The sequence below is a fragment of the Ammospiza caudacuta genome, chromosome Z (genome assembly GCF_027887145.1).
Source record: "Ammospiza caudacuta isolate bAmmCau1 chromosome Z, bAmmCau1.pri, whole genome shotgun sequence".
Taxonomy (NCBI): domain Eukaryota; kingdom Metazoa; phylum Chordata; class Aves; order Passeriformes; family Passerellidae; genus Ammospiza; species Ammospiza caudacuta.
Genome location: NC_080632.1, coordinates 51,809,751 through 52,098,108, shown reverse-complemented (window position 1 = coordinate 52,098,108; position 288,358 = coordinate 51,809,751). Strand labels below are relative to the sequence as shown.

Genomic DNA, 288,358 nt, shown 5'->3' with positions numbered 1-288,358 from the left:
GCTTTTCCATGTTCCATGGAAAGAGACACAGTCAGGGTCTCCAAGAACAATGCAATTGGAGGGACCTAACACAGGACCATTTGATTCCCCAGTGTGGCAAAAGGATTTTCACGCACGTTTCCTACATCCTTTTTCCTTTGTTCCATAGATCATATGGCTCTGTTTGCAAATATTTTTTTCCCTGGAGCACACATATTGTGGGTGAATGCTGACCCCAATGACATAAGGGCTGTGTCACTCGTTTCAGCTGGGTCAGGATTTCACATGATGCTTTCAATGTTTTATCATCTCTGCTGTGTGTTTTTTGCTCAAAATTTGGAAAGGAATGTTTGCAAACAAGCTCTAATCAGAAAGCAATGAGCAACATCTGCATATTTCCTGTGACAAATTTGGTCTCATTAAGAAACAAAACTGCTAGAAATCTTAAAATTATAAGCTATAAACCTACGAAGAGCACTTCCAAATCCATTTTGCCTTGTATTTCATTATTTTCAGCTTTCTTAATGTATTGATTAAAGAGGTGTAATAGCTAGCAATACTACAAGTGCAGAACACAACCTTGCATTTTTACTGAGAAATGTGGTAATTTATATGCCCCATATACATTCAGCTTATATGAGAGAACAAAATATAATACATAAGTAGTCTTTTTTAAATTTTATTCATTGATCAATGTTCGTTATTTGATCAAATCTTGATGGTAATTTTCAGTCATTTAACCAAATGCCCACAAGATTTATTTTTTAAGAAAACTACCTGGGAAAAAATATTAGTGAAATATACAGAGCTGGAGCTGTGTATATCCAGCTCCAGCTGGATTCATATTCACAAGTTGTGAATCTGACAGACTGAATATGTGATATCTCCATAATGGCACATTATTCTTCTTTTTTTGCTTTGTCTTCTGAATTGTCATGGACTGAGCATGAGCTATTTTAGATGTTTCCTTGACCATGATAGAATATGCTTTTTAAGCCAGAAATATTTCTGAAATAGTTCACAATCAGATGCACTTTCTGAGATGATTTATTTAAAACCAGATAGCTGCTACTCAATCCCATGTTTTAATTGTGCCCTGCACTGTATTATGGATCCTCTTCCTGCGCTATAATGTTCTGGACTGCGAACACTGGCTGGGTGCTGGTATCTCACCCAGACTGTAAAGAAGCTGCAAAGTGAACAAAGAGGAGGTCAGCTGCAGATATTTGTTGACAGTAGGAAACAGCCCCAACACCACTGGCTGTGGTGTACAGCATGTTCCCTCCTGGATCCCAGGAGGCCACTTGGGCCAGCACTGGGCAGAGTACCTTCAGTGCTGGCTATGGTGGCTTTTTCTGTTTTATAAAACTAGAAATGTTTGGTTTTTTCATTTATGAAGCATTGGATGTAAAAATAAAAAGTCCGTTTTCAACAATCAGCATAAAGGGAAGGAGGTTTTCTGTTTGCCTATTGCTTAAGATAAGTGCCTGAAACAGGACTTGGAAACCACTGGCTGTGCAGATGGAAACCCTTTCCAAGTCACTGGAGGCATTTGTCTGGGCAGACACTTCCCAGGATGGCTAAACTGCAACCAAGCGCCATGAGGAGGGAAAAACCCAACCCTGCACTGCTGGTGGAATAACAAACTCTTCTGGAAATTGTCACCCAAATATGAGTAGCAAAAGGGGTAACAATTACTGTGACCCTGCCTTCAGTAACTGGATGCAGGAAAAACAAGGGAAAGATAAGAGGTTTGGAAGAAAAACAATTTACATATTGCTTTAGAATTCAATCTAGCTTTTGTGTTTTCTTACCACCAGCAGTCCTCTCACGTTGTTCAGGTACTCTCAATCTTTCTGATCAATGAGGCAAAGACCGCTCGATAACATCATTGTTCATAAGACAGAATAGTCTCTTATAAAGTAAGGTGTTTTTTAATAATTCAGGGCTCTGACGTGCAGTCCCTGTCAAATCTCACTGTGGCACTCCCTGACTGATTGTTTCTGCATAAGTCTCATTCCACAGGGCAAATTAACTTCAGCCATCCATTTCTGCTCCTCTGTGAATGTGGTAGCTTCTGAAGCTGATGTACCTAGAATCACGAGCACCACAGCACCCTGCATCTGCATCACACCACAGCACTCTGTATCATCCTTTTCAGCACCCTATTCTCACCCTCCTATATTTGATTATAGACCCACACCAAGAAAACTAGCTTAGAACCCACCTAATATTGCCAGAAGAAAATGAACAACACGTTAGTATCAGCAAGTTTCTTCTCTGTCTCTGTCTGTGCAATATCTTCAGTGATGCAGGCATAATTGCTGCCTCCACATTATTCTTTTCATTATGGTGTGGATTGTATGTAGGAGGAATTTGTTGACAAGTTCTGGCTGGACCACTTTGAAAGATAGGACCTCTCACAACCGCCAGTGAAAGGGAGAAGTGCAAGTTTTTCCACAGTCCTCCACCAGCATGCTCAAAGTTCTGAGAATAATTGTGAGCTCAGTGCAAATATTTGTTACTTAAACTCTGTTAAGACCCGTACCCAGACAGGACTGTGGCTTTTGACAAGGGATGTGCATGCCCAATATTTTAATCAGTGAAAGCCATGTCACTGTCAATGTGATCCATTGCCTTTGAATATATCACAGGTTTTGCATACATTCTAGGCCAAAGTACATCCTATTTTCATGCACCTACTTTCAAAGCATTTCTACTTTTTTCTGGTATCAGTTTTTTTGTATTCTTTCTCAGCTCAAAAATATATCTGCTTTAGTTTCTGTCCTAACTGCTTGAGACAGACTGATCCTCTACATTGCTTCAAGATAACCTCAACCAACAGCCATGTACCATTTTTCCATTTAAATGGAAATCATAGAATCATATAATCATATGGATTGGAAAGGGCCTTAAATATCATCAGTTCCCACTCACCTGCAGTGGACAGGGACACCTTCCACTGGATCACATTGCTCAAATCCACACCCAACCTGACCTTGAGTAATTCCAGGGACAGGGCAACCACAACTTCTGGGCGACTGGTTCCAGATCCAGTCACTATCCTCTGAGTAAAGAGTTTCTTCCCAAGATCTCATGCAAACCTACGCTCTCTCAGTTTGAGGCCATTCTCCCTTGTCCTGTCACTACAGGCTCTTGTAGCAAGTCCCTCCCCATCTTTCTTGCAGGCTCCCTTCAGGTACTGGAAGGCAGCAATAAGGTGACCCCAAAGCCTTGTCTTCTCCTGGATGAACAATCCCAATTCTCTCAGTATTTCTTGGAGTACAGGAGAAGGGCTCCTTCCCTCTAATCATCTTCATGGCTCTTTTCTGGACTTGTTAATTAATAGGTAACAAAATACTCATACCTATATACTTTTTAGAACAGGAATTATTAAGAGTGAGTAAAGTAATATTTAATTTTTTTGTTTATTGATATTGTTTCTGCTCTAATTATTCCTATCTTGATTTTTCTATATGGCTGCAGAGAGGCTTGTTTTTTTGCTGAAATAAAGGCACTGTAAGAATGTGTTAATAGGGCAACTTTTCTTGCTTTTTACCAAAAAAATGTATTAATAATTCAGAAGAATTAAGTCTCTGAAACTCTATTGTTTATATATTTAATATATACCTTTGTAAGTAGCTGAGGTATATAAGTTCCTATTGTATTATTATATAAGGGCTTTTTTAACAAAGGCTTTTTTGCTTATCTTTCTGTGGTTCCTTGCTTTGAAAACAACCTGTGCCATCTTGTATTGAATTGTGATTAAATTAAACCTACTTGTAATCTGTTAGACATTAACTATGAAATGCAGAAGTCAATCCAAAAGAAGCTCTTTCAGATGATTGTGGAGCTAGAAGCATACCAGGGTAGATGTGTCTGAACCAGCTGCCTGGTCAATAAGAAGATTATGGTACATTCTTTAATTTGCAATCTGTAATTAGAAGATATAGCAGACATATGAAAATTACTTGCTGTGATTTGTCTGACTATGATGAACTGATTCTTCTGGCAAGTATTCCAAAAAAATTATCTTGAAAATCTGATGGCTTGTATGTTTTAGTTCTATTTTCTAAATGTTTCTTCCTGGTGCCAGATTGCATTGCCCAAAAGGAAGGTTACTTTTACAGCTTGCTAGATAGCAGACAGTTCTGTGGTCAGAAGATAAAACAAAGGCTTTGACTAGAAGCTGTGGAGGCAGTCCATGCTCCAAACACACCACCACATTTTCAGGAAACAACAGTTGTTGTCAATAGATAATTACACCCTCTGTACTGAGAAGTAGAACCTTGTTTAAAAAAATAAGTAACAAAAAATTGAACAGGCAGTGCATTACATGTACAGCCAAAAGTAAAGCTGTAAACACCAGGCCCTACTGCCCAGCACATGAGCAGTGTGAACCTGGGGACCAAACCTGACTGGCCTCTGCACCCCAGTGTGATGTGTATGAGCTGTCAGTGCCCTCTACAGATAGAGGCAAGGGCTGTGTGTCAGCCCTGTGTGCTCTGCTCAGTGCCACACATCACCTGTCAGTGCCACTTGTCAGCTCTTTGCACAGCCTGGTCAGCCTTAGGGGCTGCTCTCTATGCCCAGGCATGACTATGTGACAGGCAACAAGCAAGGCAGACCTCAGAAAATAATCCTTAAGAAATATTGCTTACCTGGAAGACCTCAGTAAAAACAGATAGAGAGGCCAAAGTGTGACAGAGAACTCAGCTCTGCAGAGACAAAGCTGAAAAGTGTGAGCATAGACAGGAGCATATGCCTGGCCAAGGGCAGAAGGATTCGTGAGGCAGGATCCCTTAATCCACTCATAAATTTCCAGTGGGGACAAAAATGGCACAGGAGAGCTGGTCTGATAGAAGAAGCCAATGTTTAGGAGCTAGGAGGTACTGCCCAAGGGGGCACCTCACGGGCACCTGGAGATTAGTGCTAAGGCATGTTGGGTTCAAAGAGACAAGACTAAATTTCTGTCACTGAGTAAAAGTGGAATTTCAAATGCTGTATTATTATGTTTAGTAAACTCTGCCACAAGCTGCTGAAAATTAGCTCTTCTGAATCTGGTAAAGAATGTGTTTCCAGCTTAGTTTTTTCAGGCTTTGTTGGTGTCTGTCATTGCAAAACTGTAACATACATGGAGCTACTCTCTGTGGCTTTCCTGCTTTGATTTCAGTTCTGAGAATCAGCCCAGCAGTGCTTTTAGCAGTAAATGACACCCGTGGAACTTTCCCTGGACCTTTCTTCTGCCCATCTCTGGCTACAGAAACAGTTATCCTCCCACCATGTGTTTGCAGAGGTGCTAACAAAGTCCAGAACTGTGGGACACTTTGCAGGACTCCTGCCACTCTCCCTGGCCCAAAGTGCCCCTCCTCACACACAGAGCAGGCACTCCCTCAAGACACTGGTGTTTCAAAGCTAGCAAAGGCTTCCCTCCTATTACACAGGGACGAAGCAAAGCCTCAAGGTGGACAGAAATTGAGTCAAGGCTGCTGCTTGATGCTGGGAGAGGGGCTGCTGGCCCTGGGGGCTGAGATGGGCTCTGGTAAAGGTTGGGGGGGAGCCACAGGGGCTTGGCAGGAGCAGTCAGGCCTAGCAGTAACACCCTTCCACGTGCTCCATCACCCATAAACATAAAAAAGATGATGTGAATGAAGCAATTGAAGGAGATCACACACAGGAAGCACAGCATCTGAACTGTAGTGAACCTGCTGTGTTATGGTTTCCAGATTTTATCACTCACTTTTTTCAGTCAGTGACAGATCAGCCACTGTTCACATGAGTGAGGGAGTGAAAGTCTTGCCTTCGCCAAGCTGAGCACACCATTGGGCTGCATGGTGTGAAAAGTCTCCAGTCATTTACCTCACAAAGTTAAAAGGGACTAATTTGTGTTGCAGCATCCTCTGAGACCCCCCAGCAATAAAGTCAGAACAATGGTACATTATTCTTTCCACTTTTATATATCTTTTGCTTTTTTCCCTCAGTTTTTCACAGTTTTCTCTGTATTCCAGTACTGAGCCAAATCCCACTGACATCTTCTAAGATCTTCCTTCCCACAACCTTGGGCAAGAACTGGGTCTAAGACCCCCCACACCACAGTGACAGGTTTTATTGCACTATGGTCAATGACTGACCCAGTTTTGTGGTGTTCTGTTGCTTCTTTTCTGCATATATATTCTCTATGAGCTTGTTCTGCTCTGCTCAGAACTGTGGCATGGCTCCTGATCAATAATCAAGGCCAGTAGATTGTTTTTCTGGAGCTATTTATTCATGCCTCTGCAACATCTCAAATTTTACAGTACTTGGTGTGTGTTACTGCAATAAGCACAGAAGCAGAGAAACTCTGCAGATGGTCACTTCAAAACTGTTAGTTAAAAAATACTGAGAAAATATTTGGAGGGTGATGGAGTACAGCAAGCTAACCACAGATTTCTTCAGAAACACACCAGGTCCTTCTGTTATTAGAAGTCTGTTGAAATCCATAGCCAGAGTCCTGTTTGTTTTGACAGATGTTAGGAGCTGTGTTAAAGAACTACAATTACATCTATTACAGTCAGTATTTATACTTTTTGAGTGAACTATTAACCGAATGAATGCGATTATGAACCAAGCTGGGAGAAGATTTAGTTGATTTGATCAAGCAAACAAAACACAAACAAACAAACAAAAAAACAACAGACCCAACACCCGCCCCCCCTCAAAAAAAGAAAAACACATGCACAAAATTAAAAAAAAAAAAATTAAAGGAAGGAAAAAGAATCTAGGGAAAAAACACAGACATTCTTTTTATCTCTATATTTGTATCTTTATAATAAAGACTAATTGGAAAACTGTTTCTCTCTGTTTAACATTTTAACTCTTTGAAATTGAATTGAGATAGACATTGAATAATGGTAAAATGAAGTATTTGTGGTTTAGTAATATCACAGATAAATATTTGAACATTTTTAAGCTTTTGTCCTAGTTTTTCTTATTCTGCGGACCTCTTATTCACTGTAATTCTGAAACTGAATTTTTGTGCAAGTACACGTTAACAAAAGTTGCTTTATCCCAGGTGCAATGATTACTTTCCCATCCTAGTAAGAAGTAGAGTGAAATCCAATACAAATTATGTTTTCTACGAGGCAGTTTCCTGCTAAAGCTTAATAAAAGCATTATCTGTACAAATATGGATGCTTTGAACTGTTCACAAAAAGCTGTGGTGGTGTCAGCAAAGCTGTAAAGCTGGGAGGTACATTTCAAAGGCGGTGCACTAAAGCAGCAGCATCCAGCTCTAATGCACAGCACAATATTTATTAAAATGCTCTTGTTTCATGAATCTGTGTAACTGGAATTCATTCTTTTTACCCAGTCAATATATTCTTCAGTCAGCCACTTATAAACTCCAGGTGTGCTAGTATTTTTACACATGCTTCTCCAAAAGAAACAATCCCCCAGTACTGACCAGCACAGATTAATGGCTCACCTGAATCTCCCTGGAGGATAAACCAGAAGCAGCTGTCAGTGTGTCCATTTCTCACCAGAGCAGCATGCAGTGCCACCTGCAGTGCACAAGCATGCTTGGAAATGCTGTCTCCAACCTTTTCCAGCCTATGAAATGGAGCAGTTGGCTTACATCATTCGTGGGAATTGGGTGAGGAATAAAGAGAGGTTGCTTTTCAAACCTAAGGGAGCCTTCGATGAAAATGCTTTGGAGCAGCAGGGTGCTATCATAATTCTATTTCAAAATGTATTTTTTATTGTTAGTATAAATTGATTCTCACCCCTTTATCTAGTCCCAACCTCCCTGTAATTTCACCCCTTTATCAGTTGTCTCTTCTGGATTCAGCACAGAGAGCATAAAAAGCAAGATCCAAACAGCTCTTTTGAGTATGCAGTTAATGCTGTACTACTCAGAGGTTGACTTCTGGAAAGGATCAGATAATTGAGACCCCAATAGCTCTGCTTTTTCTTCCAAAACTACAGGTGGTGCCTAAGGAGAGCACTGTAGCTATTGAAATATACCTGAAGTTAATAGATAATCCCAGCTCACAAAGCTTTAACAAGTCTTTTTCACAGCAATAAAGTCTTTCATAAATGTCGCTAAAATCACTTAAAACATGATCATCCTCCTAAGATGTCTGACACTGCTTTGTCCCCAGTGAAAAGGGAACCATTGTTAAATATATGTCCCCCCTTTGTAACTTTGCTTCTTACCCCACAAGTATCACGCAGATATAATTTACTTTTCCCTGTAGCACACACTACATGTTGTTGGTTATTTTTGGGTCACCAGCATAATGTTTGTCAGAGATTTTTCTATTGGCAGTTTTAAGAGTTTCTTCCAGAGATGTTTCAATGGCTTTCCTGGTGATTTGTCTCCCCAGCCAGCCACCTGGCAGAGTGTGCTAGGTTCAACATCTTCAAAAAAGTCAGGCAGAGGAAAAGTTGCACATATTTATTCAGCTTGGCAGTATCATTCAGCTAAAAAGGAAAAGGAAAAAAGAAGGAAAAACAAGGAAAAACTAGATTTCTTATGCAGAAAGGAAGGGAAGCATCACATAGTTTCAATTATCATTTAGTCTCATTTTACCAACACCTCCCTTAAAAATCACTTTTCACTACTTAGGAACTGATCCTAAGCTTAATTGTCCCTTTGAAAATTTACAAAACTTTCCACAGTAGCAGTACAGCAATTTCCCATCTATGGTAGCAGTAGTGAGTGCAAGCCCAGATTTCTATTGGATACAGTGGGAAATGTAAAATCTACATGGGAGTTAGGTTGTTGGATCCATGTCCTGTTCACAAACATTGGATCTATGTCCTGTTCATAAACCTAACTTGCCACTAAACTTTGGTGTTGAAATCAGATTCTGGTGCTTGACTGACACAAAAGTCTCAAACCACAGTGCGATGTGCTCATGAACAAAGATGAAAACAAAACTATAAGCAGTTAGACACAAAAGCAGCAACATAATGGAGGAAAAATCAGGTCTCAGTCTATTCAGACTGCCAATTTTTGCTCTGAGACATTCTAAAGGGGTTAAATGATTCAGACTGTCTGTGTTTTGTTGGCCTTTGCCTGACAGATCCATCCTTCAGCAGAGGTCAGTAAATGAAAACACAGCCAAACCCTGACATATATCCTCAGTGTGCTTGGTAAGGGCTCACAGGTACTGAACAGACATTTTCGGTCTTATGATCACTGCACCATGATTCATTTCACAGGGTGCTGTGTGGTTCTCAGCTAAACAATTCTAGCTTTATACGTTTCAAAAAATGCATTCCAACAAATCAAAAATTTATTTAAAAAAAAAAAAAACAACTTTGTAGTTATTGTTGCCAGTGCTGTTGGAAAGTTCCAAAGATGGAAAGCTTATTCCAAGCCATTGAATACTCCATTGCTGCAGAAGTGTAGAGATGGGAGGTAAGCTAGTATTATCCTTGCTTCTGTATCAAATTCAAAGGATTTTGAGATACCTGTATCATTCTGGAACAGAGCTGTGATTTTCAGCTCCAGAAATATTATTTCCTAGTGATCTATTTTGGTTTTGTGTTCACAGATGCCCTGGTGCTCCTGACAAGTGGCCACAGGAGAAGCCAGTGAGATAAGCCTGGTCTATGCTGACAAGGAAGCAGGAATGGAATGCTCACTAACATCTGGGGGAAGGAGCTCCTCAGAGATGAACCATGATCAGCCACAGATGCCTGTGGGTGTTCCTGCTAGCACAGAGAGGGACACGGTTACCTTCCTCCCCATGTCATTGCTATGTCAAATCAGTGATGCCAGCTAAACACTAAATACCAGGTTCTGGTCAAGAATAATAGAATAATAGAATGTCACAGTTGGAAGGGACCTTAAAGCGCATCTAGTCCCAACCTCCCTGTAATTTCAAATTCTTACAGCTCTGCCTCACTTTGGCATCAGAAGATAATGTTGGCAAGGACATTTTCCATGCTTCATTCTGCAGTGTCCTGAGCCTACTCCCCTTTGTGACCAGTCTGTGCTCCTAGAGCTGAGTCTGTATGTCCTGTATTATCCACACTTTCACTTTACCTGCACACACCAGAAAATTAACAGTAAGTTTCATCTCCATTTTTACTAACTTAGTCCAGCACAAGACCTAATGCTGGGATAGAGATGTGAGCCAGACTGTATTGCATACGTCCCTTCAGCATTGTCTTTGAAAAATTACTGGATAACGTGCTCTGTGGTTTGGAGGGGTTGCTGCAGTGAATGGATTAAAAAGAGGGTTTTTTAGAGCACAGAATGGGCTTGAAATATCATCTCTGCTCACAGAGCCTAACTTCATCTAGATTAATACAACCAAAAATAGACTATTCTGTGATACTGTTATCTAAACAATGTACTCTTCAGTACCAAAGAGTAGCCAAAACGATCATCAGCAAAATTCCTTTCATAAAAATACAGCAGTAATTAAAACAATACCTTGAGGAGCATTATGTCATTATCAAAGGGAGGGTGGTCAAACTAACAATGAGGAAAGGTTTCCATAATCCCAAATATCTGCTGTTCTTCTTCAGGAATGGATGTCCAATGAGCTCCAAGAACAGCTGTCTTCCAATTAATCTATTCTGGAACTTATAGAAAATATAGGAAGAGAAAGTCACTACAGGAACGGAACAACATTTCTGAGGACAATCAAAAGACATTTGATCATGTTGTTTCACAACAACATGATTAAAACAGAGCAGCAATATCATTAATTTCAATGTTTTGACATGAGCTTCTTTTTGCCTCTATAAAATGATGTTTCTTTACTGAAAATATAGTTTAGTGAAATAATCATGTGATAACTGACCTCCAGAGATTTTCAGAATTTGGAATTAATATTATGAAAGACCCTCCCATCTTTATAAGGGGAACTGCTACTGATGCCTTTCATTAATCTCTGAAAGGTCTCCTTTGGATTTATGACCTAATCCTACAAAGGACTGAAATTTGCTTGCATCAGTAGCATGTCAGAACACACATCAACACTCAGTGCTCATCCTGAGCATTATGCATACAGGTAAATGCTCTGATAAAGTGAGTATCTTTAATATTAGTAAGCTTTTTGTCATTGTAAGGATTCAGCACATTAAGGAATAAGGATGTATGTTGCCTAACCCAAGATATCCCAGAAGTGAATACTAAAAAAAAAAGGAGAATATTAAAATTCAAAGAGTTATACATTCACTTCCTGCTAATAAACATTAAGAGTTAAGCAACCAATAAATTCCACTATGTTTCAAGCTCTGTAAATACCATCAGAAATGTATTTATTAATATTTGTCTTTCTTAATTTTGCCCAGCCCAATTATTTGACATGGCAGAACACAGACTGCCAGTTTCCTGTGCTTTATTCAGAACATAATCTCACTATAAGTAGGAAAATTTATTCCAGCCAGAACAAAGACTTTATCAATACAAACTATAAAAGAACAATTTTCTTCATTCAAGATGCATGTGCCACTGAAAGACATAATTCATTCATTTATACATGAAAGTCTGTTTGTGAGAATATCTGCAAAGGCAGTGTTGCAGTCCAAAAATGTCTCTTTTTATCTACAAATGACATGTCCTCAGAGAGCATGATATGTCTCTCAAAACTCCATCTCTGTGACCCCCACAGGTGGTTCACGGGCCCCATAGAGATTCATGCTGCTGAATTCATGCTACTTTGCCCAAGAAAAACATTATTTCAGACATTATTAACACATGAGATCCATTAATTAAGAAGTTTTACATGCACTGCAATTGCACCAGGCATAGAACAGGTGTTGGTGGGTTTTGTGTGAGCACTGTCTTACAGCTCAGGAGAAGGAAACCAGGCTGGTTCAGCTTGCCCCAATAACAAAGACTTAAAGTCAGACCAAAACAGTGTGTTGTAAGAGACCCAAATCAGTTACCAGAGGACATTCTCCATAGGATCAGAGACAAACAATGCCCTTTCCCCTGAACAGCTTACAAATCTGAATTTTTATAGATGTACCTGACTGGCTATATCTGACATATTGACTGAAGAGTAAGAGACTCCAGATCCCATTAAAAAGTCTCTAAATTCCAAAAAGGAAGACTTGGTTATGTTTTGTAAATTTGCTAAACCGAGAATGCTAGGAATGAATATTTCTACCCTTACAATCAAACCTGATTCAGCTGAAAAATTGTGAAAGTCAAATTCACTCTGAAGAAACTGTGTCCTCTTTCAGACTAACTCACAGAAGAAGGCTGGCCAACCTGCCCTGGCTGTGTTTAAGGAGGTCAGGTTTGCTCTGGTTTATTGTAACTGTTTTCCTTTTAGATAGTCAATATAAGAAGGAAAAATTGCAGAACTAAAATGCAATTCGGGAGCATTTGAAGAAAAACAGGGCATTTTACTTCCTAATGTGAACAGTAGATGTCTCCCTTACCTTGAGTCAGCTGCTCAACAGCAGAGCATCCCACCGGGGGAAGAGGAGCTTCCGCTCACATTCAACTTGACAAGAGGACAAGGTTCCTTGTCACAGTCATGAGTGACATTCTGGATTTGTGAGCCTAGACCACTCAAAATGAGAGCAATAGTGTCCACACCTAATTCGAATTCATCTCTCAGCGTATTTTGAGGCTTAATTCCAGTCATACACCTAAGATTTGTTTAAAATCTTTGGGACATATTCCCTTCTCCAAGACATTGCTTTTTCACATGCATAAAGAATTAATTTGGTCTTTTAACAGCGCATTATTTATGCTGTAACTTTGGCAGGATCTCACTAACAAAGATAACTCCGCAATGCAGATCAGTAGTTTATGGCAACTAAAAACAATGGCAAGTTCTAGGATCATTCCAGGGAGAGAAATGCAGCTATTAACAACCTATTAAAAAAAATCCATATGCACCTTTCTTCATTTGGAGGCTTGCATACCATGCCTCACTTCAATGACAAAGATACTTACTCACAAGGTGCTGTTGTCAAAACCCATTGTTTTTCCACAAGAGTTCCTCCACAAAATAACACCTAAATTCTTGTCCTGGAAAGCTGCCATATAAGGCCAGAAACGAGGATGCACTTCATGTCCTCCAACAACGTCCATGCAGCCACCTGAAGTGCAACAGAAGTGCAGTTACATTATGTGTTATCCAGAGGAACTGAGGATTTGATTTTTACTCTTAGGTGAGTATTTACATCTTGTTAGCAGGGTAACAACAATTAAAGAGAGCAGAAGAGCAGAAGAGCTTCCAGGTGTCATAGCTGCTGCTATTTGCTGTCAGGGGCACTGTAAATTGCTATGCACTCATTTGTATTCGAATGTCCCCTACAGGAAATGGGTTTGAAAGTTTTTACTAATAGCTCCCTCGCTTGAAATTTCCCCTTACATTGTTAATATTGTGTTGTTTTTCTGCAGATTGATTTCTCAAGATTCTGTCTTCCAGTTTCTTTAAAACTTGCCTGATTCTTGAAACTCCTAATAAAACCAAATAAAGCCTAATCCCCGAATAACACCTACATGTCTCAGGTTGTTTAATGTGCTTGTTGACTTCAAATAGAAAAAAAAAAGAAAAAGAAAGGAAAAAAAAGTGAGAATTAAACTGGCCATCTTTAAGCTGGTGGGAAAAAATGGGAGAATGAATGTAAGGGCAACCTGAAAAGGCTTCAGAGAACACCAGTGTGAAGGAATAGTCGGGCATGTGGAGTTCAAAAGTTGCACCTAAACTGTGGACCCAGGTTGAGAAAACTTGGGGCGCATAAAGTACAAAAGTCACTCCTGTGGACCAAGGTACATCAGCAGCCAACAATTGCTCCACAGAATTCCACTGCCCAGGTAACATCTTCAGTTGAAAGACTGAAAATTTTCATATATAAATTAACAAAAGCTACTGAGAACTGTCAAACATCTGTTATTTTATGAGTAATGGAATATAGGATACAAAAGACATGCCAAGACCAGCCACACACATGTAAGATAAAGCAATTTGTATTTTATTGAAAATAACTTTGTGAGGAGCAGCTTTCAGATACAGAAAACCCTAGAGTCTGAAACTGCCAAACACAAAACAAAATCTAATCTGTGGTCACAAAAATAGATAAATTGGTGAGAAAGACATTTCTATATTGTAGACCTCTGTGTCTGCATGCATGTCTTGCATACCTTGCTGGTAAACCACTACAAAAAACCCTGTCTGCTCTTGTGTGAAGAAGATACAACACTTGCTACCATATTCATTATGTTTAGAAATAACCTGAAATACAACCTGCCCAATATAACTAGCTCTCATTTTTAGTCAAGAATTACAGAATGGCAGCTCTCAATCTCATTGTTGAATGAGATTGTAGCGTAGAAATGTTTATTTCTGCATCACAGAATCTTATTAGTTAGAACCCAGTTTGAAAACATGCATATGGTGCAACACAGTTCATGTTTCAGAGGACTCTTCCAAAGCTCTTTTAAAAGAAAACAAATTACTATTAGAATTCATCAGCTCTTAAAACAGCCAGCTCCAGTTCCCCAAAGTCATTCTCCATTCTCCATCTAATCCCAGAATTATTCACCCACTGGAGACTCTCCACAGGTAATCTCTGCAAAGAGAGTCCTAAAGGCATAATTATGTTTGTCCTTTATGGCTTTGCCCTCCCAATAAATTGGAAGGGCATAAGAGACCTTATTGGATTGGATTGGAAGCCAGCATAAGAGACAAAATAGGAAACAGATTCATGCTCTGGCCAAACAATAGAAGGCTTGTGTTCCCAGAAAAGAGTATCTAATGCTGGATTCTTTCTGCCAAGTATAAGCTATTGGAATAGGAATCCCAATATTACCAGTTAGATTGTGCCTGGGCCAGTCTGACCCTCGCTACTAGGCCAAAGGCAGCAACTGCGGTGTATCACCCCAGAGATACCTTGGCTTGCTGGAGATTGCAGCTGGGCACTGAACAAGTCCAGGCTTGTTAGGAACCCTGTTTACCTCAGGAGGAGAGCTTCAGGCAATGGGGAAGAGAAAAAGGAAATGGATTCTGCTGGAGGGTTTAATGTCCAGAGGTTTATTCCATGGTTACAGAGGTCTGAACATGAGCAACTGCTCCAACAGAATCTCGGCCGCATGGTCTGATCACCTTTTTAAGCTCAGGGACAGGGGAAGGGGAGGGAACAGGTGAGCCACCCAACCAGGTGAGAGGGGCAGGGTCTCAGGGGGGGATGACACCCAGACAGGCCAATGACCCCCAGGCCTGAGGGGCATCCTTTGAACTTGACCAACCACACGACACCTTGCTGGAATGTTAAGCCTGATTGACAGGACTCACTCAGCATGGGAGCAAGGGGGAAGGGAGAGAAGTATAGGCACACCTGGGGAAGGAAGTTTACAACACACTGCAACATCTCCCCCTAGTTTTGTTTAAAAAGAAGAGGGCTGTGTTTGTGGTGCAGAATGATTGCCAAACCATGGTTGGTAAATCAGTTTTTCCTCTACACGAGGGTCAGTGTTTTCCACTGAGGCTTCTAGGTCATCCATTGGAGCACTGAGGGCTTCCAAATGGTAGACCTCAGGAGGGGGAGATGAGCTTGAAATTAACTTGAGAACCATGCATTTGATTAGTCCAAAAACAATGCTAACAACTACAAAACTATAGAAAAATAAACAGCACTAAAACACAGTTTTCAGAATAGATCCCAACCAGCCCGAGAGTCCCCAGCCTTTGAACAGTCCATTCAGCCAGTTGTCAGTTTCTCTGTTGATGTCCGAGAGCCTTTGTGAAGGTAGTCCATATGTGGTTTGGGCTGAGGGACTATGCAGGAGATCACAGGTGGGATGATCACAAGTAGGACGAGAAGCAGGCTCGGTCTCATGGCGTCTCGAGGCTACACACGAACAGTGGGATCTAAACTGGTACAAAAACTTGAAACAAACATATATTACAAACTATTCCAGATAGGAGGCTTAAATGGAATTTCCTCCAGAGAACGCGTGCGGTGTTTTCTTCTCCAGGCAGCATGAGCAACCTGGGGTGCTTCTGTAGATTTCTCTGAGACCTTGGGAACATAGGGCTTTACCCATTTGGAAGGAACCCACCTTAAACCAGAGGGGGTGGACACACAGGCGTATCCACGTCCCCAAGTAACCAATTTGTAAGGTCCCACCATTTTCCAAGTCTCAGGGTCCTTTACTAAAACCAGAGGTTTTCCTTTCATCAGCCTATGACTGCTCCCCCCAAAGTGGCGTAGGATGGGTGGGTTCAGGCTGTCAAAAGAACAATTCAGAAAATTTATTGTGAATAGCCCCCTGGATAACCGGATGTGGGGAGGTTCTACTTTCAGAACCTGTTGTTGCTGGTCCAGAACCCTTTTAATATCACAGTGAGTTCTTTCTACAATGGCTTGACCTGTAGGGCAGTAGGGGATGCCAGTTTTGTGCTCTACTCCTCATTGCTGCAGGAAGCTCCCGAATTCCTTGGATTTGTAAGCAGGCCCATTATCAGTTTTCAGCTCCTTGGGGATGCCCATGAAAGAAAAAGCCTGTAAGAGGTGCTTAATAGCATCAATAGATGATTCTCCTGTGTGGGCAGAAGCATAGACCGCTCCAGAAAAGGTGTCTACACTAACATGAACATATTTCTGCCGTCCAAAAGACTGTATGTGTGTTACATCTGTTTGCCACAGTTCACAACTGTTCAGTCCCCTTGGGTTTGCTCCCGTACTCACTGTAGGGAGTGCATGTTGTTGGCAATTTGGGCATGTGGCCACAATCACTTTGGCCTGTTCTCGAGTGATGTTAAACTGACGAACCAGGCCAGGTGCATTTTGGTGGAAAAGCTGGTGGCTGATTTTTGCCTGTTCAAAAACATTTGGGAGAGTGGCCATCACTGCAGGTGCAGCAAGAGCATCTGCCCTTCTGTTGCCTTCAGCGATAAACCCTGGCAAGTCAGTGTGTGACCTGACACGCATCACATAAAAAGGTTGCTCTCGGTGAGTGACTAACTTTACCAGTTTTGAGAGCAATTCGAAAAGTGCAATGTTAGACACATCTTGCAGTATTGCTTGATCTGCCCTGGATACTACTCCTGCCACATATGCAGAGTCTGTAATCAGATTAAATGGTTCTGAGAACCTTTCAAAGGCCCTAACAACCGCAGCCAATTCAGCAACCTGAGGTGAACCTTCCACCTCAGCAATGTCTGTCTCTCACTGCTGGGTTTGAGGATCCTTCCAAGTCATAACGGACTTGTGGGACCTCCCGGATGCATCTGTGAAGACAGTTAGAGCCCTTTTTAAAGGTCTCCTACTTAGAGCACTTCTCAATTTTAAGGTAAATTGAACATCTTGTTCGAACAATTTGTGAGCGGGCCGTGCTACCGAAATTTGTCCTGAGTAGGAATCAAGAGCAAACTGCAACACTTCATTTTCTTGAAACAATTGTTCCAGTATTTTCATAGTATTTTGACCTGATTTTAACTCAACTGGAATGTGAATGCACTTAAAATCACATCCTGCTAACTCCCTGATCCGGGTCGTTGCTTTCTGGATCAGTTCTGCTACCAGCTCCTGAGGCTTTGTCAGTCTCTTGGACCTTTTGTGACTGAGAAAAACCCATTCTATGATCAAGAGAGGGTCCCTCTGGTCCCGGTCCTTTTTTGGTGTGTCCTTTGCCTTAGGTGTTTGTTTTCCCTCCCACTGGAAAATAATTCCATGGGGGTGTGGCAACTTACCTAGGATGATAAATTTGAATGGCAGGTCAGGCCGGCATCGGTTGGCCTGTCTTGTGGACATTGCAATCTGAACCTTTTCTAGAGCTTTCCGTGCCTCTGGGGTAATAGACCTAGGAGCACCTGGGTCCTCTCCCCCTTTCAATAAATTGAAAAGAGGGGCAAGGTCTTCGTTAGTCAGACCGAGCCATAGTCTTACCCAATTCAAGGACCCACACAACTTGTGGACATCCGCAAGGGTCTTGATCCTTGGATTGATTTCTAGTTTTTGAGGAACAATGGTCCTATTTCCAATTTCTAAGCCCAAATACTTCCAAGGTGGCATCTTTTGAATTTTCTTTTCCTGGAGCTCGAACCCTGCAACAATCAATGCATCGATCATTAGGTCAAGCGCATGTGTGAGTAAATCATCATTGGGGGCACACACAAGGATATCATCCATATAATGATAGATGATGGCCTTCTCTGCAGCTGCACGCACTGGGGAAAGCAGGGAAGAGACATACCACTGGCAGATAGCTGGAGATACCTTTAATCCCTGAGGAAGAATGGTCCAATGGTACCTTTTCATAGGTGATTCCATATTAATGGAAGGGATGGAGAATGCAAAACGCAGTGCATCGTCAGGGTGCAAGGGGATTTGGAAAAAACAATCTTTAATATCAATAACAGCTAATTTCCAGTCTTGGGGAAGCATTGTTGGGGATAGCATACCAGGCTGTGGAGAACCCATATCTTCAATTACATTATTAATTTGTCGGAGGTCGCAGAGGAGCCATCTCTTTTTGTCAGCTTTTTGGATGACAAACACTGGAGAGTTCCATGGGCACATGGTCTACACAATGTGGCCCTTTTTTAGTTGCTCTTCTACTAGTTCCTCAAGCACCTTTATTTTTTTGTTTACTGAGCGGCCACTGTTTTACATCAACTGGTTTGTCTGTTTTCCACTTCAGTTTTTGGGTGGGGCGCTGTTGTTCAATGACTGCTGCACAAATATGCTGTGGAGAGTCTGGAATATCAATTGTGACACCCCCACTGGGCCATTAAATCTCTCCCTAACAAAGGTTCCAAATAATCCAACACAAATGGACGGATATTTGCCAGTTGTCCGTTTGGTCCCTCAAACTGAATAATGCTTTTGGATTGTCTTGCCAATTGCAGACCTCTTACACCTCGAAGATGACCTGCAACATTTTGCAAAGGCCAATGTGCTAGCCAGTCTTGTACTGGAATCACTGTGCAGTCTGCCCCTGTGTCTACAAGCATCTCAATGCGTTTAGACTCCCCACCCCCACTGACATTACACCATAATTTGGGTTTGTCTTTCCCAATAACTTGTACTCGGGCGACTGTGGGCCCTTGTTTTTTGATATTTTCAGGTAAAGATGGCACAGGGATAGCTTGTGCAACAATTTGTCCCTTGGGAAGAAACAGGGGTGGGTGGAAACAGTGCAGGCCGAGAATTAATTGCTCAGGATCTGATGTTGTCATTCCTGGAGCAGTTTTGATCTCTTGTGGTGTGTGTTTGGTGTCCCCAATGACGATGTACTTAAAATGAATTCGGTTCCAAGCACCCTTCTGTTCAGGATTGACAGAGACAAAATGCCAGCCAGTGTCCTCCAGGTGGAGTGACTCTGTCAGCTGCAACCTGTAAGACTCATTGACAGAAGACGTGGTTAACACAGGATCACCTAAAACATAACAAGGGTTATTTTGTTTCACTTTCAACAGTGCACCAGCAGACTTGGTCTTTAAAGCACCTGCTTCAGTTACGCAAATATTAATATTATCGCGCGCTTGGTTTGTTTTGCTACCCTTATTCCCTTGGCCTGCTCTTTTTGTGTCTGCACGCCTGGCAGGCTGGCGTTCCCTTTTCAGTTTTTTTGTTGTTGTTGACCCCCAGGGAGGGCATGTAGTTCTCCTCCCCCGCCATTTCTAAATTCATCAAATTCCCTTTTCAGGGGGCACTGGTTACTCCAGTGCCCTAGGTTGTTACAAAGCAGGCATGGCTTTGTGGGCTCAGCCATTGCTGGCCTTCGCTGCTGCCCAGGGCACTGCTGTGCTGAGGGAAAAGGCGCAGGGCTGGCAACGGCGACACGCTGAGGTGGTCTTGGCAGCAGCCTTGGTCTGGTGTTTTCAGCCACACTCATCAGAGGCACTTTCCTGTTACAGACTAGAAGCATATCTTTTAGCGTAGGGGGAGGTTCTATAGGAAGGCTCAGGATTGCCGCTTGACACTGTTCATTTGCATTTGTAAGTGCCATTTCCTCTAAAATTGTTTCCCTAGCATTTTCTTTTTTAACTTGTATTTCAATGGCTCTAGTTAACCTTTCTACAAATTTCAAAAAAGGCTCTGATGATAGCTGTTTAATTTTACTATAGGGCTCAAAAGGCCTCTCAGGTTGTAGGGAAAAGAATGCTTTTTCAGCTGCTTCTTTTACTTTCTCAAGTGTTTCTGCAGGAATTGCAGTAGCTTGGATTGAGGGAGAAAACCATTGGCCCTCACCACAGAGGTGCTCAATGGTGATAGGGTTACCACTGTTGTCTTTCCTGTGTTTGGACCAGCATGCAAGCCTGGGAGAGCATCATTCAGCATTTGTTTCCATGCTATTTCCCATAATTTGAATTCCGTGGAGGTCATGAGACAGGAAAAAAGCTGTTTTAAATCATGTGGAATCACGACAGTCCTACTCAATTCAGAATTTAAAAGGCCATGGAAATATGGACTGTGTGAACCATATTCTTTATGAGATTTACAGATCTCTTTAATCAATTGTCGTCCAAAAGAACTCCAATTAGCAGTTGGAGCTGCTCCCCCCTGAGCAGCAGGCTGAAAGGTAACAGGAGCCAGTGAGAACATGGGACTATGCATTGAATCTGCTGTTCCCTGCTCTGTATCCCTTGAATTAGAAGCATTGGGATAACAGATACAGGTTTGGGGAATGGCAGTGGGTGTGTTCCCACCGTGGGAACCCAGGGAGGGGGCGGGGACAAGGGGCTGGCAAGGGGCGGGGACACTGTGGGAACAGGGGGTGGGGTCAGGGGGTAGGCAGGGGGCGGGGACACCATGGGAACAAGGAGCAGGGTCAAGGGGCTGGCAGGGGGCGGGGATACCTGGTGACATCACGTCAGCAGACGCCCCCTGGGGGTAGTAGAGGGGTGGAGTTGAGTGTATTGCAGGAAAGGGAGGGGGAGGGGGAAAGGTATCACGAGGAACAGGAGGAGAGGGGGATGGGGCTGGAGTTTCGGGATGCTTAAGAGGATTTTGGGAAGAAGACCAGGTTTGGGAAGATGCCACGTGGCATCCACCATCTTGTGGACCGCCTAGGGACTGGGGGCCATTTTGGGCATCACTGCTCTCTGGAAAGCTGACACGTGCTGTGGGTTTCAGAGGAGGGACACAGGGGATTGGGAAAGGTTCCACACAGCCTGGCCAGGGCCTTGTGGACAGGGCAACTCAGGCATTTCAACAGACTCTGGGAGTCGACTTCCCAATAAGTGTGCTCTCTTTAAAATACCAAGTTTTGGGGAAAGAGGTATAGGGGTTTTAGAGCTAGGAGAGGGAGAAACAGGGAGAGCAGAGGTACATGGTTTTACATTTGGCTTTTTCTCCATTTCCTTTTGTTTGAGCAATGCTGTTCGAATTTGTAAACTCCAAAACACAAATTTAGCTGAGGGTGCATTGCCAGATTGTCCTAAGGTTATCAATTCATTCCCAACTTTATCCCAGAACTGAATATTGTGGATTTCTTCAGGGGAGATTTTTGGGAAGTGGAGGAAAAGCCATCTTATAAACTGTTTCAATTTTCCCTTTGAGAACTTAACATTACTACTGTCTAAAATGCTAACAATATTATAATATATCCCTTTTTGTACAATGCTGAGTTTCGAACCCATGTTAGATGTAAAAAAGCAAAGTATTAAATCTGGCCTGACCAAAAACAAAGCTAAAATCAGCTACCGATTTCTAAAAAAAAACCACAGATAGGAAAGCGATAACGAACAGGCAAAAGCTTCACAATGCAGGTGTATATACTGCTTTTAAAATTCCCGGGCAGCAGCAGCAGGGCATGCCCTGCCGAGCCGAGGCAGACACAAAGCCTCCCCCGCAGTGGAATGCAGCCCCCCCGCGGAGCTGAGCGAGCAGCCACGCCACGTGGCAAGCTGGTACCGGGGCCGCCCCATGCCATGTGTACCGAGAGCCCCCCTCCCCCACACAGAGAGAGAGATCCCCCGGCCAAGTGGAGAGCCCCCCCTCCTCCGCACAGAGAGAGAGAGAGAGAGAGAGAGATATCCCTTGACCACGTGGAGAGAGCCAAGCACGCTGCGCTGCAGAGCTGGGGGGAAGGGCAGAGAGCACTCCCGCTCCGGCGCGAATTCCAAAAGAGAGTAAAACACGCAGCAGAAAGCTAAAAGCTAGAACGCAATGAATTCCCATCTGTGGGGCTGCACAGCCAAAAATGCAAAGGCAAAAAAGGAACAGAACTCACGGCAGAGTCTGTTTTTGAGCTTCTGCTCCACTGAGAGCAGAGATACTCACCCGAAAGGGAAGCTGTAGCTGGCTGGGGTCTAAGGCAGGTCTCCTCACCGGAACAGGACCTCTCTATGGGCGAGAGAGGCTCCCCTGTTCTTCCTCCGGAAAATCTGCTCACCACAAAGGAGCTGGGCTTTCCAGAGGCGCCGAACAGTCCACGAAACTTCTTCTGGGAATATTCCCAAAGTCTCTAGCTGAGGGTGTTGCAACCAAAGCCCTTTTCAGCTGGATGCACGGCTGCCAGAAGCTTCTCCGAGGTACTGCGAGTCTGTCTCGGGCTGCAGAGTCACTTAGCCCGCCTCAGGGACGCCAAATATTGGAATAGGAATCCCAATATTACCAGTTAGATTGTGCCTGGGCCAGTCTGACCCTCGCTTCTAGGCCAAAGGCAGCAACTGCGGTGTATCACCCCAGAGATACCTTGGCTTGCTGGAGATTGCAGCTGGGCACTGAACAAGTCCAGGCTTGTTAGGAACCCTGTTTACCTCAAGAGGAGAGCTTCAGGCGATGGGGAAGAGAAAAAGGAAATGGATTCTGCTGGAGGGTTTAATGTCCAGAGGTTTATTCCATGGTTACAGAGGTCTGAACATGAGCAACTGCTCCAACAGAATCCCGGCCGCATGGTCTGATCACCTTTTTAAGCTCAGGGACAGGGGAAGGGGAGGGAACAGGTGAGCCACCCAACCAGGTGAGAGGGGCAGGGTCTCAGGGGGGGATGACACCCAGACAGGCCAATAACCCCCAGGCCTGAGGGGCATCCTTTGAACTTGACCAACCACACGACGCCTTGCTGGAATGTTAAGCCTGATTGACAGGACTCACTCAGCATGGGAGCAAGGGGGAAGGGAGAGAGGTATAGGCACACCTGGGGAAGGAAGTTTACAACACACTGCAACAATGAGCAACATCATAGAAGGAGTGCTGATTTGCTGCAAGGCCGTGAGGACTCCCCAGGTTTACTACATCTACTATGATTTTTGTGCTACTACATTTTCCACTGGTATCACATAGCAAATAAATGGAAACAAGGACACTGAGTGGATAGCTGAGGCACAAAAGACAACCAGGTAAGTACTATGAGGCACTGGTACTGGAGAAGGAAATAAAATAGGTATGGCCCAGCATGCACTCTGCCCTTTCCCCAGCAAGCATGCACTCTGCCCTTTCCCCAGCAAGTCCCTGGGAGTTTGCCTCCCAGCCACTAAGGGATGTGTTCAGATACACTGGGGTGGGATTGGGGATGTGGTAGCCCAAGGAGAAGACCGAGAAAGCACGGCAGCTCTGCCTTGCTGTGCTCCTGGCAGCTGCCAGCTCTGCACCTCTGTCCTGCCCTCCCTTCCCAGCTCGAGAAAACAGCCCTTCAGCTGAGGTGAGACCGCCTGAACTCAGTTCAGCAAACCTGGAAGGTTTAGAGGTACAGTTTAAATTGGTCTCCTGAACCGGTGTCCTAAAATCACATCTGGTGCTCACCTCAAGCACCAAAGAAAGCATGAAGGAAAAAGGAACAGAGTCACTGTGGAAGAAAAAGGGTCAAAATGACAGAGTATAAGACAAGGGATAGAAGACCTCAGCACAGTAATGCACAGAACTGGAAGTGATCCACTGAGCCATGGGCCTGCAGCCCATAGGAGCCCTTCCCAGAGGCAGAGGCTGGTCACAGAACTGCACACACACCTTTACTCAGGCGGTGGTTTCTGCAGGGTGAGTGGCTCTGCTTTGTGAGTGCCACAGGGAGAAAGGACAGAGTGTTTTACTTACAATACCTCTCTCCTCTTGGAGACCAATTAAGTAAGCAACAGAGGAGCTAATAAAAGAATTTTACTTGAGAAGGAAGCTTTGCTTTGGGGTTTCCCTTTAAATGCAAAAGGCCAATAGAATCTAAACTTCACCATAAATTAAGTTATTGCCATAACCAAAGGAGCCCAGCCAACTAATTGCACACCCTCAAATTTTATGTCAAATTTTCAGCCTTAATGATGTAAATTACAAGAGGAGGATAACTCTCTGACAAAACATTTGGGTACAAAATTGGTACTGGTTATATGCATATCTATCTGATCTTTAATACCTGTGCCATCGGGGATTTTGCAGATTGTCAGAGAGGTCATTCAGGAGCTTCCACAGAAAGTCATCAATTGATACTGAACAATAGTTTAGACTCCATATTTCTAATTCTTATTGTCAATGTCAATAGATCTCTCAGAATTGGAAAGGATTTTTGAAGAAGCATGGATATGCTAGTATCTATGGAGTTTCAGAAGAAACATCTTTAGAAGTATGATTTAGAAGTAAATGGAAGTACAATTAGAAACTGAAAAATAGTATATACAGGCCATAGAAATTAGGTTTTAGATAGCAGGCATAGATTTACCTGTATCTATTTACTTGGAAACCATCTAGGAACATTTGCTAATGTTTTATTCCATATCTTTCAAAACAGATCAGGCAAACATAGGATGAGACATACCAAACCTCTTTTTACTGGCCATTGCTCCTCACATAGGACCATCCAAGGATGAATCGTTGTAGCACTACAAGTTTAATCACGTCTGAGCACACAGGATTTTTGCTTACAAGTGTTCATCCTGATCATGCCTCTGCATAGTCCAGACAGGAAACAGCTTCAATATTGTAAGAGTGCTAATTAAAACATCATAAAATCAGACTTTGTCAAATAATTGTGTCTGATAAAAGAAAGAATTGTACTTATGATACCTAGTGTCCAGGAGAACAGTGTAAAAAAGAATATCAGTGCTACAAAGTGATCATCATTACGGGGAATGTGCTAGTAATGAAAAGAAAAATTTAAGAAAATTAAATCTTGGTAAATCTGAGCTTTAGCAATGCGTGGAGCTGTCACCTTGCACATAGGTGACTGTGTCTGAACAAAGACACATCAGTGACAAAGAGCTCCACAGTCTCTAAAATTACATCTACACCTGCCAAGTTATCCTCTGTCCCAGAAGGGAGAGCAACAGCAAATTTGAGCAAAGTCTGTCCAAGGTCTTCTACAGGTGAAACTCACATGGTGTTGGGACAATGAGCTCAAGATATGATACAGCAAGAACTCTGCAAGAAGATTTCTGCAAGCTCTTTATTGTGGGCTCCTTTCTGCAGGTTGCCTTTTGTGGGGCTCAAGACTTCAAGAAATCTTCCATTCTGCATGACAGTGAAATTTCACTGGTCATAGAATATATAGGTTATAGAATAGTTGATACTCCAAATGATTTAATATTGATGCAAGGTTTTGGTTTTTGTTTTTTTTTTTTGGGTATATATTTGCAAGAGAGAAATTGTGCCTTTACAAGGCCCTAGATAAGACTTATTTACAGAATCACAGAATACCCTGAGTTGAAAGAAGCCCCGCTAGGACCATTGAAGTCCAACCCCTGCCTCTGCACAGGACACCTCAAGAATCACACCATGTGCTTAAGAGCATTGCCTTGAGCTCTGTCAGGCTGGTGCTGTGACCAGCCTCTTCCAGTGCCCAGCCACCCTGAGTTTTCAGGATTCAATTCAGTTGCCTGAAACTCAGCGTTTAGTCACATTTGAGATACTGAGGGCTTTCCAGACACAGACACAGAGCTGGCAAATCTGACACAGCATCTTCAGAAGACTGACGGCCTTCTGCACCAGATCTAAAACAGTTTAAGATACTTTAAATATCATCATACCCTTAGCTATAGGCTATGAAACCACACTCAGTGCTTTGTGAAAGCTCAGCCAGTCCAAGCCAAACAAACCTAATGAGGTAGGAGCAGATCCTGAAATGAGGAAATATCAGATTCCTTGGCCTTGAGGGTCTACTGAACAGAACAGATATTTCATTAAAGGAGAATGGACTGGAATCCATGTCTGACCTGGAAGCCACTTGAGGTGTCTGGGATGAAAGTATACAACTTCATGTGGACAACTGAATCAGCCTAAATTTATGTGAGCTGAGTCCCACTGTGTTTCACCCCTATACTTGTACATGAGTTCTGTGCAAATGCTGCAGACAGAGCACAAAGTGGGGTGGAGCCTGCTTTCACACCACAGCAGATGATGCAGATTCTCAGTAACACTTCTGCTGTAAGGTACATCTCTGGGGAGGCTTTCCTTGTCATGGTTACCCCCTTAAGAGGAAAAACAAAACCCACATCCTCTTCATTTATGCATATATATTGATAGATTGGTAGATAGACATATATTAAAGAGCAAACAAGAGGGAACATCAGACAGAAATCATGGGTGCTTTCCTCCCTTGGTACACCTTCACTGCTGTCATTCTCCTGGCTATTCATGGAGGTAAGTACACCATTTAATACTTTTGGAGATAAGTCCTGACATACAGAATTCTAATTAAGCTAACATGTATTAATGTAAAGGAAGTAATAACAATTGTTATTTGAATTCTTATAATTAGTTCCTCTCAACTGTCAGCATGTTTTGGTCTTTCACACAAACAAAATAATTTCTGAATGGGTCTTAAGTAAAGCTGCAAAGTCTGAGCTGTTTGGAGGAGTTCTGAGTAGAAAACATAATGATTATCTCATCTTTCTTTTCAGAGCCATACACATACCTTAACTGCTTGATTTTCTCTTTTTCTGGAAAACAGATTCACATAATGTGGTTTATACTACATAGTCTAGTTTCCCTGCACAATATTTAAGATATGGGAAATATGGTGGATTGTTACTCACGATGAAAGCTAATAAATTAAACATATCAGTAATGTCCAAGAAAAGAAATCTGTGCAAAAGCAACAAAACTTTGGTGTGGGGTTTTTGCCCAAGCTCACCCCACTGATCTTGTTTCAGTATTATTGAAATGTAATGAAATAATTCTGCTGAGCGGTTTTAAAATTCTACCCTGAAGACCATCATTGTGACATATGTGCATATTTGTGTGTCTGTATCCTTTCTAATTATAACAGCCATGTTTTCTAAGAGACTTGGAGTGTCTTACAGTATTTGTCAGCTCAGCTGTGTGTCTTGTGGCTTACTTTTTTAGATTTGTGTGTGGATATCATTGGAGGAAATGAAGTAGCGCCACACTCGAGACCATTCATGGCCCAAATCAAGGGACGAAGAGGAATTATTTGTGGAGGAGCTTTAATTAAGGAAAACTGGGTGTTAACAGCTGCACACTGTAACACGTAAGTTCTTACTCTGATTCAGAGATTGCCCTTAGAGGGTGTCTGATATCTCTGTTCAAGCAGGAGAGTTAGTTTATCTGGTAATTTTATCCATTTATCATGACCATGATTAAGTTCTAATTACTGTGCATTATAGGTTCTATCATCAAATTTGTTATAGTGAGTAAAAAAATACAACAAAGTATACTGATCATATCTGTTTCTGAAGAGATATCTAAAAACTTCAAGCTGCACATTAGCATAGAATAGCAATACTGAAGCAGTGAATTTGGAGAAAAGTTTTATCCCTGTTTTCTCAGTCAACCTGTACACTAGATGAGAGGAGTGTCCAGTCTAAACTGCTGCTCTGAGAAAAAAAATTAATTCTTGTAATTTTATTCTATAAGAGATACACAATTGACTGCAGAAAAGACAGCATGGGGTTAACACAGGAGCAAAAATCCTCCAAACAGCTGACAGGAGGCACTGAGAGATCTCTGCCTTGCCTGGTATGTTGGCTGGGCAGACATCTTTCTTCTCCTGCCCAAATCAAGATGCAAATGGATATTTAGCTCTAGTGAGTCCTTCAGCGAGGCAAGAAGTGAGTTTTGAATTACATCCCACCCCTACTTGCTTTTGTGAGGAGGACTGAAGCTGCTATTGAGCCAGACCTCACACAGGTTCTGTCACCAGGACCAGTGAGCCACTGGACTCTGCAGACACCAGAGAAATGTCCATCTGTCCTGTCCAGACAGGGAGATCTGTGGGACCTACTGTAAAGAGAGCACTGGGCCCAAAAGCTGTGTGTTAACAGAAAGTAAAGAATGTTTCCAAATGAGATTCTGTTTAAGAGAAAATACAATTAATTATGAACCTAATGATGGCTCAGTCAACAGACAGCTCTCAGCAGATGAAAGAAAGGAGCGACCGCTTTCCAGGGTTGCATTTTCCACAATAAGACATGAATGAGTGCCAATATGCACATCTCCTAGAATATTCTCTCATTGAGCTGTGGGATGTGTTGTTTGCCCAAGAGCAGCTGTACCTGTAGTCAGGCAGTAATGTCTGCTTGACCTGCTTGGCCAAGGAGTGCCAGGCTGCTGGTCTCTGTCAGAGAGCCACAGCAGGCGCAACTCTGACACCACTTGAGGATCTTGGAAGCACAGGAAGTTGCAGAAAAACCTAGAGAAGAGGAATGAACTGTGTCTCACACAGATTCAGAAAGTGGTGTTGAAATATGTTAGAGTAAAGCAATGGTACATTTCAATACAGTCAGGATATCTGAACTAACACTGCTGTGGCCTATTTTCCTAAATTTTCAGAACAAATTATAGAGGACACTGTTGGTGAGACAAGTGCCCACAGCAAATCTGGTGCATCCACCAGATCCACCACTCATTCAGTTCCCAAAAGGGAACAACAGGGATGGAAACAGCGTCAAGTACCTGAAACTTTTCTGTGCTCCTGGGAAGCTGAAAATAAGATAGTATGAAGTTTGATTCACTGAGTCATATTTTTCTTTTAGCTGTTGTATGAACAAGGTCATCTTTTTGATATTTCTAGTTACTGTTCTTTTCAGGCACAGGAAAAGAGACTGTAGCAGCTGGTCATTATAGCACCACATTATTACCAGCAAAAAATTTAGGGTTACATCAAAGTGAATCCAAATAACTATGTAGTCCTTTCCTCAGGAAAAAAAGCAAAGTTATTCTTGGAGCCCATTCATCAAAAAAAAGAGAAAAAGAACAGCAAGCTTTTCAGATTGCAGAACATTTTCCTCATCCATGCTACAACCCCAGTACCAAGGAAAATGACATTATGCTGCTTCAGGTACAGATTTATATATCACTTATGGAATATAACACTACACTGAACTATTTTCTTCCTTCATCTCATCTAGGGAGATGAGCCAAGGGAGTTTCTGGGGCCTTTTTTTCTGGAGTGATATTGTCTGGTCTGCTAATCCAACAGCCTGGGGAATTGGGGATGCATTGGTAAATAAGGCAAGCAACAATTCCTGTAATTGTTGCCACGGCTAGTATACACATTCTGGAGCTTGATCAAGACATTTCAGTTTATGGCTTTTCCATACAGGAATAAAAACACATGCAGATAAAACATTTGGTTAAAAGCACTAACGTTCTGTCTGAAAAGGAGTTCTAATTAAAATGTCTGGCTTTTCTGATCTTCAGTTTTGCCAGCATCAGTAATTACTGTTATTTTGTCTTCTAAATGGTCTGAGAGCCAAAGAAGTAAAATAAGATGATTTTTAGAGCTAATAGATTATCAAAGTGGGTTCTTATGAGACAAAGAATACTCATTTTCCCACTCTTACGTTGATGACATAACTACTGTCACAAAGAATTGAGGAATCTCAGAAAGGGATTTCTTTAATTATCATAATGGGAAAGATCCAATGGTTAATATGCAAGGGCCTCTGTTAGACTCTGTGCCATAATACCTATTTTCCGTATCTTCTACAGCTTCGGGGAAGAGCAAAACTTAATAAAGCTGTGCAAACAATCCCCCTGCCTCCTTCAGATTATGATCCCAAACCAGGAACAGTTTGCACAGTAGCAGGATGGGGTATGACTACAAGTCCTGTGAGAAATTGTCCAGGCAATCTCCCTTCTGCCCTGATGGAAGTCAATGTCACTGTCATCAGGAGGGAAATATGCAACGATAAAAAGCATTATAATGGCAAACCTGTCATAACAAAGAACATGATATGTGCAGGAGCTAAGAACAAGGATTCATGTCATGTAAGTATATCTACTATGACTGCATAAATCGTATAATAAAAATAAAATATAATGTACCAGCATTACACATTCACGATCTCTGTCTCTCTTAAAATCAGTGAAGAATTTTATCAAATGTCAGTGAATTTACTAAAGCTTGTTCTTCCAAGCCTTAAAATCAATACTTAAGATGAGTAAATTCACCTTCACAGCCTTTCAATATTGCAGTTGTGTCCAGGCATGGCAGATAGCTATCCTCATCTTCAATAAAATGAGTTTAATACTAAAATATCCACAAAACAGCTTACGAGCCCATTTGCAAGTAGATAATCTCAGTGGAACAACTTATTTGATGTCAGAAGACTTTGAAATAGGTTTTGCTGAAATGCTAAAAAGCATTTTAACAGTGTTCCAAGTCAAGTACAGGACTATGTAAGAACTGCCACATTTTAAAATATTTAAATATTGCATTTAAAAGAGTTTGAATTTCTGGAGGCTTACACTTTCCATGAGGAACGTTTTCAGCTTTTTTTCTTTATTTGCAAAGAGACTGTTTCTTCCCTAGCTAGATTCATTACCCATTATACACACTTGAATGATCAGATTGAATTATATTAAGTCTTTTTATTCATTTGTTTTGCTGTCTGAAATCCTAATTTCCAAGGAGGAAAAAATGATCCTTAATAACACTGGCTACATTTTTATTTTCTCCATCTAACTAGTGAAAATTTTATTTAAAGGAAACATTTTTTAGCTTTTGTTGATTTGAATGACTGTATTTTCCCTTTTTTTAGGGGGACTCTGGTGGACCTTTAAGATGTAATAATATTATGAGAGGCATCACTTCATTTGGGAAGAAGAAATGTGGCAATGCTGATGGCCCTGGTGTCTACACTCGACTCACCAAGCAACACCTTAAATGGATAAGGAAAACCATAGGGGGGGCCTAGCAAATTGGGTTTGGGCCACATGGTTTGTGTAAACGGGCTTTTAAAAACAGCTTCAGTAGTCTGGTAAAAGAGGTATTCTCACACTGAGTTTCGGCAGCTTGATGTAGTTCTGCTACAATGGCATTTATAGCTTACACTGTCAGCCATGGAGTCATTGGGGGTATTTGGGGCTGAGGATTCCAACATCCCTGTAGTGCATGTTCACACTGAGCTCTACACGGACTGGTATTTCAAATCAAGAATCTAATCCTTGTTTGGGTCCTCATTCCTTATTAAGTATATATAGCACTCTTTTGTACCTGGATTTCTGAAAATTAGTGGTGTGCTATGTACAAGTACAGACACCTAAAAACGTTTTAGGTTTCTCTGCAGCAAAGCTCTTGGTTTTATAGATGTAGTGGATTGTAAAGCTTCAGAAAATTTAATTGCAGCAATTGTGGGACATAGGTATTAATTTTCTGACTGTCTTGTATTTGAAACCTCTAGATTTTATCCCTTTATGTACTTTGCATTTAATAAAGCAATGGCAATAAAAATCTGCTGCTTTCAGCTGTCCATTTATGTGGAAAGCGCTGACTCTTGCAGCATAGATGCTCCATGTACTACCAATAGGATCTGTTAACTATCTGTGTAATGTTCCATACATGTTAAATGTTTGCAAAACATACCAAAATAAGCAGCACTGTGTTTAAAAAAATTTCTGAAAGCCCACGCTTCAGAGAAATGACATGACTGTATCAATATGATACAGCACTGTTGATCATATAAAGCACTCTTAATTTTATGATGCCAATAGTGCTGCTTCAGACATGCAGTGAAATTTTTAAGGGCTTAAACAAGTATTTGTCAAGCAGCAAACAGACCTCTTGTGAAAAATGTTTCTGCCTGCTTCTGTATTAACAGACGAGCATTTTCAATGCCATGAGCACCTCAAAAAGGGCTTGGATTTATCTTGTGTTGCTTCAAGAGGTTTTTATTTGGAGGTAGACATTAGCTAAGAGAAAGCAGGGAACATTCAGTGGTGGAGATATTTTGCATTGATTTTAATTTCAAAATTACTGCTCCATCCATCCTTGGTAATTAAGCACTACTTACAAACACAATGAGAAAGCACAAACTAAAACTTTTTTACACAACTGCATTTACCTAATGTCATTAAGAAGAGACAGTAGTTTTCTCATTAGAGAAGATAAAGAAGGCCTGAACTACAGGGATCTCTACTGGAAGTTCAGATGATGAAAAACATCTTTTTTTCCCTGTGTTACAAACATTACTCAGTCAGAACTTTCCATATTCCTATTCTTATTCATAAATTGTTTTTTTCACTCTTGGTCTGAATACACAATGTGTACACACAAAGGGGGACACAAATACAGAAGCAAAGCAGGAGCAGAGAAAAAGACTCTCAGACAAATAAGATTGCATCAGTGAAACTGAGAAGAGAATTTGACCCACTGACTGCTACCAACAACCAAAGCAGTGACTTGATTCTGTGTTTAAACACACAGGAAATAAGAAATTTCAGAATTTTTTATTCTTGCAAACTACCAAACCCCTGCTTAGGCAAAAACTAATTCTTAAAACCTTCAGGAAACAAAATTGTCCTTATTATCTTGCAGCTCACCTAGGCCTGTTTCACCCTTCCCATACATTAGTCTTGCTTCATTTCTTTGTTCAGATTTTCACTGCCTTTCTTTCCTCATGCTGTTGCATTATCTCAGCATTCTGCTTCCTCTTCGGCAGGATTTTTCTTTCTCTCCAAAAGTCACAAACAGCACCCTTGTCAGTGGAAAATCCCTCTCAAATCCTGTAATTCAAGTATTTCCTAATTTTCCAGATGGTGGTTCTGAGCCAAGTGTTGGAGAAGCCTTAGAGATCAGGAAGGATAGGTTCTGACCAAGGAGAAGTTTTTAATGCATGAAGAAATGTGTTGCAGAAAAATGTGGAAAACGTGCAGCTTTCCTCTTGTAGTCTGAAATTTAGGACCTACCCCAAAATACTTTTTAAATGGTGTTTTTTTCACATGGATGTTTTTAGTGAATTGTGCAAAATAAGCCTGTAGAGTTGGACTTACAGGGTAAAACCAAAATTTTACCTTCTGTCACTACTGCCAGTAGCATAAACCTGTAGAAAAAAAGAAGCAGCAAGAGAGAACTGCATTTTCCTCTAGATGGGGAGGTCTCTGCTCAAGAGGCATGATATGAGCCCATTCACCACAGAGTTTCACCACTGTGGAATGGAGCCCACACTAGCTAAGAAAAATGCTATGATAATTTGATGTCCCTGTTTTCTTCTCAGTCTGGCTATATAATTGGAAGGAAGCAACAGATATAAACCACATCACAGAAACTCACCTAACATGTATGTAGGTAGCATCAAGTCAGGTCATGTAGGGGCAGAACTGGGCACATCTGCCCAACTCAGTGCTTTTAAGTGTGGGAACAAATGGATGGCTCAGTCATTATACTCCAGATGATTGTTTTGTCATATTGATATACCTGAGAAGAAAGACACTTGTACTGTATGAGCAATGAAGTTATTCTTCAGGCAAAAATTATTTTTGACCTTAAGTTTTGGGTTCTATATGTTGTACAGTGCTCCACCTTGGACAGGACTGTAGGGATGAAAATCTGATCTTAGTCAACTCAAATTTTCTCAAACCTCAGTGCCACCCCTGGAGACTCAGCTTTCAGTGGATACAGACCACAGACAAAGAACAAGTTGAGTTCTTAGAAACAGGTTCTGATTTCTGTCCATCCTGGGCCTGAGCAACATACCAGGCGTGTAACTGACAGTGAGCTAAAAGAATGCCATATTCTATAGGGAGGAAGTCAGGATTTCAAATTTTGACCAAGACTTCATATGTTAAGACCTCTGCACTGGCAGAATGAGGAACCTACGCAAGAACGTGGCCAGCTTTCAGCAGCTTTACACTCTGCACATTCAGAAAAAAGCACTAGAGTATGCATTTAATTTCACTTCAAATTAGTTACAGTCTGGAATGCACACTTGGATGTCTTCTCAGACATGGTCACATAATGGATCGACAGGTCACACAAACAAGGTCCTCTCGTAGTTATGGGCTTTTGAAATCAGTGGCTTTTCCCACTTTTAGATATTGTGCTTAAATACATCTTGACTAGTCATCTTAAATACAGCTTGACTAGTCAACACTGAGCTGTAAGTAACTAAGATATGAGAAGTTCTTAGGCTAAGAAACAGCCTTTCTTATTTTGACAATTCAGCATCCAACAAAATGTGCATGGTTGGTATTGGTCAGGTCCTTCCATGCTACAGCCTCCCATCTTGTGTCATGCACCTCCTCCTATACTGGATATAAATGATATAAATATAATTTAGGTGCTGCCAAAGGAAAGAGAGGATTTCTGGGCAAATCAAAAAATGCATGAGCAAAGAGACTAGTTCTACTCATTTATTTAACATTCAAAATGGGGGAAAATGTTTTTTACTATTCCTAAAACATTTTAAATTATTTAAAATACTATTTTGAGTATTTAAATCAGATTCTAATTGTCTGATAAAATCTCTATAAACAAGCTTGTTCATATTGGAAGATAAGCACAGTATAAGCTATTTCCCACATTTGGGCATCAGCTTCTTGGCAGCAATTTCTCAATTGACAACCAGTATTACCATTTTCTGATCTTCTTTGAAGACCACATGAGATGACATGAGAACCCAGTAGCTGAGTAGCAGGTTTATTGCAATCTCTTACTAGCTAAATTACCTGAGGGGTCCCAACCTTCCAGAGCTAAAGTTAGCGACCACATAACTTGCGAGCAGCAGAAGATGAGGTCTTAAAAATCATGAGAACTAAAGACATGATAGTTTCACATTCATTTACAGAGACAACTTATGCCCCTGTCTGTTTCTTTTCATGCATTTGACCACAGTGTTATTTTTCATAGACTAGCACTGCCCTAGTCCCCTAATATCCTAATCTTTCCCAGCTACAGGAAATATTCTAAATAAATTTTCAGTTGTGAAAAAAAAAATTAATAAATAAAAGGACTCCAAACAATACAAGTTTCTGAGCTCAGAGGGCTTTTAATATAAAAATGCAAGAATGAATCCTTATCCCTTGCCTCTGATCATTCCTAACAATGAAAGCAAAGCTCCAAAGGTGTTTGTAGGCAGAACACAATGAATAGCACTACTCATCTGTATCTGAATACCTTCTGAGGCCCTATCTTGCAAGGCAAATATATGTTAATGTCCAAGGGTTTTATTCTTTGTGAGCACTAAATAAAATTCACAATATGATGACACCTGCACTATTTGCTGGCAACCAGAATTGAATTGGCACCCTTATGAAATGAACTAACAGTTGTGTTCAGCCCAAACAGCATGCTCCTATGCCCATCTGAATTCTTAATTAACTTATTACATAACTATGCATAATAATAGAATTATTATGCAATTTTTTGTATTTTAAATCACTGTCAAATATAGTTGGTGGGTTTAAGGAAAGGAAGCAATTAAAAATCTAGTTAAGACATTTTCCTAATTATGTTAATTATCATTACCACTATGAAAACAATAAACAATTCCCTGTAAATAATTTCTATTTAATTACATACTTAAGGTAGAACTCAAGGAGTATTTAGACAGATTCCATAAGACAATTTATGTGATACAAAGAACAAGGCCTGAACTGGTCTCTGCTCATCATAGTCCTTGAATAATTCAAGACAATATATATGAATTAGTATGTGGTTACCAGTGGGGATGCTAAGGTAATGTAAAATTTATTGCAAGAATCAAAGATAAAAGCAGGACCTAACACTTTATGCTAGTGCTTTGCACAGTTGGATTCCTTCCATGTTTGCTAATATAATTGAAATATACATTACATTATTCTTCAGAGTTAGGATATTTTTCCTTTAGGTTAAGACAAGCTACTAACATTTCACATAATAGACTGATAAGAAAATTTTGTTCTTTTAAATAAAATTGTACTGTCCTTTGTCATGTTTTTATTGGAAAGAAGACATATATTTTGAATTATTGAATGGGCTGAATATATTAATCACTGACTTTCAAGAAAAAAAGTCACAAGAATGAGCTCAAATAACTGTTATTAAAAAGCTTTGTTGCTGTGCATGCTCTCCCCAGACCCATGTTGTTTCCACAGACAAGACATCCCATCCACTGCCACAAAAATGAACCTACTCTGATCTGAGCTCAGGGTTATATGCAAGACTTTCCCTTTGTTACCTATAAAATAAAACATGTACAAAAGAAAAGGAAAGTTATATCAGAATTCTACACTGATTATGCCAGTCATTTTCACCACCCACACTATGGCTTGTTCCACTTTACTGCAGCAGAGAAACATTCTGCATAGGATGTGGGAAGCTATCATCCTCTATTGACTGTTTTCATATTAATAAGGAGCCAAAGGAAATATATTCTTAATAGGGAGTAGGCTTTACCTGTCTGCACCACTTTGAGGAGACATTTCTGCCAAAGGAACACATTGAACCTGAACTACTATTGTCCATGCATTCACAATGTCAATCTCATCTGTGCTTGGTAATGTCTCTCACTGCTGAGCCTTTCCATCCGGCTGCACAGGCCTTGCAGACAGCTCACAGCAGCTGATCCAATAATGAGATACTGTCTCCAGCTGCTCAGTTATCACTGCTAAAGAGATCTTATAACAGTGACTCCACTAAGCCATTTAGTGGAACTGTGTTGTCAGTTTGTCTGCAGTTGTAGTAAAACTTGGGAGCTACACATGGAAAGCAGAAAGCTACCCAGTCTAGCAGCACAAAGAATGTACCAAACTCATTAACGTGGTTGTTGAAAAATCTCATCCACAAGCAGACACTGAACTTGAACTGAAGGCAGGAGAAATCTGTAACTCAATTGAGACTCTCAAGAACTGCGTTTACCTCATAGACTTCTTGTACCTTTTAGGGCTATGCCAATGCCAGGAAAATGCGTGAGGTTTTTAGGCACATGGCAGCAAGAGAAATTTGAAGCTTTGTTCCCTGAAGTTACTGGACTTTGTCTTTTCTGGCTGGGTCAGTTACTGGCAGTCACACTGGTAGGCTAAACCCCCAAGAGAAAAAAAATCTTCTGAGTAGTAGTTTCTAAAGCAGAACATATAAACCACATCCTAAAAGGAAGCACGAAAGTAAGAAGTCATGTGTGACGTGCTAAAATGAATGTGAGCGACCTGTGTCCTCCCATCACTCGTACCTGAGTTCCCCATGGACACAAGAGAATGGCACTCTTCTAGTTCAAGATACTACAAGGACAAACATGTGAGGAACTGTGCAGCCCTGTGACACCTAATGAAGGTCACTGCTGCCAATGCAACGTCTGCCCTTAAATTGTGAAGCTGATAGAGTGGCTCACTGGAAACACTATGGCTAAATGAAAATACCTGCTGTCCTGGTGCTGAGCTACATGAGTTCCTGCTAAACTTCTTTATTTTAATTTCAACACCACTAAATTATTTTAGCAGAGATCAATTTTCTAGCTTTGCTCCTTCTTAAGTTATTGAAATATACAGAATCTTTGTCAATATTTAGGATTGAGATTTTACAACTCGGTGAATTCCTTATGCTGTGTCTGTTCAGTGTCTGTAACAACTCTGAGGGAGGATGTTGAGTTATAATCTTTGGAGGCACCCAAAACTGTCCGTAACACTGATTGAAATTTAATTTACAGTTTAAGTCAAAAAGTAGTGGAGGGCAATAGAGACAAATCAGACAAGCTGAAATTACTCATTTGCATGGGTTTTTGGGTGGAGTTTTCTGGGTTTAAGTGCTCAACTGGTGCTGATAGGTCCTCATTCTTAGCTGGGGTCTTCAGCATTTGCAAGAGGTTTATAAAATGAAATTCAGTTACAGTTTGTCAGATCATTTCTGTGGGTGTAAAACTTATGTGGTTAAAAGTGTCTGAGGTTGACTTAGAACCATCTAAGTTGCAATCATCCACCACAGCATTTATTCTGATTGTATCTTGATACTTCCACAATTTTTCCCTGTATTTAATTTCTTACAGTGAGTTATTAGGGGTCTTCATAAGCAGGAATATGTCTGTGTAGCAATGATCTGGTCTTTTCTGTTCATGAATAACACCAGAGACGAGGAGGCTTAGCAAGAAACAACCTCTGCATATGATGTCGCCCTACAGCACCATGGAACAATACAGAGCTATAAGGAACTCCAGTTTCTCTGTCAGGGTGCAAGGGAAACACTCTGCAACACATTTATTCACAACAAAATCCTTCATCAAAGCACAGACATGTTTAAATAATACATGGAGATTTGGTTTAGACATCATTTGAAAGCTGGTTCAGTATCCTTACATCATGAGATGCAAAATCATCTATTTATTTAGAAGGGCCATTTACTTGTTTTCAACTCTTCAACGTACTGTTGCTTTATTGTTCTATCTAAACATGGTAACTACCTATTAGTATAAAAAAACCCTCAAAACACATCCTTAGCTACGCTGTAATAGCTCCAGCAAACCAAATTATGCTGCTCCACTACAGCTGAGAACCTGTTCCTTTGTCTCCTAATATTCAAACTCCAGAAAGCAGATGTTTTTTCTCTGACTCTTACACCTCTCCTCACCCTAGTGCTCTGGGAACTTTTCTTCCCCTTCATCATTCTCTCTGCATTTAGAGTTTTGGCCAAGACTGTCATTGCCAGCAAGGAAAGACGATGAAAAGTGTCTGGCTTCAAAACTGTCTCCTCTTCCATCACTTCTGCACGGAGACAGAAGTGGTGAATGAGAAACAACAAACTGCTTCTGAGTCAATCACACATGGTGGAGCTGAGAACAGCACAATTGCACATCCAGAGAAAATCCTGCTGTTCCTCTCACTGCTGAACCACCCTCAAAGTCAGTGGCAGTTTGCCAAATCAACACAGCTATACAAAAAGAACATAGCCGAAGTATGCAGACATTTCATCATTTCACCTGTGAATCTGTAATTGCACTTTGGATGATTTTCTCACAATTCATATGCCAGACACTCAAAATCCCATCTTTCATTCCACCTCGTGTAGCAAGGACTTTCGACTGCCAAGGACACCAGGTCATAACCTAAACAATAAAAAGAAAACAGATGCCAGAATAGATTAGGAGGTCAGATGGAAGAATAGAGGCATTTTAGCTTGGAGTCTAGCTGTTAAAATGAACTACTACAAGCACCCAGCATCTACACTCTGGGCAGAGTAGAATCCCAGAACTCCCAATGCTGCTTCCCTTGCCTTTGTTTCACAGCCTACACTGTTCCACACACCCTCATGAAACTACAACTTCTCTGCTTGCCCTTCAGAGGCCACAGACTCACACATCAGAACAGAAGAACCGAGTAGGATAGAGTCTTGCCTAAGCCAAGCCGTCACAGAAGTCTAAGGAAAGTGGCCTACAGGGCTTACAAGAGAACTGGTTTCTCCCAGGATATTTCCAGGATATGTCTAAGGCCCAAAATCTACCTGAAGAAAACTTCTCAGAGCTCAGTTTCACATATTTCAATAAATTTCCCTGATCCTTTAACCCCAGCACTACAGTCCAACCTCAGATTCTTTTGGGAGAACAAGCATCTTGTAAATACTCTACTCTTCTGCCTCTTAATAGTATTACCTGACCTATCTCCCACACAGACAGACACTACATAAAGAATCTTAAATAATTTTATTTAAAATTTCCTTCTTCAGATTATTTGTCACCAACAATGGCATGAAAACATGGTCAGGAGGGCAAAAGTAACCTCATATATTAAATTATTGCAGCAGAGGTAGTTTTCCAAAACCCCAAAAATCAAAATATCTTGTTTGCAAACTTGTAAGCATTACACCACCAAACTTTTCTGTGAAGATACATAGATACAAGAAATTGTGATAAACATTATTTCTGTTTGGCAATATATTTACAAAGGCCTACTAATCCAGTATCAAAGCCCTAGCAAGCTTACCTACTAAGAGAATTGGTTTTAAAATTAATAGCATTACGGACAGAAGACACTAATAGACATCAGTGAGATAATTTGAGATAATTTGCCTGAGCAACATGCCTTCTTCATATGCTTTAACTGCTAAGAAAGGACGTATGGTTTTCAGTGCCTGCAACTGCAATTTCACCCCAGGGCTGCTAGGCCAGATATTCAATGTACCGCCTCTAGACCAAATTGCCAGCAACATGTTGGCTAGTGAAAATTTCAGGCTGCAAATGATTTGTTTGTTTTGACAAAGAATCCCAACACGGTGCTGAGCACTCTGAACTTCAGAGTGAAGGGCAAATCCTAGTAGTGAACCACTGCAGACGAGAACAGACAGCATAGATTTAATGGTAATGGAACATGAAAAGCAACTCCATCACACCAGTGTTTCTTCAGAAGCAAACCACATCAGAGTGAAGCAGCAGAACAGCAGTGTTTCAGTAAGAGGAAGCACAGAACAGCCACCAAAGCACACCCTGGCTGCAGAGGTGCCTGACAGCAGGAAGGAGCCAAGCAGCTGCCCCATTCCAGCCAGGTGGAACACCTGCTGACTCTCACGTTTCTTTTCCACGAGCACAGTCTATGCCACTAATCTACACTCTGTTCAACTGCTGAGCCATTTGATGTAAACTATTGCCTGTTCTCCATGAAAAACCCTTTCACTAGGTGATTTTTGCCAAAGCCAGGTGTGACTCCATGCCCAACTGAGAGGCGGTGTAAAACTGCATTGTTCTGCTAAAGGGCTTTCTGGCAAGTTACCTGTATTCTTTGGTTCTGTCCCTTCCCTTGCCTTGTTTCTCCCTCCCACTCCAAGGCTTTAGAAAAATCTGCACAGCCTGACACTGCTGCACCAGCTGCTTGCTAGGAAATGGATTCACAGTTCTACAATATCATCAGTCTAATACTCTGTTCCAGTGTCAGTCTACCAAAGTCAGGAAGGAATACCCTGCCTGGAAGCACTGCTACTGACAAAGTTTAGCTCCTAGATATGGCTTTTGCACATTAATATGGGAGTTGAACTGAAAATACTGAAAATACCTTGCAATACATTTTGCCATTTTTTATGAATATTACTTACATTAATCCTATGACAAATCAGAAGAGATTCCTGCTGAAATTCACACTTAAAACTAGTACAATGCTGAAATAAAATCACCAAGTTCAATACAATCCTTTTAGGTATCTGAGAAACAGGTATATGACATTATTGCAATAGATTTATTTAAGGATTTTAATTATATTAATAAGGGTTAGTAACTGGAAACTTTCCCACAATGACTGTTAAAGGTTTTTCAGATACATATTGAATTACTTAGAAGCACTGAAAATGCACACACAAGCCTGACTTACTGCAAGATATGTCCTTGTGTTGTGCTTGTGTAATGGACTTTATGGTACTGAAATTTATTTACAGATTCATGATGATGCGCTGTTGGACTATTTTTAACCACAACAATTACAATGTAATCCCAAAGTCAATTGATACTTTGGAAACTTCACAGCGAAGTTCAGTGTAAGAATGTTGCTCTAATTTTAGTAATAATTAATATTAACTCCATGTACTTTTTTTTTTCTCCTTGTGCAGTTATTTTAACTCTGCACTAATATTAGAATTATCTGGTTAATTTCACACCTAGTAAAATAAAACCTAAGGCATCAACCATAACTGTAGTTCACAGGTTCACACTGAATTTTGTCATCAATTTCTGCTCCGAAGTTCCTGTTGTTTTCACTGCTTTGGCCAGGAGGAAATGTGAACCCAAACTATTTCTTACTGCAGTGAGGTTATGCCACTTGGCACTGGCAGGATGTTACACCTGCATCCTTGTAACCTAACCCACACAGCACAATTGCAACTGCAGTTTATTAACTGTTTGTTCAGGTGGTATGCCTGTACCTCCTTGCACCTCCACCTTGCAGACCTCATACAATCACAACCAGAACATCTTGTGAAACCAAACATAAATCTACCACTGCTGCTCTTATCAAGAGATACTAGTTTCATTGTGAGTTAACAATAAAGTCAGCCTACCCTCGCTATTATCTTTCTATTTAAGTAAAACAGAACACTAACATATGATTTTAAAATCACAGAGGTATTCATCATGCACAAGTCTCTCCTCAGCCCCTTCATGTGAGAGTCAAAGATCTGAAACAGAAAGTGGGATGGAAAAAAAACCACAAGAATACATCTGATCTTTGTCATCTGAGCCCACATACTGAAATGATACCTAAATGCAAAATATTCACCTGCTACTAAAAATACACCCTTGACAATGCAAAGGTCAACCATTCCATCCCTTCTTGGGTTGCAGATAGCAATGAGCTGGCCTTTTGCTTGCAGAGAGCTAGAGAGTGTGTACAACTAGAGAGCTAGAGAGATGTGCAGCTCCTAACAGCCCTGCTCTGCTGTGCATTTGGGAAGACAGATGGAGTCTTGATATCAATGGTGGGGCCATCTAAGTCACACACTGTTTCCCCAGCACTGGGCAGGCCATGGTATTTGAAGTTCAGACCCACGGGACACAAAACGATTTCAAGCTTGGGCTTTGCACAAAGCCAGTCACAGTCTCCAAGGCATAGTGAAATTCTGCAAGTGGTGACAGATTTTTGGGAAGAGAATAAGAAACAGAGACTGCAGAAACAGGTTAAATCCTCTTTGGCTGCTTTCCTGTCATATAAATCTACTACTGATTTCTGAGATGGGGGGGAGAGATGGGGGAAGAGGTAAATCACATTTGAACAAAGCCAAGAAAATCAGCTAAAATGAATGAGTCATCTGCCTGAGTAAAAGCAGCAGGGCTCTTTCTGGGAATAGACTTTACTGCTCACCTGCTCAGAACACAATTATTCCAGCCTCAATTACAGACAGGTGGCCAAACATATTTCTCAGCCTCTTTCTGGTTTCAATGTTTCACAACTGCCAATCCAAAACAAACAAGAAATAAAAAATTTGACAGCAGGAAGAAAGAAAAATTTGTTCCTTTCATTTGTTTACAATTTGGCCACTCCCCAGTTATGAACTGACATAATGAAAACTTGAAGCTCATTTATTTCACAAGTAAGACCATGAGTACTTCCAAATTTCAATACCTTTATCAGTGATGCAGAAGTCAGACTGAATTGAAGAGGTACATACCTGTGAGTTTAAAGCTATTTATTTACATGTCAGTCTTTGTGAGTTCATACATGGAAGCACTGTACTTCAGTGCCTTCAGATTTCTGACTCATGACTGCAGCAGGTAGGGCCAGGACTTATCTTAGCATCTCAGCTACAGGCACAAAAAATCCTCTTGTTAGTAGTAGTGTCGCATAACAGTAGGCACAGATAAGTGTGTATAATCAGATTGAAGTCAAATTCTCAAATGTGAACCTATAAGGAGTGTTTTGGATTGAACTGTAAAGACATTGACAGCTAGAGTGATCTTAGCAAAAGACATACAAGAAAAACATAGCCTGTGCTAAACAAAATAATTTAATGGGAGTTCCTCTTACTGATGGAAAAATAATCTGACTGTCACTGGAAAACTGCACCATTAATTCAGCCATCAGCTTTTTTTGTTTTAGGAGCTTCATTGCACGCAGCTAATTCTGGATGTCACTAGGTGTGGATGTTCACTAAGGTAGGTTATGACACTGGGAAGTGCTACATATGTTTTCAGCAGAGTTCTTCCATAGTCTAGTCAACCTTCTCAATTTGTTTCCATTAAAAAAAAACCCAGTATCAAATAGTTTGGTAGCCACTTTAGCTAAAAATGGAGAAAGACCAAAAAAAAGTAAGTTATCTAGTACTTGCACTTCTCAATCACTCATCCAAAATGCAAGGGATATTCCTTTTCATCCAAGCCAGACATAAAATGTGTTTGGAACTGGAATTCAAATCAATGCTTTCAACAGCTTTCAAATCAAGAGTTTGTCCATTCCAGATATGTGCAGCAGGTCCGACAGGCATAGGAATGAGATTCTCAAGGCTCCAGCCCAGCATGTTTAGCTCTAGAAGAAAGCTACTAAAAATTACTGCAAAAAACCAGTAGATAATAAGCTGGGGTAAGGGGCACTATGTTTGGGGGAGAGAGACTATGGAAAAACATCCAGAGAATTCTTCTACGAAACCTTTACTGGCAAGCATTCCACTTACATGAAGGAGAATACCTCTGACAAGCCCAGGTCTTTGTAAGTCTAATCTCCTCAAATGTATATGTTTACACAACAGCATCTGAGTTACAGTTTACCCACTAAAATTTTTTAATCTCTCTGCCACATCACTCACCCTAACTTCTTCCACCAGAAATGAGACTCCTTCTCCAACAGATACAGACCCAAAAACACCCTTGTTCTAAGGTGATTCTTGTGACTGACACATAGGACAGAGTCTATATGATACAGTTTGTCCACCATCTTTGAGTTAATGATAACATTTACCCTGCAAATGGTAGGGGAAAATGCAAAAAGTTATTAAGGAAACTCTGCTCCTCATCTTCAGGGCTTGCTCAGTAAATGGAGTGGGAGTACTGCCTCCATTGTCCCTGAAACAGGGCACACTGCACTTGCAACACAAATCTCTGTAATAATTAGCTTCAGAACACCCTGTTATGTCATGTAAGTCAGCAGCAGATGGTGTACGACATTTAATACCAAACCAGAACATTCTCATTTTGCATGACCCCAAAGCAAAGGATGTGCTACCATAATCCAAGGTCTGGCATCTTTTTTTGGTGACTGAAATTTCTCTGGAGAGCAGCTGAATCCATCAGCCTGTTTAATTATAGACCTGACTGTTGCAGCAGAAATCATTTCTGTAGACCACTGTTGTTAATGTTGTCAGTCTCAGCACCTTGTGCATTATCAGTGTATTCATGTATATATCAGTATGATATATACATGAACATGAACCTTTATCCTGTTCATGGGTATATATGGGCACTTGCAAAGCTATGCTGAAAAAGTCTTCCCAGAGACAATTATAAATGCATATACATAAATAGTTTGTTAGATCTTATGAAGTACTCAAAATCTTCAGACCTAAGATTTACGTGTGTAACTTTTGAGTGTTTAATTTTTGCGTCCTCTCCAAAAAGACATGAGTGAGAATTTACAAGGTGTCACCCAAACCACAAATGTTGTCACTGCTATCTTCCAAAAAAAGATATTTCAAAGTCCACTCAGTGAAACTGCTGCTGTGGCTACTGGCTGCTAGACAGCCAAGGCTGATTGCTGAAACATTTAACTTAATTTTAAGTGGAGGTAGATCTATTTGATTTAAAAGCTGTATTGAGATCTATAGCTGAAGGAAGGTGTATGAGAGTTACATCCTGCTGCTTTTCCATTTTATGTGAAGGGGACACATCACCATCTTTCTTGAAATACACAGAAGAATTCACAGTCTGTGAAAAAAACTAACACATTGGAGGAATTAACTTAATCATTGCAGTCAGTAGTATGAAGCCTCACTTCTTGCTCCAAAGGTGTGGATGGCTTCATGGTGGTAACACTCCTCAGCTCATTTTGGGTCCCCTCTTGACATCCTGCATTTGAAGATTCACCACACATAAATCAGTAACACAAAAAAGCACCACCATCTTTTCAAAGGCCTAAGCCTTTCACATTCTCATTATATTTGCCTCTACACACCTCAGAGGAGGCTTGAAGGGCCTAATTCATTCTGGGTAGGCTCAAAAAACTGGACACACTAGACTAGGGAGAAGCCACATTTCAACAGCTTTTTGAAACCCCCATGCATTTAGCCAGGTACAGCTAAGAATAGGCTCCACTGTATTTTGTTTAATAATTAATATAAAATATGGTGGTTTTTCTCTTTTTTTGCCTTTTGCAGAATTTGCTAGCAGCAGAATTGTTCCTGTGTGCTGTCCTGCTCCAAAACCCCTTATACAGTAATTTATTCTTTTACTCTCTGGGCTTTATTTCCCCACAAATGTCTGCCCCACTGACACCTAACCACAGGAAAAGGTTTTTAAAGCAAACGCCCTTCGGTCACACCACAGTGAGCTCATGACAGCACAGTAACGAGAAACAAAAGCCAATACAAGTGTGAGAAAGAAGAGTCATCTTTTGTGGTCACTGTCTACATTAGGCTGCAAAGATTCCTCAGCACTATGAAAAAAAGCCAGATCATTAGTGTTTTTAACAATTTAATGCTAGATTTTTATGTGTAAGAAATTATATTGCTATAGTATATAGAGCAAAATGCTGAAGACCCACATTTTTGCAATTTTCTCTGTGTTTTACTTTCCTTCTTCAAATTATTCCCCAGAAAGTAGTAATTACAATGAAACTTAAAAGCTTCAAGGGCAGAATATTATACTTATCTCTACAACTAACCTCTCTGGTTCAAAAAATAATTCAACGCTGATAAAATGTTTGTACTCTGTAAATATACACATACACATCCTACATAAAATTTCAGTGACAGTTGTGGAAAAATTACATTATAAATCCCTTCCATACTCTGTCCTTAACCTTATCCCCTATTCCAAAATTCAATTGGACAGGCTGCAAATGTTTCTCCTCTTAGTTGTAGTATTCCTTCTTTCTAAAGATGAGCAAGTGGATTACAGTAATTTTCTTATGTGTCTAAAATTCTGTGGAGTTAATTAAGGTTTGCAGGAATGACCTCAGGTCTGCACAATGGGCTTTGTAACACTGCATTCTAACCCTAAAAAGGTCTAACATTACTGAAATGAAACTTTGCAGTACAGAAAAAACTGTATTTCTAATATCTAGATTTTTTTATTACTTTTGAAAAATTTTCAAAGGCTTTTTCTGAATCCCAACAAGTAAAATAATTCATAAAATTTAGGGCACTTAATTGTAATATTCAATGAATAGTCACATTTCTGAAACTCTGTATACAATTTTCTTCTTTAATGCTGGTAGCTGGTAATATGGAATGAGACAGTAACAGGTTAAATCGTCTCTAACTCATTTCAGCATTCTCTTCTCTTGTGAGTAATTCATCTAGCCCAAATCATACTGGTTACCCTTTCAGCTTTATCCACCTACTTCATGGGTACATTAATATGCACAACAGGCACGTTAATATGCATAACAGGCATAAGTTAACAGGCATTTCTGAGTGGAAATTAAATTTCATTGTGCCATTTTGTTATTTTGCCTGGATAGTGGTGAATATCACTGACTTTTGGTAAGATTTTGGCACTCACATGCCTGTGTCAATTCTCAAAATGAAACTCAGGAAGTGATAAGTTGTCAGTACTATCCCATCAAACTACTCAATTAACAATAGGTGGGTGGCATCAAACCTGATATTCTTAAAGCCTGTATTCATCTGTCATCAAGAGAAAAAAACACTGGGATTTTTCCTTGTACTGTTGCTATTAACTGCTCTGAAATGAGGCTTATTTGCGCTGAAGAAAGCAACAAAAGAAAATACAAATCTACCACATAAACCCCAATTTCTTCTACAAGGGGTGAAATCCAGATTGATAAAGAGAAATAGCCAGAGCACCAAAACAAATCATCTTTCCAAGGCAGAAGACACCAAAATATTATTCTGATTTTTAATGAATGGTATCACACTCAAATAAGTATGGGAATACCTGTACAATTTCTTTTCAGATTCCCCCTGTTTTCAAATCACTTGATCATTCACACCCCCTAATGCCCAGTCAATCATAGGTCATTTTATGTAGTAAATCACCAACTCCTCCACAGATGAAACCAGCAGCAGTGCTAGGGAAAGTTTGGCCTTTCCCTGCAGGCAAGAGCAACAAAACTCCAGTACCTTTGCATGCACTGATCTCAGGTACTCCACAGTCCATATAACATATATCCCCTGCCCCTTCCACAGCACAACCCTATACTGCTTGTAGTGTCCTGAAACAGAAAAGCTAAATGAAATTAATGTTTTAGGACCACCAGTGTATTGGATGTGGGCCAAAGGAGAGCCAGGTAAGATGCTAGGAGTTAACCACACTGAAAAAGCTGGAATACTGTGTTCAGAGGTTGTGAGAACTCTAGAAATAGCTGTGGGCAGGTAGCTCTCAGCCACTTTGTATTACTGGGTAACACTTACTGGAAGAGGTAGATGCACTTGCTTTTCCAGTGTAGATGCAGACTGTACTGTCTTATTGTTCAGTATGCCTGAAAATTGGAAGGTATCTTTCCAGATGCAACTAGTATTTTCCCAGACCTTCACATCACCACTTTCTGCAATGCTATATCCAACCTCTGGAACCATTGGAAGCTAAGCTGAAGTGAAAATTTGACTGAGTTAAGAAGTCAGTTGAAAAACATATTTAAATATTGTGGACAACACCAATCCCATCAGAGGACTCAATAGTCATTACATAAAAGCCTCAAAACAGCCTGTCTCTGGGATGGGAAATGAATAACAAATACAGAATATCAAATCATGTTCAAATCATATTGCTGTAACCTGAGAGACTCAAGATATTTTTCCTTCCATAATACATGGTTTCACTGCTAATGATCACACACACTTTAACAAAGCTCTTTGAACAAGGCCACCTTAGCAGTGGAAGAAGGTCCAAACCTGGATTACTGCCTGGGTTACCTGTCAAACCTTAGTGACCTCTTGTCCTCTTCTGAACTGGCATTTGGGCTACTGTTATGAGCTTGCAGGGACATTTCCCGGATGCAGTCAATAAATGTGTCTGTGAGGGAAGAGCAGTTCTGTGGTGCACACACTGCAGGGCCATTGATTACAGCATCACACCCCCTGGATGTCAGAGTCCTCCCTCAAACCAGGCCCACAGACACTCCACTCCATGATCCCATTCCCTAAACCAGGGCTACAATATAAAGTGGAAAATAGCTACAAGGTATGTCTGAGGAATATGACCTTAAAAATTACATTAACATTTCCTTGCGTATGAAAGAAAGAGATGATGCAGCAAAAATAAGGAAAGAGATCTGAATCATTACATCTTTAACCAAGATTCAAAGAATCAGATCCGCTCACACAGGCAGAAATATCTTCATCAATTCCTAATAATATGCATTTCTTCACAATGGTCACTGAGATGACTCCTCTGATGTCAACTTTCTGCTTGTTCTGTAATTATTTATACATAGTAATGTGGAAATGCAGTAGATATTTTTACCAGCCATTCAAGATTAGTGAATTCTTTCTCTCCAATGTCTGTGAAATCTGCCCTTCCACGCACAGTCTGTGTCACTCTTCTTCAACACCCTGCTGCAATCATGACAAGAAAGGTCTTGAAAAACATAACTGGAAAATAGAAGTGTTTCTCCTTTATATATTCCAGCTGTTCTACAGCAGGCTTTCAGCTTTGAGAGGCATTTTCTGTACGATTTATACAGACAACTTGGCAGAAAGCTAATCACATTGCTTGGACACGTGTCCCTCTAAAATTAGTGCAGACATTTCTGTGGAAAATTGATTGTGTATGCAAGGAAGTAATATTCTGTCCCACAGAGAGACCACACACACTCACTGGTATGTGAGAAGATTCTGTTTTCAGCAGACTATTCTCAACAGATCCCATTCCTTTATACTAACAGGCTGCACAAAGTAAATAGTCATTTATTACTGTATTTGAGAAGATAAGTAGATTTTCATATGGATTTAGCCAAGACAGACTTTCAAATGGGTTTAGGAAGAACTTACATTTTGTTCATACCACAACGTATTGCAAAGATGCCCATATCACAAATTTAGTAAAAGGTTGTAGTCCTGGATCTAGAACTCTGAACATGTTTGCTCTAACTCAGATTCTACATATAAGTCACAGCATAAATCTAGGTTTACACAGAATCCACATGAACCTCGTGAGGTTCAGTAAATCCAAGTTCAAAGTGCTGCCCATAGCTCAGTATCAACACAGGCTAGGAGATGAACAGATTGAGAGCAGCCCTGCCCAGAAGGATTTGGGGGCATGGATGGATAAAAGCTGGACATGAGCTGGAAATGGGCAGTGATAGCCAAGAAAACCAATTGTATCCTGGGCCACACAAAAACCGTGTGGCCAGCAAATTAAGGGAGGTGATCAGCTTCTCTGTTCTGCTCTGGTGAGATCCCATCTCAAGTGCTGTGTCCAGCTCCGAGGCCTTTAACACAAGAAAGACCTTTTGTGGGTCCAGAGCAGACGCACAAAAGTGATCAGAGGGCTGGAGCACTCTTCTGTGACCACAGGCTGAGAGAGATGTGGTTGTTCAGCCTGAAGGAGGGGCACTGGGGAGTCCTTAATGTAGCCTTTCAGTACTTACAGGGGGCTGATAAGAAAGAGAAGTACAGGCCTTTTAGCAGGGCATGTTGTGATGGGACAAGAGGTAATGGTTTTAAATTAAAGGAGGGGAGATTGACACGAGGTATAAGGAAGAGATTTTTTACAATGAGGGTGGTGAAGTAGTGCAATATGTTGCCTGATGAGGTGGTGGATGCATCATCCCGGAAAACATTCAAGGCCCAGTTGGACAGGGCTCTCAGCATCTTGATCAAGTTGAAAATGTCCCTCATCACTGCAGGTGGTTTGGACTAGATTATATTTAAATGTCACATCCAACCCAAATAATTCTATTACTCCATTTGAACAGAACAACACATACTCATCTTCTAAAAGATGTTCCATTATAAGAAAAAAATATTTTCTGTACATAACTTCATGGAAAGAGTTTATTATCTCATCAAAAAAGAGCAGTTACATTCAATTTCTCTGTTGGCTAGATTGACCTAAGACTATTAAAACAATTGGGTTGTTTATCTTAAGAGTTAAAAAATTTACTGATTCTCCAATCAGTTGATGGAGGGGAGCGAGAGCAAAGAAAGCACGGTTTCCTCCTGAAAGGGAGAATTTCAAGACTAGTTTGTTTATTAAGAAAATTAAGTAATTGTCCCAAGAATCAGATTTCCCAGAATAGTATAAAAGCATGGTCTCTTTCCAACATCCAGAGATGCTCAAGAGTGCCACTATTACAAAGCATCAAACAACCCTAATTAGTCCATCAATGCTGACATCACCTCCTTTTGTTAGAAGTTCAGCTTAATATCCTCACAGCAACTTCTCAATTATATGAATTAAGAATTATAAAATGCCATGAAAAAGACTAGGTATGCATTTCTGAAGCAAGTTCACTCAATAGTTATGGTCAAAAGAATAATTATGGGAAAGCAGCTACTAACCTCTTCATATAACTTTGGAACTGGTGCAATCCATGGAAGAAAAGGAGAAATTGTAATCACTGACTAAAAGTTTTCATCTTAATATTTGAACAGTCACAAGGAGATAGCAGTAAAGTAGAGATTTTGTGTCATATTATGGTAATAGATTTTCTAATGTGAGTACCAATGCTTCACACAAGAAGTCAATTTTGTACTGAAGAGAAACTTTTTCACTAATGAAGGCAGGTAGCTAAAGCATAGATTTATGGTCCAAAAAGGCATGGATACTGCCTTAAAAAAAGAAAAAAATTGTGTGCCAGTGTTCACTACAAAGAATAAACTGATAAAATATACAGCAATAGAAAATAACACCTAAACAGGAAGTGTTCTGAAGTCTTTGTTTCACATGTTAAGCAGATTCCTTGTGTTCTTTCAGCCTTGATCAACATCTGGCAACCTATTTTCACAACAATATTCTCAGAAAGGTACTTTTGGGTAACTTTTTGGTATTTTTTTCATAGCACCTCATTCTATCTGTGTGACAAAATCAACAGCTACATCCTGAAGAACTGAAACAATTATCTCCTACAGACACAGTCCTTGTTAAAGCAAGTGGAAAACTGAGTCATTCATGTTCTTCATGGATATTTATTTCAATATATGCTTTCTCTCAGAGGTAACAAACCCATCTTGGGGGCTTCATTAGTTTAGTTTTGATTTTAGTTTACAGGATAACAGCCTAGAGAAAAAGAAGAAAAGCTGAATCAAATAAACAACAAAAAAGTTATTCCTAACTTTTCTCCAGCAGACATTTCCTAAATGGACCTTCTCATGTTACTGTTATCCATGTCAATAAGGCAGTACCCTCGTAACTAATTCCAGGCCAAAGACAAAGCAAATATCCTGTCTGTGCATTTGAATATGGCATAACTCACCTTTTGTGTTTCAGCTCTCCTGGTATTCCTTCCCTCCAAACCTGTTGCAGCATGACTGCTAGTAGAGTAGTTTTTGTCATAGAGAATTTCTTAGGCATCTGAGGTGACACTGTAAAAACAGTTTTAATGGAAAAAATTCCTTTTAAAACTGTGCATGGGAATATATGTCAAGCACTTTTTAGAATAGCACTGACTGTGTAAGAGAGTACTCAGAAAGCAGATCTGCACAATAAGTGGGACAGCACCAATACTGACATTTGGAGCAGTCACCCTGCTGTCCTTCTGTCAATGAGAAAAAGAGATATTTCTACAGCACTATTCATCTTATCCTAAAAGAGATTATTAAACAAGATCAGATTGATCACTCCCTTTATAAAGAATACCTGCTTACTACTGCAGCTCGTGTCTGGCCTTAGGTTTATTGACTAGTTACAGAAAATCCTGCTTGTTAGAAAATTAGCATCTGATTTCCCAGGACCACACAGGCTTTCGGCACTGCTTGTGGAGGCAGCATGAAGAACTTTCTGCTCTAGAGGACAGAAAGACTTCAGACTGTTTTAGAGTCAGAGTTTCCTAGACCTGAGCATGCATTACTGAAAAGCTCTGGTATTCTCCTTAGTAGAAGATAGAATTACACTTTCTGACCATACTCTTAGGAACATATCCAGAGCACGTAGGAGCATCTTTTATTAGTTTTCTAAATATTTCGATAGAACAATCAAGGAGTCAACCATGTAAAGTTCCCTACGTCTTCCAGGAATCCCTTTGCGGACATGCAGCAGGCAAACCCTTCCCCACTTTCCCCTGGCGCTGCTGGAAGCAGCAGCCAGCACTCTCGGGGCTCATTCGATGTTCCGTCAGCTCCCTCTGTTGCTGACGGAGAGAAGCAGCCTCCCCTGCAATCGCCTGCCCTCCAGACCGACTCAGAGTACTGCAAGTTTGATCTGCGCTCCAGTAGATCCCTTCCAGGGTGAGTAGAGTGCGGGTGAGCCCTGGGCAGTGTCCCTTTGTCAATTCATGGAGCCTCAGGCTTTTGAGAGGAAAGGGGCCTGCTCCTCCTGCCGTGGGTGCGCACCAGGCAAAAGCCAGGCCTCCCTCCGGACTGGCCTGCAGCTGTGGCTGGGCCTGCAGGAGCCGCACACACCATAAAGGAGAGGCAGAAGGAAGCCAAGGAGAGGCCTGCATGAGCTCTCCTACCCTTCTGCCAGTTGTTGATAGCTTTTCCAGATGTAAAGGTGCTGGTAAAGACCCTGTGGCCTCTTGCAGTCCAATGGAACTTAAAGCCATTCCTGTGTGTCGCACATCACAGCAAAAAAAGGCTGGTGTGCCAAGGACACTTCTTGGCTAGGGATAAGACCCGTTTTTTCATCTTTCCTTTCATCCTTTCACCCCACTCAGTGTTGGCTGTCTGTACGGCCTGCTGCCCTACGCTGTCTGCATGCTGGAAATGGGAATTGTGGGTACAGCTCTCCTTTCACGACAGCAGCATGCTCCTGTGAGAAAATCACAGAATCAATTAGGTTGGAAAAGACCTCTGAGATCATCAAGTCCAGCCTATAACCGAACACCACCATGTCAATAGACCATGGCACTAAGTACCATGCCTAGTGTTTCTTTAAACACTTCCAGGGACAGTGCCCCCACAGGGCTTTTGACGATCCAAGGCACCTTCAGCCACATAGCAATGTAGGTTTAGGGGTCTGGTGGCTCCTGAGAGAAGGACTGGTTGTCTGCCTGGAGCCAGGCAGGTTCTCTGACCTCCACCCATGAAAGAGGACTTAGATCTCTTCTGATTCCTGAACCTTCTCACCACCGCTGCAGCTTATTCATGCCATTATACTTTTTAATGTTATCTTGTATTTTTTATATATTAAGGGATACTAAGTAAAGATTAAATTGGTTTTTTTTATTTGCATTTGTTCAAATTCATTTATAGAGCAATTCGAGTCAGAAAACAATAAAATCTGAAAAATTATTAAAATGTAAGAGCCCAGACAATATTAAACAACATATTTTGGGTTTCAAACAGATTTTGAGCAAGGTTTTAGTTGAGGTTTAGTTAACAAAAGGAGACATAGTTAATATAATGTGCTTCTGGGTAATTATTAGGAACACCAGTATTATAATATATTAAGGGGGGTTTTGTTTGCTTTATTTTGTTCTGAAATAAATAGATGCAAATTGCAAACACTTGAGATGTGGCTTAGACATCAGGATGTTACATGGATTTTCTGTAACCAAACACTTTTGTTCTTGCCTTGAAGGTCAGCATTAGTCACCTGTGCTTGCTTGTTGAGTACAGCTTTGCTCATTTCAGCACACAATTATGTGTGTTTTCTTCCTCACCATCAAAACACCCTGCTCACAGGCCTCACTGCCAGGCAGAGACAAAGCCCAACATGTCCTCATATACAAATACTGAAATTTCACAGTGTTTCCCAAGCATCTCTGTTTTGTAGAAAAGTGTGAAGCTCTCCCTATAAACTTGTTAAACAAAATGAATGTGGATTTTAGCTATTTAGAGATTATAGAAAGAGTTGAACCCACCACTATGATATTGTACATATGAGTGATACTGGTAGTAGTACTGAAGACATCAAAAGGAAAGAAACAGACTCCAGGTTTTACGTTCAGAAAAGCCCTTTCTATTGCCATCCCTTAAAATGCATCATCTAAGTGCAGCAAAAGATCAGGGTGATGAAGAAAACCAACTGAGGCAGAATGACTCTTCCATGGTGGTTTGCACTGGGAGAGAGAGTGAGTAAGCAGAGACTCACAAGCAGCAAAACACCACTGGGGCTTGGCTTAGATCTGAGACTTTCAGCTAATTCTTCTCTCATGCAGACCTTCAACCTTACCATCTCAGTACAGCTCATTGCCAGGTAGCCAGTAGCAATTAAGAAAGCAACCCATTTTCCATTATCATCCCCACTCTCAATGCAAAAAAAAAAAAAAAAAAAAATCCACATTATATTATCTTCCTTTATTAGGACAGCCTATTACCAAGGAGTTTTTCTCTGCTCCATGTGCTGAAAAGAGTTTTGCACAGCTGTCTGTGATCCCACAGCAGCTGATGAGACGCCGTGCTGAGTTTGTAAACAGGGTGGTTTCAGCCACCCTGCCTTTTTTCTACCGGAACAGCTGTCCCCCAAAATGCTTCTCCAAGTCTGCCTGATAACACAGCTGCCTCCTGCAGAGCAACTCCCCAGATACATCTGCGGGCCCAGGGGATGTGCTGGAGCTGCGCTACAAACTCAGTTTTGTGCCCAGCAGCTCTCGTGACACTGCAGACACACGCTGGAATATCCCACACAGGTCAGTTGCACAGAGCAAGCAGCCTCCTTAGGTGATGGTTACACCCTTTTCACTCATTTCTTCTCCCCGCTTCCATCCCTCTTCCCCCCACAAAAGATCCCGAATACTTTACATAAGTGCTCAGAGGCCCGGTAGGCGCTGTGATATGCAACAGCTCTTTTGTAATGGGGACAAAAATGAGCAGCTTTTTCTTTCCGGTCTGAGCCGAGAGTCTCATGTTTCAGCTCCTCCTTCTCATTCCAGGCCTGCCCAGGCTGCTCTCCAAAGATTTCAAAAATGGAGCCTCTCACAAGTAGTTATCCTCTGAAATACTCAGTGCACAAAGCCAGGATCTTTGTTGTCTTCCTGTCAATGGTTTTGTGCACCACCATTCTCTGCCTGCTGCAACTCAGGTTTTTTAAGCCTAAAATCAAAGATTTTTATTCTTTTGAAGTCAAGGATTCACGAGGAAGGATTATTTCCTTGGAGAAGTACAGAGGGAAAGTAAGTTATTCTTTCACTTTTTCTGTCTTGAATCCATACTGACAAAAAATGTGTGTGTTTCTAGATAAATAAAAGGCTTGGTTATGGGAGGTTCTGGCAGAGATTTTTGCTAAATTCCTGTTCTTCATACAGAAAGCTGGAGAAAACTTATTTTATCTAGGCCTGTTCCAGGAATCAAGTATTAGATCTAGCAAATCAAGAAAAGAAATTGTATTATATAGCACAGGGCAAATTGGTGGATTTTAATCTTAGTTAAGAATGTTGGTTTTGGATTTTGGAAGTTTATCTAGTAAATACGATTTTAGTGCATGTCCTAAATATCTGCTTTTTTAAATGCTTATATATAAACAAAGCTGTAAGATTAAGTTTATGAGTTTACTATATATTTACAACAGATTGTCTGAAAGCAAATCTCTTCAGCTGCTTTCATCTTTGTCTGTTTAATGAAATGATGATCAGACACATTATGTTTAGCCTTCTGACAGGAACCATCATGATAATGAGAAATGTCATTTTAAGGTTTAATTGTGATCTTTACAAAATCTATAGGCTTTTTCCTTACTAGACTAAATAATAGCTAATAACTAAATAGCTAATCACTAATAACTGAAGTTATTCTAACTTTATTTTTCTGAAGGCAACTTTGGTTGTAAACGTGGCCAGTTACTGCCAGTACACAGACAAAAATTACATCGCACTGCAAGAGCTGCACAGAGAGTTTGGTCCCTCCCACTTCACTGTGCTGGCGTTTCCCTGCAACCAGTTCGGAGAATCAGAGCCTAGCTCAAGCCAGGAAATAGAATCCTTTGCCAGAGGAAACTATGGAGTAACATTCCCTGTTTTCCACAAAATCAAGATCCTAGGATCAGAAGCAGATCCAGCCTTTAAATTTCTAATAGGTAACTGTTTTCTTTTATGTACCAAGCTGTCTGTAACCTTGGTAATCTCACTGAATCCAGGCTGCATGTTTTTGTCAGGAAACATTGAAGTCTTCACAAGCTATGGAGACAAACAGGCATGTAGCATACAATTACTCTCATTTTAATTTGGATATCAAAAATATGGGCTAAAGAATTGTGTCCTGAAAACATCAGTTTCTCCTCACTGCTTATAAAAACAGTCTGCTCTGACCAGCCCAGCTAAAAACATCCATTTTGCTAGAAATGATAGAGCTAGAAACTTCCCCTTACAAAATCCTATTTCAAAGTACATGATTTTTATTATAAAAAAGACTTTTCTTATGGACAAAAATGTAGTTATGGGGGCCATAAAATTACCAGAAGATTTTATATAAAAACACATGCAGATGAGATTTTTAGCTGGGTGCTACATCGACCTATATGTAAACTGTGTTGTAAAGCAGGTTTACATATACTAGTTATATATAACCACTGATTTGTATTAATTTGTCGTGTGAACTTCAGGACCTAGCCTGCAAAATCCTGCATGAATACAGGGAGCATTTACAGACTTAGAACCTCATATTCTGTTGAGCAAAATAAAATTCTCTCTCCCTTCAGTTGACCAAAATTTCACAGACTCAAAGCCACCTTGAAAAGCCTCTCTGAATTTTCCTGAACTTTGATCAGGTTTTGAACCATATTGATATATGAAAGAAAAAGAAAGCTTAAACATAACCCCTTTCTGACACTCCACTTTGCCCAGAAAATAAAGTAGCGAAGAGCCCAAACGCATATTCCATCTCCTTGCCTTCCGAGTCCATTTCACTCTCTCACAGTGCTTCTTGTTAAAGAACTATTTCAATACCTAAATGAAATCTTTCCCATAACTCTTATGTGCTATATGCCCCAAGACAGTTCCTATGTACTTGAAAATTGTTTTTATTGAGGAATCATTTAGGGTCAACCATTGTCATTGTAACTGTGTTAGTTCCTACCTCCTCTTAGGCATGCTAGTAAAAGCCTCATGTAACTTTGTTGCCCTGAGTTGCCAGATGTCCTGTGGAATTATTGAGTTTTCTCTCAGTTCTTTATAGAAAAGACTCAAGCACAAAGGCACCTGCTCTGTGTGATGAATTCCAGGTTCTAAATATCAGTGCCATCAGTGTTAAACATTGGTACCTATAAAGAAAATAGTTCTACTCAATTTTTTTATTTGACATGCGGTTTACCTACAAGAAGGAGAAAGATCTTTTGGTACTTCAATATTCTAAAATAAAGTTTTTCTCTTCCTGCATTCCTGAGTTTCACATTAAATTCCTGTGCATTTTCAATTAAATTACCTGTTTTATTCATGTTGTTGTTCTGACAATCAGAAGGCTGAACATCATGGTCTACCACCCTTTTGTGCCTGTGACCACTAGCAAGAGGATGGCAACAGCATTGTGCAAAAATCTAGTGCAAAATTAGCCCACTTGAAGCACAAATGTGGTGCCAAAATTCAATCCATTGCTTAAAAAAATCTGTTTCGTGTTCAGCACCATTCCCAACCAAACACTTATCCTCCAGTCGAAATCTACTGGAGCCTTTTTCGAAAGAAGCCTAATTAAGCCTCACCAGTACAACTTCCTGCTCCCATCTCACTTCCCAAAACTGACACCAAAGTAGGAGTTCCCTGAATAAATATGCAGCCCTCCTATCTTCTTCCCTAGGAAGTATAAAACAGTCAAAGTAGGAACTCTTTAACAGTTTTGCAGGAATAGGGGAGCATCACTGACTTCCAGCTTTTCAAATCATTAGCACATCATTAGCAGCAATCAGTAAATCCATGCCCAGGCTACTAGCAAAGAGTATGGTGGGATTACTTCAACATAAATAGTCAAAGAATCAGTGTGGAGCCTGGAGACAATTCAAGATGTAAGTCACTAAAATTACCTGATTTCATTCTTACAGATTCTTCAAAGAAAGAGCCTCGATGGAATTTCTGGAAGTACCTTGTTAGCCCTGAGGGTATAGTTGTGAAATTCTGGAGACCTGAAGAGCCAATAGAAAGTATCAAACCAGAAGTAACATCATTAATCAGGCAGATTATCATGAAGAAAAGAGAAGACCTCTGAAAAAACCATTCAACACCAGGGGTGTACAGCCTTTCTATTCCTGAGAAATGTTGCTAGAAGCTAAACCATCAGGTGATTTTGCTACTCTTTAACTTTGGTGTTTGCCATTTGTCTGCTCGTTCTGGAGTGGCTCCTTCAGTGGCCTCGAGAACAGCGGAGTTACTGACACAGCGAGGCACTCAGTACACTGCAGTGAGGGACCAGCAATTTGCATAGAGGGTTTATGATTTCTTTTTCTGAATTGCTGACAATAGCTAATTAAAATTGTCACCAGCCGGTAAATAAAGAAGGTTTATTAATAAATGGTGCATATTTACACAAGTTTTTTCCCCCATTATACCAGTAACACAAAGATCTTATACTCCATTAACACCTAATTGCCCTGTCATGAAAGACATGGGATCCAGAGACATCCATAGCAGGGTTTCACATATGTAACTGAAGATACCAGTTTTGTAATATCTTCTCAAGGAAGACTACTGAATTGTGAAGCTGCCGGTTGCAAAAAAAAATGTGCATTGAAAATAAAATTATTAAAAGAAGAAAAAAAAAGAAATAAAGTTTGCTTGCTGCTTCGTATTTTGCATATTTTACATTTCAGTTTTCCTACACCTTTAAAGTCTTAAATCTTCTCCATAGATTTGTGCTGCAGTACAGTGCCTCAGATGTGAGCTCCTCTCCTGCAGGGTTATTTCTCTTCTGACTGGATGAAGGCAGGGCCTGTGTAAATATTCATGGTTGCTTACAGAAGGATTCAAGGGGCAACAAAAATCAAGAGCCTGGCACTCTAACAGACATCTTTCTGAGGCTATTGAAAACAATGCTCCCCAGCCACCCATCCACCTCTCATCTCTAGAATAAAATGGCAACCTTCAAGGAGAGGTAGAAGAAGAGGAAGCAGGCTCCAGGCTCAAGCCCCACTCTTCCCACCTTGCAAACTCCCCAGTCCTGCATGTAACTGCTAACCCATTTCCAGTTCTGTTCCACTCTTCCATCACAAACTGCCAAGAGTTTTGATTTATCTGAATGAAAGGAGATAGAAAACTTGAGTAAGAAACCTCACTCCAGGTGTCCATGCCTTGAAGAAGGGCTGAGATAATAGGAATGACAAGAACCTGTGTCTCAGTAGAATAGTGAAATTTTCTGTATGAAAAGGATGGCTAGAATTAGTGGTGTTCTTTTCTCAGACTAACACTGATTGCAAATACCTGAAGTGCTTAAAAACGTTTTCCATTAAAGACAGCCAATCAGCTGTATAGAAAAGGTGAGAAATTCAAGAACATTTTTTTTAAAAGAGAGGGTTTTTTCATTCACTTATTGAATTAATTGAGAATATCACAAAAAATCTATGAAGATTGAGTAATGATACTGATGTGGAAGATTAAACAAAGTCACTCTCAATAGTGGCAAACACCTTTTTGGAAAGGAAATTAAGTTTAATGCGTGACAATTTTATCCATCCAAAATTTCAGAAGCCAGTTAAAGACTATGTAAAAGTCTCATTAGACCAAACAAGCCTGCTGCTGGTGTTTTAGACTAGCCTCTGCACTGCTTGCCATTGTCCTGTAAGATCCCACATCAAATCTGTGAAGACAGTGCCTATTTTTATGCTGAGGTCCTGCATTTTACTCCTATCTCCTCCTGCATGTAGAGTGTGAGAATGCATAGTGGGACATGTCAGGTGATTTTTGTCACACATCTCGGCTGCTTTGATGGAGCAGGAAGGGAACTGAGATATGGACCCCCTCCCCTCGCTGGGGGCAGTTGATGGTCCATGGAACTAAGTGTCAGGACACAGTGTTTTGCCCATAAATGGTGGATATCTTAATTTGAAAATGTACAAGTCTAAAACATCCACATCTGTTCATGTGAACTACAAAAGCTCCCTGGATTTTGTATCACTGAATAAAAAAGAGTAGGTATAAGGAAATGTTAGGTGATGTTAGTGGAAGACCCAAAACCATGCCTGTTTTAGTCCTGGTACTGCCTGAGAGTAATTTGTCTTATGGGAAATTTCACCTGGGTCCTTAAACACTCAAGATAAACAGTGAGGCATGATTTTCTTGTTTGGAAGGGAGCAGGAGGGAAGCAAATGTCTGTACCTTGTTTGTGACTCACTCACTAAAGCTCATATTGTTTTCCAGAGGACACAGTGTAATCTTGAATGTCTCAATGCCAGCATTAAGATCAAGTGTCTTTCCTGGTATTCAGAAATAGCATGTGATATTAGCAAACAAGTGGACAGAATTACTTAACTCACGGCTTCCTGAATCATTTTCACTCGAGTCCTAAAGAAAGAAGATTTTGTCTGAGAAAACAGGCATGGGTCTTCTCATTCCACTATTTAGTCGCAATGCAGTGACACAACCATCTTCTGAAGAAATTTCAGTATAGGTACCGTTCAGTCCTGATTCTACACAGTTTAAGTTTTTCAAAATTTACTGTTAATTAACATTCCTCAATAAATTAACATTCCTCCTTAACAAAAACTCTGTATGTTTGTATTACTTATACATCATGAGACATGCCAGCCCTTGCAATATAATATTTAGGGCAGACCATTAATAAACTAATCACCCCTTTCTTAAAAGTATCTTACAAGTCATCTGGTAAAAATGAAGCATCTAATGGCCAAATCTACACAAACTTGGAAAAGCAAACAAATAAAATGAAAGTCAGAATATGTTATTCAAACAAGCATTTATCTATGGTCAAAAGCCAAGGAAGTAGTGTGAATGTATGTCCATATAAATACCCACTTAGAATTAATTTAAAATACAGCATATAAAACTATAAACTCCAACATTTTAAAGAGATCGAAACCTATTTCTTGGATTCTTGAATAAACTCCCCACTTTAAGATTAAACTTCTCTCCTATGATGCTTAACAAATGTCAGTCCATGAGTATTAGAGTTGTTTTATTTCTATTTGAGCATAATTTATTGCCTCTTTCTTCCTAATCCTTCATACCCATCTCAATCTTCCTTCACTCTGTCTGACATATCCCTATTTTCTAAAACAAATACCATTGAAATGTGAGCTTCTCTTTCCAAAAAGTTGTCTGACAGTGAAAATATTCTAAATCCATTTCAGTCACCAGTAGTATATGTTTCTGTAAACTCAAGTGAAATACTTGTTTGCTAAGCCAACATGTCAATGTTTCTTCAATATTTAGTGATGTAAGAGAAACATACTCATATAGGGTTCAAACCTGAAACTGTAACTTAATATTTACATAATTCAGTAGATTGTTTATAAACCAGGTGGAGTTGCTGTATAACTGCGTGAAATACAACTACATTTACTTCGATACTCTCAGTTACACCTCATTTTAAACCCTGCATTCACTCAGTCTGCATAACCTAGCACACCTCCCTTAGGTCAGGGGAGCCAGGCAGGCACTGGACCAGCTAGGGACCATCGAGATGTTTAAACAGGAGTATTTATATTCTTGTCTGGACTGTGATGTGCTACTCTGACAGTGTAGTCAGTTGCTGGTGCGTGAGGAACAGCTAACTAACAATACACTGCCTAATCACCACACACAGCAGTGGGACGGCAGTCACTCTGCACACCTTCACCAACACTGCTACTCTTTCTCTTCACGGTCCATGGCACGGACAGCAGCTCCTAGATAAAACAAGAAACAGCAAAGAGTGTCTTTGGCACTCTGTAGATGCCTAAAGGGCCAAGATGAGGATGAAATTAACACTGATGGCTGTGCCAGCAAATTTGGAGAAGCTCACAGTGTAACATGAATCAAAAAGGTCAATGTGCTTCCAGCCTTAATCCTTCCACATGTAGTGCTATGTCCTGTTCACACTGTTTGGTTTGTGAGGCTATGTGCAGTTGTTTTAATGCATTAATGTTAACAAATTAAGTTATCTGGAGAAGCAACAAGAGAGGAAAAACTCTAAGACTGACTTTTTAAATCATATACAATGGAAAGGTAGTTATTTTTCAGATATAGTATTTAGAAAGTTAGTGAAAGTGACTTTAAGCCATTGAGGATTCTAGTTACTCGATTAAAAACAAACAAACAAAAGACACCTCTCAAAAACTATCAAGCTGCTTTTGTCAAATAATACTATCAAAAAAATTAAAATCAAACATAAAACATACACAAAGTTTTTAAGTGTGCTGCTTTTGCTTTAAATAAGCTCCCAAGATTGAATTTAAATTCTTTAAAATATTTGAATTATACCTGGTTCAGGTATTTAAAAACTTCCTATTACTTTGGTATCTAAAAGTAGATAAACACTAGAGTCTAAATAAAGAAAAAAATTCTCACTGTTGTTAGAATAATGGAAAGATGCAAGATACCACTTTTATTTACCTGACAGTCAAAGAAAGCAACATTCAGGAGAAACAAAAATATTTCTTATACAAAAGTAGTAGCTGTCCATTTTGATGACCAAGGTATGTGGGAAAAGAAAGCAGCTGCATGTTAGCTGCTGTCAGAACTTCAAGCAGCCAACATACACTGCCATCCCATCACACACAGCTGCACCCCCTGCACGAGTTCCTGCATGAATCCCTGCACCTTCCAAGGGAATTGCCTTGGAACAGCGGCGAGCCAGCCCTGCAGCTGGTGACAGTGTAGCAGTGACTGCTGCATTACGTACAGCAGTCAACTAGCAATACACTGCCTACCAGACACAGAGCCCTTATGAGGGAGATGCCTCCTGAAATAATATGCCTGGAAACATTTCTTATTTTTGACCTAAATTGAGCAGTATTTGCCTGTTTCAAGGTTCATGTTTCATATGTATATATGCACAAGTTCAAACAGTATATAGTGTCAAGAGGTAAATGTCACAGGTAGGTGTCTGACTCAGGAAGACCAGAGACTGAAGAGCAATAGTATTAACCTCCTGTGGCATTCCCAGGCTGTCCAAAAGGAACTGGATAGTGTTGCAAACAGTTTCTTGTCGTAATTGTAGGAATATAGATGTATTACCTCTACATAATTTGTATCATGTAGACTTATTCCAGTCCTTTTCTCTGTGGGACATTTGCTTATGGCCACTGTTGCAGCCCTGCCCTTAGACTAGATGAGCCCAGATTCAAACACTGAGTAGTCAATTTTATTTTAAATTAGAATTATCATTGGTTACTCCATAGTCCAGCTTACCTGCAGGTTACAAGCCACAGCATACCTCTCTCTACAGCCACCTAATGGAAAACAAACAAAGGTTTCAGCACTGAAGCTTATGAATTTAGTCTAGATGGAGGTAAGATTTTACCTCCAACATCCATTTTGATTGAAAGTCCTTTGAAGTCTCTCTGGAAAGGAGGTACTGAGTTAGACACCGTATAAAAGCCAATTAATATTGTATTTGAAGCCTTCACTTTGTTTCTTCAGAATTGGTCTTAAATCACTCAAAATAAATCTTAACTCGATACAAAACAAAACATGAAACATTTACTTCCTTGAGTGCTGCTGCTGTTAGCAGCCGCAGAAAGTACGGGCTAATTGAGTTCTTCTTGTTCCACAGCAAAAGGCGGCCACCTCTGAGTTTTCCTTGATGCTTTTGAATGAAACAATATGGAGTGCAGCTAGCAGCTGTGGACACATCAGGGACAACAGCCAGCTAACGTGCACTGCCACACTGTTACACTCTCTTCAGTTTTGACCATTAGCTCCCCTTCACCACCAAACCCAAAGTTTTGTCTCCCAGAGCTCAGTCGTTGCTCACTTCAGCAATACGGCTTTTCCCTGAGGGATCACTTACATAAAATACATATATTGAAGCAACATCCTCAGCATGCTAGAGATTACATTTCTATGCTGTCACATCTAATGGCAGAATGAGTTATCTTCTGCTTCAGTGTTTTTCAGTATGGTCAATCCCAAAGACACCTTCACTTCCCACTCCATCAGTTTGCATGCTACACTCTCACCTGGTTTTGTGATTCAAGTCAATTTCTTAAGGCACAAGATGCCTGTATTTTACCTATTGATTACAGTGCAGCAGTTATTTTTGTGATTAAATGTTTCCTACCTAGGTTCCTACCGTACTTGAGAGCTCTTTGTTGTGTCCCTTATCATATAACACCTAAATGTAGGTAACGGAGTTTGCAGTGCCAATGGAAAGAAGTTCTGCAGATCTATACAACCCCTTCAAACAGAGCAAGTAACTTTTGCTTTTGAAGAATAAGGAGTCCCTCTAGTGCACCAGGAGAGACGCCCGAAGGTGTTTTTGTTTCCTCCCCTGAAGGGATGTCTATTGACCGTAACTTGTGTTTTTTTGACTTTGCAGATACTACGCTCGAGAAAGTGTCATAAGGACTAATAGAAAACAATAGAAATTACATGTTGCGGGGGGTTGTTCAAAATCACCTACTTTCCATAGTTTCCTTCCCTCCTTCCTCCCTCTGTCCCCCAGAAAGGCGCAGTGGAACTCTCAGTTCAGCGCGTACAAAGGAGTGCAAACCTCTGTGCCTGTCCTTACCTTAGCTGCTCTCCGTGGGCTTTGCTTTCTGCTCCACTTCAAGTCCTTTCCAATCGTTCTCTTCGCGTCATGCTTGAAAAAAACCACAGAGACACAACACTTAGCAACCGCGCAGCTCAGTTTATTCACCCTAAATCACCTTCCCTCCAGCCTCGCTGCTGGCGAGGCTTCCCTGGGAGCCGCGGCCCCGGGGCCAGTTCAGAGGCGCCGAGGAGGACCGGTCCTCCGGAGGGCACGGGCAGCCCCTGCACCCCACGGGATGCTGTTACCAAAGCAAGTCCTCGTCCCTCCTGCTCGTCCTCCGGCGGGTTTTTCTAATTTCCGCTCCGTCTCTGCCGGGGCTGGCTGAAGCCGCTGCCGCCGCCTCAGGGGAGGTTTCCTGACCTGGGGCAGGATCCCTCCCGGGGCGTGGGCTCCGGGCAGGTGCGTGGCAAGCAGCCCCGCTCACGGCAACCCGTGCGGAGGGAAACTTATAGCCCGGCCGGCCCTCGGGGCGCCGGTCCCCGCGGGGAGGCGGTGCCAGCTGCCCGGCCGCCCACCGCACTGTTCCGTGGCGCCGCACGCCGTCCTTTAAGCATCCCGCAGGCGCGCCCGCCGCGGCGGGAAGCGCGGTCCGTCCCGCCGGCGGGCCCGGGCTGCGCGGCGGCGGTGCCGGCTGGCGGCAAAGCGCCCGGGCTGAGCGGCGGGGCCGCGCTCCGCGGGCAGGGCAGGGCGGCGGCCGTGCCAAAGACCCCTGGCTCGGCATCGGGCACGGGCAGCCTGCCAGACCGACGGCCCGGGCCGCCGATACCTCGCCGAGGCCGCTGTGCCACCGCCCCAGCCGTGCTCCCTGCGGCTGCCATCACTCGGCCGTGCCGCCGTCTGGGGCTACCATCATCACTCGGCTCCTTCTGCCTCGGCAATGGGGCTAGGGCAACAATTTCACAGAATCACAGCTTCACAGCATCACAGATTCAACTAGGTTGGAAAAGACTTCTGAGATCATCAAGTCCAGCCTACAAACTAACCATACCACGGCACTAAGTCCATAGCATCCAATCCATTTTTAAACACCGCCAGGAATGGTGACTCCACCACCTTCCTGGGCAGTCCGTTCCAGTGTTTAATTGCACTTTCTGTGAAGAAATTTCTTCTAATGTTCAGCCTAAACCTAATGGCTTGAGGCTATTTCCTCTTGGCCTGACACTGGCTGCCTGGAAGAAAAGACCGAGCCCCACGTGGCCACAGCCTCCCTTCAGGCAGCTGTAGAGAGTGATAAGGTCCCCCCCGAGCCTCCTTTTCTCCAGGACAAACACCCCCAGATCCCTCAGCTGCTCCTCACAGCACTTGAGCTCCAGCTTCACCAGCTTTGCTGCCATTCTCTGCCCTGCTCCTCAGCACATGCTGCACAAACCCCTCACGTCTCACATCAGCTGCTTCCCACTGCCGCTCCGCCTGCACGCACGGGGAGCCAGGTGTGCGGGGCAGCGCCGTCCTGAGGCACCCCAGCCGGGCTGTCTGAAGCGGAGGGCTGAGTGCAGCGCCGCTTCGTCAGACGAGGCTGAGCAAACGGCATCGCAGCCCTGTACACAGCCTCCTCCAAAGCAGGTCCCCAAACCCAAAAGCGAGCCAAAGCCGCGCTGCTTCACCACCATCTTACACTACCAGATTCCAAAAATAACCTGCTATCATTTGCTTTTACGTGACAGGCAAAGGGAGAAGTTGTAGGAGAAAGTGTGAAACATCGCTTAATGCCAGCAGGTGAGTTGTTCCTGCATGTGCTTTATGGAGTTCGCATGCCGGAGGGACAGTACATATTCTTAGGCGCTCAGTTCATCTGAGAAAACCTGAGCACAAATTTGATAGGAGAAAGGTAAAACAGTCGTTTGTTTTGTTTTGTTTTGTTTTTAACGATAGGGTTTAGTTAAACGAAAGAGGTAAAAAGAGAAGAGTTACTGAAACATGTAATATGGGTTTTTCCAAAGTAAGTTCATAACCGTTCTTTTTCAGTGCTTGTCATAATGTCAAAATTCGGGGTGTCACCATCTAGGTTTTCAAGAGAGAGATGCAGGCGGACACAGAGCATGTAAAAGAGTACATTTTCCTATTTCTAGCTTTTGGATGTTAGAAACAGCATTAAAAGTGTTCTTTTCTAAGACTAAGAAATAGAGTACCACTTTTTAAAATATGCTGAAAGTATTCTTCATTTTCTTACTGTTTCTGGAAACCACGAGAGATTTTTCTAAATTTTACAATGAAAAATAATTATTTGAACCAATAAAAAAATTATTCTGCAAAAAAGTTTCTCAAATAATTTCTTATTTCCTACCTAATTCTATTTTGGAGCTGCATGCTTCACATCTGCAGAAAAAGCACCGTGTAAACAAGATGGTGGAGGACTATACTGATGCATTTGTAATAAGCAATAATTAAATATCAGTTGATGGAGTTGTTTTGCCAAAACAAAGTAAAACTATTTCAAAAACCTGCCACCTTATTAGCTCCCTTTGTGCTGGTAAGGACACAACAAAGCACACCCAGCATACAAAGTGGCTGGGTCACTCAGCACCTCCTTAACGCTTTCCGTAAAACAAACAGCACACAAGGCGCTGCTAGCATAGCTTCACAAAGGGCTGCTTGCAATGCTTCAGTTGCTCGTTTAACTGAATGCGAATTTTTTTCCTACAAGATTCAACGTTTAACGAGAGCAGCCAAATATCGCCACCCCGCCTAACAGCAGACTCCGGCATGCGCTGCAAAGCCAGCTCGCTTGAACACTCAATAAATCAGCAACGCTCTAGTGAAGTGTATTGAACTGTTACCTATCAGACCAGCGTTTGAGGCTCTTGACAAACCTCTTTCTCACACTGAAAAGTTTCTTTCAGGTGAGAAAACCTGTAACCGTGCAGTTTGTTTGATAGTGGGAGGAAAGAGGTTGCAGTTAAGAACTTTATGGCTGTAAACTGGAATAAAAGTCAAAAGTCTTTCAAGTCAACAAGGTTTTGTTTGAGTGAACTAGAATTTGGATTAATAAATGCTGAGCAAATCATTAAAGAGGAAATAATATGACCCACTGCAACTGGTGTTACAAGCAATGTTTCCTACCTGGGAACCTTCAGCTCACGCATGCACACATGCACAATGAATGGATTATAATAAAAGATCTGGGGGTTTTTCTATAAAATTTCTACTGAACACTGATTAACAATGGGATATATGCCAAGATATTACCTTTGGTAGCAGCCTTAAGGTAAGTAGCTCCCTAAGTGAAGTCAGTGGTAAATAAAAGTAAGCAGTAGTGCAATGGGGAACTCTGAACTTCTCTGTGTTTTTTGAGGAGTATGTGTTGAATTGTCAGGAAGGTATTATAATACCAGGGATATCCTTAATACATTATTCTTCACTTGAAGCACATGATATTCTGGAAATTATGTGCTAGATAAGAGATTTTTTTGTCACTTTGAGATTGCAACTTAAACAGAGTTTTATTTTTAAAAGTTGTACACAACTAAGTGTATCATTTCTATAATGCTTCCAGCACCTCACTGATATGTCTACAAAGTGAAATTAAGTCACTTGGGTTAAGTGTCTTCATTTCTTTCTCACCATGGATTAATTTTAGGCTCCTCGTTATGGAACCTATACAGCCAACTGCTCATTTATTTCATTTAAGTACTAAAAACATGGCTAAAACTTTGTAGCTCGCGGCAAAACATTCCCAAACTGTTATGTAAGAAGCCATGTAGTTTATCCTCACTGGCAGCAGATGGTGCTGATATGTTGTGCCCGGTACTCCTTTGAAAGATGTTATTCAGGTTATCAATACCGTCATAACATTGATTTTTCTCATCCATTATCCCTAAGGTCTTCTACTATAAAATTGCTGTCATCATCATGTGCCAGAATTTATCGAGATAAAATACAAGTTTGTAGTTTGAAGGTGAAGTTTGGACATCAGCAGTAATACTCATAACAATTAAGCGCTGACTGAAACAACACTTTTCAGGAAAAGTTGGATTCATCACATCCAGGCTGCTGGACAAGGACCACTAACACTTTTACGACCCAAGAATTTCTCGGCATGAAAGTGAGGGTGCTCCTTGACAAATGACTGCTGACAAGACATGGTGGCAGCTTACACCTGATCCGGGCAAGCAGGGAGATATAAAGGGCAGATCACAGAACACTGCCGTAAAAGCAGTAGATGGCAGATTGTCTCCACGACAGAGAAAGAGAGAAGTGAACAAAAATGGTCTTTTAAGTAAGTTTTTAAGAAACTTTTGCTTAAATAAAGGCCTACTTTGAGAAACCTGGCTAGCTAAGGAGCACAGGGACTTAGATATCAAGGGCGTATTGGATACTTATCAGAGATGATGTAGTCACTGCCTGTGACACCCAGGACAAACCAAGAAAGGTGTAACAAATTGTGTTAAGAAAAATATCACCATTTACAGTGTGAGGAGTCTAATTAAGATTTATCACCAGTTTGAGTTTTGAAATAGGTGGGAAAAAATGTTGAACATACAGAAGTGAATTTTTTTTTCCATTTTGCAGGAGAGATTTCTGGGAACCAAAGCCTTCAACTTCTGCCAAAGCAAAAAATTACGTCCCAGCTTTGTTAAGTGCTCACTGAGCAGAGATCCTGAGACATGAGAACATCTCAATATTTCTTCCTGTTTTTCTTCACCATTCTCTCTAGATTTTCAGCCAGTATACAGAAAGATCCCATGATTGTTGCCTGCTCTGTGCTTAAGCTCCTCTGAGTGGGTTAGAGGAACATTTCTCACAACAGTATGGACAAAGCCCTGGGCCTTTCTAAGTGGCTGACAGTTGTACTAGATGGTGGTTCTCATTTATTAAAGGGGGCTTTGACCCTCAAGTATTTCTACCTGCAACAGAAAGCAAAGCAAGCAAGGGGAAGGAAGGAATCAGGAAAGAAATGAGGACTCAATTCATGTAGCTGTTCTCATCACATCATTTCACACTGCAGTGAGCAGCTGTTGTTTAGACTCCAGAATGAAATATTGTTGACCAGGTAACTGGAATATTCTGGCAATGAACTCAAAGCTTCCTTTTAGCTGTACAAGGAACTCAAAGCTTCATTTTAGTTGTACAAAGGAGAGGTAATTAAGAGGACAAGAGGACGAAATAGTTCCTGCGTCTTTGCTGGGGCTTTCATTAAAACCAACAATTAACATCTCAGTCCAGTACTCTGCTCATTAGAAATCTCCCATTACATTTATCTTTGCCTGCACAGTAAAAGTGACTGTGAACATAAGAGGAGTGATTTCCAGAAATAGCTATCCACTATTACTCTTCAGATGAACCCCAACACTCAAACATTAAGGAAAATTACATCTCCTATGTAAACAAGTGAGAAAATAAAGAAAAAAAAACCATGTAACTGTTAGTTGTGTGCTGCATTATGTCATAATAAGAATGCATTATGTGCATAGACTGTCGTATTGACTACTGGCTATATACAAATATTTCTGATTCTTGTCCATTTGTGCCACTTTTTCCTGTATCTAGATACAGGAAAATAGATACTTTTCCTAGATACTTTTTCCTGTATCTAAACTTCTTTTATTTTCAACACTAAATTTAGTAAAAATAATCCTGGTTGACAAGTATATGAGAGTAGATCAAAGCTCTGTTTAGCTCAGGGAAGAATTTGTGTCACCTGTTAATTTCTGGCTTTATTGGTTTAAAAAGAGAGAGGTGGAAACAAAAAACACCAAGCAAACCAGGGCACCAAGGGATAAGTGCATTTTGATAAATTGTATTAATTTTCATGTAACACACAGTTGACTGCCAGGATTTTCAGTTTTGATGTGACCTTCAGCTTTCATAAAACAATAGTCTATTTCTTCATCAGCACCCTACAGTAATTTCCTTGTTTTGCTTTTCCATGGACAGATCAAAAGCTGTCCTGCTAAGTCATTCATCCCAGGCCTTTCTGCTGAGTTTCACTCTTCAACATGTTCTCCCTTTTTTTGTGCACATTGCTTATCCATTTCAACACACCACTGCTACAATTTAAGTCAAGGCTTACAATATGCTGGGATCCTGGACTGGCATTAGAGCGCATACAAGGTAAAGCTACATTTTGTTTAGCCTATTTTGTTTAGATAAACTCCAACTGAACAAAAGAACCTCTGGGTTCATTGCCAGCAGCCAACTGTGTGGCTAAATAATATTTCATCCTGGAATCCCGAGAGTCTGGATGAATAAACTGCCAAAACAATACTCGGACTATGAGTGGTTCTTTCCAAAGCTTCCCTAGCAGCTTCCATTGATAGCACAATACTTATTTCTACATTACTAGTACCAAACTGTATGTTATTGTACAGTTAAGTATTGCAAAAAGTAATTACAGCTCCAAATAATTATGAATTGCAACTATATCCAAGGCTTCAGGCACCTGCTGCAGGTGATTCCTCTCATGTTGTCTTGGACTCAGGGCAATGTATCTAACACTCTTTCCTGGATAAGGGTAATTCACCATACAGTTAAAAAGCACTGTCATCTCTCAATGCAAGTAATTGCTGACAGGTTCAGCTTCAACACCTATGAGTTCCTGAAATGCTGTTATGATTTCAGGAACTTCATATGACTTGCCATGGAAATAAGTCCCTGGTTTCACTTCCAAAGACTAATATTTAGAGAATCATGTCCAACTGTATTTTCAATATAGTTGAATGCACAATCTAAGTTTTCAGTTAAAATGATTTTTTAGGTTCATTTTTCAGTTTCACTCTTTCAAAACTGATTAATTTATAATCATAAGATCAAAATAGATCTTTACGATCTACAAATTTACAAAGATAATATCCCTCATCTCCCTATTGAGATAAGGACTTCAGCAAACCAGCTGTGCAGTTTTTAGTTGAGATAGGTTAAGTCATATTCTCAGCACTTTCAAACTTAATGTTGAAGAAACCCAATTTGTACCTCACTCTGTAGGAGATGCTCATCTATTTCAAGTCTTCCACTTTTTTAGGCTCTAAAACCCTTCCTTGATATTCAGGGTGTAGGTATAGGTCAAATAATCTCTGTCAACCCACAATTTGTATAATCCCTTCCCCTCACAAGAGATACAAGTCCATTCCAGCTCCTCTCAGAGTTATTGTGAGTCTCTAGTCCTGCAAGGGCCTTGGAACTGCTGGATTCCTGGTCCCACTCAGAGGCCCCCTGAGACAAAGGAGACTCTGAATTTCACCTGGAGATACAAATTTGACCACAAAATTAGAAAGAGAGGAGCACACTACAAACATACGAAAAATTGAACTACACTAGAGACAATCAGACCAAAGAAGAATAAAATGGTATAACTTTTTTTTTCATAAGTATCTCTGTATCTGTTTTATTAATAATACCTTTTACACAAAGAGGCCATTGTGAGACATTCAGCTACTGATTTTACCCTCATCTTTTCCTTTCCTGTTTGTTTTGTTGGCAAACTACTACTTGGTCTGCACTGCACACTGCAGAATATCCAGAAGTATTCGTTGTCCATTGCTCCAATCATTGCTTCAGTCATGTGAAGGCATATTTGATAGTTCTAATTAAAATTCTGAAGAATGGTGTATGGAAGTGCTGGGTGCCTACCTCTTATCACCTAATGCAACCACCCCTAGGGCACCAACCAATTGCAAAGAAAATAATACCAAGGAATTTCCTAAGAGAAAAAAGACCTCATTTAGGGCTATTAGAAAGCTCAGCAGTGGCATGTCACGGGTTCAGTAGTGATTGTTTAGCACTCTTTACCACTCACCTTGAAAAACAGTGCAAAATTTCCCAAGGCCAAAAGCTGTTGAAAGTCAAACTGAAATATGTTAGGAAAGTTCCTGCACCTTTTTCTGCCTGGGATCCACATGAATTAGGGAATTACAAACATACAAAGCTTTAGTGACAGACAGAGAAAGCCCATTAGATCACAAACCCTTCGATCATGTCACATTAAAGAAGAATGATTTCAGATGGAGTCCTGAACTACAGCAAGCTTTTGAACACATGAAACAGGAGATTGTTCATGGAGTAGTCCCCGGGCCAGTTCAGGACAGGATAAGATGTGAAAAATGTGCTCTACACTGCAGCCAGCAAAATGGTCCTTCCTGGAGTCCCGGTGAAATGTATCCAGGAGACTCAGGGATGAGCCCTGGAGTTCTGGAATCAGGGATGCAAAGGATCTGAAGCTGTCTACACTCCAGCTGAAAAAGAGATCCTTGCAACTTATTATGGGATTTGAGCTGCCTCAGAGGTGATTGCTAGCAAAGCACAGCTTCTTCTGGCACTGCCAGTGCCGGACTGGATGTTCAAAGGGAAAGTGCCTTCCACGCATCATGGCACTGGTGCTATGTGGAATGAATGGATTGCTCTGATCACCCAGTGAGCTCAAATAGGAAACCAAATCACCCAGGGATCTCGAAAGTCATCACAAACTGGCCTGAAGGTGAAACTTATGGATTATCATCGCCAGAGGAGGAAAAGGTTGAACATGCTGAGGAGGTCCTACACTACAATCAGCTGCCAGAAAATGAAAATCAACACACTCTCTTCACTGATGGTTCCTGATGTATTGTAGGGACAATTTGCAAGTGGAAAGGTGCTCTATGAAGCCCTGCACTGTTGAGGGACAAGGTGGATCCAGTCAGTTCACAAAGCTGGAAGCTGTCCAGCTGGCTTTAGATGTCACTGAGTGAGAGAAATGGCCAGTGCTCTGCGTCTACACTGACTTGCTGATGGTGGAAAATGGACCAGTGGAAAAAGACAGGCAGTGCAAAGGGAAACCCGTCTGGGCTGCAGAAGTGTGGCACCTCTGCCCAGGTGGAGGAGCTGGCTGTAAAGTAGATCATGTAGGTGCACAATACTCAGGAGCTGGGCTACTGAAGAATATCAAAACAATGGAGAGGTGGATCGAGGTGCCAAAGTTCAAGTGTCTCAGGTGGATCTGGACTGGCAACAAAAGGGTGAATTATTTCTACCTCAATGTACCCACGATGCCTCAGATCTCCAGGGAAGAGATGCAACATCTGTGATTGATGGGGGCACTTAACCATGGACAGTCCCTGGTTACCCCAGACTGTGGCAGATTGGTTACATCACACTACCACAAACCCACCAAGGCAAGCTTTATGTGTTTACAGTGGAAACAACCAGTGGATACCCCTTAGGGAAGACATTTTGGATTAGTCCTGCCTCAAGCAAAGGCAAATACATCCATGGAATTGTTTTTGCTTAAGGACGTGGATGCAGTTGGTGGGTAATGCAGAAGGATGGAAATATGATGTGCCTCAAGGAGGTTTGATTTTGGGGGGAGAAAAGTCTGTAATACTGAATTGTATAACATTGTGGGCAGAATGACACTGCCACTGTATGCCATAACTACCATGGGCTACAAGGATGCTCCAGGTTCACCAATTGTGAGCTGATGCAGCACAAAACCAGCCAACAGCACACAAGCCCTCCTGCTCTGGAAGATGTCTAGGGAGGGTAAAGCACACAATCATGGGCTACACAAACTCAACAGGCATCTTGTAAGTATGGCCATTGACTACAGAAATAATACCTTTACATGTACATTTTTATCTCTGTATCTATATAGATAGACATATGTATGTAAACATATACATATATATATGCCAGAGCCATGTGGATGTCTCTGTCAGAGCCATGTGGGTGTGCCTGAGTTTTTATCTGCCAGGTAAGGGGAAGCAAGGGATTCTCACGTCCAAGAAGGAAAGGGCTGTGGGTGCTGTATTGGTCTCCGTCTGAGAAAGCTGTATGACACTGGGTCTGCTCAGTCAGACACCATGAGCATTTTTTGTGCAATCACCCTCTTTTATCCATTGTTGTTAGTATGTATTGTTGCTGTTACTTTTCATTCTCTTATTTCATTGTTGTTTCCAGTAAATTTTTATCTCAACCTATAATTCTGCCTTCTCTCTCTCTCTCTCTTCCTCTCTCTCACCAGCGTGTGGGTGAGGGACTGGAGGACAGGGATCATGAAGTTTAACTTCCAGCAGGATTTAAATCATAATTCTCACGGGCAATCACAACAACAATTTACTGGGTGAAAAAGGGAATAGACTCAAAATCCAAGTTGATTTGTTTTAGCGAGTGAGTTCTAATCATAGCTGCATTATCCACATAAGAAATCTGGAGATTTTACCAAAAATGAATGTTTTCATGTGTTTTACCAACACATGAAAAACCTTGAAGGCTCCTACTGATTTATTCTTTGTAGTATTTTATTTAAGATATAAAGTAAATATTGAATATAAATAGTCACTTGCTATCCGAGTGTGAACAGGTGCTAGGTGCAAGTCAGACTTTAAGACTGATTTTGCTGCAGCTATGAAATAGTTGTGCCAAAGCAAACTACAGCCTCTTTTGACCTCATTAGCTTTAGTTGTTTGTTGAGGCTGTGCAATGCAAAATGCAAATAATGGCTGCTGACCAGAAGTCAATGTTTAGAAAGGATGAAGAGTGCTGCTACTGTCATATGAAGAGGACTGAAAAATGCTTGCCTTTTCCTTGAAGTTAGACACAGGGGTATTTTTATTTAGAAAAATATTCAGGAAAACAAGGGAATGAACGTCAGTGAAATTCAACCTCTCTGCAATTGCTGAAGGGCCAACAGGAGTGGTTTAGTACTGCTGCTGTCGCTGATAGCCATGTTACAGTCTGGTCTCTACATGATCACCAAATGCCCGAGCCACCTCAATGCTGGCCTGCCACCACACAGGATCTGTGGCAAACTGGCAGGAACATCAATCAGTTGCATCTTTCTGACGGAATATAGGTGGCAGTTGCCTGAGCCTGTGTGCTTCAAAAACAGTGAAAAGTAATTGGTGAAATTAAATTACACCAAATGTTTGCCTGTGTTTACATACAATTTGAAAATGAACATCAAAGCAAGAACATTTATACTACTGGCATGTGGAGAGTAGCTCAGACTTGTGAATGGGCAAAATTTTGTCTTTATGATCCATTGAACAGCCCTAACAAGCCCTGAAGGAAAATACCATGCTGACACTCAGTATTGGATATTGTCTTTTGATCAAGGGATGAGCAAAATTGCTGATTAAAAAAGGCTTTCACAAATTCTAGCTATAACATCTTGCTCTCATTAGCCAATTTTCAGCCTTCTGATTAATAGATCTTCAAATTAAATAGACTTAAAAGTACATTTATGATCATCTTCTACTACTTTTAGATTACATCTCAAAATTAATCAAGGATCCTCTTACCATGGAACACTATGAGTAAAAGTAATCAGTGGAAATGCCATAGCCAGTTCACTGAAAAAGTGGGTGAAAACATATTTGTAATTCTGAAAACCTTGAAGTAGCAGCAAGATCAACAGCAGTCACAATCTAACAGGGTGGTTATTTCATTTTTGCATGCACACTTTTACCGTGTCACTTAATTTCTGAGGAATTAATATTCTTATGAGCATTACATAATTGTACATATATATATATATGTATGTGTGTATAATTGTACATATATATATATATATTTTTTTATGCTATCTTTTGTTATTAATCTATTCCCTCCTGAATTCAGTGCAGACAGAAAGATTTTGTCTCTTCTGTCCGCTGTCAAACCAGAGCTCTCATACAGGATTTTGGCCAAAGTGGGAAAGGTCTTCTGCAAAAATGTAAATGTCTCTGAAGTCATACCAGGCTTGAGGCCACAGCATCCCAGAAAGGGCTTCAGCATCATTCTTGCTGGAAAAATGTCAGTGCTGCAGACACGAAGGACCTCAGATACTCAATGACCACTTTTGCGGTCTCCTAGCAGCCATACCACTACATATTGTGCTGGCAACAACAACCACGCGCCTTCCAAATACATCATGCTTGCCACAAGCACAACAGCTTGTGCAGGGTTTCAACTCCCCTAGGAAATCCGCTGAGGTGATGATGTGATGTCAGCTTAACCATAACAAAGGCCTGTCACAGGTGGACTGCTGTTAATGTTCATGGACCCATGCAAGGACACTGGAAAAGCTGAATGCTGAAAAAATTATAACTTCACAGGGAGAAAATCCCTGCCCTGGGTGGAGCAGCATGTCACTTGTGTGCCACAGAAATATAAAAATATCAAGTACTGTTACATGAGTGTTATTAGTGGCTTAGCTTTCAAACTGGTGGGTGAAAGGAAATGTTTCTCAGTGAGACTCACAGGAGCATCATCAGACACACAGATACACACTGATGAAAAGTGTTTGGTATGCATCATGGTCATGGTGTTAGGCTATAAACATATTTCTAGCAGTACACTTTGTACATCTCCCTTGATCTGTTACTCTTTAACATTTCTCTTTATATAAGTTGGTACCACTGACTAATGTTAAAAGTAGCATGTATTATTCCAAACATTTCTCTTTATATAAGTTAGTACCACTGACTAATGCTAAAAGTAGCATGTATTATTCCAGAACTTTACATCACTATTCTGTCAGAGATGCTTTCTGCTACCTCTGCTCTAATTAAAGTAAATATGCATACCTGCTGCAAAATGAAGTCTACAGTAAATCTGCACAAACAAAATGGCAATTTTAAGCACCATTTAATCATCATAACAAGTACAAATATACACGTACAGTTGCACACATGAACGATACAAGTTTACTTTGTAAACATTGGGTGTAAAATTCCACGATGCTGCATCATGTTTCACCAACTGGGACGATCCCTCTGCTTTCACACTGGCCAGCTCCAGCCACTGTCCTGTCAGCTACACTTGTCTGCTCAGCTGACTAAAAACCTCTGGATGAAACTGGGCAGATCTTCGCTTAATTTCTACTTCCATTAGCGAGCTACTGATGGCAAGCTGCCGGGCCAGGGGCCCGTACGGCGGCGCGGCGTACGAAGCCTGCGGCGCAGGACCCTCGCTGGGGCACGCTGCCTCCGCCGCGCTCTCCCGTCGCTTCTCCGGCAGCCGGGGGGAAGCGCGAATTCCCCTTTTCCAAGAGAAAACGGGGAGCGTGCGAGGGCTGGGGGGCGCCGCAGCGGCCGCGCTCCGCCCTGCCCGGACCCGGCTGCCGGCGCCGCGGGCTCTCAGCGCGGCACCCATCGGAAGCGGAGCCCGCCGCCGGCCGTGCGCAGAGTGAAGGCGTTTCCCTGCGGGAATGCCAGGGTGCGGATGGCCCCCGCCTCGCCGAGCGCGGCCCGCAGGCTGCCGCCCCCCTCCAGCTGCCCCGCGGCGGGGCGCGGCGCGGCGCGGCCGGTGCGCAGCCCGCGGAAGGCGCCGTGGAGGCGCGGGCCCGGCCGCGGGCGCTTGGCCGCGGGGCTGCCTCCCGGGCTGTGTCCCGGGCTGCCCCCGGGGCTGCCCGCCACGCTGTCCCCAGCGCCGCCCCCCAGGCTTCGCAGGGCGGCGCGACACTTCTCCGACACGGCCCGCAGCATGGCATCCACGCCCTCCGCATCCTCCGGGCCCGCCCCGGCCGGGGCAGCGGCGGCGGCGGGCGGAGGAGGCAAAGGATGAAGAGGAGGAAGAGGAGGAAGGACTGTCCCGTCGGCGCTTTGCGGGAGCATCAGCGTCTGCCGGCGAGAGGGAGCGCGAGTTCCGCGATCTGCACCGCACAGCCCCGTCCTGTTTCGCACCACACTGTGCTCCCCTGCTCCATCCCACACCGCACGGCCCCCTCCCACAGCTCACCGCCCGGCCCCGAACCGCAGCACGCTGACCCCTGCTCCACCCCGCACTGTACCAATCCACGCCGCCCTGCCCCACGCTGTCCACCCCACACCGTCCTGCACCACACAACTCCCACAGCCCCACACTGCACAATCCCATTGTACACCTCCCCCCATCCAGGCCCTGTCGCACCCCGTGCTGCCTCACCCTGCACCCGACATCACACTGTCCCCCAGGGACAACCTGGGCCGCAGGGCAGCCAGGCTGGAATGGTGAGCAGCACTCACGTCAAGGACAGCAGCCAGCTGCCTGGCTTGACTTGCCAGTTCCTTCAGCTGCACGTTGCTCTCCCGCAGTGACACCAGCTCTTCCTGCCTCTGTGTGAGGGTCTCCTGCAGCTACGAAGGACAAACGGGGAAAGGGGTGGTCGAGACAGCCACACTGTCCAGGAGCCAGGGGATGCTGCACACCAGGGCCCTCCAGTCACCTCAACAGGATGTGACAGAACACAGCACAGCCTAGGGAGGGCTTTGGGGTCCCTACCTGGGTGTTTGCCTCCAGGGCATCTCCCAGGGCTTTCTGGTGCTTGTCTGCCAGGTCCCTCCAGCATGGCTCAGGGGAAGACAGGTTCTGTGGGGGAACCTGCACCAGCACGCTGCTCTGCAGCTGTGGGGTGCAGGGGCCAAAAGCCACCTCCTCACCAAGTGAGAAATCATAGTCAGTACAGTCCAGTGGTGGCGGCACTAAGGTGGATACATCTGGAAGGAATAGCCACAAGTGTTAAGTGGAGGTATTCATGTCTGCTCCCCCCAAACCTAGCACACCATTCTGGTTCTAAACATCACTCTGGAGGTTCCCTCTGGACATGTCCCTCTGAAATGCTTTTACTCTACTGTGACAGCTGTGCATCCTGAATCTAATTTGTCTCCTGTGGGAGAAAGCTCAGTGACAGCTCAGGTCTCTAAGGGGGTGAGCGAGAATGCGCTTCCTCACAGACTGTCCCATGGTGGGACAAACATGCAGTGAGTGGGCATCCAAAATTCCAAAAGTAAAGCAAAAAAAAAGAGGAGACCAAATGTAGCATGACTGCAGATGTGCACAGGTACATTTGGCAGGTACATTTGGCTCACGTAAGGAAAAATATCTACTTACCAGGTATAAAATCACCAAGAGTATCCCTGAATTCCTGGAAAACAAACTCTGGCCCATCCTGGAAGCAGGGACCCTGGCAGGGGTGAAAGAAATGATCCAGTGAGCCAGGCCCAGGGCTCAGACCTGCCCACACCACTGCCCATACTGTTTCAACAGTGTCTGCTGCCTGTGCTCAGCACCTTATGACAGTTCCAGCATCCCCAGGTGCCATCCCCTTGCCACTTGCAACCCATCTGACACACGACACAAGACGCTGTCCTCTGCTGTGCCCATTTCACAGGTGGGAAACCTGAGGCTAGGGAAGTTGCCAGCACCCATCTGCTTGAGAGAGCTACCCCTTCAGGTGCCAAGCACAGCCTAGGCTGTTCTGAACAGTAGGTTTACCTGCTGCAGGGTCACAGGGCCAGCTGGGGTGGTGGGAAAAGTGGGGGCAGAGGCTGCCAAATCCTGCCAGTTGATGGTGCTGAGCACTGGGGACAGTCAGAGACAAAGGTGAGTAGCAAGGGCAGGGGTAGACAGAGCAAATGGGGCATGCCAAAATGAGAAGTACGGCTGGGGAACATCTTCGATGTGCAACGCCAGGTAGTGCAAGGCTGGGAAACGGGGTGCAAAGGCACCAGGGGGGATACAGCGGGGTTCACGGAGAGAGGTCATGGCCGGCGGAACACAGTGGAGGGTAAGGTGGGGGTATCACGGCTGGGGAGCACGGTGGGCAACACCAGAGGGGCGCAGAAGGATGAACGGGGAAGGGTACGCGCCTGGGGGTTAAGGCTCTCGGCCGCAGGCTGACTCACCCAGGGCGGGCGCGGCGGCGGCCGGCGAGGCGCCGCTGCGGCGAGCACGGGGCGGGGGAGCCCGGGGGCTCAGGGCGGCCGGGGGCGTCCACGCCGTGTCCCCGCCGGGCCGGGCCGGCTTCTTGGCCGGGCGGGCGGGCGGGCCCTGGACTGTGTTGGGGCAGATACTGCCGAAGGCTCGGCGGCGGCCGCCCTGCTCCATGCTGGCGCCGCGGTCCCGGCGCCGGCCTCGGCTCCAGCTCCGGTGCCGGTGGGCGCCCTCCGCCCCGCGTCCCGCTCGGCGCCGCCCCGCGAGCAGGCACAGCGGCCATGGCGGGGCTGCCCGCCCGCCCTCGCTCCGCCGGGGCGCCGAAACCTCCCGCCGCCGCCCAGCCGCTCCCGCGCCCGCGGAACCTTCCCCGCGCCTGCGGAGCCTGGGCGCGCCGAGGGGCTGCCCCGAGGGAAAGGCGAGCATAGCGCTGCCCGCCCCGCCAGCGCGGCCGCCCGGCCCCCAGCAGCTCGGTGCCGCGCTCAGCCCCGCGGCTCTCTGCCGGGCAGCGCGGGCGGCAGCCTGGGGGCTGGGCTGGTGTTTATAATGGTGTTTGTTAAACCTCTCTAAGGAACGGGGTCCGTCTGCGTTGAGAGCCACGGGGGACGGCGGGGGGGCGGGTGTGAGGTGTGTTATGTAGGAGAAAAAAGCCCGTCAATGGAATCTTGAATGTAGCGATCTGCGCACCGGGAGAGGGTGCCCTCGCACCGGCAGAGGGTCGCACCCGCTGCTACGGCATGTCCAGCTGAAATCACCGACGGGGCTGGCGGAGGTTGAGCTGCCCTTTATTCCCCCGTGGTGGTCCTGTAGGTATTTTTTATAACAGCAGCGTGGACAAGGTTTCCTCGTTCTGCCTCCACACCTGAGGGCAGGCAGGACTTGGAGCGCCGCCCGGCGTCCGGGTCCCCCCTGCGCTGAAAGGTGAGCACTCCCGAGGGCAGCTCCGGGTCTTTTAAAACTGCTTTTGTACACAGATACAAACGAAGAAAATGAAATATTTTACAACACTATGATTGTTTTCTGTCTTTGATTGTGCCAGCCTGCTCAGAAGCGTGCCTGCTAGAAAACTAAACAAACAAACAAACAAACAAGCAAACAAACTCAGCTGTTATTATTCCACACTCTGTTTTCCTACACTTATGTCAGTGTGTCTATTTTTTTTTTTTTTTCCTGAGCCATGACCAAGCCAGCGGTGGCAGTTTGAAAAGGGTGAAATAAAACCCCATAGACTGGCTATAGAGCAGGTATTTTTTTTTATCGCAGCACTGGAGGTGAGGGGGATTTCTTCATCTAACCCACCCACCTTTGTCAAGTGCTGTAGTTTATTTATACAGTAAGTATTGCTTAATATTGCTATGTCGTTATAACATCATCATATATGCACTGAAACTTATTTACATAATGCTATCTCATGGATATAAATAGTTCTGTACTGTGGTTGTGCTTCCCCAATTTAGGTGGTCTTGGAGGTCTTCTTCAATGAAGGCTTAAGGTGTTCCTCACAACTGAACTTTTCAACTTTGTCTTCAGACCATGCACAGTTATGGTGTTCCTCAGTCTTTCTGGATCTAACTGGTCAAAATTCTTAATTTTGTGGCTAATTTGCTTTACATTTGCTAATTACTAATTAGTACATTCTGCTGCTTCCCAATATAGCTATACCTGTCTATTTTTGAAACTATTCACCTGGCGAGTTTCTGTTTATTTAAGCATTAAGCAACTAGTTAACCATATACTGGCTCCTACATTGTCTAGAAAGTTATGATTCGGGTTATATTGGTATCTTATAACTCAAGATGTACAAGCATCTTGTAACTTTTACTCCAGCTACATAGGCATCACAGGGAATGACACTGTTGGGCGTGTTTATTTTGTGAGGGATTGTGTTAACTGACAGGGTGAATTCGTTATGTGCCAATGTGTTTCCTCTCCCAGATGCGTCTGCCTGCTGCCAGCCAATAAAGGTATAGATGTAACAAACAGAAAAGAGTTTACTCAATATTCAGTTGGTCCTTATGTTATCTTTATGGACCACCCTCCATTTAAATAACACAGTACGTGAGATTCAGTACAATATTTACATGCTTGACTTAAAAGAATACAGCAAAGGGAATGTGCAGATAACATGACACATAAAATCCTTTGCAAATCGCCATCTAAGTTTTAAGCTCCAATGACACTAAGGCTTAGTGGATCACACTGCACCGACTTTGTGGAGCACAAACGGCGAGCCAGAGCCGTCTCCACCACCACCCGCTGTCAGCGGTCATCTCCAAGCCAGGGGCACTTCTGGGCCACCTCCGAGGGCAGGAGGAGAGACAGGGACCGCCCGTTCAGAGACACCAGGAGCTGAAGCTGGTCCATGCAGTCCCGCAGGAGCCCTTCTGGGTAGCCGCTGATTCGCAGGTCCAGGGGGCTGCGGTGGCGCAGGAGCCGGTCCGCAAGCCCCAGGCTGCTGGCGGCCAGCAGAGAGGGCGCGTATTTGGTGAAGGCATAGTCAGCCAGGCTGAGCTCCGCCACGCCCGCCGCCAGGCTCCGGGCATCGGCCGCCTCCCCCGCGTCGGTCCCCCGCTTCTCCAGCCGCACCCGGCTGAAGTGCTCCAGGAAGAAGCTGACGGTGGGCGCCGCCAGGTCGAAGTCCAGGCGATGCAGGACGATGCACTCCAGGTTGCGGAGCTGCTGGCGGGTGAAGGCGTCGCAGCAGAGGGCGAGGAGCTCTTTCACGCTAGGAGGGTGCACCTCCACCTGTGGGCGGGGACAGGAACAAGAGCGCTGCCGCCGGGAGCTGGCGCGGAGCCCGGCCTGTCCAAGGCGCCCTCAGGCCGGCCTCAGCGGGCCGCCACCCCCGGTGCGGGGCAGCCGGGATCGCCCCTACCTGTTTGCAGGCGATGAGCAGCGCTGTAACACCCAGGAGCTGGAAGCAGTCTGCGGCCACCGGGGTAGTGGCGAGAAAGCGGTCGAGGATGTTGACGGCCAGGCAGAGAGCCTCCAAGGAGAGCCCGAAATGCCGGTGCACGGGGATGAGCCAGCTGATCAGCTTGCAGCGCGCCTCTGCCGTCACCTACGGCACCGGCAGTGGGGATCAGGCGGGGCCGACCCCGGGCTCCCCCGCCCATTCCCCGCCGCCGCCGGCCCCGCTGCCCCCACCTGCGGCTGCCGGGCGAGCGGCTCCCGCGGCTGGAAGCGGCTCTCCAGCCCCTTGCGGGAGCGGTACCAGCTCTCTCCGTAGTCGCGGAAAGCCTGCAGCTCCTGCGCGTTCTCCCCCGCCGCCGCCGCCGCCCCGGTCCCCGGGCGCCGCCGCCGCACCGGGCGCCGCGGACAGCCCCCAGGGGAGCCGCCGGGCCCCCGGCGCTCCGGAGTGCCGCCGCACCGCCCGCTCGCCGCCGTCACCATGGGGTGGGTGGCCGTGCCGGGTCCGCTCCGGTCGCGGTACTGGCTATTTGAGCGGAGCGGGGGCCCCCAAAGGTGTCACCGCCCGCCTCCCGGGCACCCCGCCCCGCCCGTCCCGTCGTCTGGGCACTGAGGGGATCACCGTCTCCAAAACAAAATCCGAGCCACTGAAACGTTTGTCTCTTCTCTGCCGCTTGCCCTCGGGCAAAAAGGCTGTGGAGTCGCCATGTGCCCTCCCGACCACAGGCTCCTCGCTCTCCCGCGGCACAGACAGCAAACCAGACAGCTGTGCCGTAAACCCACAAATGCGGCCAGCTGAAGCTGCCGCCTCGATTTTGCCATTACCAACGCAGGCGTCTCTCCAGCTCCTAGCACTTCAGCTCAGAACCTCGTGAGCTTTAATAACTACCCATCACTGCCTGTACGTAACACTTCCAGTACAGGTCACCAGAAACAGCACAGGAGGACAGCAGGGGAGAAAGCCAAGAATGCTGGAGCTCGTGATGCAATCTGGGTCTCAGTTATGCTTTCATCCATGGACTATTTATGTGATGGGGCACTATTTTAAACAGCTGAATGCAAGGAAATTAAAACAGTTCTGCACTCCACCCATTTATAGTGTGCTATAGATGTGGAAAGACCAGGAGAAAGAAAACCTCTTCTGGGTTAAGCACTGGGAAACATGGCAGTACGAAACAAGAGCTTCAAGAAGCCAACGACACAGAAGAAAAACGAGAGGAGGTGGGAAGTCTACAGCGAGAATAGCAGGAGGAGGAACTCCTCTCCAAAGTGAGGACAGACACCAGGAGAACATGCTGCCTTTAAAAAACAGAACACATTGCCGACCACAGTTAAGATTATGGTGACAAAGATCCAGAGATACTGAATGGTCTTGTGTCTGACAAAAGCTTTGAGAAAAGTAACACAGAAGTGTTAACAGAAGTCTTGATTAAATAAATAGAGCAAAAGAGAAAATTCATCCACCAAAAAGAATACAGGCACAAAAGTTGCTCATGTATACTGCAGAAGCAGAAAGTCAGTGTAGCATCTATTTTTGTTGTTTCCTGGGTTTTTATTTTTTTTAGTTTTTTCTTTTAGAAGTTAACTGTGCTTAACTGTACACCACAGTGTGAGACCTCCCTCATTTGTTTTACAGAAAACACAGATCATCCAATTTCCCAGTTATTACAATATATCCCCTTAATTTATTTCAGTTCTTTATTTAGAAGATTACAAAGCACAGCATGCTAGAGAAACACAAATAATAACTCTGAGTTTCAACATTACCACCTATAAATGGAAAAAACCCTCTCATTTATCACAGTTGGATAAGGGAGAAGAACTCAAACACAATTCACACTTTCCCTAGGATTTAACCATTTCAGACCAACAACTCATTTGCAAAATTCAAACCCAAAAGAAAGAGCAGCTTGCTAATAACTGAATTACTGAGATATTTTTCTATTTCCTGTTTCCAAAGGATACAAAAAAAACCATCTCAACCAAAACATCAAAAAAGCCATCTCAACCAAAATAAAACATAGGAAATTTGTTTAGGGTACAGATTTATTTTATATCTTCAATGAATAAAATTTGCAGGTTTTAATTTCAGTGTGGGAATACTGAAGACAAAGTTGAGATCATAAGATCTAAGATCAAAACTTCCTGTTCAAATGCTTCCTTGCTAAATGGTGTTGTAAAAAAAACCCCAAAAGTTACTTCCTGTCTCCTATGAAATCAGGACTGCCACTACATTATCATAATGCATAAAAGAATAACAGATATGATCCCCGTTCCTTCAGAGCTGTTAGCAAAAAGCTCTCCTCTTCAAGAATTGGTGCAAGCTAATGTGCACAAGCTGGACAGCAATACCAGTTCTGCTGTCATAATCTAAATGGATAGGCTCCATGTATTTTGCATTTTTATGCATTCAATTTCCTGAATGCCCTTCCTGTACGTGATTAACCTCTGCTGTAGAAAATCTTTATTTTTCAGATTAAACAAAAGTTGTCATCTACACTGTGCTTCTGTCTGTGAAGACAGTTCCTATTTGACTGCAACTGTTTAATGGCAGATCCTCCCCACCAATATATCCCAATATATTCTTGAAAGCTAAGTTGGCAATTTAAAACTGTACTTTATAATTAGAAATAGTATGGATAGGTGGAAGGTGAGACCATCTGATTCATTAAGCTATTCAGTTAAGGATTATTCAGTATTAAAGAAACAAGAAACAAAGGATCACACAGACATCCAGTCATTGTGAGCAAGTAGGGTAGGAGAAAACTGCCACTGGAAGTTTCCACTAGGAACTTCTCTGGTATTTCCTTGAAGAGGGTCAATGTGAATTTTGATCAATAAATGGAGAAAAACCACATGATCATCTCTTGAAGGGGGCCTGGAGAACTATGCAAAACTTAACACACAAAAAGTATAATAAAAGTTGCAGGAGTTGCAAGGATCAGGGTAAACAGGGAGGAATAACTGTGCGAAGAGGCACATCCCCCTCCTTGGGAGGAGCTGCTGGTCAGTACACATCTCGCTGAGCACTCATTCACAGCAGTCCATACTATCATCTTATAGATGCTTATAGAGCATCTTCTCAACACAAATCATACAGAAAAATTAGGAGTTCTCTAAGATGTCTTGGTTTAATACTGTAAATTTAGTTTAAAAAAAAAATTCATCACTTAGGTAACCCATATGAGAAACATTTGTCTTTTGTTTGCATAAATGGAATTCTACTCAACTGAGATTCAGGATCGAATCTTCAATCATCAGTACACATTGTACTGATGGTATGATTAGCACATTAAGTTAAAAAAGAGAAATGGCTGTGAACAGTTCATAGTTTGTATTACAGCGACCTGATGAGGTCTTCAGGGTGAGAGAAGTGGACGAGAATCTTAGTTCATGATCAGAAGGCTGGATTTATTGATATATGATATATAATACATTATTACTATACTAAAAGGAATAAGGAGAGAAGTTGCAGAGGCTGCTAAGCTAAGAACAGAATAGGAAAGAATGAATAACAAAGTTCTGTGTCCAGCAGAAAGCAAGGACAAACTCTCCTGTGAGTGGTAAGCAAATCCAAACACTCACAGAAGACCAATCACCGCTGCACCTGTTGCATTCCACACCAGCCAATAACAATTGTTTACATTCTTCTTCTGGGGCCACAGCTTCCCAGAAGATGAACAAATCCCAAACAAAGGATTTTTATGAAAAAATGTCTGTGACAAGTTTGAAAAAACTGCTTGCAGTTATCATTCGTACAGTCAAGACAAATGGCACCAAATATAGTGTAAAGGCTAAACATATTCAATATTCATTGTAAAATTGATAAAAAGAAAGGCTGATCCTATGCAAAATCATGCATTCTATCCCCATCGTGGCTGAGATCAACCACACTAAGAATTTAAATACTTCCAATTAGTGTTGGAATGCGTATTTCCCCTGCAATTACTGAAGCTCTGATTTGTTACTGATTTCTGATTTCAGTTACTGTTTTCTGTTTTTATCAGCTCCTTGATGATGTATAAGACCTTGTCATCTAGAAAAGAAAAAAAAACACAGTGTGAAAAAGTGCAACTTGATTCTGAAAATGCCAAAAATTGTAAGAGAAGTCCATCTCTCGGCAACTTAAAATTCTAATGTTTTAGGCTATGCCAGAATCTAAAGCAAAACAAGTGATTACCATTTGGCAAGCAAAAGGACAAACAGTATGTACACAGTACGTCATCATAAAATGATCTGATGAATTGCTGATAACCATTTCAGTATTCCACAAGAGATTGGGAAAGTCTTGGGTTAACTCCAGCTACATCAGCATACAGAACTCCCTTTCTTCCCCACCTACAATATGCTCCTGAACATCCAGTGTCCAAATTTTAAACTGTGCTCTGCTATCCCTTACTTTTGGGAATCAACATGCCATTGGTTAATATTGATTTTGAGATAACTTGCACAACACTTTGAAATCATCTATGCCTAGGATTCTTCACACATAATCACAATTTTATTTTGAGATGCTTACCTCACCATTACTACCACTACCTTGAATGCTGTTACCAGGGATGTCTTTAAAATGGCAGTTCTGCAGATCTTTGTACATCTGAGGTGAGCCACACAATACATGCAGGGCTAGTAATGATTTCTGGAAGCCTCTTAATGGAACTTTCATGTCACACATGCTACTGTGTGAGGACACAGTGCACTAACTATTCCTCAGTTTTGCTACAAGGTCCATTTAACAAAGAGTACTGCCAGCAATAAGTTACCTTCAAGTGACATTTTGGGATTTTCAAGCTTCTTTTTCAAAACAGACTCAATGAGAACTCTCAGCTGTTTGAAAATTACTGCTATCTTAACAGGAGCCTATAAAGAAAAGACAAACATTTCATCATCAGACATTTCACACTAAAATATAGATCAAAATTTTACCCTACATGTAAACAAGAGTTTATAACAAGATTCTTGCAAACATGATGCACATATGTGATTTTTAATGGTAATGATAATCATGATATATAGTGTACTCATTAAATAACTGCCCTTACATTATGCCATAGCTTTAGGCACCAGTTGTTCATGGTATCAAAGCCTGAAGAACAGCAGCTGAGAAGGGTAACTTAGAATGTGTTCCCACACAACTAGCATAAGAGGAAATTATTACTTCACCAATAAGCTGCCCAATTATTTGCCTTTTTACTCCCCAAGGTAACAAAGTTCAAATTACACCTATATCTGAAATAAAACAGCTATGCATTTGCCTCTTGGGAGGTCTGCCAAGGCAATCACAAGCCTTTTCTATATCTCACTATAAATTTGGATACCTAAACATGAACCCGCTCCCAAAAATATTTAATTTTATCCTTTCCTCCCTATTTCAATCTTTATTTCATTTATATTCTGCCTTTGGTACAACAAGTAGTTGCTACAGCAGAAGTGCAAAACGCAAGGTATTTTGCTTAGCATCTCAGTAGAAAAGTAGAAATCCTGAAACACTGTAAGATGTGATTAGCCAAGCAACTGCATAACTATAGCCACCCAGGGACCAGAAAAAGAATCTCTAACAAATCCACAAGGGACCTGCTTGCTAAAATTCCTTGTTCATGTAAATCAGTGAATTAAATTACATGACTGCTTACTTGGATCAACAGACTGCAAACAATTGTTTTTATTACAGTTGTCTTTGAGAGTAGCACAAGGACCAGAGCACAGAAGGAGCACAGAAAATTATAACCATGTAGCTGCCTGGATAGCATAACTTGCCATTTATCAAAATTTACAGAGGATCTTTTTATGACAACTATTTTGTCTGCAAAAATAAGCTAGGAAAGTGCTCTTAGTTTTCCAGTTTCCAAGTAAAACTTATACATGCAGAAAGGAAAAAATCAAATCAATAAAACCAAACACCCCAAACCCAAGTAAGCAGCTATTTTACAATTTGGATTTTTTTTTTTCAAACAATTCTGTCTGCACTACAGAACAGTATATACAGTAGCGTGCTAAAGATAAATACGTAGTTACAAGATTTTAAAATTATAAGAAAGGGTAATATAAAAACAGTACACTCCTCTGCTTTTAGTACATGCTTTATAAAAAAAGGTTTAGTCTGCACCCATTTTTAATACCTTTTCTGAAAAAACACTTTCTTCTTGAAGAGAGAGGGAACTGATTTGTTGCACACCATGTATGACAAGTCTATTCTTTTGAGTGTGATTTATTAAGATTTCATTAAGTGTATATAAAATTTCCCATAATTATCTTAAATTCTCTCCCCTTTCTTCCCTCTTGTCTCCATCTCCATTGTCACCGTATGTACGGTGATCTGAATCAAACTAATGTATCAACTATGTAGTATAAAAGCTCATGGAATCACAAAAGGTGATTAGTTATAACTCCAGGGCACCTGAAAATGGATCCAACCATCAACTGTCAGGAGACGCTCACGATGCTGGACTTCTATATCCCCACCAAAAAGCAAAATGGGAAAGGGGGATATTAAAGTAGTTTCTCTCAAATACACCTTGGCATACCTCACCTGCATATAAACAAACACAAACAATTAAAAACTTCAACAAAAAATCCCAATCACATAACATTCTACAACACTAAATTTGATTGCTACTTCTACAAGCAAGAAATACACTTTTTCCTTTTTCAAGATGCAACCAAAACAAGTTATTGCAATCGATAGCTATCTGTCTGCCTTACACCACATTAAAAAATTCATTCTAAATAAGTGACAGGTTTATATGCCAGAAGCTAGCTAAAGCCACAGTAATCTTCTTAAAGCTCAAACAGAGACATAACATTAACCATAACATTAGCGTAACAGCAACACTAGAAGTAGTAACTCTACTGAAGCAAAAGGCAGGCAAAGCTCTTTCATTATACATTCTTCTTGGGAACTGTTTTATCACTTTATCTATATCAACATATGCACATGCATAAATGCAGTACACACAGACACACACACTGCATGAAGTATGGGGTTCAGCATATGCTGATTCTGGCTTTGGAACATCCCAAATAAAGACAGAATGGGGTGAAATGAGTTGTAGTAAGAAGAATGGACATAAGAAGAGTGCATCTTCATAGAAAAGTGCAGGCTTAGTTTGCCCCAATCTTCATGGAATAATTTACCAACCTTAGCTGCTGTCTTGTCATCCCACTATGATCTTCTTGGGCGTCAGGAAATATTTTCAATTCTCAAAAAATACTATCACTCTATATGCATTAAAAAGTCTAATACTTTCTGCTTCTCCACAGTAAATCTGACCATTAAACAACTGTCAAACTTTTGTTGTACTGGAAGTATAACTAAATACAATACAAACACTTCAGTTTAGCAAATAGCTGACAAGATTTTCAATTGAAGAGGAAAGAAGTTAAAAAAAATACAACTCACTTAGGGAGTTTAGCTGTTCATTACAGAATTGGCTCTTTTATTTTATTACTGGTGTATGTCAGTACCAAGTTTCAAAACCTCAGAACAGTAACAAAGCAGACTTTGAAAAGTTACTATTACATATTACTGTGTAAAGTGCTAATAAAATCAGTAAGACTGTATTCAAAAAAATCAATAATACTATTAAGTTAAATGATACACAGAAAATGCCTTCCATTTATAGCTACCAGCTTCACCATGAACAAATTTGTCCATGACCTTCAGCTTCACCTTCTTTTTCTTCAGCACTCAGTTGATCCACTTTTATGGACTTTAGGATCATTAGATAATAAGACTCTTTAACATAAAACGATATTAAATAACATACACTAGTTTGAAGTATACTAGAGGCAGAACTCCTTTACACAAACTACTAGCTACATTCACTATCTTCAACTTACCTTCTCCTGGTAAAGCAGCCATCCATAAGTCTGCAAGTCTCGATTTACAGAAGAGGGATGAACTTGAGCTTTACCCTGAGCAGTTTCTACTGTGCAAGCCAGCTTCTCTGTAATATCCACAGACTTTGCATATAGTATTTTTCCTACGTTGTCATACAGCCCTGCAGTCAACACAGCTTTAAGAAGAGCTATTTCACTGAGAGACAGGGACTGTGTCGCTCCATTTCCATCCCCTCCACAACGTGTTGAAGGTGCTGTAAACCCTGCTGCTCTGACCACCCGTATGAGTTCTTGCTTCACATCCTGAAATTAGGATAGTATTAGTCAAGTTTTGAATTAAAAAAGTTACATACTCCACCTCAACAGCAGGAAATGACACTTCATCTGAATGATTCATGCTCTCCAGGGGAAATGCCTTACTAGAATAATCACTTGTATTTTCTGCCGCCACACTGGAATCCTAGCTATTTCTATGATAAAATCTCTACCTGCAGTTAAAATGAAAAGATACATTTGCATAAAAGATCCAATTCTGCTTAGAAGTACTCAGTAAACCAAACTTCAAAGATCAATAAAAACAATTTCTCGCCAAAAAATAAGAGGCCATTCATGTGCGTTTGTGGCTCATCTTACTGTTGTTATTTGATATCAAGAATAATATAACTATTTTAATTCATGAAGTTTTGATTCTCTGATGAAAGTAAGTCCTAGCTTTTCCAATAGCAGTGACTACAAAGCTGTTTACCAAAGTGTGCATATCCAAAACTCAAATACATACGCAGCTACCTTGATTTAGAGTGTGCACTTCATCAGTACCTAAATTCCATTCGCTTTTATGTTGTCCAAATAGTAACTGCCATGTATCATGTCTTTAAAAGGGAATGACATTTTCAGAGGGAAATTTTAACAAATATTATGCTCTGTACTCATAAAGTAAAGTTTTACCTCCAGAGTTAACAGTGAAGTCCTATTAAGGAAATTCCTTCTGCAATAAGTCATTTCAGCACGATATCCCCCTTCTTGTCGGGCCCTTTTCCACCTAAAGAAAAAATAGGGAATGTCTTATTATAGCAAGAAACCCATCAAGACTGCAACAGAAGAGGCACTAAGTTAAAAAAGAAAAACGTGCTTCAAAATGAATTCTGCTGGTCTAAGAACATTCTAAAGAACACAACTGAAATGTAGATTTGACAGATACAAGGTGATTTACTCTCAACCCCCACACATTTCTGTCTCTCTGGACAGTCAAAACAAAATTCAGACTTAGTGGTAATACCCTAAAGAGGAAAAAACCTGTATGTTATTTTATACATTTGTATATCCTTTTATACATTTGTGCTTTATCAAATACAAAATATTCTGGTCAAAATACCACAAACAGCAAACAAAACACTAGGATAAACTGACACAGTAAACTTCTGTATGTAAGCAGGCACAGTTAAAAGGTATTGAAAACCAAAACACTAAGCAAACTGTCCCTTTGTGTTACAGTACTTGGCAATCTACTGTTACTCTGAACAGAAAAAACTTGAAATGAAAGCATTTCAAAAATATTAAGGATTCTTTACATAACTGTATTATCTGTTATCTGCTACTACTTATGAGCATAGGAGAATCATCACTTACCCCAGATAAGCATTGTAGATTGTTATATGGTCTGAAACCGCCATAGTGAGAGATGATTTTGCAAGATCTGCTTCATCTTTTCGACCAATAGGTGTAGTAAATGGGGATTTTTCTGTCATAACAGCAGCCAAAGTTGCCTGTAATTTTTCAGGACACATCACTTAGAAAATTTCAGGCTATTTTTGTGTTATAAATCTGTAAGCTTATAACAAAATTCTTCTTTTATCATTATCTTAGAATTATGGGCTTGGGTTGCAAGGGACCTTAAAGATCATCTAGTTTCAAGCCCCTGCTTTAGGCAGGGACACCTTCCCCTAAACTAGGTTGCTCAAAGCCCCATTCAATGCAGCCTTGAACACCTGTAGCAATGGGACATCCACAACTTCCTGGGCAACCTGTGCCAGTGTCACCACCCTCACAGTAAAGAATTTCTTCCAATATTGAATCAAACAAAATGCTCCTTTAGTTCAAACCCATTCCCTCTTGTCCTGTTACCATATACCCCTTTAAGAAGTTCCTCCTCAATGTCCTTCAGATACTGAAAAGCTGCAACTAGGTCATGCTGAAGCCTTTTCTCCATGCTGTACAACCCAAATTTTCTCAGCTGCCTCAAAGAAGAGATACTCCAATCCTCTCTGATCATCTTTGTGATAAACTCTGGACTCACTTCATCAGATCCACATCCTTTTTGTGTTGGGGCCACCAGAGCTGGATCCAGCACTGCTGGTGGGGTGTCATGAAAGCACAGCAGAGGGGAAGAATCCCCTCCCTCCCCTGCTGCCAGTGGGCTGCATCCACAGCGGTGTGGGCAGCAGGGGAGGCATGGGATTCTGGACACGTGTGGCTCTCTGGGCTGGGAGTGCCCATGGCTGGGTCATGTCCAGCCTCTCAGCCACCACCAGCCTCAATTCCATCTCCCCAGGGCTGCTCTAGATCTGTTCATCCCCAGCATGTGCTGATATCTGGGGTTGTCCTGCTCTGGTGCAGCACCAGCACTTGGTCTTGTGAGCTCCACATCTGCCCACTTCTGAAGGTCCCTTTGGATGACATCCCATCCTTCAGATGTGTCAACAGCACTACTCGGGGGTCATCTGCAAATCTGCTGAGGGTGCAGTTTATCCCTTTGTCTTATGTCACTGATGAAGATATTAAATAACTCTGGTCCCAGTACAGACCCCTTGTCACTGATGGCCATCAGGACACTGAGCTCTTGACCACGAGCCTCTGGATGGGACTGTGCAACCACTTTCTTATCCACCTAATAGTTCACCCTCTGAATCCATCTCTCCCCAGTTTAGATGGGGGACCATGGTAAAGGCTTTGCAGAAATCCAGATAAATAAGTATGTAGTCTTTCCCTTGTCCACTGATGTGGACTCTCCACCATGGAAGACTATTGGGCTGGTCAAGCAGGACTTGCCCTTGGTTAAGCTCATGCTGGTGTCTTAAATCACCTTTCCTCCAAGTGCAACACTATATTTCTAGGAGGATCTCTTCCACAATCTTCCCAGGTAGAGAATTGAAGCTGACAGTTCAGAAGCTCCCAAGGCCCCATTTTTCTACTTTTTTTAAAAGAAGACAGGTACTACGTTTCCCTTTTCCCAGTCACTTGGGACTTCACCTGACTGCCATAAAAGTAGTTGCCATTGATGACTGAAACAAAAAACCTGGAGAGCAAGCCTCATTATCCACTGTGGAGAGTACCTAGGAATTTAGAATCACAGAACCACTTTGAGTTGGAAAAGACCTTAAAAATCATTGAGTCCAACCATACAGAACACTTATATTATTCCCCTCCATGATGTCTAGGTGCCCTCACCCTAAAGTAAACATTTTAACTTGCATAATCTTTTCAAAATACCACATTACAAGAAATTAGATAAATTGCAAAGAATTAATAATTTCTATATTAATAATTTCTACTCTATACTTTTTAAAATATCATTTTTTTTTACTCACCACAGGATCCAAACAGCCAAATATAGCGCCAAATATAAGCATTTTGCCAATCTTTACATTAACAGGAAGGGCTGCAAGGTGCTGGCCCAACGGAGTCAACTTGGGCTCGTTTAACTGACAAGCGCCAATCTTCCTCAAAAGATTCATTGCATTACCAATTACTTGCTGCTGTGGGGGATCTAATGCTCTAGAAAGAAAATCTTCAGGAGAGCCAAGATTGCATTTCTGTGAAGTAAAGGGACGTATATTTCAATTAAAAAAATTATTATAAAAAGTTAGCTACACAGAAAACTGGAACACTGATCATGCATCAAAAGTTCACATTCCCTCCCCACCAAACAAACATCTTGCTTCCTGGAAGGCTGACATGCCCCACATTAGGTTAACAAAACTTCACTGTTTGGAAAAAACTTCATATGGCATGACCACTGTTCAGAGAAGTGTGTTACCAGTGATCACTGATGTGCAAGGGACTCTCAATCCTGATGGGCTGCAGTTCAACCCAGCACTAATTTGCCAGGTTGCTAGTTTTCCTATGCACATCCTAATCACTTAAGACATGGAGACAGGTAATGGAATTTCTCCCTAAAACAGAAATCAATTAGAAGGCTATTAACAGAGTTTAAAATTGTCACTCTGAGGCAAACTGGAATCATATTCATAAGCACTATTCTGTGAACAGCATGCTTGTATTTTACAGCAATCAAGTGCTGAGTATGTACATGTATGAGAAGCCCCACTAAGTAACTGCATTGGACTTGGTTTGTAGTAAAAAACCTTTTCAGCTATTAGGGTCAGTAATTCCAAAACAGACAATAGTATGAAGGCATAATTTGTCCAGAGGCATGCATAGTATTTTTAGCTAACAAGATGTACTGGGCTTGTGTTGCCAGGTTCAGGTAGTAGGGGCTGCACGGGTGAGTTTGGTGGGAAGCTGAGAGAGCAGCTCTCCCTACATCTAGAAAATGCCAGGTAGCTCCAGGGCAGACCCACTGCCCAAGACTGAGCCAATCAGTGATGGTGATCATGCCTCCAGGAGAAGTTACTGCACAGAAACAAACTGCAGCCAGAGACGATGAGGTGAGAACAAGTCTGAAGACACTAAAAAGAGTGAATAAAGTAGGGGAGGAGGTTCTCCAGCTGCTACAGTCCATGGTAAGGAAGGCTGCTCCCCTGTAGTTCATGGAGGTCTTTGGTTAGTTCATGGAGCCCCAAACTCAAGCAGGTGGATGCCTGAAGGAGGCTGTGACCCTGGAGAGAGCTCACAATAGAGCAGGTTCCTGGCAGGATCTGTGGCACCATGATGAGAGGAGCCCACCAGCAGGTTTGCTGACAGAACTTATGACCCTGAGGGAGATTCCATGCTGGAGCAGTTAATGTAAAACTACAACCTGTGGGAAGGATTCACACTGTAAAGGACTGTCTCCAGGGGAAGTGACCCCAAGATTGAGCAGAGGAAGGAGTCCTCCCTTTCTCTGAGGAGGAATCATCAGCAGAAATCTGTGATAAACTGACCAAAACTGTCATTCCCTATCTCCCTGCTGATGGAGGATAGGAGGTAGGGAATTGGGAAATAAAGTTAAGGCCAGAAAAGAGGGAGGGAAACTTTTCACTTACTTAACCTACTCTAACTTAATTGGTTATAAATTCAATTGATTTCCACAAATCAAGTCTGTTTTGCTGGGACAGTAACTGGTGAGTCATCTCTTTGTGTCCTTAACTCTAGCTATGAGCCTTTTGTTATATTTTCTCTCCCATCCACCTGAGGTGGAGGGTAATAGAGGACCTTTGGGGCCACCCAGCATGCAGTCATCGTCAACAAACCACCACACAAGGTTAGCAATTCTAAAATCAAAAATTGTACCATAATATGAAGGCATAATTCCTCCAAAGGCACACGCAGTATTTCTGGAACAGAATATTCCATGAAGCTTTCAAACCTGCAACATCACAAAATATATATTCAACTAAATCTTTGAATTAAACTTGTAAATCTGGTTTTTACGTAGTCATTCTTTGCAGTTTTTCTCTTGAGGGGCAGGGAAAGGAGTAGCATGGCCAAGTCCTTCATACTTTGAATTAAGGTATGTGTTGTAGCTTTGAAAACAAGTTTTAGAGAGAGAAAGGCAGGAAACCCTGATTTTCAAAACAAGTCTGTAAAATGCTTTCAAACTGAAAGGCCTTTTCGGGGGCTAAAAGGCACACACTTCATTAGTTAGATCAAAAGATTTTAATTTTAATTCTTTCTCAGCTGAAAGTCACTTTAGGTTTTCAGAGAAGGAGGAAAAAGATTATTCCACTGCAGTAACAGAAACTAATTCTGCAGTGCCCCCATCTCATCCATAGAGATTACCTCCTCAGAAGCCTACAGATTTGTCTGATAAAAAATTCAAAGTTTAGGAGGTAAGGTTTGCACACATTTGATGTAAGCCAATCAGGTGTTGTAAAAAATAGATGTTCTACAATTTCCTGTGCTGCACTTTTCCTTTAATTATGAACTTTTTTTAAAAAACACACTACAGAAATATTAAGATTAAAATTAACTTTTTCAAAAAGTGTGAAAGGCTACTCTAACAATTTACACATGTGATACTCAAATTCTTGTTTTGGTTGAGTTTTTTCCAGTTTTATCTTTCTGATTTGCAGTAAGTAAAGTGATTTTCAACAAGAATTCTTGGATTTGCACAGAAAAAACCCCACGGTATTGATGTGATTTACAGAATTTTGCTAAGCTCACAATACCTGTCTCTCGTGTACATTCGGAAGCAGAACCCATCCCTAACACGGCCAGCTCTTCCTTGTCGCTGCAGAGCACTAGCTTTGCTAACAAAGGTCTCTTCCAGGGAACTCATCTGACTGCTTTCATGATACCTTAAACATTATAAAGCAGATACAGATTTCAGAAATGAAATTTTCATGTATGTATTACCTGAACACCAGCACACTGACAATATATCTAATGAGCAATTTTTGAAAATACATTTAGTTTTGAAAACCAAGCATATCTGGGAGGAACTGTATATTATAATACCTTGAATACAAGTCACTAGTGAAAGCATAAAAACTGGAAAATGAAAGCTTTTTTGTTTCATCACCTTGGCAATTCAGAACCATTCTAACACATTGTGTAGGGATTTTCACATTTAAAGTGAAGAAAAATAACTTTCAAAACATGAGATAGCATAAAAAGTACTTTCTTCATTTTTAAAACAGTACTTGATCATAATTATCCATACATTATATCCATTATCTATGAACTTCCCTTGCTCTTCTCACCATTTGAAACTTGAAACATACATCCCAAACCTGTACCCAAACCTGCAAGCTTTCAAATGAGCTCAGCACATTCCTGCATCCAGAACTCTAATTAATAGATAATTACAAAAAGGATTGCTCTAAGTTAATAAAGATACTACAAAATCCTTGCAGCTCTATCCTCCAAATATTTACAGTAATCATAGTGTGACTGATGAAAATCAAACTCTCACCTATTTTCTTTTGTTCTCCCAGTATCAATTACAAAGACAACATCTGGTATTGTGATACCTGTTTCTGCTATATTGGTTGCCAAAACAATCTGGAAAGAGTAACATAACATTAAAAGAAGAACTGGAAAGTGCAACAGGTTTCAATCTTTACATCACTGTTATGGAGTAAGTCTGGTTAAATTTTTTTTACCCAGAAATGTTTCCTTAAATAATCTGACAATGAAAACCTACATGACTTGGAAAATGGTCTAGTTTTCCCCAAGGAGAGAAATTAAAAGTTAAGAAATAATTTCACATTCACATTTTGCTTTATAATCCACCACAATTACTGCTTAGTACCTGCCAAAATTGATCAATATTTAATTACATAGTTTGGCAGTAAATAAAATAGTATTTCTCCAAGATAAAAGCCATAGTTACTGGCTAACAATAGTTAATATACAGGTAAGTAATAATTAAGGAAGATTACAGAAAAATTTTAGGTTTAAGAATTTGTCCAATACTGTCAACATTTCCACAGCATATTATCTTCTATCCATTACAGACCACTAAATCAGAATTGTTTTTTGCAGTGAGGAAATTCTAGGAACACCCAGCTGTTGTTTAATTCTGTATGATAACAATTCAGAGTTGCACCCACAGAAAATTTCTCTTTTCAGTTGTGAACTTTGTGAATATTACCTTTCTAATACCAAGGGGAGGTATTGTAAATGCAGCTGCTTGATCTTGTGTTGAAAGAACAGAATGCAAAGCTATCAATCTGTGCCTAGAACAAGAAATTGTAAAAATAAATACACATTTATCAAATAACATGGAGTAAAAATATAAGACCAGTATAATGACAACATGTGGAGAAGGATACACAATCAAACGAGTAAAACTTTGTATGATTACATATGAAAGTCTGCTTCATTGTTTTATTACAATAGCTACAAAAAATAACCTAATTAGTTCATTGGGATGTTCTCCCATTCAGTAAAAATAGTAATGCAGAACTGCTTGTTACTTTACAATAACAGTCTAGCAATAAAGGGAGCTACCTGTTTGTAAACCCAGGTTCTTTAAATTGTGCTTCCGAGAAAATGACCGTAACAAATACGTGCAACTTTGAGTAATAGAGGTCTCTCATTGAGACAACCACAGAGACTGGTGCTTTCCTTCTCTTCCAGACCTTTACACCTCAGTCCATCCACAAATATTTAGCATTTGACTGCAATTGTTCCTTTTATGCAGTTGTGCTGCTAACTTTTAGTTATCCCAAAAAAATTTTGAAATTATCTGTCACTACAACCCTAGGCCATTTCTCTTGGTAGATGCAGGTGCTCTAGGGCTCTTCTCAGGAAGTAGTCACTTCCATGTAAACAGTAAGCCACATAAATCTGTATCCCAGGTATGGCAACTTCCATACCCTAAGAAGTGGAAAAGAAGTAGTCAAGTGCTTTTGATTACATAAATTTGTTGAAGAATAAAATAGAAAGCAATGGAAGAAAATGTACCATACCATTCCTAAGTATCTGTCATTGTTGCTTGAATAACTTTTAGACTATAGCAGTAAGAGTACATTTGCATTGTAGTAGAAGTACATTTGTAGCACCATTAGCTCAGAGGCATAACTTTCACTTGCCTTTTACAAGAATAGCAAACATTAATGTATATGTTTGTTGTGTTGTAACATAAGAGTATTAACTTTATAAAAAATATCTGCATTACCTGTCGTGCAAGTTAAATCTTCTGTCAGTTGAAATGAGATCATACAGCTGCTGGATATGAGCAAGGCCTGGTAAAAAGATCAGCACAGCACCTTCAATATTCTTGAACTGGGGACTTCTATCTGCAAAATAACAGCGCAAGCACATAGATAGGTAAAACAAACATGCATGGCAAGCAGTTTCACAGAACAACAGGAACAAATGCTAGGCCCCGTGGTTAATGCTTCTTAGGATCTTTCCTATGACAATGAAATCAAGTACTTTATTATAGAAGTAGTAGAAAGCAGTGGAAAATAAATCCAAAGGACAACCCCAAGTACATAAACTTCTTAAGAAGTGGACTAGAAGTACCTAAGTATGCAAGCAACTCCAAAATAAGTTCAAGGTTGATCTTGTAAGGGTTCATATATAAGATAGCCTGCTGTGTACGATTGCTATACTTCGCATAGTAAGTAGTCAAATTGATACCAGATCCAGACTGGATTGGGATATACTCCTAAAAAACAAGAGTAAGCAGAAAAAAAAAAAATCACATTCTTAGTATTTTAGAGGAACATAAAGAGCAGAAGGTGAATTTGCCACTCACTTGAAACAGAGATTGGGATAACAGAAATTTAACTAATTTCCCACCAAAACCTGTGTGAGTTAGATTAAATCACAACCACTTACATAATGTGTAGAAGTATCTACAACTGTTAAAAGACATTCCAGATTCTAAGAAAAGGTAAATATTAAAGTGTCTCCAAGAGGTAAACAGTTCCCGGGTCCATATCTGGCATTCAACTGGTATCAGTTCAAACTGGGATAACAAGATGTATACTCTTCTTTCAAAACTCCTAATTTGGGGTGTAAGAAATTCGTTTCACCTTTTCCCTCTCCCTTACTTCACCCTTCTCAACTAATGCTTGCAAGGAAAATTAAGAATGAACTAGGTGGCAACTCCTGCAATGTTTTGGTACAGGAAAAGAGTTAGCAGGAGAGATATAAATTTGATTTTTTTCTAGACATCTTACACACCTAGTTTCTAAATTAACTGGCACTACTGTAAACTACTTCATTGTTACTCAATACACTTAAGGAAGCTTGACACCACATATCCTTCTGTACTGAAGGAAAACAATCAGTAGAGCACACCAGACTATTTTTCAACAGACATGTAAGTGCTTGATTGTAGCAAGCTAAATTTTCAGAAGTTTTACAAAGCAAATCTTTGGTATCCTCCAAAAAATACATAGTCTAGATTAACAGCCTAAGTTGCCAAAGTCAGATGGCACTGATAGAATTTCCCCTTAAAGAGTTTTGATCCAAAAGCACATACAGCTGTCACTGCAGAGTACCTAAAGATTAACCATAACCTGTTAAACTAATGAGGTCTATACAACAATCTCAGGTAAATCATCTCCTTTGGCATGCCAAGTTGGAGGATCTTGGGAGTCTTTTAGCTAAAGAAGGATAAAGCCTTTTCTCTTCTGTTGTTAAGTCACTACGTAGGAGAATTCTTCAAGGAAAAAAAAATGGTTTCCCTGCTGCTGCTTATACACCCAGAGCTGGTAATCTACAAGAGACCTCAATGTCAAATACAATGTCAGCAAAAGCAAGACAACTATATAGGAGTTGGAGCAAAAAGGGTGAAGCATTCATAAATATTAGTAGGAGTGCCATTGTGTCTGTTTTTTATAAACTGAGTATCAAATATTCATTTGGTATTTTACAATCCAACCACAATAAATTCAAAGGAACTAAAATGATTAAATAATAAAAACTCCCAAAAGGTTCCAAGACAAAACTAAAAGTGCCTGTTTTACCTGGTGCTTTGTAGTGCTTCCTCCTTTACCCGTAAAATTTATTGTTACTTCCTCCTCCTCCTCCAAGAACTTCTGACAATATTCTGAGTCCTTCTCCAGAACATAGCCAGTTGCTTCAATTACATCTTCAACATGGAAAATCTTTAGTGAAAATTCAAAGAAAAAACATCAGGCACATAAAAAACTAATCAGCAACTTTTTTCATTTTTTAAATCTTGTGTAACAAAGTTGACCAGGGCCTTAATGTTGTAATAAATCTTGCACATTTCAACAAAAACTGTCATGATTTTTGAAAACCTAATCTTGGAGCTGCTAAAAGTTTGTTAATGGGCTTCTCCACCTGATCACTACATAACCTTTACCATAACCTACATAATACACATAAGAAAAACTAATACGTATTATAACTTAAAACTTATGCATAAGAATGCAGTCACAAAGTTACAGGGGGTGTGAGAAGAATTCTTTAATGCTTTCCTTTCTACCTAAGTTGAACAGACAAAAATCCAAGCGTAACTGAGGGACTGACTGTAACCAATAAATCCATCGCAAAAAATAGTACAGTTATGTACTCCAAAGCCCTGAAGCTATTCTTTATTTCCATAAAAGAAAATGGACTACAAGTCCTTGAAATACTTATTGTAAGATCTATATTTCTGGTCAAAAAAAAAAAAAAAAGTGATATATTATTTAGATACTAACTAGGCAAACACTGTATACATATATACAAAGTATCCTGCATAATCAAAATAAACATCTACCTACCTCAACTGGGTAGCTTCTCCCCGAGATCCTTAAAATGGGACAGTGTGAGAAATAGCTGGAAAACTTCTCACTGTCTACAGTGGCACTCATTAAAATCAGGTGCAGGTCTGAGCGTTTATGCAAGATCTCTCTCAGAATAACTAGCAAGAAATCAGACTGGACACTTCTTTCATGTACCTAGAATTACAAAAATAGATCTATAGCAAGAATTTAGTACAGATCAAGGCCCAGAATAACTGTAATTTCTGCAGAATAGTAAAGAACTGATAACCTCATCAACAATAATATGAGATATACTTGACAGAAGACCATCTTCTTGAAGTTTCCGAAGCAGGACACCTGTTGTACAGTACAGCAGTCTGGTGGCTTCTCCTGTTCTTGATTCCATACGAATTTGATATCCACACAGGGAGTTCTTAAAAAAATACATTAAAATATAGAATAACTGAAAATAACATACAAGCTAACAACATTCAAAATTAGGTGAAATTTAATATCTCTCAGATTCAGATACTGACCAAATTTGCTAATTAAGTAGTATAGTGAATGACTGCCACACTTCCTCACAAGTACTTTACCTTGTTGAGAAAGGAAAAAATAATGAAATTTATGCAGAGCGGCAAAGAACTGATAAAATCAGGGTTGTTTTCAGGACTCTGACAATTTCACAAATATTTCCGTACAAATTGCCCTAACATATACAGCCCTTCGGTTTTCATCAAGTAACAAAATAACTTATGCTGGAAAGGGCCCCTCTCAAAGCAGGGCTCCACTCAAGGCCAGACTGGATTGTTCAGAGCCTTATTTGGGGGACTTTGCTTCATCCCTAGTGGTAGTGACACAACAGCCTCTGGGCAATCTGCTCAAATCTTTGACCATTCCATATATGAAACATTGTTGCTTTATATCAGCCTCTGAAGAATTCAGGAATCATATACGGATATCTACAGGTTCACAGGTGACAAGAGAAAAAGAAACAATGGACATACCAAGAAGTCCTTTTCAAGAGAAAATAACATCTATTTGTTTGGTTGTATAAGAAATAATGTTCTCACTTTTTGCCAACAATCCAGCCCCCTGTATTTGATCAGGACAAAGGAATTAAGACACTTCTTACTTTTCCTCCTGGTCCTGATTCACAGCCTAGCTCTTCACAAACCCTTGTTGCCAGACTCACTGCTGAGATTCTTCGGGGTTGTGTGCAAACAATGTTACATTTTTTTGATCCTTCATCTAGCAACAAGTCTTCCAATAAGAAATGGGGCACCTGGGTACTCTTCCCACTGCCTGTTTCACCAGCGACAACAACTACTCGATGTTTTTTAAGAGTTTCTACAATTGAGTATCTGTGCTTAAACACAGGTAACTCCTGCCTCTCTTTCAGAAGCCTCTGGTATCTAGAGGAACTCTGCAGCTTCCTAAACAAATTCCTTGAAGGTTCCAAATTATCTGCATCTGAGGTCTCAAGGGAGAGACTGCTGAAGTCCTCATCAGGAACCAAGTTTTCCCAGGAATCTTCAGGACCCTCAGATAGTCTTGGCTCGTTTTCAGACTGTAGCTGCTGCTGCTGTTTCAGTTTGTTTAACAATTTAGCAATAAAGGTATCACGCGGTTTGTTGGTTTCTATCTTGCTTTCCTCTTCCTTTTTCTTTTCAATATCCCTCCATTCTAGCCAGACATCTCGGTAAGTAGGAGGCAGCAACTGATGAACTGACTTCCAGTGAAAAAAGCAGAAAAAATTATGTTATCTACTACTTAGCAACATCACTATTTTTAGTATTTTATGTGTAAACAAACTCAAATGTCAAAAGATTTGACAAAAAACAAATAGGAAACCATTCTAAATACAGAAACTATGAAAGCAGTAAAATAAATGTCAACAATATGTCTTTATTAGCTTTCAGTTTTTACAAGTCTGAAAGTATAGCTTTAACAAAAATATCTTTTCTGTATGCTGCAAAGCATACACACAATTAGATAAAAACATGAGATGTGTATGGAATGAGAATATGTAATGGAAGCAAAGAATTTAATGGGAAATACTACATGAAACTATTTTTACAACCCAACTAAAGATACTATAGCAAAAAAGTGCAGAAGCAGATTTGAGGCCAAGAACAGTAATGCTGCTAAGAAACTTACCTGTCCTTTGGTTAAATGGTAGAGTGCCAAAGTAGCAGCTAGATGTTGTGCTTGCATACTATCTTCTGTTACGATTGTAGGACACATTGCCATTACATCATCTGATGACTTGATAATCCTGACCCTTAAAGAAAAATTTCAAAAGCAGTTATCTCAATTTTCTGCAACCAGTATAAACAGAAAATACCTGCAATGATGTTACATTTTCAGCAAATATTCCAGGAGTGAATTTGTGGGTTTTTTTTTATATTTTATAAACATCTCAATTTTCTTCAAGTCAGAAGCATTTATATATATAGAGATTACCACTAAAGTTAGGTGCTTTGGAAGAAGGACCCAATGTAACTAGTTAGGATAGATCAAGATGACTTTCAACAGCCTACCAAGATGCAAACATCTGTTTAACAGATAAACAGCAGTCAGAGCAGGAGCAAAATTTATCATATTCTTAGGGATGGCAGTCTGTTAGTAGTTTTCAGCTTGAGCAAGAAAACAAGCTCTTTCACTTGGTTCCTTCAAGAAACATTGCTTATTTATAACTTTGTGTCTGTTTTATTCATATATGGTAACATTCTACTCTACAACTCTGTATTTTAGACTTGATTTCGAAAAAAAAATTTAAGATACTGCACTGTTTTGCCCATAAATTTATGGTACCTTTGACACAAATTTTTAACTTCCACTTTATTTTAAACAATTTTCAGAAGGGTTTTGGTATTCATAAACTTGAATCTCTGATTTAATATTTTACTTTGAATAAGAATACCAAACATAAATTGTTCAAATCCATCTCATAAGGGTGCTTCAGACTAATCTTTCATCCAGCAGTACACAAATAAAAATAAGATTCTACTGAATGAACTCATAAAGCAGGAATAAGGGTTTTTTGTGATTTTGTCTAGGCTAAGCATCATTTCTGCAGAGCTATCCAGAGTAAAATACCTCCCTGATGGACTAACAAAGAGTTTGGGTTAAACACTGTATTGATATAAATCTCTATTCACAAGAGAGAATTGCAGAGATATTTTATTTTCAAATGAACCAAAAGGCAAATGTAAAGATTACAGGAAATACATACCTACATTTCCAATATTTTCCAACAGGAATTTTTTCGAAAGAAGGATTTGGGCTCTTTGGAAAATTCTTTCTGCACCAGTCAATCAAAAACTGTTTTGGAGATTTACCAGTCCAGCTTCGAGCACTATAATCAAAATTTCTTATATCTAGTGGATCTCTCTTTTTCACTGTAAGAGCAGAAAAATACATTCTAAATCCTCCTAAAATCTATTTTACAGTCCTTTGAAGTAATTTTTACCTTTTATTCACATATATTTTACTAGATAGCACAATTTTCTGAAATATTTTGCAGAAATACAGGTATTGATGCTACATCACAGAAACTTCTGCTTTTCCTACAGAAGTATCTGGCAGAAAATTAATTACAGTATTTTGTTATCTTTGATCATCCAGTAATTTTAGAAGTTTCATTAAAGTCTGGTTATTAGAAAATATTTTAATAGTTTGAAGATTTACAATGAAAAGAGTTTAAAAATATGAGAGTGCAACTGAAACAGCAACTAGCCCTACAACTGAAAAAAATAAAAAAGAAATCTAATTTTTAAGACATGACAGCATGACAAAAATAGCTTTCAATGTAATCTGCTAAAACAAGTACAGATCCTTTAAAGTCAGCTTGGTCAGTGAGACAGACTGTATGCAGATGACACTCAGTAGGGTGGGAGTGTTGATCTGCTGGAGGGCAGGGAGGCTCTGCAGAGGGATCTGGGCAGGCTGGATCATGGCTGAGGCCAATGGTGTGAGGTTCAACAAGGCCCAGTGCCAGGTCCTGCCCTTGGGTCACAACAGCCCCAGGCAGTGCCACAGGCTGGGGCAGAGTGGCTGGAAAGGAGCTGGGGGTGCTGGTGACAGCAGCTGGACATGAGGCAGGCTGTGCCCAGGGGGCCAAGAAGGCCAATGGCATCCTGGCCTGGATCAGCAATGCTGTGGCCAGCAGGGCCAGGGCAGGGATTGTCCCCCTGTGCTGGGCCCTGCTGAGGCCACACCTCCAGTGCTGTGTCCAGGGCTGGGCCCTCACTGCAGGAAAGGCCCTGAGGGGCTGGAGAGAGCCCAGAGAAGGGCAATGGAGCTGGGGCAGGGTCTGGGGCACAAGTGCTGTGAGGAGCAGCTGAGGGAGCTGGGGGTGTTTGTCCTGGAGAAAAGGAGGCTCAGGGGGGACCTTATCACTCTCTACAGCTGCCTGAAAGGAGGCTGTGGCCAGCTGGGGTCAGTATCTTCTCCCAGGCAACCAGGGAACCATTGCCTCAATCTGCATCAGGAGAAGTTCATGCTGGACATTAGGAGGGATTTATTCACAGAAAGGGTTGTCAAGCATTGGACTGGGCTGCCCAAGGAGGTGGTGAAGTCACATCCCTGGAGGCATTTAAGGAACAAATGAACTTTACAGCCAGTGCCATAGTCTAGTGGACACGATAGTTTTTGAACACAGGCTGGACTCAATCCCAGAAGTCTTTTCCAAGCTAATTGGTTCTGTAATAGTTCACAATCCTTTCCCACAATCAGAGCTTTTTCACTCAGTACTGCAAACCTAGCAAAACAAGAACTAATTCTGGAAATTTGTGGTATGATTCAAGCTCATACTGAACTACTTCCAACGCACCTTTGTCTTCCTTTGCAGCACCATCAGGTTTTTCAAGCAAACTCAAGTTCAAAGTGGTCTCCTGAGGTTGAGATGAGGGAGTTTTTTTCTTTTCATTTTGCTGTTGGTTTGAAATCTTTATAGCTGGGTTAAATACTGGATGTTCCTCAAGTGCTGCCATTTCTATCAGAGAGAACATAACTTATACCCATGAACTGCTTAAGAAACAACTGTAATAATTCATACTGAGTACCCAAAACCAGAACTAGTGAAATTTTACTGGCTTTTTAGAACTTGACCAAGAAAGAACAAATTCAGAAAAGCCTTCATTTCACAAAGTGGCATAAAAGGTAACGAAATTATCTTTAATTCAACTTGACTCCAAGATTTAATTGCCTAACAAACATGCAGACCAGAAAAACACAGGCAACTTGCATAGCTCTACCTTGCTGAATTCTTCTTATTTTTTCTTGTGCTGTCTTCTGGCCTTGCTTGTCTTTGTCTTGCTTGGAGATGCTTGCTTGTTCTTTTGCTTCTGAAAGCTTGGCAGACAGATGTATATACCTCTCATTCTATTTCAAACAGAATTATTAATTACAAGTTGAATATGGTATGCTTGTCACTTTCAATGACCTTCATGACAAAGTGCAGGTTTTTTACCCTTTATACCAAGCTTATGCAATTAGTTTTTATTTAATTAACAGTCAAAATCTCCCAGAATTTGATAGTAACTCACTCAATCTAATGGAAATGCATTTTAAATTTTTCTTTCCCAAACACGACATTCAACATTTTCAACACAGTACAAATAATAAGGGAAAGGAAAAACAACTTAGAAAAGAAGAAGCTTCAACAGGTTTTCCTTCAATACCGTGATACATTACTGGTAACATAAAAACATTTTCAATCCCCAATTTATAACACACAAATTTGTAACAAACAGATCCACCATTTGCAGATGTACCAGACATATCAGTTTTTAGAAAGACTCCCATGAAGTATTATTCTGTCTTACTGGGTCAAATTTTTCTTCATCTGTCTCTTTCACAGACTCATCCTTCTCTTCATCACTCTGTTGCTCGGCGTACTGCAAAATCCATTCCTTCATAGTCAATTCTTTCCCTTTCCTCACATTTGTTTCCTAAAAGCAATATAAGTTAAAAGTAATGATAATGTAAGTGAAAGCAATGCTTTCTTCTGCCAGTACCTAGGAACTACTATAAAGGTTTTATACATACATATATATATATATATATGACAAGAAAGAAAGCTTTCCCAACCAGGGTGAATATTGCACTATACATCTAAACAGATCTTAACACTAGAATAACTATAATTACAATAAGGAATGAAACCCTTTGCAGGGCATTTGTTTTGTTTTAGATTTAATCTGGTTTAAGATTAAATGCCCACAAAAATTGAAACACTGACAGCACACAGGCAAACTTAAACCCTCATAAAATCATATAGAGTGCCACATATACATAAACAGAATAAACCCATTATAGGAGAAAATTAGGAAATTAAACAATAGAATTATAGAACGGCTTGTGTTGGGAGGGACCTTAGAGGTTATCAAGTTCCAACTCCCCTGCTATAGGCTGGGACACCTTTTACTAGGCCAGGTTGCTCAGAGCCGCATCCAACCTGGCCTTAAACACTGCAAGGGATGGGGCATCAGCAGCTTCTTAGGACAACCTGTTCCAGTGTCCCATCATTCTCACAGAAAAGAATTTCTTCCTGATACCTAATCATAATCTCATGAGATTCCCTGCGCTTTACCACAAAAATGAACTATGAAGAACCTTCTAGACTCAACAGGAAAAATACCTTTAAATTGCCATTCCACTAAAATTAAAATGCAGGTTTACAATTATTAATCACACAACATTTTCATAAGCTTTCCACATCAGCACTGGAAATCAATGCAACTCCTGTATTTTAGAAAGTTTTATTGTCTCTTCCCTCACGACCCAAGTAACTACCGATTAGATTCTCAGATTACCTTAGTTCCAGGGCCATTTTCTTTCTTTTTGTTATCTTCTAAGTGAGGTGGCATTCCACACTTTGACACAGAAGAACAAAATTTTGCTCTAGGTTTCTGTTCCTGTTCTTCAAATTGCTGGCTAAAACCTTCAGGCAAGGCATCTTCAAAATAAAAAAAGAAAAAACATGTCACAGAAAATAATAATAATTACAGGAAAATACTTTAAACTCTGTTAGGAACCAACTAGAAGAACACAAACTCAAATAAAAGTTAGGTTTTAGCATTTATATAAAATAGTTTATTTGCTCGTTGGAAATTCACAGAACTCCAAGTGTAGGAACGGGAAGACCACAAGACTTCCTGCACTAGAATACAGAACCAGTCAGCCGTGCATGTAGGAGAGGAACACTGTTGCAACTACTAGTCTTAGAGGAACATTGTATTTAATTACTATTGTGAAGTAATAATGCTACTGCTTAGCAGGTCCTATATCTCTTCTGTAAAAAACTATTTTCTGTAACCATACTCACCATTGGGAAGGTTTAAACAAAGCCAATCAAGTGCAGAGTGAAGATCACCCCCATATAAAAGTGTATTTTTCATTGCTTCTTCAATGTGTTCAGTCTTGAAAGAGAATCTTTGTAAAGCCATGTATACATCCTATAAATAAAAGAGCTAAAAAGATTAGGATTTAATCTAGCAATCTAATATAGCCTTCCAAAGTTCTATTTCTCACATATCAGAAAGCCAGCATTAAAGGGAAACAAACACCGTGCATTAATGTAACAGAAAATTCTGTTTTGCATAATTAATATTTTCTTTTTAAATATGCAAGCATAGGTATCAATAAATCTAGATTCCTGCCTCTCTCTCCACAATGTGTTTTCTAGCTAAATAAAGACATACCTCCAATTTTCCAGGTACATAGAGTAAAAAATGTAGGAGACCTAAAACATTCAGATTAAGTATTATCCCTCTATCTTGTCTGAAAGCTCTTGATTTTAGTTCCTGAATCCATAAAAATGTGCCTTTCTTAATAAGCATACTCCTTGATTTCAGTGACTAATCATTAATACAACTACTGAAAAGCATGCTGTATTGGCTTGTGCCACACACAATACAATTATGTAATACACACAAGGGGAATACGACACTTGACAAAAATTAAAAAAGACAAACTATTCTAAATGAATAATGAAAAACAAGATTTTGAACTGTACCTGTAGTTTCTTTGCAGTCAGTCTTTTGGAAATCATTCCCTTGTCCTCATTTTGGTTTTTATGGTTATTAATCACATCGATAATCCTTTTCTCTAAACTACCATTTATCATTACCTGCAAAGAAAAAATGAGTTGATAAAAGTTAAACTTTGGAAGTTTTTATGACATGTCAACGCACTTCATTACTAAGGACGTAACAATGCAGAAATCCCTCTGCCATTCAAATTCCAATATTTCAAGCTTTCTGTAAGTGGCCTAAACTCTCACAAAAAGGACACTTTTTCTTCTGCAAGTTATACACTTTCACTTGAAATAGAAGAGTTAATTCCTTATTACCAAGAAAGCCAATTTACCTTTTAAAGGAAATTTAGTATGTTAAGGGAAATATTGTAAGCAAAATAAAATTTTACCAAAAAAAAAAACCAAAAAAAACCCAAGGCCTTTCTCCTCTGCTCACATAAAGTAATTTGAACATCAAGATGCAATCTGTGACATCCTCCTTCCAAAACACCTTTAAAAACAAATTTAGTATAATAATTCTTATGTTTGAAACTTTTCTAAAACATGAACCTATCTTTAGTTGCTACTAAGTTTGTTATATAAAATCTATATTCCTTCTCTGTCAGGAAGAAAGATCCATATGCACAGCAGAAGCCCAGACCTAACTCCTAAAATAGTCTTGCATGCAAAGTATTATTTGCTATTTTTTTAAAAAAAGACATTATTCTACTGTGGTAATTTACCCCTATTGCTTAAAGGACACTCAAAACCCTAAACAAAATCAAACTCTCAATGGTCAATTGTCTCATATATTAATGCAGTTTACACGCACAACCTAATACTGAAAAAGATCTGAAGAAATATTTACTCAGCTAAAGCAGTACTATGAAAATCAAAGTTGTTTTATGTAAAAAAGATACTTGCCTTAAGAACAGATTTATCTAGATTTGCAGCAGCATTGGAATCTGTTGTTGAACCAAAACTGTAAGTTTTTGGACCTGCAAATTGCAAATAACCATCAATTACACAAATCCCACAGAGAATATTGTTTAACATAGCTAAAGCAGACCTAACATAACACAAATAAGTGCAAACTGCCACATTAACTTGCCAGAAACTTGCAGGTACTTAACAACAACAATAATCAAGAAAGGCCTTGAACAAGGAATAGTGAAAAGGGCTATGACAAAATATAAAATTCAAAGGGTATAATGTGAGGACATGGGATTGACTGCTCACTCTCTGAACACTGAAAAAGAATTGCCAAATAGGGAAGCAAAATGATAATTTCAAAACAAAGTAAATGGTAGCTTCAAAACAAGCAAGGCTGTTGAGGATTTTTTATTACAAAGTGCATAGCTATGTAACAGAACCCTTTGCCACTAAAGCCACGGACTGTAGATATTTACTGAGGTCCAAGGGCAGAGAGAACAGCTTTGCAGTGAAGAAATCAAGTGACATGGGAGAGCATTGAAAAAAGAATTACATATGCTTCAGGGAGGCCCTACATGTCTGATTTGTACTTACCTAGGTATCTGCTTTTGTTCCCTACCTAGGAGAGAGCACTGGCTTACAGAAGCCTTTGGTCTGCTCTGGTCATTCCTAAATACTTTTCATTTAACAGGTATTAAAAAACCACACTCTAATTCACAAAACTATTTATCGTCATTAGAATGACAAGACACAGCTTGCTGTAGAATCCCATCGCTTTCAGAGCATGTGCACTGCGTCTGGTGCTGCACAGGCAGAAGGAAACCGAGCAAGGCCATAGCTTCCACCCCTCTGTGCAGCTGCACGCTGCTCCAGGAGGCACAGCTACCTCCCAACAGGTGGGCTGGCAGCTCATCCGTGCTGGCCTGCCTGCAGAACAGCTCTGGAAGGGCTTTGAGACCTGCTTTGAGACCACACCAGGTTTTGGTAACTGCGCTTCAGAAAAAGTACGGTCCCCTCTAATCAGGAGACACAAACAGCTGTCAGCACTCAGGATCTACTCACTGGCACTTACCAGAGGGCTCTTTGAAATATACCAAATTAGCTTTCATTTACGCTGACTAATTTTTCACCACAACCTGAGAGAGAAGCAGGTTATTTTCTGAAGAGGACTGAGCACCGTGGCTATTGGAGGAATGGAGGACACAAGAAATACAGAGTCCACATTTGTAAAAACAGAATGCATGAATAGGTTCAGGATGCTTATATGACCAGATTACAAGACTCTTTAACTGGTGGGGAACTCAGATGCCCTGGCTATTGCATGATTTGCCCATGTCTGCAGCAAAAGCTGTTCTAATGTTATATGGTATCTGAGCTGCTTCTGACAAACTTGGCTTGTTAAAAACAGGCATCCCATAGTGCTTCAGAATAATAGTTTTTCAAACTGCACTCAGAATAGCCATCCCTCATCTTATCTAACACAACAGAAGTGCCTCCAGCCCTGTAACAGGTCTTTCAAGGCAGAAAAAATCACCCAAAATAAATCCCCAATCCACATTATATTGACTTTGATAATATACAAAACAAATACATCAGATGCTCTGGGAAAGTGCTGTCCAAACAATTGCTTCACAGGAACTGCTGATAATCCAATAACAAGACTTTCTGTAATTAAACTCAACACATCAATCCCACCAAGACTTATCTGCTCAGGGACACCCCGAGAGCAGAACCACAGAATAGCTGTAGTTGGAATGGACCTCTAGAGATCATCCAACCCCATATGGCAGGATCACCTAGAGCAGGGGACACAGGAATGAATTCAGGTGAGTTCTGCATATCTCCAAAGAGGAAGACGCTGTGACCTCCCTGGCAGTCTGTTCCAGTGCCCTGCCACCCTCAGTGTACAGGAGCTCTTCCTCCTGTTGAGGTGAAACTTCGCATGTTACAGTTGTGCCTACTGCTGTTCATTCCGGGCACCACTGAAGAGAGTGGTGGCATCATCCTTTTAGCACGAATCTTTGAAATATTTATATACATTTCTGTGGGCCCCTCTCAGTCTTCTCTGCACTGGCCCAGCTCCCTCAGTCTCTCCTCATGAGCAGCCGCATCATCTTTCACTGGACCCCTCGCATTTGACCATCATCTTTCTTGTGGGGGGAGCCCACAACTGGACACAGACACCAAACGTGGCCTCATTAGGGCCAAGTAGACGGGGAAGAGTCCCCTCCTTTGACCAGCTAGACAGACAAGGCAGGCTGTAGCACAAGAGGAGCGGAGCAATTCCAGCTGCCTCTCCCGACGCTGGCAAACACCAGCCCCAAAGGCCGGCCCCTCCTGGTAACGCCGCGGTCGCGGCAGCCGCACCCCCAGGGGCCCCCTGAAGGCACTGCTCCTCCAGCCACGGTACCCTCAGTCCCCCTCTGGCACGGCACAGCGGGGCACGGCCGCTCCCGGGGCTCCGCGGGTCGCGGTACCTTGTTTGACACGCGGTTCCTTGGAGGCGGGCGCTGGTCGCGGCGGGGCGGTGCGGCTGCCGGGCTCCGCGGCCGCGGCCACCCCGGCCTGCGCGGCGCGAGCGCGAGCGGTGGCGGCGGCGGCCGCATGAGCCGCGCTGCCCGCGCGCTGCTTCTTGTTGCGGCCGCCCATGGCGGCCCCCGAGCTCTGCGCGCGCGCACATCCGGGCACCGCGGTCGGCGCTCCGCCGCCGCCTGCCATTGGCCAGCGCCCCCGGCGCACGCGCGCCGGCCGCGCGGCCTGCGTGGCCTGCGTCGGCTTTTCGCAGATCGCCTTCCGGGGGGGGAAGGGCCACGTGTGCGCCAAGGGGGAGCTGCGGAGGGGTTCGGCATCGGGACCGGGACCCAGACTCGGGCAGAAATCGAGATCGCCATCGAGCACGGGCCGTGTGGGCGGCTACTGGTGCCAAGGCCGACGGGAGCTCCCGTCACCCCTCAGGGGGCGGGATCGGAAGCGCCCTTCTCGCGCGAAGTGTGTGCCCTTCGCGGGGCATTGTGGAAGCGCGGCGGCTAAGATGGCGGAGGCCTTTGGGGATGAGCTCTTCAGCGTGTTCGAGGAGGACGCGGCCGCCGCTGCTTCTGGCGCCAAGAAGAGCAAAACGGGCCCCGCCGAGGGTGCCAGGAGGCCGGGGTAAGTGGCCGCTGTGGCGGCGGGGTGAGGGCTGTAGTGCTGGGCTCGGCTTCTTCCGGCGTGTTTGAGCTGCTGAACCCCTGGGGACTTCGGGAACGTGTGTCAGTGTCTGAAGGGAGGGTACTAGGGGGATGCAGCCATGCTCCTGATGGTTGTGCCGAGCAATCTGACAAGAGGTATCAGGCCGAAACTGATGCGCAGGAAGTTTTACCTGAACGTGAGGAAAAACTTCTTAAGTGTGTGGGTGACTGTGAACTGGAACAGATTGCTCAGAGTTTGTGGAATCTCTCTTACTGGACGTATTTAAGTCCCATCTGGATCCGCTCCTGTGCCATGTGCTCTAGGAGCGACCTGCTTGGGCAGGGAGGTTGGACCAGATGAGCCGCTGTGGTCGCTTCCAACCTGAGCCATTCTGTAATTTTGTGACCCATTTTCCCAGGATCCCTGGCTCTAAAGCTGTAGCCAGCTCTGGCTCTGTGGCCTACTGGGGAGTGTGGGGACCTGGTGGCCAGCTTGTCTGGGAACTGGTTGGAAATCCCACAGCTGTTTTTGTGGGTTAGGTTACCTGGGTTGTTCCCCAGATGCAGTGGGATCACACTTGCCCTTAAGAGTTTTTTTTCGTTGACAATACGTATATGAAGGAGGCAAATTTAAAATTTCTTCTGGTTTTTGTTGCAGGAAAAGATTGGAAGATAAACCTTCAGTACCAGCTGCAATAGTCAAGCCAAAAAGGGAGGCTGAGATTGATAGTACTGAAAATGTCATTTTGGGGAAAAAACCGAAATTTGAAGATGTTTTATCAGATGATTTTACGTAAGTGCTCAGCTTAATGTGTGAGGTAGTCCTAGCAAGCTGCCTTGACTAGCCATGTGCCAGTTGAGAACAGCTGATATGAAGGAGTTTTGCAGTGTTTTCCTGTAAAAAAGATGAATTTGTGCAAGTTTGGTTTTCCATTTTCTGTTTAAGTGAGAAAATGCTGCTAGTGCAGCCTCAGCAGTGATGAAATCTGGGTATATGTAAAATTACACTGCACACCTGTAGGCCTTTGCAGTATAAAATGTTCATGACTTTGTAATTACTCATTTGAGTCAGTGGTTTGTGGTCAAAGGCATTGTGTTGATTTCACACAGAGCAGGAGACGAGCTGGAAGCACATGGTAAGAGGCATGTGTTTGCTGTGTACCATGAGCTTGAAAGACATAGTTGGCTTGCAATACAGGAAAAAAAATTGGCAATTTGACAAGGCTTTTGAGGCATGTAAGGTGATAACTGCATTATCATTTGGTCTTTCATATAACTTTTGTAAAGTTCAGTGTCAGATTTCTGTGAGAAGTTCATGAGAAGACTTCTCAAAACACTGTAGAGAATAAGTGAATAGAAGCAAAACAGAACCAGAGCCAATATTTTACATAATTTTCTGTGTTAGTGGTATCGGTATAATGTGTACATCAGAAATCAAGAGTTTCATGGAAAGGGAGTCCAATCCCTTCTCATGGCCACAAGAGAAGGACCTGGTAAATGAAAGAGGGGCCTTGTCCTCAGGCAGGTGCTTGGGATGCTTTAAGCTGCCCTTACTCTGTGTTGACTAGTAGCATGAGTACAGGTCTTGAATTTTGTTTCATTATATCTTGAAAAAACTCCTCGTTTAATTATAAAATTTTATGTAAGTAGATGTGACTCAGGCGCGATTTTGTGGTGCAATTTTTGAATCAATAGCTACAGTAGACTTATATGGTTGCAAAATTTTAACTTTGAGGTAATAGTCCTGGTAGTAACCTCTGCAGCCTGTCTATGCCAAGACTGCATATCCGTTTTTTTATGTTGCAGTTAAAGCAGACGTGAAATTCAACATGTTCAGTTTTATATAAAACAGTATTTTTTAGCAGTCTTTGGTAATCCTAATTCATATCTTTTTAGTCTGACAGATCTGATGCCTCAGGTAAAGGTGCAGTCTGTGGAAACTGTTGAAGGTTGTACGCATGAGGTGAGTGCAGTGAAAAGTACATGAAAAATACACACAATAAGTTATAACAAGTCTGTATCATTGCCACTATAATAGTATTATTTATTCTTCTTGCAGTTATTATGTCGCAGAATCATAGAATTTTTTAGGTTGGAAAAGGCCTTTGAGGTCATTGAGTCCAAGCATTAACCTAGCACTGCCAGGTCCTCCCCTAAACCTTGTCCCCAAGTGCTACATTTACACATCTCTTAAGTGGCTTTAGTGATTATAACCACTTTCCTGGACAGCCTAATCCAATGCTTGACAACTCTTTTCTAATGTCCAGTCTCCGTGTTCACAGTTTAAGGTCATTTCATATTCTCCTTCTGCTTGTTACCTTGGAGGAAAAACTGCCCCCCACCTGGGGATGCCTCAGTGCTACAGAGTTGTTGTGGCCCAAGGGCAGGACCTGGGACTTGACCTTGCTGAATTTCACACCATTGGTCTTTGCTCATTGATCAGTCTGTCCTGATCCCTCTGCAGAGCTTTCCTGCACTCCAGCAGATACAATATTTCATACGGTATTTAAGACTGCGAGGAGTTTGAAGTCTGTATCTGACTGAGCATGCACAAAATGCACTTGGAAAATTAGTAGGGTATCTTACCAGAAGGAGTTTCAATCTACTTACAATATAGTGAGTGATTGTGAAAGAATTGATGGTAATATTGATAGGTTTCTGTATTAGTAAGGTAACAAGAGCATTTGAGAAGAAAAACCTACTGGTTGGTACAACGTGTTTTTCTCTTTGTAGTGTGATCAGTGCATTGAAGTATTCTTCTATTCTGGTTCAAGTATGAAAGACTTTCTTCTAAAGCTGATTACTGTTGAAAAATACGTTTTGGTAAAAATGGAAAATTACATTTTTTCATGTGCAAAGTAATAAAAGCTGTCCATTTTCAAATTGTGTTGATGGACATAAATACAAATGTGAAAAATGCAAACTATTAATGCTTTCTTAAATTAATGTTTTCTTGAAGCATCCTGCATCCATATATGACTATCAGAAAGAGTTTGTGTGAAAATCAAATGTGTAAATTTTAACTCCCTTGTACTGTTATGTCTTTTTATATTCTGTGCTATTTTCTTGATCTAGCTCAAGCTAGTTAGGGTCACATTCAAGGGCTCTGTATCATCAGACTTACATAATGAAGGAACTGTATATACACTTGCTGATCAGGGTTCTAAAGCTCGTGTGTGTAAATTTTTTGTTATTTTGAGATGTCTGTTAAAGGTTTGCCATCACTTAGTGACTGAAGAGAGCTTACATATTTAAAGTGAATAAATAATAGATATTGGCTTGGAATGGGAATGTTACCAGCATAAATAGTGTATTTGGAAAGGGATTATCAGTGTGAGCTCAGTAATTGCTTCGAATATCCACTGGCCAGGGCACTTGATGGTGTTTTGGCTGAAAAGCTACTGTTACAAGGCAGGTGAAGAAAAAATGTCTCTGACAAGACAGTAGGGCTATCAGAGGAGAGAGAGAAGCAGTGCTGCTTAGGTAGGAGAATATAAAGATTGATTGAAAAGCTCTTGAGAGGAAGGAATAATCCCTTGACACATGAGCTTGTAGAAACAGGATAACAGAAATTCAAATTGATTTTCATACACTTCACATTGCCAGAAATGTCACTGCTGTGGACACAAAAATCTGCAACGGTTTTTATTTTAAATATCTTTAATAGGTTGCGCTTCCAGCAAATGAAGAATTCACAGGTCTGAAGCCAAGAACTGGAAAAGCTGCAAAAGTATGTGACAGATTCTATTTATTTTTCTTTTTGTATGTGCTTTACATAGTAAGTGAGAGTAGAGGGAAAAATTATGTAGTTTGTCAGTAAGATTTGTAAAAGATGGTCTGTAAGAAGCAAAATTCTTTATTTAAAATTTGGCAGAAAAAATTATGTGTTTGAATGAGGTGGATAGGCTGTTATGATATTCTTTCTGTAACATCAGGCAGGGGCAGCATTCTGGTTCTTTTCCTAAGCTGATAAATAAGTGAAAATTCAGTCATCAGGGCAAGATTTTTATTTGCTATTACAACAAGACATAAGCAAAGATCTTAGCTATGATATAAAAATACTTAAGTACAAAGTCATTGCATAGTAGTGGGTTAAGATCAGCAGAAATTACAAGTGTCTCCAGGATTTAATTTGACTCTTAATTTGCACACTAGGACAGTCAGAAGAGTAGTTAGATGTAGGTCTGTCTTAAATTTCTGTAATGTTTTTGCTTTTTTTCTTCTAGGAGTATCCATTTATTCTTGATGCCTTCCAGAGAGAAGCTATTCTTTGTGTAGATAATAACCAGTCTGTGTTGGTGTCAGCTCACACATCAGCTGGTAAAACTGTTTGTGCTGAGTAAGTACTTTTCTAACAAGCTCTAATGAAAGAACAGTGTGATGTCCCTTCTGTCACTTTCTTGAACCTTCAGTAGCTGTTGTATTGCAATTTCTTGATGCAATATTTAGTCCACCAGTGTTAGAATTGAGTTGTCTATTCTTGATTATCAAAATTACATCTTCCGTCATTTAGTGAGTAGTGGAAGGCTTAATTTGTGATTAAGCTTAGCTTTTATTTTTAAACTGTCAAGCTGTAACTGTATAGATTGAAATGGGAGTTTCTTCAATACAGATTTCTGTAAATCTTGAAAAAATACCTTTGTTTTCTAGCTCCTGGCTAGAAGAAGTCAGGACTTTCTTCTGTGGTTTTTTTTTTGCTTTGTTAGAAGCAGTGGTTTGGTTTAGTCAGCAACTTCTCTGTCAGGATTTGATTCAGACCTGAAATAAGAAGTGAAATGTACATTGAGATATATTAGAGCATGGGTTCAAATAATAATAGTTTTGTTGTGACACAGTTACAACTACATGTACTCTTGTTTCCATAAAAATCAGCTGACTTGGTCTTTAAAGAGCTTTCACTCGGCAGAGGTGCATGTGTAGTTGCACTGAATTTAATAATCTGGATAGGAAGTGCTAGATGTATTAGACTATGGATTCAAATGCTGTGTATCATTCTCTTGGTGTTCTGAATTGCACAATTTATTTTGTTCTAAGGCAAAGTAATACACTCTGTCTTCCTGACAGCTGTTAGTACGGATATTGCAGCAGTTAATATGGATATTGTTTGAATACAGGTATGCGATTGCCCTGGCTTTGAGGGAAAAGCAGCGTGTGATATTTACAAGTCCAATTAAAGCTTTGAGTAACCAGAAGTACCGTGAGATGTATGAAGAATTTCAGGATGTTGGTTTGATGACTGGGGATGTCACCATTAATCCTACAGCTTCTTGTTTGGTAATGACAACTGAGGTAAGACAGGCATTAATTCTTGATCAATGTTTTCTTCTCTTTTTGATTGGGGATGTCTACTTTTAAAAGACTAAAATGGCCTAATTACGGTTGAAAATGTTCAAAAGTTCATTATGACTCATTTGAATGTTTTAACTTTTGATTATTTAAAAAGTTAGGTAAATCTCTGTGAATTTGTGGTTTTGAACTGTAAGTTGGGAACTTCTGATTGTAATGTGGAGAAAGTCAGAATTTAATCTCCTGAGTGCTCAAGACACTGAGTCTTCTGTCGATGTAAAATGCTGAAAGTCTGATTTCCTAAATCCTGTGGTCAGTATTTTGTTCTAGAAAGGCAAAATAAGGAGGGCAAAATCATTGAAGAATAGCTCAGTTGTTCCTGGTAGGTGCTAGAACTCTGGGAATAGGTAGCTTTTCACCTTTGTTAACAAAGTATTGTTTACAGAGCTTTGTTGTATTTCTGTTGTAGAAATGCAGCCATGAGTTGAAATTTTCCTCTTTACCTCAAAGGAACAGGCATGACTTTGGTAGGGAAATATTAAAAAGATTGAATGATTTGATTTCTGACAAAAAATGTCCCCTTAATCACAGGGAGGTTATCTGTTAGGATGAATCAAAAAGACGTCTTGCCAGAAGTAGATCTGTAGAGCTGTAGCAATTACCTGACAGTGGAAGCTTGGAGAAATATGTTGTCTCATTCTTTCACGTTTCTCCTTTCAGAGAAACCAGTTTTTGTCAGGTAGTGAGATTGTTAGATTGGAATGAACTTGGAAAGCAATCTCAAAACCTATCTTTAAATGCTTCTATGTTTTTTGAAAGATATGATTTCATACATCCATGTAAAAGTGAACCAGAAATTCTGGCAGTTTCTTACTGATGTCCATGTAACATGACTGCTGTTATTTCACATGGAGGGACTAAACTTTTACTTCCTTTTCTAGATCTTGAGAAGTATGCTTTACAGAGGTTCTGAGGTTATGCGTGAAGTCGCATGGGTTATTTTTGATGAAATTCACTACATGAGAGATACAGGTATCCTGTATATACTATTTTTCTTCTCAAATCTTGGTATTTTTTTCCCAAGAACAATTCCTTTTTCTTTTGAAGAGTTAAGTCTAATTTCCCCTTGTAAAATCTGTCATCTTTTTGTATAAATAATTCATAATTTATTTCTGGCTGAATTGACATAATTATTTGTTGTAGTTTATATTTTCTTCACCAAAGCAGAAATTACTTTGATGCATTTGATATATCCCACTTGTGTAAAGAAGATTTGTTTTATTTTTTTGTCTTAACTTGTTTTTAAGCATGCTTGCTGTTCTTTGGCTTCAGGAATGAGAAATTGCTCTGATCACATACATTTCCCATATGCTTTTCCATTTTCAGAACGTGGTGTGGTTTGGGAAGAGACTATTATTTTGCTTCCTGATAATGTACATTATGTGTTCCTTTCTGCAACTATTCCAAATGCCCGTCAGTTTGCTGAATGGATCTGCCATCTTCACAAACAGGTGATATTTCCAATATGCTGTGCCTCTGTGCTTTTTGTCTTGTGGCTTAATACTGTGTGTTTGGTTGATAACTGGGCCTCTGAGTATCTTTTTAGTAATTTTCGTGCTTTCCTGGCTTCTCTAGCTGTATTCCTACTTTTGCAGGTGTACTGGCTGGTTCTTCTGAATGGCAGCATTAGAACTGTTTCTTAATGTTTATTTTCCACAATTATCTAGGTACCTGCCTGTTTTAAGCAAACATTCTGAATTATGAAACATGGTGAACATGCAGTGATTTTCTGAGGGCTGATAGACAAGAGGTTATTAGGTGAATTTGGCTGAGGAGCTCTGTAAAAGGCCATGTAGGAATCAAAAGCAAATCTTAAATTCATGGGAAATACTATATATGGTTGCAAGCAAGTGAGAGAAGTGTTATTTAAGAAATCTATCCTGTCCTGTGACCTTTAGGTTTGAAATTCTATTCCATTTTTTTTTTCCTAAGATATGCATTTATAGTAAAGACTTTGTGAATTGGAACTGGGGAATTTCTTACCAACAGGAAGTTGGTCCAATTTTAAAAGTATTCTGGCGATTGATCCTTATGTTGTTTGTAATGAAGGGAGTATAGTATAAAAAATGTCTTTTTAAGTTTGGCGCAAAGCCTTGACTTTGTTTTGCAGACCATTAGATTGTGGGGTTTTTAAATGCAGATTTGTGTAATATTTAATATTTTAAAGGAAGTGGGTTTTTTTTGCCTAAACAAGCTTTCTTAATGCATCAAAACCTTAAATGCTCCCAAAGGTCTACTGTGAACCTTTCTTAGGTGTTTCAATGATGCTTCAGGCTTTTTCTACAAAATACACATTAACAGGTTTTCCTTTGGTTTTAGAAGATGTTAATATTTCTAGCCTGCTTAGTAATGCTGAAAGAAATACTGTCTGTCTTTACTTTTATTAATGAAACATTTTTGTAGCCAACTTATATTCTAAAACATTTGTGAACTTTCATTTTCTTAAGCTATGTCATTAGTACAAAATGCATAGTCAAGAAAGAAAATTTGTTATCTTAGTTTCTGAAAGCCTTACTTTCTGATTTTAGGAGATTGTATTTTAATAGTAATGTATTGCATTTTTCATCATGCAAGTGATATTGCAGTGCAATTATGAAATATTTATGTGAATTTTTTTCTTTATAGCCTTGCCATGTGATTTACACTGACTATCGACCTACTCCACTGCAGCATTATATATTTCCAGCAGGAGGAGATGGACTCCATCTGGTTGTTGATGAAAATGTAAGGAATGCTCAGTTTGTCTGAAAGATTGTTTTCTTCACTGAACAGTGAAAAGCTTGAGCTCTAGCAAAATTTGGATAGGCAGTATAAAGGATGTTTTTGTTAAGTATATCTCTGAATTGCTTTTAGATTTTTGGAGTCTTACACAAGAAATTGGTTTTGTATCTAATGTCATGCAATCAGCTGAGTAATACTGCCCTGATATGTCTTAAGTGCCCACATCCTTGTTTGTTTTCTATAATTCATACTGCTTTCTGTAAATTTGCAAAGTGGTTGAAGTTCCTTGTACTGTGTCTCACTCAAAAGAAAACATAGTGGCATGTAAATTTGACTTTAGTTGAGGGACAAAATATTTTCGTTTCTTTAGCTGTTTTTGAACTAAAAACTTGCTTAAGATTTATCATTAGCTCACTCAGCAGTTACTAATGCTGCAAACAGTAGTGCAGCATTTGAAAATACTCCTTCATTGGGCAGTGTAGTTTTGTGTGGACATTCATAAAAGTCAGTTTTAGTACTGTGCCATTCAGCAGGTCTGGCACGGCGGGTAGAGTGGTGGATAGAGCAATGAGCATTAACTTCAGAGGCACACCAGTGCAATTCTGAGCTGTGACACTGGCCTAGTAAACTCTCTTGATACCTTATGCATTGTTTTTGCCTCTTACCTGTGTATATGTGGGGTATTGGTACTGACTGTGCAAAGCACTAACTATGTTTAAGTGGGCTGTGTAAGTAACTATTTACAAAGTTTGTGCTTTATGTCTAGGGAGATTTCAGAGAAGATAATTTTAATACAGCAATGCAAGTGCTTAGAGATGCAGGAGACTTAGCAAAAGGGGATCAGAAAGGAAGGAAAGGAGGAACAAAAGGTGAGTTGGAACCCATTCTGAGGTAATTCTTGGTATGAATTTTTTCAAAATTCTATGCAAATTGTGCTTGTGTCTCAGTTACTCCATAAGATACTTTTTGTTGTAAAATTTAATTTAAATTAATGAAATCTTTCTGCAGGTCCTTCAAATGTTTTTAAGATTGTGAAGATGATCATGGAAAGGAATTTCCAACCTGTGATTATTTTCAGCTTCAGTAAGAAAGACTGTGAAGCCTATGCACTTCAGATGACAAAGTTAGATTTTAATACAGGTACAGATAAATCCATTTGCATTCTATTCACAGATTCAGTTTGATGTGAAATGCTACTTTTCCTGTTGAACATTTTGTGTAGAACCAAGAGGAAAATACATACCACTTTTTTCATTTATTATGCTGGTGCCTTGAGCTGCATTCTATACGAAGGTATTGCTGCACAGAGTAATTGGTCATCATCACAGTGTCAAACTGTTCTTTGGTTTTAAACTCTGTTTCTTGCTCCAGTATGCCATTTATTGTATAACACCAGAATTCCTAGAAGATTCTCTCTGTAGTGGGAAAAGACTGATCATAAAAAAATATTTCCCAAAATTTTCATGTTACATGCATTAGAAATTATCCTCGCAAAGTCCAGACAACTGTATAACAAACCACTAGTCTGTTCTTTCTCAACAATGCAATCCAGTTTTCTTTATTTCCTTCTTCCCCTTGCTTCTCAAAGTAAAAACCAGAATATAAACAAAGATGATTTTTTAAATTTTGGCTAAGACCAAGCTTTGCAAGTAAGTTTCAGCTCAGTGCTTCTTGGAAATCTAGAGTTTTAACAAAAATAAGGAATTTTTTTGTAAATTTGTTGTACTGTTTCATGTTTGTGAGCCGTTCAAGGTTCTTGCCTGCTTATTTGCTCCAGTCTTTGCACGTTTTGGTTTGGTGTGGCAGAATAAGGCAGGTGTTTCTGTCAGAAAATTTAAAGATATGTGTAAATGCAGAGGTGTGTTTTCATGTTTTCTTCAGAAGCACACCTTTGAGTGTATATTCTTGATATTCATACTACTTAGTGGTAAGGGTGTAAACTTTTAAGAGTTAACAGGAAAGAGTTTCTATATCCATGCAGACAGGGATTAGTAGGTAGTAGAGGAACAGGATAGATTTAAGAAATAGGGAGCACATAAGACTGATAAATCCCAGGCTTGGAAGTGGCTGATGTTTGAACTGTTATGAAAGGTTTGTTCTAGTTTTCTTTTTCCTGATATTCTGTTTCTGGTTACCATCTGACTCCTCTAGTCTTATTGAAGTCTTGATTGCCTAACCAAGTGTGGGTGGTTTTATGTAGACTTCGCAGTATTCCATTCAATTTTTATTGTACACTTATGTAGATATTAGAATGTGGTACCACTTTATTTACATCTGGTATTAGCCTTCTTCATTTTGTAACAACTTACAAATTGCCTTCTTAGATGAAGAAAAAAAAATGGTCGAAGAAGTCTTCAATAATGCAATTGATTGTCTCTCAGATGAAGACAAAAAGCTTCCTCAGGTGAGTGGAGTTTGAAAAAAATTCTTTTGAATAGAGTTGAACTGCTGCTGTCCTGTTTTCTGCAACTTGTAAAGTTGTGGGTGTTGTGTAGGGGGTGGGTACAGAAATTATAAAACTGGATAATCTAATTCGTCTTCCCAGGTTTTAGTATATCCTGCATTGCTTTTTGTCATTATGAAAGAGGTGATAAGGATTCCTTCCACTTGCAATTCCAGCAGATGATGTATGTCAGAATTAACAGTGGAGTTCCTACCCCTTGTTTCATTTTTTCCAATTATGTTGAAATAAACATGAGAGTTTGTAAAGAGGTAGACCAGGGTTTAAAAAGTCTGGAAATAGTTCAAGTGGAAGTGCTGTATGCCCTTACCTGTTACTGATTGTTGAGGCTTTCAAAAAGCTGCATTGCATTGATGCATCTCCAATCTAATTTATCGTATCATGCCTATGCATAGTGATGTTTTCCCATCTCTGCAGTGGAAAAATACAAGCTTCTAAGCAAAATACTACAAGATTGAAGAGGTAGTTATTTTATTTTAAACTGGGGAATAGTGAATTACATGAATGCTAAGGGCAGTGTTGAGGCTTTCCATACAACTTTTAGTAACAAATGCTAAAATTTCTTTGCTGATCTTTTGTATCTTTCTTCCCAGGTTGAACATGTGCTTCCCCTTCTGAAGCGAGGAATTGGTATTCATCATGGTGGTTTGCTTCCTATATTAAAAGAAACCATAGAAATCCTTTTCTCAGAGGGCCTAATAAAGGTATTTGTCAAGTCCATCTGTAGTTTGTTGTGAATATGAAGCTGATAATCCTGAAAATCCAAGCATGCCTTAGCTCAGGGTATATGCTAGTATAACGGTAGAGATCTACACAATTTAAGCTGTAGTTTTAAGTGTTCCTGCTTTTATTTACAAGTATTTGAACTTTCATTGTCTAACTTAAATACTTTCTTCAACTATTTTATGTTACATCTTTCTCTTGTAAATGACTGCAGACATTTACCAAGCTGATTGTTGGTTGTACTAAGGACAAATACTCAAAAAATGTAACCTTAGGTGAAAGTTGTGGTGTTTTTTTTTGGATAGCTAACTCCTGTTTTCTTCTTGCAAACTTGAATATTGAAATTAATTACTATTATTGATTAATATAATTTGCACTCCATTATGTTTTCTTTCTGAGTTTTTCACATGGACCCATCTATTTAGTTTTTTTGCTTTCCCAGGAGAAATAAGGAAAAGCAGAAAGATGGTTTGTGTCCAGTTTTTAAGTATTGAATATGACTGTGTTCCCTGTATTGACTGCACATCTGTGAAGTGATACATTAAATACATGTGATACATTAATCTGATACATTAAAATCCAGAGAGGTTTTGTGTAGCAATCTCTGACTATTTTCATGTTTGCTTGAGATCCTCTTTTTTGCTTGCTTAACTTCAGTCTGTTTATTTAGGCCTTATTTGCAACAGAGACTTTTGCTATGGGAATTAATATGCCAGCCAGAACTGTGCTGTTTACAAGTGCCAGTAAATTTGATGGAAAAGATTTCCGATGGGTAAGTGATCGAGAGATTCTGTAGAATAATTGAATTATTTAAACCTTATTAGGATTGAATTTACTCTTAATGTGTTCACCTCAATGTAGTAGAAAATACTTTTTCTTTCAAAAATCTTTGTGTCTCATCCGTTCATAGTTAATACACAGATTTAGGAAAATAAGGTTCCTCAGATTATCCATAAGGTTGTTTATTAGATACATCAAAAGAGAATTAAATACGGTTTAGCAGCAGTCACTGGATTATTCTAGGACTTCTGCACACCTTTTCCAAAACTGTAATACCCAGATATTTTATTCTGTATCAGAGAACTCTGAAGAATAAATGGGCTTCATGTCCTATCATAATGATCACTAATATTGACAGACTCAAGAAAAGAGGTCATTGACTTTGCAAGAATATTGTTTTTTTACAGCAGGATTTTTTTGCATAATTACAAAATTTTAGACATTAAAACTTGGTATGTGGTTTACTTAAAATAAAAATGAGGCCTTACAAGTCATCACAGCGAAGCTTTATAAGAACGTTTTTAAGGTTCATCCTTCGAAGGTGGGAAAATTGTTTTGAATGGACAATTGACCTGTGAAAGTTATGAAATAAATATTTCTTCAACCTTATTTTAGGCTGTTCAGTTTCACTATTCATTTTGACTGTGTGTCTGTAAGATCTGTATAAGACTGAGTTTGCTTTGAGATAGAAGAAATGTGGAACTTCTGAAATTATTTAGCACAGTTTGCTTAAGTAGTTTTTAAAATCTGACCTAAGGTGAAACTTGAGGAGTTGTTGATAATGCAGTTCCACAGATGACAAAACCCTTGTTTTATAACTTGCTGAGACATAGGTAAACAGTTGTAGCTGCCTCTTGTCCCTGTCCCAGTTGTTTTTAACTCTTCAATTTCACAGTTAGAAGGCATAAAAATACTTTATGCTTTATGCTAAAGCATCATGTAAAAATACATGATGCTTTAGCAAGTATCATGTATTAATGTTACTCTTGAATAACCTGAATGAAATTATGCATTATTTGAAGATGACTGAGATGCATTATCAGTATGTTGAAGATCTGTTGTATCTCCACCATCCTCAGCAACCTTTCATTATAAAAGACATTAGTAAAATGGTTTTTGTGCTTACTAAAAATGGTGCCCCAGGATACAGAGTTATAAGAGTATTAGTTAGCTTTTACTGCTGACTTACATTGTTCATAGTCATGGATTTATATTGTTGTTTCATGGTAAGTATGACTAATGAAGTCTATCTGTGATAACTGTTTGAGAACTGAGATAACTCTTTTTTTTGTACATCATGTCACTTACTGTGCAATGGTAATCAGCACATTATGAGTTCCTGCTATTTTTTTGATGTTTGTTAATTTCTTTTTCTCATTTTATTGTAGATATCCTCAGGTGAATACATTCAAATGTCAGGTCGCGCAGGACGCCGAGGTATGGATGACAGAGGAATAGTAATTCTTATGGTGGATGAAAAAATGAGTCCAACCATTGGCAAGCAGCTTTTGAAGGTAGGAGAGACATTGTTTTGTTTCTGTTCTCCCAGAAGATTATGCTCACTTGAGTAATGATATGTGGAAAAATTATTCACCTGAGACAAGAAGATCATGCAGGTAGAAGATGACAACTCCTAAAAGTAGCTTTTAGTGAATTCTCATAGGAGTTAGTATTGTGAAACAAAGTCAGAAGACTAATATTATCCTTATTTCTATGAAAGTAGTATCATCCTTCTTTGTATAAAAGGGCTATCAGGCAGGACAAGTAGAACTCTGTGCTGTTTTCCTGGTGATAGGACTACTACTGAAGTAGTCTGTTTCTTGCTGACTGCCATCAGTTTAAGCGTTATGATGAACTAAGAAAAGTTTTTAGCTTTCATGGGAGTTACTAAATTATTTGGTTCTATGATGAAATAAAACTTTGTTAATGGACTGTCATTGTGATAGATGAAATGGACCAGGTCACGCAAAAATGAGGTACATAGAATAAAGAAGAGTGAAGTAGCTGTCAGTGTGCAAAAATCAGCTTTGGAGAAGTTGACAGTTCTTGCAGAAAATATTGAAGTTTGGAAATTAAGAGGTTGAAAAAATCACTCATGGTTGAGATGGGCATTAAATTACAGGACTTCCCCAAACTCTCATGGGAGTTGTTACAGATTACCGCAATAATACCCTCTTGCTTTATAATTTAAATATGAAACATGGTACTCATTACGCTTCTGTTTAAATTCGATGGCAAAAATAACCACAAAGAAATATCTGTTGTGTGAGTTGCCTGTCCTAGGCTGCTTACATTAATTGTGCAGACATGCTAAAATTAAAAAACTTGGGGAGTTACACTGCACTCTATTTAGGAGCTTGTAGCCTTGGTGCAAGTAGCAGGTCATTTGTGTTAAAACAGCATTTGGAGTATTACTAGACTTAGTATAAATTGTGGGAATCATCTCAAATCATCGTCAAGTTATCTTAACAAAAGGCATGGAGTTGTTGCCAAAAAGAAAGGAGATGCAAATGCTTTTTTTCAGGCAAATAAAGAACAAGAGAAAAAGTACCTACGTGGCTGCTGTTAATTATGCCGATGTGGATTCTTTGTTCTGTCAGTGCTACCTGTTAATCCATATTATAGTATATCTGAAAATATGTACATTACATGTACCTTCTGTACATCAAGAAGGTGGTATTTACCTCCTTAAAGTCTGAATTTTCATGAATGCTGCATTATAGCTAACTACTCAGAAATCAGTAAAATAAATTTTAGAAATATTCATAGTATGGTAGGCTTAAATTTTTGTGTTAATTTCTTGTCGTGATTTAATTTGTGTTTTGTCAGTGGACTACCTACACTTATTTCTTCACATGCACTCTTAATGCATGTGCACATCTCTGAGATGTATGAAGACTTAAGTTTTTTAACTGTGTTTTTGTCAGTTTTTAAGGCTGTTGAAGAAAACAGACGTAATTTTTTGTCATACTTACTTTTAGCTGGAAAAGAAAGAGAATATACAAAACGAGAGAAGCAAAAGAGAATCTTTATAAATAATATTTATAAAAAGTCCCCCAAAAAGGTTAATTTATATTAAATAATTGATAATGGCTTAAGAAAAAAATGGTATTTCAAGTATTTATCTTCATACTTTAAGAGATTATAAGATCACCCATTCAGAAAGTGGGGTTTTTTTAAAGTTTGAAAATTCAGTAGTCTGAGAACTATAGAACTTGATTTGAGTGAGTTAAGATAGAGGAAGAAGGAGTAGATCGCTTACTTTATTTTTATACTATTTTTGTCTAGATTTTAAGGAAACAGCAAACAATATTTCCTTCATTGAAACTACAAGACCTTTGATTTTTCCTCTTTTTGCATTATAAGGAAATAAATGGGAAAAATAATCACTTTTGCTATGTTAAATTTTGCTTCTTCCCCAGTGATCTAAATAAACGAATGTATTTCATTAATTTTTGACACTACTTCACTTGTAAGAAAAGATTGACTTTTAGAATTTTCTGAAAAAGGTCACAAGTGGCTACAATGAAGATATTGATGTTTCTGTAGCTTCTGTAACTATTTAGCCAGTTGCTATATAGGCAATAAAAGTAAGCTTATGTGAAATGAGCAGTATCACACAAAAAAACCCCCCTCTTATTTTCGTTCTTAAATACAAAGCATCTAGAGGAAATTCCCTGTCAAACAGGCCAAGAAAATCAGTACAGGCTAAAGTTACATATTATACATTATATTTACATAATACGTACAATTCATAGTCATCATTAAGTATGTCTCAGATTTTCCTTACTGATGGTATTTGTTGGTAGTAAGATCATGGTTATGGCTAGTGGTAGTATTCTGCTTTCAGGATAAGCTAAAGATTTATAGGAAAAACTCCAGAAGAAATAAATTAGCCTTCTTGAGAGTGACAGAACATTTAGATAGAACATTTTTGTCATAGCTCTTCAACCCTAATGTGGGGGTGTCTGATCCAAACCATTTCCTGAACACTAGAGCAAAACATCTAGGAATCGTGTAGTCAGCTGCCTCCTGCTGTGGTGGGTGAAGTGAGAGCTTTGAGCGACTTGGTACCAGCAGCATTGCTGCAGCTGTGCTCCTTGGCTGTGGCACTGTTCTTGCGACATTGTGTACAGTACTCCAGACTTAGATTCAGCATTCCATTCTTAGATGGAGTCCTTACCAAGGGAGTTCTATAAATATTTCTTTAACTCAGTAATGTACGTTTGTCTTCTGCAGTGTAAGTAGCTTTCTTTGTTTATCCTTAGCATGTAATTGACCACTGAGTAGTTAGTAAACTGGTGGCTTGCATGAATCTGTAAACTCAAATGCTTAGAGACTATTGGGGCAGCTTTCTGAAGATGGTAAATTGTAATTGTACATTTGCATGATACTAAGAAGTATTCAGTTGGAATTTTTTTTTTGTTTCCTTTCTTAAAATCTTCTTTTCCTTACTTAAAAGCTGCTTAGGTAGGAGGTTATTGTGTTAGCTTAGGCAAGAAGTTTTGATGCTAGATAGCCTTTGTAACCAGTGCAACATCTCTCCTATTGGAACTTGGCGTTGCTACAAGGATGCATTCCTACAGACAGAGTTGAGTTACTCAGCATTGGTAATTTGTTATGTCTCTAAAAGACAAATATCTTGATCTTAAGATTTTAGCATAATCTCTAATCATGTTATCAGAATGGGTGATTGTACTCTGAAAATGTTGTATGTAAGTAGGTTTTTGAACTTTGAATTTGAGCTATCAGTGCATTGTATCCGCTTACCTTATCACAGGAAGAGAAAGATGGACTGAAAAATTCAAAGAAAACTTAGAATCATCAAGGTTGCAAGAGGCCTTTAAGATCACCACGTCCAACTGCCTGCCCAGCATTTGCCAGTGCAAGCCCTAAACCATATTACCCAGTGCCAAATCCATATACCTCTAGAACACCTCCAGGGATGGTGATTCCACCACCTCCCTGGACAACCTGTTCCAGTGCCTGACCACCTTAACAGTGAAAAAAATTTTTTCTAATATCTAATCTGATTGTCCCCTGTCTCAGTTTAAGACCATTTCCTTGGGTCTCCTCCCTGTAGGCACAGTAGAAGGTACTGGACCTCACCTTAGTAACAACCTCCTTTCAGGCAGTTGTAGAGGGCAGTGAGGATTCTACTGAGCCTCCACTTCTTGAAGATAAACACCCTTAACTCCCTCAGGTGTTTCCCATAAGACATGACCTCCGGATGCTGCATGAGCCTTGCTGTCCTTCTCTGGACATGGTGAAGCACTTCTAAATCCTTTTTGAGGTGAGGGGCTCAGAACTGAGCCCAAGACCCTGAGGTGTCACCTCATCAGTGCCAGTCCTTTCCCCAGCCCTGCTGGCTACACTATTTGTAATACAGGAATGCATTTGTCTGCCAAGGTAAAAAATACTTTAATACGCTTTCTTGTCTTTTGTGTATGGAACATTAAGTGCCCCAATGCCAAGCTGTAGAAGACACTCCACTAGATACATCTAGTTCCTTGGCAGGACCTTCATTTTATAGAGCTGGCTGTACTGGCCTTATTTGGCCTCTATGCTGCTGTATTAAAAGTCTCATTGCATTTTATTTTAATTCCTAAATAGTTTTATTGTACCAGACAAATGAGCTCGACAGCAGTTCAGATAGTTCAAAAGTTTTCTGTGCAAACATCAGCTTAGCATGCTATTTAATTGTGCTATGGTACTTTGGTTTGACTCAGAAGTTACTTCTAGGGGGGAAAAAATACCTCAGGAGTTGAGAAATTTACCAAATCGTACATCAGGAGAGAAATACTTCACCTGGAAGTAGGCACTAATACTGGTTGAAAAAGACACTGCAAAATCTAAAGGAATAGATTGTTACTAGTGGCTTGAGGACAGTAAAATATTCTTCTAACGTTGTGACATGCATGAGAATCACAATGAAACATGTATTTAGGATACTTTATAAAATGAATTTAGATAAAAATAATTTTAATGCGAAGTAATTGTTTTTAATGTAAACTGCCAACCTTTTCTTATCCTTATGAAGCATGCATTGCAGGAATTTTCCAGGCTTTGATTCAGGAAGGTATTTAAGTCTAACCTTAATTTTGAATTGCCTTAAAGTCAACAAGATGCTAGCATGAAATCACAGACATCAGAGAGATGGATAATCCAACACCTTTGTGAACAGAGTCACAGTTTTGTATATAATTATGCAAGCCAGCAGATGGAAGAGAACAGCAAATAGCTGTTCTTGCTCATGTTTGCAATCAAAATGTAGGAAAGTGAGGAGCATCAAATGGTGTGTAAAATGGTTTGTCATTCTTTATTGAAGTGAAGGGGAGACAACCATCCTTTAATGCATCGAACTCCAATTTATTGATCGATCAGTCACTTTATATAACAGTGTTAATTAACTTCATGCATATTGCAAAATCCAAGCTCATGATAGGCTAACAGAGAAACTCTAACCACTCCTTTTGTTTTACAATACCTATAATTGTTTATTAAAAACAGAACCAGTGTTCCCACTGTGATATGAAAGGTTCCCAAAACTTCCATATCTGTTCCCAGGGTGCCATCTTTTCCCAGAGAGGATGTTTTGCTTGTTATGGGAAGACTGTCTGAGAACCTTATTGTTTATAAAGTGATGCATGAGAGAGCCTAGTTGTTTATAGAAATCAAGCCTGGGAACTGCTTTACAACTACCTTTTTACTTTTCTCTCAACTGTATGCCTTCACGGCCTTTTTCTTTAAGCCATGCTTGAACTAAACTCTCCACAATTCTTGAACTTCACCTCAGGATTTTCAAGAGCCTGTAGGACTAAGCTAATAGGTTATATTTATTAATTGTGGTTGCGGCTTTAATACCACAAAATACTTCAAGTTTTATTAGTTCAGTCTGTGGAAAGCAGTTTTCCTCCAGATTTTTGGAAAATTTACTTTGGTAAACTCATCACTGCGAATGTGAATGCATTTTGGATAAACTAGATTGTTTTCTTTGCCCTCATATTCTTAAAACAAAAAGGATAGGTTTGAGATGAACAGATGAGAAGGTACTTTTTAAAATTTAATTTGATATTAGCATTTTATAGAAGTTGGTAGTCTTTGCTAGGGTACACTTTTCCTTTAAGTTAAAACATGCTGCATATTTACTGAAGTTGTAAAGTGTCATAAAATAAATATGTCACTGTCATGATAGCTATAGTGGCAAATATGTTGAGGATGTCAGCTAGTTTGTTCTTGAAGACTGAGATACTATTTGCTTTTTCCAAAAACAAGGAGATGACCAAAACTTGGAGTTACCATCCTGAAGTAAAACTAATGATGGCTACAACAATAGCCTACTGTTTGAGAGGGTAAATGACTAAAAATTTCCATCATTCAAAACTAACTTGAGAAGGTAGTATTTGGAGGTTGGAGAAACAGAGTTATATTGTTTTCCTTTTAAGTCTCTTGTTACAGCTGGAGCATTTGTTGAAGGCCAGCCTGAGGTATTTTTGCCAGCAAAGCCTGCAGGAACAGTATTTTGCCACCCACAGTGGCTTCTGTTTGTCCTGGTGTAACTGCTTTTGGGGCAAAGCAGTGAGCCAGATTGGTAATAAATTTGTGTTTAAAATAGCTATGTACCACTGTCTGTTAAAAACAAACTCACAGTAGAGTTTTTTATTGATTTTACTGTTGTGCTAATGTACCTCAGGGTAAATCTGCATCAGTGTAACTGCATAGGGGTTTTTTGTACTTCTGAGAGAGACTGAATACTTGTGTGATTATTTTATTACTGATATATGGAAAAAAACATGTTGCTGTTTCACAAGAGGTGTTTCTGTGTCTTACGGGCATGTCAAGCAGTCACTTTCTATTTAATAAGTGTTTTAATAGAAATTTGTGATGGTGGCTATTACAGACACCTTAAGTCTACCTATTTTCCCCTTATGACAAAAAAAGGGAAAGATCTTTTAGTTATTACCAGTTTGTTCTGTTCTTTGCTTTTTCTGTGAAGTGTTTTTGTTATTTTCTTTCTGGAAACTCATTGATTCCATTTATTTCTGGAAACATTGATAAGCAAATGAAACTGTCACTGGACCAAAATGGTGTCAGTTATGTCCTATATTGTATCTTATTTCATCATTTTAAAAGATACTTTATTTTGCTTTGCAAATTAATTCGTTTCAGACAGTATTTGCCATTTGATGTTCCCATGACAGGCTGGAGAACAAGAATGTTATGTGGAGAATTTGTTCCTCGGTCTTCATGGGAACAAATTTAAAAATGTAAATATTTTTCTCCTTCTGTAAGTGATAACAGAAGGAGTAACTCTTACCAAATGTATGTCTTGCTCAACACTACATGCCATTGCAGCAATGACAGCTCTCACATCACTAGTGAGACAGAGCTTCCGAGTCTTAACAGTAAAAAAGGAAAAAATACTGTTTGTATCAATTCCATACACTGATCTTCTTCTTCATCCCAATCCTTATATCTTTCTTTATGTGGGCAAGAAATTATTATACCAGTATGGAATCCCCTGTTGGATTGTTTGGTTGTGTTAAGAAGAGGATTCACTCTGAAATTATTGATAGCTAAACAGTGAACGCTGTATGGAAGCTATAGTTTTCACATTCTCATCCTTTTTTTAGCTTTTGGCTAAATTATTTTTTGTAGTGAATTGTTTATTATTATGTTCCTGATTTTTAACATTATCAACTTAACCCTGTCATTCTTTTGCATACATCTAATAGCCCAAATCTCAGAAAACTTGAAAGGGTGCTTCTGTTAAGTTAGCTTAAAATTTTATGAGAAGCGGTTGCATGTGCAAAGGGGATCATTGATTTCTGAGAACTTTAGTTGATATATGGCAGACTGTTCTCATGTATCCAGGCAATTGTCATTCAGAGGGATGGAAAAAGCTTGCAAAGTTAATCTGCTTTCTAAAAACTGTTCAGAAAAATAATCTCATGCTGCAGTCTTGTTAAATTTTTGAGGTGAGGGGGACTGTCCTCTATGAAGGAATGAGAGGCAGGATTACTTGCAGAAAAGGAGTCTGGAGAGCTGGAATGGTAATTCTTCAACAGCAGTAAGTCATGGAGGCAGTGCATATTTGAAAGTGATCTCTTGATGCCTGTTCAAGGTAGTCTTTCTCTTCAACTCTTTTTGCAGCTCTCATCAAGTCAGGCTTTTACTTGATCTTCTGCATTGAGTGGTTGATGGTTCTTCCTTTCTCTAATGTGGAGCTTTGTCTATGGAGACAAGGGTGAAGCTTTCTCAGAGACAGAGAGATGTTGAGGCAGATGATGGTGAAGAGAAGGTCGATGTATTTTGACAGGAGGCCCTTTGGTAGAGGATGAACTAAATGCTTCACAATATTTTTAAGTAAATAAAGTAATCAGTCTGAGAGCCAGTGGCAAAAGTGTTGAGCAGAAAAAGGGGTTTCAGGAGGAGATAACCATCATGGAGAAAATGTAAGTTAAAACTGATTCATGTCTTATTGTATCTTGGCAATAAGCAAAATACAGCATAGTTGAACGCTTTATACTGTGAAGACTTGTTGAAAGTAAGTTAGGAAGGAAAAGCCTACCTTTTCCATTTTCCTGTCAGTAATAAATTTCATCTTCTCTCCGCTCCTGTTACTTGCTTCTCTGCACCTTATGTATCTGACAGGTGACTTTAGGTAAGCACTGTCTCTTCAATAATCATTGCTGTCTTTAGTGTTTGCCATAAAAGGCTGATGGGCTACTCATGCCTTGAGTGTACTTAGTATAGAAGACCAGCTGTATTTTGGTAGGTTTTCTAACACAGCTGCAGAATTTGGATGTGGCTGCTGAGTAAATGAAGGAAGGGCTTCATTTGATTGCTCCTGTCACTGGTAGCCTGGGGTAGTAGGTAAAGACTAATGCATGAGGCAGAACTTGCTGGCTGTGCTGAAGGTGTAATACAGTAGAGCTTCTTCATATTTCATTTGAAGAAGTAGCAGTTTCAGTTTTCAGATAAAATAAGCTTATCAGAACTCTTGATTTCAAATATATTACTTAGAGAACACTGAGAAGACAGGAGTTTCTGAAACTTGGAGAAAGATGTGTTTATGAGATGATGGAACAGGGAAAATTCACCATTTTTGCCAAAACAGGATTTGTGTTTTAACTGCTATGTGTTAATAGAATGAATGATCATATTTTCAAATGGTAAAATGCTGATCATGTGTTTAAAATTGCCACATCAGCAGCTGGCTCAAATGTCACCTTTCAAATAAGGCTTATGTAATCTCTGAAATAGCTGGCTTTTTTTTGTTTTTAAATCACTCCTTCATATTTGAACTCTGCTGATTTTAAGAAAAAGTGTTTAAAGTGAATCTGCAGAAATTGTTTGGTCTTGGTGTGTTCTGTGTATATATTGTAATTGTGTAAATTGCAATATATTCCTTGTTTTCTCACGTAATGATCACATTTAGGTGGGAGCGTCACACAGTTCTAGTCTTTGAAATAGTTTGTGAGTCTTGAAAGCACAGGGTGAAGGTTTTCCCTCCAAGATGTCAGGAATGAAAAGGGGATTTGTTTCATTGTGTGATCAGAGCAGTCACACAGGAGCATTTTGCCAGATCTCTAGTGTCTATAGCACGCTGGTGAGTGTATTCCAACTTTTTTAGTTGATGCCTGAATATGGCAGTGGACATTGCAGTAGGAAAGAATCTGACCACTGTTAGCTGACACTGGCATAATTGCTGTGCCTTCTTCAGTAAATGCCATTCTTTAAATGGCATTTTTTGTTATAGAGAGGCAAGCTTTTTATGGAGTGATAATTTCTCTTTCCCAGAATAAATAATATATTTAGAAAAATGGACAGGAGGTTGGTATATACATAATCCTTTCATCAGGTCTTAAAAAAAAAGCTATGCTATGTATTGGTTAGCATCAGCAACAGAAGTTCTGTCATCTTTATTTGATATATCAAACCAGAGGCATCTGTAGAAACTTGAGCACCTCAGCTCCACTGTTGATGTTGTAATTAGTGAGACATTTCAGTTAGTAAAAACCCATCTGTGGTGGTTTCAGAACGGACAGTATTATTTTAAATACACATTTCATGGTCTAGTTAAGAAGGTACTTCTACTCTGAGATGCAGAACACTTGAGGTAAAAATGTAGATGTGAATTTATGATCCACTCAGAGATGTAATCTAGAATGATTGAATAAGTGGTCATGGGAAGCAAAACATTAGAACATGATTTATCCAAAACTTGTTTTACATGTATTCATGCTGTACTTTCGCAGTATAAACATATGCTGAAAGCTTTTCTGTAACAATTGTGTTCTTTTCTGAGGCAAAATAATGAGGCAGTGAGTAGGATTCTAGCATTTTTAAGGTAATCTCGTAGAGCTCTGTCTCACTTAAAGCAAATGGGGTTTCGGTATTCCTAAATCTTTTACATGTGAAGGAGTTTTGGATTCAAACTGTCTCTTACTCTGATATCAGTGCATAAATGGATGTGGGATCTGAATTCCTGCCATTACCTTTAAAATTGAAAGAAAAATGTGTGCATTGTATTATTGTCATTTAAAGTCTAGTACACTTTGATCTGGAAGACCACTGGATTTGAATTTCAGCCTTTGCATATATAAACAAATCATCAGTTAATTTTTTTAATACCCAGTGATTTTTTAAATTCGGTATGACAAGGAAATATCTGCTCATAAAGAAAAGCAATTAAATTGGTTGCAAGAAGATAAAAGGTTTAGGTAAAGCAATTTTTGAGCTTACTAAAGGCACAGAGTTGCATGTTTTCTAAGGTCAGCCTTTCTTAGCTTCCAAAATGTCTGATAGAATATGTGCAACTTTAAGAATCCTGTAGTTGCATGAAAAATATATCTTGAAACATACTTATTTTCTTGTTAAATTTTAGTTGTTATTTAAAATGTTTAATCATAACTAAATTTACTCATAGGCCTTGTTGAAATGACAGTTCTTGTTTAGTAAATCTCCTATATTTCATATATGCATTATTTTAAGAGAATAAGAGGTACAAGACCATTGCAAACTGTTGCCCATTGTCTTTTATTATACTTTCAGATTAGATTTCACTTGCCATTTTATTCTTTGTCATTTGTTGTTTGTGGATAGCTCCAGACATCTAGTACAATTTTTATCAGACCTTGCTGTTTTTCTGTCTTTGCTTTTTTTACATTTCTTGTAAGTCCAGCCCTCTTTAAGTCTCTGGGAAATTTTGTTTTGCAGAACAATGAGATTGCACTTGTTTTCTGTTTAGGAATTCACAAGAGTTTAGTTTTTAAAAATCATTTAAACACTTAAAAACTTAATTATGTTACACTGTTGAAGATGAGTGTATTGTCATAAGTGTTTCAGGAATCAGGGAGGTATGGTAATGCACGTACTTGTTAACACCTTCAAAGAGCTCTGAAATATTTGTGAGATCTATCTTGGTTTTATAAAAAGCCTGTTTATGTTGCTGTTCTGCTATATTCTGTCCAGCTGTCTGTTGCTTCTGTTTTCCTCTGCTTTAGTTGCACACAAGCTTTAATTTTCTATTTCATAATTCCTGAATTTCCCTTTTATCCTTTCTGAAGGACTGTCTGATACCCATTCCTTTGGAACTAGCTTGGATGAAAGGTTATATGACTGTGGTTGGGCAGTTCTGTACTTCAGAAATGTTGGATCTCTCTCATCTGATTTCAGCAATTTGGTGTATCAAGGTGGCCTTCTGTGCTGACATTTAAGTGAGAGACAGTTTCTCAGGCTTGCCCTTTCTTGGAGAGGCTGTGTGTTCAGCTCTTCTAGATCTTCTTTGGACACTGTTCAAATGTTTTGTTTGTTCTTTGAATAACTGGTTGTTTTAGCCCATATCAATTAAATGTTTACTCTTTCGTAATAACAAGGTTGTCCTCTTGGATAGAACATAATAACAGCCAATGATGAATCAGAACCAAAGATGCATTTACTTAGTACAGTAGTCTTTTTTGACAGAGGACAATAGTAGACATTCTTAAAAAATAAGAATGGATCAAGAAGATAATGGTTCCCTGTAATACTTTCTCACCATCTTTTATTCTTAGGTTGATCAAAATACCTGTACATACTGCATTGTCAAAAAAAAAAAAAAATTAACTTCCCAGAATCCCAGAATGGTGGGGGTTGTAAGGGACCTGTGGTGGTCATCTTTTCCAAAGCCATGGCTCTGTCATCTAGAGCAGGGTGCCCAGGACCATGTCCAGAGGAGAGTTCACAACTTCTCTCAAGCTACCTGCAAGTTACATTAATTTTATAATGAGACATAATTCAAGTTAAAGAACTAACAGATTGTCTATTTTTGTACAAAATTCCCTAGATACCAATGTAATCAGTATATCTTAGGACTTACAAATAAGTGATTTTTTAGTGTTAAAATAATAGATTCCTTTAAATAGCTAAGTAACTATTACTTTCAAGTTAATATCATGGCATCCAAAGTGTAAACTACTGGAAATATCTAAATTTTTTACCTGTCCTTTTCATTCAAATATAATTTATTATATCCTAGCTGTGATATGTACCTATACAGCACAAATACTTTTACATGTTCAGCATAATAAAATTGTTTAGGATTTTATGCAATATGTAATCTAAATTTAAGAGTAATTGTGCAATTAATCAAAGCAGCTCCTCATATGAAATACTGCATTGTGATTTATCCAATGTGTTCTTATATGCAACAATTAATATTTTTTTCAAATTAAAAATGTTCTTGTATCTTTTTCAGGGTTCAGCTGATCCCTTAAACAGTGCTTTCCACCTGACATACAACATGGTATTGAACTTACTTCGAGTGGAGGAAATTAACCCTGAATACATGTTAGAAAAATCATTTTATCAGTTCCAGCATTACAGAACTATTCCAGAAATAGTGGAAAGTAAGTATTGCTGCATATGCTAATGTGAGTAGGCATAATACACAGTAAAGTTGGGTATATTTATTATGCTTTGTTATGCTCTTAAGAGTTTTTACCTGTGCGGTTTTGTCTTCCCTGCCAACAGTTGCCAGTGCACCATTTGTTGCCATGTTATAGTTTCAGTAATTTCCTCTTGTTCTTAGGACCTCTACTGATATGTTCCATCAGTTTATGAAGAGAGCTTTCCTCTGTGAGTCAGACAAGAATGGTTGTCACATCACTAAATTATAGGGTGGGATGAAGGAAGAGCAATTTAAAACGTCCCATGGCTCATTCGAGATGCAGGGAAAAAAAATCTTATGGGAGAAAATCTTTCACCTTTTCGTATCTCAGTACAAGCTGTAAAAAGAACTCAAGTGCACTGCATTCAAGAGTAGTATAGGTGAGAAATACTTAATTATAATACAGAGAAATAATACAGAGAAAAATTCCGAGAGATCTGGGACTTTTAATTGCACTCCACTGAGTAAGTACATTTTGACCTATAATCCTTGAATAGTGAGTTTTCATGAGCCAAAGTCAATGTCTGGAAATTTCAACCAGTGTTTGAGAATGAGTCTTTCAAAACTTAGTCCAGGAGAATCTTAAGAACGTGAGAGGTAATTATGATTATTGAGCAGTTTATCTGTTCATTTCTTAATTGAATGTTAAGAGAGAAAGTGTGCATGTGCATGTAGCTTTGATAGCCATGCAGAGGGAGGGTTTCAGTTATCTTTCTGTTAGTTTGCAGGTGTAGTAGTAGTTAAATATAGTATTTATTTCCCTCTTCCAGTTGGCATGTCTGGATCTTTATTCTGTCATTCCAGCATTGATGTTTAAATAGAAGAATGGAGCTGAAGAACATTTTTCATAGCTCTTGGACAGTTTCAGTTTAGGCACCGTACTGGGCATTAGAATTTTGTAATCCCTTCAGCTGCAATTAAAAACACAAAGGAGAGAATTGGCTATTTAGGCTAAGGAAGAAAATATGCCATGAGTATGAATGGATGGCTTATTTCTGTTAAAAATTGGTAGGTGAAAATAAGGAGCACTTCCCCGAGTTGTCTCTCAAGTCCCAGTGAAGTGGGACTTCCAGGCCACTTACGAGCCTTCAAAAGCAGCATGTAGGAGGATGAGTTGGTAGAGAGGAAAAAAAGATTTTTTTATAGTCTGTTCTTAGTTTTTGTTTGCTGGTGATAATACCAGAATAAGAGAATGAATCATAATGTTTAGAATAAAAACTGATTTGCTTAAATAAGGCATAAAAATGTTGGAGGAAGAAAATACTGATTTTCAACTGATAAATCAGAGCTGAAAACAAGTTAGGAGGACCATCTTCTAACAACTTTCCTCTTGTTGAAACATATCTTTTTAGAAGATATCTTTGAGCAATCTTATTTCTGTAGGAGGAGATAAAAAGCAGTGGTAGATCTTTCTACAAAATCATTGCAAGTTTTGATGGGGCTTCTGTGCAAACCTAGATCAGTTATTCCTGGATAATTGGGTGCCAGCCTATGCCAGTTTCTCAAGCTTGTTTATTTTAAGAAAATAACACTGGTATTTAATTCAGTGGACAAATTTACAGATTTCTAGCTTTCCAGAGAATGGATTATCGTAAGTAAAAAATTAGTACTAGAAGTGGTCACAAAATATTAATCATGGAGATCTGAAAGTGAAACACTGATTCCTTAATCTGTGTGCAGCTATTAATTTTCATTACATTTTCCTTTTCATTATAGGAGTCAATAATTTGGAAGCACAGTACAACAAAATTGTAATTCCCAATGAAGAAAATGTGGTGATATACTATAGAATCCGCCAGCAGCTTGCAAAACTGGGTAAAGATATTGAAGAGTATATTCACAAACCAAAGTACTGCTTGCCCTTTCTACAGCCAGGAAGACTAGTAAAGGTAATTTGATTTTTCTTTTGTTTTGTTTTTCATTTCTACCTATTTGTGAAATCTGCAAGGTTCATTTATGTCTGCTAGTTTACCTACATATGTCACACTAAGCACCAATTTTGACTTGAGTTTCTTTGCTAAGCATTCAGTAATGCATTAAAATAAATACTGTTTTCATGATTATTAGTAGTCCACGACTGCTATTGTAAATACCAAAAATATAAAATGTTGTGCTTGCCAGGATGTTGTTATATGTGTTATGTTATAACATCTTGTAATATTTCCAGGTGAAGAATGAAGGTGATGACTATGGATGGGGAGTGGTTGTTAATTTCTCTAAGAAATCAAATGTTAAGGTAAAATACACATTCTCTCCATTACCAAAATATATACCTGACTGTTTTTTCTGAAAATAAGATAAAACTTCTATTTATTTATACTTCTCAAAGGCAAAAAAATTTCCTTTTACCCCAAATTTACAAAAAGCTCTGAACTTCTTGAAGTGAAAGTGTAAAGAAATGAAGCTGTAGAGGATGAAGGAAACTCCAAGTCTGGTGTTCAGTTTTTAACTTTTAATATATTTGTGGAAGAAATGCTTGCTTGTACATACCACTGAAAACGTTTCAAACTAAGTTGTTTCCGAAATGTTGCCAGTGCTAATTTAAGCTGTTCATGAGAAAGATACTTTAATGTTTTCTCTCAGAAAATCTACAGAAGCCCTAAGAGAAGGCTGAGAACAGTGGGAGACTGACATTTAGCTCTATGAAGAAGGTTATCTTAAACTGGCAAACTTTGCTTTGAGTCCTAATTAGGACATGAAACAGGGAATAGCTTGTCCTCTGAGACGTTGCCATAAACTTGGAAAATTAAAATACAAAGAGAGCAAAACAGTAGAAATGGATCTGAGGACATTTGGAAGAAAAGACAGGGCAGTGATGCAATAGAAGCCAGACTTCCAGAAATGCATTTTCATAGTTGGTCTCTGTGTAACCCTTAGATGATATGTTGGTCTCCCTTTCAAAAATGTTTTGACCAGCTACTCAGCTCTGTAAATGAAAACCTAAGTTACAACCATATTCTTCTGTGATAGCATTTTGGCTGTAATTTTAGCAGAGCATTGGCTTTATTTGCTAGATCTAAATGCAAAGTTGTATCTGTTAAATTCTGGTGGTGCCTGTTCATTGTGGCACCTTTTGGTGCTTTTCTACCATATATTCACTAAAGAGGAAATGAGAAAAATGTGTTCATACAGAACTTATTAGAAGAGATTCTGTTTTGTTTTCCATCTTCCTTTTGAAAATCATATTTCTTTCTTTTTTCAAGTTGAAAAACTGGGCTGTTACTGCTGCTGCTTAAATCTTTGGTTGTGGATTGCTTTTCACATAGAGACACACAGCAATAAACCAGATTGTCCCCTAGTCCCAGCTTTCTCTGTGAAATTGCCAACTTCTGTGTCACTTGGAGGCATTTCTTCTATCTGCGTCATATTTTATTCACATATATATTTGCCTTCCCTATCTGGCCTGTGTCACTGTTATATGAACCTTTGGGCTTGAATATTAGCTTTGAAATTATGGACTGTTTTGTAAGAGATGGATGTGACTCCAGCAGCTCTTTTTTCATTAAGTTGTTCTAGCAGCTGGATTGAATTTTTCCTTCTGAGTGTGTGGATGGAAAGAATGACAGTAGGTGCTGGGAATTAAGGAACAAACTTAAAGCTATGTAACTTCTAAAGTCAGTATGAAAGACTAGTTTCTGTGAGCAGAGGCAAAACAAATTACTTAAAGAAGGTATTGTTTACCCGTTTTAGTGTCTGTTCAATGCATTTTTGTCCTGAGACACAGATGTCATTCCCCTTTACTAATTAAAGTATACCAGTATACTTATTTAGTACCAGAAAGATATTACTTATGCTGTATCTTTAGACCTTCATCTGCTTCTAAGAGCAGTTCTTTGGGTTTACTTTTAGGAATTATGTTGAATTCAGTCTATATCACTAGTTCAGTTGCAAAATTTTCTTTGCTATATCATAGTTCCTAAATCCTTTTTTAAATGAGAAATCTGTACAATTAATAATGAATTTCAGGTTAAAGTATGTCTGTATTTCACATAATACTCCTTCTTCTTTGCACTGTGAAAGCAAATGCATGAGCTATGTCAATTATGTTTATTATTAATTATGTGTAGCTGCTTTTCCAATATGATTAGACAAATCAGTGTTCCATGAAACTGTCAATACAAACAGCACTTTCCTGTCTACTGTTGTTCGGAATAGAATTTGTCTCAAGCAGAGATGCTTGCTATATATCCTGCATTATAGTAGGCAGCACAATAACTATGTCCTTTGGAATTTATAAAACCCCATAAAAGTTTTTGAGTGAGAATTTTATTTCCACTGGATTGTGTCACCAGTGAGCTTATGCTACTGTTGTGCTCTTGATGGTATTATTTCATCGCTGATTCTAGACATGAAATTTTTGTCTCTTAACAATTATTGATAGCAAATTTTGAGATGCTGCAGTTCTATCTTCCCTAGATTATTATAATCCTTTTATATTTATAACGTTTACTACATAAACATCTCTTTTAGTGCTGTGTCATGGTCATTGAATTTTCCGTAAGTTTGATATTACTTATCTGGGACTCTGAATTTGTTATTTGTTCTATCCTTCTTGGTTCTGGGGCACAATCATCCTTATTTTGTTTTGTTTCCAAACACTTGAAGTAAGAGCTGTTTCAGGGCAAATCTAAAATCCTAAGAATTTAAATAATTCTTCAGTACTCTGCTCAAAAGGGCTTAATTTTGTTCTGTGAATTGATGCAGCATGAATTAAAGAATCATTTGAACTTGATATTACAGAGAAGTCTATGGCTAACAATTGTTTTAAAGGTTCTAGTCTCCTCTTATTCTTGCATATAGAAACGTCCATTGCTGTTCTAGGGTGTAGTGGTTTTTAGTACCTATACTGTTGTAAGAAACGCATGGAAGGAAACAGTACACGTTAAGAAAAGCAGTTGTAGATTGACTCACATCTAGTCAGCATTTTCTCAAGGATGTTGGTGTATATAAACTTAAGGAGAATAATATTAGCAGCAGCTGTTTATGATTTTTATACTCCTGCTTTACTAGTAAGTTTACAGTACAATCACAGGTAAAAATATTTTTTCCTCTCTTTTTAGACATTTTCTAGACATCTCTAATTCTAGTATTTTCTGTAGCACATTTGTGCAGCTATGAGTGAGCTTCATTCAAGTCAGCAGTACCTTTCCTGGCTTTGTCTGGATAGTGATCTGGTAGATGTGGGTGTTTTAAAATTGTAATTTAGAGGGTGGCAGTGGTTTGGATCTCCTACATTGCTGTGAGTGCTTTCTGCAAATGTAGGATATAACTCAGAGGAACAGTTTCTTCCTCAGCAAGTAATTGGCATTTCTTGAAGAAATAATTTAGCTTGTACAACAGGATAACTCTGTTTTTCTCCTTAGTTTATGATGGCACTTTCTTGTAGCAATTCTGAGAATATCTTAAAAATGCCAGCTGGCATGCAGTGAAATAAAATAGTATGTTGTAGATTTGTAATGAATAATATTGCCCAGTAAAAGTGAACTGAGTTAAGATGGGATTCTGAAAATAATGTTTTCTTTTCCTCTTGTATTTGGAAGCAAAAAGCTTACACATGGTACTTTAAAAAAGACTGGCAATAGTTATTTGGATCAACATGCAGTAGGGTTGTTCAAATACACTCCTACTATGAGCAAGTATTTTTAGGACTTCAAACAGAAGAAAGTTATAGGCCTAACACAAAAGGCAGACATCACCTTTTAAAGCGGTGTGTAAAAAAGGTTATGGCCTTGTGAACAGTAGTCTTTAATCACCACATCTACATGTTTGTGTTCTTTAAATGAATGTCGGATGTTATGGATACAGTTTGGGTTGTGTAAAGATGCACCCTGCAAGACGCTGCTTTCTGCTTGCCACAGACACAAGCTGTTATGTTTGAAAGATTTTTTTGCGGTCTTTGTTGTGCATGAAAACTTGAACCTGCAAACCTGCAAATTAAAGAGATCCCCCAAATTTTGGTGGTTTTTTTTTTCAAATGCAAAATTCAGTACTGCTAGCATGATGCAAATATGCATTACAGTTTTAAAGCATACTGACTTACTTCAAATGAGCTACATACAGAAGAAAATGCAGATGCAGCTGAAACTTCAATCAGACTTTAGGCTACTCTGGCAGTATGGAGGAGGGCAATTTTTTCAAGTATATTTTTCTATGGGGGGATCTTTCAATCAGTTTACCAGATGTGGGTTTTGAGAATGTAGTACAACACTGAGCTGATACTCTGTAAGAGACATAGCTAATTTTGTACCTTTAATGTTGGAGAAATCATGTGTTTTTCATTCATTCCTGTTTGTATTTTAAAATAACTGCTACAGACCTGCTCTTTTTTTGTACCCTCAACAGCCAAATTCTGGTGAATTGGACCCATTGTATGTAGTCGAAGTGCTCCTGCGCTGCAGCAAAGACAGTTTGAAAAATTCTGCTACTGAGTCTGCAAAGCCAGCCAGACCTGATGAGAGAGGAGAGATGCAGGTTTGTTACATGTTTTTATTCTCAGTAGTTCCTTATAAACTTTCCCAAGTCTTCATTTCCAAACCATTTGCACACTGGTAAAAGAGGGTCTGATGCATTTAAGAAAGAGAAAGGCATACAGATTCTAACTCTGCCTTCTTAATAAATTAAAGTAATCAATTTTTAGTAGTACCGTTTGACAGATGCTTTTTTTTTTAGCAATATCTTGTCTCTGGAATAGAATTCCTTTTTATTTATGAAAATTATTAAGACTGGAAAAGGTTTTCAAGATCATTTAGTCCAACCCTTGAATGTCATCTTATCACTTACATTATAGCACGATGTGCCACATCCAGTTGTTTCTTGAACCCTTCCAGAGAAGGTGACTCCACCACCTCTCTGGACAGCTGCACAAAACTCATTCTAAAAATAAATTGATTTTTTTTGTTTTAAGTGAAAATATTTGCACTATTTAAAATTTTCAAATTGAAACCCTTGATATTTCAAATATCAAGACAAACAGTTACACTGCCTTTTAATTTGTCTGCAGGTTTGTTCTCAGAAACTCCATTTAAACCTTGGAGTTTAATGCAGTAGTGATTCTTCATGGTGTCATGATGGTTTTCATACTTAGGAAGATGTATTTTCTGTCTTGATGTTCTCTGCTGGTAGCATTCTTAGTTAAGTATATGACAATAATCAGTCTGGTTTGGATCAGAAGAGGTATTCCAATAAGTAAGATGCAAGGTAATAGAAAAGCTGCTGTTTTGTTTTCAGTTGTAATCTTTCTCCACATGTAACTGCATTCAGAATTTTCCCATTTGGACAATTACTTTTCTTCTTTGTGAATGCTTTAGGTTATTGGTCGCATTTTCCTGCTTTCTGATATTCCTTTACCCGCTACTTACCGCACTGTCTTCCTTTTCCCTTGAAAAGGTTTTGCCATGAACAAATAATAAGAGGTATGTGTTTTACTGATTTATGAGTTACTACACTCTCTTTGATAGGTTGTTCCTGTTTTGGTGCATCTTGTCTCAGCTATCAGCAGTATCCGCCTCTACATACCAAAAGACCTGAGGCCTATTGATAACAGGCAAAGTGTGTTAAAATCTGTACTGGTAAGTTCCACTAGACTGTGTAAGTACTCTGCTCTGCTTAGTGAGGTACTCTTAAACCCAAGGCAACTTGTAAAGAAATTTGTGTAAAGTTTCTGTCACACCCTTATTCTTTAAAGGCGTTGGCAGCCACAATGTCAATTGTTTTTCCTTGTCAAGTAATTTTAAACAGATTTTGAGAACTCCTGAAACATCACATAACTTTAACATTACAGCCTCCTGTGTCTCTATAGTTGTGCCAGCTAATTTTACTGTTACTTATCTTCAAAAAAAAAAACAAAACTTTTTCATCATTTTAGGAGGTACAGAGACGTTTTCCTGATGGAGTACCCTTACTAGATCCTATTGATGACATGGGCATCAAGGACCAAGGGTTGAAAAAAGTAATCCAAAAAATAGAGGCATTTGAGCATAGGATGTATTCACATCCTCTTCACAACGATCCAAACTTGGAAACCATATACAAACTTTGTGAAAAAAAAGCACAGGTAAAGATACAAACCAAATTACTTTGTGTTTAGTTACAGAGGGGGGAGGGAGGTTGTCTTTCTACTTCCTTTTATTTTTATTTGCAAAGCCCAAATCAACTCTTTTAAATTTACTGAATCTCACTAACAAAATGGCTGAGTTGGTAGTATGCCCTTCCTTGGTACAAATGTACGTCTGAAAAGAAAGCTTCAGAGGAAATTTTCAGGAATTAGAAGGTTACAGGGGTCTTTTTCACTGATTAGACGTAGCACAATGCTGTGTAGGAAAAGTCTTCATAGATAATTTTAATTGATATTTTTAATACATTTGTGCAAACCTAAGTTGAATTGATGGGGCTTATTAGCTTGAGTAACGCACCAGAGAAATCATTGTGCTTCTGCTTCCTGAGCTGACTCTCAGCCTGGAAGCAATTACTTGTTTTGTATAGAGTTGTACTGTCTTAGGCTGAAATCAGTTATGCATAAAACCAGCTTTCATATTTTTCTGCTGCTTGAGAAAACAGATTCTCCAGGAGCCACTTCACCGAAGTGAGGTGGTTCTGGAATGGGCAGCACAGAGTTGCCTGTGGTAAGACCTGATTGACCGAGCAGCTTTTTGTGAAGGTGTCTGCTGTATGGATGTAGATGGTGACTGTGATGAACTGCAAGCCACTGGAGAAGTTCTAATAGCAGAAAATTATGCCTTACATTTCATTGAATAATTGGTTAGCTGAGACTTAGTATAGGTCTTAGAAGATGAGTGCTCACTTCTCAACAGAGAATTTTTTGTCATTTAGTGTGGACTGATTTGGTTTGTTTCCCACTGTGGGTAAATAGCTTAACTTCCCAGGCTTACCAGGTAAATGGAGCTGACTTTTTTACTATTATTATAAAATCAGTTTTAAAACTTCCTCTTAGAATTCTTAGGCAAGTCAACTTGTGAAGTAGTATGTTCATATACCATTGTTCTGAGGCATTTATGTAAATTAAACAATGTCTTTAAAACAGTTGCGTCTGTTAAACCAGCAAGGTGTAATTCCTCTTCTTCTGGCCCCCCACCCAGATTGCTATGGATATTAAAGTAGCAAAGCGAGAATTGAAGAAAGCCAGAACTGTCCTGCAAATGGATGAACTCAAATGCCGCAAGCGTGTTTTGAGAAGACTGGGGTTTGCCACGTCTTCAGATGTTATTGAGATGAAAGGACGGGTTGCTTGTGAAATCAGCAGGTAACTGGCTTCTGTGCAAGCTGTTCATTGTCGTGTATATACACATTATTGTCCTTGCTAAAATTAGTACATTATGTTTATATTTTAAAGTTTTGAGAAAATTAGAAAAGGATTCTTTAAGAGACTCTGTTCTGTGTAATAAATATAATATGCTGATTCAAGCAGCGTAAGTAAAGTAGCAACTTAAGGACAAAATACAATAGGTTTTAATATTAAAATGTAGACATGAAAATGGCAAAACAATAGGCTTTTTGTGCCTGACTTGCATAGTAGCATGTGTTTTCATGTAATGTTGTACATTGCATGAGGGGAAGGTCTTGATTTCTGTGGTTGACATTGGACCAGGATTGTTGGTACAATCACTCAGAAATGAGTGTAGCAATGATTGTCAGCAGTTACCAAGTCACTGACAGGTTTGCAATAGAGCGAAATTGCTTCCAAAGGAATCTGTGAAGTGATGCATTTTACTGTAATACATTTATCAGGTACATATATATTGAAAAAGGTGAAAAAAATCATGAATCAGACTTTAATATCTTACAGTGTAACTCAGATTTTGATAGGATTTTGTATTTTTCAAAGTCACAGTGACTGCTGTACTCCTTGTCTTACAGGTAAGTTTATTTGATAGCTAATTGTCTTGCAAAATCTGATACCAAGTAGGGAAGCTGAATCTGAGTTTTATTTACTTCCTGACTGTCTGGAATGGTTTGAGTTACACATCTCTCTTTTTAAAAAATCATACGTTGTTTTTCTCCCATCCTATACATTTTTTTTTGATTACCCCAAAAATAGAGGTGTTTTATCCAAATAAATATGTTTGGAGTTTGTATCTGCATCATGTAGTTACTTTTATAATTCATGATTAAGTCTTTATTCCTCAAGTAAATTGAAGCAAGTTTGTTCCTTTCTTCAGTATTTTGGAAATATCCAATTGAATTTTTTCTAAGCAGCAACAGTACTAGTTTTAGTCCTTTTCTGAAGTTACCTAACTCCCTAGTTCTTTCTGATCTCTTGATATTCTGTCTGAGAGAAACTGACTAACTCAGCTGTTCATACTAACTCATATGATCTGTCAGGAGAGTTTTATTGTAGTCCAGTAAGTGCTTTTAGTTTATTTAAAATACTGTTGCAGTCTCTTAATCATTAGCATTCTGCTTAAGAGGCTAGTACACTTGTTTGTGTGTATGTGTATTTTGTGTTCTAACAGCAAAATTAAGATGCTGGTTTTTTAATCCATATCCAGTTGCTTCAGAAAACAGATTATTAGTTCTTCATTTAAAAATTACATATCAGTAAGTCCTTCCCCTAAGCTTCATTCTTTTTATTTTAGTGCTGATGAACTACTCCTGACGGAAATGATGTTCAATGGTCTTTTCAATGATTTGTCTGCAGAGCAGGCAACTGCACTACTCAGCTGTTTCGTGTTTCAAGAGAATGTGAGTTACTTCTTCAATTCAAGAACTCTAGACATTCCTGTCTTTTAACAATACTGTTTTTAATTCAATTGCAGAAATTGGTCATAATAGTATGAGCCATTGCACATTTTTGATTGCTTTCTAAGATGTTTGACATGAACTCCTGTTGAATTTGGCGAAAACATTTCAGCTTCAATGCTAAAGTCTCTTTCCTCAAGAGACACCCCAAAGGTTGTGTTAAATTGCAGTCTTCCTCCTGCAATGAAGCAGTATCATTAGATTGTCAGCATGTGCTGCTATTAATACACACATACCCCTCCATATAACTGAAAATGTAGAATGATCATCTCAGGAAGATGCTCAGCAATAACTGCACCCTGCACTCTGGGATGAGCATATATTTAATCCTCAGACATGCCTGTGTTACGTTACATGGTCAGTACCCTTGACTATTGATTGAAATGGCAGTACCATATGGAATTGATGCCCAGAAGGCTGTTAAAATCAGACCATATGTTTTTAAAAGCATGGGCTTTTAATACCAGATGTTACTGTGTTCCACCTGCAGGCTGTATAAAAGGGTAGTATCACCCCAGAAAATTAGTAAAAATAAAAATAAACTTCCATATGAAACACTTTTGCAAGTAGGTAGCAAGATGTAACACTCAGGTTGATTCTAAATATGGAAAAACCAGTGGCAGCAGATGCTAATGCATTCAGTTTGTTTTTAGAAGGGAAACCAAGGTAAGCCATTGTTAATTAGAATATTGGGATTCACTCAACAATAGTACTTGAGTCTAAACAGCTAGGGCATAAAGATAATCCTGTGTTTTGAAAAGCCATATTTTTATATATTGCCACTGATGCTTAAGTTATTAAAAACATTTTGTATTCTTAAAAGCTTGTAATTGTCGAAGTAGTTAATAGCAGTTAATTTGTCAATTGAAAACTATGATACAGTGAAATAGAGGGAATTTTGGAAGTATCCAGAAAGCAGGTGCCGCATTTCATAATGTTGGTATACTGTACAGAAAGATTTTGTTTTCTGGTCTAGTTTGAGGAACAAACATTCGGGGAATTCAGTAATTTAATATTAATTTAATATTTGGCACTCAATATGTTAAAGAATTTATTGGAATTATGTAGAGTGGCAGTATCATGCATTGAACTTCTGCTTTTACATTTAATTTGGTAAAGAGCAAATGTATGGGAGCACTTGAGATTGTTTATTATCTTCTTTTTCAGTCCAGTGAAATGCCAAAACTGACTGAACAGTTGGCAGGACCACTTCGGCAAATGCAGGTAATTAGAAATCTGAGCTCAAGGTTAATGTTAACACGAGCAAAGCTCTTAAGTAATGTATAATAAGTGTGAAGACCTAATTTTGCACCATCAGTGAATTCAGCTGGCACTGCACGTGATTTTGCAATGTGTAATTAATAATACGTTATATGGTGTGCAAGAAATCTTTATGCTAATTTAGAACATGCCTCTAAAAGTTTTATAAGCTTGCTTGCTGCACTGTAGATTCTTAGTGTAGGCAGACTTCATGTAAAGAGTGGTTTACTTTCTGATTATGAGTAATTTCACACTAAAAAGAAAACTTCATCCTGTAATGCAGTACCTAATAATGTGCATGTCTTTTTGTTACTTAAATTCTTAACTCTGGTTAAGTATAATATAAATACAAAATATTTTATTTTAAAGGAGTGTGCAAAAAGAATCGCCAAAGTGTCAGCAGAAGCAAAACTGGAAACTGATGAAGAAAATTACTTGAATTCTTTCAGACCCAACCTAATGGATGTTGTGTATACATGGGCAAATGGAGCTAACTTTGCTCACATCTGCAAAATGACAGATGTCTTTGAAGGTACGCTAATCAATTGTTCTTTAGAAGGTATGAGTTGATAATTTCACAAGAGGGAGTGGTAATACTGAATAACCTTATCATAAACTCAGATGTATTCAAGCATCTGTATGGCTAAAATCAGGTGGGGAAAAAATCTTTACTATATATTTAAATTTATACTTACACACTGATATGATTTAGAATCTAGATTCCCTTTTTAAAGGGATATCTCTGTATTCTAAAATCTTTCTATAAAACTCAGAAATTCTAAGCATTACAACAAAAGGTAATGCTTACTTTTTCTAGTTAAAGGGAAAAACAACATGTTCCAAATGCTTGTCATCAGGAAGTACAGGTCTTGCATTTGTCCTCATTATAGTTAAGTTTTTTTTTCTTTGGTATAACCAGTTCTTCCTGCTGACTTAATGACAGAAGTGAAAAGTGGTAACCAAGTCTCTCTTTTGAATAGTTTTGCACAGAAGTGCAATGGAGATAGTTGCAAAGCCTAGATATAACGTGTCAGGTGGATTAATTTGGTTCCTAGAGGTTGTCAAACAAGAACAGTCAACACTAAAGGTCAGGCCAGAATGAAAAACCAGCCTGTTGGAAGTTGTGAAGAGCAGGGTGGATGCACCACTCTTAGGAGTCTTCGTTTTTGAAGTTGTTAGTGTCACTGTTGCCTCCCTCAAATGCCATTTTCTTCTTCACAAAGGTTTGCAGATTCCCTTATAACAAGGGAATTCATGCACATAATTTATGCATGTAATCCAATGCATAGACCCAGGAATTTTCTGAAGAAAGTTGCTTTTGAGCAGTACAAATCCTGGCAGTCTTTGCTTCTGCTGTCAGCAGATTCCTCCTATTTCAATGAGTATCTGAGCCTTCCATTTGCTATGGAAGCACCCTGAGTATGTGGAACATTGAAGCAGCTGGCTTATGTTTTACATTGACACTTTAATGTTCAGAATACACTGGGCCGTAACATTTTCCATTTACCACATTTGTACTAAGACAGTCAGCTTTGTTCTACTCAATAGTGCCAGCTTCCTCAAAATGAGATCTTAGTGGCCTGTTTTGAGATCATCTCTTTTAACAGGGGTTAATGCATGATTCTTCCCTTAACTTTCAGTAGGCTGGTTTTCCGTGCTTTCTGTCCCTATCCAAAATGAAGGGAAGCACTTCAGGCATCCATTGTTGGTTATGTGTCCCTTAAGTGGATTGTGTTCCTAAATCCCAGAGTAGTTTTCCTTGGTTATCCAAGTAACTGTAGTGATTTAAAAGAAAATCAGAATACAAAATAAGCCTAAGTGTTCCAAGAACAAGTGTGTTTGCCACAAAGTGGAGTAGCATTGATTTGCTTATGAAAATACCTTGTCTTTAAGCTGAAATATGTGGTGGGAAGAAATAAAAATAAGAGCAGCTTTTAAAAGCCATTAGGGAAGAACTCTAAACAGAGTTAAATGTCTTATGTGTTAACTGCAGATCAGCTCCTGCTTTATGGAAGTATAAACAATAATAATTAATTTTAAAATTGCCGTTTTCTTGAACATAAAACTATGTGTGCAGCAAGCCCAGCTACGCTGCCTGTAATGAGTACTCCCTGGAACGGCTGTCGCAGTTGGCCTTGTAAATGGAGACGAGCAGGATCTTTGACAGCTGAGCCAGGGCTGCCCCAGTGCAGCACTGCCATGCTCGGGGCAGCTGCCCTCAGGTCGCTTGTGTTGGTGTGTGCTCTGTGCTCAGTAGCCTATGGGTGGGCTTTTCCATCTCCTGTCATTACAAACTGCTGCTCTTACACAAACTGTTCTCACTGTAGAAACTGTCATGGCCTAGTGAGCCCCTATGAATGCTTTTTAGAAGAGAAGCATTAACTTTATCATGTCCCATTTTCCCAGGAGCTATGAACAATGCACTTTTCATACTCTCTTTTTTTTTTTTTCCCCAAATATTATATCTTAAGGGGTAGTAAAAAGGTTGTAGAAACCAAACCCCCTCCAGTGAGCAAATCCCCTAGATTTGGTTGCTCAGAGCCCCATCCAACATGACCTTGAATGTTTACATGTATTGAAAGGTCACAATAAGGTCTCCCTGGAGCCTTCTCTTCTCTAGGCTGAACAACCCCAACTCTCTCAGCCTGTCCTCAAAGGAGACCTGTTCCATCTCTGATCATCCTGGTGGCCCTCCTCTGGACTCGCTCCAACAGGTTGATGTCCTTCCTGTGCTGGGGACCCCAGAGCTGGATGCAGCACTGCAGGTGGGGTCTCATGAGAGCAGAGAGGCAGAATCACCTCTCTTGCCCTGCTGGCCACACTGCTTTGGATATAATTGGCTTTCTGGGCTGCAGGTGCACATTGATGGGTCATATAACCTGTCATCCAGCAGCATCCCCAAGTCCCTCTCAGTAGGGCTGCTCTCAAGCCCTTCATCCCATATTTACCCATTAACAGTTATTTTGCCTACAGTAATTTTGACTGTTGGAGATGCTGCTGGAGGAGATGACCAAACAGGATGCTGTTTGCTTGTGGCCAGAAGAGCAGAAGCATTTAGAGTTGTTTTGTGAAATTTGTAGCAGTGGCTTGGGCTGAGCTGTGAGGAAAGTTCAAAAAGGAGATAAATGCATAATAAATCATAAGTGGGTGTTGGTTGCAGTGTAGGAGCTGTGGCAAGATGCTTATGTGTGTCATTGTAACCATGCAATGGCTTGGTAGAGTGGTCCATGGACTCTTGAGTAGCTCAGGATTGGTAAGATAGATCACGTACTGTTTTACTGCCTTTGCCAACAAAAGAACTAAGGCTTATAAAAAACAATCCCAAAATAAACCTGTGGTAGTTCTTGAAGCAGCTAAGTTGTGAATCTCCTATTGGTCTATGCTTTTTGAGGAAGTCTTAACAAGTTATTGAAAGAACAAGTCAGCTAGGAATTACTCAACAGCCCAGAAAGTAGTGTGATTAAATATTAGTTAGAGAATGTAAAGACAGTAGAAAGGACAAGCATTTGGAAACAGATTCAAGCAAATGCCTCACAAAGAAATTTACTGTGCAAACAGAAACTAAGTTTAAGATATTTGGCTTCTAGATAAACTGAACAGGGTTGTAGAAGGAACAATTACTTTGAGCAACTCAGGACCAGTTACATGATGTGGCACAACGTTGTCCCTTGCTCTTTCATACAGGTAGCATAATTCGTTGTATGAGGCGGCTAGAAGAACTGCTTCGGCAGATGTGCCAGGCTGCAAAAGCCATTGGGAACACAGAACTGGAAAATAAGTTTGCAGAGGGTATGTACTTCACTTTCACAGTACATTAAGCAATTTTAGAAGGAAAAGTGATGGGGCAAGGGGCTGCACAGATTGTGAGGACTGAAGGTGAATAGTTTTGAAACCTTCTCATGTTGACATCGTGGTAAACAGCACCATTGCTGTTGTATTTCCAGATAACATCTTTATTACAAAGTTTGATTTAAAGGGTGGCTAAAAATGGATGTACAATGACTTCCATTTAATAACCTGTAACATGCTTTTAACTGTACTTTAGTGGTTGTTACAGTTAAGACTCTTCAATATTAATTTTTTTTTTCTTCTTAATAGGGATTACAAAAATCAAGAGAGATATTGTGTTTGCTGCAAGCCTTTACCTGTAACAGCAGATGTCTTCCAGAAACTATACTGACATGATGGAACAAATTCATCAGTGTCACATGTGGCTTCCATATCAAGTAATTCCTTTTAATGGTGTTTTAAACCACAGTTGATTCAACAAGGCATGTACAAACAGCAGTGTATGTAATATAACTTGTTACAGTTTTCAATAAAAATTTACAATTATAATAGCTTTCTTCTAAGCAAGAGCTTGAACCAACGGAAATTTAAAGTTTAGATGTACAATAACTGTGGTAGATGTTACTATATACAGGTAAAGTGAGCATCCAAGAGCAGCAGCAGTCCCTTAAAGGCAATTACTTATATTACAGAGTTAGACTTGTGAAATTGTTTTCATTCAGAGCAATATAGTTGATATGGGTCATTCTTCATGGTTGATGATTGCTGCCAAAGTGATTTCCATTTGTTGGAGTCTCATGTAGGGTTGTATGGGAATCTTCTTTTGGTTGAAATGTACATCCTCTCACTTTGAAGAAGTCTGACACATAGACAACCTAAGTGAACAAATTAGTGTTAAGCGTTAATCAGTGTTAAATTATTCCTGCACTCACAAGTCTTTGAAACAAGGGTTCTGCAGCAGGCAAATTCTATGATTGGAACTAATAAAAAGCTTAATGAGTTTAAAACATTAAAAAATGGCAGGGAAGTCTTGTACAAGATTCAGACATCTGTTCTTTCAAGAGCTTTTTCACCTTGCCATTGACGATTTAGTCACTGATGGTTTAAGCCAAATTCAAGGCTTGTGCTAACTGACTGCCTTACCAGGCACTGCTTCATTACAACAGCCATTGTTTAAACAGCTCTAAATGAAGGAGCAAAATGTGCTTTTGGAGGGCCCACAATGCAAGTTTAGTTAAATTTTTTTTCTGTAATTTAGGTGGAAAAGAACAGGAGACATGGTGCTTTAGCTGGACCCAGCACTTGTAAGGCCAGCTCTACCTATGTAGTTCCTTCCTGCAGTCTTTTAAACATACCACCTCACTTCTTCACAGCTAGGAGACATCTCCCTCACTACAAGACAGGTGGTTGATCCAGTTCTGCAGCTTGCTGTCTTCCAATGCTCATTTCACCAAGTCCTATAGCAGATGTGCTGGGCACAGTGCTACCTGGAGTGCAATAACTGAGAGCCTCACATGATCCTTTCCCTTACTGTATTGTGTCTTCCCCTCCCACTGTAACCCCGAGAACTGCAGAACACTTGAATGTCCATGGCAGAAGAAACAATCTCCCACCACACTGGCAGCTGGCTGATGATCCAGCACACTGCTTTAGCCACAGACCAGGGGAGTTTCAGCTTCCACTTAATGCCAGATTCCCTCAGTTCAATTTAGTGATGATCTGTTTGCAGTTGCTGTGCAGCTATGCTCTAACCTCAGCTTGCTGGTTTTGGAGAGGAACTCATCAGTTCTTTCAGATAAGAGTCTGAGGGTGGTGGTTGGTGCTAGTGTATATTTTTTAAAATAATTTCCTGACCTTTCAACTCTACTCTCTGTAATGCTACTTTCTACTCTTTCTTGTATTACCAAGCACCTTCTGAATCATCTGACATCCTTGACTAAACTTGTTTTCCTAATAAACGTATCCTCACCTCTTTGATGTTTCTTACTCTCTGTACTGTTTCTTAGAAAAAGGGGTAGGATTATGCCAACATGTTGCCATTTAGTAACAGCTAATGCAGCCTGTATGATTTCCCAGAGCTGCTCCAAGATTTGATTATTGATTGCAACTAGTAGACAGCTTTGTCTTGAGCCCTTCTGACCTGAGAAAGCTGACAAAGCATTTATTTTGGAGGTTGTTCTTCTCAGCTGAGCCTCAGTTCTTGATAACTGAATCTGTAAGACCTCATTTCATTCCCATTGATCCAAAATTATTTATGGATGAATTAGCCATTGCATTCTGGTGATACCCAGTACAACTGTTGTCACTCAGACAACTGGGCCTGCTGTGACAAGTTTAGGCAAGTGTCTGTTTCCTGGGATAACTTTATACTCATCAGTACAGCTGAGCTTCACATGTTTGTTCCTTGTTGTGAACACATTTTTAGTACTAGAAATGCACAAAGAAATGGTGCAGAAGGGCTTTAGTTTCCCATCAGACTGAAAAAAACACTGTGTAAGGTGGCAAAGGCAGACACTTTGGTGCTGTACTCATTCAAGGCCTTTTCCCCCGTTTACTGTATAAAACTTACTTTATATTATGTTCTCTGCTATTGTACTTGGGATTTCAAATGTGGCTAGAAGCAAAATGCTTGATTTATATAGAGAGGCCTTGGTTTGCAGTTACCATTTCCATCTTAGCCTCTGCTCAAGAGCTTTTCAAATAACTATGTCATGTTGTCCAATGGCTAAAACTACAATTTATCTCACTCCCCAAAGTATTACTGCTACAACCAGTTCAAGGAGTTGTTTCCCTGTTTCAGCAATTTCTGAAGCATTAGAAATACAGGTTTGCTTTCCTGTGAACACAGCCTGCAATTCTAAGGTGCTGTTCATAAAAGCAGTATTCACACCCACCCACCCCCTCAGGAATTACTTACAATGAGTACAGCTACCACTGCACCCTGGATAAGTCCTGTTAAAACATCACTCCAGTGATGCTTGTAGTCAGAAACACGTGACAGACCCACATAGATAGATGCAGCAATAAGACCAAACTGTAAAGTAGGACGTACAAGTCTTGCCCAGTCTCCTTTCATTCTTGCCTGAAGATAAAGCTGAAAGAAAAAGAGAAATTAGTTACAAAATGCAGAAAGCACAGATGCAGTAAAATTGTGTTGGGTCTTTTCAAAGAGTTGATTGAAATTTTACTGAAGTAATATTCACAGCTGTTCTAGGTGCTATAGTTGTATTTTAAGGCTGCCAAGGCAGGGTTTGATAGTTTTGGACTTTAATTTATATATAACACCATCATATTGTTCCATTTGTACCAATATGACAAATGAGTATTTTGAGGATAAAGGTCCTGGTAATACTAGAGCCACCTAAGGCTTAAAAAGAATCCAGTGGAAGTCAAACCAGTATTTTACTCCTGCATGAACTACATGTAAGCCTTATACACAAAATAGTTTATATTTACTATTCATAGAGCTGACAAGTTTTTAAACTTCATTCTCAATTCCAGTCACCTTTAGTATTACCAGCTTTTAGCATAGCATTGCAGCTGTAGCTAAGTATCAGAACTAACTTGATGTAATGATAGCATTTCTCAGTTGTCACTGGTATATTTCACTGAGCTGTGTTCCTCACCCTTTTCAGCTGCCTATTAACCATACTACCACTCTGGTGGATATTTCAAGTTCCCATGTATTTTCCCTCCCCTCAGGTCTGCTTTTGTTGTGTATATCTGTGTTTTTGATGTATTATCTAAATTTTTCAGTATTATTTCCTATCTAATCTAATCCAAGACCCCAGCTCTGTTTCTTCTGTGGTCTGTCTAGGATCTGTCTGTCTACGTCTGTCTAGCTCTCTAGTTTCTCCAAATACATTCTGTAAACATAATTGAATTTATTCTGAAACTTAATCCTATCACCAAAGAAAGCACCATAGTTACTGCATTCACTGACAAAACAATACATTTGGAAGTTATATTTAACATTTCAAGTATATCTTCACAGAGACACTTAGAAACTTCAGGCCAAGGACAAAACCTCAGCTGACAGTCTTGAGTAATGTAGAAACCAACACACAAGCATCAGGCACCAAGGCAGCACTGGTGGCTGACGGTAAAACCCTCCACTGCCAACTTCAAAAGCCATGGCTAACCTTGAGAAGCAGTACATTTACCGTGTAAATACAGGCATAGAGAAGACACTGTAGATGCAGAGGTGATACTTTCCAAAGTTAAACATTTGGGGAATGTTTCTCTTAGTAACTTACATCATAATTTTGGCATGCTGACATTTTCAGCTATAAATGGAGCATCAAAAACATCAACCCTATCCATAAACAGTTTTCTTTAATAGCAAGGTCAGGGTAGAATCAGCCTCTAAAGAAGCTACATCTAAGACTAAACTGAAATAAATTTTTCCCCTTCAAATTGGTGGGCACTGCATATTTCTGTGGGCCTCAAACTCACCACTAGGGAAAATACAGCTTAGCCACTTCAGAAATTATCTGTCACACCGAGTTCTTTTAACAAAAGGTGTTTTAATGGACTTACTGTGATACTACTTCTGGATTTACCAACAGTAGACCAGAACACTACAAAGTGCCTGATGGAGCAGAGGAAGGTCCCAGGAGCATATGCTGGTAGCCTGAAGAGCTGGCTGATGATTTAATACTGGCTGTACTTCTCTCTTTCCCTATTCCCACTAAATTTTCCTGAAGGCAGTTAAAATACCTTGCTGCAATGAAGTTTTTTTCCATGTAAACATTTTTGGAAGTTTGCAAAGGGTATATAGCTGTAGTAGGAAAAAAAAAGGGTTATGCAACCTTTTTGCAGATATGTGAGAAAGTAGGTTTACCTATGAACACAAGAAGAAAATGGGGCAAGGCATGCAAATGCCAGCTTGGAAGGATGCCAGCTCAGTGAACGGAATGACCAATAAAGCAATCTTTGGCCTTAGGCAAATTCTTTCTGCTTGAGAAAGCATCAGACAAGAAATTTGGATTTGACATCTACATGAAAGCTTGATTTCTGTACTTTGAGAGTAATCTCCCATCATGAAGATCTGGAGCTGTTCTGTCAGCTGCAGAGCATAAGCAGTTGGCTACAGACTTCACAAATTCTGGGTGATTCTTCACACCATCAGCTCCTCTATCTGTACAGGAAACAGCCAAAGGTCTTCTTGCACCTTCTATAACAAATAGATTCACAGTGTTTTAAAACTAGGTATGAAAAGGGTGAGAAATGATACCACAGATCGGTCTTAGGCTGACTGGTCAATGCTGTGTTTAATTTCAGAAATAGCAGCCGTCATTCTGGTTACAGTTGGGTTTGGGTTTTGGGGTTTTTTTTTTGTTAAGTTGAAAATAATTGCTTATTAACCAGCTGCTGCAATAGCAAATGCCATATTATTTTTAAGCAGGTAGTTTCAAACTGATACTGCTTTTAACAGGCTCTGAGTTGTGCTACCCTGCCAAGCTTCTTCCCACTACTGTGACTTGCTCTTAGAAAAACAACAGCAACATGTCTGGCTGCAACAGGCATCAGGGCCACGCAGGAAAATACAGCAGCCAAGGAGAGGAGGAACTTTTGCAGATGATTCCTTAAATGTAAATCAAGGTTAACATTGGAAATATTCCAAATTTTCCTTTATATAGTATTAGCCCTTATGTAGAATTAAATGCACAATATGGAGATGTCCTAGCTCCATGCTGTATTAACTCTTGCTACTATTTTGACCCTGTTGACTAACAGAGTGCAATGGCTTCATGCTATTGACAGAACCTCAGAACCTCCTCCTTTATGGCATACACTTCAGGTTCCTTTGCTCCTCTTTGTCACAGAATAGCCTCAGAGAAAGAAAGCAGAAGCAAATCCCTGTCTCTCCACCCAAGCCTCTTTTCTAGAAAGGAGTAAGTATATAAGAAAAACTTGTGATCTGTAGAAGCCACAGGAACTTTAGGAAATCTCATCTGGGAATACTAATGAAATGCCTCCTACCAGCATTTCTCATATTGCAGAGAACAAATTTGTGAGCCTATGAACACAGCAGAAGCATCCCAAACTGCTCTGGTAGTGACCCACTCCTGTCAGCATTTTGACCATGCCAGCCTCCCTCCACACTGTTCTGAGCATTCTGATCCTTTACCAGTTGTCTTTTAGCTATGCTCCATTGCTCTCCATTCCCCCATCCTGCTGCTTCTTGTGTTTGCTTCGTTCATTCCTTTTAAAAGTGCAAAGAGATTTCACAAGACTTCTTTTTAATGGGATTAAATAATCTTGAGGTTTTTTTCCCTACTGGTTTACTCCATAATGAAAATATGTCCTCTGCCACACACGTCCTGAACGAAATTTCTTCTTAATCTATGGTCTAGTACTTCATTTCTAAAAATACAGACAAGCAATGAAGAGAAACAGCTACTTTGTGGCTTCTTGCAAGAAGCCACAATCATGAATGGAAGGGTCTCTGCAACTGGAGAATTATTTGCTACTCCACATTTCTAGCATGGCTGTTGAGCATTTGCTCTTTCAGCAGAGCAGTATTAATTTACATAAACACATGCCTACTTAATTTGGAAGTACAGTGACTTGTGTTTCCTACATGGGCTTCGGGAGGTGTAACCATGTGGCTTCACAAGGAAGCTTCCTAACAGCTAATATAATACTTCTTCAGTTTAAGGCCACAAAATTCTTTTAAATCTACCAAAACCTATTCAGTTCACCAACCAAGGTCATATTTCAGATATTTAGTTTCAATATCTAGTACTCCTTGGTTATTTTCATTCAATACCTTCTCCTATTTTTTTCCAAAACCCAATTATACAGAAATTCTGCACTGCAAAATAAATTTGCCTGTTAAGGTATGGGAAATCCTCCTTCACTTCTTCAAGAATGGATGTCAAAAGGAAAAAATCTGGAGAGGAGAGGGATTGTGGTGGTGTTCCCCCACCAAGTAATGGTACTACTTGTACCAATTGATTTGTTCTGATACTTTTCAAAAATAGATTTTCTCCTGATACCAAAAGACCCCAGTAATTTTATTTCCTATAGGGGTCTTGTCCTAAAGAATAGGAGCAAGGCAAACCTTTCCTTTAGATATTTACCTATTTTCACTCTTATTTCCATCTCTCAAACCATAGGGGAATCACTGCATCATTAACTTAAGAGAGAACAGTGAGGGAAGAAACAGTTTCCAAGACAGAAAACTCCCCTGTGATATAGAGAAATGAAAACACTTCTCAGTTTGTCCAAGTGCAAGTAAGACTCTGGAGACAAAACAAAGTTGGAGAAAATCAGTTCTCATTAAATAAATCCCTTCTTTGAGAGATCTTTGTAGCTGATAGAAGTTTAGAAGTGAGCAAGTAAATGGAATGTACTTTCCTTAGCTTAACATTTACTATTAGTCATGTCTGTCTTTGGTTTATGGTATCTGCCTGAGCAGTACAGAAGAGCCCTATGGCATTACTGTCCAGGAGGCACAAAATACTCCTGTGGTTACAGTCACTATTTGGATCCATTACTGGCTACTGTTAGCAAAGCTCATACTTCAAAGCAGGTCTGCTGACCCAAAAAGTCCCAAGAGCCACAAACCATAGGGATTCTTCCCAAACCAAGAAGCTCTGATTTAGGAATGCTTAAGCACACTCAAGTCCACAAGTATATGGTTTGCTTTGGGATTTCAGAGGTGGAGGGAGTAGATATGGAGCTACTGTGTATGGGTGGTTTTGTTAATGAGGCAGGGGTGGAAGGAAGCGAAAGCACAGGAAGCACCAGTGTTTTGAAGCCTTCGCAAAAACAGCCTTTGCACTAATATGAAAAGATGGGGCAAAATTTTTCAGAAGGCCTGGGATTAGGCATAACAGCTGAGAATCCAGGCACATTTGTAAAATAGGAAAATTTCATTTTTATATATATCCTAAGGACATCCTTACAGGAGACAATACCCCCTTGCCTAAGACTGCAAAGTCTTCCATTGGGAAGCTGGGAAGATGCACAGAGTGCCAGAGTAACTATTCACCCTCCAACTCCATCAGTAAATACACACTGTAGCCTTTCGTGGAGGAGAGGGCAGTGCAGTAGTCACACTACAACACACTTGCACCAGACAGTTTGCATCTGAGCATCTTTGATAACAGCCCATATTAAAATATGATCCTCCAAGAGAAAAGACAAGCTGAGACACTCAGGATAGATTCCTGCATAATGTTATAAAGCAACTGAAACCAAACATTTAGACAGATACACAGGGATATGGGATACAGGTAAGTGATCTGCCATCCCTGTTATAGTCCTGTTCAGCAATCCAGACACCTCTTCCCTGCTCAGACTTAAGGAGAGAAACAGCAGAGAGAAAGGCTCCCTTCAGAGATTTTCAAAGCTTTCTCCTACATCTATAAATGTTTGCTGAATAGCTCTTGCCTTTCTGCTTGTTATGGGAAACTTGAGAGATGCCTTCATATAAAAGCTAGTTTGTATAAATGCTGTTAACTCAAATAGCTTTGTATAAGAATTATTAATCATATTTCAGCTAGTACAAACTCTGGAATTCAAGGAAATATAAGAAATCCAGTAAACAGTTTAAAAATTGCAGTTCTGAGCACAAAAGAACCACAATATGTGTGTCATATACAATCTTACACTTATACAAATATTACAAATTAAAGTGCAACACTTTATTTTGTACCTGGAAGCACTGTATCTATGAATAAACACAGAGCTATAGGCATCAGCCAACAAGACATATTTCTGCAAACCAGAAATATGGATAATGTCTCTCCCATCTACTTTTAAACACAGCAGGCTCACATCCAAACAGAAAACTGTATTCTAAAAGGAATACAGAGCCACAGAAGAATTCATGAGTCACTCATATTTATGACCCTGCCCAATCTGCATTATTATATGTATTTTGTTTTATTTTAATTGGGCAGAAAATAAAGAAAGAAGCAACAGTTCAGAATTAGTTCTTCCCCTTCCAGTGAGGGAAAAAGATACAGGTCTGCAGTGCCTTCAGCGTGGTGGTATGCCTGAGCTGCTGTTCAAAGGGGTGGTATATCCCTATTACTCTGACCGTATCTGTCTTCCCTGTGTCAGCTCTAATGTTTGAACAGCCCTACAGGGAACTGATCTATGGGAGAGCTGAACTGGGGGGAAATGGCTGAACTACCAAGAAAAGGCAGAATATGTACCAGTCTGGGCTCTTTAAGATAGCTGCATTCTGCTGTCAAAGGCAACTGATGTGCAAAAGCTGCCTCCTAAGCAATGGGCATAAATTCCTGTTACTAGTAACAGCTCAGCTTTCAATTCAATATCAACACTGTAATCAAATCTGTTCTAAACAAATACTACTTGTCCAGTGAGCAATGAGGTTTATTTGGGTTTTAATCCTCCAGCCTCAATTTGGCTGTACATTGCCAAAATAATTTCACATTGACATAATTTTTACTGTAGAGCAGGATAAACAGTAACATTTTATTTTGTTGTAAATTGGAATACAACATTTACCTCTTTTCTGATAGGAAAAAACCACTGGAAGTTAGTACTTTAACATTTACTAGAAGAACTAGAGCACTGCAATGTATTGCTTTCAGCTCAGTCCTAGAGGAGCCAGTTCACAATACTGGAATTTTTACTAGTGGCCCTAACTTTCAAGCAAACCACAGAGAAATCAGGTTCTTTTGTTTCCTTACCATAAAAAGTCTAAATAACAATATTACAAGAATACCAGGAGCACATACAGGTAGAAGTGTGAGTGCTTCCATACTTGAGCCTTGCAGCATGACCAGTTACCTGTTATTTTTTAATCTGCTGAAAGTAAGGTACTTGATACTATGCACAGCTACAGCCAAACAAAGCATTTTCAGTAAGACCTGTGTTTTCATTAGTTTTGGAAGACTGGTCCTCAACTTTCATGTGGGCAAGAACACAATAAAGACAGTTCTGTGGCTCTAGTCAAAAGCATTTGCAAAAGTGAAGAAATGGGTGCTGTGCAAACAGACATAGCTAAAATACTATGCTAAAGACTCTTGTTTAAGTACTCTTTCACTCAACCTCCCATCCCAACATAAACAATCAAAATCAGAGTTTGAGAGCAGAGGTTGACTGGCACATTTGGGAGCATTGAGTAACAAAAGCAACCTAAAGCCTGTTTTCACTTGTGTTTTTCCTATGATCTCTCTGCAAAAGAAGGCTGCAGCCTTTTTCAGTCCCAGCCATTAAAACACCAGTTACCCTCCTCATCTGTAATTCCATGTGACCTTGGATACATAAAATGTTCCCAATGACTTCTAGGAGAGCCACTCAAGTTACATTGTGCAAGATTCATCATCCCTTTCTGTCCCAAGTCTAAGCAGCACAAACGCGTTGCCATCCCCAGAATAGCAGTGCCTCTTGGCTGGGTTTGTGCAGCCCTGTTCTTCATCCTGGGATAGGTGTTGGCAGGGAAGTGCCCAGGCCAGCTACAGCCAAAACTGATTCTCTTACAGAAACATAATCCTCAGGGCCACACCCATTTCTGCCAACTGTTCTCACTATTGATGGCAGCATGCATTTAGCATTTTAATTTAAAATAACTTTTTAAACATACTTAACTAGAAAAGTCAAAGCAAAAACTGCCTGCGGCATCCCCCCCTCTAGGGCCAAGGTTTAGTTTGGTCACATAGACACTGGTAGAAGAGGTGCTCCACTATACTTGCTCTCCCATTTCCAAACCAGGATTCAATAGTTTTGAAACAGGAGAGGTCATGCCAGCTGTTTAATTGTGGAAAAAAAGGAGCAGCATCAGGAGAGGACAACACAGATAATTTGGGATCCATCATCTGTTATTAGGTCACTGGATTCCCACATACTGCTGCGGTCAAACTCCCTCTAGCTTGCACACAAAGCTGCTGTTGGCAGAAGTTCTTATCCCAGAGATAACAGCTCTGCTTGGACCCAAACTAACCCATCTAGCTCTGCCAAATGAGTCTCAAAATACATTCTCCACCATAGCTTCCTAGACTGACAGACTGCAAGCAGGTTTTTTTCTGGGGTTTCATTAATTCTATGTTAGGAAACATAAGAAACTTAATTTTAACCTGGGAGCAGGCTGAAAACTCAACCTTTAAATTTGTCTAGCTTGACACAACAGCTTTTTTACGGGTGCAATGACCTCTGTGCTTTGATGTATACTACTGCTTGTTTAAACAGATGGATAATATAAACTATTTAACATTTCCATGCAACAAAGAGTTAAAGTAGAGGATTTGATGACTAATACAGTGAGTTGTGTTTCCATGTGTGGCCTCTGCTATAAGATGGGACACACAGCATAGGATTATGTTCAAAATTGCAGCTTTTTCTCCTGATACCAGCAAAGCCATGCAGTCAGGACTCAAATAATTTTGGCAATCTCCTGGCAAGAAGAATGGAATACTCCTTTACCATAATTCAGACTCTTGAAGAAGTCCAAACGCTTGCCAAGTCAAAAATGTCATTGAATCACAGAATTGTTTAGGTTGGAAAAGAGCCTTGAGATCATTTGAGTTCAACTGTTAACTCAGCACTGCCAAGTCCAGCACTCATTTATGTCCCCAGATGTCACATCCACACTTCTCTTAACTACTTCCAGGGATGGCAATTCCACCACGCCCCCGGGGGTAGCCCGGTCTAATAGTTGACAATCTTTTCCAAGTCTTCTCATCCTGCTGCTGGCTGCCTAGGACCCCACCTGGCTACAACCTCCTTTGAGGCAGCTGTAGAGAGCTGTAAGGTCACCCCTGAGCCTCCTTTTCTCCAGGTTGAACCCCCAGCTCCCTCAGCTTCTCCTCCAAGGACTGGTTCTCTACAGTCATGGATTCACCTGACACATACTGCATTCAGCAGCTACCTTTTAAGAGCACACTTTCTGCAGTACACATCCACACACACCAGACTCCTCCAGCTGCCCCAGAAAGCAGCATGCTAGCGTCTGGTTATCATTAACACAGCTTCTGAGTAATGCCACATGCTAACAGCCTGTCCTGCTGGTGACTAAGCCCATGGCTGCAGAACGGGTGCAGGGCACAGATGAAGCCAGCATCAGAGTTCAGAAAACAAACAAGGCATCAAGTCCTGCAGGTTTGGCTTGGAGCCAGCTGCAGCACTCTGCCTTGCCACATGGGCAAGTGTGTGTGTGTGTGTGTGTGTGTGTGTGTGAGTGTTTTCTTCACCCTCTGGCACTAGCTGTCCTTTTGAAGACATCTGAACTCGATTTGGTTTCTTGGTATGCACTAAGGCTATGTAAATCAGCAAGACAAAAACATGCCGCACAGGAGCCATTAACCTTCTTCTGATGGCCTCCCTACAATGGCCTCATGACAGTTTTTATGAATAATGAATAATCTTATTATCAGACAGAAGGAAGTAGAAATCTAATCTGCACAAAGCCTCTTATTTTTACTGGCCAATATGGCTCAGCCAAAGACAAAAAATGGGTGCAGAAATAGACAGGGTTCTGGAAACTCATTGACTAATTAATGGAAAACAAAGTCATTTCCAGTGAAACACTTCCTGTCATCTTAGAAGAGTTAAAGGCATTTGTACCCCTCTAGTTTAAGGATGCTACTAAGCAAAGCCATGTTTTGCAGTTACTACAGAACTGAGTGAACACAAGGACAGCTCTGAGCACAGCAAGTGTCAGAACCAGGACAGACACAAGGATAGGATTCATGGTATTTTGAGGTAGTTTGCATAGGAAGGGTTTGATTTGCACTGACTTGACACCTGCCCATGTGGGAGGTTGCCAAGAATCAAACTCATACACACAAAGCCCCAAGACAGCTAAGGCTCATAATTTCCTCTTCAAGAACTTTCCAGACAAGCTCTTTCCATGGGTTCAAAAGAGTATGCCACAGGCACTCCAGAAAGCATTATTCAAGCTACATGAAGTTAGTAACTTCAAAATAAAGAACTCTTTACTTTCTTGCCAAAGGCTGAATTTTTTCCAAGTGCAGTAGGTTAACTAAACAAGGTCTTAACTCCAGGCTGTTCAAGACATCTTCTACTGTCTTGTATGCATCTAGAGAGTTGTATTACCTAATGTGACCCATTACCTTCAATTAATGAGATGAGAATTCTCCTGACCACCACCCTTTACCCAGGCTGCAGAAGAACATGCCTTACATGGGACAGAGGTAAAAGCTCAGCAGTTCCAGATCTCTGACAGGCAACTGTAATCCAGTCAGTATGAATTATAAACAATACACATTGCTACACACCTACCAAGGTTTTTCTTATCTCCAGGTTTGTCCTTCTGTGAGATTTAAGTATCACATTATCAAGTTGTTTAACAAAACCATGTGAGAAGATGCTGGATGAGAAGGGTCTGACTGAGCCCAGAGGGGCAAGTCAGTATTAGGGTGCTCTCTGTATAGCAGTAATTGCTTCCCTGTACTATGGAAAGAGTGGGTTTGGCTTTGAGGCACTATTATGAGTGGACCCATAAAATTTTGGAGATTACCAGTCATAATGAGCAAAAAAACTTTAACAGCCAACAGGAAGTCATACCACCATATTTGAGTCAAACCCAGGATATAATACTTTTATGAACTCTTTGTATTTACATTAGATAAGACTGGTAAGCAGGGGAGACAATCTGAACAGGTTTAGCCATAAAAAAACCTGCATAACAGATCAAAACTGAACATCAAGCTTCTGAAATAGCTTTATTTTAAAATAAAGCTTAAAAACCACCTAAACCATACTCAAGAGCCACCTCTTCTGTGTGTAGTTGTAGGGGTTTTGTTTAGTTTGAACAATTGGTTCCCTCACAGTGGATGTTACACTAATGCCTTGAGAGAGTGAAAAAATTAAAATGCAACAAAGACAAAAAAAGAAAATTTAATCTGAGGTCTGTAAAAATCATGGAATGCATATATGCTATCATGCATATATGGACATGTTAGCAATTTATGTCCAGGACTAGAGTTTAATTTTCAACTACATTAACAACAAAATTCCATGAAGTTGTTAATGCCTTCTATGTTACCACTTAGCAAGGTGAGAACAACAAAATCAGTCTTCCCTAAGAGTGAAGATTATTTGTCCTAGTTCACAAGAACAATTTCAATGAAAATACAGTCATCCCTAAATGAAGCACTTATGAATTGATCTTATCACTAATATTTACTGTCCCCTTGCTTTCCTCACTCTTGCCTCTCTGTCCTTAAAAAATAAGGAAAAATAAAAAGGAATTTGAAAATTAAATTTGATCTGCTGTTTTGTGTTTATGGGCCCAGACATACTTGATCTGTGTTTAAGGGTCTTTGCTTTATTTTAAAATAGGCTTTGCACATCTCATTAGATCAGATATGTTTCATTAGAGATTTTTATAAGGCTTATAAATTTAAAAGTATTATAAGCCTTATAAATTTTATAAGGTTTATAATACTTAAATTTAGTTACATTTAAAGTAGCATCGTCATTTCAAAACACATTTGTCACTTGGGCTCATTTGAGACACGGCACACAAGCCAAGTACCATATTAAGTATTCTTAGGCATACTGAACATCATTCTACTTCTTGTCCCAGTATCACCACCCTTACAACTCCTACTGAGAAGTCTTTAACTGTACCAGACAAACATCCTACAAAAGCCATATGCATAGCAGCCAAGTAAATATTCAGTACTGGGTAGCTAACAGATCTTTTGTTATCACTTAGATGGAAAGAGCATACTTACTGCTACGAAGAGCATACAGTACATGGAGAATGAAGAATGGCCAGAATAGAATGATAGTCTGGAAAAGAAAAGATCAGACATCATCAGTTTCCTTTATACAAGTGAACTGGTAAAATGCAAACATGTCCATACCACTCTTCAAGGAGGCTCCCTAGGCACATCACACAGATTTTGACCAAGAGTACAGACTTCAGCAGTTATCCTTATCCAGAGCTAAACAGATCTCTACATCAGGCAGTAAGTACTAGACTTTTGACTGAAGTTTGAACAGCAAGGGAACACATCCTCAATGAACAAGTGTCCTTTAACAGTTCATCTTGACAAATGCCAGAATACTTTAAATGTATTTACTTCTTAAAAGTCCTTATAGTCACAGTATATGTATGAATACAAATTACATTAATCACCCCACAACAATCACTTGCATTTAGTCACCATCAAGAGGCAGTAGTTAACAACTAGTATCTAGTAGTTTATATTACATTTGTACACCTTTGTGAAATGTATGATTCACACAGACCCTAATTATTTATTATTGAAAGGTAGGGGAAAGGCAGGAATGCAGTTTGCTAGCCAGTCAACTGCAAAAGATGACACTTCATCCGATTTATAGAAGTGATTAGTACTTGGTGATCTCATTCAGAGTGTCAACATTGCCTTCAGCTCCCAAAGGCTTGACAACTGACACTGGCAATCCAGGATTCCCCTGGCCAGGTCTTCTCCTGCACAGCTGGTTTTGTGAGGAGCCACAGATGTAAAATAAATATCACCCACCTCTTCAAGAAAATAACGCAAAATGTGAAGACAATTTTGTCTTAAGGAGGGAGATGAAAGAACTGTACTTGGCACTACTTTTTTCCATTTTATGTACAGAGCCTTGTAACAGTGCTGCTCCACAGGCCACCAGCCAGGTTTCAGCCAGCCTTCTGTGCAATTTAACTACACAACCAGAGCACTCCCCCCTCAGCATGTTGGCATACAAAAACATGCCCGGATTAATAAAGTTTCATAGCTCTGCAGTTTGACCTCTACCATATCCACCAGGTCCCTTGTTTTGGTGCCTCTGCCAGGCAGAGACCCTGGGGCCAGGAAAACTCTTAGTCAAAGGAAACATTTCCACTCTTTGGACTAGGAGAAACAAAGTCAGCTCTGCCATGCAGCAAGATAATGAGGTTAAAGATGCCCTGCTCAAATACCACAAAGAAGGCAATGAAACTGTATTGTGCACAAGTGAAACTGCAAAACTTCCTGAATTATTTGGCATGCATAACATTTAGAAACTGCATCAGAAAAAGTCCACACAGGTTTATTCCAGAGGTTTTAGAGCTTTTCATTTATGGTTGATTTAAAACACTGGCAACAGCTTTTGGTTTCAGAGGTACTAAATAAGCAGTCTGAAATAAGATGACTTTTGTTCCATTGGTATTTTCCAATTAGCTTCTTAAAAAGAAAAACTTTGACAATGTACTAGCTTCAGATGTTTAAAGTTCAAAACCATTAAGACTACACTGTAGCTAGAGATCCCTTTTCCACTCTTGTACTCAAACACTTAATATTTCTGGGCAAGAGTCCACTATGAAAACCAACATAAACATTGTGAAGAGTCCTGTCCTTCAAACATGTCATCTGAGAATGCAAAGCATGCTGTTCTACAGAAGATACAGAATAAGGAATTATTGACTCCTGTGACAGTGCTTTATCCAATAGCTCTGGGGCTATTCCTCTTGGCCATGAGATGATATTTTCTACAACTATTGAAAGCTGAAGGAATTTAGAAGACTAGTAAATGATAAAAGGAAAAAATACCATTCTTTAAGTTTATTTTGGAATTCCTATACCCTTTTAAATGTGTTCTTGACTACTGTATTTTTTATTTCAGGAATTTATTAGCCTAGGGTACATGAAGAATACCTTGTCCCAGGTTGCATATTACAAACTTTGAACGCATTTCTTATCAGGCATAGATAAGTATGTTGTACATGACTGAAAATATTGTGCTTAGCACATGAAGTATTGCCAGAAATACAACTGGGACAAAGTACTGATCCAACTTGCACATCGTGCAATCCCAGTGAAACTGCTTGGCAATACTGCTATCTCTAGGCTTCTTTAAGAAAAAGACATTTTAAAAAAATCTTAAAATCCTTTCAAAACACTAAGATTGACAATGAAAAATTTCCCAACAATTCATCAGCATATAAATCATCTCTTTTCAAAGCCAGGAGAATGTAATGGCTATCAGACCAGCCAAGCACTTGGCTTCCTTGTGATCCTATTGCAAGTGCTGGTTTGCATGAGCCAGCAATAAAACAGTATAGGCAACTCTCCAAATCCCTACCTTTCACCAGTGAAAGAAAGGCTAACTTATCCCAATAGAATTCACACATCAGATTCCAAAATATCCTTTTCAAAATAGTCTTAGAACAGTATCTGGTGAAATTGAAGTATCATGAAATAGAGTTGGCAAGTGCAGTCTTGATCTGATTGTTTCCGAAACGGCCAATTCTGGCATCAAAATAAAAGTTTTTCAGAGGTCTACGTCTTTCATTCCATCAATACCTACCTCACAGATCTCTTCCTATGTCCAAAATTTGGCTTCATTTTAACAGGAAAAAAGCATAAGCTTTAATTACTTCCACTTGGACAACATATTCCCAAGTTAGAAGAATGCCTTAAGTAGAACCATAAAACCAGTTTCAGGTCTCAGTTGAGGTTTAAAGTATACTCCTAGTTTCCAATGTACATAGTAGAGCTGGACATCACAAAAAGGTCTTAAAAGAAGGTAATTTAAGGACTGTTTTGCTTTCTTGAAACTTAGCTTCATCATGAATTTCACATGGTTTCCAATAAAGACAAAGACAGTAAAGAAGTAAAGACACAGTAGTTCTTAAAAAGGTTGCCATAAGATTGACTACAATTTATCACTATGGTTCATTACTGAACATCTGCATTTTTAAAGAATACCTGGAAAAATAATCAAAGTACAAACAATTCCTACAAGAAGCATATCAGCTGAATGACTTTGTTATTTTAGGCAGGATTTCTAAGCCCAGATAAGCAAGACTAAGAGAGATTGCCTTGGAGGACTTGACACTGACAACCTTCTATTACTTTCCACACACAAAGCCAGCTTAGCCCAGGGAGCAGAGCCAGCCTGACAGGTTATGTTTCTTCAATTAGTAGAAAAATTGAACACAGTACACAGCACATAAAATGACCATTTTTCTTGGACTGTGACTTAGAGGAAAATGCATGTTTTAAGTAGTAAGTTCTGCTTGATATTATTTTGTAAAGTACATTATTTCTTTAGGTAAATATTGACACTGGAACTCAGTAAACAAGCTTGATGTCTTTTTTCATTTAATATTTTCACATGAACGCCTGAATGTGCAGAAACTTTAAGGCAAATGCAGGAATCTGTCAGGGAAATTAACAGCCTTGGGAAACACAATACTAGAAAACAGCTAAACACATTTGGTACAGTGGAGCATTAAATGGTGAGAAATTAAAGTAAATGACAGTAGAAAGAGATATTCCGCAAGAAAGGGCATCCTGTGGTGCTTCAATAGACCTATCAGAGGCTGATAAGGAAATCTTCCCAACATAACTACAGAATTATGAAATGATCTCTTAGAGAAAAACAGAAGGCTCAGCAAAACATTATGGACACTCCCATGTCAAAGCAAATAAATACACCCCACTGGATTAGCCAGCATATCCTTTCCATCTTCACGTTCCCTGGATTCTACCAGTCTGACTCAAAGCTTCCACTGACATTTGTGTTACCCATTCCATGATCTGGAAGGGAATAAATGCCAGAGTGCTGCAGCTCAGCATGCCTGTGTTGAGTAAGCCAATGCTTGTGACAAGCAAGCCACATGCCTGTCAGTGAAATATTTCTAGTATTTCAGTGACATGGTTTTTAAAGTTCTAATTCTACACTTAAACACCACATTCTTTAAAGTCAATTTTCTCTGCATTCAACAATCAACTTGTTCTCCCAAGATTCACCCTTTCTTCATGTGCTGGACTTGCACCACTACAATTTACACGATCAGTGGGAGTGGCTAGTTTTGAGGACTCTGAAATTAATCCCTTTTGTCATTACTGCGAAGAAAAGTTGAAAGAAATACAAAAGCAGTTCATCTACTGAACAACATCAAGAACTACTCAGAAACTCATGTTCCCAATTTCTCCACTTTTTTCCTTGTCTGACAGTAATTATACCCACACTTTAGTACAAAGCCACACATTTCCACATAGGAGAACGCTGCTAGAGTCTTTCCAATTCAGTAATCCTCCTCTGGAAAATTTTATTGACAATTTTTTCAACAGGAGACCTAACATTTACTAGCAAGTATCTTGCACAATTCCATAACCATATCTGGGGTGACGGTGGATCCACTCAGCTCTGCTTTATGCAGCAGCAGACAGTGAGGAAGCTGCCAATGTAATGTAATGACATGTAATACACATGATTTGATACTGTGACCATGTTTTTGCAGACTTTCCACTTTTTTCCTTTTGCAATCTATCACACACAAACAAATTTCCCTGCATATCCTACTGACATAAACCCAATCCAACAGGTTCTAAGAAGAGATAGGTATTTACCTATTTCCAATCACCTTCCTAACCATCAGCCTTTGAAACAAAGGCTGCTGATTGTGCAAGTATAAAGTAAGTTTTCCCCAAGCTCAGAATCAACACGAAGTAGTTTTAATCAGCAGTACAGTACTGCAAGGGTTGTCTTAAGTGCTACATTGACCAGATTCTGAAGCTGGTTAAAAGCATGATTTGTTGGGGGTTTGTTTCTTTACACTCCGGGAATTGAAGAAATTAACTGATGATACATTCAGGTGTGCAGATATTCTGTAAATTTTAATTGAACAAAACTATTACACACTGATGGTACAACCTAACAAAGCAATGACTACCTTAAGTAGCTATTTTGCATCTGACAGCAGAAGTTTATATCAATAGCTACTACCAGGGAAATAAACGTGACTGTAAAATAACCAGTAATAAAAAAAATTTCATATTCTTACTGTTTTTTTCCTTTTAAAATAAGCAGCAGTCAATCTGCACGTGAACTTCCAATTTTTTATTTTTTTTTAAGCAAAGGGGCAAGCAGTTACCAAATCCTGTCATTTATGCCACACAAAAACATGTACATTTTGAGCTTTCAATATTCCAAAGTCCAACAAAATTCCATGCTGCAATTTTCTCATGCACATTGCAAAACTATTACAAAACAAGTTATCTTTCAACAGTTCTGATTTTATCACTCCATTTAACTTAATGGAATAGAACAAAAGGAAAGTTTAGCTTTCCATTACATTTTCAGGTAGCCTCCTCCAATAAGGAAGAAAATAAAAATTATGACTTTGTTTACTTCTCTTTGCAATAATTCCATCTCAGGAAAAGACTAAAAGTGAAAATGGCAGCAAGAGGTACTCAAACCAACATTCTTAAAGACTAGTAATTTGCTCTCACATGCACTAGAACACTCCTATTCCATTTATTGAATCTGCATTACTTACCCACAATACGTTTTTGATTGGCAGCAGTGTTATTTTCCATAAAGGGAATGAAGACAGAAAATTATAATCTCTATTAAATCAGGGATTTATGTGCTATTCCTTCTTAAAGGAACTACTTTGGGTAAGAAGCACTTGACAAGTATGCAGGACACATCCTTCAGCAGACTCCTGTAATCTTCAAAGGGGAAAAGGAAAGGAAGTAGTGGAAGAACAGTTAGGGGGATACCTGTTCCTGCAGTACTATGTGGTTGATACAGTTATACACACCCCAAGTTTTATCTTATGAGACTTTTTCCTCCTGTTACCTTAGATATAAGTTTTGCAAACCAGTGAAATTCTGTGAATGAGAAGATGCATCTACTTGCTTGACTGGCCACAGCTAGCTTCCAAATAATTTTCAGGATGCACTGAACACAGGTACGTATTTTAATTTCAAATTACCTTAAGCATGATAAGCTACTGAAACAGATTTCAAGCCCAGCTTAGTCTGAAAACCATTAAAGGGGAAGGGTTCTAGTTTCAGTCATGAAAATGAATGTTACCTATCAGTACTCAAAAGGTCCAATTCACACTACGGCAAAGGAGATGTAAGCTCAGAAACAAGACCCAGATTGCAGAACTGCATCTCATTTCATTAGAGCACTTTCACTTTCCAGATTCAGTTCTCCCTACCACCAGTCAGTTTCTTTTGCAGGCAGCTCCTTTTGCTCTCAGATCAAGTACAGCCCCATTTCAACATGCACTACCAGCCTAGAATCTTCTAAGGCTTAAATATTTAAAGGCTTTTATTCATTACCACGGCTCATTTTTCCCTCCATGTAAAATTATGCATAGTTGCCCTAAGTTCTTTCTCAAACTTCTCAAATATGATTAATAATTTCACTAGGTCTGCAAGTGTTCCCAAACCAACCACATTATATCTTGAATAGTAACGGCATAAGGGTGAAAGAAGTGCTTAAGGAAAAAGCAGCACTACCTGAACAGTAGTAGTACATGTCTGGACTTCTATGCCTTTCAAACGCCTTGGTATCCAAACTGCTTCAGTTGTTTTCTGCAGGTTTTTTTCTGCATGTACGTTTTCAGAAGGGAAAACTAGTAAATCAGCCTCTGATGAAAACTCCTATACATGGAAATTTCAGTAGTGTAGAGCACTTCACAGTTTGAAAGCTCCACAAAAGAAATAAGCAGTCCTATATATAACATACCAGTATGCCCCTAGACATAGTAAGTCTCTGGCATGTCCAATTTCTGATTCGTGACACTGATGGAAACTGCCAAACGAGAAGTAATCCATTCAGTTATGCTTGAATCATTAAGTGCACTTTGGTTTTCAACGGAGCTTTAAGAAGTTTCAAAGCAGAATATTGGTACATTCTATAAAAGCCAAGTAATTTTAATGCAAAATAATACTTCACTATAGAAATACTCCCCTTACTGACGAGCAGGGAGACAGATAAGGAGAGGGACAGACAGGTCATTTAATAGAGATAGGTTAACTTAATGTTCAGACTCTTGACCTAATTTTAAAAATTCCAGAGCAAACCAGCTGCTATCTAATGAAACAAGGGAAAACAAAAGCATTCATTTAAATAGAAGTAAATAATTCACAAACCTCGGAAGTTTTGCTAAGGTTTTTTGGACTCGTTTTTTGTTTTAACACAGTTACAGTTTTGAAGGGATACACAGAACAGACAACACAAGAGTTTCACAAGTTTGGTTGAACTTCAAACAAAGTTGTATGGGTCAGTTCCATACCAGCTGTCTGGCAGGGGCAGCCTGCTTCTGGAACTCCTCGGTGATTTAACTTCACTCACAGCTCATGCAGGGCTACAAACAGAGAAGGAGGTATGAACAAAGCTGACAAATTCCTGGCACATGATTGGTAAAGGGCACTACCTTGGCAATTGTGTTGAAATAAATTATCAATGTCAAAACAGTCAGCTCTAATTTCCTGAAAACTTCCTTTGAAGATTACATTTTGAATTTGCAATGGCAGACTACACACAGCTTGCTTTGAGCACAGTCAGCATAGGAGCAATACATCAACTGAAGCAGGGAACTATTTTTTCTTTTAGACATCTGAGTTGTAATATGAATCTGTATATTAGTAACACAATTATAATTATGAACCTTGACAGCTGCATTATCCGTTACCACAAACGGAAAACTGACAGACTGAAATTAGAGAGCTACAAATATCCAAAGTTAAGTTTAACTTAAAACACATACACATCCTTGCTAGCTGCGCAAGTGTGCTTTTGGGGGGACAACAAAGCTCGGACTGCACAGGGTGTCTGAAGAAGCAGCCTTCTACAATATGGTGTAATATTTACCCCTTCAGGTTCAAAGGTTTAATTTCTATGCATGTGCTTAGTAAGCTGACAAATAATCTAGGAAGGGAAGTTTACTGGACAGATCCCTTGATCTGCTTTGGCATAAGGTTTTCAGTGTTGCTCCCAGCCCAGAACTCTGAACTTTTAGGTCTCACTGCAACATCCATACTCAGCAAAAGAAGCGAAAAAAAATATTATCTAACAAAAAGTAATATCTAACAGAAAGTAATCTGGAAGTTAGCTATTGCATTAATGTGACAAACACACACTCCTCAGCTAAAATGTAGTACATACTGCTTTCAAGAAAAATTTGAAGTAAATTTGGAAAGCCTAAGCAGGTAGAGGACTGGAGGACAATTATATATAGGGGAAAAAATATTGCACTGCACAAGAATTTGTACTGAGGAGAATTAGTTTGACCATTGTTAAAGCAACAAGACACAACAAACTGCACTGCAAACTGCAACCAAATTTAACATTTTTAGAAGAGAAGGCCACTATCAACCTGTGTGAATATGCTGGCATTCAGTTCACTTTCTAAATATTCATACCATGCTCTGTTCTTTCTTCATATTCACCTGTCCCATTAAGGGAAAATGTGGATTTTTGAGAACAATAATGATTTTGTTCTAACTTCATTCTAAAGCTCTGAAATATTAAAGCATGTTCTCCGAATTGATTAACATGACTCAAACTTCAGCTACAAAAGGCCTCAACAACAAATTCCTTACAATACATACTAGAGAAGATAATTACAGCAACCACTTTAAGTAGATCCACTGTCAGTATTCATTTGCAGATCACCCACAGTATTGCCATGTGTTCAGGAACAGAGGTTAAGCAAAATAGAGTATGTGTGTACACAAGCTCTGCATGCACACACTCTTAAGTGCTCAGTTAGAAACTTGCCATCATACCTAGAATTATTTGTTTAAAGGGCTAGTCTTTCAAAGGACTGTTTAGACATATTTTCATATCCTTCTAGAAAAGATCTGGACTTCCCACTCCCAGCTGTGCAGAGTATTGACTAAGGAAGAATGTGTTATGCTTATAGCCTCCCATCTGCTACTGTTCTGTGTCTAAGAGAGGACACTCAAGCACTTTACACTCCCGGAATAAAAAGTCTGCTTGGTTTACATGATGAGTGTAGAACTCTGATAAGTAGGGGATCCACTTTCTCCATCTTAATGGGCATAGAATAACTGGGGGGGTGAGATGTTTGCTACGTGCATCTTCTTGCCCTAATGAATACTGCCCTCTCCACTTTCAGAAACGGAAACCTGAACTGTCTCCTTGTACAACACTGAAACGCATTCTTATGGAAGTAGTATATCAATATATCAGTTCCAAAATGTGACATGAGTTTTGGAAGTGCGTTCCTGAAGACTAAGTTTTATTATATTTTTTAAAAACCCCAAAAACTGGACCCAGCAATTACCCCGGTTTGAAATTCAATCCAGATTTTTCAGCTGCTTTCTGAAAGGACAATAAAATTCCATCACAGGGGGACAACCAGCATTTGTAAGATCCATATCTTATATATGAATGTAACAATACCTCAACAGTAGATTTTTTAAGAGACGGGAGGCCTCCAAATCTACACCTTAAATGAGAGGTCAATAAATAAACCTCAGAGTAAAAGTCAGTGAACTGAAGATTTCCAGAAATTAAACCATATGTTGACCCTTCTCCTTTTAGTTCACCATAACAAACAGCTAGAGAGGCATAAAAACAAAATGCAAATTCATTAAAGAAGGTCAGCAATTAGAAAGATCTTTTCCAGCCTCCCAGGTCCTCGTGCTTAGTAGCAATGCTCAGTGAGGAAAGGTAGTATCCAGCCACAGAGGATCTTACAAAGATTAGTAAAAATCCAGACAAGCCCATGAGTCCATGAGACACACATCCAGTGGTGCTGAGCAAGGCAGATGATGCCATGATGAGGCTGTTGAGATACCTCTAAAAAGCCATGCAAAGGAGCCAGCGTGTCCTTCCCATGGTTAAAAAATGGATGAGTACTCACAGGGCTTTGTGAAAATTCCACATAAATGAAACATTTAACCCATTCTTGCCAATCACTGTAACAACATCTCCAGAGTCTTCAAGATGATGTGGACATTATAATAATGGGGGGAAGGTAACTCAAAAGATATACTCAAAAGGGTAGAAAATGATCTTTTAGGAGAAACGAGAGAAGCCAGCACATTTATTTTCTGGAATAACTTAATCCTCTTTATGATGATATTTTACATAGTTTTTTTTAAAAAATAGATTTCACCATCATTGGTATAAAAATACTTATCTCACATTAATCCAAAACTATGAAGAATACACCTTTATAATCCAATACTCAGGTATCTGAATTGATTCCTAAACTTGAAACCCATTGAGTGGATTTGTCCCAGTTAGCCTGTTCCAGAGACTTACATACCCATTACAGCACAAAAGAAAAACAGGAAGAGGAGGAAGAAGGGGAACACATAAAAAATAAAAGCATTTTGCTTTCAAGGGTTGTCAAATCAACACAGCATTAGCAAATTTGTGTTTCTCATTCCTTACTGAATACAGACATTGTAAACTTGGTTTTTTTCCTACATTCTTACTGCAGGAAATTATTTTAAAATGAGAAAATTAAACGAAGTACACTCTAAAGCTTAGAAGTTCTAGGGAGGCATCATTTGCATGAGCACTAACTAGTACATTATTACACCCTGGTATATTATCATCCCTGTGAAATTATTCAGCAGACATTGATTAAGAGTACAGCATACTGCATAGCCAATACTTATTTTTAACATTTTGTGGATAAAATGTAAGTTTAAATAGCATCAGACTCGATGCACCTGACCTTTACACAAGGCTTTAAAATTCACATTGTACGGCCAAGTTTATAAAATTATATATATACACACTCACCAAAGTGACAGCACAATCCTAAATTAAGTTCTAAAAATAATGTAAGCTCTATACAGTACCTTCTACCTTGTTTGAAAAATAAATAAGACTAACTCAAATATTCTTTGAATCACACACAACTTGTCAATACCAAGAGCTTGGTTTGGGGGTTCCTTCATAGATTTTGTAGAGTTTTTGTTCAGTTTTGATTCTTTCTTTGCTGGGAAGGCTTAGGGAGCTTTGTTTGATTTTGTTTTAGTTTTTATTTCTTCTAAAAAGAACTTAATAAAACTGAAGACAAACACCTATCATCATTACTCAGTTCTCAATCACCTCAAAAAAAAAAATCAACAGAACCTTTATTTAAATCTTTAAATGTAATTTTTTTGAGATTAAATTTTACAACCAAGAGGAAATACTCATTCTTTGCTTAAGATGACAACTTACACTGACCTTTACCAGGTTCAGGTCCATCTAGTCAAGTGTGTTTCCTGGATTTCAGATCCTGCTTTCTGGGGATTACAAATGCTTATCTACACAAAGGCAACCAATGTTGAATTAGCAATTCCTGATTGCCAAAATGAATTGGGAGCCACCACTTAACATTGCCACACCATGGTTCAGTACATCCCAATGACAGAGTCAGAAGGCACACTATCACTGTCTTGAAATCTTGAAGCAGGATACATTTCAGCTTAACTGAACAAATATCTAATAAAGTTGGCTCTTTTCCCCCTCTTCCAGATGCTAAAAAATAAGTATATTCCATACTAATCAAGTGTTACACACTAGAGGAAAAGAGCAGCTCTTGATGGTGTCCTTTGTTACTCTATGAGACTCTCAAACCTCACTGTTCACACACTCATTTCAGACAACCAGCAACTACAGCCAAGTACACTCACCAGAGGAATACTGAAATACCAATTCAGAGCTGCTGCAGAACACATGTGGTTTCTCCTCAGTCTTTTGGATGCGGGAAAGCTAACAAACAGGACATGTGGCAATCTGCCATGGACTGGTTAGAGCAGACAGGTTTGGGAAATACGCCTTAGCTAACAAGAACCAAGGGAGTAACCATCCTGTGTCCTAGCTACCTACTGCTCCTTGAGAAATTTCGGTATTTTGCCAATCCACCCAAGGCTAGGCCAAAGTATGCAGTGGAAAGCCAGAAGAAAAGGAAGAGGAGCAAAAATGAAAGCTGCAAAAGCCAAAGAGATTAGAGATTAGTAAACACTGTTCACTCACAGCACCACTTTATCAGGGCTATAGCCTGGCACACCTACCTATTTTACTGAGGCCTGCTTTGCCTATTTGAAAGGGGAAACAGCCAACTGACTAGTCATTATCTTTACAGGTGCTAAGGAAAGTATCCTAAAGGCAATTCAGCACCACTAAAGTATATACCAGTGCACTAAAAGTGACATGCTAATTGCAAGCACCACTGACAACAGAACACCATGACTTTGATCTCCCTTCATTTGTAGACACTAAAACTTGTGCTTCCACATCTAATTTAATTTTCTGTAACTAAAACAAGCCAGGTCAGATGTCTTTATTGAGTAACTGCTCTGAATATTTATTTAGAAGGAAAACTACATGGCTCCACACAAAACCAGCTGACAGCAAACCTAGCAACATCTCCATAAAAGCTTGAGATGGCACTTGAGTACAAGTCATTCACCTCAGGAAAGTGCCATTCAATAGCACATTGCAAGCTTCTGTGCCTAGCTTAAATTAAATGACAAACACTGCCTGAGGAATGGATTGCCTTAGAAAGAGGCACAGAAAAAAAGGGCATGTTAATATTTAACTAGAATTTTTTTTTACATAACCAGTGATTGTCATGCCTACTTTAGAGATCTTCAAGTGCTACAAACTTGGATGTATATGTGCCCACTCTCACATGCATCTTTCAACAAATATGACTCAGATTTACTAAGCACACCATTGTGTTTGTGATCCTCTGATTACTGCTGCTGGCTCAGCAAAACAAAGTGCATACCTACTATAAAAGTTGTCAAGGAGAGCCTAAGGTATTTAAACCTGAAAAGGACTGGATTGCCTTCAGCATGATGTATAGCAAACCAGATGCTTCAGTCTACAAAAACTGTTTTATTAACCTCAGGTTAGAAAAGTGAAACGGTTATAAATAACTAAGTAGTTGTTAGCTTTTGCTGTTCTGTATTGGCTTTTGCAAATTATTATTAACGATTTTGATATAGTACCGTTTGTAATCACATTTAACTGCTTTTGATATGGTATAGTCTTTTTCACTCTACAATCAAGCACGAATCTTTTAAAACATGCAAATATAACCTCAAGTTTTACTACTACAGAGGAATAATAGGTTCAATTTAGAATATATGATCTTACATGCAACACTATGACTGTCCTGTTCTCATTCTTCCCTTACATTTCTACCAGCCTATTTAATCTATGCAAACAAAAAGTAGATGGTACTAGGTGCGCCACAAAAAATTTTGTCAATTGATATAGAAATTAATCTCTGGGTTACAGCTTGAGAGACAACTGACCTCTTTCAGCTTCCTGTAAAAAACTCCCTGCAATCCACCTCTCTCCTCTTAGCGGGCTATTAACTGAAAGGTTAATGCCCTTGGGCACTTGGCCTCTGTGTGGGCACAGGGCCCAAGACCATCAGAAACCCTGGAAGATTTACTGGATCACTGCATCCAGGTCATACACCTCTACAGCATAATATCCCACCTTAAGCTATCCTACCCTTCTTTAACCACTTGCTACCTTCTTGTTTGCATCTTCCTGTGCGTGCAAAAGCCTCACCTGACAGCAGAAGCCCCAAAGGCAAGCACACGCTCAAGTGAGCACTTCAGGGCAAGCTCTGATCAAACAGCAGAGCCCTCTCACATCAACTCTACAGGGGAAACAGTACCAACAGAAAAGGAGAACATGACAGTAGCTAGAAATACAAACCTAATAGCTGATCAGTCAAGAAATGACAAAAAAATCTTGCTTCCAATATAGAAGTCTGAGATGTCAAAAAACAGGGAAGAATATGAGGTAAGCAATCACTATGCCATTGCTCCCCCATTCTATTCTCATATACAAAAAAACTATTTTTTTGTTTAAGCATAAGATAACACTTGTTTTTCCAGCATCCCCAAAATGCAGAAAGACTATTTCAGGACCATTTCAGTCATCACAAGCAAAAGCAATTCAAATTTTGTCCACACTCCTCTTTACAGTCAAGAAGCACTTTTAGAGTCTTGAAGAAGTTAAACTGAATACTTGGAGCTGGCTGGCTGGCTCTGTGGGACATAGCAGCTTCTCTAAGAAGCCACCCCTGTATCCCCTGCCACACGTAGCCAGTGTACTATTCTACTGCCTATCCATGCACTTGTTCCTCTACCACCAAAGCCATTCACATTTCATCAACATTTTCCTACAGCTACTGAAAAATACCATGCATGCTACTGGAAAATTATAGGGAACACATGCCAGAAGAGCAAAGGAGCACACAGGACAGTGAGCACAACTACACACATCTACTTAAAAACTACACAAAGAGACATGTTCTAACTAGAGATGGTATATAGAACTTCTGGAAAAAGAAGTCTCTGTAAAGGTAAGGTCACTCAAGCCACTCAAATGACTCAGAACATGCTTCTAACATTTCCAGCAGCACTCAAACACTGAGTTTATAGCACGACGACTACAGTTTGAAGCTAATAAAGAGGCTTTATTCTTGTTTCCACAGTATCTTGCTGCAACTGAACTGGCAGATAAGTATTTAAGATTAAAAAATTCTTAAGAATGAGAAAAATTGATAGCGTGATTTTAATAGTCCTGCATGTATTTAAATGCATGTGCAGGTTGTTTTGCTTTCATGCCACAACTAAAACATTTCCTTCGCTATTCTACATCCAATTTCTAAGGTAGATTTCAAATTCTTCTCTTCATTGGGATGCAAACATTTTAGAAACACAAATAAAAGCCAATTGAAACTGAAAAAAAAGACAATCCCCCATAATGAAAATAAGCATTTATCTATACATTAATCTAACAAGCTTTCACAAATTGGAAAAACAACCAAAACCAGGGTTTAGACAGGGTTTAATGTTTAAAATTCATTACAATAAGTTTATTCTAGGAGAAGCACAAAAACTGCAGCAGCATTATCAAACTCATTGCCCCAGGTTAACAAAATTGTTATACAACCAAGTACACAAGGTCAGTCAGACTCACCTTCCCTCATTGATTTTTGCCTTGTCCCCGTGGCAAGTGAAGTTCTCGATGTAGCCCAGGCTGCAGTTGATCCGTGCCCAGTCGGGCTGGCACACAGCAATGAAGTGAGGGCGCAGCCGACCTATGGAGTACTTGGCAATGTCTGTCAACGACTGGCTAGCCGCTGCCCCAAAAATGAAGGTCCCAATGCCTTTGTAAATAGTGGCTATGTAGTTATTTCTGACAAACGAATTTGAGTGCAAATTATTATAAAAGACCGAGAGAGCCTCTCCTACGATTATCTGAAAAAGAAATAAGGAGAACAAGTTAATGATAATAACATTAAAAGAACAGTATTATGCTATTTTTGTTAATACTCACACATACAGTTTCAGAAACTATTTTTTTTACAACATTAAGCTGCAAATTTAAGTTTTCCAAGAGTCAGCAGTAACCATGTCCAAACATTATAAACACTTTCACACAGAAGAGAAACACCTTTCTACTTTACCCTACCTCATGTTGAACTTAATAATATTATTTTCACAATATTTATTAAAACAAAGCTTTCGCAGAATAACATTTAACCATATTATTTGGTATGGCCCTAATTAGAAACATTTTCTCCTGCGTAAGTTCATTCTACATTGAGTCTTCTTCACTTACTATACTGAGTGAAATTTTTCAAAGCTTGTTAGGTTTTTCATGAAACCAGAAACGGTTCTGAAGGGTTGAGACTTTATATCCAGATCTGAAAGGCCAGATGTTTCAACCAAGAAATTTCCTATTCCTCATGGAAATTAAATCCTTTGGAGAGAAAAGAAAACTAATGAGGGTAGGGAAAGACAGGTCTTACTGAGGTAAGATTTTTCATCCTACATGTCCAAGATACATGTATCAAGTGCTGGCAAGAAAGCAGATCTAATTTTGTTTTCTTGCAACTTCCATCTTTTGCAGAAAGTAAGTTTTTCCTTCTGCCAGACACAGAACTTCACTCCAGATAATTTGGATATTGAACCAATTGGTCCCATTCTGTACAGAAAGGGTCAATTAATACAGATTGTCAGGTATGCGGAGGATTGGATGTATACATGTAAAGTTACCTTGAAAAATCATATAAAAATTAAAATTATGTCTCTGTCACTTGAGATGCTGGGTCCTGGACCCCAGCAAAGCAGAGCTGTGGTGAATGAAGCCATTACTTAGACACTGCCACCCAGGCACACGGAGTGACAGCTTGTCAGGGGCTCTGCATGTGAAGGCAAACAGACAGTACTGCCAGATGGGTGACAATGAAGCTTTACACCCTCCACCACACCCAACATGGGCTGAAGCAGAGAAATACCAGAATATGGACTAAAGCTGAGAAAGTTTTCAGTAAAGTTAAGTTTTACTTCAGTAAAGTACATAGACACCTAATCCAGAATGCAGCCTCTTAAGTAAGATAACTGAGCACAAATAGCCATGACAGATAAATAATGCCTCCCTTTCAAATAACAGTGCTTCAAAACCTGCAAGAAGGTCACTTATCTCAGGTACCAAAAAATTAGTTGATGTCAGTGCAATTACTATACTGGACAGACATCAAAGAATATTCATCTTCAATAATCTGACTAAGCATTGAGTAAAGGACACCAATATTTGCTTTTACCATCTGACTATGAAGCAATCTTGACAGAAAAGCCTGATTTCACAACTTAAAGATATCCCCTGATGTTACAAAAGAAATTTAGTTAGCTAAATATTCATACAGGCTCAAATGAAGACTGGATTAATCCAAAGGGAATACATCCATTTAAAAACCATATGTAGTGGAGCCTTTTCTGACTCAGAAAGTCTCTGAGCTGCAAATAGCTGGTAGCCAAGTACTGAGGGCAATACATCAATCTTCCCATGCTCTAGCCTCTTCTTCCTCACTCAGCTGTTTTGGCTGCTCTAGAAATGAAATAAGCTATATGGGCTTCAGTTGTGACCAAGCACTGATGCTCTCAGATTATACTGACTACCCAAAGGTAGTAACAGGGTGGGAGAAAAAGTCTTATCTTAAAAGGGAGGATCTTTAGCATAAGCCACTTGCCAGTTAACAAAACACACAAACCCTTCCTCCACCCAAAATTTCATCTGCTTCAGAAACATTTCTCTAAGTTTTTAAAGCAGCTTTTCCAAGAAGAGGGAAACCAGGCAAGTCACAGCTTCAATTCTCAGAACATACTTCTACACTTGCAAAAAAAATTCCATCCAAAAGCAAATATGAGCTGAAAGTTGACCTTTATGCTGGAACCTTGATAAAAATCCATGTAGTCCCTATGGAAGGCAGAGTTAGATTATCATAATATCCCTCCTGACTGAAACCCATTAGCCCAGAGAAACAGCTGGTCAATACTGAGGATTACCTTTAGCTGTGCCTTTTCATTTTTGGCTCCTAAATATACTTGAATAAATATTTATACGGCTAAAAGTCTTATTTGGCATAAGGAAGTTTTAACTCTGTTCAAAGTGTGGCTCTGATGAGTTTGGATGCCACCCAACAGAACCATCAGTGGAGACTGAATCTTTTTAGCACATCTTGACAGAGATCTTGAGGCCCCTGTGGAAGGGCCATGGCAGGAACTGCAGTGCAGCCCCATCAGACTCAGAAATGGGTAACTCAAGAGGCCCAGCTGCCCCCTCTGCTCACAAGGACACCTCCCAGCTATTTTCTGCCCCAGCACTGGTGTTCCTCCAAGAGCCATTTGCACTCCATCTAGTCAAGGAAAGCTGCTGTTTTCTGCAGGCTAAGGCATTTCACCAGCTGATCCCAGCTCAGACAAGCCACAAGAGGTGGCAACAGACAGGGTAATAGCAGGACCTCAACTTTTGTCCATACGTAGTAAGATATTAGGTTAGCTCAGCTGACAGCATGTCATTAAATATTAGGGATAGAGAGTCCCTATATTCTTGAGACAGTTCAGCTGACCTAGGAGCTGTGGTCACAGAGAGACCCCAAACTGGCAGTCACAGACAATCTGTCCAGCTCACTGATCTGGCGTGAAGAGGAGGAAAGAAGAAAAGTACCCTGTTTTCAGCCAGGGTAGGTGCAGTATGAAAATAATAATGCAAATGGGCCCAGAGTTTTATCCTGATCTTCAGGGAAACATCCAGGGGAAAACTCCACACCTATTTCTTCTTTTTATTCTATTTATGCTTTTGATAACATCTGACAGGAAGCCATAATCTTTCTCTTAAATAGGCTAGTATCTGTTTTTACACTTCCACACACAGAAGTTTCCCAAAGATTTTGTGGCAGATAAAAAATACTGACTTAATAGGTCATGCATAATGATATACTGAAACTAGCAGGTCCTGAAATAAAAAAAAAAACTGCGACAGTCATAACACATTAGTGTTATTTTCAACAAATATGGTAAGAAGTTTTTATCTCTCAGATTATAGCATTAAGCCATCATAGTTCTAAGGTAGTATTTTTCTGTTCTATAATTCTAGCTGTTTGACTTCAGTTAAAGAAAAGCTTTTAGTTAATCTTGCCAGACCACCATTTCTACTGCTTTAGCATCTGACCTAAGGACATTATTTTAGGGTTGAGAAATCTTACAGATTAGTTTTGTAAACCTGTATTAACAGATTACCCCTCCTCCCTCTTCCCCACCCCCACTGAAATAAAAAGCAAGGAAGAAAAGTTTAACTTACAACAATTACACTGAAAGGAATAATTATTCCTGCTAACAATTTATAAGAAATGGTGTCCTCTTTGTATGGATACCGGATGGATTCATCACTACAGAAAACGCCTCTCTGGAAGGGGGTACGTCGTGAACTGAGAATTGCAAAAGGCAAGCCAGCTGGCAAAAAGGAATACAAAATACATTATAAAACCAAAACAAACTGGCGATGATCATACTCCCACATTTCCAAAGAGATGTGCATAAAGAGGAATGGGCATGCAGGAAGTTAGAAGGTTATGCACTTCCTTTGGCCAATGACTACTGCCTTGACTTTGTAGCTTCCAGGAAGGATTGCTGAATGAAGGAGAGCAAGGCAGGACTCCTCTCGTCTTCATGTTTGTGGCACTTCAAGTGTGGAACAATGCCAAAACCATGACTGAGTAAATAGTTCAGTGACAACCACTGAGATGCTCAATCTTGTGCTACTGGCACAATTATCAAATTTTTCTTTATATTCCAGTGAGCAACAGTTGCCCCTGTACACCTTCTCTGGACAGCTTTACAAGTCGGAAGAGCATAAATTGCATTTCATGAAAGCAGAAAAGGAGGTGCTTTCAAGGGAGTGCAAGTGCAGAGGGAATATTTGGGAATATGGAGAAAAGGAAATTACACATGTACACGATTCCCTAACTTCCTCACACACTGGATGCCTTTCTAGAAGGACCTACAGCCTCAAGGCATGGAGATTTTATTCCCACCTCTTCCACCAAAGAGGATGCCTTTGGCTTAATCTAATACTTGCAGGACACAATACTAAGCTGCACAATGCTGCAAGCTATTGGTACCCACAACACAAACCAATATAAGTCATTTGAACAGCAAAGGTTTTTTCAAAAAATTCAAAATAGGATGCAAATTACCATAAACTGATAGAATCTCATTTCTAAATCCTATTCCTCCATCCTTAATACACATACAACATCTGCACAATCTGTTTGTGTACAGGGATGACTACTCTTGGAAATAAAAGGCTGCATGGAAAACAAGAGGTGGAGGACCACAAAGAATGTCTAACAAAAAAAAAAAAACCAAAAAAATAAAAAAAAAAAAAAAAAAAAAAAAAAAACCCCAACAAAACAAAGACAAAAAAAAAAAAAAAAAAAAAAAACACCACAAAAAAAAAACAACAACAAAAAAACCCACAAAAACAAACAAACAAAAAAAACCAAACACAACAAAACAAAAAACCCAAAAACTTTAGCTTAGGCATGTAGAGCCCAGTAGCATAACCCTTGACTTTATGCTCAAAATTCAGCTGTGTTGTACATAAAATGCATACCACTTTAAAGTTACACAACAAAACCTATCTGGAAGAGACACTCCCATCCAACATTAAGGGATCAGAAAGATGAAAACAGTCTCCATCCTTCCTTCCCAGCAGAAATAAATGTTGCTGAAGTCACAGTTCTCTCCTAAAGACCTCTGGGCCAAGGCATAACCTACCTCTTCCTTTCCGCATACACAGCTAGCCCAATAAGCATGTGTAAATAAAACTGAAGATGTAAAGAGCAGGAGAAAAAGCGAGCAAAAGAAGATGCCAAGCATCAAGAAAACTGTTAGGGAAGAGACCTAGGATCCTGTCCAATCCTCTTTCCCTCCATCCATGAAGTCCTCCAAACTATGCCTGACTCCTGGGACCATCACAAGTGATGTACCTGGGATTTCGCAAACAATTTACCATCAGTTTTGCTCTGCACACTATAAAGTGCTTAAAAGAATACTTCCATTTGAAAACAAAAAAACAAATAACAAAATAATGGCTCAAAAGGAGAAAATTTCCCTGAAGTGAACTCCGATGAATGACACAACCCTATCCCTTGATCAGGCAGTTATATATGGGCCTACTGTGTGGGGCCTTACATTCCAGCTCAGCCTCTTGCAAAGAACCAGGTACCCTCTGTACTGCTGCTGCCATGAAACCAAGAGCATGCAAAACCTCCCCCCAAAAGTTGCAGAAAAAGACCCCTGTCATTGTCAAGACGGGTTGTTTCTAATTCCATGCCAGCAGGACTACAACTGACACAGCTCTGGAAGCCATCCAAGCACACCAACAAAGCAGGAGGACAGCAGGACGGGCCAAGAGCCAAGCCAGAGCCTCACCGAAACACTGCACCATTCAGACACCAGCCAGCACAAAGCCTGGGAGCTGGACTCCGCAGTACAGTGCAAAAACACAGCCTTTCCTATTAGGAAAAAATTCCTCTACCTCTCTCTTAACAGAAAGAAGTTTTTCAAAACACTGCAGATTATTTTTTCTCCTCCCCTTGTGTTGGTATTGTGACAGATGTCATGACACACCATCAATTGTTTAGTATTTAGCTGACTTGGATCAGGGTTGAGGCAGAAGCACGTGCAGTCATGGTGAGGGAAGGTGATTTGTCAACATAATGCTGTGGTGTTTCCAACACTATTTATCCTAAAATAGGTATGGAATGAAAATTTCATCATTTGCCCTGCACACACCAACATTGCAGACTGAGAATTTGAGAAAAATTTATTGCTTGGACCTCCAAGTGTAGAGAATTAGGCATATACAGATAAGAGTTTCTCAGTTATTTACACGGTTACTTCAAAGCAGTTGTTCACAAAATTAAGTTCAACCCAAAAAAACCTTATCACAGCTTCAGCACACTGCCACAAACACCCGTGGTTACAGTTAGTGTCACTGACATTGAATCACTAGCTCTGCATCACCCATATTAAAGACTTGCTCTGTGAATAATGGTGTCATGGCACCTTACTCCTCATTTCCTCTAACCCACACCTGGATGTTTCAGCTTCTCAAGATGAGAGACTGGAAATTTTCAGGATGATGGGGTTATTCAGGGGGAGCTTTTTAAAATGTAACTTCCATCTACTAAATCAGAAATAAAAAGGGGTGTGGAGCACAGGAATGACGTCTCTCAGGCAGTGAGGATCTGTGTTCTTACATGCTGAGTGAAGCTGCTTGAAATGTGCATGCTCATTCTTCAGTAATATTGAGATTATGATGTAACTATCCTGTAATTGCACCTTCCTGTATCCAGATCATGGAAACAAAATACCAAACCACCCCAAGTTTGTTTTTGTTTTGTAAGCAAGTATGAACAGCTAAATAAAATTGTCTTCTCTTTCATAATTTCTTTCCACTTCCTTTACTTTGAGTCTTAAAAGTTCTGGGTATCTATGTGGCAGCCATAAAGTAACCATTAACTGGAAGAGCTAAGCACTGAAAAATATAGTAAACATAACAAATCTTTCTTCAGTTTCCCCCAACTGCACAATAGATTTGAGAAGTAGTTCCACCAGTCATTTATCTTATTGCTGTTCTCAGCATCTTTCAGTGAATGCTCCATGAAAGCTTGAAAGAAAAGTTTTAATTTCTAAAAAACAGATTACAGTATAACTGATCAGATTAACTTAACACTGTTAAACTGTAAACTGAAGTCACAGAGTTACAACATCCGTAATTTACCTATGGCTCAATTCATGGCAGTCATCAGCCTGAAAAATCATGCTAGTAGGGGCTTTTGATATCTTTTTGGTTAAAGTATTCTCCAATGTCAATACCTAATCCCTCAGAACATGCTCCATGGAACAGGTTTAATTTACTTCTTTTTAACGTGCATGGATTGACTTCACTATTATTAACTGGTGGGAGAGAGCAAAAAAGTAGAAGTCAAACCAGAAGGGCATCAAGTGTTTCTGGCATGTGAAGCCAGTAAGAGAACCTTCTCACAATACTGAGGGTTCTGTTCTGTTTTAAATAAATCTGCAAAATAAATAAATAAACCCACAAATCTGCTTTTGTGGGTTTTCAAGGCATTTTAATTTCTAAAATAAAATCAAAAATATTTCAAATATATAGCTTAAGTATTTTTTTGCAATGGAAGTTTCCCTTTAAGACAATAAAGGGACAGGAAAAAACAGTTTAGCTTTTTCACTACTGCAAGCAGAACAAGCAAGCAGAACAACTGTCATTAAGTGATAAAGAGCTAAAGCTTCTTACTCTACCAAGTAAAACAGTGGAGTTTCCCTACAGTTGGGATAGACATTACTTTTTCACCCTTACAGATATCATAATTTCAGAAGACAGGGATAAGTTTTTGCATCACGGTGGCAATTTCCCTAGCATGGAAGCTCCTGGCACAGGTGGACAGGACATGACTGAAGATACCAAATGATACTTGTCTTTATCTTTACCACCATCACTAGTGTCAATGTCTTTAATATCACAGATACAACTGAGGCAAAAATGTTTACTGTAGTATAGGAAGCACTGTACTTTGACAGCAGATTTATTCACACAAATATCTAAAGCAGTTTCTCAAGAAAAAGTAGCAAAGATTCAACAGCAGATCACTGAGAAGAAATCCTACTCATCTGCCACAGGCACATTACCACATTCAGTTAAAAGAAAGGTCCTACAATATCCTACAAATACTCATTTTGTTCAATTTTCCCTGAAAGCAGTAGAAATTGGGGAGTTTAAGTACTCCTTTTATGTAAGAAGTGGAGAGAGCAGAGGAGCAGTAAAGGCTCTGTATTGAATACTTCTCATATGATAATTCCAAAAAGCTTCCCTGATGTACACTTCATCTTCTAAGCTAGTTATAATACAGTGAAGAAATTGCCTAAAGGGAAAATGACAACATGTATGTGAGGAGGAATTATACAGTTGGGAAGAGGTTACCTATAGGGTAATCTCAAGGATAAAGCAAACAAGCTGGTGCTATGCAGTGCATATGCATTCTTAATGAATAACTAGCAAATGTACTGCTGACAGAGCTGGCAATTCTTTGATACAGTGGAAAATCAAGGCCAGCCAGTTCTGCCTGCAAAACAACCCTTAAAGACTGAGGCAAGCGAACATATGGAGATTTGCGCAGTAATGAGTTCAGAGTCATGCATTTGGAGGTTAAACAACTCTTGGGAGCTTGTCAGTTCAAACTAGGAGGGGGAAATAATGTACTTCTTGCGGTAGTTGTACATCAGTATAATAGCATGACCATTAGACAAGTCTTTTCAAAGGCATTAACACTTCTAAGCCATTTGACAAATTTCCTCTGAAACAGTATTCAGTCAGAATTGGCAAATGCATTTATGCATTTGGTTGTAACTCATCTGTCTTTAGTGCAGACAGATATGGACTGCTAGGATACATCCCTCATGATCTCAAAAACGAGAGTTTGGTTTTGCCCAGTTCAACAGGGTCTAAGGGCTGTAAATCAGCCAAGTGCATACACAGTAGATATTAGAAAAAAGAGCAATACTGACCCAACAAGCAACCAAGAATTAAGGAACTACAAACACAATCTGTAATAAAGGTATAAGGAGAAATGCAGGCTCTGAAATGTTTCAGTCATAATACACGGAGTAGAAGCAGAAGTAGCTCAACTGATAAGACTACATATTTTAAACAATTACTATACCCTTGTCCAAAAGTATGACTCATACAGTAAAATGGATTAGATTTCCTCATAAGTTGGAGTGATTTCTGACTGATTATGTTAGGTTTTTTTCCATAAATATCCTGTATTACACAGGTCTATTTCTGTCTAAATTTCTAGTCTTGGTTAGGTTTCTTCACTGGGCATGAGGCTGTTCTCTCCACTAAAGCTGGACACATTATCACCCTGCAGAGAGAGAACATCAGATCATACACCTCCCTGGAGCCATCCTTCCCACTCTGCTCAGGAAGGACATCACTTGGCGTTTATCCACGCTGTAGTTCACCAGCTATGTTACTGCCATCTTTTGTATTTATTGCTCTGAGTTGCCTACTTTGCTGCCTCACTACACATGCTCTCTCTCCTCCAGGGCATTTATGACTACACTGAACAGGGCAGACAACCAGACAGCTCTACTCAACATCTTCCTTCCCGGCAAAGGACACGGAGCACTTACTGCTCCTGCTCACTTCTCACTGTTAAGTGAATTATTTGCTCATTTCAGGGTTTTCTCCAATCTCATAACTATTCAGTTTCTTAATATTTGGTTGAAGTACACACTTGAATATACACATCTAAATAATGAGATTTTCTAAAAACAAAAGCTGCTTTAGCCTGAGTTTCCTATCTTCCTCATTTATCACAGGGATTAAGAAAAGAACAGATATTCTAACACCAGGAAACAGTGACTATGTTACTGACAAAGTAGCTTTCAACATTTGTGTTTAGGTGCTATAATCTGTGTTAGGTAGTAATAATCTTTCTCCAGAGTTCTGAAACAAAACAAATTTAAAAGATTTGGTTGTCTTCTCTCTCAGCATCTGAAAAAAAAACCTGCCACCACTTTTGTGCTGTTATCTACTGCCAGTTTCATTGCTGTAGCTTTAAACTAGAAGTGATTCCTACACTTACTTTTTAAAAAGCTTAAGTAATATTTTGAGGTTCAAGTCTCTTTACACCAAAAGTTCAGATACAAAGTAGAAGTTAACATTTTCCTCAAATATGCTCTAGATATTTCGTTACTAATTTCATCAGCAAAAAAATCCACAGTATTCATTACAACATTAGAAATATTGCCTGGAAAAACACCCATTTTGCAAAAGCTTAGTTAAAACTTTTGAGCTGATATTACTGCTCACATTCTGTGAAGGTTGGGGAGGATGTCAAAACCTCTTTACAGATTAAGATTAGACTTTGGCTCATACTTAGTATAAGAACAGGGCTACTTTCCATTTGTCATAGGAGTTTTACAGTTCAGGAGAGCACCTACCAAGAAATGAAACATCATGCCACAGATCACTAAGTTCCATAGTTCCATTTTTTGGCATTCTCCTGAAAAGGGGGGTAAAAACCACCTCTTTCCATGAGTATTTCCCTCCACAAGGCAGAAAGAATGAGGTACAATAATGTGAGCCTGAAGAAGAGAAACAGAGGAGGCAGCACAACAAGGAACGCACTCTGCCTTACTTTCCCTGTTGCTTGTCTCTGGTTCCTAGTGGTGCTGCTTCCCTTCTCTGACACCCCCTCCAGTCTCTGGTCTCAGTCCTAAATGTCAACAGCACAATAGTAGAAACTATGTGTCAGACTTGAGAGAAAGAAAAATCTATGCCATAGACTGTTTGGGTTTTTCCTTAAATTACAAGACTTATCTAAGTTGCAATTCCCTCTACCTACATTTCTCCCTATTCCATTTTACCCTTTTGTATATTTTACTAAATAATACTTCAAAGCTCCCTCTATACCAATGTGACTGCTTGGCCTTCTCATAGCTGTGACCAAGCTTCACTCACCACTTTAAAAGCCCTTGAATGGAGTTCCTCCCACTGTCAAAATGCCAATGCTTACTCAGACACTATGTGCATTCTCCATCACTGTACTAAGAAATGTACCTGAAAGGCTGAGGAATGTACAGTACCAAGTCCACAGGGCTAACATGCAGGTTGCTACAGTTTATTTACTTAAAATACAACTGCACTCAGTAAGAGTGATTTGTACAAGTAACAGAGGCAAATGGTGCTCCTCAGATATTCTCTCACCTGATTTCAACCCCACCAGAACACACACACCTTGGACACATCAAAAAGTGAAGCCAAAAGCTGGATGCTGCTCCTTCTCAACATCTGGCCCCACAGTATTCATCTCAGCCAGGAATTACCCATCAATTCAACAACTCAATAAAGTGCATTAACCTGACATTAAACCTTTACAGAGTAAAACCATGGATTATTATTACTATGTTGCCTTTAAAAAGAGAATCGAAAAATTAGCAGTTTATTCCTCAGAATAAGGTTGGGTTTAGAGATAATGCTGATCTGTAGTACAAGATGAACAGTTAATGACAAGTAGAACTCATGACAGATTATGAAGTTCAACAGCATTGCCCAAAAAGTTTCCAATGCTACAAATACACCAAAACACAATGAAGATAAAACATGAGCATCTTTTAAAAAAATTTACCAGATAAGAGGCAGTCTTGACAGAGCATAATAAAACCTCTTACAAGTAACCTGAAACTTAAGAGTCAAGTTGAAGTCCACTCTAGGGTCAAACAACAGTTTTAATTTCAATTAGTTGCAAAACTAACAAGAGTGGGTCATAAAGCTTTGACACTGCTGAAAAAGTGAAAAGCACATCTACCAATCAACAGCCTACAACAGGTTTCATTAATCCCCTGATTTATTAATCTCCATCACAGCAGTAACTACATTTGTTCATGAAGACATATGAAATTAGCTCAGTAAGTACTTATATTGGTCAATCTAATAGCTGCTGTCAATAAAAGTTTCCCTTCAAAATGCATCCATTTCATAAACAGCATTAAAGATCAGTTTCTTTTGCCACAAAAGAAATCAGTAAAGTGCCTTCAAAGTATGATTGCGCTAATCTGTAGGAGGGAAAGTTTCAGTCAAAACATTGTTACACATGCAATAAGCAGACATTCCCAAAAACATTAAGCCTAATGCCTAATATATTAAAGATGGCACAGGAGAAAGCTACCTAGGTCTCTTTTGGGAAGTCATCATGATACAGAGGGCATTTTGCCACACCAAACCTAGGAATGTTTTGATTCAGCCCTTTTTTGTTGTTATTTAAACTACTTAGAAATCAATGTAACCTAGCTACCCAATTATCTTTTGATTGGCTTCAAGGCAGAGAAATTAAGTCCTACAGGCCCCATCATGTTCCCTTCTCTCAAAGAAGGTCCAAAGAGCAGTGCTTATCCCAGATAAGTGACTTAACCAAAACTCTGTTTACTAACAAACACTTCCCTGTAAGGAACATCAGCATTTCCACTACTTGTTTAGGTAGCACCAAGTTGTGGAGAACTACTTGGTCTCTCAGAAATTCAGTGCAGGCCTTTAGCTGAGTTAGAAGTTCTGAACTCTTCTCTCTACATCAGTCCATCATGTAATAGCAACCTAGCAGTGGCTTGTGAGCCTTCAGCTGTGGGACAGAACTGCCAAGCAAAGCCTTGGCAGGGAACCACAGAAATCCGAGAACAGGGAGCAGACAAAACTCAAACACTCTCAGGTTGCTCTGTTGCTCTGATGAGAAGAAGGGTTTTGCCAGAGAGGTTCTCCTTGCTCTGTGCTTCTCCCTCCCCCCATGTCACCTACCCCCAGAGCTAAGGCAAGCTGCATGAGTGTTACTAAAGATGCAAGATGACTAGAGGGGGAAAAAAAATCAGTTTGGATGTGAAGAGAAAAGCCAAACTCAACAGAACACCTACAAATATACACATCTGGAACCTCACTGAAAGAGAAAAAGTATTGACATTAATTTCTCATTTACACCCGAAAAAGTTAGTCTTATGCAGACAACTGAAGACCAAAACTGTCAGACCAAATCTTCCTAGAGCTGCAAGCCATGGACAATGCCTAGTCATGGCTTTTAAATTGCATAGAATTACTATCTAAATATATCTAAAAGTCTTGGCAAGATAGAAGTATCAGAAAGATCTTCTGGGGTTCCTTAAATGTCATATATAATGAATGTGTGCTGCTCTAGACACTGGCCTAAGCCATTTAGAGAGATTCAGTCTTCTAGACCACTACCAAAACTTGTTTGACCCTAAATCTCAAAAGATTTTAATACAAAAAATTGTAGCTCCCATTCAGACAAAGAACAATTTGGAAAACTGAGAAGCATTATATTAAGAAGTGGCACTTGGAAAAGAATAAACATGAATTTCTCAGACATTTTATTTCCTGATAAGAGGTGGTAATGGCAAGATTCAGGCTACAAACCGAATTGTGATTCCTAACAGTATTTTTTTATTTTTTAAGATTCCTGAGTTTCTAGCACATCTTGTAAATCTTCATAAAATGTCATAAAAACAAATTCATATTCATGCAACCTAGTTTCTTTTATGTACAAGACACTTAATAAAATACCTATGTATGTTTTGGTTTTTTTAGGATTGGGGTTTTTTTCTCTTTGAAGTTATTCTATATCTCAGACCTTTTATATTACAGGCCTACCCCAACAAAACCTTTTAGTATTATAATTATTATTATACAGCAATATGTTCAGGCCATTTCTTATTACATTCTGAAGACAAGCAGGCCCGTCATGCAACCAGAGTCCTACCACTTAGGAATGAGTATCATGTTTGATGTAGTCTGATTAGACAAGAAAAGTCTATACAAAAGTGTAATTTATCAACTCTAGATGAAATTTTTTGTCATCAATTACTTCATTGTGGATTCTGTCCCTCTCAGTAAAGTCTCCTGTCAGGACATCAATTTTCACTATATGTGGGATAATCAGAATTATTGCCCAAAAGTCTTTCATGAATGAGCTGTGTTCCTCTTGAGGGTATTGAATCTGGAACACATCACTTCCAAAACTAAAATGCCTTGGAGAAAGTCTCAAGCCTCCAGTGAGCCAGACCATAACAAAAAACAATGTGAATTCAGATTCCCAGACTGATCAACTTTCCCTGTCCATCTTGACGAAAGGCACTCTTGAAGAGAGAAACCATTCAACTGGAACCCGCTTTCAATTCAGAGAGCTGTAATATTCCATGTCTCATACTCCCTAGCTGTACAGCTTACTCTAGCCCTTAGTTTCCAGTAGCTATGGAAAATTCTTCACCTCTTGCATGACACTAAAGAGCTCTCTATATCTGAAACTGAGATTAAGAGAGCCAAGTTAAAATGCTTAACTACCCGAAGTAGTTGCTTTAAGGTTTGGAAAACATTCAGACTGAAAAGCAAATGACCTGGCTAGACTGTATTGTAACAACTCTAAGTGCTCTAGAACAGGTTTTGTTTTTTAAACCTCTCTGCATGGAGACTAGAAGCGGTTGTTCTAATTACAAAATCCAGCTTCCTGCACAAAAACAAGCAATGAAAATCTACTGTGTAACTCCTATAAAAGTATCATAGTAGAAAAATACCAGAATAGACTGCAATTACTGATATCTAATTTTAAGCTGTAACTTTCACTACAAAGGTTATCTAAAATTTAAAGAGTCCACACCACTCTTTAAATGTGTAGACTTTCGTGTGAATTATCTCTAAGTCAGATGTTTCTCCATGGCTTTAGAGCCATGAAAAAACAAACTCTCCATTGACTTTATATTACATTGACTTTATATTCTATTCAAATCTAAAAATGAACAATAATAACAAAAAATCAAGCAATTCATCAGCTTGTTGAACTGCAGCTAGAACATATCTTTAGAAGTCCAAAAGCGCACAGAGCTGCAATTGTTAGTTCACCTGTACACATATTAACCACGGTACCCAGGAAAACTATTGGAAAATATATTTTCCCAAAGGTGCGCTGAACATATATGTGCTTGTGAAAGTGACAAACTTTCCTTAAAAGTGAAACTATATTAGTGATTATTTGTTGTGTCAACCTCCTACTTATTGTAGAGGTCTAATGGAAGCTTTAATGAATAAGCACTAATAGGAAAACCAGAGTAATGCATGTAGAAGTTCTGCAATCTCACTTGTTTTAAATTACTGTCTTCTATATTAAACCCCTTCATATACTTCTTACTGATTAATACATCTTATACATTAATCAGATAATAAAATATTATCATTATCTTTCACATGGCTTGATCAAGTACTGCAGGGACAAATAAGATGTAGCTTCAGGTTCAAGACTATTCTGCACCATTAAATTTTGATTCTCCAAATCAGCTCAAACCTTACTAAAAACTTGGATACAAGCAGGCTTAAAATATTGTTAGAAAAACCTACTGAAGAATTAAATTGTTCTTTGTCAAAGTCATGTGGTCTTTAAAACACTGAGCCTCTTTTCTACAAGCAATTAGATTTTCAGTCTCTGTATCCCATTTTATCCCACTCTTCTTTAATGAGTCATCATATTACTTTCAAGCTTAGAAAAAGCTTCTGAGTCAAAATTAGGCTTATTTTTGTAGAAAGTACATAGTAGCAACAGTCACCAGTTACAGGTGTGTGCACTGCATTACACTGCCAAGTTTTAACATCACAAGTGTTTAAGTTAGCAGACTAACCCATTCTGAACAAGAGATGTAATCATTCCATAACATTTTGGAAGACATTCTTCCTCTCTAGTGATAAAAGCCTAGTTGAAATACACTTTTTTCCTGTTCCTAAAGCAAATGAAATTAGCAACACTAGTAGTTAGAGATTAGTTCCAGATCTTCTGCGCAAACAATATCAATAGCATCTTTAACATGCATATGACTATATATAAATATATCTATGGGATTTTGCCTATATAGGCTTATCTTCAACTCATTTACAGTGCTTAGCTCTTGGAAGACATACATTTTACTCCCATCACCAAAGCTGCCTATATATTAGCTACTTACAGAGAAAATGGGCAGGGTGAACCCCACTGTGTAGAGGACAGTGGATGTGATGGTACTGTCATGGAACGGATACTTGATGCTGTCATCATTACAGAAAAAGCCTCTCTGATACGGTTTTATTTTGGCCAAGTTTAGAACACCAAGGGGTAAGCCAGCTGTTGGGGGAAGGAAAACAAAAAACAAAAACAAGAAATACATGTGGTTAAATCAAAAAAAAAAATCATTTCTAATCATGCATGGAGGAAGCTACCAAACATGCATAACTCAAATTTCCTAAGTATCATGCAATGTACACACTTACCAAATTTGTTTATAGACACTTCTCTTTCAGAACACTACTTCAGAAAGACATCAGGTACAGATGTTAAAAAAAGTTACAAAGTTCAAGATCTTCCATCTAATAAGGTGAGTTGCCACAAAACCAAACAGAACCAAGATTACATCCAAGAAAAAGCCTTTGCCCCTCACATGACTAAACAGTTATTAAGGGCAGGCAGCCTTTTGTCCCTCCTCCCTCTTCCACTCCCAACGACCTCAACTTGTATCTAATTTTCCAGCCTTGTTCTATACACTATAATGTGGTCAGTGTTTACAGATAAGACAAAGAATAGACACAGGTTTTGTCATGGTTAGGGAGGTAAAAAGTTCATGCAAGTAGTTTTCATGCAGGTAATGGCAATAAAAGAACTGCAGGGACACTAATGGAGACTTTGAATGGATTGCACCTCCAGGTAATGAGATTATACCTTGAGATTGCATTTACACAGCTTTTGTACACTTTGGAAAAATTCTGCATGAAAATATACAAGTTATAACATCACAGCTGAAACCTGGGTAAAAATTATAGCTCTCCAGATTTACACACTGTGATATATTACCAATTCCCTCTCTTACAAGTCAACTTGTATTATACTGACAGTCATGCAAAAGAAGCCACTAAGACTTCTGATATTCAGGTCTAACTTATTTTTGATAAGAACCACCCGCCATGTAATACACATTTGCAGGAGCAATAACCTCAGAAAATCCAACTTTTTCTTTTTCTTTTACTTCCTCATAAAATCTAAGGTTGGAAAGGACCTCCTAGATCATGAAGTCCAGCTTTTAACCAAATAACACCATGCCCACTTTCTCTCTTTCCTTTCATCCACTGAGAATGCAATACATTAAAGTGTATAAATTGCATAATGTTAAATCCCCAAACAAAACAAAAAGTAAATTTTGTTTTAAATCATGGTAAAAAAGGGAAGATAACGGTATTTTCCCCAACATCCATCAAATATGCAATTCTGCAAATAGACACTCTATATGTAAATTAGAGGGTGAGTGCCATTACTGAAGCAGAAAAGACTTCACAATGTATAAACAACCTGCTGTACTGAGAACAAAAAAACTTCTCAAAGAAGTTAACATGATGAGTGATTCCTTTGATTTCTGGTGACACCTTTTGACTACCTGCTAAGTAGCTTAAAGGTGTTTTAAGTACACTTATTGCTATATACTTTATTAGAAGAAAAAACATATGAGTGAAACAGCAGGAACAGAGTGATAAATCCCAGTCCCTTCTTTGGGCTGCTAAGTTGCAGTGTAAAGGCTTGTGAAGGGCATATTGAAACTGTACATGGTAGGTAGCACCCCAGTTTTCAAATCCTCTTCCTCACAAAGAAGCAATTCGGGAGTATTTTAAATCCTCTTGTGGAGCAGAGGGAAGTTTTTTTCAAAAATTATCTGAAACATGAAAACTGTCCACATTACTGATGCTTACCATCCCATATAGAAAAAGTGAACCAAAATACAAAAGGTATTAAGCTTATTCAACTTCAAGCACAAAGTTTTTCATTATGTAGCATGGTATACCATTGAATCAACTACATCTCAAAGGTCTCTCTCCTTCCTTCTGCTTTAATGATGGACAGAAGAGCTAAAGCTTGCACAAGTGGCAGACAGAAGCATATGAAACAGAATTGCAGCCCTTCAAACATGAAGGGCACTACACTGAAGAACTCAGAAAGTTCACTCTGTCCAAAGGATTTCTGTATGACTGTATGCATGGAGCCAAGTTTCAGCTACTCTCAAGGCCATGGCAAGATTCCACTAACATAACGTAGAGTCCATGCTTCCTGTCTTTACCTCTGCTGTTGCACACCCAGCAGGATGATGGAGTGGTAATCCCATTACCTATTTGATACAATCATATCTTCTCAAACAGGTCACCAGATTTTCACACACGGAAATATCCCATGCTCGTGATTAACTTAAGCAGCAGCTTGTGTTTTGCATAAGTGGACTACTTCACAAACATAAATACCTGTCTTCCACAAAAAGCTGCTACAATCTAATATCAAGAACATATAATGAACTTTTGACCTGGGAAGGGGGGAAAATGAAAAGCAGAAGATAAAGGGGTCAGATGAGAACAGTTCCAAAGTGACTGCAAAACTCATCTGTATCACCTACATTAAAAGAACACAAAAAAACCCTGAAGTTAGTTACACATCTTACACTAACTGCCCATTTCCATTTTTTCTCATTACTGTTAAATTCCTACTGTAATCTAAATGATGCACTGCTTTCCAACAGTGGACTAGAAGATTTTGTGAAGTGACATTCAGTTGATCATTAACCTACCCCAAATAGTGGAAGCATTTTTACTGTTGCCCATTTTAGAGGAAGAGGAGACATAGTATATGTAAGCAAACAGTCCTGAACTTTTTCATTGTAAGCAGAAAAAAACCCTACCACTAATGTACACACCAGGCCAGTATTGCCATCAGAGGTGCCAAGCATTTCCATGACCTTTAAGCAGGCTGAACTTCTGAGGAATGTACTTACGCTCAGTCACATTAGCTTCTACAAACTGGAGCAATGAGTGACCAAGATCTCATGCAAGATCACCAGGCTAAAAGGCAATGCTGTAGACTGTGGAGCAGCTCATGTCTTATCCTCTGCTCAGTATACCTCCTTTTCCTTTACACCTAGCCAGGACCAGCAGTAACCTCAAGGTGCTCTTCTGAACCAGGTAGCTTTGTACCTTAAGGGATCATAATGGCTTAGTTGTTACTCATATCCTATAAAGCATGACTGTCAGCTCTAAAAAGACTCCTACTTGAAGTCACCCATCATTCAGACTGGAACATATTAGAATTGGATTTCATCTACTCTCTGGTAAAAATTGTGCAGTTTATCTTGTCAAGAACTAGTGACCAACAGATTCTGCACTGTTTTGCTGGGTAGTAGCAAGAAACAGACAGCAGTCCTCTGACCTTTCTCTCCCCTTTAATTATAAAGAGAAAACAACCTGGTCACTCCAGTGCTGTGACTTACGAAAGGACAGACTTCCGCAATGCTCACACAAATAGACTCTAGTTAACCCACAGACCAGGCTGGATGGGGCTTGGAACTACCTAGTCAAGTGGAAGGTATTCCTGCCCGTGGCGCACTGGAACAAGATAATCTTTAAGATCACTTCCACTCAAAATATCCTATGGTTATCCTACAACCCTGAAAGCTACAGATGTAGTAACAAAGTTGATCAGAAAAAGATACTCCAAAGATTTGAAGCCTGTGCCTATGAAAGAAAAGTAAACAAGTTTCATACGCATGAATAAGGAAAAAAAAAAACAACCCACAGTACAGAGGGAGACAAAGGTGGGAACCATGCTTGAATTACTCAGTAGGGATTGCAGGGACAGAACAGCCTTTAAGTTTTGGGCTAGAACTGTAAGAACAGGGCAACAAACATTTGTAGAGTTACATGAGCTACGCTGAGTTCACAAGGAGTTTCCAACTCTTAATTTGTAGGTCCAAGCCAGTTGTAGTGTAGTTTCCACTGACAACCTACAGTAATTCACAGTAATATATGCAGCCTTCAGGAACTATTTGATCACATCTGACTGGATGACACAGCATGACAAATGCCTCTAAGAAGGGAAGGAAGGGAGGTCCAGGCTAGGAGAATAGGGAGGAAGTCCATATGAGAATGGTCCTCCACCCATAGAAAATAAGTTAGAATATTAAAAGAATGTTAAAAATAAAATACCAGTACCCAAGGGGAGAAAGTGATTTTCTTCCCCAAATAAAATCTGCTCAATCAAAAATATCAATTTACTATATTTTTAGTAAATATTTTAGTACTATATTTTTAGTAAATTTTTAAGACTGAACAAAAAAATAAAATAAATTTCTTTTTTATAAATAAATTTATAAATTTTATCCTACAAATGGAAGTGATGAGTACCAATCAATCATCTTTTTACAACGTGTGTAACGCTGTACTACTGTTCTGATCTGTGGCATTTATCACACTGGTAATTTCAGAGTTAGGTGCTTAAGCTTGGAGTCAGATTCTTCTGCCAAAGGTGTCCATACAGCTTTGGCAGCAAGCTGCCAGTTTTTGTTAAACAGGAGAAAAGCATTTAGAGCCAAATTAGCGCAGTTGCCATAAATATTAAGATCAGCAAAGAATATTATTGTTTTATGTCTAAAAGGAAATAAACTCATAAAGTTTCTAAACCCTTCAACAATACTGTACTAGCTAGTTCTCAACCAGATGCAGTGCTCACAAAACTTGGCTCAGCTTCCAAGAGTAACCCTAGACAAACCACACTATCCTGTCCCTCCCCCACCCCTGGCCATCCCCCACTACCCCGTTCTTGCCTTGGCATTAGTTTTCACACCAACCTGTCCAAAAAGACAAGCCCATGCCCACACAACATTGTATTTTCAAAGGCATTTGCTCATCTGCCAACTGAATTACTGTAAGAGCTGGCTTAAAGGACAGAGTAAGAACACGTAGCCAAGGGTCCCTGGTGTGGTCACGAACCATTATGACAAAAGACATAGGACAGACTGGGACAGATCAGCCTCAAAACCTCGCGAAACTGCGTCTTAATCAGTGGTGCTTTCTCCTCCACAATTTTAAATAGTACAAAGGAATGCACCGTATTTTGTAAACACAGGTTAATTAACCCATTTGGCCTCCTTATCTGTGCAAGTGACTGAATCTCCACTTGAGGTTCTGTGCAGCCAAACTCATGCTGAATTGCTGTTTCAAGTCCTCCAAGGCAATATTACTTTGTACTCCTATCTGGTCTTCAATCAGGAAGTTCTCTTCAACAAAGCAAATTAACATCTAGGAACTGGGAGAAAGGCAGTTACCCCTAAGGGATACTACAGCAAATGAGAACATTCTAGCTTGATTATTAACTAAAGTTTTTTCCTTCATGCTGCAATGAACTCACAAGTAAGTGTTAATTAAGAGAACCTGTACTGGACTAACATGAGACAGATAACTTTTTATGTTTCTCTACACTTACCCTGAAGAATATGATCAACACATTTTGCATTTGATACAGTGACAAAGTTGGCTTCAAGTTTTGTAAAGAAATATACAGTTAATAGTTTAGTTAGGGAGTAAAAATTCTAGCTGTACCAAAGAAACTACAAAACACATCAAATTATATCCTGAAAACAGATGAGCTACTTTTTACAGCTTACATTCTTATTAGACAGATGATACCGTTAATAATCCCACAGTCATTTCAAGCTAAACCTATATAGCTGCCAATTGCTACTGAGAGCAAGAGAGAATGCAAGGTCTCCTACTCTTACGCATGTGGTTTTGCTTCTATTTTTCAGACAGAACAACCATGCTGGCTCCACTCCTCATTTTTCAATGTACAGTCTGGTGTGAGGAAGTAGACAAGAGATTTAAAGAAACTCAGGTCAACTTCATGCTACAGAAGAGAGACTGGAAATGTGTAAAAGGTACTGTTCTCTGCAGAAAAGGAGACCGGCTGAAATTCTTTTTCTATGAACAGTCAAGAGAAAGAATCAACACCTTTTAAAACAGGAGGTTCTGGGAATACAAAAAAACTACCAAGAGAAAGAAGAGATTAAAATAATGAGAAAGCATTTAGACTTTTGATAACTACAGGTAAAGAGTGTACAAGAGAAAAATCAGTGCACTATTTACAGTAGCTGAGACAACTAAAGGGTAGCCCACAACTTACCTCCTAGCCACTTTAAAGAACTTTATCTTGCTTTTCTACACTAAGGAATGTGAAGTATTTCTAATACCAGCAAACTGATTGTTCTGATAATGCCAGAAGCTGTGAAAGGCTTCAGTAAACAGGATACATGTATTTAAAAGCATGAACAACATTCTAATCTCTCCTACAACTCTACTTGCAACTTTGTGCTACTTACATTTTTGTTTGTCCTCTAATCTATGACTTGGCCAGCAGAGAAGCCAGATCAGTAACTGAGCAAGTTCCTCGCCACTTTTTGTTATGCCAGACAAGGCTGATGGAGGCAGCAAACAAAGGAAACCTTCCTCTGACCTCAAACAGCTTCAACATAAGCATGCAATTTCCAGTCCAGTCATTTTCTAAGACAGAACTACATCATATTTCAGTTTCTCTGCATTCAGCAGTCTGCTACATGGGAGCACTAGTTCAGTTATCTATAGTCCCAATTAATTAGAACATGTCAAGACTCTTATTTAAAAACATTAGCATGGACTAGTGTATTCTCCCTTATATCTACATTTCAATTTTAAAAAATGCCTTTACAAGCACTAAACACAGGTTACTCTAAAGCCCATGCAACTGTCTCTCCTGTGAGCACTTTGAGAAGGGCAAATGCAAATTTTAAAAAGACAGAAACAAGACAGTAATATATCCTACCCTGCTCTATTATTTAGAGAAACATACACCAGACAAGTGAGCCAACTACAGGTAGAGCAAGCAAAGACTGTGCCCTGGGCTCTGCAGGTAGCAAGCAAAGACAGACTGTGCCCTGGGCTCTGCTCTGGTCAGGAGAAGTCTGAAGCTGGCCCAGGGATGGACCCACACCTGGAAGTCATCAATGTCACCCAGTGTCCCATTACTGACAGACCTGAAAACATTACAGACCCTAGACTAACAGCTAGAAGACACTGGGTGCAGAGGCAGAGAGGGGATGGAAGGGGGGAGGTCAGCAGTTCTTTGCATTGCAGTGCTGCTCACGGGGTTGCTTAGTTATGGGAAGAATCCAACTGGCTGCAGCCAGAGTAAAGGGTGACTTCTCCCCTCCTGTGTATAATCCATCCTGTGCAGGGGAAATTAATATTTCCTCACTGCTTGCATTATGTGTTCAACATCAAATTCAGTTAAAGGCTTTGATGGTACTGTATGGAGAATTGAAAACAATCTACATGCCCTCAAAGATGAAGATTTCTGCACACAATGCACCTAAATCACAGCACTTACAGACCAGGAGGGCAACACAGCCAAAGAAATGGAACTATCAAGGTCAGCTGGTTGGCAAGAAAGGGAGGGATTTGCTTTCTTTTAACGTAGGTAACACCAACTCTGAATGTCATTCAAGACTACTTCTCTTTTAAACACCAGAAGTTGTAACTATTTTCCCATTTTAATCTCTGCTTTGTGGGAGTGCACAACAGGAGGCTTTCAGAGTATTTCAGCTATAACTACACACCCTAACTTGAAATACCATTCAATCTTTAGAAATATAATAGGCAATTAGTTGTCAGGAATGTAAAAGCTCATTTTCCAATGAGCCCTACAAGCATAACAGTATTTTATTTAAACAGTCTTTAAAGTCAGCAGTGCTACAGAGGGACTCAGAATTTCCATGACATTGTGTACCCTGTCATACACCACATCACTTTACACTGCACACACTGCTGTATGCTGCCATGTCTAAGAGAACAGAACTTCATTTTCTTGTGAGACTGAAGTCTATAGTGTCTAATGGCTCATTGTAAGAGCAAACTCTATAGAAAGCTCAATCTAAACAGATTTTAAAGGGAAAAGAGACCATACCCATATATTCTTGAGCTGTCAGAGCAGTTTTGTTTTGTACTGATTCAGGAGACTGCCCAGAAAGTCCATTATTTCAGAATCTGGAAAAAATATTTATACACCATTGCTCCTGACACTTGAGTGCAATGAATAATGCCACAGCATAGGAAGTTTTACAGCACATATAACAGAGCAGGTGCTGCTTTCCATTTGTAATAGAAGATACCAGCATTAGATCTGTGATCTCAGTTTCTATGTATTAAGGTATATAGTTTTCTAGTGTTGATGACTGGACTCTTACATTTAAAGAAGAGATGGGAAGAATGAAGAGTCTGCACACAGAAATGACCTGACATCCAGGATCTCCAGTAGTGTTAGACCTAGCCATCACACTGTCTTGGAGTATTTTAGCTGAATACTTAGTACTGCAGCATAGGCTTACCTAACAATATAAAACTGAAGCCCAGTTGCCACAAGTCAGCAAAAAACTCACTCAATGGAACACCAAGGAAAGCAGACACTAAGTAAAATAATGACTAAGATGATTTTTGGAATTTAATAGAGCATAGTTTCTGACTATTTGGCAGGCTTGATTTCACTGTCTACCTTCTGTACCCCTTAAGGGCCATTAGCTTGCTGCATATCAGAAGTTTTCCCTGATTATAATTAGCAGTTTATTCTCCCAGGTCTCTCCACCACCAGCTTCCAAACCACCCCTTCAGCTTAAAATAAGCACAGTTCACTGCCCTTCCATGCCTCAAAACAAGGCAGACAAATTTAGACACATGCATTTTCCTTACCATCCCAGAACTCCAGTTTCAGAAAATACTGCACCTATTGCTTAGTTTCAGTTACTTAGTAACATAAGACTTCTTGGCAATAACAGAACTAAGTTAAATGGACAAAAATGCACTAATATTAATTTGGGGTAAAAATGCCACTGTATTCTAAGAGACGCAGAAGTCACCTGAGATGCTGAAATTGGATAATGTAATTCCTTCTACACTTAGGCAAAAACTGAGCATAATTCCTGTTTGGTACAGTTTTCTCCTTTCCTAGGAAAGGGATCACAAAAAATTGTGATCCTTCTTCCAAACCAAGCATGGCTAAGTAACAAACTGAAGCTACCTTATGAGACCCAAGGAAACCCCACACAGCTCTTCTGAAACCTGCCTATTTAGCAGAGGCAAAAAAAAGGAGAGGAGACTCTAAAATCTGGGCTTTGTCTAGAAAATCCATTGTTTCCTCAGCAGCATCACAGAAATAATGGTGTGCTGATATGGCTCATCCTTACCTTTTGATCCATTAAGCAGCATCTGGTGGATAGATATTCCAAGACAGCTGTCCTCATCTGACACACCTGTATTTTCTAATCTAAATTTTTTCAAATCCTCAGGGTTCTGTGTTGGGACCAGTTTTGTTCAATATTTTTATTGACGATATGGATGAGGGCTTAGAGTCTTTTATTAGTAGTTTCGCTGATGATACCAAATTGGGTATGAGTGTAGATCAACTAGAGGGGTGTAGGGCTCTGCAGAGAGACTTGGAACGGCTGGACATATGGACAGAATCAAATGGGATGAACTTCAATAAGTCCAAGTGCCGAGTATTGCACTTCGGCCATAACAATCCCCTGTACCGATACAAGCTGGGGATGGAGTGGCTGGATAGTGCCCAGGTGGAAAGGGACCTGGGGGTGCTGGTTGACAGTCGATTGAATATGAGCCAGCAATGTGCCCAGGTAGCCAAGAGGGCCAATGCCATCCTGGCCAGTATCAGAAATGGTATGGCCAGCAGGAACAGAGAGGTCATTCTTCCCCTGTACTCGGCACTGGTGAGGCCTCACTTGGAGTACTGTATCCAATTCTGGGCCCCTCACTTTAAGAGGGACGTTGAGTTACTTGAGCGTGTCCAGAGGAGAGCAACGAAACTAATAAGGGGCTTGGAACACAAGCCATATGAAGAGCGACTGAGGGAGCTGGGGTTGTTCAGCCTGGAGAAAAGGAGACTCAGGGGTGACCTCATCGCTCTCTACAACTTCCTGAAGGGTGGCTGTAGTGAGCTGGGGGTCGGCCTCTTTCTCCGGGCGACAACAGATTGAACAAGAGGACACAGTCTCAAGTTGCGTCAAGCTAGATGTAAGTTAGAAGTAAGAAGGAAATACTTCACAGAAAGAGTGGTCAGAAACTGGAATCATTTACCCAGTGTGGTGGTAGAGGCATCATCCCTTGAAGAATTTAAAAAAAGACTGGATGTGGCACTTGCTGCCATGATCTAGTTGAACAGTTACAACATCGGCTGGACTAGATGATCTTATAGGTCTCTTCCAGTCTTGAAAATTCTGTGATTCTGTGATTTTCCTGTTGCCAAATATCAAGACACTACATGAATGAGAGATGCCAAAATTTAGTTTTAGTTTTGAAGTACAATACAAGTAAAACTGAAGTGCCTTCCCAAACTTCTGAGTCAGACTGCTTCTTGGCCACAGCTTTTTAAAGATGAATTAATACAGTCTATAATAGAGCAAAGGCAGCCTGTTCTTGTACTGGTAATTTCCTCTAATTCAATGTAGTAACAGAAAAAGTGTTTGATAAGTGCACTAGAAAGTTTCAACATTATCTTTCTATATCACAATCTGTTAAAGAAGTTTATTTGGGTCAATTTTTGGTTTTCATACAAACAAGCAGTCTTAATTTTAAGAGCTCTGACTGTTTGAGAAGGATTAATGCACCAGAGAATTTGGCAAAAGTAGAGTCAAAACACAATGCAGGTTTATCAATAGACAGTTTTGGTTCTGTACCTTTGAGATCAGTCTCCTAACTTGAAATAGGAAAATTCCTCCCAGAAAGCAGGTCAAGTCATTAGTAGTCAATTGTTAAACAAGAAGAGACAGTCATCAGATCCTTAATATAAGCAAGATAATTTTTTTAGTTTTAAAATTGAAGGGTTCAATTATTCTGGCTGGTAAATTGATTATAAATCTACTCAGAAGAAGGACTGAGAAATTTATTGTAACAGCTGAAGTGACTATCTGTTTTAGTGAAGAATGTCCCTATCCATGACGGGGGGCTGAAACTACATGGTCTTTAAGGTCCATTCCAACACATTCTATCATTCCATGACTAGTGTTTCTAGATGTAGTGGCAATAATACAGATTTCTAAAAAAAAAAAAAAAAAAAAAAACAAAACAAAACAGTATCAAAAAGTATCCTAAGGAAATCTTGCTTCTTCAAAACAGCTTTAAATTATTTTAATTCTTGTCATAAAACTAGTTGTTTGCTAGTCATCCATTATCTGCATTTCTAGTGTCTGTAGATTTTTCAGTTGCTTTCGATCAACTGTTTTACCTGAATAAAACCTAAGAATTATGAGTTTCTTTTGCACGACAGGGATAAGGAAGAGAAGGACCCCCACCAAACCAAGCAGATACAGCAAAAAAATCAATCTTATTTTAAAGCCATATTCCTGTGGATGGCATATCTTGCCAACAGCTTTCTACACAATTCTGTACAGCACTTTTTTCTTTTTTCCTTCATCCAAGGTGAGTTTGTTTTAATTCTCCTGGACTAATTCCGGAAATAGGATTATCAGTTGTGGGGGGTAGTAAATCCGAGTCAGTTGGCATACTACAAGACTCAAGTTCTCTTCTCATTGGTTACTTCCAAGAGCCAGGTCACCTCTTTGTGCTACCTGCCTTCCACTGCTGCAACACAGTCACAGATAGAGGATTATCACAGCTTAATCCCCTCATCAGCAACAGTGCTCCTACATGAAACTGCAGTAGCAGGCAACCAGTAATCAACTCTTCCCCCCAGCAGGGCTGTGATTGTGCAGCCTTCAGACCAAGCTGCTTTCAGTCAGTATCAGTTCATACTGCCTAACCCTTTAAGGCCAGGAGGCATGTTGCATCAGCTCAGCACAGCAAAAACAAGCACTCAAGCAGTATAGAGAGTAGGCAGGAATTCTTCAGCTATGAAGGATTAGCTATTTTATAATTTTAGTGTGATACTTTATTTTCTACATAAAATGTCAGAAGCACCTCCCTGCAAAGGTCACTGCCCTCATGTAAGAAAGCTGCAAGAGCCCTTCTGACTGTTTAAGGCTAAGGAAAAAAAAATCACCCAGACTCAAGCAGCTGGTAAGGAACCCAAGAGCTGATAAGCATCTTGCTTTACTATGCCAAGAGAAAATAATATAGTCCTGAGTTCACTATTTGCCTATTGGGAAGACACTGGGAGGTGAACTAGGATTTACCTATTGCTGCAAAAAAGTAAAGTGCAAGGACTTCTGGTTTTGTGTCAGAAGTTCGTACAAAATACACAACAGCAAAATCTGGCAGAACATGAACCAGACTGCTGACTTTGAATACTCTTCATCAACTAATTGATCTCTTACCAAAAGTTTTTCTGTAGGCTTCTGATCAAGAGGGAGTGAGTCTCTGGTAAAGCATCTTTCTTTATGTTGGGGAAAATAAAAAGTGACTGTTGCAAAGAAGAAAGCACATTAGGAGAGGGAAGATTTTCCCAGTTTCAGGTAACAAGAATGTCTCCAATTAACTGAGAGTGTCAACTTAATAAGTACTAGGTCATGGTACCTGATGGAGAGTGTCACCAAAGACAAACTGCTCTTTCACATGTACCTGTTACGGCTTTACAATGTATTAATGAACTAGAAAAAGTATTTAGCACCCACATGATGTGGAAAATACAAACGGTGACACATATGTCAGTGAGTCACAAATAATAGCGGAGGAGGTTTTTATTTGAACTAGGGCAATCAGGAAGTGCTAACCCACATAGAAGGAGCCTTTCCTGACTGCACAGCAATACCTTAATTGTCACCGAGACTGCAGCCTCCAGCGACAGCATGAGTAAACACTCCCAAGAGAGGAGAACAGCACTGAAGGCAAAACAATGTGCAGGGTGGTCCAGCCATCCCACCCCCACAGGTCACACCCTGCAAAAGAAAACTCACTGTGTCCTGTATACATGCATCTGCTGTTTAGCATGTTGTCATTATCACAAAACATTCCAGCAGTCTTTAAACAGCAAGCTGAAGGCAATGTGAGTGTTTACTATTTCTGGAATCAGTTCACATGTCCTTCTGTTTGGAAGGACAGAAGTCCTTCCCTTACTCAGAGGTAGTTTCATTTAAAAAAATAATAATTATGGTAATGTATAAATAAGACTGCCATAATCTCACCTTCCCCACAGTCACAGGGTAAGACATGGAGAGGAAGAAAAAAGTGAATAGAAAAGTGAATAGAGCAGCAAGGGTTTAATTCTTTAGAAGGCTTCAGTTTTTCTAATCTTGGGTTGGACATATTCTTGCATTACACCACCAATCCCATATGGACAAGTACACTCCCCAATTACTTATAAAAATAAATAATAAGCTTGTCAGTATTACTCTAAGTAGTGAGCTTGTCAGTAATTGCATAGTCAGACAAAGGACTAAAGTAATACAGTTGTGTTGTATTGCACCCTGTGCTCAAGCTAGGCATGAATTTCAACAAGTACAGACCAGATGAAAGTCGTCCCAGAGTTGTGACAGAAAGTGTTTTCCTTATGGCTCTGGTCACCTCTGCAGAACTTCCTTTAATCTTTGGCTTTGTGAGAGTCTGCTCTAAAGATAAATGTATTTAGCAGTTCTTCCACTGATTGTAGGAATATTTGTCATGTGTTTCCCAACTTTGTTCTTTAAGTGTTGTTTACCTGCCTTAATGAAAAAGGAACCTGATTTGCAATCAAACAAACAATAGACCTGTAACAGTGGCACAGAGTGTATATGTGTATATATAGTGCCTAATGAAAACACCACTTGCAAGCTAACTAATTAAGCTGTTTTAATAAGCTGTCATTTTTTGCATGACAGTTTGGAAGTGTAATAAACCATAAGAACCAGTGTCTATCCGTGAAAAATGGTTTTGCTACTGTTGAGAATGCCAATTTCTGCCACACTATATAAAAATATCTATCAGAAAACCTAGGAGAGACAAGTAACAGAGGTATGAGTGAGAAGGAAATCCTGCAGTCTTGCAAGGCAGTCATGTTTTCCAGTGCCAGAAGCATCTGAGCACTGTCTGCTGGAGCATGGGGAGTAAGGCAGGTGCTGCCTGCAGCACTGCAGAGCTGCATGCGGGCATGCACCGCACACACACACCCAGCACTGCAGATCAGCACACACGGAATACAGATACAGCCTCCTCACACTGTCTGAGGACAGATACTGCAGAAACCTGCAGCTTTCACTTTTTTAGATTGTGGAATATAAAGCTAATTTAATGCTGAAACACCAGTGTTATTTTTAGAAGAAGAGAATTATCATGCTGATAAGAGGGAAGGAGTTGTTTTCTCAGGGCACCAAAGACTGCTTTCCCTGAATTTTCTCTCCTTTAGTGGGTAAAAAGGCAGATGAGGAGGAGATCTTTCTTAAGGATAATTAAAAGAAACTTAGACTTGAGTCTCAGGGAACCAAACTGGGCTAATTTTAAAGATGTTTTTACCTCCTACTTTTTTCCCCCCCTCTCCCCACCTCCTCTTCTTTGATGTCTTTCTTATTCTCTTACCTCGGCTCCATCTTAAGCATGTCACATCTTTCAATAAATCTGTCTAAATCACAGACAGACACACAAAAATCACAGGATAGCTCTTTTTTCCCTTCCCTTTCCTTTGAAAGACTTATACTGGGAAAGTTGAAGCCACACAAAAATGGCTTGACTAAACCAGGAGCGAGTAAGTCAGACACACAGTAAGAATCATGCACTTCCACTGCAGTGAGTTCATGGGTGTGTCAGATCACTGCAGCTCCAAGTGGTATGCTTGGATATCACTTAGGCTTCAAGTCCAACATTACTGAGACAATTAAATTAATTTTTCTTCCTCATCTGCTTTGGAGAAGGTATAAACAGGAAAAAAGAGGAGAAAAAAGAAAAGCTCTGTACTAAGTGACAAGAGCTACCTTGGGGATTCTGAGGATGCTACTGGTATCCCGTTTTGTGGTATCATGGGATACCACACCAAGATTGAGGTTCGGTCCTCAACTGAAACTCGTGTTCATCGTTTTTAAACCTTCAGTTCTGCTGGAGGCCTTGTAGTCCTTGCAGTGGAGATACTAGGTATCATTTATCCATATCAGCAAGTCACTTTATCTGGGCAGTTACCTCTGTCATTTGAGCACATACCAAAGTGCACAGGCAGGGGAAAGGGCAAGGGGAAAACTGAGAGTTAAAGTCCACAATCAACAGGAACTATTTTTTTTTAACAGTAAAAAAGTTAAACAGGCCAGTCACAGGTAAGACCTATGTTCTTCTCAGGACCACAGCCACATGAGAGGCCGGCTGAAGAGGAAGAGAACTTGGTCCTACACCCAGTATCTTTCCCATTCTGCAAATGGAAGATCTTTTTATCTCAGCTAGAGTTTCACTGAAACCTGTAACTCAATGTGTTTAAAGCTGCAGGTGTCAGGGAACTTCATACTATGCACTGCCGGCAGTTTGCAGACTTTTCAGGAAGTAAACAAGTCTAAGGGAAAATAAAACGTCTGGCAACCTTCCAGCACACTGAGGTACCAGATAAGTGTATCTGTGATCCAAATGCTACACAGGGTGAGGGGGAGAGAAGGGAAAGGTTTGCAAATGGCTATTACACTGCAGGACAAGGTCTAAAACCTACCATCCCAGGTAATGCTTTGGGACAGGGAAACTCTCATCCTTTCAGGTAGATGACCATCAAGTTATATACTTCTGCAGCCTTACTTTCCATACATTTTGCTTTCCTTGATTACTCAGGATTACTTACAATACGCGCATATGCTTCATGCAGACCAAACCATGTGCATAGTGCAAAATTTTTGTCTAATTATAAAGATTTTGTAATGACAATTATTCAGACAGACAAAACTGCTTCACTCACCATAAAGACAGCATGAAAGTTTAAGACTCATAATAGCAGTTGGATAAAATTCCTGATCTGAAAAAAGATTGCTCCCAGTGGATTACATGGATCCACTACCATTTTGCAAAAGCTCTCTCTCCTGTAACATTACCTCAGAGCAATGTATCATTCATTATAATTTTGCTTTTTAATGGCATTTAGCTACAGGTACCATTGCTATTTGAAGCATCCAGCAAGGGGAAAATGTCATTACGTTTATACTGATGCCACAAAAAATACTCATCAGCCAAAAAATTCAGTCAAGCAGAAATTCATGAGCTAGGCCTGAACACTATCCACTGAACACGGCAAGAAAGTGCTTATATTACTGAAGTACTGACATTATTTGCTTAAGAAGCAAACATCCAAAATCAGCACTTCCTAAGACCAAGAAGTACATCTCCAGAGTGTAAAGACACTTCCCAGGCTCCCAGTACTGAGAGGTGCCACTTTACGAAGTGAAGCTGCCCCTTCTCCGATCGCTAAGCGACATCATTGCTCTTTACACTCTCATTACATAAAAGGAGAGTTAATGCAAATTGGCAGGACACAAAATAGCTTCAACGGAGACTGAAATAGAATAAAGCAATTCTGGGAAGCCAATATCTGGGCTGGCCAGGACAAGCATTGCAGCGCTGTGGCAGTGTGCTGTGGCTGTGTCGGTCCAACCCCTGGCCATCACCGAGGCACGGCTCCTGCTCGACACCCGTCCCTCCCTGCCGCACACGGACGCGAGCGCGCAGACACCGCGCTCCAGGGAATGCCTCACTCCGCTTCCAGCCTGCAGCTACAGCGGAGGCTCGGTGACACCGCATTCAGCTCAAGCCTCACAGCGAAGAACGCGTGCCCTGCTGCCGAGCGCCGTCGCGCCTCTGCAGCAGCACCCTGGATGGATGAGGCGTGTTTCCGTGATGACGGCCCCTTCCAGGACAGCTTCCCGACTCGCTCGGGATAACAAACACATCCCCGGCTGCAGGTATCTACCAGACAGCTACCTCTCCAGCGCTTTTGCAACAACCGGTTTTCATCCGACAGAGGTGATTAGGGAAGGAAGAGTAAGGACATGAGAGAGAAGAGGGAGCTTCAGATGTCAGTGGATAAGCTGCAGCAGCTCCCTCCCCCCGGGGCTTTCCCTTCCCCTCCCGGCCCACGGCAGCGATCAGATCCCCCGGGAGCGGGTGCGGAGCGGGAGGCGAGGGAGGGAGCGAGCGAGGGGCGGCAGGCACGGCGGGGGCTGCGGGCCGGCAGGAGCCCCGCTCCGGGAGGTGCCGGCGCGGCGGGGAGGGGGAGGCGAGCATGCGACCAGCGCGGTGCCGTGCTAGGGGGAGTGCGGCGCCCCGGGGGCGGCTCCCCCGCTCCTGCGCGGCCCCCCGACCTACCCAGCAGCACGCAGAGCACGTCCAGCGCCACGAAGGGCAGCCGCGTCCTGTCAAACATGCTGGCGGCGCCCGGCGGCAGGCGCGGTGACAGCCTCGGCCCGAGGGGCGGGAGCGCGGCGGAGGAGGCAGGGAGGGGCTGCAGGCGAGGCGCTCCGTGGGAACGGCCCCCCTGCGCTCCAAGCACCGCTGAGGAGTCGCCGCCGCCGCCCGCACTGCGCTACTGCCGCCGCCGCGGGCCCCGCGCGCCTTTAAGGCCGGGCACGGGCGGCTGGGCAGGGCGAGAAGGGCGGGCGGCGGCAGCGGCGGCGCCTCGGACCGCCCTCAGTGACGCCCCGCCCGCGGCCCCGGCCCCGGCGCCGGCCCGCGCCGCCAATCGCCATCGCGCCGCGCTGCGCCCGGGCACCGAGCGGCCCCGCGCAACGCCCGGGCAGCGAGAATGACCGAGCGCGGCCCCGGGCACCGAGCGCGGCCCCGCAGGGCCCGGGCACCGACCTGCCCTCACCTGCTTGCCCGGCTCGGCCCGGCCCCGAGGGCGCACGGGCCGTAGCTGGGATCTGGGAGGGAGAGGGTCGGTCCTCCGCGGGAACACGGGGAGATATTATTATAATTATCATTATCATTATCATTATTTAGTAGTAGTAGTAGTAGTAGACAAGGAAAAAACTGTTTCCACCTCTGGAATCACAGAATCCTCCGGGTTGGAAGGAACCACAGTGGGTCATGTGGTCCAACCTCCCGGCTCAAGCACCCAGGACAACTTGGCGCCATCCTCTTGGCACCCGCCCCTTTTAGATATTTACACACATTGACGAGTTCCCCTCTCGGTTGTCTCTATCTTCTCAAGGCTGAACAGGCTCAGCTCTCTGTCCTTCCTCGTGAGAGAGATGCTCCGGCTCCCTAATCACCTTTGTTGCCCTCTGCTGGACCTATTCCAGGAGCTCCATGTCTCTTGTTGGGCTGAGTAGCCTAGAGCTGGACAGCCTACTCCAGATGTCGCCTCACCAGGACTGAGTAGAGAAGCTGGAAGAGTGCTGGAAAATTGCAAAAAAAAAAATTACAAAACAGCTGGAAGCAGAGTTTCAGCCCAACCCAACCCAAAGCAAACTTTTTCCATGTTAAAACCTTTTATTTGGAAAGAAGACATCAACACAAAGAAAATGTGTTCTGCATAGCCACATTTTTATTTTAGCACCATTGACAACAAAATGGATTATTTTATTCACCAGTGTTAGGGCTGTTGGGCACAAACATGCAGCTCAGGCTACAGACTAGATTTGTGTTTTGTTCGAGGCAAGTGCAGGTGAGATGAGTAGCGCTTCCCCCAGAACACCAGACAAGCTTTTCAGCCATTTCTCATGTATTGCACTCCCTAATTCTGCAAACAGCTTCACTTTGTACAATATCCTAACAGCTGAATAACAGGTTTGAGGGATCAGCAAGAGAAACACATTCTTGAGGTGAAAGTGCCTCACTGAATATGTCGTATCTTCAACTGTGCTGCCAAAAAAAGGCACATAAAGTAGTTCCACATTGAATATATAAAGGAAACTCTACATAGTATAGGAGATACAGGAGATCCCAATTTTATCTCAGTGCCTAAGCATCATCCCAGCCACATGTCAAAATGGACAGTTCTAGAGATTAAAACTACCCTTGATTTCTTTAAGTGCAGTGTAAATTAAAGAGCGTATTTTCCTGTGCAACTGTGCTGGGATGGTTTCATGGATGTAGAAATTCCTGTTGTCTTAAAATGCATGAAGTAATGGAACAAACTGGAGCACAACCTGGCAAGGAGGAAAACTGGGCTTATCTTTATGAGAGCTGCTGCTGAAAGAAAAGTGTGCAATCTGCTCTGCTCCTCACAAAGCAGGGAATTGTTCATGAGATCTTAAGTCAGGAGTAGATAACATCCCCAAAATTGCAGAGGACAAGCAATTGCAAGCATTTCACGCACAATTGCCATAATTGCTTTCTTCAACCCAAAAGCATCAGGCTAATCTTGTTCAGGCTAAGCTGCAAACAGCCCCCTTGATCCACACCCCTATGCAGTAAATTAGAGACCCGAGAGATTGCACTCACTGAAATGGATCTCTTCCCAGAAGAATGTGAGCAAGATAGCGATTACACTTAAAAACACCTGGAAATTGGGTTGCAGCACAGCATTCACGACAGAAATTAATCACACTTTATTGTCTTGCAGTTTCTACATCTCTCTTTCACCCTTGAGATGTACCTTGCCTGAGGGAAGAGGCATCTCTGCAACCTTCTACCAGAATTCAGGAAAGAAAGCAGTCACTGGCTCCTCTCCAAATTTTCCATTGCATAAGGGATGTGATCCTTGCTGTTGCAACCCTATTCTCACCACTTAGCTTGCTAGGTGTTGGAAAACCCCAGCTGAGCACAGTTTGGGGGCTTGGGTAGCAGTGCATAGTTCTAGGCTCTCAGAAGGCTTTTCCAGGCCTTCTTATTTGGGCAGATATTAACCATGGAAACATGCCAACCCAAGCTCTTACAGCCTGAAGTACTACGCAGATTAGCAAAACCCTACATTTACATGAGGGCTATGTTAGCATAAGTACTGGCAACTTCAGATATGTTGTTATTCCATACAAAAAAGGATGTTTTGGTGTAAACTGAAGAAAGAGTAAAAAACCAAAGCCTGCATACTCCAGTACCTTTAACAAATAAAAGGGTGTCTGCAGTAGCAACACCAGGGTGGCAGAGAGGGTAAACTGATGCTATTTGATTAGAAAGCATCTGGAGCAGTGTATTCCAGAGGGGATGGATGTTGAATATAAACACAAATAAAAATCATGTTTAGCATTAGTTGGAGGTTCGGGGGTTTTAACTGTACAACCAGAGCCTCTAAGTTTCAGTTTCTCCTGATACTGTGGAAGCTTTGTAGTGTCTCTCAGCTTCATGGAATTTTTACTGCATAGGCTTTGCTTGGTAGCTGTCCCTCACAGCAAAAGTGCTAACTACTGACACTGCTCTTAGCCACTATAGTGACCCAGTGAGATCAACTCTTATGCTTAACAAAATGCTAAAGAACAATTTTGGACACAAGTAAAAAGGAAGGTAGCAGACGAAGCTCATAATTTATGTTTTCTCATATTCCTTAATGAGATTTACATGTTAATTTAGTCTTAATATTACTCTCTAGAATTTAGACTCTTCAAAATATCTTCCCCTTTCACCTATTCTCTTGTTTAGTATGGTTATTTAGTTGTTTTGTTTGCTTGTTTTTAAAATAGTATCTTTTTATTTATTTAGGAGGGCAGTGAGCAGCAGCAAACACCAAGTTAAAGCCCTATTAATGTCTTTGTTTTCTTCTGTTTCTTTTACAAATTGTGATCTTCAGTGTTTCGACTATTCTTCTTAGAAGTTTTGTGTGTACAAGGATTAAATTCTCAAGAAGTTTATCATCAGTCTCTAGTGGTACTTGTGTGATAATTTATTAGTAGTGACCCAACAGGACTCTTAACTGCAATTAACATTCATATAGATCAACAGCTTTAGTAAATGATGGGATTTTCCCAGGCTTGTTTCTCTGTAGCTTGTTCTGGGGTGGGAGTCAATAGCTCTGAATGAGCTGTTACCACTCAGGAAAGGGATGAGAGGGTCACTGCGGATAGTTCTGGGAAGCCATCTTCTCAGTGCTCAGAGGGAGAACACCACTCCAACCATAGCACTCGGAATGCTATTAGGAAAGAGAGCAGTCTGACAAATCTCATTATGACACATTCCTGAATGCCAGAAATCCCACATCAAAATGGGTAAGTAGAAGCAGAGAAAGCAAAAAGTAAAGCGGAAAAGAAAGCATTTTTAGAACTTGTATATAGCAGTTTCAATGTACCAAAACCAGAACATGGTATTTCAACATTTAAACAGAGAGGAAAAGTCTTTATGAAGTACAGATCTAGAAAATCATGAAATATGTGGCGAAGGTTAAATGGGTAACAAGCATTCAGTACTTTGTATCAGCTAAGAGCTAGGGAAAACTTCTACAAGATGTTAGACTGCAGGACTTTTTTACATCAGAATATTCTGTAATGTTTTGCCTCTGGATGCTGTGGGGCACAAAATTACAAAGCAGCATAGAGGCATTAGGTGAATTCATAGAGAATAAGTCAACAGATCATGGCAGGTTCAGAAACATCCCTCTTCTGATTTCCCACGTTTAGAAAGAACTGCTGGGAAACAGTCATTCCATAGCACTTGTTTCTTAAACTCCCCCATAACATCTGCTCCTGGGCACTGCTGCACAGTTTTTGGCTGGATGGACTTGAACTGAGTCAGGTCTTCATATGTTCAAAGGCAGTCTGTGTGCACAGTGTAACACTGCAAAATGCATTAGTAATAGCAGAGATTTAAAAGTTCAGACATATTTGTAATGTTCCATCAGACTCTGCAACACTTTTGTGTGGCTGTTTTGAATTTATCTGCCAAAACCCCACTCATGGAATAAGGAGGACAAGGAGAAAAGTTCACAGGATAGACCCCCTGAATTTATCTTTCAGGACACAGGATTTGCCTCTAACAAAATTACATACTCTACTATAGGATAGTAGAGACCTGAACTCCTAAGTCAGCTGAAACCCCTTGTACAGAATGTTTCAGGAAACAGAATTTAGATTCCACCAAAATATCTTAGCCTCATACCTCTTCTTTTGTTTGGTCTGGACATTTAGTTGTTTTCTTTCTTTTGTTTCTATGTCTCATGTTTGTTTTGTTTTTAATAAGGGAGCAGTGAGCAATAAAGAACACATATTTCTAATAAACAAAGTATGAGGACTTTCTTGTCTTCTCTCTTTTAATTATTTTTATTTTAAATACAAATGACACTTGTTTGGGTACTTAATCCCCACGCATCTCTCTTGAACTATTCCCCAGAAGGTCTTGCTGTCAGGCTGTCTTGGGGTTGTCACCTACAGGCAAGTTCAGATATGTGAAGGGTTCTGCTCCCCCACTTTTAGGTCAAAGTTGCACACCATTCCCACAAGAGATCTGTTTTATTAGAAAATATAAGTTACTTCTAAAGATTAGCCACAGAAATAAGGAATCAAGCAGACCTCACTAGACAACATAATAACATATTTAATATTCATGCCCATGTAATGAGCAAAAATGCATTAAACCCCAAATATATAATTTTGTTTATATTTTATGGTGCGTATCATACAGCCTCCGAGGATCATATAGCATATTCTAGAGAAAACACTTCAGGCTACATCTACACAAGTTAATTAAGTGGGGCCAACTCACACTAAACAGGTACTGGCACATGATGGTACTGTTTTTATGTTAGCTCAGAAATGGTGTTGTTCAGAACTCACTATCACAGGCTGGGGAACATTCCCCATGGCAATTTTGCATGCAGACATGCTATTTTGATAGGAAGAAAAAGCAGTTGTGTGGCCATCAGCTGTGCTCTACCAGTTGGCCTTAGGGCTAAGAAACTCTCCCTGTTGCTCTTTATTGGTTTTCATAATTCGTTTCAATTACAAATATTGCTCTGAAGCAGTAGGAGACTCTGAAAGGAAGAGTCTCTCAAGGGTACTCACAGAATGTTCATGTCTGAGTGAAACTCATTAAAAAGGTCTTATGATTATTGCAAATAGTAGTGATTTAGAGGCTGCAGAATTTGTGTCCTCTGGCTTCTGATTTCCCTTTTCTTCCCTTCTTGATCATGCTTTCCTGTCAAAGCAGTTAGCAAAACAGAGGTTACTCTGGCAGCAGCCATACATCTCAAGAGGTGAACTTCAACAGGCTAACCAATTGCACAGGAAGAATTTGCCACTGATGTGTTAAAGGGACCCAGTTTTGACCCATCACACACCTAAAGTGGTAACTCAGCCTCCTGCGCCTGGTTCTGTGCATGTTTGGGTACCCATATACCCATTTCAACAGAGAGAAGGAGATAAGCTTGGAGGAATATGTGTGTCCCTGCAACTCTGTCCAGGTGTGCTCCACTGGCAGATCAAAGCTGTGTGTTCAGGCTGCAGCAGATAAGGGGTCTGTTCCTGCTGCTTCTTCCTGCTTGGCAGCAGCAGCCTACCCCTGACCTGACTCCCTGTGCTTTAAGCAAGCACCAAACTGCAAGGCAACCATTGCCAGGCAGCAGCTTCCAGTCCTGTAGCACTTGAGGATGGCCTGGATTACCAGTAGAAGCACCACTAGAAGTACAGCATGGGAGCATACACAGGCAGAGAGACCCAAAAAGAGGTAGATCTAGGTTTTTCTCCTGGCCCAATGCTTGAGCTGCTGCTGCTGCTGCTAGGAGGATGAACCCCCTGACTGCTGCCCTTCAGTGCTTCATTTATGTTGGTCTTCAGATCAGCAGTGATCTCTTACCATACACATTTCCTAACAGTGGATTGAGCCATTACAGTACTCCTAAATCATATTCTTCCACAATTTACTCTGAAGCTAAGGCCAAGCCAAAATACCCAGAATGACTATGGAAATTTATCTGTGGCAGACCTTTTGCAACACTATTAGTCACAGTATGCTATGCTGTAATAGTTATCAACACTGCTTTTGTTTCCTCTTCACTTGAGATTTTCTTTTCTGGTGTCTAGATCTGAAGAAATTTATTCACAGGTTTATAGCACTTAATTGTTTTTTCGAGAAATTGGAACTGTATTGGATAAAATTAAACCTTGGACATATCTCCCTTACTGATATAATACAGTTACAATAGCCTAGCCATGTAAGTGATGGCAACCAGAAAAAGAAATGATGAGGGGGCTGAGAAAGTGAAATAACTATGGACAAATTGTCACCAGAACCCTAAGACTGGAAGAATGAAGGAAAAAGGAAATCTGCTTCAGTACAGATTGCAGAGCATATTTATCTGTTGTACATCTGAATTATTTCTCCTAGGGCATAATCAGGCCAGTTCCTGCTCAAAACACAATTAAGAATGGAGGAGAATAGATCAACAGATGATTGCAACATTAATTATGTAGAATTCTTCCTCAAATCACTATGTGAGTATTTAGGTCCTAATACCTAATACCCTAATCTAATGGAAGCTTTGCTTCTCCATCTTCTATAAAATAGTATTTGATTCCTTGAAATAGTCATCAAGAGTTGAACACAAAAAGCCACAGCTGGAGCTGCTCCAACATACAGAGTGTTCAGTTACTGAAATCTTACACTTCCTCTTAGTTTGCATTCTATACTCTGAGCAGGAAACATGGGATTTCACTTCACTGTCTTGTGGCTTTTGATGGATTCACCCCCATGCCAATAGCAGATTCAGTGCCTTAAACACAAGTCAGTGTCTCCTCTAATCTACTTCCAGAGCACAAAATGTCCAGATTATAATTAAGCCCTGACCACTTGGTATTTACTTTCATTACACTAATACCGTGAGGCCCCAGTAAGACTGAAGCCAATTGTGTTATGTGCTGTGCACCCTCACAGCCACTGCCTGAGAGACCTCACAGAACAGGGTGAGAGAAAGAATTATTTCCCACAGCAGCAAAAAGAGCCTTCATTTTGTTGCTGTTCTCCCCAAGGCATTAACCCCAAGAGAGAAGAGGAATAAACCTGTCTCAAATGAGTCATCTGTGCAGAAGAAAACATAAAAATATTCTCTTATCTCCTGTTTTATCTTTCCTTTCCAATTGCTGCTTCTTTCCCAACCAGAATAAAAACAACATTAGAGTGAAGTTAGCCCTGGGCAAGGACGTTGTAGTGTCTGGAGCACCAGAAGCACTGGAAGCAGGCAGGAGTCTCACTCTGTGTTCTGGCTCCTGTACTCAGAGCAAGCACTTGGCAAAGGTGAGGAGAAGGATTACATCTGTCAGAATAACTTTTATGGGACCCAACTCTTCCAGGAATTGTTTAAAATCCACATAATGCTTCTGAGTGTTAATGCCTGTATTGGGACGTTTGCATTAGCAGATAAATGTGCAAGAACATGTTTCCAGACATCTGCCTAGTGATCACATATCTGAGCAGTTTGCTGAAACTTGGTCTAAGGTCCGTGAGGTCCTTGGGCTCCTGAAATTATTTCCAAGGTTTGTAATAAATTGTGCTGCTGAAGTGTACCATGGTTAAGCAATTCTTGCATGATAGAAACAATATGTGGTGCACTGCACTAAAACCAATCAGTGTTATTTTAACTTTCCAGCCTTCAAAAGCTTTCTGAAGGGAACACATACACACAGAAGAATTTCATATGTATGTGAAAAAAAGAAGAAAAATTTTGTGATGATACCCCCAAATTATCACCCCCTCAGTACAAGACAAATGGATGATATTGCTGATAATTGTGCATTTTATTAGTAAGAAGTGAGGAATAACAGTGTAGTTTTTAATGTAAAGGTAGTCTCTAGATTTATACAGAGCCCTGGTTGAATTGTTTACATCCCTCCAGCTAGGTCCATGATTTTTTAGCCATGTCAGAGGAGGGAGGACTTGGATGTGCAAAGGCACAGGTTTAAGTGGTGGTGATATCTTGGAAGAAGGGATTCACCTTCAGGCACAAAAGGCATCGCAGTATTGTTGAGTTTCCCTTCCTGGATTGCAGGATTGCATCAGAGTGTGAATCAACAAAGAAGTGGTGTGGGCTCTCAGGATCTTGGGCTTGAATGGGAATGCAAGGCATGAGATAATGTATGCCTTGCGTCTTTCCCTTCTTTCAGGCAGGGAAAACAGTGGTCCAATGCTGCAGGTAGGTACTGTGAAGATAAATGTCACAGAAATGTCACAGATACTACCGTCATGGGTATAGATTCAGGGCACAGACTCAGCTTGTTCAGTTCTCTAACAATATTATTGTTGTTATTGTTATTATTATTATTAAAATTATTAAATTCCAAAATGATAATATATTATCAGGCTACACACACACTGTACACACTTTGTATGACTAAAGCAATTGAGACACATAAAAAGACCTTGAATTTGTTGAAAATAGGCAAATGAGGAGCATCCCATCCCAGACTCAGAAGCTAGCAGAGGGTATGTGCTGCAGTCATTTACTGTGAAATTGAGCTTTGTTTTGCTTAAGAGTCCACAAAGCTTGTGATAAATTAACTTATGCTGGAGCAGCCACAGCAGGCTGGCAGAAGTACCCAGAATTAAGCATGATTTTTATTGCTCAGTTACCTGTACTCTTAAAAAAATTTTGTAACCATGAATCTGTGTAAATTCTGTGTCGTGTTTTACACTGTGTTTCTTGGCTTAATGAAATGTAAGAGGAAAGCTATAGGAAGAAATAGGAGGGTGCCTACTTACAGCATATAAAGGCAGGTCTATAAAACATGTTACACAGTTAAAAAGTTACATGCAATGCAATTTTAAGATTGTATTTGCCAGGTATGTTCATGGTATGGCTTGTGTTCTATCAAGTCATTTGTACTGTCTTTGTTTGAAAAGTATTAACTAGTTTTCTAAAATTAAAAAAAAAGGCAAAACAAAAAAACCCTCAGTCCTGGTTAGAAATCAGGCATCACTTTGGTATGTCTTTGACTTTGTCACATGTAAAGACAACTGACAGAATTGGTTCTGTGGGGCTGATGATTAGGAAGACCTCTGATAGATTATATCTTTACTGTAAATCTGCTCCACATGTATTATGGAAAAGAAGGGGGAATTCACTCTCCCAAATCCCCCATCTCCCATTCAAGTCCTTTTACTGCTTGGACTGCTGGACATGGGCAGGACCTGTCTGCTTCCTGGCTGTGATTCAGCGGACAGTTAAGCAAAGGACAGCTCTGGGTATTCCTGCTCAACCGCCAGTAAGAAGCAAAGGCTGGAGAAGCCCAGTTTTGTGCATCTCCCTTGTTCTCACCTGTGAGGCAGGCTCTGAGCACTCTCATGACCTCAGGGATGACTGCAGACACAGGAGGGCTGGGTCCCAGACATGGTGAATACACCAAAGTGCTGATACCTAAAAGGCCTGTTAGGCACTGAAGACTTTGTGAATAAGACTCAGCACTGACACCATCACAGATCTGTCAGTCTTCATCTAAGAGCCTTCCTAAGTGTGACTCATCTTTACTGAGACTTGTTTGCTGCTCAAAAGTTCAATTCAATACAACACATCTAATTGTTTGCAAGATGGAAACCTTCCCATTTGTCTGCAGTCTGCTCTGAGGACAACCACATTGATGTTTCTTGCATTTTTATAATTTGGAATACACTGTATTTAAATGGGGGTTGGGGGCAAGGTAAGGAGAGCAGGTGGAGAAAGAGAGAAAGACTGTATGCATATGTGCGTATCTGTATTTATCAGATTAAATAAACATATTTTAATAGGTTGATAAGAGAAGGATAATTCAGTTTGGTGCTGGATTTTAATGTAAGAAAAAACTGCAAGATGTTGCCAAGATTATGGCATTGGTTAGAGAGAGGAACCTTCTGCCATCAGTGTAATTCAGAGTCCTGACTGAATCCTAAGGCTCCAGAGACAGATTTGCAGTTCTGGAGATAGAAACAACTGTCAGTGGGAGAAAAGAAAGGAAGCAAAGGAAATGCAGAGGCATCTCCTGGCATGCTTAGTGCATGCAGAGCTCATATGTGATTTTATCAGCATTGCTGTCTGGTCTTGCAAGAAACATCTTGAAACAGAAGAATGAAGGAGTACTGTACACATGGTGGTGTGGAGTGAGAAGTGAGGGAGCTTCATCTGAAGGCATCAGAGAAGTCAGTCAGTGCAAAAGCAGAGGTGAAAGGCTCACTGGGCAGCTCTAATTTAGAAGGAAATTAGTGCAAATTACAAAAGTGTTTTAAATAATGTTTAATGGAGGAAGAAAGTACTGGATTGCATTCTGTTTTTTTGTAAACAGAAGGAAAGGTGACCAAAATGGATTAGAGTATTCGAGTATGAAGATCCTGGATAAACTAACTCAGCTTTGGCCCTTCAGGCTTTCTCAAATGGCATGAGAGGATATCTAGCACAAAAACATGCTGAGAAAGGTTCATATTCCTGATACACAGTGACTCATGCACTTCCAAAACAGTGTTATAACAAGCTGCTGTCCAAATTTCCTGCTGTATTACATGTAATGCATGTTCAGTGGTGCTGCTGGCACACTTCCCTCTGAGTCTGTATAGAACCACTGCCCCAATTTAGAGTTAGGAGACCACTGTGCAGCCAGTGCTTCTGTCTTTGCAAACAGATGTGAAACAAATGTCCCAGTTCCGTGTAGTCCTCAGGATCCATTTACAGATGGCAGAGTCTAATTAATCTCTGACACAGGAACTGTGTACAAAGATGGACGCCCACCTTCTACATTTCTGTGCCCTTCCATCTGGTGACAACAACTTTCAGTTGGATTAACATTCATCTGTGGGAAGAAGTTAGGGAAGGCGAATGGGAAGTAGGAAGGGAACATTACTTCATATAGTTTTTCTTTGTTTCGGTACCTAATGCAGTGGTATTGTGTCTTAATACTACATGTCCTTTCCCATGGACCCTTCTTGCATTGTGTATTTGAAAAACTCTTACTAAGCACAGGAAACCCTGTGGAGAGGTAAGAAGGAGAGTTTAAGAGGAGAGAATGATAAGGTCTGGCCTTAACCGTATTGATATGAAGGCATTCAGTGATGCCAGTGATGTCTAGTCCATAAAGCCTGGGGTAATCCTCCTCCATGGTGATTTCTCTCTGTTCTCTTTTTTCTATTCTGGGCCTTACTGTGAATTCTGTGAATTCTTTCTGCTGAAGAGAGGCCTTTCAGCCTTTGAGAAATCTTGACCTATGTAGGCGTTTACTGCAGCTTGTAAATGGACTAGAAGAAAGGGCCATAATAATGAACAATTAACAATTTCGAAAATGCAAATGTAAGAACCCTGAATACTGTAACAGGAGTCTTCTCTAATCTTTAGATGCCATTAAAAAAATGTAAAGCAAAAGCTTTTTTTGTTTTTCTCTCCTTTTAATGTACTGATGGACCCCTTGAACAAATGACATCATGAGGCTTTTTGTGCTTTTATAGTCAAACTTTTGCCCTCTGTAAATGCCAGTGTTTCATACCATGCAGAAATCTGGAAATAAAGAATTCTATCCTAAGGGCAATTTATTTGAATTGATAGTCTGGCTTGAGTCAAGTTTGAATTTCTCCCAGAGCACATTACCATCTCCTGAAAAAGAATGAGTTTTTCAAGGTTAGGTGTTGCCTATTGTATGCTTGAAAACCACCCTTGTAGATTTGCATTGAAGAAAGATGGTATTTGAATCTGGTGGAATGCTTTACATATTCATAATGCCTGAAGGCTGGAAACTTTTTATCACCAGAGGAGTAGCAGAGATGACAGTAAAGATACAGTTCAGTCAATGGAAATGAGATAAACACAGTTGTTGAGACCCAAATTTTCTTTAAAATGCTTCCCCCACAGCCCCATCCCTCTTCCCATTTTTTTTCTTTTTTTCTTTTTTTTTTTGATCCTTACATGTGAAAGTCTGGATGTCTTTTGTAGAGATGTACTGATCTGCAGGATATGTTGTATTGGATCCCAAAGACAACTTCAATAAATAGGATTTGATCCCTATTGGTATCAAATCCTATTTATTCCTGATGGACCTCAGATGTAAATATGGAAAACAACTTTTCATGGCTATAAGGAGAGAAGAGTCACATGCCATGTCCTTGCAGCTCTAAGGTAACTCCCTGCAGCATTTCATACAGTGTTTCCTTTTCTACAGCATTCTTACTGGCTAGCTCAGAATTCATTTTTGGCAATGATGGTTTCCACAGATCTTACCCTTGGAGATACAACTCTCCCTCCATTAACCTATCCTGAATGGCAGGGCAGTAAAAATTAGCCAGAGTACTGAAGAGGAACCTAAATCTGTTGTCTTTTTTAATCTAGAGCTAAGTCCAAGACAACCAGATGACAATCTGGTTTAGTCCTGTCTTGAATGATCCATGTAACTTCTTACAACTTTTTTTTCTTTTTTGCAATGACCTTTCTATAACACCACGCTTAAAAATCTAGTATTAATCAGACAGATTAAGTTGCAAATAGAAAGATGAAGGAAGGATCCAGTTGCGGGGGGGCTTGTTCTAGTGCTTGTTTTCTGTTTCTGCAGAAACAGGATCCATAAGATTTATGGATGTCTGGAGATCTCTGGGTGTGTGCAGCTATACTCCAATGCACACAATAAGTAGAAAAATTGCTGTTGCAGCCTTGGAAAAGATTACTTTTCTTCGCAATTACAATTAATTTAAACAACTGCAAGACACAAACCTGAAATCACAGCTGACAACACAGCAAATAATTAGGGGTGCTCTACCTTCTGGGATATATTCATGAGTCATATTAAATAGTTATGCACTCACATTACATAAGAATAGTTGTGTACTCCATTACATGACACTAAAAAAACCCAAACAGACAAATAACAAAACAGAGAATAATGCAATGTGCAAATATCTTTGAAAGAAAAAGAAATAAAAGCTGTAGAATAAAGAGTGCTATAAAAAGTGGTAAAACTGTTGCCAGAGATCTTGTAGCCTTTTGCACAGGTTTACAATTGTGTTTGATCCTCTTTCTTGGGTTTCTTATGGGACCCTTGTCCGGCTTTGTCGTTCTTTATTATGAGACTGACATCAGTCAGCTGGTTTGTAGCCAGTTGCACTAATAATAAACTGGCAGGGAGCTCAGAAATTACTGGAACTATTTGGTCATCTTGAAACTGAAAATGAAGGACTACTCCAAAATTCTTGAGGCAAAAAACCCCGCTCCTAAATGCCTTTTTTATAATAACTGTTTCACAGCATAAAAAGTCTAAAAAGTTCAAATCGTTTCCATTTATTTAGTGCTATGTTGGCCTTAAAAGTTGTAAGGATTTCCAGCCAACAGAACCCATCTCCTCCAAGAGGGATTCATTTAATATTAACAAATAAAAATACATACTGTGGAGGATCCAAACCTTTAAAGCTGTCGAAATAATTTATTAAGGAGAATGATGTTTCGTACCACATTCCCTACAGGATTCTCCGTACGGGATTCTCCATTTGTCCCTTAAGGTTAATAGTCTAATGTGGAGCCACTAACAGTGTGGGTAGGCTTTTGCACCAGCTACATGAGTGTGTGACGTATTTGCATGTTTGACTGCCCCACTTGCAGGTTTTTTAAGAAATTCAGCTCTCTTTTGCTGAGGTCATTCACTTACAGCTTTCCAGTTCTAACCTCACTCCAGAGGAGTATGTAGTGACTAGCTGACTGCTTTTGAACATCTGGCTGACCAAGAGCTTGCTGAAATTTGGGAGTATCTTACTAATGTTCTTGTGAAGATGGAAACACTGATACAATGTTTTTCTGTCTTCACACCTCTAGGCTTTTGGGTGGAGCTGCACATACCCTGATACAGCTTTTGCTAGTGTACTATCTTTCCATTAATTGTCTATTATTTCTGTGTGCTCAGTAAGGCATTTTGTCTCCTTTGTAAGTCTCCAAAGTAAGAACAGCAAAGCAGCCCACACATTTACACCAATTTTAGCAGAGATTTTCTATTTGGCAGCTGGAAGGCACCCCCCTCAGTTGTGAGTGTCTGGATACAGCCTGGAGCAGTCATGGCTGTACCTGTGTTATGTCCAGCTTAATCCGCCCACGATGCTCCCATCCCTCTACTGGCAGTGGGAAGTGCCCCTCTGGCATTTCCTCAGGCCAGGACACAACATGAGCTCAATATCCCTAGAGCAAGAACCAGGACATTTCACTTTTCCAGAGAGCCAGGCTGCCGAGCTGACTGCCACCACAGACTCATCCTCTTGGTGGAATGGATATCAATGGGACCACAGGAAGCCACTGATCACAGCCCAGCACACTTCATGACCTCAGGGGTACCTCAGGGGCTCAAGCAACAGTGGGTTGGTGCATGTTACTGTGCATGTTGTGTGTCAGTGGTGCCTCCTCCAAAACAGGTCAGCACCAGAATGTCTTAAGACTCCTAAAAGAGACACTATTTCTGCTTGAGTGTGCAGGTCAGTAGCTCCTCTGAGAGCCCTGATGAGCTACACAACTGACCATTCACCTGCTGGAGAGCTGTCATCAGGACTGTCAGAACAGGGACAGCTGGCAGTGAGGGGAAGCAAAAGTGGACTAGTAAGTCTAAAATGCAGTGTGATATAATGAACAAGTGATGGGGCTGACGGAGAAAGAAATGACAGAGAATGGAGTTCTGAGTCTTCCATGACTTCAGATACACTTTGGCTAAATGTTTTAAAATAAATGCGATCAAAAAATTCACAGCTTCTCTCCAGCTGTCTGTTGGCTTGAGGTTTGTGGCTCTAGTCAGTAATGAAGGCAGTGAATCGCATGGAAATTCACACAGCACGTAGAAGAGGGAAGATCTTTTAAAGCTCTGTGACCGTTTCTTACAAGTGTTTTTTAAGAGGACAGAGTGCCCTTAGTGGGTTTTTTCTTCCCCAGAAATACATGACAACATCTACACACAACAGATTATTCACCAAATTTAGCAGTTAAGCTTGGTGCATACTTTCCATGTGGTTCAAGTGCCATAAAATACTCCACAGAGAAATGCTACTGACAAATAACTAACATGCAAAGAACAAGTACATAGGGGCCCACAATGCAACGACACACAAATCCCAGAGTCTGAGTAATTTTTTGCCCAAGGAGTCAAAACAACAAACCAAGATCCACCCTAGAATGACATAGCACACTGAGGGTACTTCAGAGGTGTATTCCTGTATGAGTTATCACTGCATGAAAAAAAACCAAAACCAAACTAAACAGCACCCATACTCCCCACCCCCCACCTCCCCCCCACCACAAAAAAAGGAAAAATTAAAAAAAAAAAGAAAAATATAAAAAAGAGAAAAATATAAAAAAAAAAAAAGAAAAAAAGGCACTTCCCACTTACCCACTTATGTCCCATGTTTTACTTTGGAGCTCACCATTTCAGTGAGTTTTAAAAAAAGTAAATTTATTATTTCACACTCAACAATACAGCAAGCAAACTGTGATGCAGGTCCAGCTGCATCTGAATAACAGCTGCTGAAGCATACCCAGATCCTTGCATGGAAAGTGGAGTCCTGCTGTTTCTCATGGAATCTTCCCTTAACTGCCAAAATCTTTTCAAAAGCAACTTCTCCAAGGGCTGAACCAGTGCCCACTGAAAGCAAAGGGAAAGATTCCTATTGATGGCAAGCATCCCAAGTAAGCCAGAGGTCTAGACTGCCCTCGCCAGAAAATTGTTTATGTGCATTTTGATGACTTCTAAAACTTCTCTTTTTGTAGCTTTCGTATGGATCTTACCATGTGATTTTTTTCCTGTCACTTCACATACTGGATAAAGTGAGGTTGATGAATTTCTATCCCTGATTCAACAAAGAACATAATTTTATCAAATTAATTTTTATGAGACCTGTTTTAGTCATGGTGCACAGGGAAGCATATCCAATGTTTAAACATTCTGCTGTCCAATGGCCTGATTTTCCCTGTATAAACACATGGGATGAAGGTAAAAGACTCAATCATGTGTTAAAGAAAACGATGTGGTGCTCTCACAATAAAACCATAGAAGCCAGGTTTTTCACAAGCTTACTCTGTGGTTGAAATTTACTTGCAGTTTGTCCTCAGAGGTAAGGATAGACATTCCAGTGCAGATCGGGATTGTGGAACGAAACAGGACAGTCTCCCGAGCTCTCAGGGAAGGTGTGGACCGATTGTGGTCACTTACATTCTCCTTTGATGCCACTAAATGGCAATTTATTACCAAGGTGCAAATCGGGTGAATAAACCTGCCTGAAAGGGGTTCATTGGGGCATGAGTTACCTATGAATGCAGACAGGAAAGGAATGAAAAAACGTGCATCTTTAGGTAAGAGGTTATTTCTGGAGAAGCTGAAGCCCATCACTTACTGCAATGGCTACGATGGGGCAGCTGGCTGCCTACACAAAGTTGTATAAACACTTGCACTCAGAGAACAAAAACTGTCCACTTCTGTTATTCTTTAACTAAACTTATTTTCTCCTAGTTCGTCGGAGTAGAAGCAGGAACAGTTCCTGCAGTTGCAACTCATATTTTCCGTGTTTTTATAGACCAAGGTTGTTTTAGGACAGATCAGTTAGTTTAGAAAAATGCAACACTCTCCTGCCACTGCATTAATAGCAAATTTTGCTACATCTTTGATACCACAACTAGTTATTCAGAGAAGAAATCATAATTAGCAGGAGTTTGGCTGTAGAGTTTACCCCTAACTTTGCACTCCTTTGGTATGCAGTGTATCAAGAGGACAGACAAAATGACACTTGAACCTGAGCCAACCTGTAAAAATAGGGAGTTAGTGGCATCATAAACGCTGGAATTATTTCGAAGGCTTAATAAATCTAGTCTTAGGAACACCAGTCAAGAGTAATCTGCTCATGTCAAGTTTCACAGAGGCAGGATATATGGTATCTATTGTTGTGTATCTGGCTGTACCCTAAATAGCAGCCGTATTTCCATAACAAAGGACTTTAGTAATGCAAATCCTCCCCCTCGGGCGCAAGGATGGCAGACAGGGTAGGTGAGATTCAGCCTTCCCTTAGTGAAGAGTGTTACACCTCTATAGAGGAAATGCAGAGCAACCTTGGGCTCTTCCAAATTCCAAACACACAACTTCCAGCACAAACTGTTCCTGGAAATCATCTTCATTGTCTCTGCCACTCTGTACCAGCCAGATCCCTTGAACTCTTATGCTGGACGGTGAAGGGATGTACAAGAGTTTACTTAGGCTAACTTGGGCTCTTATTATTAAAAAAAAAAAAAAAAAAAGGAAAAAAAAGGAAAAAAGAAAAAGAAAAAAAAAAGTATTACTTGAAGAGAGAAATAAAAAACCATCTAACAGCCTTTCCTCTCTTCCCATGAGAGGCCTGTAATTTGAATCCCCTGTGGTAAATCGACCTTCTTTGCTCTAAGAGAAGAAGCCAGATGGGCAGTGGGGCAATGTCCCTCTTTGGTATGGCATTTGGTATCCAGCCTGGTACTCAAATGTGTAGGCATTTCCCCTCCCCTCCTATCGCAGCTGAATGACTTTGCTGTGTTGATTTGAAACGACCTGACTAATCTCAACTTCCTCTAACAGTTTAATGAAATGTCAGAAGTTAACAATGTTCACAGAATTGAAAAAAGGCCATTCAAACAATTATGAAAGGAAACACATGGACAGCAGTTTTTAAACAGTTTTTGGGCTATTGGAAATAATTCAATGAGCTTTAGCCAAGCTGCAGTACAAGCATACTTAGACGTGACCAAAAAACCCCTGCATTTTTCATCTTGTCTGTTTAATCTATTTCAGGATTACAAAAAGGAGGTATATAAGAAAAGCCATAATTAGGTAAATTTGAAGAAAAAGAGAGACCCTTCCTGCCCCTCTTGGATCATTTGGTGATTGGAAATACAAATCACAGAGCAACTGTTATGTGGCACTGGTTCCACCTCTGAAATTACAGCAGGCAGAGGTAGCAATGACCTGGCAAGTTGAGTCCTGCTCCTTTCCAAGAGCAGTTTAAGTGTTCTCAAGTGCAAAGGAATTGAATACACTGATATGGTTCCAATCTCATAGAACACCAACTCATAAGAAAAAGCTTATGCTGTACTCCCCCATTAAGCACAGTACAAAGGGCTAAATCAAACACATTAGTGCTTTGTCTATCACTAGTATTTTACTTCCTATTAAGAGAAGTTATTGAAAAATCTACTAAAATAGCATATTTTTTACTGAAGACAGCTCCCAGATTTTGTGACTTGCCCACAGGAATTATTTTTTGCTTCCAGCTGAAGGAAAGAGAGACACTATCTTGTTGGTAGCAGTACCAGTTACTGCCAAGCACTAATCCTTCTCCCATTATTAATTTTTCCTCAGGTAGGTATCTTCATACCTGTTATAGAGGTGACAGATGCTTAGTGCAGTTTTCCTCTGAAGCACAACATCCTGTAAGGCACAAACACACTTTACAGAGGCTACCATCTCTCTCACCTCCCTCACTACCATTTTACTGCAGAACCTGGGGATTGCAGCATCAGTCTGGCTCTTGTACACAGGAGTCTCTAGGACTTCACATAGTGCAGACTGTACATCCTAGCTTTGACTGTCTCAGTATTCCAGGAAGTCTCTCCTCCTTCCCATCACAGCTCTGGCTGTGATGTAACTCAGTTATGCTGCTGCTGCCTCTCAGCTTTCCAGGCATCCATGGATGGATGGATATAAATTTTGATTAGTAAACTCTGCAAAAGAGTTTAATCAGCCTTAGGGCTGACTACATATCCTTGCAGGCTCATTAACACTTGCCCAGAGTCCTGCGCTCAAAGCTGGGAGATGCCAGGTTAGAGCAGTAATGGGGAACCAACTGCTCTGGCAACCTTCAGACTCTCAAGCTGACTCCCTATGGAAAAAAAGGTTCCATGAGCAAGTAAAAGAAGACAATCCTTGTGCAGAAACCTGGTGGAGAAGGGAGCAGCCTGAAGGTTGAGCAGGCAAGCTATCAACACAACAGAGTTCAGTGCTGCAAGCAAATGCCATTATCTTCACGTATTTTTGCACAAGGGGTTGGAAAGGCTGAACATCTAAGAAAACAGGCAATGTTACATAAAATATCCTTCCTGAGATACTCTGTTTACATGACACAATGTTTGAATCCCAAATGCTCATATTTGCTGCACAGGTCTTTTGAACTACATGATTTAAGACATTAGCATTACATTGCCAATCCAGACAGAAAGGGAAAAAGTTATTTGTAGGAACAGATGCAGCTGTGAGAGACTGGAAGAACAAAGGGAAAACTGAGAGTCAGTAAACATAGGAGAAATTATGAAGACCACTAGAAGCTGGAAGGAAGACTCTGGGCCACAAAAACTTTACAAAATGATGGCAGGCCATTACAGAGAAGCCAATGAGATTAGTACAAGCATATAGGGAAGGTAGTTCTTTCTTGTGTCCTAAGAGAAGACAGACTTATAAGCCATAGCATCTGTCCTTGTCTTTAGAAAAGAATTCTGTTCATCACAACACTCCCACTGAAAAACTAATCCCTTGGCATCAGTGCTCAAAGTGTGTAATAACCTACAGACGTGTCCACAAATTCACCACACAGGCATGTCCACAACTGCTCTTGGAGCTTCCTGGGAATTCCCCTGGCTACTTATGCTTTGGCAATGTTTGAAGGTCGTGCTGGGTTAACGCCTTATGTATCCTGAGATCTGGATTTTAGCATGATGGTATCAGCACAGAGGACTGACTGCAGCTGCTCACACCTCATGCAACAAAAATTTCAGTTTGCATCACTGAGTTATCACATAAAATGGAGGGATGGATTGTCAGAGTGCACTGAGTTAGGAATGGTGCCAAACAAGGAGCCTGGAACTGTTAGGTAGAAAACCTTAGATTCTTAGTCAATGCCCAGAGCCAGAAGTGTTTCACCTCACAGCTTACTTCAGCAAAATTCAAGTGCAAAGACATAATTCAGTATTTCCAGCAGAAATTATTTTTCTTCTGTGAGAAGGTAATAAATTACATCTCACAACACATGACTGGATCAATGTATTGCATTCTTTGCTTTGCTAAACTACATGATGATATCCTGGAACACAAAATCTAAGGAAGTGAAATCAGCTGGCCATCACTGCAGATGAAGTGTGTATTTGTAAACAACTACATTTTGTACTTGCACAAAAAAAGACACTGCAATCTACTTCTGGTGTTTTAGGGCATTTATGTTTCCATTAAATGTTAAGATATTATTTAACTCAGGATGCTGACAAGGAAGAGAATCCCTGAAAATGCCAATCTACTTACACACTCCTGACTTTCCTCTCATGCTTGTGAAAATCTCAACTGCATGTAGTAAAGTTAAAAAACACTTTCTTATAAGAAAGTGTGCTTATGGAAATGACAGTGTAATGAAATATTTGCTATCACTCTAATTTTTACCAGTTTGTAATTCAAATAAAAAGGTTTTTACAGGCTTGTATAAATAAACAGTGCAGCAACACAGAGCTCAAAGTGTCTTCTATAAATGTTCTGAATAATTTCCTTCTAAATTTTAACTCAGTCATTGTACATTGCATAACTGAAAAAAAGAGATGCAATGAGGACACTTCACCAAGAATTCTGTCTTTCTTAGGAATTTCTGTTGACTACTAGATCCTAACAGAATTTAATTCTACTAAAATCAATGGGTATTTTACTATCAGCTTCAATGACAAGGATATAAAAAAGGAATCATATTCAAATAGAACATGGAAGGCTATAATAAAATTTAATTAGCTGCACCCATCAGGGCTTGTACTAAATTAAGCACTGAACCTATAATAAATAAGCACAAGAGCCTAATGTGAATAAGCCAACAATAATAGGAAATCTGTATCTTTTGTTCTTTCCTTTTGATTTTGAAGTACTTCTCTTGTAAGAGTCTACACAGGACAAAAGGAAAATTACCAGGATGGGGCAGATAGTTCTCTCTAAAACACAACAGATGATGGATGTATTCTCCAATTCTGATTTAAAGGCACAGAAAAATTCACAACAAAAGAACAACCGGAAATGATCACTGTATTCTGCAATAGTATTCCAAACCCATATAATCTTGTATTTCATACAAATCAAAGGATAGTTAGGAAAGTGAGTGTCCTTTACACAGTTTGAGGAGCCCAAATAAAACAAATAGATTTACATTATCACTAAAAAAATTCACATAATTTTCCAGAGAAGTATGGTAATAACCTAGGTTATGTTTTTCACTGTCTTTCTGATGAAAATATGAACTCTTCCACTGCAATGTAATTATCTTTCCCAACTCCTACTTCACAAATATTGCACCACTCCAACCTTTTTCTTCTTTTACTTACTTTGGAATTCAGTATTGCTCAGAGTTCTCTTTCAATTATTCTACATTTGTTGATTATTTTAATGCACTGAAAATCTGCACAAAGAGGAGTTTCTACTCTCTCTCCAACCACAAAAATTACATTCCACTAGTGTCTGGCAACTTAATTACTGTGTGTTTTGGATTAAAACACAGAGTTACAGCAGGTAGATGAAGGAAGGCGTCTATGTACTTATGCATGTACACCCTCTTAATTTGTAAACAAGAATTTAAAAAAACCCAAACAACTCCATAACAAAATCTTCCCAGATTCTCCCAGCTTCTGTTAAAAATTATTTAAAACTTAAATTCTTTCCCTTCATCCATGATTCTGAAGACTGCTGGCTTTGTCTCTCTGCTTACATCCAAAATGTGTAGTAGTAGTGGGAGACCACCAGAGGAAGACCCTGCAAGGGCAGGCCTGTGATGAACAAATGCTGTGTACACCATACATCCATAAAAACCACATGCAACTCCTGACAAGACAACTGCACAGTACATAATAGCCCAGTAACAGAGTTGAACTGAGGTCAAGACTGGAATTACTGATTTTAATTGTCTTCTTCTAATTTTTTTTATCCTCCTGGCTTTTTTGTATTGTAAGATCACAAGTAAGTTGTGTACATATTGGTTCTGAATAAAACACTGAAACATGAGTTTATTGTTTCTCGTTGTTGGAATTTCCTAGAGGAAAAATATTGCCAAAACAATTTAATAGCGTATTCAAAATTAAGAGTGCATTTTGACCCAAGTGACTATAAATTAACCTAAAAAAAAGAAGAAAGACAATAAATTCTTCATTTTCCAAAAAAATCAGGAAAATAACTGCAACAAAAGAGCATTTCAAAGAGTCAGTGAACAATACTGAGAAAGCATGTCTGCTAATCAAGGTAAGGACAGTTCATTTGGAGGAAAGATTTCCACAGCTTGAGGCTGGAAGCTTTGTGTTTGGAGAAATGTGCTGTAAAATATTAAAATATTTGAATGTCGTTAATTTTTGATTCACCTTCAACAAAACCAGGAGAACTGTATCACTCAAATGTGAACCATTTCACTTATCATAAGATTTCATGTGATTTCAGTGAAGCAAGACATGTTTCCTGTAAAACACTTGAATGATGTGTTTTGAATTTGTTTCAAAGGTGAAGCTTTTCCCAAGATCCCCACATTGAGGACGGTCCTCATGTGTTGCTCAGCCTCACAGTGTTGCTCAAGGCTGTTGCCAAATATCACAGTACCAATTGTGACAACCACGGGAGAAAGGGGAGTTTTCACAATAGGAATTGTGCAATCAGATTAGCCAGTCCAAGGAGGATTATAGAGATGTGAATAATCAGTGCGGGCCACGTCAGCTGCCCAGCACGGTGCAGGGAGATCATGTAAATGAGTGATGGATATACGAACACAAAGGCCAGACCACATGTTGCTCCAGAGTATCTGAGGAAAGAGGGGATGAAAAAAGAAAAAAAAGAATGAATGCTTTGCCTTTATTCTTATTCTTGTTGTCATTTCCCCCCGCCAAACAAATGAACAATCTGGATGAATACTGACTATCTGCAATTGCTAACAGAAACACCAATTTCTGTTCCTTACTGACTTCTACCTCCTTCACTAGCACTTAATTACCACCCTCTGTGTTGTCCAGCCCCCTGCTTGCTTGTACCTGCACTCTGACATGGCTCTGTCCTTTCAGTCACACCCTGTGATGCTGTTGGGGACTAAATCCCTTACTTAAGACTTTATGTTTCTACTTTCTTTGGGGAAATTTGTCAACATGCAACAGAAAGAGTCTGGACAGCGCATCCTCTGTTACACATCCTTTACTGTCAGAACTGCAAACCTCCTTGCAGCCCACCATCTGAGAACACATATTAAAGCATTTAAATATAGAAATGTTCCTGAATCTGCAATTCTTATTTTAATTTATTTAATGAGCTTCTAGCAAATCATTCTTCAGACCTAAAAGGAACAACATGCCCTTCGGGTTACATGATCAACCACAGCAAGGGAAACATTTAACTACTCTTTTTCTAACCCATCCCTTGCTTACAAAAATGTTCTCATTATTTTCACCTACTAAGCAGCCAAATGTTATTAAGTAACAACATATTTTGTTTCATATATTTGAACACTCATTTCCAAGGAATGATCAGTCTAACTAGCAAGCATGCATGTTAGACTGTAAAAGGACAATTTATCTGCTGGAAATCCACTGTTCAACGTGTTTCGTTACTATGCACATTATAGACAAATCAGGTAAGCACCAGTTTGCAAACAGAGATATGTATTGCACAATGTTTAACCAAATTAGGCATCAGGAAGAAATTCTCTCCTGGCAGGGTGCTGAGACATTGGAATAGGTTGCCTAGGAAAGCTGTGGATGTCATGTCCCTGGAAATGTTCAAGGCTGGGTAGGACGGGACTCTGAGCAACCTGGTCTAGCAGCAGGTGTTCCTTGCCCATGGCAAGAGGTTGGAACCAGATGAGGTTTAAGGTCTCTTTCAACCTTACAGTCCATTCTAGCATTCTAAGAGTCTATGATGACAATTTACTTGACCATCTCTATTACTGGAATACAAAAAAAATTTACTACAAGAAGAGACAGAAGAAAAAGAGGAAATGGGAAAAACCCTCAAAGATCAGCCACTGAGCAAAAGAAAGTTATTTTGCTACTTTGGTCAGACCCAAACCTGTCATTCTGGTTTTATAATTACAGATTTCGGTATTTTTAAACACCTCCTTCTCCTGGTTGCTTTAGGAAAGATGCAAACCAAGAATAAATGACAATGCATATAAATATGTTGACGTCAAACATAGCAAAGTATGACTTCCTTATTATTTCCTCTAATATTTTCTAATTATAGAAATCCTACCTTTTCATCAACATAGTAAATTTAAGATATCATTTAGAGACACGTTGATGCCACTTGCTTTCTTGGATTTTTATTATGGACCTTCAACCCATGTTCCAATGGTCTTAATACAAAACAGAAACTTGAGAGAAGAACACAGTAACAAAGCAACTCATCTTCTGGCACCATACTCTCTTATGAGTACAGTTACAAGGTCCTAAAGTACACCTCCAATAAAACTCAACCACCTCAGACACAGAGGCAGAATAACAGATGTCAGAACTTTGCCAGCTGATTGTTTACACATCAAATAGTTATTTGCAACTTAAGAAGGCACAAGCTTCACAAAATATAAAGGTACAATTATTAGTGCTCTTTTTCAACATCAAGACACAAACATAGTAACACCACAGGGAAGCTCACTGCAAACAAACAACACTCACCTTATGATACCTCCTATATTTGGATAAAATCTTGCCATTGCTACTCCAGCTCCTACAATGGCTAGGTTCAGGATAAGCACATGGAAAAGGCTACAGGAAAGTGAGGAAAGAGTGTTAACATCTGTTATATTTATTACAAAATACCACCACTGTCCTTCATTTATTCTAATATTTAACTGGTACACAAATGGTGTTTTCATTTGCATGACTCACTCTATTAAAGCTAATTAATTTCACAGCAAACATGTCATCTACTGAATAGTCAGAATGCCAATTTCTAAATATCTAGTATTTTGACTCAAGGTTTTCTTAAGGACTAAGAATGTGCAATTTGGCAATTCTTACGAAAAACATGGTACTCAGCACTCAAGTATTTCAGATGGACATTCAAATACCAAAGAAACAATACTGTATAACTTAATTCCCACAAGAAAGAATTAGCTTGTTCGCAGAACGATCTGAATTGCTCAAAGTCAACTACGGGAAACCAGAAGGAAGGCAAAGATGCATCAAGTGGAAAACATTACAAACACTATTAAAATTTGAACTCTACTGCATTTTGATAGAGGACAAACATTTAAAATGCTAGATGTCTTATAGTATATGAACTGTAATGAACTTCCTTGCTCCTACCCAATTTATGCTGAATTTTTTTGCTGAATTTGTTTTTACAAAAAATTTCCCGTTGCTTTCCTTTTGCATTAAGAATGAGAAAAAACGGAGATTTTTTTATTCTGCAAAAACAGGTTTTAATGCATCAGACAAATTCAGTGCCGAGCACTGTGCAGCACAGAGCTAAGACTCAGGAAAGTATCACTTTTCCTTTTGAGAATATGAAATGTTGGCATATTTTAGCATAAGGTAAAGTCAGGAAATAGAATAAAAACCTGTGATATTTTGGTCACACAGCTGTTTCTATGAAGGGAAAAAAGAATTTTCACAGAGGAAACATGCATACACTTACAGGTTTGTTTATTCTTCTGGAGGATATGATTTCCTAAAATATACAAAACCTGTAAGTCAAGGCCAATTTTTTCTTCACTGTAGAAAGTATGTGTATTATGGAGGATCTAACTAACAAACTTTTAAAAAGTGACAGCTTCCATGGCTATGGCTGAAAGGCTGCCTGCCAGTTTCCAACTTAGGAAGAAAGATTAAAGACATAGAACAGTCTCATTAAAGTTCAGGGAAATGAAGGTAATTAAAATACAAAGGAATAATTTAAGCTACGGACTTTTTTTAACCTTCAATCTTTTAACATTTATTTTAAAAAGACAAAAAAAATTCTTCAATTTTGTACATGACATTTTAACAGTGGTGCAAGAAGTGTACATTAGAGATGAACAACTGCAGTGAGACTACAGCAGCCATTTAAGTTTTTTCTGGATATAAATCTGGTAAGACCTCATGAACAAAAAATAAAATCCCAAGAATCAGACTTCTTAGGGACCAAATGTGTACACCTTCTCTAATACTGCTAAGGAAAGCCAGTTAACTGACCTGTCCACAAAAAAGTGTCTGCCATTAAAAACTACCTCCTCTCTCCCTAGACGTGGCAGATCACAGACCTTACTATCACACAACTGAAGCAGAAAGTTTATGGACACATAAAATAACAGTACTTCTTCCATTCTCTTTTTGCTAAGATTGTTTTTTTTTTAGCAAGAGGGACTAAAACCAGGGCAGGCTGGCTAATTCAAAAATGTTCTGCAAATTTGTGCCAGTTCAGAGTATTTTAGCAGAAAACCTGAAAAATCTCCGAAGTATTTTATTCTGGCATGCTTTGAAGACGTGATTTTGTTGTTCAAAGCTGTTGTTTTAAAAAATTACTTCTAGATTCTTTTAAATTTTGAAAGCAAATAGGAGTGTCTGTATCTTTGGTGTGAAATGAAACATTTTTCAATTTCTTGATCTGGGAAAGGATTATTAGGTTGAGGGGGAGACAATGTCTTCTGGCTCATTTGAAAACAATGGTCCTCAAATGCTCAAGTCTCCAAAGCAATTCAGTACTTGTGGAGTAGTGCTTTGCAGTTTTCTCTGTCAAGATTAATCAGATTCCTCAAGAACAATACCAAAATCAGAAGGTCTGAAAAGGCTTTGCACCTATCTGTTTCAATGTGAAAGATTACATTGCACTTCTCCCCTGGAACATCCTTGCTCCTTTCTTTATCTTTTTAAACAGCCTGAGTTGTAACCATGACAGTGGACAACTGGTATTTAACCAGCAAATCCTTTCTTTTACCTAGGCAGATAGTCACAGCTCAGCTCAGCTCATCTCCAGGGTGGGGAAAAAGTCGTGATCTTTTTGGAGAGAAAGGCATTACCATTTACCAAAAAAACCCCTACTCTTCTGAATTAAGTAAAATCTGGTACCTAGGGCTATAAGTAGCTACATTATTTGAGGCAGTACATTTCTTAGGACTCTAGAGCTCCATGCAGGTGTGTTCCAGACAGGACAAGTATTTCTTATAGCCTGTGACATTTCAATAAGTTCTGAATTGTTCAGGTTTAGCCTGACACTGGCTTACAGTAAAGTTAATGCTCACAACACACTGCAAAAAGACAGCCAGGAAACAGCATTTGGAGGCAGGGGAAAGAACCACACCATTGTTTATTACAATTATATGATGAAAAGTATTTAGAGGACATTAGAGATTAGAAAACATTCGGCCTGTTTGCGCTTAATCACCCTGGTCACATACAGTTGTTTTCTAAATGGTGTAACTTTCGTCATCATGGTCAATGGCAGCAGAGTCGGGTGGCCCATGCCAGGGCTGGACTGTCTGCCTGGGCAGCCTGGTTAGGGCTACTGCTCTGAGGCACAGGTTGGGTTGCCTGAAAGAGGCTGTAATTCACAAAGGAAGCACACCCATGGCAAGTCTTCTGTCCTCAGTCTCCATACTCTCAGCTGGGCAGTTGAAGATTCTAGCTCTTTTCTACAAAGGGAATCACTGCTCACCTGCAAAAATCCTGCAATCCCACAAAAATGGTAACGGAAAGGAGAAGGGAAAAAGATTAGAAGAAAACGCAAGCTATCTCCTAAGTATTGCTTTTTTCTCTGCTGGCAAGGTTAACCTTTCAGATTGACAGAGGGGAGAAACAACCTTGTATGCCAGAAGATTATTAAAGGGCTTGCTCCATCAAGTTCTCTCCCACTGAAGTCACTGAACAGCAGTGACCATATATATCTAATTAACTTTGGCATCCTCACAGTAAGAATCATGTCAAAAACAGTGAAACCAAACCCTAGCACAGGGGAAATTTAAAGACAGAAACTGATTTTAAATCCCTTCAAGTTTTAAGTTCTCTCAGAGGTTCGAGACTCAGCATGGAGTCACAGGATGAACACACACAATAAGGGAAATTGGAAAGCAAGGAAAGAAGAAAATCAGGATCACCCAAGTAAGAATATTTGAGAGGCTTCTGTATCTAAAAATGCATTTTCTTCCTGGAAATCTCACTCAAGTGACATTGGTCAAAAGACAATGAATCACAACCTTTAAGAGAAGCTAGGCAGAAGTCAGATGAAGAGCAGACAAGCAAACATGCATGCAAACAGAAGAAATGTATTTCACTGCATCAGAAGACATACGTTTATGGGAGAACTGGCAGGTCTGCTGGGCTACCATGGAGTAAAGGGATGACAATCATTGAAGAAAGCTAAGTGATTTTTGTCTATCAGCTTATTTAACCTCTCAGAACAGGAAAGATGTTAAAAAGTTTTAAAAAATCATCTGATGAATGTTTAAAGCAGTTTATGCACACCATATAATTAATCAAGGGAATCTCTGTCACAAATATTACTGTAAGAAAGAGCCAGTAACAATAATAAAAAATTGGCTTTCTGTACATATAAGAAGATCCAGAGTCAAGCAAGAAACAGCAGATAAAGCACATGCATCTGGCCCTAAATCAGCTGTTAAATGACGACATTACAAACATATCTCATTTTAGAAAAGAAAGCAATTACCCAATACACAGAATTTTGGCCTTCCTTAACAACACCAGGGAGAGCAAAGAGAATGAACAGTTCCTTGGGTTTTGTCCCAGTACATCACTTTGCCTGTTGTAATCCGTTTACCAGCATACATTTTGCAAAATAAAAGAAGGAATTAGGATGTCTTCTCTCATTTCTAAATCTTTTGTAGGAAGTAGAGAAAGGCTGAAGGATTTGTGGATTGAGTGCACCCTCAGCATCAAGTTGTGTATGGTGCAGCGGACATTCTGGAGGGAAGGGATGCCATCCACAGGGACCTGGACAGGGCTTGAGAGGTGGGACCCTGCAAACCTCAGGGAGCTCAGCAAGGCCAAGGGCAAGGTCCTGCACCTGCATTGGGCAATTCCAGGCACACCCACAGGCTGGGCAGAGAAGTGATGGAGAGCAGCCCTGAGGGGAGGGACTTGGGGGTGGTGGCTGATGAAAAACTCACCATGAGCCAGCAGTGAGTGCTCCCAGCCCAGAAAGCCACGGGAATCCTGGGCTGCATCCACAGCACCATTGGCCAGCAGATGAGAGAGGAGTTCTACCCCTCTGCTCTGCTCTGCTCTGCTGAGACCCCACCTGCAGCACTGCATCCAGCTCTGGGGTTCCCAGCACGATGACAAGGAGTTGTTAGAACAAGTCCAGAGGAGGGCCAGGAGGTCGGTGAGGGCTGGAGCACCCCTGCTATGAGGATGGGCTGAGCAAGCTGGGGCTGTTCAGCCTGGGGAGAAGAGGATTGTGTGGGGACCTCAGAGACACCTTCCAGTACCTGAAAGGGCCTACAGGGAAGCTGGAGAGGGATTCTCTGACAGGAACTGGAGTGACAGGGCAAGGAGGAATGGGTACACTCTGAAAGAGGGAGATTTAGGTTAAATACATGGAAGAAATTCTACTGCAAGGGTGAGGTTTCCCAGGAAAGCTATGGATGGCCCACCTCTGGAAGTGTTCAAGGCCAGTTTGGATGGGGGTCTGAGCAACGTGGTCTAGTCAAAGCTGTCCCTGCTCATAGCAGTGGGGCTGAACAAATGAACTTCAAGGTCCTTTCCAATCCAAACTACTCTATGATTCTCTGTGATGATGCCTGTAAGAAGACTGCTGTGTCTAGCACATCTACACGTGTCTTTGAGTTTAAGATAGGCAGACAAGTCACTGATACAGGTACATAAGAGCAACGAGAATCCTCTTTCTTAGAATCAAGGATTCTTTTGCTCTCCTCCTGACTGTTGGAAGACAAGACTCCCATTTCCTTTCAGATAAACCATCTCCCACTGTTCAGCTTATGTCTATTGGGAAACCTGGAGGAAAAAAAGTTACATGTTGTCTGTTTAAGCACTTATGTTTGGAGAGGCTGAGCTGCTTCATCACTCAAGACTATAGGTTAGTAGGATATACTACAGGTACACACCAAAGAGCTGTTAACAGAAAAACAGCACTACAGAATAAAAAGCATGACACAAAAGAGATGAAAATCAAGTCTTCAGACAATAAAAGCTCCTTTGAAGATGAGTATGCAGTTTCTCATAATCATCCAGTTATAATCCATGGTTTTCCAGAAAAAAATAGGATATTAAACATGATGCTACTTTTGGTAGAATTTGCCTTTCATTAGATAAAAAAATCTAGACAATAAATTCCAAACCAGGAAACTAGTATCTTGGTGCTTTATTATAATCAGTTTCAGATAAAGAAAAAGGGGTAAAACCCAGAGAATGAAATTGATCTGAGCAATACAATCACACCCAGGAAATAAAAACTATCTGGCAGCCCTGTAAACATGTGTGAGATCAAGCTATTTGCTTTAAGTTGCATCCGTACAGACTTCTATGCACTCCATTTATTAACTTAATGGGTATCTGTTAACTCCACCCACAGCAGCAGCAGGAACCCACACCTGAAAATAACTGCTGGTGTGAAGAAGCCTGGCTTTTAAAATCAGTGAGCTTCCATGTAAAGCAACCAAGAGCTTAAAACTGAAGACAGGAAAATTTCTAATGGAGACTTTGACCGAAGCAGAAGGTGTTTCTGTTACGGGGTTCTGACTTTGTTGTCTGACTTTTTTGGCAGGAAAATTATAGTCAGAAGGCAAATTTACAACATTTCTCTCACCTGCAAAGAAAACTTAACATAAGAAAGATGCATGCATGAAAAGATATGTGATTTAGCACATAGAATCACAGAGTTAAATGAGGCTAGCTTGCCAACAGAGATCCTGCTCTTTGCCTCCTTTTTCATCCTTTGGGCTCACTACTCACACAAAAATTTTCTCCAGGCATATGACCCAGGGTATTCTCCTCCATATATTCACCTTATACAGAAAAATCAAAGAGGCAAAGCACGAATTTGTACAGATCAATCTTCTTATTGCCCAAGAGCTGTTAGCCCTGATTAATGAGGATTTTGAGAAAAGATTCCAACTATATTCAACTATTAGTAGGGTGCTCATTTTCCTACACAGAAAGCTACAGAAATTAATATTTCCAAGTAGGTTGTTCAGAGTGAATCAATAGGCTCTCCAGTAAGATATCAGTCTATGTCAATAAAAGCAAAAGCTTCATATTTGTAAAACATATCCCTACAAAATCAGCTCTGGAGAAAACCGAAAATACAGAAGTTTTTCCTAGAGAGGTCATAAAGTGCTACTAAAGGAGATTTGTCATCTTAGGTGACTGGTGAGAACCAGTCATGAAGACATATTCAACAACCAGGCAGTAAATCTTTACTATTCTCCCACAGACATGTTCTGTGCTTGCTACCAGCCTCCAGCAAGTCTCCACTGCATAGAAAAATACAAGGCCTGACCTTGTAAATGCACAGAAGCCAGAGCCTGAATGTTAATTTAGTGATTTCTGTGCTGTGTTTGAGACACCTGGGATGCCAGAGAGCGAGAGAGCCCATCAGCCAGAATATGGTACCTTATAGGTTGGAGAGACTTATATGGCTTCCTAGAAACCATTTTTAACTTCTCAGAAGCTTTAAATACTTTACTACAAGGAGTCTTAAAACAAAGTAAATTTAAAAATGAGTGAAGCTACCCACAGGACATCCTGGATACAAGAATCATCTGCATCATCAAATCTGTCATACCACGAAGGCTTAAAACAGCAAGCTGGAATTAACCTGAGAAGAGACTGGCACAAAGCCGTAGGTTCTAGGAGAGCCCGTGAGGTAAATGAAAACCATTCTGGTCACAGAGTAACTAGAGGGAGGAGATAGGAAAAGGCATATCCACATAATATAGAGGACAAGATTATTTCCCAGTGGCTGTGAAATCCATCTTTAGCACTTAAATAAATGGCCTTGTTTCCAACAGTAACTTGCAGCAGTTCCTAAAAATCCCAATGTTGAACTGCATACAATTCTGAGTCAAAAAAAGCAGGCATTTATTTCACTGCCTAATTTTAGGCATTCAGTTTCTAGAACCTATTTCAGGACTCAGAAGAAACCTGAAACTTGGAACAACATCTCTGCAGACCTAAACTGTTGATGCCACAGAGGAAATACACATTCCTTTCTGAGATTTTTTTTTTCCCTTTCCTCCATCAACAGTAATTCACAATACAAAATAAGAAACTTGGAGATTAATGGCAACTTCTCAGCTGTGACAAATTCAGTACTCCAGTACTCCAAATATAAATGTCCTAGGTTTTATTTAAGAAACCAAACTAAAACTGAAATCTGCATCAGCTCTTCCCTGGAATACAGACACTGTACAAATGCAAGGGTGTGGCTCATCTCTGAAATTAGCATGTGAAAAGCTATTTTTATAAGCATAGCAGCAGCCCAGATAGCACAAGTAACAACTCACCCAGCTATTAGCTCTGTTTAAAAACAGATGGATGATTACTAATCAGGCATGATCAAAACAAAGATGGCATGCTGAAAGGTTAGTATTTGGAGTATATATTTTTCACAGCTTAAGGATTGCTAGATTAAATGCTCCTAGACTAAACATTTTTTTTCCCTGTACAACTTTTGTCATATAATTGCATAACCCAAAGGGAGTGTGTTGACAAAATTACTATTTATTGATAAAAGGAAGAGCTAAACTGAAAGAACCCCTCTCCCCCATTCTGCTCTGGCAAACTGTAACAGTCCTGATCTGCAGGTGTGCCCATTCACCCTGACTCTACAAACTCTGTGAAACTAGCTTATGAAATGAACCTAATGTACAAAGAAAATTCCCAAAATCTAGCCAAATTTCTGACAACAGAAAGCCAGTTAAGCAGAGTGTGCCAAACTATTGTCAAGAAACAAACTCCTTACCTTGGGTAAGCACTTCCAAAAAACTGTCTTAACAGCTGGACTCGTGCCAGATAGCCCAACAGTGGGTATACAGTCATCATTTGGAACAGCAGGAATATTCTTGCAACAAACGACATGATGTCATCACTGGGAAAGTTATCTAGAAAATTCTAAACATATAAGTAATGTTACATATCAATGGTGGCTTGTTTACATATATCTGCTGGGTTTTAATATCTATGTGCCAGAAACAATGGGACAAAACCCAAACAACTACAATTGCTAAATGAACTCCATAACATGAAAAACCCTCTCCCTCTTTTACAACTGCCTTGCCACATAATAACAACCAATTTTTGAATGTTACTAAGCTGATGTCAGTGTTAATGCTAGTATTACATAATGAATTGCTTTCTGATCTTTTGAACATCCTCAAACAATCCAGGCTGTGGAAAGGCCACCTGACCTTTTAAGCAGATGGATTCATATGCTCCTTTTATCTATCATACCATAACTACTTATTAAAAACAGTTACTTTGTGAGTAAAACTGCATTACATACAAATGAGTAAGGGATCATACACTACTAGTGGGAACATTTGAAAAAGTACTGTAAGACTTAAACATCATAGAAATATACAAACAGCTTCATAAGTACCTGAGAGAGCTAAGAAAATAAATGGGAAGGAAATCACTCATTACATGTTATTTAAATGTGGATTTCATCCTGTGAAATTATTTCAGGTGGTTAAAAAAATAATTTGTTTAACAGTGATACCAGTTCTAACTAATCCACAGTCAGAGGAAGCCTTTAAATGCCACCTTATTGCTAAATATTATGCCAGAGCTATAGAACACCTGGCATAACATGGATCCCCCACTGATAACTGCTATCTCTGAAGCAATTTAGGGCATGGAAATCAGCTTTGCCTAGAAGCAGATAAAGAGTTTTTGGCCTTTGTAGAGTATTTCATGTGGTGCTGTTATCAGAAGAACTCTGCTGGCAAGGCTCACCAGTGTCAGACTCCAGAGGTCAGACTTCAAACGTAATTGCAAGGAGGACTCCTGTCTAAACAAACTTGCTTTCACATTTTATTTCTTCTGGAATCCCAAAGAGTCACTGCACACACTTCTCAGGATTAAAGAAGCTAAAGAAATTAAAAGCTCAATTGTTCACTTTTTCATTTTGGTCCTTCATCACTTTCACAGAGTATTTATTATATGTTTGTTTTTCACCGAAATATTGGGAACCATTTGTGAATATAAATGAGATAACACAAGCATTACTCATCTGTTCGTGGTAGTGCCCACAAGGTGTCCCACCAACTGACCACAGTCAAGCACAGATGCTCCTGCCAGGGTGAATCATGAAGCAAGAAGCAGTAGCTGGGTTTTTTTTATTGCGTATTTATTAAAAGGTTAATGGACAAGTAGGGTATCTTGGCATGTATTAGGAAGAGCACTGCCAGCAGGTCGAGGTGGGTGATCCTGCCCCTCTACTCAGCCCTGGTGAGGCACATCTTGAGTGCTGTCTCCAGTTCTGGGCTTCTCAGTGCAACAGACACGGAGCTCCTGGAGTGGAGCCTCCAGCTCAGGGCTACAAAGATGATCAAGGGACTGGAGCATCTCTCTTACAAGGAAAGGATGAGGGAGCTGGGCCTATTCCTGTTGCACCTCATCAATGTACACAGGCATCTGAAAGGAGGGTGCCAAGAGGACGGATCTGGCTCTTCTTGGTGGTGCCAAGCAATAGGACAAGAGGCAATGGGCAGAAACTGATGCACAGGAAGTTCCAACTGAAGATGAGGAAGAACTTCTTCACAGTGTGACTGACTGTGCATTAGAACAGACTGCCCACAGAGGTTCTGGAGTCTCCCTCACTGAAGATATTCCAGAACCATCTGGATGCAATCCTGTGCCATATCCTCTGGGATAGCCCTGCTTGAGTATGGAGGTTGGACCACATTACCCACTTCGGTCCCCAAAAAAACCATCTTGTGATTCCTTGAAATATATAATACAGTAAAATATCTCACCTGTTCAATACATTCTTTGGATAATGGTGGAGAAGGAAAAGATGCAAAAATTATCACTCCAACATACAGGTATGTCAGTCCAACCAGGAAGTATGCAATAGAGAGGTCTCTCACCTGAGGAAAAACAAGATTTTATTTTGGCCAGCACTTACATACAAAACCTCATAATAAGATTTCTATTTCATGTATTACTGTTACTTTTATATGCATTACTTTCTTCTGTTTACTACTATCACTTGTACATTTTTATTTTTACTTCCTACTACTTGGATGGAGACTTCAGACCTGGTTCTAATCAGATCAGAAAGCTTCAATACCCAAAGTGGACCTAGACATGTATTGTTGATCTCTCAACATACAAAAAAGGCACCATGAATGAGATATGCCAATAGATGTAGCGTGTTATTCCTGATGCATAAGTATACACTAGTTATTAAAACAAACAAGAAATCCCTTCTACTTTCTTACATTCAACTATTCCTAATAAGACCCTTGGGACACTGACACACAGAAAGCCTAGAAAGCCCTATGTTAAATTTCTTATCCTGAATAAAATCTTGCGGTCAAAGACATCAGTCTACCCAACTGCAGATGTAATACAAAGGAATTTAATCAGAGGTTTTAAGGAAAGAGTGTTGAAGCTAGGGTCCTAAATCCATATTTAACTACACTACATACACTTAAGTATGGATTTAAACACAAACTTCAAAGTTCAGTTCTGAAAATTCTGGCTATCTTTTTAAGGTATATAATATATACAAGTGTTTTCCACTGCACAAAAATAACCACAAGTTTATTACAGGAAAATGACTGGCAAAACTAATTAAGTACTTTATGAAACTAGAGAATTCACATATACATCAGACTGATCTCACAGCAATGTACTTGTTGAGTTATTCTTCTACATAAATTACTTCCTTTGGAAATAAAGAGGGAGACCATTTGTTTCTAGTTATTAGCTAACTAAATCCTGTGTAAGCTTTGTTACAGTACAAAACACTCACTACCTTACAGAAAACCATTTGTTCAGCTGCTGCTAATCATCAGCTTCTTAAAGGATTACTAGTAATGTTTCAATACATGACCCTATTTTCCCAAGACTGAGAAGCAAGTCTTACTAGCCCAGGCATAGCACCAAATTATTAGGATTATACTGGTTTCCAGACCAGAGTGATAATTATCACCTTCAGCCAGTTCACTGAACATGAGCAAAGCTTCCTCACATCTGTGCATGGGAATGTTTCCCATAGTGCTTCTTCACACTATCTTATTGACAGAAAAACATATCCTACACCATTCCAGGCTCTGCCAAGAGCAAGGCAATCCCTGAGGAAATGATAAAATACTAGATTATGAGTTGTGAGAGAAATTCAAATAGAAGCCAGTTTTTTGTGAAAGACGTGGAATCTCCTATTCATTTTGCATGTTTTTGGGGTAGAAGATTGCTGTCTCATGAGGAATATTATTTGCCTTTTAGAGGCTGATGGGAAAAAGGAATCAGCATGATTTGAACATGTTCCAGGGTCATGTTCCAGCCTTCAAGCTCCCAGCAGCTGCACACTTCTAGCTGCAAACTCTTCCTTCTGCTGACCACTTAAATGCACACGGAAGATGATTGCCTAGACTTCACTCTCCTCATACTGGCCATTGAGTAAGGACTATCAACTTTCATCAGAAGTCGAGCAGTAGCCTTTTCTTTAAATTATATGCAGAATTTCTTCTTGTGACATGAGAAGCTGTACAGATTTTTACATATCATCTACACCTTCAAAAGCACTAGTGCCCACCCACTATAAGAACTAATTTTAAGAATATTAAATATGAGCATCCATATTTCTTGCAAGTATTTATCAGTAACTTCCATTAATTGTAGGACTCAAGAGACACAGTAACGCAGTTTTGCAAAGAGATGCAGACTCTCATCTCTTGAGGACAGGACTTGGACAATTTTTCAAAACACATCCAGTGTGTTCTGCACATCTTAATGCACATCATCTGCCAAAATCTGCTTTAAGTCCGGTATTTTCGGTGTAGTCCTGGCACATAAAAACAGTATAGTAACTCACAGTTGTTATTTGTATTCTGCCTACACATAAGTTCTAGAACCAACTGTAAAACTATTTTTGCTGTGACGGGTGCATGCAGTTGCAAGGGCAAGAAATGTGAAATAAAATTCTTACTGCTTCCTTTAGACATGAAAAATGGTAGATAGGTGGTGTGCTATTACCTCTAACAGGTACTTGCACCAGTACTAACCAGTTCATGTTTCCAGAGTTCTTAAGGGTGGTATGCTTTAATCTGCACTGAAACTAAGTGCTGAGATAATTTTGATAATTTATTTTCATAGCGTGTAACACAACAGACTATTTTCTCCAGGTGTTGTCACCATAGAAAGAGTACCCAGATTTTGATCTGAATAGCTATTAAACAAAAAATAGACAACTTGAAAACCTGAATTTATTTTTTTCTCAAACATCCATCAGCTCCCTTCCAAATACATGCTTGTGTGTGTCAGATGGTTACCTCTGTACAACAACATGAGTTTACATAACAGGAACATCTTTTGATTAATGTTCATTATTCCTCAAGAGACCTGGGTTCACTCCCTTAAGATGTTGACAGTACTGTTTAGACAGCATAATTCCAGAAAAAAAAATCAAAGGACACATGGGGAGAGATAAAAGGACTATTTTAAGTAAGAGCAATAACTACACTTTTTTGTTTTAAATTTGATACTTGAGGCATTTACATTCACACAAAAGCAGACATTGCTGTGGTGAATGCTGCCTAAGCATAAGAATACAGCAATTATTACAGCCACAGCTTAAGAATCAAACTTGTAGAAAAAACAATGTTGGAAGCAGGAAGTATTTGTAGAATCACAGTGGGAGTCTCCAAGTAAGTATCTAAGGCAACATGCTGGTCACAGTTCATAAGGATCATAGCCTGATACCTGCCAAATCCTTCTCAAATACACCTGAAGTAACAGGCAGATTTTCAGACAGAGCTTGGAGAGCAAACTCCCTGCAGTTACTTCTGACAGGGAGCTCTCCTGGTCAGATCCACAGAACAAAGAAGTGGTTAGAAGTGCTGCTGGAAGAAGAGAAAATTGGCTGATCAAGGCCGGCAGCAGCAGTAGAACAAAGGAAGAAATCAGCCTCCTAACAAAAGGATGACTGTGGAGCTAACAAAGACAGCCCTGAAAGCACAAGACATTGTATCACATCCACAGACCAGTCAGTATTCAGGTGCTGGCCAGACTTGCAGCAAAGGATTTGACATGGCACAGAGGAGGCTCTGTGGCTCTACGGACATTTCTTACATGGTGCTGCCACATGGTACTTCCAGGCCTTGATTTGCCTGCTGAATGCCATGGAAAAAACAGCTCACTTCCTTCCTCAGTACCAGTGAAAGCTACTTTGTGGAGTTGCTTCTTGGATGGAGAAGCCAGTATCAGTGCTTAGTAATGATTACCACATTTGAAATACCTTTCGATCATCCCATTTCAGATTAGTACCTTCTCAAGAGAGATGCTGACTCCCTAATATCTCAACAGGACTTTGATCTAGATCATAAAAATGACTCCACCTGCTCGTGCATCAAGGACAAGTTGTAACATTTAACTGGGTGACAAAAATAAGTACTTCACCAGGATGGATGATGCTGTGCATAATTTTGGCAGGAAACAGAAACCAATGGTATGGCACCATCAAGGGAAGCTCAGTCTGTTTACAGGGAATAAAGTGTTTCAATACTGCAGAAAGTAAGTACCATTTACAGCTCCATGCCTTCTGCAGTTAATACCTAGAGAAAAAACATCTCCCCATTCACAGCCTTTCTCCCAGGTATATCCACAAACAACTGTCGGGAGACAGCACTAGTTTATTTATGCCTGTAGATCATGGTGGGCTTGTGTAGCATCCATAGTGTTGCTCAGGGAAACTAATCACAAACACTAATCAGGAAAAAACCAACCAACCAAAACCCACACCTACCCTCCTTTCTGTGGCTGGGTTACATTTCCTATGCAAATTGTTTTTGAACCATTTGACTGACACTGTACAAAGACTTATGCTGATAAATACAAGGAGGCAGCAGCAGTGGGAGATGAGACCAGAAAGGTAAATTCTGAACTGCAGACTAAAAACCTGCTCACAGGGCTATGCTGCTGACATGTGGCTTACTCTGGTGCACTGCTCTTCTCTTCTAACACCCACACCACTGTACAGGAATAGCGGCCAGAGCACTCCTCCCCCATGTATTTTAGCTTTGGGCTGTGATGCACGCCTGTGACCAGAATGGAAGCTGCTATTGTTTTGAATTTCTGACTCCATAAGAGGAATGTTATTGTTTATCTTACTCTTCTCCAGCTCCCCAGAGAGTTGTTCTATGACCTCTACTTTCAGTAAGTTTTGCTCAAGACAAAAGCAGTGCTTTTCCAGCTTGCCAAGTTCTGTGCCTTTTGACAGAACACTGAGGGAAGTGCCATCCTAACAGGTCCATCAATAAAACAGTGAAGTTTTTATCCATGGAGTTATGTCAGTATCACCCTATCAGATATTGAGAGAAGAAAGCATCTTGTAAATATATTGGAAAACCCCCCCATGACTTATGACAGAGGGCAAGACCCCTATATATATGGAAATCTCCCACTTACTCCAGCCGCTTAGTGACATAATCACAAAACAGCTCTTCAAGAGCACAGGTACTTCATTAACATTTGCAAAGCATTTTTGAGACCTAGGTGAAAGGCTCCTGTACAGCTACAAAGAGGAAAAGCAATCTCCAGCCAAATAAAACTACTACAAGAATTACAGAGATTTGTTTTCCTTCTAGAAATCTTTCCTGCCATACTTCAAAGCTGTCCTTTCTAAGAAATTTGAACATTCTTCTGCAATGCAGAGTTTTGTCAAGGGCTTAAAAAAGCTGATTCAAATGCAGGCAGCAGTTTCTTCCACCTTCACACAGGAAAAGCAAGCTAAAGAACACTCCAGGTGCTGCTCTTTGCATCTGATTGCTTGCTCCGATGTAAACAGAGGGGGAAAATACACAGGAAAACCTTGAAGATGGAATGAGGGTATTAGCATATAGACCTGATTGCTGGAGATCTACCCTTTAGAATTTGAAAGCCACAGTTAAAGAGAAATCTTGCCCTTCTCCACATCATAAGATTTTCTTAAGGAAATCAAGAAAAAGCTTATTTAGCTTTCTTTGTCCAGACCTCCAGCTGAGAAGCCCTAAGCCCCCAGAAACCTTCCTGGAGGAGAATGCATGACTCCTTTGCAGATACATAATTCACAAGCTGGTCTTGATTCACAGGTAAAAGGAAGTAACTATGCAGACTTTTAAAGCCTAAGAGGTCATCTCATTGCATTGGTACATAATCTGTACTTCACTGTCAAATAATCAAATCTGATCTATTTTATCTGATGTGCTGTATAGGCATCTGGCTGTTAGTGGTGCTGATTCAGTAGCAGGGATAAGAGGTTCCAGAGGTTCCTTACAACCTCAAGCATTCTGGGATTCTGTGATTTCATTAGTTTTTCATACAGCTAGTATTTAAAAATCTTTTTATGTTATTGCAGGTACCTTTACAGCTAACATTTTAATGAAGTTGGACAAGAATCCTTGGAAGTAGGGAGGAAAAAATAAAATAATAAAAATAATGAAAGTAAAAGTTACTCTCAGACTCTGTGTATTGTATTTACTCCATTTGGTATTTTAAAATTGGAAGATATTAACAAAGAATGCAGTTCCATCTGGAGAAGCAGCGCTTAGCTTTTTCAAGGGTAAAGCACCAGTCCAAAGACTATGTATCACAAAGCCTCCTGATCCAGGCTTGCAGGATTTCCTAAATCCTGCAGGATTTCCTAAATTGTGCCAAGTTTCTTTATGGACTTTGACTAGAATTGTGAGACAAAGTTTTGAAGTATTACCTAGACCTCAAAACTACTGTTGAGGATTCTGCTAACATCAGTCATGTACCAAATATTTTCCACCATTTTTCATTCTAAAATTGGTCAGTTTTCATTAAGACCTACAACATAGTCAAGTCATCTGCCTCTTGTGTGCAATTTGGCCATTTAATACCAGCTTGTAAATTTGGGGTATTCCTCAGAGCTTTTATGTAATTTGTAATTTTTCTGTTACTCCCTCATAGCAAGGAAAAGAATGTGTAACTTTTTTCTTATAAAATCACAAGAAAAAAATTACTATTGTCTGGCAATCTAGAATAAATAAGCACAGTCTTGTGAAGTTACTTACGTTGTTTTCTTGATTCCTGTTATTCTGAAGAAGTGTGATGACACAATTGTGGATGAAGAAGGCAAGTGTTAGAACCCCTGTGAGCTGAGGGAACAGAATTCGAAACTCTAAACAAAGAAAAAAAAAGTGTTTTTAAATTACTTCTTTGAAACAAACAATGACAAAATGCAGATGACATACAGTGCTCTGGAGGGTACTGACAAACGCATGAACCTCCACCTTGAAATGGGACAATCTATCTCATATCTGACCATAGCCAATGCAGATACTTAATCAGGAAGTGCAAGATACATGAAGACAATAGTTACTATAGAATATACTTTCCAGCAGGGCTTCTCTGATAGACTCCAACCATCAGTGATTACTAGGTTAATTTAAGATTGGTACATACGAGGTTTTCTGCTCCTCAACAGTTTAACTGGAAATCATTTGTGAAATTGGAATTGACAGCAGTGAGGCTGTATACCTACGGGTTCCTGAAGAGGGAGATGGAGGGAAGGAATCATTTACCCTGTGAACACTTCTAGTTATTAAGAAGTCACTTATGCTACCAGAAGAAAAATTACATCTGTAGATACTTAAGAGGTTCTGCTTACAAGACAGGGCATAAAGAAAGGCAGAGCAATTTCTTATCATGCTTCACAGCATGTATGAAAAGCATTTCCTTCTTTTGGGAATAGCATTTTTCTGCTTGTTTTAATACTCAAAAGATGTTCACAAGATGGTGGTTCTCCAAGTGCTGCAAATGGTCTAGGAATTCACCAATGCATAACATCATTAGAGCACCATCTTAATTGGTATTACCTAAGAATGTACGTTCTCTTTAAAGTGCTAACAGCATTTAGAGAACCCTAAGATAGTCAGCTTCTGAAAAAGCATCCAGAAGTACAGCACAACACTCTTCAGAGGTTCACAAACCCTTACAGAACAAACCACAGAGAGCTCCATGCAAACATATTTAAAACAGACTTCTGTAAAGTGCTATAAAGTTAGGAAAGTAAACACACTCCAGGCAACTAATGAAGGGCTTATCCAAACTGAAAGAATAAGCTTTCCCTAGAGTTGGTTTCACTGTACCTTCAATATCTAATTAGCATGATGTGCTACTGACAGAATTGAGAGTGCAAGCGACTTCTGGCCTTGACTTCTAGGCTCGTTTTCCATGCACTACTTCAATCTCAATAATAAAAAGCAAACTGACAGTTTCAGAATCTCATGGAAGCTGTATTTGTATGCATTAGTTACCTGCCTTTTCTATCTCCTAGCAGTAGGAGTTTTTACCAAATTAATCAAACTACTGGGTGCTCTGTTTCTCAATGGCCTGCAGCACGTGTGTCACTACAACCCATTCTTCTCATTTGTTTCTAAGATCAGAAGAAGGGACACTATTCTAATGTTCAGGACACAGCTCCCTACAGCTAACTGGTCCTAAAATTTTGCTTATTGTAAAGGATGGGGAAAAGCCAACTAGGACCTAACCTTTGTTCTTTTAATCCAGGTTTCTTAAAAAAGAAACTTGATCTCTTTAGGCTAGCTGTTCAAGCAATACTAAATGCCTCTTGTTTATGACTATGGCATCTCACAGAGGAATTTATAACAGTAATTTGAAAAGAACAAATAGGCATCAAACAACCTTCAATAAAAACAAAAACATACTGATAGGTACTGATGGGATAAAACCAGCTAATGGGTGTTTGAAAGAGAAGAACTACTAAGATTATGACCAAAAACTTGAGATAAACTGGGAAGCACGGGAAAACTGTACTTGCAAATTATGATGAATGAGCTATTTCACTTAAGCAAGACAGTGTGTGGAGAACTTAAATCACCCTTAACAGTCAGTCTGTCTACAGTTTGTAATTTCTAATTGCTACTGAAATAGGCATGATCTGAAACACGTACAACTAGAACTTAAAGTAACATAGGTGAAACAGGTCTAAGGTAAGCTCTCTGGTATAGGATATATGTTGAAGATTCCTCTGATAGGGGCTCCTTCTCTTCTTTACTGCTAATACTGCCTGTTAACTAAGGAACATCACTGGGAAAGGGATTCCTTGCCACTTGGTCTGGAGGGATCTTTCCTCTAGTTGCCACATCAGACAGCATTTCCTCTATTTATGTCTCAGATTGCTAAAAGGTAAATGAGAGAAAAAAAAAAATCCTAAACTCACCAAATATATACTTCACCACTGCATTTTAACTATCTTACCTGGTACAAAAAATTCATTCTCTGTAAACCAGTTGAATTCTAAGTGCATTCCCAGATGAGCAGCCTTTATTGTAACCAGAAAAACTAAGTAGACAACTGAAACTGTACCTGGAAAAAACAAGAGCCAAACAAATACCATGATATAGTACAAAGTATTTATGCAGGGTTTAATTTCTCCTCCATCCATCTAGTTACTAGTAGTCAAACAGTTATGGTTAGTATTCATTCCTAACAGAAGACTAGGTCTAAACTTCTTCTTCACTTGTCTTATAGGTCAGAGAGAAAAAAAGATGCACATGCACACAATGTAAACTTCCAGCAAGTTTAAATAACTTTCCGGCACTGGTGACAGCAGAGGAAGTACCCTGCCATCCCTGCTGCTGGGCACGTAGGTCTTTAGGCACAAACAGACCAATTCCAGCTTCCACTGCCAGGATTTCAATCTAAGTGGAGACTGATCATAGCACTCCAGCTATTACAATGTCCATCTAGTCACTGACTTTTGGAACCAAACAGCTCAATGGAAATTACTGCACTTATGAACTTTACATTGGGAACTAGAAGCTGATAATGACACCTCAATGCTACTGATTAAAACATTATGTTAAATGTAACTTTGGATAATCTTTATTATAATACTGGATCTGAATTCCATCTCATTGGTTAGGAGGCATCCAGCAGGCACCTGTACAGCTTAACAACTACAAATGAGATCACAGATGGGTATAATGCCTTGCTGTTTATACCTGCAGAATGGAGGGTATATGGTCTTGTTTCAGACCATTTGAAAGAGACAAGAGCAGAACAGGAACTACCTAAAAATTGAAGAAAACTGAACAACAATAATTAAGGCTACTGCAATGAACCTCATGGCCAATAATGCTGCTAGTTAGCAGAGAACAGGCTCTAAGTAAGTGAAGACAAAACCCCAGCATTTTAACCCATCAAGGTTCAAAAATAAACAGAAGGAATTATGATTTGATAGATAATCCCAAGAAATTAGGAAAATAAAATGTTCTGTATGTGAAGATCAGCTAAAAGACTCTTAGTTTCCTAAGAACCTCTGTTTCCACAGGTATCAAAATAATTAAAACTCTACTGAGATAAATTTCATCATCTCAAAATTGTCTTCCATTTTTTATTGTCTTATAAACGTCAAGGTTTACAAAAATTAAGGCAATTTTGAACACCTTCTCAATTACATAATAATCTATTGAGTAATGTGTAATTAATATTCTGGGTTTAAATTTTTTTTCTACATAAAACCCACACCTTTTGTACAGAGGCAGTATCAAGTACCCAAATTCCCGCATGGTATTTTCATTTAGTGGTTTCAGCAAGAGCAGATCCAAGCTCTGATAAAGTGTAACTATGGAACAGACGTACAAACTAGACCTTCAAATCCCCGTCCTCTACCACCTTTACAAAGCATATCCAACTTTTTCAACCTCTGATCCACATCCAGTTTTCTCTTTCTCTTCATTGTGGGCTTCAGCGCTACTCCTCAGACATCTTCTACTCCCTGAACTGTGACCAGCCCCACCCATCATGCATATGCTTTAGTCACTTTACCAGCCCCACCACCTTGGCATTCTACCTCAAGACATGTAAGCAGGAAGTCACAATTGTTTCCTATGCAGCACAGAAGAATCCACAATATTGGAAGTTGGGACAAAGAACAGAAGCAGATCATACTGACTGACTGATGTTGTAATTAATTAGTCACCTGATTGGCAGAAAATTACTTCAGATCAGAAGCAACTGCTGGTTTGAAATGTTTACCAGAGGAGGAAGAGTATACCCGACTACACCAAGGTAATATGTATCAAATGCTGCACAGTAGTATGTATAGAACCATTTGGGAAAATCTGTTGTAGATGTAAGGGAATTTGTTTCACAGTATTATCAAGCAAGAAAAAGGAAGAAAAGGAAGAAAAGGAAAGGAAGAAAAATGAACTCCCTATTACCCGTAAGATTCAAGCACAGCAGCAGACAAAGCCCTTGGGGTTAATAAACCAATCAACAACCCACTCTGGGTTGGGCTGCCACCAAAATACTGGAACAGTGGCTGGAAAGCTGCCTAATAGAAAAGGATCTGGAGACAGAAGCTGAACACGGGCTGGCAATGTGCTGACAGGTGGCCAAAAAGGCCAATGGCATCCTGGCCTGGATCAGCAATGCTGTGGCCAGCAGGGCCAGGGCAGGGATTGTCCCCCTGTGCTGAGCACTGATGAGGCTGCCCCTGTGACATGAATACTGCCAGTTTTGGGCCCCTCATGACAAGAGGATGTTTTGATGCTGGAAGTGTCTAGGGAAAGGAAATTAAGCTAATGAAGGGTGAGGAGCACAAGTGCTGTGAGGAGCAGCTGAGGGAGCCGGGGGTGTTTGTCCTGGAGAAAAGGAGGCTCAGGGGGGACCTTATCACTCTCTACAACTGCCTGAACAACTGGCTGTGGCTAGGAAAGGCCTGGTCTCTTCTCCCAGGCAACCAGTGACAGGATGAGAGGACATAGCTTCAAGCTGTGCCAGGGAATGTTCAGATTTGGAAAATGTTCTTCTCAGAACGGGTTGTCAAGCTTTGAAACAGAGTGTCCAGAGAAATTATTGAGTCACCATCCCTAGATGTATGAAATCTGCACAATGTGCAGATATATAACACGTGTGGACATGGTTTAGTGGTGGACTTGATAGTGTTGGCTTAACAGTTGCACTCAATAACCTTACAGACTTTTCCAACCTAAAAGATTTTATGATTCTACTCACTGGAGTAGTTTTCACGGTCTTCTATACACTTCAGTCACAGCAAACCAATGCTTTAATAGTATTTGTTACCTACCTAGGACATTAAACTTTGCAAAGAAGGATGGAGACTTCAGATTTAGCAGGGGTAGAAGAACTGCAATCAGGTAAAATGGTACTGTTTTTGATTTGTCCCACCATTCTTCAAAGAGTTCAAAACCTGTTCTGTTGCCAGATGAGAACATCACAGTCCTGTTCTGTGGTGGGTGATCACTAGCAGCACTTGGACAAATGACTGGAAGAAAGGAAAAGAAAAACATCCTCAGATGAAAAGAGTTTTACTTGCACGGAATATTCAGAATCAAGATGCCACAACTGCTGGTGTGTTTTACTACTGAGGACTGCTCAAGTGCAGTGTTCAGTATCTCAGTTCCTACCTTGTTTGTTTTTTTAAATCAGGAATTCATTGCTAAGATTCCACCGCTAGGCATCTTGCACTCGAATCTGACAGAGGTACAGTTCTCCCAGCTGAGCACAACAAAGATGATAATTTATCTGAAGCGCAAGTTGTGACACAGGATCATCCTTCAAAGTCATACACCTATAACAAGGCCTATTCAGTGCCCATGTGTACCTGCTGGAATCAAGTTATAGGAATGCTCCCTTGCATCTGGCTGCATATTTAGCATCCTAATCTGTCCCTGCACACTTCAGTGAGATCTTATCAACCAAAATTCAAGTGCACTGAAGAGCCTAAATTACTGTAAATTGCTCTAAAAACAAACTAAGGATTACAAGAAAGCTACTGTAACAACTGGCAGGTTGAAAACCCTACACTCAACAAAATCACTCTTGTCATCTTTGTGCCATGACAGGGACAAGTACATCACTGCCAGACAACACAACACAAATTTAAGATGTGCTCCAGTAACAGTGCTAAGAGGTAATGCCATACTCCTCTCACATGGAGGTTGATCAATGGCAGCACCTGAACAAGTGATCAGAAAAAAATCAACCAAAAAGACCCTCTGAGGAACACATGCCTATGAAGCTCTGTGCTGAAATATAAAATTCACTGTTCTCATAATGTCTTACTTAAAATCTTGGCATCCCACAGCAGTTGATAGCCACTATCCTACATTGTCTCCATTTCCGTTCTGTCAAAAAAGGCAAAGGCATAAAAAACATTCTCATAAATTTCTTCCTTAAAACAGGATTGTTTCACAAATCTTGAAAAACACTTTTGTTCTTACTGATCTCCTTGGTAGCCCTGGATGTCCTGTCAAGAGACACTTGAACATCTGACAGCCCTTAATTTTGTGTAGCAGCTGCTTTAAATCTTCTAGTTGGTGGAGGATAGTGTGGAATATTGTCTACTTTGCTTCCAAGTTATACCTCCTGCTGCATAAGCATGGGAGAGAACAGCAAAAGCAGGAGAGAGCACAAATTGGTACCTAGCTGGTAAGGACTGTTAGAGGACCAGGATTCAACACTAGCTCAAACACAAATCAACTGGTTTTCAGAATTATTTCTCAATTCCTTTGCCTGACTCCAACATCTGTTCTCCAGAAACACAGCTGCAGCTAGTGTTACACACAGCTGCCCAGCTGGTAGTGATATGTTTCCCCATTCCTCATGCACTCAGGATAGAGAAAGCTTTCTGCTTCCTAAGAACCAGTACAGATTCAGTCACTATGACAGAGGCAGAAAAGATTCAGAGGTTGACAATGCCTGCCTTGCTTTGCTCCTGCCTTCATTCTACATTATTCTGCCTACTTAAGAACTTGGAACAGACCTATGTTCACACTTGACTGCAGTTTCTTCCCTTAGTTGTGCAAATCTCACGCTCTCCAAAAGCATAAGTAGAGGTGCAAGTAGCCTGACGCTTATTTCTTTTTTTGCACTCAGCATAAAAAAAACTGTTCTTACATAAGTTTTTTGAAGAATAATCTTGCAGCACAACTTTTGAGTAGTAAAGTTGCCCCAGTCAAGACTTTAAACAGTAAACAGAACTAAAGCGCCTCAAATTTAGGGTGTGAAAGTTAAAACTCCTTAAGGCAATTCCTCATTGTGCAACTACTGTTAAAAAGTTAACAATAACACTTTTAAGGAGGATGTATCTGGGCGTACAGAAACTTGTAACTAGCTCTTTAATACTTATTCTCACCTCCACTTTTTAAACTTATTTTTTACTTCCCCAGTTATTCAGATCTCCAAGTGTGTGGTTATTTGTGGAAGTACAAATCCCAGATAGAAACTTGCTGTTTTTTAAGAAACACATAGTTACAACTTATGATATATGATTTATAACTGGCATGTGGTTAGGCACTGAAACATAATGATTTACCTTTAAACCCCCACCCAAAACTGGTAACACAATACTAAGTGATTCTTACCTTTGTTACTTCCATTGGTGCCAGGAACAATATCTGTTACATTAATGTCATGAACAAAGTCTGCAAAGAAGAAAATCTCACTATCAATGTCTCCATACCTGCTATTAGGCTTTCATCTGTTAACTTGACTGGAATTAAGTAAGAAAATATTTTGAAAAGTTGTATCAGAGGAACAACACAGCAGCTTTAATTCCTTCCAGACCCAAGGGAAAGTTTTCTAACTACTGTAGAAGTGTTTTAAAGTAGCTCTACACTCTATTACTTTCTTCTCAGAAGCCCTGTCCATTTATAAATTTCCAAAGACTCCCTAGTCCCAGGATTCCTGTTCTACAAGCACACCTTGACTTCTCCCAGCTACTCAATAGTATTGAACAGCAGGCCAGTGAGGAGATGCATCTTAAATCCAGCCTCTTTTGGGACACACAAAAAAAGGCATGCAAACATATCCCTAGTCCAGACAGTGTTATACAGAAAAACCTTCCCTTAATAATTTTCTAATATTTTCTTTTTCAGAAGAGGCTCTGTGGGATGCTTTTTCCATGCTTCCATGGGAAACCCTGGAAAAAGGCTAATGCTTCACTGTCGTACAGGCATCTCTAGTAGTGTTTTATTTCCAGGACACTCCTGTGCTACTTTGCTGGTATACCACACCAGTTATTTCCAAGTTTCTGCAACCTCACCTTTATAAGGGTATTGGATAGCAATTTCAGTGTATTTATGCATTACGTGTATAGATACACACAGAAAATGCTCTATCAGCCTGGAAACTGCATTAGTTTCCAGGCTGATAGAGGTGATTAGGTGTCACTGGTTAGATTTTGCTTCTGTCACTGGTTAAGTTTTATTTCTGTTGCACATGGGCATGTTATGTACAGAAAATCAAATGGGGTAGTTGGCTTCAGGTTTTTTAAATGCAATTAACAGCAGCTTGTTTCTCATAGAGAAAGCAAAAGGCCTTGTGGCAAGAAAACTGTTTCCTCCTTCTTTATTTTGATTTATGACACGCTAAATCACAAATAGGTTTCTCATACTCACTTCTACTAGTTTGGAGTATACAAAAATCAGAATATTTAACTAAAATCACAATTTTGTGTTCTTAATTTAAAAAAAAAGTACCTAGTGAGAAGCCACGAAAATTAATAGCTCTTACAGAATTAAAGCACTTTCAGATTTGTTACAGATGTCAACTTGTGTTTCTTCTGTATTTAAAAAGCAGTTTAGGACTAGCAATTTAATTTGTGGATGTGATTTTTTCCGATTAAACAGAAACTGAACAAGACCATGCAACACCATGTCAAAACCATGATATTGCACTCAGCTAACAATTCTTGCATTCTTTCTGTATTACAGATTTCTAGACTATCTTCCCGCAGAAAATAAATTTTTCCCCACCTAAACTGTATGTGCAGATGCTTTTGTATGAGAATTAAAGAAAATATAAGCTGCTGCTGAACACTTAGAGTACTTACTGAATTCCTGCTTAGAATACTTAGAAACACGTGGTTGGAAGATGCCACTGTGTCAAACCTACATCATATTATGCATTTTATTACCTAGTAATTAAGTATGAATGTTAGGACAAGAAACCAGTGATTGTCATCCTAGACCAAACAACTTAAATAAGAACTCCAAACAAACAGAGGTAAGGGATAAAGTAACATGCCAGTCCCACGGAAAAGCACGACTTTTTCCTACAAAATAAGACCTTCTCACCATTTTAAATTTTATTTATGCCATTTATAATAATAATAATGCCATTTATTAGAACTGGCATTATTTAATTTAGAATAATTTAAGATTAAAGTGGTAAACTTTAAAAAAAAATCCCCAAGGTCTAAAATGAAACATCTGTAACAACATATAAATTAGGTCAGCTATAAAATTCATCAGTCACTAACCAACACAGTAAAGTACGTCCTATAGGGATGATGGGAATTCTAATGAAACACTGTTTAACAGGCTACTATCTTTGCTGTTATTTGCCTCAGAAAAAACCTTCAAAACAGAGTATTTTAAATCTTAGCCAACCTAGTCAATACTATGAGTCAGATTTTCAAAGCTCTCAATTCCATCACCAATTCCCACAACTCTACATTGATTACACACACAAATGCTTGTGTGCCTGTGCAGGTACCAGGGTATAAAAACCCAACATGTTTTATTTTGTAGCAATGCCACACTAAGAATCATTTTTACTGCAATAGAGTTCATTGTTTCTTCATAGATGCTTGCAAAAACTTCCTATACGGCAATATTTTACATGTGTTTGTTGAAATCTATAATGAAACTGGTTTTTTTTCCATTATCCTGAATAATTTCAACAGCCTAGTCTGTTATATGGCTGTTCAAATAGATACACCCATGCAAACAAAGGGGGAGTGAAAATAGAGTGGAAACAAGCAGCCAGATTTAGGTTGTTTAAACTATACCGAGAAAACTACACTTTTGAGAGAGAAATTGAAAAAGTAGCTTTGACAACACAGAGGACTTTGCCTGTACCACCACACATAGTTACTTAGTCTCAATTGATTTTTCACGCAATGTAGCAGGAAAATCAAGATTACATAAAGTGGACAATCCTTTTCCAGTATAAGGCAGTCTTGATCTTTACAAAGGATTGCAGTAAAACTTATACAAAAATGTATACTTACTGTATATAAATTTCCCTGTGTTGAACAGAAAGTTGGACATAAGTACCCAATAAACAACCATGGCTCCAACAAGTGATACCATAGAAAATAAGAGGCTTGTCCATTGACCAAAGGATCCAAAGTAATACTTGCAAACATCTGGGAATTCCCAGTTTGAGGTATCTGTTAAAGCTGAAAAAGACACAAAACCCAAAAATATATCTAAACAAAACATTACATTAGAGTCAGTAGAACTATTCCAGTAGAACTATTCAGGACAAAATGTGGGGTTTTTTAAGAATACTCTGACACACATTCACAGTGATTTCAAGGACTAAGAATATTGCCAGTAACTTTAAAATATAGCACTCATTAAGTGTTTGAGTGAAGAAGTCTAAAGTAGACACTTTTACTGTGGCCATACTACTATTTTGAATATTTTCAGAAGCACTGAAATAAAAATGCCACCGTGCATTTGCAGCTAAAGCCTTTTGCAGAAGTTATGGCAAAGTAGACCAGATCATGAACTATTCCTCAACCTATTCCTCTGCCCTGAAATGAGTTCAGTAACAAACTGACAAAGGTCTTAATGATCTTTATTTCTGTACTACGGATTTCTAGTGAGATCCACAAAAGCACCAACCAAAGAAGAGCCCCAAGGTGAGTTTTGAACAACAGAAGTACATTCTAATTAGAGCCACTGTCAGTGACTGCTTCAGCTGCTGATAGTACTGAGAGGGCTCTTCAACACAGAATACACACAATATTAGGGTAATACAGGCACACAACACAAAGGGATACAGCTACAGCCTATGCTGCTCCACTGTGCAAGTTGATCAGACGTGTAGAGAACTGGACAGTGCTTATAGAGAAAAGATGCCTCTACCTCCCAAAGTTCCCAAAAACTTAGTAAGTAGACAATTGAAATCCTGCTTGAGAAGAGGCTGTGTTTGGCTATAATACCTAGGTCCTAAGAAACTGAAGTAATACCTAATGAGGGAAGACAGTCATTTAGCACACAGACCTTAGACAAAGACTACTAAAAATAGAGATATTCAAAGAACAGCTTTTATTTGCAAGTCAGGTCTAACATATAGTGAAAGACACATACAAACAGAATCTAATACATATTGGTATTTCACACTTAAAATATTTGCACAATGAAGCTTTGGATTTCTTACGTATCATTTGCCGTGATTTCACAACTCTGTAACAGCAATAAAGAGTCAAAATGCCCATCAGTAAGATGAGAATAATTCCAGAAGTGAAGCCTGCCTGTTAAGAGGGAGAAATACAGTTCATTTTATTTGTGAATATACTAGAAAAAAAGAACAGTAAGCCATGCTGCCAAACATTTTCATATGCATACATTTTTCATATTTTACCTGTTTTATTCCCCATGGGATACTTAATATGGAGGTACCCATCATGGTATTCCATATCATAAATCTAGGAAGAAAAAATCCAGTGAATATTTTAAGAACCAGTCTTACTTCACGCTGCCATCTTAGTTAACAAGAGTTATGTTGTTAATATAGAACATTCAATAATCATGCATTTTCTGGCTATTATAGGGCAAGGTATTTAACATACATTGTCACTAGACTGGAGTTTTTACCATAGCCATCTGTGCAACTGTCAACTTTAAAAGCAGTTCCTAATGGACTGTACACATAGATTTCATCAGGAGCTGGGAGGACATGGTCAGGAGCAATCTAACAAATGGATAAAAAACAAGATTTATTAGCAACATCAATGTAACTAAAATGTAACTAATTGTCCTAAATACAGCAAGTCAACTCCTGTAAGTCATGGGAAATTACAAAAAAAAAAAAAAAGAAAGAGAAAAGCAATAGAAGGTTGTACTATGCTAATTCTCTTCCTGGGGGGAAAAGACCAACAAACAGTTGATAGAATTTCTAGCTAGATAGCTAGAAAAATGCGTTTTTCTTCTGCGAAATGTGTGTAAGCACACAATGAACAGATCATGCTAACTCAACAGTTCAGTTATTGCAGCTAGCCACTGATTTAATCTTATAGGTGGGAGAAATCTGGGCAGCCTGGATCACTGTTATAAAATTAATGCTGTTTGTATATTTTCTTTTAATGGTGAAGGCATTGCACAAGAAGTAAATAACAGCTTGTGATAAAACAAAACCTTCTGAAGGCACTCAGCTACTACATACTTCATTCAAAGCAAACTGCAGAACAATTCTCCCCCAACCTTTATTTCTGCAGCTTATATAAATCCAGGCTGTGTAAGACCCAACATGCCAGAGGCCACCTACTTAATGAGGCCCTGTCTTTGCCTTACCAATGCCCTGTCTGCAGGGGATGTGAGCCTGCTGTAGTAATGAATCCGCTTATTCATGGCTGAAGCTTCATCAGTGACTCTTTGCATGTCATCATTCACACTTACTATGTTTGTGGGCTCCACGTGAAATGGTCTAAAGGAGGGGAAAAAAAGGGAAGAAAGAAAAACCCTTAAAATCATGGAACACAAGATACAACTCAAGAGAGCAACTCAGCAATACTCAGGATGGTTTTGTCATTCATTGACACAGGGCAAATGACAAAATATCAATGCCATTGAGGGAATTTGCCATCTGTGAAAGAACGGTGAGTTTATATACATATTAAAATGGCCTCCAGCCCAGATTCTGTGGAGCAACTTAACATCAGACCTAATATCCAGCTGTTAGTTTTCAACAATGAATCACACAGAGAAATACATGTTAATGAGCTTGGGCAAGCTTATTAGTGCTTTTAACTGGTGTTGCCAGAACTGCTGATGAGGAACAGAGGTAGAAACAGAAAGTGTTGAGAATGCAGAAGCAGAAAGCACAGAAAGAGGAATGAGCGGTGGCAGTGATGACCACATATGAAAAGATTAGGAACTACTAATCTATCTGAAAACACTATATGGAATTGTGTGGGGAAGGAACCAAGCCCAAATAAATCCATGTGGTCATATATATTTTGAAGTCAAGGCAACGGGGAATGGACTATGTCTCCCTTTCCTCTACTCAGCCTGAGGCATGTTCACAGGCCTGTTCACAGCTGCTGAAGGAGAAAACAGGAACATCGCATGCCTCTCATTTTCTCTGCAGAGGTACAGAGCAAGCACAGTGAAAGCTGCTGCAAAAGCTACACCACCATACATCTTCATGCAAGGAGCACTACCAGACAAATGTGTCCGAATCATGATATTGCTAAATTTTTTTTCTAACTCAAGTATAATTTACTTCCATATTATGCTCTTGCTTAAAAACAACATTGACTCCTAGCACTGAGAGGCTAATTTCTCAAACAAGACAGAGGACACTGTTGTCCTCTAAGCCTTAATACATCAGCTTTTTTTTTCTTTCAGCAGTAATTTACTTTCTAAAACTACCACAACAGCTTTCTGATCTTCCTCTTCCAGGTTGCTGTTTAAATCATTCATAAAGCCATAGAAGCAGAGATCACAACTAACTTCCCACCACTAACAACAGAAACTAGGTCAGCAATAAAGCCATGCCATTTATTCTGTAATATGAGCAAAATCTATTTGAATTTACTGTTTTTCAATACCCATTTCTGTATCAGACTACAAAGGAACTTGGGCAAGCCCTCCAACCCCAGCTCTCAATAACATCCATATAAAACTTCCCATTCTTTTTCCCAATTAATCATTTACTCATTTGTACTATGACACCTACATGTTATCTGTAAGGAAGATAAGAAATACAGTCCTGAAGTTCTTTGCTCTTTGTAAGACAGGAAGATAGGTTCCTATTCCTGTCTGCTTAAGGGGAGACAGTAGGTGGGAGTATCTATGAAAGTAAGAAAATCTGACTCACAAAAGGCAGAAATAGAGAATACAAACTTCTATCTCCACAAATTCATTCTTTCTTTTATCTTAATTAATTCTTACCTATTCCTTCATCATGGAAAAAAAGGCTTAGATTTGTTAAGTTGTCTCCTACTTACTGAAATGAAAATGAACACTTTTAAATTTTTAAAACATTCTCAATTGACTCTTCTTCCTATGATTATGACATAATGGGGAAAATACGTGTTTTATGTGTGTGCTTTTGTGGTGTTCTTATAAACAATTTAGAAAGATATCTCAATTTAACAGAAATAAATTTTAAGCAATAGCTTTACTACTCAAAACACAGGCACATGCAGCCAACTCACTCCACATGTAGGTAATATACAAAAATACTCATGGACCTTCAGTTCCAAAGGACTTTACTCATTTTATCTTATAATTTATTAGGTTGAGCAAATCATTGGACACAGCTAAAAAATATTTCACTAGAAGACCTGTAAAATAAAGACTGTAGTCATGAAAACATGAAAAGTAACTTGTATAAACTTGTTTAAATGCTGCTGCACCTCTAGTCAGCCCTCTGCTATTTTCTTTATGGATTGCTGACATGCACTATATTTAGAACACTTAAGTGTTTTGCTAATTATACAGCAGCTACATAGTGTGAAGACCTTCCTCTCTTTCCTCATCTCCATTTAATATTATTAGTATATCCCCATGAACTTTCACTGCAACTGTGGAAAGGTTACAGTGAGACCAAGTCCACGTTTTGGTTAAAAGTGAGTAGGCAGATCTGTGACAAAGATTTCTTTCAAAATGGTGTTCAACAATTCCTAGCACAGATGTTAAAGAAAATTCTTCCAGAGTGTAAAACAGTCAGAGATTATTTTCTAAAGCAATGCAGGTGAAATCCAAGGATGATTTTAAAATTAAAGTAACAGAAAATATGCATACAACATCCTATTTTGTGGGGAAAGCAGTGTTGTCAATGACCAAACAAATATAAAGAAAATAAATTATGTGTAGTACAAACCTATCTGTAGATAAAAAATTGTTTAAAGAAAGACATTTCATCTTCTTCAGAATTATGAACAGAATCTGGATTAAACAAGCAACTTATGGTCTAGCACAAAACAAAAGGGTATGATCCAGAATCTAACCTATGGGTGAGGAAAAGAAAAAAAAATTAAACAATCCCTATGAAATTGTATGTACCTATAGCTCCTGCTTCCTGACTAGACGGGTTTATTGTTGCCAGTACTTTGGCTACTTCCCCTCTTGATCCCTGCTACTGTGCATCTGTTGAGAATTAAAATTATGTAGAGCACCACTTAATTGGATTTCTTCCAGGGTACCACTGCACCACCAGCCCTGCTGAGAAAGTGACCACCAAAACATACTGACCACCAAACAATTTTATGTTATTTGCAGATCTCTTTGGAAACATCAATCGGACTTAGAAGCTGTGTGAGCAGGCTGGGAGGCCTGCTACTTACCTACCCTGATCTCCACTAGGAGAGGGTAGCATCCTGGTCAGGATGAAGGTCAAGGTATTGCTCCCAGCAATACCTACACAAAACAATGGTTGTAGGCCATACTCAAACGGGAGTCTGAGAAGCTCTCTCAGGGACGCAAAGAAGCTCTCAAAGACTGAGATTTTCAAAGCCCAAAGCAGGTAGGATATAATCTGGGATATATTTTGAAAAACTCTATTTAGAGACCTTATGTCTAGCAGGCAAGCACCAGCAAGTATTAGCAAGCACATACCAGTATCAGCAGCTACAACACATTCCCATAAAAAAATCTGATTTATACAAGCAATTATATCCTATCTCTCATGGGGCAAAATGCTTGTGAAAAGAATGTTGGACAATGTGATCTGGGGGAAGGGGAGAAATTACATAACTGTGATTATGATGTGAAACAATGCAGACAATTTCCATGCACTGAGATAAACTATAACAGCCCTTGAATTTCATACACACTGAAAGACACAATTACAATTACTGTTTCAGCAGCCAGACGGAAAACCAGTGCTCTTTTACCAGGGCAAACACACCAGGAAAACAAAGCTGTTTTCCACCAGACCATGAGAATGGACAATTTGCAGGACCTCATGCAGGACGTCCACATCTTCCATACATTACACCTGGCAGCTGTATTTTTCAGAAACCATTCCCAGAAATGGTTTCTGAAACCTACAGCTACACTCATCTTTTCTTGCTCTCACAAAACACAGTTGATTCTCTAGAGCTGGCTCAGGAAAAGAAAGAGTGCTTCTGTCAAAACTTCCTCACATTTTTAAGTTGAGTAGCAATTTTATAAGCAAAGAAAATGAAAAGAGATGCTCATGATAAGCAAAGTTCAAGCATTGGATTTGGAGGGCTAGAGGGAAGAGCATAACAAGAACACTAGTCAACTATGTAAAATTTTGTATAAGGGTGCTACATTCATCTTATGTAATTATCAGCAATGTACTACATCTTGTAGGGCAATGAAGGAGTAATACTAACACATACCTCAAGAACTTTCAGACTAAGTAATACTACTTTTTAAGTACCTTTGCTGAAGTATTTTTAAACATTGAACAACTGGTTCTTGAGATCTGATCAAAAACATGGTAAGTATTTAGCTATTACAGTATAATAGAGGTTTTTTGTACCATTATGTCTTTTAGCTCTACATGACAGTATTAATGACTTTAGACAAGCTTTTAAGCTTTAAACAAATATAGAAAACCTTCTTTACAGGATGCTTTACAATTTCTTTCCTCCAAACAGACCCCTTTAGCTTACTGCAGAGATTTCTTTGACACCCCATATCAATCATTTACTTTTTAGGGATGCAATAGGATTGCTACAGAGAAATAAAGCTACGAAATTCGTACAGCTTTATTGCCTTACTGAGTTACCAAATTATTATAGGTATGCTGCAAATGACACAAGACAAACTAAGGAGTAAAACTGATTCACTGTATTGGAAACTAAGGAAAGGAGAAGAAGTAATAAGAATAGGTAGCTATTTCATAATTGGCAACTACATATCTGGATAGGAACACCAGGCACTGGAACAGGCTCTCTAGGGAACTGGCCATGGTACCAAGCCTGTCAGAGTCCAAGAAGCATTTAGACAACAGTCTCAGGTACATGATCTGATTCTTGGGGCTGTCCTGTGAAAGGCCAGGAGTTGGATATGAGGATCCACAGGGGCCTGTTCCAACTCAGGATCCTCTATGATTACAGATATCTGTGTGCTTCTCTTAAGGAAATCTGTATCAAAGAATTCCACAAGTGACTTGGGTTTTACTTTCTAAGTCGTCTGAATTTACTGAAGTGTTAAAACAGTGTGCTTACAGTTATTTTGTAAGATCTTCATTCTCTTCGCAACACACTTTTCTTAAGTTTTTCTGCATTTATATCACCATTATAGCAATTACAGCAAGTTTCTTAAAATGTTGGATGCACTAAATATACTAAAATAACCTTTTGAAGCATAATGTCATTGCTCACACATTTTAACAAATTAGGAATCATAAGCTTTACCACACCACACTTCAATCACTATTCCTCTTTCCTGTAAAAGACAAAAGCTATTTTACTCATCACTTACCGAGAAATATGAAGGTTCTTAATTAAGGTCACAATTCTTTCCAATTAATAAGAAGCAATAATAGGAATTCACAAAAATATTGGCAAAATGGAAAAACAGAGAAAAACAGGGAAAGCAAGCAATGGTGTAAAATGATCGCGTTGGTGTGGAGTGGTAAAGGCATAATGAATGCAGAAAGGATAGATTTGCACAGGTTGCCGACCTTCTCCTGTGTTAAAAGAACTTTGAAAATAAAGGGAATCAACCGCTTTTGCATTAAAAAGGCTTCTCTGCCACCTACAGACACTGTTTAATTTACAGCTGATTAATTTAACTTAATGATGCCTCCTACGTTCTGATAACCTGTGGGACTTCAAAAAAGAATAGGAAAAAAGGCAGAATGCTTGATCCCTATTTAGCAGGAGGCATTGCGGAAGTTTTTTCATATGCAAAAGAACCAGCACAAAACATCAATTGCTTCTTTGAAGGTTCAAGTATTCCTGACCGACAACTGCAGTATCTGTTGACAATGAACAGATTTAAAAAGCAGTTTGAAGAAAAAAACAAACACCCTCTTTTCCTTACAATAATCACCAATAAACCAATGCAGGAATGATATTCTACTTTTTAAAGGGAGCTACAAAATGGGAAAAACATACTGAATACTGTGAAGAAAGAAGAGCAGTAACATTCTCTTTAAAAGGATTAAAAGTGGCTTTATATTTCCCTCAAACTTGCAAAACAATACTACACAAAGTAATTTACAACACTAAAAAACAATTTGTTTATTGTTCTTATGTAAACACTGAAAAGCATTCCTTTCAAAAATCCCATATCCTCCAAGCTGCTAAGAAAACCAGATAAATATGCAAATTCCTCAAATGTCAAACAACCCAAACAAAAGTACAGAAAAGCATTAAGACAGACGAACAGTAATTAGTACAAATCACACCCAACACTTGAAGAGCTATCTCAATCAAAGCAAAGCTACCAAGCATTCACTTGAGATCTAGTTTCTCAATACCAAATTAAAAAACAGGAACAAAGTAAGAGCAAAAGCACATTGCATTGTACTACTGCATTTTCACTACTGGATACTTTAATGCCTAACAATTCTCATTCCCAGGAGCCACTATTCCCTGAAGGTTTAATGAAGAAGCCCTTAAACTGTGCACTTGCTCTGACCACGACCGACACAGACTCCAATGGCCTCTTCTTCCTTATTTACTCTTTTAAAGTGTGGGGGCTGATTGTTCTAGTACAGAAGTGAACTTCAAACTTGTTTGACCCCTCTATTGTTTCCAGGCCTTTCAGATATCCCATGCCTCCTGCCCATCATCCTTGGGCCTCTGCACACCTGGAAGGCAAACAGGCTAGGTCGTGGAAAATGAGAGAAAGAATTCAGGAGAGGACATTTAGGCAGATCTGCAGAACTGAGACTGTGAATTTGGGCACACAATCCAAGTATACACTTCTGCTTTTAGTAAGAGAGCCAAATGCCACAGGCTATGACCTTTTATGAAGCTGAGTCTCCAGACTTGAGAAATCACAGGGAAAAAAACCAACCACACAATACGGAAACAATACCTATCTTCACTTAGAAAAGTGAGTCTTAGCATTTAGGTGTTTCAAAAAACCTCTCTCATTGCTACTGCAGCATCATCACAACACCTGAAACCCACTGCTCCTCAAACAGAACACATACTTCCTCCAAAACAATTTATGTTTGATTTGCTCCCGAAAATCATACATACACATTAGCAGTCTTCTTATGACAGGAAGGGATCAGATATTCCACAAAAAGAGAAAGATTTAATTTATGTTTATTCACAGTTGCCTTTGTCACCTGCAAGTACTCTACCGTTTCCTAGCCTTTATAAACATAATTCTGTATGCTCCTAGACCTGTGCTCCCTTTGTTCCCCTGGATTCACTTAGACCCTTATCCTCCTTCCTTTACTCGCAGAGAAGAGGATGTTCATAGGCTCTCACAGCTTTCCAAAGCTGGAGGCTGACAGCATCAAAGCACTATCCTCAAGAGCTTTTCATTTGCCGAAGCAGCCACTGACAACAGGATTTTGTATGCAACAGTGCCATCTTCAGTTCTTTCAGGAAACTGCATTACTGAAATATGATTGATGCAAATAGGAAAAAATTAACCATAAATTGGTCCAAGAGGTGCTACAGTGCTATTCCTTCACCTAAAAATGGAAAGCTGATGCCTTCAGCTAGTATTAGGAGGGCAGTCCCATTCTGATCTCAGTTTTGGTTCTACAACCAGCCCACAAAAAGTCTTAACTGCAGCACAGGAAGTCCTTCATTCCAAACCCCAATGTTAAACTCTTAAGAAAACATGTAAAATAACAACTTAGCTAGAGTTACTATTTTTGACGGCACAGTAATAATGCTGGACTGAGGAGTTTTTCACATTTGCTCATTCTCAGAAAGCACTACACTTTTTCTTAAAAGGCAGTAAAGGTAAGCTCACTTAGTACTAGCAAATAATGTATTTTTCCAGCATCACCTGCAGAATGCATACAGCACCATCTACACATACTGACAGCAACATCTGGCAAACTTGCTTGCATAGTCTCAACATTTCAGCTAGTTTTCCTAAATAAAAAAATTATGCTCCACTATACACACACATGCTGTTCCATGTTTGAAGAGCACTTTAAAAGCCTCACAATGAGTTCTTAATGGAGAACTCTCTCTGAAATTATGGTAATAGAAAAACCTTATCCTTATTAAAAAAACCATAGTAAGAACATCTGTTCACCGAGTGGTTGGAAATAAAATACTATCATATAGTGACAAAGTAGGAACTGTTTGCATAGAGATCCTGGCTTCCAAATTTTTTCTTCTGTCTCTGTAGGATTCTGTTGCCAAAAACAAAGATTAAACAACTCTTTGCCTCACAGTAATTCTGTAAGCTCATCTTTCCTCATACCTTTTGCACTTATAGTCTTCTGGATTAAACTGTATATTCATGATTCCATAATTGCTTTCATCACCTCCCACAGGAACCAAGATAGGTTTGGTATCCTCTTCCATATTTGGTGAATACGTCTCCTTTTAGATTCTGTCAGTTACTGTAGCCTGAAAAAAGGAAAAAAAGAAATGAGTCCACTGAGTTAAGCAAAACTATGTCCCTGCTATGAATTTAATGGGACAATGGTAGAGTCCCATGATTTCACAAGTTCCTGGGCTGAAAATCACCAGTAAATAACTTCAACATGCCACTTGAGAATTCTCGTTCCACAATGCAAACATCATGAGGCATGTACAGTGGGAAAGTAATTTTTTAAAACACTCTATCCAGCCCTTAATCTCTTTTAGCATCACAACAAGGCAGTATGAATTAAATATAAATTTCTGAAGGAGCTGTACTTTTTATGTGCAATGGCACTGCTGAGAACAATCTATCAGTTATAAGAGCCTACTGTTTCACTAAATTACTTCAAACTTTGCAGCAGACACCTATGCAGTTTATTCCAGCTCCAGTACATTTCCCGTAATAAGGATCAGATTATTGCAGTCTACTGTGTCTTTTGAATGAAAGGTAATAAATGGTTTAATAATGCATTAATAACAACTATTAGATGCATTTAAACCACTCCTGGAGAAAGAGTGGGGAGCAGACCACTTTTAAACTAACGGATTTCTACTCAGATTTAATTACAGGCCTCACAAGGAATTTTCTGTGGTCTTTGTGCAGCTCAACAAACATAATGAGCTTAACAGCTCTCATTTCTGTTATCTCCTGAAGAATTCCTCAGGTAGAACTCCTTCAAACAAAAACCTCAGAAACCAGGACACTTTCAAACAACAATGGTAGAAGTATCTGTTCTTCCATCTTTCAGAATGCTTTAAAATGTTAGGCTGATGGAAAGACAGATGACAACCAGAGCTGGCACAAAATAACGAAGGGTAGTGCTGGCTGTTTGAAATCTGGAATGGCAATGGAAGAAGATAGAAAGAATAAGGTGTGTATGATCCTTCTGCATCCTCACAGAAGTACACCATGAAGGCCCAATCTCAGAAATCACACCAACCCAAGTTTAGCAGACACAGTTCTATCCCTTCCTAGATGCATACTGCCAATCCTCTTCCATTAGCTTATCCTGCTAATACCCCTGGCAAAAAATCAAAACAAAACAAAACAAAGAAGCTGAAGGAGAGGATGAAAAATGAAAGTTATCGCTTTTCAACCACATCTACTCTCCTGGAAAACACTGATGACAAGGTGACAAGAGCTGCAGAAGCATTAAGATTGGCTCAACCTGCCAAGGAAGTGCTTTTTAGAAAACAGACACAGGTAATAGCTCTCTGCTCTCAAGAGAGTTTGATTTTTTCTGTGCTACTGCTGTAAAGAAAGAACCCAGATTTTATAGTATTCTGTGAATAAAAATAATCCAAAATATAACATGCACTAAGTTTGGCTTGACAGCATAATTTGAGGCTGGTGGAGCTGGTACTCACTCGACTCATTATGGTCAATTAGAAGCTGGGTCTGCAAAAACAGTTAATTTTTTAAGTACCTACTGTTGATAAGAATTGAGTTCATGACCAGCAAACTGGCTACTGTACAAATAGATGCAGCTATGACACATGTGAAGATTGGAACTGGAGCCAGTACAGTTTAAAGGACAACTGTAAGCAGAAAAGCAAAATGAAGAAGAATTAACCAGGTTAATCTCTCTTTTACCTGCAGAGATTAACCAGGTTAATCTCTCTTATGCCTGCAGAACATTCTATTGTTCTGCAAGCTGAAGCACTACATCAGAAGGGCAGGAAAAGGAAACAAGTGGGACAGAATTTAATAATCCAGGTTTCATTGCTGGTCATAAACTGTGAAGCAACACCTAAGCCTATGCAAGTTATTTTTCCACAGTCTCACTCTGGGCTACACTCCACATGACTTTTAGATGGTAATCTGAACCTTTAAACCTCACTGGCTCAGCCCTATGAGCTTCTGCTTTCACTGTCTTCAAGTTCTCTCAACCTGGTTTCAAAGTCTAAAATCACGAAGGAGTGAAGACAAGGATATGGCAGATTTAGAAACCTCACTGTAGCCTGTGATCTAATAATGTTAGCACTGGATAGCAAAACCATATTAGTTGGCTTCCACTGTGAATTTAACAACAGCAGTTTTACATGTGTGTGATGAAACTTGAAGATGAGACAGATCATTCAGAGTTACAGCCCAGGCCATGCAAGAGAGCTAGCAAACAGGTTTATCCTGGCAGGAACATAACTGTGCTCAGTTAGTCAATCATCCCAACTATCCCATAAGCATGGACTGTGCTTAGCTGGTATTTATCAGAGAACCACCCACAGTGGGCAGGAGAAGAAAGGCTGAGAGGATCACAACTCCCACGGCCTCCACCATGCCATCATGGTGCTGTACAAACAGCAGCTGGAGCACTGAGAGCTATTTATGCTTTATTTATTATTAAAAGTCATTATTTCTAAAAAGCACCTCACACTCATGGTTTAAATACCAGAATCTGCTAATCTAAGTATTTAGTTCAAACATGGAAATTATTTTTTTAAAGTGCCACTTGGAGTAATCTGGTCTTCTCTTAAATTCTGAGCAAGATGAATACAGTTCAAGGTATAATACTCAAGCAAGCCGCAGGCTGTGCATATATGAGAAATAAGCACAGTCTACACTGAAAGAGGAGAACTTCAACACAAGTCAGCATAGTTCTTCAGTTCCTGGAGCAAATCCTCAGTCAGAAGGGACTGAAGAATGCTACATTAGTCATGAAAGTAGCAGCATATATATTAAGAGCTCCTTAAAACGTGGACAGCATGCTGCCTCTTGTGGCACCTTATGGACACCCCAGCTTGTCCACACTCTCCTACAACTGAAATGGTTAAAGGCGATTAAAACTGCAACGTAAAACTATAAGCAACGTAAGTCAGCAATTTTTTGAGAAAAAAAACCTTCTGAATACACAAGCTGAACCTCTGCTGAGCTTTAATGTAGCTCTGACTGAACGAACAGGTACATAGTCAATGCTAAACGATAAATCTAATTAAATTAAAAAGACCCAGCATGTTCAACTAGATTTGTCTTCGACGGATAAAGCTCATATAATTTCTATATTTGTAGGCACTGCAAATAAATACTTAGAGAAACGAAACACTATCACCTTAGGCTAACTTACATTTTAAACAATTTTTGTTTTTAACTTAACGGGTTCTCCCTCAGGCCCGTGAAAACGGATGTAAACATTTCCCTGCTCCACGGACCGCCCGAAAATCTCCCATGCTGTTCCTTTACCTGCGCCCCCGCTCTGACGATCTGCCCGCGTTCTCCCGAACACGGCGTGGCCGGTCGGTGCCCTGCGGCTCGTCAGTGCCTGCAGCCGGCGCGGCTCCTCCCGGCCCCTCCGCCCCGCGGGTCGTGCCCCCGAGCCGGGCGGGCGGCGGGGACGCGGACGGAGACCCGGCAGCGCCGCCGCCTCCCCGCGCTCCAGAGCCGCCTCACGCCGCGAGATCCCCAAGGGCCGCTCCCGCCGAGCCGCCCCGCCCGGGCACCGCCGCCGCCGTCCCGCCTGACGCGGCTCCTGTACCTGAGGCTCGGCCCCGGCGGCGCGGCGCTCCCGCCGCGGCCACAGGAAGCGCGGCGGCGGCTCCGGGCGTGCTGGGGCTCCGGGCGTGCTGGGCCGCGTAGTTCCTGGAGCGGCTGCGCCGAGGAAGCCGCCCAGGCGCTGCGGAGCGGAGGACTACGATTCCCAGGAAGCGGCGGGGCGGTCTAGCCGGGCCGCCAGGCGACGGCCTCACCGTACGGACAAGCGGGAGCCGAGTGCCGGGAAGAAAAGATCTGCGCTTGCTGGTGTTGGCTGATAAGATGCCCAAAACAACAACAACAACAACAACTATTATTATTATTATTACTATTATTATTATTATCACCAAAAAGGAAAAACAAAACAAACCAACACCAAACCCCTCCCCACACACTCATTTGCTTGCATGTTTTTGCCGTCAGTATAGTGACAGAATCCATCCATGATTCTTGCCAAAACAAACCGTGCTGGTCTTCACGTGACTGGCTACGGAGTGATCTATCCAAGGCGTCCTGACCTGCTCAGCGAGATGGTTCATACTGAGCAGAGCACACTAAACAACAGGGACAGCATGCCCGGCAATACATTTTAGAAATTCACTACTTTTAATCCTGGGTTGGTTTGGTTTGTTTTCTTTTTTGGGTTTCTTTTCTTTTCTTTTCTTTTCTTTTCTTTTCTTTTCTTTTCTTTTCTTTTCTTTTCTTTTCTTTTCTTTTCTTTTCTTTTCTCCTCTCTCTCTTTCTCTCGTTAATTTGGTACTACTTAAATCAAGTTCAGATAATACTTTTCATACTTGAAACCATGGTTAATATCAGAATCTAGGGGTATTTATAGTTCATGCTTGGAAAAACTGCTGAATTGCAAGAAAGACAGCACAGAGAGCTTCCCCATGTGACAATATTACAAAACAGGCTACACACAAATCACCACCCCCTGTACTTCCTGTTCAAGTAAAGTCTAAAACATCATGTATGGCTAGCAGCTGGACTGTAGGACTGTTCTGCAAGAAAACTGCTGTGTAATTGAATTTCAGACTGCTGACGGAAATGAGGCAGCAGAGACTTAACGCTACTGATCATCCTGAAATCCAGCTGCACACATGCTCATTGGGACCAAACCTCTTCTGTACCCAAGAAATTCATCATCATCTTTAGTGTCTGATGCGCTCTTTGAATCCAATTGTCGGCTTTGGCCATTAGAAAATTTTGGTTGATTAGTCAAGCAGTCTGACCAGCTGCTATCACAGGAACTTTAAATGCAATGTTAACACCATGTACTGGTGCTAGAAAGTAAATTAAACTGAAACCCACAAAACTAGATGTGTAAAGAACTGTTTTCTTCACCTTGCAAGCTTCTGGTCTTGCTCTTGCAGGCTTGTCTTCTGTGTCCTATGCTGTGAAAGATTTGTATAAGTTAATACTATAGCAGATAGATTATCTGTGTTTCATTGCATTCTTGGTCAGCCACTACAGTTCTTGAGTTTTTTATTGTAAGAACTATAAACCCAGCAGAAGTAGATTCATCCTGCTCCCTCATGAAATCTGCTGTGACAGCTGACTTCACAAAAGGCCGTTCAGTCTCTGTCCTGCAGTGTTTGTGTTCTGGCTTTCTCTTCTGATGACACATTACCTCCTAGGCAGAGTGTCTCTTCCTACATGCTTGGACAGGAGAAAAATGGGAGCCTAAACTAATTTTGAAGCTCTTGACAAATCTGTAAGACAAAGGAAGTATTAAATCCAGCTCCAAGAAATTTCCATCTTATGCTATGTTGAATCTTCTTTTTACTGCCTCAAGTCATACTTTGCTCTGCACTTGCAGTTATAATTGTAGTATGCACAAATTCATAAAATCGATGCATTATGGTAAACTTCTCAATTGATTAAACAGAGCATGGTCACATAGGTAACAAACTTGGAGGGGTGTTGGATTTTGTTAGAGAAAACTTCAGTTTTTTTTTCTGAAATATACTGATAATACATCAGGATAGCATATAAGTCACAGGTGTTTATATATAGCTTATATATATCTATGCTACACTCAAAATCTTGTTTGTTGGCAAAGAGAAAGTGTACCTCCTATTTAACTAAGGCAATAATTTGTTGAAATAAGTCTATGTGTCAGATCATTATTAGTCCAGCACTGTTACACAAAAAGAAATAATAATGGGGCTTATGCACATATTTGCTTCTTTCCCCTGTTCTTGGTGCTATGGTCACCCTTCTGCAGCTGCTCTGGACCGTGAAATTGCTGGTTTCTTTCTTGGGCAGTGGTTAAAGGAAAGGATTGTAGGTCCTTTACTTACTGCATGTTATCAGCATCTGGAGCTCATCTCTGAGAGGAATATGATGTTTACATTGCTGGTTTCTTCTTCCTCACTTTAAGGGGTTGCACTCACATTTGGGGTAAATTCTTACAAGTTTATGTAAAATACTTCTATATGTTTTCCTGGTTAGCTGCAACTCCATTTTGTGTTTGAATGTAATATATAAGATGCTGTTTACATATGCTGGATAATACTTTGTTCTGGTTTTGCTCAAGCATATGACTGCTTGAGTAGGGCTGGTTGGGTAAAATTACCTTGAGGGTAGTCTGTAAACATCTTGTGCAACTTGTACGCTGCCACCATTATTATTATTAGCAGCCCTAGGGGGGAAAAATATTTAGCTCCCCAAAGAATCCTCTGAGATTAAGAAATTAGTTATCATTACCATATAATTTCTGGTAGGTCACAAAATGTCATAGTTTGGCTTCTCCTAGCATAGTGGAAAGTAATCTGGAGGCAGTAGAGAGTGACATGCAAAGAGTCAAAGGAATAAGGAAAAAAAACTCTCCAAGTTTATCTACTAGTTAGAGGCTGTGACATCTGATTGTAGTTAAAATTAACTGAGATCACCCACCAGGGATTACAGATCTGCTACTATGATTGCATTCATAGTAGTTCCCCGTGTCTACTATTAAAATTATTAACTTAAGCTGTATGGAGTGCTGAACATGAAATTACACTGGCAAAGCTGAGGGAATGGTTCCTGTTCCTGGAAAGTAAGAGGAACAATTTTAAAGCTTTCAGTTTGGCTTAGATGTGTCAGAGTAGCACATCTGTCACTAACCATAAATTTCTCAGGGGAACAGACACAGTGCTCTT

The 288,358-nt window shown here is 39.8% G+C and overlaps 9 protein-coding genes across 11 annotated transcripts; 3 read left to right on the top strand and 6 right to left on the bottom strand.

The window, feature by feature from the left end:
- Nucleotides 1-26,372: 26,372 nt before the first annotated feature.
- Nucleotides 26,373-30,974, top strand: LOC131571468 (granzyme A-like). The gene is made up of 5 exons (XM_058824190.1): nucleotides 26,373-26,454; nucleotides 27,160-27,304; nucleotides 28,975-29,113; nucleotides 29,767-30,045; nucleotides 30,819-30,974. Exons 1-5 carry the CDS (start codon nucleotides 26,394-26,396, stop codon nucleotides 30,972-30,974), a joined length of 780 nt encoding a protein of 259 aa, XP_058680173.1. The 5' UTR covers nucleotides 26,373-26,393.
- Nucleotides 30,975-36,075: 5,101 nt separating this feature from the next.
- CDC20B (cell division cycle 20B) lies at nucleotides 36,076-53,307 on the bottom strand. The gene is given in 13 exon segments (XM_058824406.1): nucleotides 36,076-36,212; nucleotides 36,431-36,458; nucleotides 38,940-39,065; nucleotides 40,052-40,280; nucleotides 42,796-42,823; nucleotides 42,826-42,883; nucleotides 43,756-43,798; nucleotides 43,800-43,980; nucleotides 45,393-45,490; nucleotides 48,105-48,187; nucleotides 52,021-52,082; nucleotides 52,085-52,129; nucleotides 52,809-53,307. Coding segments are annotated over 13 exon segments (1,617 nt in total).
- A 2,299-nt stretch (nucleotides 53,308-55,606) lies between these two features.
- On the top strand, nucleotides 55,607-59,327 carry GPX8 (glutathione peroxidase 8 (putative)). 2 transcript variants are annotated; one of them, XM_058824005.1, is made up of 3 exons: nucleotides 55,607-55,818; nucleotides 56,456-56,717; nucleotides 58,671-59,327. In XM_058824005.1, exons 1-3 carry the CDS (start codon nucleotides 55,612-55,614, stop codon nucleotides 58,832-58,834), a joined length of 633 nt encoding a protein of 210 aa, XP_058679988.1. In that variant the 5' UTR covers nucleotides 55,607-55,611; the 3' UTR covers nucleotides 58,835-59,327. The 2 variants fall into 2 exon arrangements, with proteins under 2 accessions (XP_058679988.1, XP_058679989.1); XM_058824006.1 differs by lacking the exon at nucleotides 56,456-56,717 and having other exon boundaries at nucleotides 55,612-55,818.
- A 19,015-nt stretch (nucleotides 59,328-78,342) lies between these two features.
- On the bottom strand, nucleotides 78,343-81,322 carry MCIDAS (multiciliate differentiation and DNA synthesis associated cell cycle protein). The gene is made up of 4 exons (XM_058824405.1): nucleotides 80,869-81,322; nucleotides 79,466-79,680; nucleotides 79,210-79,320; nucleotides 78,343-78,825 (listed from the first exon to the last, which is right to left on the bottom strand). The coding sequence occupies exons 1-4, from the start codon at nucleotides 81,320-81,322 to the stop codon at nucleotides 78,343-78,345; spliced, it is 1,263 nt and encodes a 420-aa protein (XP_058680388.1).
- A 1,833-nt stretch (nucleotides 81,323-83,155) lies between these two features.
- Nucleotides 83,156-84,410, bottom strand: CCNO (cyclin O). The gene is made up of 3 exons (XM_058824268.1): nucleotides 84,044-84,410; nucleotides 83,772-83,957; nucleotides 83,156-83,641 (listed from the first exon to the last, which is right to left on the bottom strand). The coding sequence occupies exons 1-3, from the start codon at nucleotides 84,287-84,289 to the stop codon at nucleotides 83,156-83,158; spliced, it is 918 nt and encodes a 305-aa protein (XP_058680251.1). The 5' UTR covers nucleotides 84,290-84,410.
- A 1,059-nt stretch (nucleotides 84,411-85,469) lies between these two features.
- On the bottom strand, nucleotides 85,470-114,611 carry DHX29 (DExH-box helicase 29). The gene is made up of 27 exons (XM_058823320.1): nucleotides 114,412-114,611; nucleotides 111,926-111,999; nucleotides 111,002-111,115; nucleotides 110,312-110,441; nucleotides 109,800-109,942; nucleotides 108,810-108,935; nucleotides 108,240-108,366; nucleotides 107,816-107,977; nucleotides 106,217-106,382; nucleotides 105,139-105,262; nucleotides 104,114-104,710; nucleotides 103,268-103,411; nucleotides 102,997-103,173; nucleotides 102,232-102,372; nucleotides 100,778-100,922; nucleotides 100,428-100,548; nucleotides 99,399-99,483; nucleotides 98,718-98,806; nucleotides 97,972-98,100; nucleotides 97,094-97,169; nucleotides 95,230-95,454; nucleotides 93,272-93,408; nucleotides 92,591-92,684; nucleotides 91,646-91,948; nucleotides 90,204-90,335; nucleotides 88,570-88,666; nucleotides 85,470-87,842 (listed from the first exon to the last, which is right to left on the bottom strand). Exons 1-27 carry the CDS (start codon nucleotides 114,581-114,583, stop codon nucleotides 87,787-87,789), a joined length of 4,086 nt encoding a protein of 1,361 aa, XP_058679303.1. The 5' UTR covers nucleotides 114,584-114,611; the 3' UTR covers nucleotides 85,470-87,786.
- A 289-nt stretch (nucleotides 114,612-114,900) lies between these two features.
- On the top strand, nucleotides 114,901-158,833 carry MTREX (Mtr4 exosome RNA helicase). The gene is made up of 27 exons (XM_058823415.1): nucleotides 114,901-115,081; nucleotides 115,760-115,894; nucleotides 116,998-117,064; nucleotides 118,769-118,831; nucleotides 119,328-119,440; nucleotides 120,216-120,390; nucleotides 121,329-121,419; nucleotides 121,774-121,898; nucleotides 123,073-123,171; nucleotides 123,935-124,037; nucleotides 124,177-124,308; nucleotides 125,493-125,572; nucleotides 126,223-126,333; nucleotides 127,023-127,124; nucleotides 128,521-128,646; nucleotides 140,874-141,024; nucleotides 142,782-142,954; nucleotides 143,233-143,301; nucleotides 147,408-147,536; nucleotides 148,523-148,633; nucleotides 148,930-149,118; nucleotides 150,161-150,324; nucleotides 151,658-151,763; nucleotides 152,988-153,044; nucleotides 153,450-153,612; nucleotides 156,765-156,869; nucleotides 157,179-158,833. Exons 1-27 carry the CDS (start codon nucleotides 114,966-114,968, stop codon nucleotides 157,229-157,231), a joined length of 3,108 nt encoding a protein of 1,035 aa, XP_058679398.1. The 5' UTR covers nucleotides 114,901-114,965; the 3' UTR covers nucleotides 157,232-158,833.
- Nucleotides 157,296-219,809, bottom strand: PLPP1 (phospholipid phosphatase 1). Of its 2 annotated transcripts, none has more exons than XM_058823416.1 (6): nucleotides 219,609-219,809; nucleotides 202,490-202,644; nucleotides 186,543-186,823; nucleotides 171,554-171,611; nucleotides 159,787-159,963; nucleotides 157,296-157,744 (listed from the first exon to the last, which is right to left on the bottom strand). In XM_058823416.1, exons 1-6 carry the CDS (start codon nucleotides 219,664-219,666, stop codon nucleotides 157,619-157,621), a joined length of 855 nt encoding a protein of 284 aa, XP_058679399.1. In that variant the 5' UTR covers nucleotides 219,667-219,809; the 3' UTR covers nucleotides 157,296-157,618. The 2 variants fall into 2 exon arrangements, with proteins under 2 accessions (XP_058679399.1, XP_058679400.1); XM_058823417.1 differs by lacking the exon at nucleotides 202,490-202,644 and adding an exon at nucleotides 190,209-190,360 and having other exon boundaries at nucleotides 219,609-219,808.
- Nucleotides 219,810-240,960: 21,151 nt separating this feature from the next.
- Nucleotides 240,961-285,145, bottom strand: SLC38A9 (solute carrier family 38 member 9). Its single transcript, XM_058823639.1, has 15 exons — nucleotides 284,928-285,145; nucleotides 281,586-281,734; nucleotides 273,546-273,678; nucleotides 272,825-272,946; nucleotides 272,617-272,680; nucleotides 272,413-272,506; nucleotides 271,253-271,423; nucleotides 268,602-268,661; nucleotides 266,303-266,500; nucleotides 263,467-263,574; nucleotides 261,258-261,364; nucleotides 254,994-255,107; nucleotides 252,980-253,128; nucleotides 244,735-244,824; nucleotides 240,961-242,876 (listed from the first exon to the last, which is right to left on the bottom strand). The coding sequence occupies exons 2-15, from the start codon at nucleotides 281,687-281,689 to the stop codon at nucleotides 242,711-242,713; spliced, it is 1,680 nt and encodes a 559-aa protein (XP_058679622.1). The 5' UTR covers nucleotides 281,690-281,734; nucleotides 284,928-285,145; the 3' UTR covers nucleotides 240,961-242,710.
- Between the last annotated feature and the right edge of the window lie 3,213 nt (nucleotides 285,146-288,358).

Excerpts from the sequence above, each read along its gene's own strand:
- LOC131571468 (XM_058824190.1), top strand. The coding sequence starts at position 26,394 with ATGGGTGCTTTCCTCCCTTGGTACACCTTCACTGCTGTCATTCTCCTG. Across the intron at positions 26,455-27,159 it reads TCTCCTGGCTATTCATGGAG|ATTTGTGTGTGGATATCATT; the intron begins GTAAGTACACCA and ends TTACTTTTTTAG. Across the intron at positions 29,114-29,766 it reads ATGACATTATGCTGCTTCAG|CTTCGGGGAAGAGCAAAACT; the intron begins GTACAGATTTAT and ends TATCTTCTACAG.
- GPX8 (XM_058824005.1), top strand. The coding sequence starts at position 55,612 with ATGGAGCCTCTCACAAGTAGTTATCCTCTGAAATACTCAGTGCACAAA. Across the intron at positions 55,819-56,455 it reads TGGAGAAGTACAGAGGGAAA|GCAACTTTGGTTGTAAACGT; the intron begins GTAAGTTATTCT and ends ATTTTTCTGAAG. Across the intron at positions 56,718-58,670 it reads AGCCTTTAAATTTCTAATAG|ATTCTTCAAAGAAAGAGCCT; the intron begins GTAACTGTTTTC and ends TCATTCTTACAG.
- MCIDAS (XM_058824405.1), bottom strand. The coding sequence starts at position 81,322 with ATGCTCGCCTTTCCCTCGGGGCAGCCCCTCGGCGCGCCCAGGCTCCGC. Across the intron at positions 79,681-80,868 it reads CGCCGCCGCGCCCGCCCTGG|ATGTATCCACCTTAGTGCCG; the intron begins GTGAGTCAGCCT and ends TATTCCTTCCAG. Across the intron at positions 78,826-79,209 it reads AGCTGGCTGCTGTCCTTGAC|ACGCTGATGCTCCCGCAAAG; the intron begins GTGAGTGCTGCT and ends TCTCGCCGGCAG.
- CCNO (XM_058824268.1), bottom strand. The coding sequence starts at position 84,289 with ATGGTGACGGCGGCGAGCGGGCGGTGCGGCGGCACTCCGGAGCGCCGG. Across the intron at positions 83,958-84,043 it reads CGCTCGCCCGGCAGCCGCAG|GTGACGGCAGAGGCGCGCTG; the intron begins GTGGGGGCAGCG and ends CCGGTGCCGTAG. Across the intron at positions 83,642-83,771 it reads TGCTCATCGCCTGCAAACAG|GTGGAGGTGCACCCTCCTAG; the intron begins GTAGGGGCGATC and ends CCCCGCCCACAG.
- DHX29 (XM_058823320.1), bottom strand. The coding sequence starts at position 114,583 with ATGGGCGGCCGCAACAAGAAGCAGCGCGCGGGCAGCGCGGCTCATGCG. Across the intron at positions 112,000-114,411 it reads GGAACCGCGTGTCAAACAAG|GTCCAAAAACTTACAGTTTT; the intron begins GTACCGCGACCC and ends TGCAATTTGCAG. Across the intron at positions 100,923-102,231 it reads GAAGCACTACAAAGCACCAG|GAGTATATCCCAATCCAGTC; the intron begins GTAAAACAGGCA and ends CTTGTTTTTTAG.
- MTREX (XM_058823415.1), top strand. The coding sequence starts at position 114,966 with ATGGCGGAGGCCTTTGGGGATGAGCTCTTCAGCGTGTTCGAGGAGGAC. Across the intron at positions 119,441-120,215 it reads GGTAAAACTGTTTGTGCTGA|GTATGCGATTGCCCTGGCTT; the intron begins GTAAGTACTTTT and ends GTTTGAATACAG. Across the intron at positions 143,302-147,407 it reads CTAAGAAATCAAATGTTAAG|CCAAATTCTGGTGAATTGGA; the intron begins GTAAAATACACA and ends TACCCTCAACAG.
- PLPP1 (XM_058823416.1), bottom strand. The coding sequence starts at position 219,666 with ATGTTTGACAGGACGCGGCTGCCCTTCGTGGCGCTGGACGTGCTCTGC. Across the intron at positions 202,645-219,608 it reads CGTGCTCTGCGTGCTGCTGG|CTGGCTTACCCCTTGGTGTT; the intron begins GTAGGTCGGGGG and ends TTCCCCCAACAG. Across the intron at positions 186,824-202,489 it reads TCACCCTGCCCATTTTCTCT|ATAATCGTAGGAGAGGCTCT; the intron begins GTAAGTAGCTAA and ends TTTCTTTTTCAG.
- SLC38A9 (XM_058823639.1), bottom strand. The coding sequence starts at position 281,689 with ATGGAAGAGGATACCAAACCTATCTTGGTTCCTGTGGGAGGTGATGAA. Across the intron at positions 266,501-268,601 it reads CACCAATGGAAGTAACAAAG|TCATTTGTCCAAGTGCTGCT; the intron begins GTAAGAATCACT and ends CCTTTCTTCCAG. Across the intron at positions 253,129-254,993 it reads CCAAAGAATGTATTGAACAG|AATTTTCTAGATAACTTTCC; the intron begins GTGAGATATTTT and ends TTATATGTTTAG.